The sequence below is a fragment of the Mustela erminea genome, chromosome 11 (assembly GCF_009829155.1).
Source record: "Mustela erminea isolate mMusErm1 chromosome 11, mMusErm1.Pri, whole genome shotgun sequence".
Lineage (NCBI taxonomy): Eukaryota > Metazoa > Chordata > Mammalia > Carnivora > Mustelidae > Mustela > Mustela erminea.
Genome location: NC_045624.1, coordinates 31,823,716 through 32,078,852, shown reverse-complemented (window position 1 = coordinate 32,078,852; position 255,137 = coordinate 31,823,716). Strand labels below are relative to the sequence as shown.

Genomic DNA, 255,137 nt, shown 5'->3' with positions numbered 1-255,137 from the left:
GGTTGCTTCCACCTTTGACTATGTTGAATAACGCTTTTATGAACAAGGTTGTACAAATATCTTGTTGTGTTCCCCACTTCATGACTTAGGATGCTTTCGAGGGTATTTGTGTTTTAAATTTTAAAGGTGAGGCTAATTGAAAAAAAAGTTGTATATTCTGTGAGTGTCCATTTATTTATTTGAAAGCCTTTTCAAATAGTGGTAGCTATCTGATAGGTCTCGATGAGCAAATCTCATCAAGGGAAATAGTATTTCTAGAAGCTGAGTGGTTTTTCTTTGTTTAAATCCTTATGAATAATAGGTGAGGGTTCTTCGGTCTCCCTTTCTTCCTTGCAGAGTTTCTACAGTAACTTGCAGGGCCATGGTGTGGTAGATAGAAAGTAGACCCCTACTAAGTCCTCCAACCACGTCTTTCCTTATTTGAGAGGTTAGTTTTCACACATGACCCCAAAAGGTCAGTCTCAGAGCATGTGCTACTCTATTTTTTTTTTTTAAACTAATGTACCTTATATTTTAGGGCAGTTTTTAGTTCACAATAAAATTGAGCAGAAGGTACAGTCCCAATAAACTCCTTGCACTCCAATACACATAGCCTCCCCCCACTGTCAACTTTCCACACCAGAGTAGTACCTTTTTTATAATCAGCATATCATTATCACCCAAACTCCATGATTTACATGAAGTTTCACCTTTGGCGAACCCTTAGTCATCTGCTCCTTCTTCCTACTCCCAGGCAACAACTGACCTTTTTACTGTTTCCGTAGTTTTGCCTTTTCTAAATGCCACATTGTTAGAATCATAGAGTATGTAATCTTTTCAGATTGGCTGTTCTTACTTAGTAATATGCATTTAAATTTCCTTTTAAAGACATGGAGCCATGTATTTTCATGGCTTGATATTTCATTTCATTTTAGGGCAGAATAATATTCCATTATCTGGATATACCTACTGACGGACTTGACTATCTCCACGCTTTGGCAATTATGAATGAGGCTGCTATAAACATCCTTGTGCAGTTTTTTTGGGTAAATACAAGAGATCTTATGCGAGTATGTTTAGTTTCATAAGAAACCATCAAGCTGTCTTATAGAGTAGCTGTCTTTTTTGCATTTCCACCACGGTGAAGGAGAGTTCCTGTTTCTCTGCAAGCTTCCAGGCACTTTGCATTGTCAGTGTTTGGGAATTTGACCCTTCTAGTATAGATGCTTAGTGGTGTCTCATTATTGCTTTAATATGCATTTCCCATTATGATACATGCTATTAAATGTCTTTCCATATACTAATTTTCCATTTGTCTATCTTTTTTGGTGGGGTGTCTGTTCAGGTCTTCTGTGCATCTTCTAATTAGGCTGTTTGTTTTCTTATGGGTTCTTGTGACTTTGAAGAGTTCTTTGTGTATTTTGGATACTAGTCCTTTTTCAGATATGTCTTGTTTTGCAAATATTTTCTCCTAGTTTGTGGCTTGTCTTTTTATTCTCTTGACATTTTCTTTTGCAGAGCAGAAGTTTTAAATTTAAATGAAATCCACTTTATCAGTTTTTCTTTCACTGATTGTACCTTTGGTGGTGTTATCTAAAAAGTCAACATCATACCGGAGGCCATCTAGGTTTTTTACTATGTTATCTTCTACAGTTTTACAGTTCTGTGTTTTACATTTAAATCTGTGATCCATTTTGAGTTAATTTTTGTAAAGAATATAATGTCTGTGTCTAGATTCATTTTTTTTTTTAGCATTAAGATGTCCAGGTGTTCCAGCACCATTTGTTGAAAAAATCTTATCTTTTCTCTATTGTATTGCCTTTCCTCATAGTCACAGGTAAGTTGATTATATTTATGTGGATCTAGTTTCGGGCTCTCTCCTCTGTTCCACAGAACTACTTGTTTATTCTTTTGCCAGTACTATACTCTTGATACTGTAGCTTTATAGAATATCTTGAAATTGGGTAGTATCAGTTCTTGGACTTTATTCTTATTCATTATTGAGTTAGGTATTCTCTGTCTTTATTTTTTCTGTATAAACTTTAGAATCAGTGTGCTGATATCCACAAAATAACTTGCTGGGATTTTGACTGGGATTATGTTGAAACTATAAATCAAGATGGGAAGAAGAACATCTTGACAATATGGAGTCTTCCTACCCATGAACATCAGTCTCTCCCTAATTAATTCTTTTTAGATTTTGTTCATTAAAGTTTTTATCAAAGTTTATTATAATCTTCTTCATATATCGATTTTCTATATATTTTGGTAGATTTGTAATTATTTCATTTTTGGAGGACTACTAATGTAACTGGTGATGTGTTTTTAATTTCTAATTCCATTTGCTTATTGCTAGAAATAGGAAAGTGATTGAATTTTGATATTAACCTTGTATCCTGCTTCCTTGCTATAATCACTTATTAGTTTCAAGAGGGTTTTTTTTCCAATTCTTTTGAATTTTCTACATACATGATCATGTCATCTGTGAGGAAGGACAGTTTAATTTCTTTCTTTCCAATCAGCGTATCTTCTTTAATTTTTTAACTTTTTTTTTTTTTTAGATTTATGTATTTGAGAGAGAATGTGAGCCAGCTTGGAATGGGGATGGGCAGAAGGAGAGAGAGAATCTCAGGCAGACTCCCCACCAAGTATAGAGCCTGATGTGGAGCTCAATCTCACAACTCTGAGATCATGACCTGAGCTAAAATCAAGAGTTGGACACTTAACCCACTGAGCTACTCAGGCATCCCAATCTGTATACTTTTTATTTCCTTTTTTTGTCTTTTTCCATAGCTAGGACTTCCAGTAGGATGCTGAAAGCAATGGTGAGAGGGGACATCTTTGACTCGTTTTTATCTTGCAGCAAAAGAGCTAAGTTTCTCACCATTAAGTATGTTGGCTGTAGGGTTTTTGTAGATGTTCATTATCAAGTTGAGACATTCCCCTCTATTCTTACATTCCTGAGGGTTTTTATCAATAATTAGTATTGGATTTTGTCAATGTGTTTTCTGTATCTATGGATATAATCATGATTTTTTCTTATTAGTCTGTAACTATGGTAGATTACATTAATTTATTTTCTTTAGAACAAAAAAGATATATTTATTTATTTTAGAGAAAGAGTACAGGGAGTGGGGAGGGGCAGAAGGAAAGGGAGAGGCAGCCTCAAGCAGACTCCTCACTGAGCATGGAGCCCAAAAGGGAGCTCAATCTCATGACCCCAAGATCACAACCTGAGCTGAAAGCAAGAGTTGGATGCTTAATTAACTAAGCCACCCAGGTACCTGATTACATTAATTGATTGTCAAATGCTGAACCAGCCTTGCATACCTAGGATAAATCCCACTTGATCATGGTGTATAATTCATTTATTTATTTATTTATTTATTTATTTATTTATTTTTTAAGATTTTATTTATTTATTTGACAGAGAGAAATCACAAGTAGTCGGAGAGGCAGGCAGAGAGAGAGAGAGGGAAGCAGGCTCCCTGCTGAGCAGAGAGCCCGATGCGGGACTCGATCCCAGGACCCTGAGATCATGACCTGAGCCGAAGGCAGCGGCTTAACCCACTGAGCCACCCAGGCGCCCTGGTGTATAATTCTTTTTATACATTATTGGATTAGACTTACTGATATTTTATTGAGTCTTTTGCATCTATGTTTATGAGAGATAATGATCTCTTTTCTTTGAAGTGTTAGGGTAATGCTGGTTTCAAGGAATTACTTAGAAAGGGTCACCTATGCTTCTATCTCCTGAAAGAAATTGTAGAGAATTGATAGAATTTCATCCTTAAATGTTTGGTGAAATTCATCAGTGAACTCATCTAGGTCTGGTGCTTTTTGTTTCAGAAAGTAAGTAATTACTGGGGCACCGGGTGTCTCTGTTGGCTGAGCATCTGACTCTTGATTTCAGCTCAGGTCATCATCTCAGGGTCCTGGGATCAAGCCCTGTGTCAGGCTCTGCAGTCAGTGCAGTCTGCTTGAGGATTCTTTCTCTGTCCCTCCACCTCTCTCCCCATTCAAACACACTCTCTTACTCTCTAAAATAAATAAATACATAAATCTTAATAAAAGAAAGTTGCTATTGTTTTAATTTCTTTAATTGACTTATTCAGATTGACTCTTCTTGTGTTTTAGCAGATTATATCTTTCAAGGAATTGGTCCATTTCATCTAGGTTATCAAATGTATGGGCATAGAGTTTTCCATAATATTATTTTCTTATCCTTTTAATGTCCAGTAATGATTTCCCCTCTTCCATTTCTGATATTATTGATTTATGTCCTCTGTTATTTTCTTAGTTAGCCAGGTTAGTGGCTCATCTATCTTATTGATCTTTACAAAGAACCATTTTTTTTGTTTTATTGGTTTACTTTATTGATCTCCTATTTTCAATTTCATTAATCAGTTTTAATTTTAATTAATTTTTTTCTTCTACCTAATTTACCTTTAATATGCTTTCCTTTTTTAATTTTCTAAGTGAGAGCTTAGATAAATAAGTTTAGATCTTTCTTCTTCTCTAATATCTTCATTCAATGTAGTAAATTTTCACCTAAGCACTACTTTTGCTTCATGCCACAAGTTTTGAGAAGTTATTTTTTATGTTCATGGAGTTCAAGATATTTTTCATCTATGTTGAGATTTCTTCTTTGACTCACATGTTATTTAGAAATGTAATGCTTTATCTCCAAGCATTCTGGAATTTTCCAGTTTTTTTGGTTGATTTCTAGTTTAATTCCATTGTAGTCTGACAGCAATTAATTTCTTTTCTTTTAAAGCTGTTAAGGTATTTTATGGCCCAGAATGTGATCTAGCTTAGTGAATGTTCCATGTGAGGTTGAGAAGAGTTTGTATTTTGTTATTGTTGGATCAAGTAGTCTATGGATGTCAATTGCATCCAGTTGATTAATGGTACTATTAAGTTCTACTATGTCCATACTGATTTTCTGTCTGCTGAATCTGTTATTTACTTTGGAGTGATAGTAAAGTCTCCAACTGTAATCTATTTCAGTTTCTCCTTAAGTTCCATCAGTTTTTGCTTCATGTATTTTTATGTGCTGCTGCTATTAGGGACATGTGCATTAATGAGTATCATGTTACCCTGCTATAACTTTCTTCATGCTTTTATTTTTAATCTATGCTTCTTAGTAGTAAAAATAGGCTTCTTGTAGATAACATATAACTGGGTCTTATTTTTTGATTCCCTCTGACAACTTCTATCTTTTAATCAGTGTTTCTAGACTATTGAAATGTATAATGATTATTGATACAGTTCAATTAATAGCTACTGTATTTTTTACTATTTTCTATTGGGTGTTTTTGACATTCTCACTTTTTCTCCCCTTTGTGGCTTTGAGGATTTTATAGGATTCCTTTTTCCCTCCTTTTTTAGCATAGCAATTGTACTTTTTCTGGGCACCCTAAAATTTGCAATATTTGTTTACAATTATCTAAGTCTCTTTTAGTAACACTATACCACTGCATTGGTAGTATAGGCAGCTCAGAATTACAAAATATTCCTAATTCCTCTCTCTTGTTCCCTGTATAATTGCTATCATTAGTTACATTTTATTTAAACATAATCATATTTATATATATAGTATATGTGATCAAATACATTGTTGTTACTACTTACTGAACAGCCTATGATTTTTTTTTTTTTGAGAGAGAGCAAGAGTGTGAGCAGGTGGAGGGGCAGAGGGAGAGGAAGAAAGAGAATGCCAAGCAGGCTCCATGACCAGCCTGGAGCCTGACATGAGGCTCAATCTCAGGACCATGAGATCATGACCCAAGCGGAAATCAAATCAGGTGTAACTGACTGAGCCACCCAGGTGGCTTTTTTTGATCAATTAAGAACAAGAAAAAAGGGCGCCTGGGTGGCTCAGTGGGTTAAGCCGCTGCCTTCGGCTCAGGTCATGATCTCAGGGTCCTGGGATCGAGTCCCGCATCAGGCTCTCTGCTCAGCAGGGAGCCTGCTTCCTCCTCTCTCTCTCTCTGCCTGCCTCTCTGCCTTCTTGTGATCTCTCTCTGTCAAATAAATAAATAAAATCTTAAAAAAAAAAAAAAGAACAAGAAAAAAAAGCTCTCCTTTTCTCTACCATTGCAGCTTTTACAGTTGACTATTCCTCACCATGTCTTCTCCCAGGATTTTCAAGATCAAGCGATTCCTGGGCAAGAAACAAGAGCAGAATTGTCCCATTCCCCAGTGGATTTGGATGAAAACTGGTACTAAAATCAAGTACAACTCCAACAAGAGACATGAGAGAAGAACCAAGAACCTGGGTCTATAAGGAATCACACATGAGATGGTATAAGTATTTATACTGCATGAAGGTCACTTGCTTGTATCATATCACTCTGTAGATATCACTATACTTGAACAATAGACGTGTTTTATCAGGGAAAATGATTTTTCTGTTACTTTGTTTCTGTACCAGTTAGGTTGGTTCAGTAATAAATATGTGAGACCTTTCATTTAGGAAAAAAAAATGAGAAAAGAAAAAAGTTTTTTTTTTCCTTCACTTTTTCATTCTCTGATATTCTTCCTTTTTGAATGTAGATATGAGTTTCTGACCTAAATAATTTTCCTTCTCTCTAAAGAACTTCTTTTAACATTTCTTTTAAGTTACATTTACTGGCTACAAATTCTCCCAATTTTTGTTTGTTTGTGACTGTCTTTATTTCTCCTTTACTTGTGTAGGATAATTTTTGCAGAGTACAGAATTCTAGGTTGGTGGGGCTTCCCCTGCCCCACTCTCAGTGCTTTAAATATTCCACTCCACTCTTCTTGCCTGCATGGTTTTTGAGGAATATGTAATTTTTATTTTTTCTCCTCATAGATAAAGTATATAAGTATTTTTTCCTCTGGCTTCTATCAAGTTTTTTTTTTTTTAATTGATTTTCTCCCCATGTCCTCCATGCTGTTTGTTATGCTCCACAAATAAGTGAAACCATATGGTAACTGACTCTCTCTGCTTGACTTATTTCACTCAGCATAATCTTTTCCAGTCCCGTCCATGTTGCTACAAAAGTTGGGTACTCGTCCTTTCTGATGGAGGCATAATACTCCATAGTGTATATGGACCACATATTCCTTATCCATTCGTCTGTTGAAGGGCATCTTGGTTCTTTCCACAGTTTGGCGACCATGGCCATTGCTGCCAGAAACATTAATTTGGGAAGCTCTCAGTCATTATTGTCTCAGATATTTATTTTGTTTCTTTCTCTCTTTTTTCTTCTGTATCACAGTTACAGGTGTATGATATTTTTTCTAGTTATTCACAGTTCTTGGATATTCTGGGTTATATTTTTCCAGTCTGTTTTTTTTCTGTGCTTTTCAGTTTGGAGATTTCTATTTTTATGTCTTCAAACTCAGGGATTCCACCATGTTCCACCTACACATGAGTCTCCATCAAAGACATTCTTCATTTCTGTTACAGTGTTTTTGATCTTCAGCATTTCTTTCTGATTCGATCAAAATTTCCATCTCTCTGCCTGCATTATCTATCTGTTTTCCTATCTTGTCTACTTTTTTATTAGAGCCCTTACTATATTAATCATAGTTTTTATGCATTTCTCATCTGATAATTTCAAACATTTCTGTAATATCTTCCTCTAGTCCTGATGCTTATTTGATCTCTTTAAACTGTGTTTTTTGCCTTTGAGTATGCCTTGTAATATTTCTTCGAAGTCATACATGATATTATAGGGAAAAGGAGCTTTGTTAAAGAGATCTTTAATTGTATAGTAATAATGTCTGGGAGAAGGCAACCATTCTGCAGTCCTCTAATTAGGTCCTAGTCTTTTGGTAAGCCTGTCTTTAGACTGTGAATTTCACTAGTGTTTCTTAGCTTTTTCTCCTCTTTTAAGTGGAGTAGGATAGTTAGAATAGACTGGAATTGGGTATTTCTTTTACCTAGGTAGGTTAGGCTCTGAGAAAATAGTTTCTCCTGAGGGTAGGTCTTGGTAAGAAAAACAGAATGCTCTGTGTGTGTGTGTGTTTGTGTGTGAGTTCCAATAGTTAGATTTACCCTCACTCTGCTAGAAGCAACAGATGTGAGGGTGTGAGTCTGTTTGTTTGAGGTCCTGGAGGTAAAACATGGATGTGTATGTCCTTCTCCTCTGAAGGCTGGGTCTCCTTAGAATTTTCATCTCTCAGGCTTGTTCACACTGAGCCTCTAACAAGTCAGTGGTTATAGTTTAGGTTTTCCTAACCCAGTACTGGTTCCATAGCTTTCTGCTTGGTGGTTTTTACTCAGTAAGTGTCTGTATCCAACTCTCTTGTTTCTCCACCTGTGGGGTCAACTGTTTGCCCTGTGACCTTACTTCTCTGACATATCTAAGAAGAGTTACTGTTTTTTTCAGTTTACTCAACTTTTTACTTGTTGTCAGGTTGATTGGAGTCATGACTAAAAGCAGGAGTCTTTGTAGTTCATTTTGAGTTAAAAAAAAAAAAATAGAGCTTTCCAGGTAGAAGGAGTCAAATGCAAACAATATGTGACAAAAGAATTGCTACTTTAAGAAGAAAAGTATTGAAACAAGATGGAAAGTCAATATTGGTCACCCAAGCTCCATTGCTCGAACTAACAGTTGGCCCTTCTTTATATCAGAAAATTTTCCCCTTCCCTTTAATGTTTAAAAAAAATAAGCTATTTTGGTGACAGCTTCCTACTTTTAAATAATTGTTTCTATATTCAAGTTGTGAGTTGGGTTTTGCATTTCTCAGTCTATGCCTAATTCCATCTGACACACACTGTTTCATTTATTTCTTAGCCCTTTTACTTTGTTCATCCTCTTTATGAGAAAACAAAAACAAAAACAAAAATGAAGTTAAAACAAATACATTTCCTTCCAGTAACCAGGGATCTTCTGGAGCTGGGAAATTGTTACATATTAGAGTGAAAGGTTAGTAAAACCCCCAATATAAATATTTTAGTAGCTTACTAAATAAAGAACCTCAAATACTATGTGGAAGACAATTTAGAATGAGGTTTAAAGAGCTTAATATAAAAACCTGCTTGGCCTGTTAAAACAGGTGTGGACTATCAATTCCGTATTAAAAAACCCCTTTAAATCTTTATAAATTCAAGACAAATACATTAGGGCATGAGAAGTCCAAAACAATAGGTTGGGAATTATAAGCTGTCTCCAATGTGTAGACCCAAAGAGACCCAAGTCATTATTTGTCATTTGAAAGTGAATTGGGGGAATTAGTCTCTATGTACTTTCTCAGAGAAGTGAGAATTCTTGGCAGAATTTTAAGGTTTAGCCTTAATTCATTATGGTAAGAATGCTCACTTCTTTTTTAATAACTCAGCTTTCTCTAGTTGTAGAATGATATAGTGTATTGGAAAAGGTGGTCAAAAATTTTTGTTTAAGTGAATATGCTAATGCTGGCTTTAATTTCAAATAGCAAAATGAATTAATGCAACAATAATGCTGAATAGTAACTTGGATAAAAAGACACAATTTATATCTTCCATTCTTCAAAGTATGGAATCTTCCAAAAATTTGGAATCTTCAGAACGGCCAAAAATCAAATTACAGAATGACCTTTAAGAACTGCCCCCTTGTGGATATTTGGTTCTATTTTTAGTACAATTGGTTTTCCAAAAAAACACATATGCCAACTACTAAATTGAGCACAGAGAGTCACACACCAACTTAAATAAACCACCAAGACATTTTCTCCTTAAACCATTGTGAATATTAGAAATTAAGGTAAAAGTTTTGCTGTATAAACAACTCTTTAGCTCACCTGGACTTTGATGGAATAATAGCAATGATCTTTAATTATCAGGAGTGACAGATATGCTGATAAATGAAACTAAAACTGAATCGCATTCTGATTGGCAAGTATTGGCACAAATGCTTAAAAAAATACAGAAAGGTACCTTGCAATTAACTCCTATGAAATGAAAGTTATAATTTAACAAAAATTTTAATATAAAAAAATAAGTTTTCCTGTTTTCTTTAAAAAAGAAAGATTAATACACAAGGCAGAATAGTGGTTACCAAGGGCTCGAATATAATCCCAGAAATTTTATAACTTCAGCTGCATACATCCTTAAAACACAAGGACTTTTTCTCTTATTCTGTTTCCCCTTTTTGTAACATTTCCACAGTGCCATTGCCACAACCAAAAAAAGTCCTTAATATCCTCAAATATCCACTCAATATACAAGTGTCTTTGTCTCATTTTTTCAAATATAGATGGTCTTTGTTTTGCATAGTAGTATAGAACTATAAAAGTGACCATGCAAAGATAAAACAAATAATTGAAGAGAAAAATTATAATTGTTCCATGACCTTTAAAAATATTAAACAATTAAACATTTAAAACTCCCTTACTGTTGGTTATACATATGGAAGAAAACGAAAAATCTAGTGTTACTAATATTTATTTACTACACTGTAATTCAAAACATTATGAACATTGAGAATTAAAGTTTTATTTCTTGGTAAAATACTTACCAAGAAGAGTTTGAGCAGTACTTGCCTTGTGGTCGAGAGATTTACAGTATGAAGACAGAATCTTTTCTGTGTCTTGGCAACTCCTTCCTAAGTTTGGATTGCCTTCCAACATTTTATCCTTTGGGCCTCCAAATTTATGAAATATCTCCAAGATGTCACTTTCTCTGGGACATCTTTGTCTTTTTGTCACAAACGCTTCCCTCATTTATGTCCCTATGTTTGCCTTCACTAAGTTCTTCTGGCTGTGTGTCTACTGTCTCTTGAATGGCTGCAGTATCAGCATGTCCTCGGTCTGCTCTTTCTTCTGTAACTTGATTGAATCTCATTTCTGTCATTATTGCTTTTTACCTCTGCTGCATTTTCATCTTTTTTGGCCAGTTGTCTCTTTTGATTCTCCATTTTTGTAAAGTATCATTTAGGTTTATCACTGTGAGACAAGGAGGCCACATAACCACACACTCCACACACCTTGTTGTTTGTTAGTGTGCTGAGTAACAATTGCACAGTGACCGATCACCCACAGACTATGAAAAAAAATGATATGATTGGTCACTGAGCATGGTGCAGATCTGTTATTTAGGTAGTGATTTGTGGACTGAAAAGCTAGTAGTGACGTTTACACTTTATGTGGTAATTCACTGTTGATAATACTGTGGTAACTGAAATTTGAACCAACAGTACAAAACATAGACTGCCTATAGTTTGTTTGAATCAAGATCCAGTTAAGGTTTACCTGTTGTGATTGATTCATATATCTCTTAAGCCCTTTATAGAGTGTCCCTACATTTTCTTCTCTCTCTCTCTCTCTCTCTCTTTTTTTTTTCCCCCATGCAACTTACTGGTTGAAGAACGGGATTGTTTATCCTTTGCAGTTTTCCAGTTTGGGGTTTGCTATTTTCATCTCCACAGTCTTGTTTAACAAGTTACTATCCTCCTTCCTATAAATTAGCAGTTAGATCCAGAAGCTTTTTCTTGGCTTCTAAATCTTTTTTGATATATCCTAATAGGTTTTGATAGTCTCCTTGCATTTTGGTATATGAAGATATTCTAAGCTGACTCAGCTTACTTGCAAACATGGAATTAATCATTCCTTCAAGGAGCTGTTGTTCCTTTCAGTGGGAAATGGTGTTCGAAGACCAAAATTTGGTAACTAGAGTTGCTAAATTGGATTGGTCCTTGAATTAGTCTTTCCAATGGATTGACCTAAGAAATAAACAAAAAATATAACAGACTTGAAGTGAGCCAAGAAATATATCTGCATATATTTCTTTTTTTATTTTTATATCTTTACCTATTTTTATATTTACTATCCTGAAAATACATCATAAGTTTATGCTATTACTTTCAATTCAAATTCTGTACTTCAGGGTTTTTGTTTACCCTCTTCTATCATCTATATGTATTTTCTTTCTTCCATGCCAAGAGTCTTGGGTCTCAACAACACCCACAATGATAAGAATTAGGATACTATATAATTTTCCACTTGTCCTATCCCATTCCAGCTTCAAAATAACAGTACAACACAACACCAACAATGTGATTACTGAAGAATATTTAGTTTCCTTTTTCTTATTTTCCCTCAAGTTGTTTTCATCTTTAGGGTATATTCCACCAGAGAGATGCAGGAATATTACTATGATTTAAAATCACTTGGCAGAATCCCTCTATGTGATTAAACTACAACTGGAGACATACTTAGATTTATTATTTTTTTTTCTTAGCTCTTCCCCCCGATGCTCTCTGATAAATTAACTGACCCAGTGGTTTAGCTTGTTGTGCGTGTTGTTCTGATGTTGTTACCAGCCAACTCTCAATTACTTACCACCTAAATCTCCATTGTTTCTGAGAGTGTTTTCGGGCTTGAGCTTCCCTTACTCCCAAATAAAGTCAGTTTGGGGAGCGAGAGTTCTCTGTCCTCATGGTGTGGCTTTCCACCTAGACAAAATCTGGGAGTCAGATTTTCTGCTTCAGAGCTGGAGGCAAATATAATTTCTATTTCTCTTGGAGCTACACCCTAGCTTTATAGCAAAGTTTTGGGTAGCGGGTGGTAGATTCTGGTCTTCCAAGCTTGTATCTCCTGGTATAGAACTTCCAGCTATGAATGAGCTGGAATGATGGCAGTATTTTTGGCCTGCCATATCTGGGATGATCCTCTATCCTACAAAGTAGACTTGGTGGAGGAAGGGAGCCCATGACCTCCCAGTTGCACTCATCTGGAGTTAGCCTTTGCAACACAGAGCTGTGGGATAGAGTAATGAGAACTGTTGTTGACCTGCACCCCTAGGGAGACTCTATGGTCCGACTTTAACCTTTGGGGAGAGGGAAGCCCGCAGCTGTCTTATATATAATTCTCATTTTGTTTCTTACATAATCTAAGGAGGTTCTTTCATTCTGAGGCTCAGAGAGGTTGCAGGTCTTTCCAGAAATCACATCTCACTCCTGAATTTTGAGCCACTGGAAAATTTAGACTCATTTCTAATCAGAGGAAAGTCGTCTGAGTTTGCCACACAGAGAGTCAGAGAATCATTTCCTAGTTATGCTTTCATCTTTAGAGAGCCTACTGGCTCTTTTCTACCCTCCCACAGTCTTAAACTACAGAAAATCTCAGAAAAACAGAAGGCTCACAGCAGGATCAAGCTCATGTTTTCAAGCACTACCAAGATTCGGCATTATGGCTCTGTCATCTATTTTTAATAGTCTTTGCTAATGTCTGAGTGCTTCTTTTTAACATATTCCAAAGTCTATAAAGCTGTAATAACAAAGGTTTTGAAATAACCTGTATCAGTAGTTTCTCCGTCTGTTTAGTGGGATGTTTTAGGTTAACTAGTTGTAGCAACCTCAGAGCCTATAATATGCAGAGGTTCATTTTTGACTTTTATAAGAGTATAATATCGTATGCAATGTTTTCTAGTATATTTGAGCATGCAACCCTTTTCCATGTTCTACTTGACCCGTGTTTTGGGGAAGGTTGGCCTATAACATTTATTCAGCAAGGAAAGGACATGGGAAATCCTTACCACTGGCTGTAAAATAATTGCTTATCAACAGTGTTTCCATCTGTTATCCTTTAGGGTCGGTTTAGGGAAGATAGCACCTGATTTTTGTTTCTTAAAGGTAGAGTTCTTGGACAAACTGCTAGTAGCTGCTAGGGTTGTGAGGGCACACCCAGTTTCCCACAGAAGCCTAATCTGCATTCCCACCTGGAGAACTCTGGAATAATCCCATAGACTAAATGCCAGTCCTTGGAAGGAATTCAGAAAAACACGTTGGGACAGGTGGTTAATCTTGATATGGCAACACACTTGTATTCTCCAGTGCCCAGCCTGGTGCCTTGTGAATCATAGGAGTTTAATAAATATTCATATAAATACTTTAAATAAATACGAAATCAACACAATTCAGAGTCAAGCTTTCTAAAAAAGGAAAATTAGCTGTGAAAATTAGCTCCTCACTACTGGGGAGGAGACTTATTTTGAGGAAAGGGTGAGTGAAAGAGCCTCAGCTGTGGGATCTCTAGGAGCAGATGCAGGAAATGCTGTCCCTCTAAAAATTCCTAAACTCAGTCCCTGGAAAGATACTGAAGTTACTCCACAGAAATATTAATCAACCTGAAAGAACTAGACTAGTGGTTCTGAGAGGAGGATGATTCTGGGGCCTATAGCATCTTAAAATTCCCTATGAGCTTAGAAACTCAAGGAAACCCTTTCCCAACCTATTGAATTAGAGTCACTGGGATTTGCCCAGGAAACTGTTTCAACAAACCCTCCAGGTGATTATTATTCACATTCAAGTTTTAAAAAGCCATTGATCTAGACTACCCTTTTGAAGTCAAAGTGCTTCCTGTGGACTGAACATTTGTGTTTTCCCACCCCAAATTCATATGTTAAAGCCCTAATACCAAGCCTTTAAGAGGAAATTAAGTGATGAGGGTGGAGCCTTCACAATGAAATTCATGCCCTTATGAGAGATCCCAGAATGCTCTCTGGCCCTTTTTCCTGGAGGATGCACCAAGATGAAGGTTGGTAGGAAGCAGGAAGCCAGCTCTCTCTCACCAGACACCAGATTTGCCTTGACCTCAGACTTCCGACCTCCAGAAATGTGAGAAATAATTCTGTTGTTTAAGCCACCCAGTCAGTGGTATTTTGTTATGCAGACTGAGCTAAGATTGAGATAATCATCAGAGTAGTCCTTGTGAAAACCTCCAGAACTTGAGAAGACAGGAGACAGGGCCCCAGGTCAGACCAATTAAAGGTAAGTCTTAGGAGCATGGGGTTAGGTTATTGATGTTTAAAATGCTCTCCAGGTAATTCTAATGTGCATCCAGCTAAGAATTTTTGACCATGTAGAGTGGGCTTTCAAAGTGGGTTTATGGAGTCCTGATGCTCAGGAAACCAGTGGAGCCCAGCAGCAGTTTGACCAGAGAGACTGAGGCTTGTCAACCAGGGATAAGTACAGTAGACTGGCACTTGGCACCTGAGGGTACCTTTTTTTTTTTTAATTAAAAATTTTTTTTTCTCGAGGAACCCTCCTACACTGTTGGTGGGAATGCAAGCTGGTGCAACCACTCTGGAAAACAGCATGGAGGTTCCTCAAAATGTTGAAAATAGAACTGCCCTATGACCCAGCAATTGCACTACTGGGTATTTACCCTAAAGATACAAACATAGTGATCCAAAGGGGCACGTGCACCTGAATGTTTATAGCAGCAATGTCCACAATAGCCAAACTATGGAAAGAACCTAGATGTCCATCAACAGATGAATGGATAAAGAAGATGTGGTATATATACACAATGGAATACTATGCAGCCATCAAAAGAAATGAAATCTTGCCATTTGCGACAACATGGATGGAACTAGAGCGCATCATGCTTAGCGAAATAAGTCAAGCAGAGAAAGACAACTATCATATGATCTCCCTGATATGAGGAAGTGGTGATGCAACATAGGGGCTTAAGTGGGTAGAAGAAGAATCAATGAAACAGGATGGGATTGGGAGGGAGACAAACCATAAGTGACTCTTAATCTCACAAAACAAACTGAGGGCTGCTGGGGGGAGGGGGGTTGAGAGAAGGGGGGGGGTGGGGTTATGGACATTGGGGAGGGTATGTGCTTTGGTGAGTGCTGTGAGGTGTGTAAACCTGGCGATTCACAGACCTGTACCCCTGGGGATAAAAATATATGTTTATAAAAAATAAAAAATTGAAAAAAAAATTTTTTTCTCTTTTCCTTCTTTCTTTCTTTCTTTTTTCTTTTTTTAGAGAAAGGCCTGGGTGGGAAGGGCAGAGGGAGATTCCTTCTTAAGTAGGCTCCATGTCCAGCATGGAGCCCAACGTGGGGCTTGATCTCATGACCCTGAGATCATGACCTGAGCCAAAATCAAGAGTCAGATGCTTAACTGACTGAACCACCCATATACCCCACCTGAGGGCACGTGAGAGGCATTTATTAAAAAATTGGTGGTGACATCCAGTGAAAATTCTTAATCAGATACTCAACAGATTGAAGGCTATTTCATGTGTTCTAGGTGCTAGCAATACAGCACCTAGAAAAGGCAGTTTTCAGTCTCGTGGAGTTTATATTCCAGTGAGCAGACACAGAAAATACGTGGTTAAACTTTGTAATATAGCAGATGGTAAGGAGAAAAATAAATTTAGAGGGATAATTTTATATTCCATAGTCAGAAAAGCCCTCATTAGTAAGGTGGCAATATTTTAAAGATTATTTATTTATTTGACAGAGAGAGCATGTGCACAAGCAGGGAGTGTGGCAGATGGAGAAGCAGGTTCCCCACTGAGTAGGGAGACCAGTGAGGGGCTGGATTCCAGGACCCTGGAATCATGACCTGGGCCAAAGTCAGCACTTAATGACTGAGCCACCTAGGGGGCCCAGTAAGATGACAGTTAAGCAGAGACCTGAAAGAAGTGAAGTAATCTGTGTTGGTATGGTGGAGAAAAGTATTTGCTACAGATGGATGGAAAAATCACCGTCAATACTTTGGAGGTACAGGCACTGTGAGAGGCACTGTGTCCAGATTATAAAGGAAAATAGAATCAAGAATGAAGAAAGGTGGAGGGTTGGGGGCAGATGATATGGGCTTCTATAGGAACACTGGTTTTTACTCCAAGTGATAAGGGAAAAAATTGGAATGTTTTGGGTGAGAAATAAAGTGATTGGAGTTATATTTTACTGGGTCACTCTGCAACTATGTTGATACTAGGCTGAAAGACATAGAGGGTAAATGCAGAGACCAGTTAGGAATATCTTGCAATAATCTTAGTGAGAGACCAGCCACTCAGACCAAGGTGGAAACTATGGTGTAGCTGAGAGGTGGTTGGATTTTGCACATGTGTATCTTGAGACAGAAGCAACAAAATTGGATGATAAACTAGATATAGGATGAGAAGACTCAAGGATGGTGCTAAGGTTTTTGGTCTGAGAAGCTTTAAGGATGAAATTGCTATTTACTGAGATTAAGAAATCTGAAGGAGAAGCTGGTTGAGGGATGGGACAGGCCAAGGACATATTTTAAAGATGTTAAGTTTGAGACATTCCAGTGGAATGTCAAATGAGCAGTTGAATATATGCGTCTGAAGTTCAGGAGAGTGGTCCAGAGTAGAGACAGAAATAGTAATCTATACCATATCAGTTGTGTTTCACACCTTGAGAGTGAACTAGATTGTTACTACTTGTAGCACTGACATCATCTAAGAGCCTGTTAGAAATGCAGATTCTCAGATCCTGTCCCAGGACTATAGAACAGTTGGCACTTCATTATTATCCCCAGGTGCTCTGTAGGCACTTTAAAGTTTAAGGATGCTTTCAGATTAGATGACCTAAGGTCTGAATGAATATAGAAAAGAAGATGAGAGCCTGAGACTAACTTTGGAGGCTGTGGAAAAGAGATGGAGACTGAGATAATATGGAGGGAGGGTAACACATTTGGATAATTAGGACATTTGGAGCCCTGGGCAAGTTTATTGGGGTGGGGGACCCCCTAGCTCAGAGGTTCTGGTGGCCACAGGTCCTGCCTAGATGCCCAGATGGCTAAAGAAGGTAGTACCTTCTAATATCCTGGTCCTGTTTGGTACATGGCTTTGGAGTAAGATGTGGGGATGAATGAACTAGAGAAAAGAAAGATAGAAAAAAGATAACCAGGTATCATAAAAGGGTCCATTTACAGTGGATTTCATGAATCTTAAGGGAGACTGGTAAAGAAGACTGGGTTTTTTAACCATTTTCAGCTATACGTATGTAGTCGTGCAATAGGTAGAGACCTAGATTTAACTAGGTTTGGGGTTATGTCAAGCAGTACATTGGGAAGAGAAAAAGAGTGAGGGAGTTGAGAAGAATACAAAGGGAAAACGACATTTTGGAACCCAGTAATGTAAACTAAGTGAGGAGAGAAATTAGGACACAGAATGAGTATGGTATATTGAAAAGGTAGGTGGTTCAAAGGACTGAATTTTGTGGGGTCTCAATGTTTTTGTAGTTGGGATACCATAGAGAAGGAGTTGGTTGGAGAATAGAATGCTTGAAATATGGTGAGATGTAGAGACTGGTAATGATAAAGCCAAGGTACTGCACGGGAGTATGTAGTTGAAGTAGGGTAGAGGAAGAGTTTGCCAAAGAGAGATGCCAGGGTATCAGGAATAATTTACCTTAATATTAAAATCACCAAAAATGATACCAGATAAGGGTAACAGTAAACCTGGAGATAAAAACCTTCAACAAATGAGGGTGAGTAACCCTAAAGACATAGCTACTATAGAAAGAACTGGTGTAATGTAGTGGTAGAGTTGGTTGTCAGAACTTCAGGGAAGGGCATTTGTGGAGGAGGGAGGTACAATGTGTGGATGGGACAGTGAGGGTCAAAGAGGAAATCCTCTACCTACAGATCTGGTGGTACAAGATGTGTGAAAAAGAGAACATTCCACTTGAGTGGGCCCCAGAAAAAAATAGTGTGCTCGGAAGGAGCCAGGTTTTCATTAAAACAATGTGATGAAAGAAACAGTTGGCCAGATGTGAGGGCTGTGATTCCAAAGGGTAACAATGGGAGAATTTGAGGCAGTTTGGGAGATCTGAGAAATGGGATCGAATGGGGGGTTGGTATGTGGAGTCCAGGGGATGAGAACTCAGGTGATGAGGTGGTGGGTTTCTTGCTACTGTTACTGCTGCTTTTATGGTTACGGGTGAACAATAATTCCAGGTAGTTCAGTTTTCTACCTGTGCATCTATACACTAACATCACTTTTCAGAGAAACTTAAAAAAAACAAAAACAAACAAACAAACAAAAAAACCAGAAAATCTTTTTCATAATCTAGCTGAGAAAACTGCTTTGTCTTTCCTTAACACTTTCTTGAAATTTTCCTTAAGATTATCAATTCCAGAAATGAAAAATGAGCAAGAGAATCTTGTCCAATCCCCTACCTTCAAATAATTCATTCTAGAAAAGTGATTATCCATTTTCTTCAAGACTTTCTCTTTAAAGACTCTTTGAGTCTTCTTTGATTTGAACATTGATCTAAATCTTAACCCTGGTTCCATCTTAATCTTACATATCCGGATATGAGCCTTTGCTGTAGAAGTGAGGGTATATATGAGTACATGTGTGTGGTTGTTGGAGTGGAAGTGGTGGTGTCCTGAATGCTCTTTAGACCAGATCTTTATGCATCTCTGTGGTGCTTCTATTTCCTGTAGCCTGTGGAACTTCTGTTGTGACTCATTTTGGCTAGTGCTCTCTTCAAAAACACTGTGTACTGAAGGACAGTTAGAAAATCCTAGGAATCTGTCCAAGTTCTAATTGAGATTCAATCCCCCACCCTCACAACCTTTTATTAGGCAACCTTTATGAGCAGTTGTTTTCCAAGTTACCAGATTACTCATTTCAGAGTTCAAGTACCCAGAAACTTCCCACTTCCATGCCCACAATAAGAGACAAACAACAGATGTTTGCAATAAAGTTAATCAGTAGCTAGGATAAGGGCTGGCATGTGGGGTGGTCCCATCTTTGTTGTGATCTTACAGGGAAGAGGGGAGGAGAGAAACCAGCTTTCTAGGAGGCAGTTGAGTAACCCAAAAGGACATCCCAGCTCATATCTTGGCAGTTGTATTATTTTGGCTCTTGAAGGTCACAAGAAGTTCTGTACACATCACCTTAGTGATGGGATTTTATTGTCCATCTATGTGAGAACATGGGATAGGATGGGAAATTTCTCAACAGCTTTACAGTTCCTCTTGGTCTCAAGGTTTCAGAGCTGAGATGATGATGATGATGATGATGCACAACCTATTTCTTAACCTATAATCAAAAGGGAGGGAAGTAATGTGTTTTCTGTTTGTTCGCTTCACACAACGGAGTGATTGAATCAGCTTTTGGCTGCTGACGGTGGGGCTACCCAACTATAATTGGGTCCCAATAATTCACCTTGTTGGTGGTCAGCTTCTCCAGCATCAGAGATTTTTAATCTGTGGCATTGTGTATCCATGAACCTCCCCAACCCCTAGAATTATATGCCTGAATGTGGGTCTGTCATATGTCATTTTCTTGGAAGAGGATTCAGTCCCATTTCCAAAGAGGCCTTAATCCTTCAGTTGACTGGGTCTAATATACCAGATTTGCCTGTTAATCATGGCCCATGACAGAGTAGGCCGGCATGAGTTTGTCCAAATCACTACCCTCAAAGGGGATTCCTGTTCTGGCAGGAACTGGAGGCTTCGGAGGCTCCTCTATAGCTGGTCACATAGTAATGTATTATGTGAGGCAGTTTTCTCAATTCTTCAAACTGATTTCATATACCTCCTTCTGGTCCTTCCATGAGTCACAGAGATTTCCCCATCTGTCTGCAAGTGCTCTTATACAGTCCTCTGACCTAGAGACAGAATGCAGATAGTTTTTCCTATATGGTTCTAAGGTTAAATCAATCCCATTCAAGCTGTTCAAGTAGACACTGCTTTATGACCTTAATGCCAGGTTCCAGAGTTCCACCTGGTTCTGTTTATCTCCTAAGTGATTGAAGTTGAGTAAGTGAAAGGTATTCCAGGATTCTCACTTATTAGAATATAGACAGTTTAAACATCAGTCTCCCACACTCCAGTAGCAAAGATTCTACAACTGCATATACAAAAGAATTCCAGGCAACCCCAAAGGTTCTTCTGGTTCATGCCTTTGTGCAGAGGTAAATTTTTAACTACCTCCAACAGGGTTTTCAGTATTAGGAGGGTTGACTCAGACCTGATCAATAACAGCAATTAAAATAAAAGAACAAAAAACAAACAGCAAGTCTCAGAAGAAAGTCTAAATGGTGTTCTTCAATCACAAAGATGGAACGGGTGACATGAATTTGTGTTGTTTTTTTTTAGTCATTCTAAGTCAAATTCACTTCCCTCTTAATATAATTCACCCCTTTCATGATTGTAGGTCTGCCCCGGCTTCAGACTGAAGAGTTAGAGAAAATGGGAAGGACCTTGAATACTCTTTGGCTTTGGAGCAATGCAACATATGGTTGAAATTCAACCTGATATCATTAACTCTGTAAGTGACTTAGCCAGTAGCATTAACCAATGCTAGGAAGTAAAATTTATCTCACCAGAGTTTTCAGTTCACTGACAGTGAAATGGTTTAGAAATATGATAATGTGAATATATGATAAACATCTTATAATTTTTAAAGACAACTCTGTTGAAAACAGACATGGTCACTATTCTATTAAATTCCATTGGCATCAAGGGTTATTTCTAATTTTTGTAGAAGGTTTCTCATGGTGAAGATCAATGTAATTTATAAGAAATGCATTTATCCTTTGGAAAAGCTAAACTCTTTTTAAAAAGGGAATGAGGGGGCGCCTGGGTGGCTCAGTTGGTTAAGCAACTGCCTTCGGCTTAGGTCATGATCCTGGAGTCTCAGGATCAAGTTTCACATGGGGCTCCCAGCTCCATGGGGAGTCTGCTTCTCCCTCTGACCTTCTCCCCTCTCATGCTCTCTCTCATTGTCTCTCAAATAAATAAAATCTTAAAAAAAAAAAAAAACCAGGGGAACGCAAACTCATTTCAATCGAAAGAGCATTTAGGGCTTTCATATGTATTTTCCACATTTGTTTTTGGAGGATTATTTATAAATATCAAGTCTTTACAATATTCTATCCTTTAGGGTGAAAAAAGGCCAGTATTTCATTAACATGCTCTATACAAATCTTGAATACTGTTCCCATATAAATATGTAATAGTCTCCAGGAAAGGCATATAAAGCATGCTGGTTACATTTTGCTTTGCTCTTTAGAATTGGAAGGGGCTGGAACAACATTTAAATTGGAACAAGTAGAGACAATACCCTTATGAAAGAAGACAGATTAACACAACTGGCTGGCGTTATGTTTATCCTCTCAGCATTTTTAAAAAAATGTTTTTGGCTATCTTCTAACCTTGCCTTTTACACTGTGGTTCATTTGGTTTTCAGAGGGCTTAGTTCTTTTCATTTCATTTGAACTGACATCCTGTTTGTTGGAAGAAGTTCCATTAAATTATCTCGTCAGCTCCCACCAAACCTTCTTTTCATGGCTCTTGTTGTCTAGGTTATAAAAACCCATGGCAAACACAAGACGCCCCAAAGGAATGTGTGTTGGATCTTCTGGAAACATCATTGTTGCAGATCCTGTGAGATCTTTGACTCTGGAACAGTAGCGGAGAGAAGGTAGGTCGGCCTGCATAAAATCTCTCCTAATGGAAGGGATTTTTGTTGAGATTAGCCATGGAAAGCAGTGGAGACTCAGGCACTGACTGATACCAAGGTGAGGGGTTGGGCGCGTGTTACTACTACTATGTGAAATAAACAACTCTCCTGTAGGTATTTCTTGGATGATTTCCATCTACTGCTGTTGCGTACATTCTCTCAGAGTCCAAAAAGTTGCCTCCTTTCTCCCTCAAAAACAAATGAGTTACTGATTTCAGGATTTTTGCTATGAAGACAAAAACAATATAAACATCTATGCCAACCGTATCTTACTTCGGTGACCAGTTTTCTCTCCCCTCATGCGCAGTTATGGCCCATGGGACTGCCTTAGGTTAGCATAGTTGACAGCACGTCTGAAACGATCCGCTCTCCCTAGGCAAGATGCTATCTTTGGAATGCAGCCTCTGTGGGCTGTGAGACTTCTTCAGGCTTGCCTTAGGTTGGAAAAGAGATGAAAGAAAATAATCTATTTCCTTGTGCTTTTAAAACCAAAGGCTGGTTTTAATCAATACAGTAAGCAGACAATTTATATTTAAAACAAAGTGATATGCAAGTTAGATTTTAAAAATATAAAGAAGTATCATCTGTGTTTGAGTGATTTATTTTTTTGTTGAAGTATAGTTGACCCACTATAAGGTAACATAATTATTACATTGTTACATTAGATTCAGGGGTACAACATAGTATTTCAACAACTCCATACACCATGCTTTGCTTAAGGTGGTACAATACCATTGGCTATATTCCCTAAGTGGTACGTTTTCTACCCATGACTTATTCATTCCACAATTGAAAGCCTGTATCTGCCACTCCCTCCACCCATTGTGCCCGTTGCCTCCCCTCTAACAATCCTAGTTCTCTGTGTTTACGGGTCTATTTCTCCTTTCAGTTTGTTCATTGGTTTTGTTTCTTAAATTCCACATATTAGTGAAATCATATGGTATTTGTTTTTCTCTGACATATTTCACTTAGCTTAATAACCTGTAGGCACATCCATGTTGTCTCAAATGACAAGATGGCATTCTTTTCTATGGTTGAAAAACAGTCCTTTTCAGGTGTCCCAAATTCGCTGTTTTTTGAATACAGCCTTTAGGGTAGGGTAGTGCCAGAGCCAAGATTAGGGTTAGTGTTAGGGCCCAGGGACTGGAGGGTCTTATCTGCCCCCAGTGTGAGACTTCCATTCAGGGCTGAGTTGAGGACAAGGGTTAGGGTTAGGATGAGGTTCAGTTTAGGGCTTGTATTCAGGGAGGCACTAAATGTGCAAATTGGTTTAGGTTTTCATTCAGATTACTTCTGATATAACCCAATTCCGATCTTCCAAATGACAGGATTTCCTTCTGTGCTGCTGGTTGAATTTTCTGATGTTGGTCAGGTGTGCCAAATCCCTTGTTTTTCAGAAGTAGGCTTTAGGCCTGGGTGGCTAGAGCCATGACTAGGCTTAACACTACAATCCTGGATCTTGAAGGGTCCTATCTGCCCACAGTTTGGAGACCTCCCCAGAGGCCTGAGTGCAAGGTAAGAGATAGGCTGTGGTTCGGCTTAGGGATTGTGTTCAGGGGACTCTGAATATATGAGTTGGCTTAGGTTTTCTTTCAGATTTCTCCTGTACTAGCCTGATTCAGGTCTTCTATGTGGCATGATTTCCTTCTGTGTTACTGGGTGAGTCTTTTGCAGTTGGTCAGTGTCCCAAATCCCTTGGTTTCTAGATCAAGTGTTTGGCCTTGATGGTGGCAGAGCCAAGTCTAGGGTTAGAAGTAAGGCTCAGGAGATTGGAGGGTGTTATCTGCCTGCAGTCTTTCCCTTTCGACTGATTTGAGGGTGAGGATCAGGCTTAGGGTTTTGTGTTCAGGTAGGCCCTCAATGTATAAATAGACTTATTTTTTTCATTCAGATTTCTCCTGTGCTAGCTCCTTTCTGGTCTTCAAAATGGCTTCATTTCCTGCAGTGTTGCTGGCTGCGTCTTCTGATGCCGTTCAAGTGTCTGAAATCCCTTGGTTTTCAGACAGACGTTTTGGGCCATGGTAGTGCCAGAACCAATTCTAAGGTTAGGGCCTAGGAGCTTGGAGGGTCCTATCTGCTGACAATATGGAGACCTCCATGGAGGCCTGATTTGAATACTAGGGTTAGGATGAAGGTCAGGCTTAAGGGTTTGTGTTCAGGGGGCGTGAATATGTATGTTGGTGTAGGTTTTCATTCAGATTCTTCCTGCACTAGCCCCATTTTGGTCTTCCAAATGGCAAGATTTCTTGTGTTGCTGCCTGAGTCTTTTGTTGTTGGTCAGGTGTCCAAAATCCCTTCATTGTCAGACCAGTGCTTAGAGCTTCAGTAGTGCCAGAAACAAATCTGGGGTTAGTATTAGGGCCCAGGAACTTGGTGGGTCTTATCTGCTAGCACAGTGGAGACCTCTCTGTAGAGTTGAGTTATGGACATATGCCAGAGTCAGGTTTTGCAGAAACCTAACCTGTATACCTTTATAATGTATATATATTTGTATTTAAGTGGTTATTCATACATATATATGTACATACATATTGTGTATATATATACATATATACACACACATATTCATAAACACACATGCACACACACAATACTCACACACACCCCCCACATATTTTTATTCATTCATCTATCAATAGATGCTTAGTTGCCTCTTTATGTCTTGACTACTGTAACCAATGGTACAATAAATACAGAGAGGCAATTATCTTTTGAAATTAGTGTTTTTGGTTTCTTTGGATAAATACCCAGTGATGGGATTACTAGATCATATGGTATTTGTATTTTTAATTTTTTGTGGAATCTCCATACTGTTTTCCATAGTGGCTTTACCAGTTTATATTCACACCAGCAGTGCACAAAGACTCCTTTTTCTCCACATCTTTACGAACACTTTTATTTTTTGTCATTCAGATTCTAGCCAATCGGACAGCTGTGAGATGATAATTTCATTGTAGTTTTGATTTGCATTTCTGTGATCATTAGTGATGCTGAGTGTCATTTCCAATGTCCCCTGGTCATCTCTATATCTTAGAGAAATGTCTATTTGGGTGTCTGCCCATTTTAAATGGGATTCTTTTGTTGGTGTCATGTTGTATGAGTTTTTTAGATAACTTTGGATATTAACCCCTTATCAGATATATCATTTGCAAATATCTTTTCCCATTTAGTGGATTCCCTTTTTGTTTTGATGATGGTTTCATTCATTGAACAAAAGTTTTTCATTTTGGTGTAGTCCCAGTAGTTTAATTTTGCTTTTGTTTCCCTTGCCTGAGGAGACATACCCAGAAATATGTTGCCAAGGCTAATATCAACGAAATTACTGCCTTTCTTTTCTTCTACAACTTTTATGGTTTCAGGTCTCCTATTTAGGTACTTAATCCATCTTGAGTTTATTTTTGTGTATGTTGTAAGAAAGTGGTCCAGTTTCATTCTTTTACATGTAGCTGTCCAGTTTTTCCAGCACTATTTATGAAGAGACTGTCTTTTCCTCATGTATATTCTTGCTCCCTTTGACCAAATTAATCTAACTCACCAAATAAGCATGGGTTCATTTCTGGGCTCTCACTTCCATTGATCAATGTGTCTGTTTTTGTGGCAGGACCATACTATTTTGATTGCTACAACTTTACAGTATATCTTGAAATCTGGGATTCTGTTACCTTGAGCTTTGTTCTTTTTTCTCAAGATACCTTGGCTATTCAGGGTCTTTTGTGGTTCCATGGAAATTTTAGTATATTTGTTCCAGTTCTGTGAAAAATGCTATTGGTATTTTGATAGGGATTGGATTGCATTGAATGTGTTGATTATTTTGGAATGTGTTGATTGTATAGAAATTTCAGCAGTATTAATTATTCCAATCCAGGTGCATAGAATACCTTTCCATTTATTTGTGCCATCTTCAATTTCTTTCATCAGTGTTTCACAGTTTAGTTTCTTTCATCAGTATTTTACAGTTTTCAGAGTACAGGTCTTTCACCTCCTTGGCTAAGTTTATTCCTAGATATTTTATTCTTTTTGGTGCAATTGTAAGTTAGATTTGATTTAAACATTTTCATTTATAAAATTAAGGATCATTAAGCTTTGATAATTTGGCATGGAATGGTAAAAGGTTAAACCCCACCCACTTTGCATCAGGGAACTTATTTATTTATTTATTTTTATTATTATTATTTTTTTAAGATTTTATTTATTTATTTGTCAGAGAGAGCACGAGTGAGTGTGAGCACAGGCAGACAGAGTGGAAGGCAGAGTCAGAGGGAGAAGCAGGCTCCCTGCGGAGCAAGGAGCCCGACGTGGGACTCGATCCCAGGACGCTGGGATCATGACCTGAGCCGAAGGCAGCTGTTTAACCAACTGAGCCACCCAGGCATCCCCAGGGAACTTATTTAATAATGTTATAGACAGTGGAAAAATCTTCCCTTTGGACTCAATGTGAATGTTATTTCTCTCACCAAAAGAAGCAAAGAAGATAGTCCTCTGCCTAAGAAGTCCAGGCAGAATGCATGAAGTTGAACCTTCTAAAATTGCTGATATTGACCTTTTTTGCCTAAAAAAATAAGTATTGTCACTCATGAAGCATTAGGATCAGCAGCAGCTCCTTCCATAAAGTAGATTGTGTGTGGCCTATTTCATTTTTTTCTCCTTCCCATGCTTGAGTAGAAATCCCCAGTTGGCGACTTGTTCTGCCTCTAGAATGCACAAGGAATTATTTCCTTTTCTCTTATCCTTCTGCAGTATCACAAAATATCTTGGAGTGTCCCATGAAACCTCAACATTCTGCCTGTTCTTTCTGGAGACCCAGCCTTCTCCATCCCAAGTAATTAAGCCTCACATGTTTACTGGGGCAGAGGGAGGATGTGGGTAGGGGAGGGAGTGTTTTTCTCTTCGTGTATAAAATTATTTTCCATAGGGTAGGTTTAGTTATTCTCAATTCTTTTTATTTCCAAATTTCTTGGGTTAAGGAACTCCCTTAGGTATTGTTAGTGAGATTTTATACATATATGTATATATGTATAAAATATATATATGTATGTATGTGTATACATATATATGTACTTATATACATATACATATATGTATATGTACTTTTTGGAGATATATATATATATATGAATGATGTGTTTGTGTGCATATATATACACACACAACCTCAACTGATCATTTCAGTTAGGATTGTGTTACCCAAAAAGTATAGGCCAAATAAATACCATTCCTTACCTAATGCTGTGGTTTAAAGAGTATTTTACCTGTCTAGGTGTGTTACATGTTATGCATATGTAATTGGCTTTCCTAGAGGCTGTCTCAGGATATATTCATATGAATCAACTAATTCTTTGTTCTTGGCTTTCTGTCAGTAAAGGTAATAGTAGTGTATGCTTGTTCACTTCACCTGCTGTAAACTGAGCGCTTATTCTCTGGCATGGGAATAGGACTTCTGATTTCTTCAAGCAAATGTCTAACAGGACATGGTTAGTTTAACCAGATCATGGTTAGTTTCTCTCCTTAAATAATCTTTTTGATTATAGAATTTCCAGTATTTAAAATAGACAAAATTTCAGAGATCACTTTTGAATTCTTTTCATCATATCTTTAATTTTGATACCATCATGTCGATTTTGATTAACATTTTTTTTAAAAGAGAGAAGTGGTATGTTATGTTTACTCAGGATGCTGTAACAACATATCAGAAAATGAGTATGTTAAAACAACAGAAAGTTCCTCTCTCACAGTACTAAAAGTTCTAGAAATCTAAAAGCATGCTGTTGATAAGGCTGTGCTCTCTCTGAAGGCTCTAGGGGAGGATCCTCCTGACTTCTTCCTAGTTTTGGTAGGTGCCAACAATCCATGGCATTCCCTGGCTTGTATATGCATCACTCCAATCTTTGCCTCTGTCATCACGTAGCATTCTCTTTTGTGTCTCTCTGTGTTGTTATTTCCTCTTAGAAAGACACCAGTCACGGGCTTAGGGCCCACTTTCATCTTCAACGTAATGTGATTACATCTGCAAAAACCTTATTTCCAGGTAGGGTGCGATTTTGTAGCACAGCCAGTGGTTATCTGACTGTAGCACAGTCAGATAGTAAAAGTGCTGTGAGGCAAACAGAGCATAATAGAGAGGAGGCATGGGAAGGAAGGTAATTATTTGGATAGCCAGGAGCTAGAGAAGGCATCCCTGAGAAGGTGTCACTTTAACTCAAACGCAAATGAACAGAAGTGGTCAACCTTGTAAGATCCGGGGGAAGGTGGAGGGAGGGAAGAGAAATTGGAAAGCCCTAAATCTGATGTGTCGGAGGAAAGAAAGGAGAGCTGGAACCTAGACAGAAGATAGCCACAGGGAACGAGGGAACGAGGGAAAAGAGGCAGGCGGGGCAGCTTCAGGTGAGCCTCTGTGGGCCCTGGTCTTGGTTTTTCTGCACTTCCTCAGAACACCAGAAGGAACAGAAGCTCTATGGCTGCCTACAAGGAGCCAAAAACTCCACCCATGCCCACGGAGTCACTATTTGTGGTATGTGGGCTCCCACTGCATTGTAAGGTATAGTATTCTTCAATTAAGAGGGAGTGACCACTTTCTAAGATACTTTTCTTTCATTCAAGATTGGCCCTCCTCAAATTGGTGTTAGAATTCATAATTTTTTTTTTTAAAGTAGGCTCCACACTCAATGTGGGGCTTCAGTGAGTGACCCTGAAATCAAGAGTCACATGCTTTACTGAAAAAGCCAGCCAGACACCTTTCACAGCCTATTTTGGAACATGGTGAAAGAGCAGAACTTTGGAATTAGTAATACCTGGATTGTAATTCCAGCCTTGCCTCTTCCTGGTATATTAAGCTCTCTGTGGGTTTGGCAACTAATTTAATCTACATGATCTTCATTTTCCTCAAATGCAAAAATGTAGTACCCACTAGGATTATGGTGTTTATTAAGTCAGATGAAATGTTCACAGGGCCTTTGATGTTGTAGAAGGTCAGAACATGATATTATCTACTGTGTAAAGAATAGGTTAGGTGACACCTCCGTGGCTCAGTCAGTTAAGCGTTGGCCTTTGGCTCAGGACATGATTCCTGGGTCCTGGGATTGAGCCTCCCCCTGAGTGTACTCCCTTATTCTCTCATTCTCTCTCAAAATGAAATCTTAAAAAAGAAAAGAAAAGTTTGGAAAGTTCTTTTGCTAAGGATCAGTGCACTTTGTTTTTCTTCATAGCTGACCAAAATGTTGTTCTTTTTTTTTTTTTTAAAGATTTTATTTATTTATTTGACAGACAGAGATCACAAGTAGGCAGAGAGGCAGGCAGAGAGAGAGAGAGGAAGAAGCAGGCTCCCCGCCGAGCAGAGAGCCCGATGCAGGGCTTGATCCCAGGACCCTGGGATCATGACCTGAGCCAAAGGCAGAGGCTTTAACCCACTGAGCCACCCAGGCACCCCCAAAATGTTGTTCTTTAAAAAGTCCTAATTCTAGATTCTGCTAAGAGCCCACTTTACAATGTGATTTGACAGACTTATAAAAACTGAGTTTGTAATAACTTCAGCATGCTCTCCAACACCTCAGTGAAATCATTATCATGTTTGGCCAGATAGCATATAATTCTCTGAGATATGTTGTGTCAGGTTTAGGGTACCCAGAGCTCCCTCCCAGCACGAGAATTTCCTTGAAACCAATGATACTGCTCTGATGAAGTGATGTCCACTGATGTTCATGGATTTTAGGAGAATGACTGCCCCAGATGGCTTCTCAGACTTGGTGGTAGCAGGGTGGGCTGTCATCCAGGAAGGATTTATTCCTTTCAGGTGACAAGCAGAGGAGAGTAAGTTGCCTTCTGCTCTTTTTATACAGATGCTGCACTGTCTGCGCAGATGGTATTTGAGATTAAGCCCAATGCTTAGAGATGCATGGAATGAGGAGAGGGCTTTCTCTGAAAGATGTCTCTGTGTCCCATTATGGTGGGACAGTGCTTGCTGAAACACCTGGCCTCCCTTATATTTACTTTGTCACCATTGAGTCTTCGTCATGTAGCACGAGGTGCTCTGCACTAATAAACCAGAATCCTGGGTCTTGGTTTCCCTTTTGCAGCAGACTTGCTAACTGGCCTTGAGTTAATCAATCTGGGTTGAAACTATCCATCTGTAAATTGGGGATAAGAACACTATTTCCATTTCAGTCTAAAGGCAGATAACTAAACAGATAGTTTCTTTTTATTTTTAAATCTTATTATGCCCTACTTTATTTTTCTGCTTGTCTTTTGTCCTCTTCTTTCTGGTTTTCCTGTCTATCAGAGACACTCCAAGCTATCACGCAAAATTGAGCTGTAGAGACCTAAGCTCTGTGTTTTATAGTTGAAACCACCATCCATGAAGTTTCCACATGGAGAGAAGAAATAAGGTTGATGGACAGGTTTTGTCTTTATGCTTCTGACAACCAAGATAAGAAACTAAGGATATGAACACCTGAAGGGAAAGGTGAAGGGATAGGTTGTGATGTGGACCTGTCAAATCGGAGGCAATTATCTGACGTCTATTTCACAGTCAGCTAGGTCTAGGTACATCCCACCCGCCATACAGACATGTCTTTTGGTAAGCCTCAGCATATATGTTGTTAAAATCATCGAAGTAACTGAGATTCTCTGAGGAAAAATGCACTGAGCAGAAGAACAAGTGCAAAAGCTGTGGTGTGGGGACTTTGGAGGTGAACAGCTCGAGGAGTCAGTGAAGGAGGCTGAGAGGCTGCTACTGGGGAGTAGAAAGAAGACTAAGCTTGATGACCTGGGGACCATGGGAGGAGAAAGTCTTCATGGCGAGGGAAGCATGGTCAATGGTGACATATGCAACACAGAAATATATTAATTTCAAGCTTAAAAACTGTCTATTGGTTCTGGGAATTAGAAAGTCATTGGTGACTTAAGGAATAGCAGTTTCACTATCTGAGCACATTTTAGTTGATTAAAGAATAAAGGAGCAAAGGAAAGGGCTGGATGAGAAGACATGGAACGAGATGTCATTTGCTAGAAGGTGATCCTTTTTATTTTCTTAATGGGGGCTTTTTGAGCTCACATGCAGGCTTCAGGGAAAGAACTACAGTGAGGGAAAATAAAAGGTACCCAATAGTCTGAATGAGCTAGGTCCTGGGATAATCATACAGGTGAGAGAGAAAACTTCATTCGTGATAGAAGTATCTTAGTTACGGTTCTCTGGGAAGACAGCAAGATGTGTTTAGATGTGTAAGACATTTATTGGGGAAAGATCAAGAAGAGGGAGCAAGAGAAATTGGGGAGATCCTTCTAACCATGGAGGTCTACAACTATGAAGGAAAGGGACACCAGGAGATTAGGCAGGAAGCGTCTCAGGTATAACTCCGTCCCAAGGAAGTTCTGGCTAGGCCCATGGAATGCCCAGGTCTACAACTGAAAAAGTCCCATGTCTCAGGGGCTGGGCCTGTCAGCATCCCTTCCATGTTCAGTCATGCTGGGAATATCATGAGGAAAACCTGGCCTCAAAACAAATGCAGCAGGAGACCCCGAGGGACAGCAGCTGGAGTCATCAGCATTTACGCCTGCACATCAGGAAATCTGGATGGTGCCTTTTCATGGGAAAGCTTTGTTGTAATGCTTTGGCTATTTGTACGTCAAGAAATAAGAATAGGAGGATAAGGGAATTCCTAGCTGGTAGCTTCATTTGTTATTTATTTATTTATTTATTTACTTATCTATTTTTTATTAACAGATAATGTATTATTTGTTTCAGGGGTACAGGTCTGTGACTCATCAGTCTTACACAATTCACAGTGCTCACAGTAACATACCCTCCCCAATGTCCATCACCCAGCCACCTATCCCTCCTACCTCTTCCACTCCAGCGACCCCAAGTTTGTTTCCTGAGATTGAGTCTCTTATGATTTATCTCCCTCTCTGGTTTCATCTTGTTTCATTTCTTCCTCTCTTCCCCTATGATCCTCTGCCTTGTTTCTCAAATTCCACATACCAGTGAGATGATATGATAATTGTATTTCTCTGAGTGACTTATTTCACTTAGCATAATACCCTCTAGCATCCATGTCATTGCAAATGACAAGATTTCATTTTTTGATGGCTGCATAATATTCCTGTGTGTGTGTGTGTGTACATATACATATATATATGCCACATCTTCTTTATCCATTCATCTGTCGATGGACATCTAAGCTCTTTCCATAGTTTGGCTATTGTATACATTGCTGCTATAAACAATGGGGTGCAGGTGCCCCTTTGGATCACTACATTTGTATCTTTGGAGTAAATAAAAGTAGTGCAATTGCTGGGTCATAGGGTAGCTTATTTTCAACTTTTTGAGGAACCTCCATACTCTTTTCCAGAGTGGCTGTACCAGCTTGCATTCCCACAGTGGCCTCATTTATCTTTGGAATAGGAAGCATAATGCTTTAGTCTGGCTAGAAAGAGAAAAAAGGAGGTAACAGTATTGGGGAAGGTACTTGCATGGTGAGGTTTTTGAAGAACAGAAAATGAAATAAAAAGATTTTGTGCCCCTCAAGATCTCTTTGAGCCTAGACACTGACTGGACTGGACTGTGATGGATGGGAGTGGCACTACCAAGGCAAGGGATATAGTAAGAATAAATAAAATAGATTGTACAACTGTTGCCCCCTTTCCTCTTACAGGCACCCCTGCTTCCAGGGCTGCCTCAGTTTTGTAATTCTTAAGTTAGTCCTCATTTAATTAAATGCAAAATACATATGGATTTATTGAGCACTTACTATGTATAAAGTACAGAGGGAGATATAAATATGGGTTTCTGCCCTCAAGGAGTGTGTAACTTAATAACAGCAATACCTCAGACACAAGGCAGATGATAATAAGAGGTATAAGAGAGGCACAAGTAAAGCCTGTGGGACTTCAGAAGAGCACCTGAGTGGATGATGGGATAGGAGGTTGGAGGTGGCTTTGTATAAATGGCTTTAGGTTGGGACTTGTGGAGTGAGTATTACTGTGACAAGTTTGTCATTTTCAGTGCTAAGACAGTACTGGGCACCAACCCTTTTTCTCCCCTGTTCTTAGGCTTTCTACTTAGGGCCTTGAATTGGGCTGGATAGTGACCACCTCATGCTTAGGTTGCTAATCAGCCGCAGAGTCCCTCTTTAAATCTACTGTCTCATATGCTCGGTTTCAAACACAAATGGATAAGTTATGTTGTTCATATACTCCAGAAGTTTTTGGAGACCTCTCTCCTATTTCTCAGGTATAACGGATGCTACTGCATTTTGCACTTTTTTGTACATTTGCACGTTTTGCGCATTTGCACAATGTCTTACTGCACTAGAGTGTGTCCCTCTACAAGACTGTGATAACCTGTGGGCAGAAAATGACACATGTTTGGTACCTAGTATTGTTGGTATAAGGTCTTAGCTTTCTCACCTGCCATTGAGTCTGTAAATCATAGTCAAGGTCTGGCTTTGGATAGGAAGGGAGGTAGTCCCGCTATGTTATCTAATTTACCTTAACCAGTAAACAAGCTTATTCTCAATGTTGATTTTTGGCTTAGTTAGTTCAGGATGCTCTACCGAAATACTATAGTCTGGGTGGTTTATAAACAACAGAAAAGTATTTCTTACAGTTCTGGAAGCTGGGAAGTTCAAGAAGATCAAGGCACCAGCAAGATCAGTGTCTGGTGGTGCCTGTTTCCTGGTTCATTGACAACTATGCTTTCCTGTGTCTTCCCATGGCAGAAGGGGCAAAGGATTACTCTGAGGTCTCTTATAAGGGGACTAAGCCCATTCATGAGGGCTCTATCCACCTGACCTAATCATCTCCCTCCTTAATAACACCGCAGTGGGAATTATGTTTCAACATATGAATTTTAGGGAGGTACTCACTTTGGCAGCACATATACTTTAAAAAAAAGTGAATTTTAGGGAGACACAAACATTCATTCTATGGCATTTCTTCACTTGGATCGTTTTTTTTGTTTGTTTGTTTGTTTGTTTGTTTTTTTTAAAGATTTTATTTATTTATTTGACAGACAGAGATCACAAGTAGGCAGAGAGGCAGGCAGAGAGAGAGGAGGAAGCATGCTCCCTGCTGAGCAGAGAGCCCGATGTGGGGCTCGATCCCAGGATCGTTTTAATGGTTTCCAATAGGTAGAAATTCCCACTGTTCATAATATATGGAATTATATGGAATATATGGAATGAAGTTTTCACCTCTCTGTGATAAAATTATCATGAGTTTCTCTTTTGCCTTTTAAACAACTTGGAGTAAGAACTACTAGAAATATAGTAAGAGTAACATTGTCAGCTAGGGTCTCCATCTAATGATGTAAAAATGGCCACTCTTTCTGGGAAATGTACTTACTGTACAGTCTGGAGGTTATTCAGTACTGTCGCTAAGTTATTCAGATGAAGCTTAATACAGTACTTCAACTAGCCATTCCTAGACTCATTATCTTCATTGTTAATGTTGAACAGTAGACTTCAGTCAAGAGATCTCCTTTAAGACCCTTCACTCACTCAGAGGTATCAATAAATAGTCATGAATGAATAAAAATCATAGAAGCTTTGTCCAATATGGTAAGCCACTCCAAGAGACTTTTCAGATGTTTACTCACATAACCAATGCTTTGATGTTTCATAATTAATGATTTTACATACTTTCTACAGGTTGACATTTTATTCTCCATTTAAAGGTAAACACTGAAAACAAAGACTTCAGCTCCAATTTCTGCCTATTATACTGCTACCATTGGTCTATCAAAGTTTCTTTTCTTCAGAGGAAAAGACCTCTTTTAGGAAACTTTGTCAAGGTCAACAGAACACAGAGTGGATTTTATTTAATAATCCTTTTGTATCAACAGTATTTACTTTTAGGATTATTGAGTTATATTTTTCCTCCCAGACAGCAAGTTGGGTTGTTGCCCCTTGGGAAACAAAGCTGGGGGGTGTTGTGGTTTGGTGTTGTGTTAGCGTCAGAGAAGAGGCTGAAAACTTAATATCATAAAGGAAAGGAAAATGTAAGTGGTTAGTACCTCAGGGCAGATAAAGAATTGGCTCCCCAGTGAATGAGGGAGGTTTATTCTCTCTCAGGTGTGGTAGAAACTTCCATGTGAGATCATTCTCTAACCCATATGAAAATCTTTATTTTTTTTTTAAAGATTTTCTTTATTTATTTGACAGAGATCACAAGTAGTCAGAGAGGCAGGCAGAGAGAGAGATGGGGAAGCAGGCTCCCCACCGAGCAGAGAGCCCGATTTGGGACTTGATCCCAGGACCCTGAGATCATGACCTAAGCAGAAGGCAGTGGCTTAACCCACTGAGCCACCCAGGCGCCCTAAAAATGTTTTTTTCAATTCTCCATGTATCTAACTTGAAGCTTTTCCTTTGCACTTTATTTTATTCTCTGAGGGTTGGGGAGGTAAGCTGCCTCTCCTTTGATTTAAGGTTCTCACATTTTGCATGTATAACTCACTGTCTGGTCTGCACACAGAGGCCATTCAGAGCTCCATTTCAAGAAATGATAGCATCTCTGATCCAATAATCCTCTAGAACCAGAATTTGGCAATCCTTCTCAAGATCTGTTTTTTACACGGTGCTTACAACCATCATTTTCATTAGGTAAGTGCCAGGTGGATAAACCTGGCCAAACACTTTTCATGCTGCCTTGGCAAGAAAACCTCTAGGACATGAAGAATTCATTGACCCACGGTTGTTGTAAGTTTGCGTAATATTCAGCCACCTCTCAAGTTTGCTTTTTTGACTGCTAGGCTACCTGTGACATTGAGCTGAGAGCCTACCTTTAGGCTTTCTTGTCCTCACCTATAAAATGTGATAGAATTACTTGTTCAGTGTCTCAAAATGACTTGTGTGTAGACCACCGAAATATATTGGCTGCCTCATGTCCATATTCAGCCCTTACCTTCCTCATAATCTTCCTCTCCCTTTTCCTTTCTGACTTACTCAGAGACTCACAATTTAGATAAATGGCCAGTTCTCAAGCCTAGGCTTAGGAATCTGCCAAAGGAAATCACATAAAGCTAATGAAGCTTCAGTTCATGGGCTGTATCATGTATCAACCCTTTCCAAACTTCCATACATTCTCAGAGGTTGCAGGATAAGATAGTAGTGAAGCATGTTAGAAATACAGGGCACTTCACTTGAAACCTTGATGGTCCTGGACCAGTCCTACCTCTTTGACTCTAGAATTTGATCCTGGTAGACCTCAGTCAGCATCAAATCCTCTCCTTTGCCCCAGGGAGAAGAAACTGAATGAGTCACTGCTTTTCTCTCCAATCCAGACCCTTATGACTTAGCCTACATGGCTATCTGGTCCATCTTGCCCACAGCCAGAAATAGCACCATAGCTTTACCAATAGAGCTAAAAAAAAAAAAAAAAAAAAATTCTTGTCCATACTGTCAATAATTAGAATGAGTTTTGAGTGGCTTTGATAGATTCAAAACTTAATTGTCTATTTTTTCTGTAAAATTTCATAATATCATTGTCCTATAAAAAGGAAAATAATTGTGTGCAGTCTGTGAAGATAGTACAATCCTCAGATTGCAGCTTTTTGTTAGCTTTCTTAGAATCTAGAATGTTCTCTGAAGAGATTTGTGAAGGTTTCTTAAACTATTCTCTGGCTCAGATTTTATCCTGTTTCAATTCCTTGGTGAGGATAAACAGACACTGGGGTCCTGTTCTCTGCGCTCAAATTGGCCTAGTACCTATAACTAATCACACCAATTCCTCCAAAATTAAGGCAGAACAAAGTACAATTTTCTAAGACTTTATATCAATATATCAACATCATGTATCCACATGTATCCACAGCATATAGTGGAAAAGGAAAAGATAACTGCATTATATTAGACAATGTCTTTGCAGGTTTTAGATGGGCTTTCTTTCCTTTTCACAAAATTTGATCATTCATGGCACTGTATAATAGAAAGTGTATTCGTGGGGATTTCCAATCATGAGAGACAGAAATTTGACTTACTCTGGTTTAAGCCAAAAGGGGAATTGATTTATTCATGTGAGCTCAGCGTGGCTTACTCCTTAACATGGTAAGCTAGCTGCAGCAACTCCAGGCTTACAGTCTATTCTCTCAACAGCGTTGGTAGTGGAATGAATGATTACTGGAACCTGAAACATAGTCCTAGAATTGAGTATGTCTGGCTCTGATTGCCCAAACTAAATCATAGGCCAGCTCTTGAAACTGGGGAGGGAGTCAGCTCTGCCTGGTCCAGTGTCTGAGAAGAAAAAGACTTGTTTCCCAAGAAAAATCAGGGTGCATTACCAGAAGAATTATGATGATGGATTTGGAGAAGGTAAAAATAAAGGATCTTGATTAAAGAATGCTGCAGCATGAGTCATAAAATCCAGACTATAGTCTGATTGGCTACTAAGTACTTTTATTACCTTGAACAGTCATTAACTCTGTAGGCCTTGGGTCCCAGTTCTGTAAAATCACAGACTTACATAAAAAAGTCCCCACAGGGCGCCTGGGTGGCTCAGTGGGTTAAGCCTCTGCCTTCGGCTCAGGTCATGATCTCAGGGTCATGGGATCGAGTCCCGCATCGGGCTCTCTTGCTTGGCAGGGAGCCTGCTTCCTCCTCTCTCTCTGCCTGCCTCTCTGCCTACTTGTGATTTCTGTCTATCAAATAAATAAATAAAATCTTAAAAAAAAAAAAAGTCCCCACAGTTCTCTGTTCATGTAAAGTTCTAACTCATTGATGAATTTGCTAGATATTTTGGTATTAAAAACATGACTAACCTGATTTTCTTTCTAAAATCAATACAATGACTTTCATGGGATAGCAATATGTATTCATTCGTTTCAGATGTACAGTTCAATAATTCATCAGTGGCCTATAACACCCAGTACACATCACCTCATGTGCCCTCCTTAATACCTATCATACAATTACTCCATCCCTCCAGCAACCCTCAGTTTATTTCCTATGTATGAGAATCTCTCATGATTTGTATCCCTCTCTGATTTCTTCCCATTTAGTTTTCCTGCCCTTCCCATATGATCCTCTGCACTGTTTCTTATACTCCACATATAAGTAAAACCATATGATAATTGCCTTTCTCTGATTGAGTTATTTTGTTCAGCATAATACCCTCCAGTTCCATCCAGGTCAGTGTAAATGGTAAGCATTCATCCTTTCTGATGGCTGAGTAATATTCCATTATATATATGAACCACATCTTCCTTATCCATCCATCTGTTGATGGACATCTCAGCTCTTTCCACAGTTTGGCTATTGTAGACATTGCTGCTATAAACATTGGGGTGCAGGTGCCCCATCTGCCCATTACATTTGTATCTTTGGTGTAAATACCTAGTAGTGTGGTTGCTGAGTCATAGAGTAACTCTATTTTCAACTTTTTGAGGAACCTCCATACTGTTTTCCAGAGTGGCTGCACCAGCCTGGATTCCCAAAAATAGTGTAAGAGGGTTCGCCTTTCTCTGCATCCACAACAACATTTGTTATTTTCTGACTTGGTATTTTAGCCATTCTGACTGGTGTGATGTTGTATAGTCATATACCTTATAGTGAATGTAGTTCTGTCTAGAGTTGTGATGTCGTGTGCTGTCTTTGAAAATGTGTGCTGACTGTTGTGTGCAAGGTTTCTAACTCATTTTTTTTTTTAAAGATTTTATTTATTTATTTGACAGACAGAGATCACAAGTAGGCAGAGAGGCAGGCAGAGAGAGAGAGAGAGAGAGAGAGAGGGAAGCAGGCTTCCCGCGGAGCAGGGAGCCCGACGCGGGGCTCGATCCCAGGACCCTGAGATCATGACCCGAGCCGAAGGCAGCAGCCCAAACCACTGAGCCACCCAGGCATCTAACTCATTTTTTAACTCTCCAGTCTGACTAGAGAAGGTCAAACCCTTATTTTTTAGAAGCAGTCATGCTGGATATTATTTTTATATCTTTTATATCTTCTTTATTTTTATATATACTCTTGGGGTTTACTTAGAGCACCAGTGAAGTCTTGAAGTAGCAGGTATCAATTAGAAAAAAAATGAGATAGAATCAGGTTGTGAGCATAATCGACCCTTATAATATGCTACTTAATAAAGGGGGAAATGGTCATCATTATAAGGTAGGAACTACAGAATTGAGCTGGAGAAAAGAGTAAATCCGAAAGGAAAGTCTTAAGGTATTTGATTGGTGCCATGACTAGCACTCAGTGCAGACAGCTGGCCTAGCTCATGCCATGATTAAGAGAAGCTGGGAAAGACCTCAGTGAGGAAGGGAAAAACTCCTAATGTTTGAGTATGGCACATGAATTATCTCAACTAGAGATTCTTGCTTGGGATGTTAAAAGCCATTTATTCTTTTTTTTTTTTTTTAATTAATTAATTTATTTTTTTAATTTATTTCCAGCATAACAGTATTCATTATTTTTGCACCACACCCCGTGCTCCATGCAATCCGTGCCCTCTATAATACCCACCATCTGGTACCCCAACCTCCCACCCCCCAAAAGCCATTTATTCTTATAAGTTTTTTATCTAAATGCAAATATGTGAGTGGCCCACAGATGATTGAGACTTAAATTAAAAATCAGGACTGAAAAGATATGTTTTTAGTGTTTTAGAAGTTCCATCAAAACTTGTATGCCTCATTGGTCTGTGATACTGGCAATGTACATACTGGCTTCTGACTTTGCTATAGATGAATCACTCATCTGGAGTTTCAAAGCAATACCTTTTTAATTTACTGTAGGTTCTTTATCAGCTTAGACAAGAATGACAGGTACTATGGTAGGTGGACATTTTTAAGAATCCAAAGGTACCATTCACATGAAATTCAGTATAAACAGTGTCTTCTGAAGCACAAGTCTCTATCTCTTTAAAGACAGGTACTGGTTAGACTCTATAATATAGAGGTTGCCTTCACAAGGGGGAACGAGTCTTGATTTGAAATTAAAAAAAACAGGCATTCTGTCTCAGGTCTACCCCAAAGCACCATATGCTTCCATGAATCTGGACCTCATCTTTGAAAAGTCTGAAGTGGTTATGAAATAGATTTGTCAAGGAAGGCATGAGAAAGAACAAAATAATAATCCATCTTGGTAATGCAAATGCTCTAATGAATAAGAGAGATGGGAGCTTAACAGGGTATAGGCCTAAATTAGAATACATATAAACAAGATTTCCATGACTGACATAACTGCACAGTAGTGGACACTGTTTAAAATGTTAGTTGGTATGGTTGTCTTCTTTAAAGTACATTGGGGTATGGGACACCTGGGTGGTTCACTGGGTTAAAGCCTCTGTTTTTTGGCTCAGGTCATGATCTCAGGGTACCGGGATCGAGCCCCAAATCGGGCTCTCTGCTCAGCAGGGATCCTGCTTCTGCCTGCCTCTCTGCCTACTTGTGATCTCTCTCTCTCTGTCAAGTAAATAAAATCTTGAAAAAAAAAATAAAGTACATTGGGGTAAATATTAGGTTTAAAGGTAAAGGTACTTAATGTGTAATGTTCACAAAATTAAGTGAGGTATAAGTTAGTATTTAACCCTTCAAAAGAAGAAAAAGAAGATGATGATGTCATTACTCCATTGAAGAAACTATAACCCTTCACCTAAAATTTGGTTCAGCTATCAAAACTGAATATTTTGTGTGGACACACACCCACCCAAGAGGGTATAAAAAAGTTTATTACTCCTATAATAAGTTTTTCTGGGGAAAGCAAGCCAGGTACCAAAGCGAGTCCAAATGGGATTGGAAGTATTGAGGATTTGAGATATCATGGTGGTTAGGTAGTAGGGCTGGGGTGAGGGTTCCTTTGTGTATGTGGGACTTGCGTGACTGAAACTTCTCAGCCATGAGAAAAGAGAGAGCATCCAAGGTTTCTTAATAGCTTGTCCAGATGTAAATAAGGGAATTTATGCAGGTCAAAAGCTGCCAGTAGTCAATTTTAATAATTAGTACTTTTTATATCCTAAGAAAACTATGCCTAATCTAAGGTAAATCGATCCATGATTTCTTTTAGTAGTTATATACTTTTAGCTCTTACATTTAGGTCTTTAATTCATTTGAGTTGATTTTTTACATATAATGTGAAAGTTGAAGTTTTTCTTTATCCTTTTACATCTGAGAGTATGATTGTTTCATGCCGTTTGTCATAAAGATTCCCTTTCCTGTTTCCTCATTGTGGGTAGGTCTATTCCAGACTCACTATTTCCAGGATCTGTATATCCAACCTTATACCAGTACTACTTATTCTCAATTACTGTAACTTTGTAGTAAGTCTTGAATTCTGTTAGTGCAAATCCTACAACTTTACTATTCTTTTCAAAATTAGCTTGGCTGTTTCATGTACTTGTATTTCCATACAAGTTTAGATTTTAGTTTGTCAACTTATTTAAAAAAAAAAAAACTGCAGAAATTTTGCTGACTCTTGCTCTGAATCTATGGGTTATTTTGAGGAGAAAAAGACTAATTCTTATATTCCCTTATATGTATATACCACATTTCCTTCATCCAATTACCCATTAATGAACTCTTAAGTTGTTTCAATGTCTTGGTTATTGTAAATAATGCTGCAGTGAACATAGGGATACAGATATCTTTTTATCTTTTTGAGATTGTGATTCCTTTTCCTTTGGATAAATGCCCAGCAGTGGGATTGCTGGATCATAAAATTCTATCTTGAATTTTTTTGAGGAAACTCCGTAATTTTTTCCACAGTGCTGCCATCAGTTCATATTCCTACCAACAGTACTTGAGGGTTTTGTTTCTCCACATCCTTCTCAAAACTCATTATTTCTTATTTTTTTATAATAGCCATTCTGTTGGTTATTTATTTGCATTTCCCCGATGAGTAGTGATGTTGAGCATACTTTTCATGTTCCTATAGATCTTTGGGAAAAGCTCTGTTCACATTCTCTGCTCATTTTTAAAATGAGATTGTTTGTTTTCTACACGAGTTCTTAATATATTTTAGATATTAACCCCTTATTAAATAGATGATTTGCAAATATTTTCTCTATTCCCTAGGTTGTCTTTTCATTTTGCTGTTGGTTATCTTTGCTGCACAAAAGCTTTTTAGCCTGATGTAGTCCCACTTTTTTTCCTTTACTTTTGTTGCCTTTAGTGTCAAATCCAAAAAAGTCACTGCCAAATTCTATATCAAGAAGCTTACCCCCTATATTTTTTCCTAGGAGTTTTGTGGTTTCAGGTCTTACCTTTAGGTCTTTAATACATTGGAGTTAATTTTGTGAGTGGTATGGATAGTGGTCCAGTTTCATTCTTTTGCATGTGGCTGTTCAGTTTTCCCAGCATCATCTATTGAAGTGACCATCCTTTCCCATTGAACCTTCTTGACTGTTTGTCATAAATTAATTGACCATCTATGTACATTTATTTCTGGACACTGTTCTGTTCTATTGATACATGGGTCTGTTTCTATGTCAGTACCATGCTTTTTTATTAGTATGGCTTTATAATATAGTTTGAAGTCAGGGAAAATGATGTCTCTAGCTTTGTGTGGTTTTGTTTGTTCATTTGTTTGTTTTTTGTCCTCAGGATTGCCGGCTATTTGGGGTCTTTTGTGGTTTCATACAAACAGGAGGGTTGTTCATTGTATTTCTGTAAAAAAAAAAAAAAATTCCACTAGAAATTTGATAAGGATTGCATTGAATCTGTATTGCTTTGAGAAATAGGGACATTTTTGACAATGTAAGTTCTTCCAATCCATGAACACAATGAGCACAGAATATCTTTCCATTTATTTTTGCCATCTTTGATTTCTCTTTAATTTCTTTCATCAGTGTCTTACAGGTTTTTTAATTTTTTAAAAAATTTTTATTTATTTATTTGACAGACAGAGATTACAAGTAGGCAGAGAGGGAGTCAGAGAGAGGAGGAAGCAGGCTCCCTGCTGAGCAGAGAGCCCGATGCCGGGCTCAATCCCAGGACCGTGGGATCATGACCTGAGCCTAAGGCAGAGGCTTTAACCCACTGAGCCACCCAGGCACCCCAGTGTCTTACAGTTTTCAGTGTGCCAAGTATACCAAGTCTTTGACCTCCTTGGTAAATTTATTCCTAGGTGTTTTATTCTTTTTGATGCAAATATAAATGAGATTGGTTTTTTAGTTGCTCCTTCTGATAGTTTGTTATTTGTGTATAGAAACACCTGATTTTTGTATATTTATTTTGCATCCTTCAACTTTACTGAATTTGCTGTTTTAACAGTTTTTTGGTGGAGTCCTAATGGGTTTTTCATATAGTATCATGTCATGTAACTAGTGACAATTTTACTTCTTCCTTTACAATTTGGATGCTTTTTTTTCTTTTTCTTGCCTAATTGCCCTGGCTGGGATGTCTGATACTATGTTGAATAAAAGTGGAGAAAGTGGACTTCCTTGCCTTGTATTTGATCTTAGATGAAAAGCTTTCAGTTGGTTGTGGACTTGTCACTTATGGCTTTTATTAATATTGAGGTATGTTCCCTCTATATGCTGATTGTTGTGAGGTTTTTTTGCATGAAGGAATGTTAAGTTTTATCAAATGCTTTTTCTGGTGTACTGAGATCATCATAGGATTTTTCCAGTTTTATTGAGAAGTAATTGTATATCACTGTACAAGTTTGAAGCACAAGAGTGTGCTGGACACACACTTTGAGTATGATACAATATGCTTCCTCATCTCTTATTATAGTCTTTGGCTTAAAATCTAATTGATCTGATATAAGGATTGCCACCCCAGGTTTCTTTTGATATCCATTAGTATGGTAAATTGTTTTCTACCCCATCACTTTAAATCTGGTGGTGTCTTTGGGTCTAAAGTGAGTTTCTTGTAGACAGCATATTGATGGGTTTTGTTTTTTTTTTTAATCCATTCTGATACCCTGTGTCTTTTGATTGGGGCACTTAGCCCATTTACATTCAGGGTAACTATTGAGAGATATGAATTTAGTGCCACTGTATTGCCTGTAAGGTGACTGTATATTGTTTCTGTTCCTTTCTGATCTACTACTTTTAGGGTCTCTCTTTGCTTAGAGGACCCTTTTCAATATTTCTTGTAGAGCTCATCTGGTATTCGCAAATTCTTTCAGTTTTTGTTTGTCCTGGAAGCTTTTTATCTCTCCTTCTATTTTCAATGCTAGCCTAGCTGGATATAGTATTCTTGGCTGCATGTTTTTCTCATTAGTGCTCTGAATATATCATGCCAGTTCTTTCTGGCCTGCCAGGTCTCTGTGGATAAGTCTGCTGCCAATCTAATATTTTTTTTTAAAGATTTTATTTATTTGACAGACAGAGATCACAAGTAGACAGAGAGGCAGGCAGAGAAAGAGGAGGAAGCAGGCTCCCTGAGGAGCAGAGAGCCCGATGCAGGGTTCGATCCCAGAACCCTGGGATCATGACCTGAGCCCAAGGCAGAGGCTTTAACCCACTGAGCCACCCAGGCACCCCCAATCTAATATTTTTACCATTGTATGTTACAGACTTCTTGTACTGGGCTGCTTTCAGGATTTTCTCTTTGTCGCTAAGACTTGTAAATTTTACTATTAGATGACAGGGTGTGGACCTATTCTTATTGATTTTGGGGGGGGGGTCTCTGCATCTCCTGGATTTTGATGCTGGTTCCCTTTGCCATATTAGGGACATTCTCTACAATAATTCTCTTAAATATAACTTCTGCTCCCCTCTCTTTCTTCTGGAATCCCAATTATTCTGATGTTTCGTCTAATGGTATTACTTATCTCTTGAATTCTCCCCTTGTGGTCCAGTAGCTGTTCGTCTCTCTTTTGCTCAGCTGCTTTATTCTCTGTCATTTGGTGTTCTATATCACTAATTTTCTCTTCTGCCTCATTTATCCTAGCAGTAAGAGACTCCATTTTTGATTGCACCTCATTAATAACTTTTTTGATTTCAACCTAGTTAGATTTTAGTTCTTTTATTTCTCTTGAAGTGCTTTTATTTCTCCGGACAGGGTTTCTCTAATATCTTCTACGCCTTTTTTGAGCCCAGCTAGCACCTTGAGACTCGTCATTCTGAACTCTAGATCTGACATATTACCAATGTCTGTATTGATTAGGTTCTTAGCCTTTGGTACTGCCTCTTGTTCTTTTTTCTTGTGATGAGTTTTTCCGCCTTGTCATTTTATTCAGATAAGAATATATGAAGGAGTGAATAAAATACTGAAAGAGTGGCAAAGACCCCAGGAAAGTGTACCTTAACCAAATCAGAAGAGAACCCAAATCATTGGGGGGGGGGACAAAAAGAAGTTTAGGGGGAAAAATTTTTAAAAAGAGAAAACATATATATATTAGACTGGTGACTAGAACAGGGTCACCCACTTAATTTTGGGAGTATTTTGGTCTCTTAGAAGAAAGTACCTCCCAAAATTTTAAAGAATGAAACATATATATAAGTGTAAACACGATGAAGAGATGGAATATGACTATAAAGATGAAAAAAATTTTTTTTTAATTTCTAAAACAGGAGTCGATAAGATAAGTTGGGTGGGAGAATAAAGAAAAAGAAAGTGGAGAGTATTTGCTCAGGCTGGAGACTAGAACAAAGCCCTGTGCTAGATTTGGGTATAGTTTGATCTCTTAGAAAAAGTTGTATCCCAAATTTTTTTAGAAGAAGAAAACCTATGTGTATACAAAAAATAAAGTTAGATATAATGAAGGAAAAATGTGACTATACTAATGAAAGTTCAAAAAAGATTTTTTAAATGAAAGATATTATTAAGATAAACTAGTTAAAAAACGTTAGAAGAGGAAAGAGTAAAAGTTAAAATATTTTAGCATAAGAAAAAATAAATTCACTTTGCAAGACTGAAGAATCATGGGGAGAAAGCCATGAATTCCATGCTTTGCTTTCTCCTTCTCTGGAATTCAGCTGTTCTCCTTGGTAAGTGAACTTGGTCTTGGCTGGATTTCTTGTTGATCTTCTGGGGCAGGCCCTGTTGTAGTGATTCTCAGGTGTCTTTGCCCAAGGTGGAATTGCCCCATCCTTAACAGGGACCAGGCTAAATAATCCGCTTGTGTTCGCTTTGGGAGCTTTTGTTCCCTGATCACTTTCCATGGGTTCCGGAGGACAGGAATGAAAATGGTGGCCTCTCAATCTCCAGCCTGGAGGAGCCTAGAGATCGGGGCTTCACCCCTCAGTGCGCCCTCAGAGAAAAGCGCCCAATCACTCCCGTCTCCATGGCCTCCAGACGCACTCAGAGAAAAGCGCTCAATCACTCCTGTCTCCCTGGCCTCTGCCTGCACTCGGAGCTCACCCAGCCTGTGCCCAAAGCATCTCTGTCTCTGGCACACAGCTCTCCCTGGAGTCTCCGAACCCTACAGATCCCTGAGCTCTTCCAGGGGTGTCTCCCTGGATCTTGTGGGGTACCCACTTACAGAGCAGTGGCCTGTGCCACGGATTATGGTTCAAGGTAACCCCAAGTTGAGAGCTTACTCCTTGGCTCCGTCTCTAGCTGGCTTCCCCGCTCTAATAGCTGCGAGCTCTGTGACATTCAGACACCCCGATCCTTCTGTGACCCTGCGGGACCTGAGGCCACACAGTCCCCGCCTGGGCTTCACCCTGGTTTAGCCTCTGGAGTGATGTCCCTCAGTGGAGCAGACTTTGAAAGGTTCTGATTTTATGCTCCATTGCTCCGCCGCTTGCCGGGAGCCGGCCCCTCCCACTGCGGTCTATCTTCCCATCACTTTGGATTCACTTCCTCACCGGTCCTACTTTTCAGAAAGTGGTCGATTTTCTGTTTCTAGAATTGTTGCTCTTCTGTTTGATCTCCTGTTGGATTTGTAGGTGTCTGGAATGGTTTGATAAGCTATCTAGTTGATCTCCTGCTACCTGATGTCATCTCAGCCTGCTACTTCTCTACCATCTTGACTCCTCCCCGTGAAGCACACAACCTGATGGTTTGCTTTATGTGTATTGTGAAATGATTGCAACAATGGGTTCAGCTCCTCTCTTTTCTCATATATATACAAGAAATAGAAAAGATAGAAAAAAGTGAAAAAAAAAATTTTTGTGATGAGAACTCTCCAGAATTTCTCTTTAAGATCCCTCTCTCTTTAAGATTTTATTTATTTATTTATTTGAAAAGGAGAGAATGAGAGAGAGAGAGAGAGAGAGAGAGCGTGAGACAGAAGTGAGATGCACACTTCCCGCTGAGCAGGTAGCCCGACGTGGGACTCGATCCCGGGACTCCAGGATCATGACCTGAGCTGAAGGTCGTTGTTTAACCAAATGAGTGACCTAGGTGCCCCCAGACTTATTCTCTTAAAACCTTTCTTATATGTCATACAGCAAGCCCTGCTGTACTCAACATGTTCTACATTACATCCTTACTACTTATTTATCTCATAACTAGAAGATTATACCTTTTTCCTTTACTTTGTTAATGTAGTGTATTACATCAATTTAGCACATTTTGGGTCATCCTGGAATTACTGGAATTAATCCCACTTTATCATGGTACGTGATCCTTTAATGCATTGTTGAATTTGATTTGCTAATATTTGGTTGAGGATTTTGCATCTGTGTTTATGAGGAATATTGGCCTATTCTTTCTTCTAGTGTCTTTGTCTATTTTTGGTATTAGAGTCATGCTGGCCATATAAAATGAGTTTGGAGGTATTCCTTTCTTTTCTGTTTTTTGGAAGCATTTGAGAATGATTGGTATTCCATAAAAATGTGATAGAATTCCCCCAGTGAAGCTGTCTGATGATAGACTTTGTGTTGAGAGGTTTTTAGTTACTGATTCAGTTTCCTTACTAGTAATCAATCTGCTTAGATCTTCTTCTCTTGAATGAATCAGTCTGAGTTTATGTTTCTAAAATTTATTTCTTCTAGATTTTCCTACTCATTAGTGCATAATTGTTCATAGTAGTATCATGATTTCTTGTATTTTTGTGGTATCAGTTGTAATGTCTCCTTTTCCATTTCTGATTGTATTTATTAGAGTCCTCTGCTCTTTTTGGTGAGTCTAGCTAAGTGTGTCTTTTGTTTATCTTTTCAAAAACCATCTCTTAGTTCTGTTGATCTTTTCTATTCTCTTTTTAGTCTCTCTGTATATTTCAGGAATTTCCTCTCTGATCTTTGCTATTCTCCTTCTATCTTTTTTTTTTTTTTAAGATTTTATTTATTTATTTGAGAGAGAGACCAAGAGCACAAGCGGAGGGGAGGCGCAGAGGGTGAAGGAGAAGCAAGCTCCCTGCTGAGTGCAGAGGCCATCCCAGGACCCTGACATCAAGAACTGAGCCGAAGGCAGACACTTAACAGACTGAGCCACCCAAGCACTCCCCAACATTACGAGCTAATTACAGCCACGGAGAGGTTTCACTCCACTATTACACTGTTACACTATGTAGTCTGTAATTTTGGCTTACATAAAAAATACTGACAACACTCCGTGGAATAGATACATACATAGCTAGTAGGAATGTAAAACTGCACAGCATCTCTGTAAAACAGTTTGGTATGTTTTTTGTTTTTAAACAGCTATATTGAGGGACGCCTGGGTGGCTCAGCTGATTAAGCCGCTGCCTTCAGCTCAGGTCATAATCCCATGGTCCTGGGATCGAGTCCCACATTGGGCTCCTTGCTCGGCAGGGAGCCTGCTTCTCTCACTGCCTCTGCCTTCCTCTCTGCCTGCTGATGTGTGCCCGCGCTCTCTCACTCTCATTCTCTCTCTCTCTGACAAATAAATAAATAAAATCTTTAAAAACAGCTGTACTGAGATAAAATTTACATACCTTAAAACTCATGCATGTTAACTATGCTAGTTCAGTGGTTTTTATAATATGCCAGGATTGTGTAATTATCACCACAATCCAATTTAGGAACATCACCCCCCAAAAAACTCCATATCCATTAGCTATCCTTCCTTGTCTCTCCACTCTTATCCCAGGTCTGCCCAACTAATTTACTTTCTTTCTATAGATTTTCTTGTTCTAGACATTTTATATAAATAAAACTGTATAATATGCAGACTTTTCTGTCTGGCTTTTCTAACTGATTTCAAGAATCATCCATGTAGCATAACAACTGTTCATCACTTTTTATTGCAAAGTAGTACTTCATTATATGGATAAACCACATTTTATCTACCCATTCAGTTGATAGACATTTGAGTTGAATCTACTTTTTGGCTACTATGAACAAAACAAAACATATATGTTTTCATTTCTCTTAGATATGGATCTGGGAGTGGAATTGACAGAACATATAACTGTTATATTAACATATGTTAATTAACATAGTTAGTTAATTAAGTTAACTAAGTTAATTAATATATGTTATGTTAACAAGCTCTATGTTTAACATGTTAAAGAACTGCCGTAATATTTCCCAAAGCAGCAGTACCATTTTGCATTCTTAGCAGCAGTGTGTAAGAGTTTCAATTTCTCCACATCCTCATCAGTACTTGTTAATGTAGTTTTTTAATTTGTTTGTTTTTATTAACACATAATGTATTATTTGCTTCAGGGGTACAAGTCTGTGAATCATGAGCCTTACACAGTTCACAGCACTCACCATTGCACATAACCTCCCAAATGTCTATAACTCAGCTACTCTATCCCTCCCCACCCCACCCCCTAGCAACACTCAGTTTGTTTCCTGAGATTAGGAGTCTCTTACTGTTTGTTTTCCTCCCAATCTCATCTTGGGTCATTTTTTCCCTTCCTATCCCCCATGACTCTCCACGCTGCCTTTTAAATTCCTTATATCAGAGAGATCATATGATAATTCTCTCTCTCTGGCTTATTTCACTTAGCGTACTACCCTCTAGTTACAACCATATCATTGCAAATGGCAAGATTTCATTTCTTCTGATGGCTCCATAGTATTCCATTGTGTATGTGTATATGTATATATACATATACATATATATATATATATATATATATATATATATATATATATATACCATATCTTCCTTATCCATTTATCTGTTGATGGACATCTAGATTCTTTCCATGGTTTGACTATTGTGGGCATTGCTGCTATGAACATCAGGTGCACATACCCGTTCAGGTCACTACATTTGTATCTTTGGGGTAAATACCCAGTAGTGCGAGTCCTGGGTCACAAGGTAGCTCTATTTTCAACTTTTGAGGAACCTCCATACTATTTTCCAGAGTGGTTGCACCAGCTTGCATTCCCACCAACAGTGTAGGAGGGTTCCCCTTTGTCCACATCCTTGCCAGATCTGTCCTTTCCTGACTTGTTAATTTTAGCCATTCTGACTGGTGTGAGGTGGTATCTCATTGTGGTTTTGATTTGTATTTCCCTGATGCCGAGGGATGTGGAGCAGTTCTTCATGTGTCTGTTAGCCATTCAGACATCTTCTCTGCATAACTGTCTGTTCATGTCCTCTGCCCATTTCTTGATTGAATTATTTGTTCTTTGGGTGTTGAGTTTGAAAAGTTCTTTAGAGATTTTGGATACTATCCCTTTATCCGATAGGTCATTTTCAAATATCATCTCCCATTCTGTCAGTTGTCTTGCAAAATAAGCTAAATTAAACTTTGCCTACATGACTAAACTAGTTTTGTCTTCTCAAGGAAACTTTAAGACTGGTCTCTTTCTTTCCTTGACTTTAACAACTACTACAAGGGCATTGTAGTAGTTGGGTTTTTGTTTTTTTCTTTTTAAAGATTTTATTTATTTGTCAGAGTGAGACAGAGAACAAGAATGCATGTGCACAAGCAGGGGGAATGGCAGGCAGAGGGAGAAACAGGCTGCTGGCTGAGCAGGGAATTCTGATTCCATCCAGAGATTCCATCAGAATCTCTGATTCTGTGGAATCAGAGATAATAATATAAAAAACTATTCTGATGGGTGCCTGGATGACCTAGTGGGTTAAAGCCTCTGCCTTAGGCTCAGGTCATGATCCCAGGGTCCTGGGATGGAGCCCCACATCTGGCTCTCTGCTCAGCAGGAGCCTGCTTCCTCCTCTCTCTCTGCCTGCCTCTCTGCCTACTTGTGATCTCTATCTGTCAAATAAATAAATAAAAATCTTTAAAAAATATTCTGAGATAATTTGAGTTACCTGATAATTACAGAAGCAAAGATTTCTGAAGTTAAGGGTGCTTTAATTTCAAATAAAAAATCTAGGCCTAGAAAAGTTAAGTTTCATAAGGCCAATGACATAGGTCCCTCAAGGGCAGAACAGGGAGTTTGATTTCAGTTTCTGTGCTCTATTTACCATAGCACAAAATACCACAATATAGCACATTTAGTAAGACAGTCAGAAACAAGGAGGAAAGGAGCAGGAACATCCTTTCTCCCCTCTCAAATTACCCCACCCAGGTGCAACATATTTCACTAGTTCTTATTTCATAACTAACAAGGGCAGTCTTGAAAATTCAGGGTAAATTATCAGAAATGTGTGAACAACAAACTGGCTTGACCAAACCAACTTGTGGATGCTTTTGCTTTAAGAAAATATTTTAGTGAATGGGGCGCCTGGGTGGCTCAGTGGGTTAAGCCGCTGCTTTCGGCTCAGGTCATGATCTCAGGGTCCTGGGATCGAGTCCCGCATCGGGCTGTCTTCTCGGCAGGGAGCCTGCTTCCCTCTCTCTCTCTCTCTGCCTGCCTCTCCATCTACTTGTGATTTCTCTCTGTCAAATAAATAAATAAAATCTTTAAAAAAAAAAAAAAAGAAAAAAAAGAAAATATTTTAGTGAAAATATTATTATATTTGGACTTAAATACCCTTTGAAGGATTTGTCAGGAAGGAAGTAGAACATGAATTGTTTAGGCACCTTGAAGACACAGGGACTCAGAAATCAAGTGAATTGAATTAGTCTGTTTTCTCCTCCTAAAGGGAAAAAAAAAAAAAAAAAAAACAACCTCAAATCTCTGGGTGAAAAATGCAATTGATTTTTGTAAACTGATCTCAAATCCTGGACCTTACTAAATTCACTTATTAGTTGTAGTAACTCATTTGTAGATTCCTTAGGATTTTCTGTGTATATGATCTGTCACCTGCAAATAATAACAGTTTAACTTTTTCTATCCCAGTGTATAGACATTTAAAAAAAAAAATGGTGAGGGCATGTGTCCTTGACTTCTCCTGATCATAGGGGAATGCATAAGTCTTTCCACATTAAATATCATGTTGCTTACAGGTTTTTCCTAGATGTCCTTTATCAGGTTGAGGTAGTTCCCCTCTATTCCTCATTTGCTGGGAGTATTTGTCACAAATGAGTATTGCATTTTATCACTAACTTTTCTGCATATGTTGAGATGATCCTATGATTTCCTTCTATATGTGGTAAATATGCTGAATTGTATTGATTGTTTTTTCCCTAGCTTTATTGATATGTAATTGACATATAATATTGTATAAGTTTAAGGCATATAACATCATGATTTAGTATACATGCATCACAAAGTGATCACAACAGTGAGTTTAAATAACACATCCATCACCTCATATCATCACAATTTGTGTTTGCAATAAGAACTTTTAATATATACTCTCAGCAACTTTGAAGTATACAGTTAGTATTCTTTTTTTTTTTTTTTTTTAAGATTTTATTTATTTATCAGAGAGAGAGAGGGGGAGAGAGCGAGCACAGGCAGACATAATGGCAGGCAGAGGCAGAGAGAGAAGTAGGCTCCTTGCTGAGCAAGGAGCCCAATGTGGGACTCGATCCCGGGACGCTGGGATCATGACCCGAGCCGAAGGCAGCTGCTTAACCAACTGAGCCACCCAGTCGTCCCCAAAGTTAGTATTCTTAACTGTAGTCCCCATGCTATGCATTACATCCCCAGAACTTGTGTATCTTACTGGAAGTTTGTATCTTTTAAACATTTCCCCCAGACCCCAACTCCTGCTTCTGGCAACCAAAAATCTGCTCTGTGCATGAGTTTTGTTTTGTTTGTTTGTTTGTTTGTTCATTTGTTTTTTAGATTGCACATATACATGAGATCACATAGTCTTTCTTTTCCTATCTGACTTACTCACTTAGCATAATGCCCTTAAGTTTAATCCACCTTAACCCAGATAGCAGTATTTCCTTCTTTTTTGTAACTTGGTAAATCCATTGTACATATATACCACATTTTCTTTATCCATTCATCCACTGATGAACACAACTTGTCTCCATATCTTAGTTATTATTTGTTTTGTTGTTGTTGTTTTATTGTTGGAGCCCCATTTAATGTGGATGCCTGAAGCATTCTGGGTAGAATGGGAAGTGCTCCATGACTGGACAGGTGGGCAAGGTAGGTGGGTCACAGGCCCACACCTGACCCCAGGAGGGGAGACCAGGTGGTTGGAGCTGACCCAGGCAAGCCAAGGGGAGTAGCAGAAAGGTGGCCCAGGCAGGAAGACCCACAAGGTGACCTGTAGGCCAGCCCTTGTGAAGGGAGCTAAGCCAGGTGGTGAGTACTCAGGTCAGAGCCTAGCCCAGGGAGGCAGGATTGGGGTGGGTTGGGGGCTTCCAGAGTCCAGGGATTGGCATGACCAGGGGCCTCCTGAGCTGCTGTTAGAACATGAGATATGTCTATTTGTTGTACTCAAGCAGGTCCTGCAGGTGGTTGTGGATGTGATCATTCTCCTCCAGGTTGTCTAGACAGGAGCTGATCTAGTTTAATATGGAGATGATGGCAGTATATTCTGCTTCCCTGCAGCCGACGTTCTCCCTTTCTTTGTCTGCCTCCACGGGCATGCACAAGTCCCCACTGGTGCCTGATGTCACAGCCTCCTGCACCACAGGGGCCTCCCAAGAATGGAACTTGGGACCCTGGTGCCCACAGCCAGTATGGAGCAGACGGTGGAGGCAGTGGATCCATATCCTAGTTATTGTAAATATTGCTGCAATGAACATGGAGGTACAGATATCTTTTTGAGTTAGTATTTTATTTTCTTTATATAAATCACCAGAAGTGGGATTGCGGGGTTCTATGGTTATTCTATTTTGAATATTTTTCAAGGAACCTCCATACTGTTTTCTCTAGTGTCTGGACCAGTTTACATTTTCAACAATAGTACACAAGGGTTCTCTTTTCTCTACATCTTTGCCAATGCTTGTTATTTCTTGTCTTTATGATAATAGCCATTCTAACTGGTCTAAGATGATACATCACTGTGGTTTTAATTTGCATTTCCTTGCTGATTAATGATGTTGAGTTACTTTTCATGTGCCTTTTGGCCATCTCTATGTCTTCTTTAGAGAAATGCTTATTCAGATTTTCTGCCTATCTTTTAATCAATTTGTTTGTTTTAATAAGTCCTATGAATCCTTTATTTTTTTATCTTAATCCCTTTATCATATATTTTGTAAATATATTTTCCCATTCAACATATTGTCTTTTCATTTCATTGATGGTTACCTTTGCTGTGCAGAAGCTTTTTAGTTTGATGCAGTTCCACCTGTTTATATAAAGATTTATTTATTTTAGAAAGAGGCTGTACATTCATGCACAAACAGGGGGGAAAGGAGAGGGAGAGAGAGAAGCAGACTCCCCACTGAGAACAGAGACTGATGTAGGTCTTGACCCACAACCTGAGGTCATGACTTCAGCCAAAATCAAGAGTTGGATGCCCAACATTTGAGCCACCCACATGTCCCCTACTGTTCATTTTTTGCCTTTTTCGCTTTTGGTGTCAAATCCTAAAAATCATCAAGACCAATGCCAAAGAGCTTACCAGCTGTTTCCTTCTAGGAGTTTTATGGTTTCATGTCTTACATTTAAGTGCTTAATCCATTTGAGTTAATTTTTTTATAAGGTATAAGATAGTGGCCTGGTTTCATTCTTTGCATGTGGTTGTCCAGTTTTTCCACACCATTTATTGAAGTCTATCCTTTCCCCATTGTAGAGTCTCGGCTCCTTTGATTATTTCTGGGCTCCGTTCTGTTCCATTGTTTTATGTGTCTGTTTCTATGATAATACTGTACTATTTAGATTACTGTAGCTTTATAATACAGTTTGAAATCAGTGAACATGATGCCTCCAGCTTTGTTCTTCTTTCTCAAGATTGCTTTGTCTATTCAATACCTTCTGTGGCTCCATACAAACTTTAGGGTTGTTAGTTCTATTTCTATTAAAAAAAAAAAAAAACCACAGAAATTTTGAAAGGAATTACTTTGAATCTGGATTCCTTTGGATAGTATGGGCATTTTAACAATATCAGTTCCTCTAATTCATGAGCATAGAATGTCTTTCCATTCATCTGTGTCACTTCTTTCATCACTGTCTGATAACTACATGCAGCTATACATAACTATAACTCCATGTACATGTTTTTCACCTCCTTGATTAAATTTATTCCTAGGGATTTTAGTCTTTCTGATGCAATTATAAATTAGATGGGTTTCATAATTGCTCTTTCAGATAGTTTGCTATCTGTATATAGAAACACAACTGATACTTATATATTTATTTTGTATCCTTCAATTTTACAGAATTTGCTGATTAGTTCTAACAGGTTTTTGGTAGAGTCTTCAGGGTCTTTTATATAGTACCATAATCTAAGCAGTGACAATTTTATTTGTTTTCCAGTTTGGATACTTTTTATATTTCTTTTTCTTGCCTGATTGCTCTGGCTATGACTTCTGACAGCATGTTGACTAAAAATGGAGAAAGTGGGCATCTTTGTTTTGTTTCTGATCTTAAAGGAAAAGTTTTGTTTTTTTTTTTTAACCATTGAGGATGACATTGCCTCTGGATTTGTCATTGATGGCCTTTATTATGTTGAAGTATGTTCCCTCTATACCCAGATTAGCGAGAGATTTTAATCATACATGGATGTTGAATTTTGTCAAATGCTTTTCTGTACCTACTGAGATGATTATAGTATTTTTGTCCTGGATTTTGTCAATGTGGTCTATCACATTTATTGATTTGCAGATGTTGAGCCCTCCTTGCATCTCTGGAATAAATTTCGCATGATCATGGTATGTGATATTTTTAGTGTATTGTTCAATTTGGCTTGCTGATATTTTGTTGAGGATTTTTGCATCATGTCCATCAGAGATAGCGGCCTGTACTTTCTTTCCTTGTGGTATCCTTGTCTGGTTGTGGTATCGGGGTAATGCTGACTATGCAAAATGAGTTTGGAAGTGTTTGCTGTTTTTCTGTTTGTTGGAAAATTTTGAGAAGGATTGGTATTCTTTTTTGAATATTTGGTAGAATTTACCAGTGAGGCTGTCTGGTTCTAGACTTTTCTAAGTAGGGAGTTTTAAAATTGTTGATTCAATCTCTTTAGCAGTAACCGATCTGTTCAGATTTTCTATTTTCTTTATGATTCAGTCTTAAAAGGTATGATTCTAGGAATTTAATCATATCTTTTTTGTTCAATTTGTTGGCTTATAATTGTTCATAGTCATTTCTTATGATCCTTTGTATTTCTGTGGTATCAGCTATAATGTCTGCTGTTTCATTTTTAATTTTATTTGAGACTTTCCCCCCGTTTTTTTCCTTAGTGTGAATCTAGCTGAAGTTTTGTCAATTTTATATTCTCAATGAAGCAGCTCTTGTTATTTTTTATTGTATTTTTATTCTTTCTTGCATTTTCTTCTGCTCTTGTCTTTGTTATTTCCTTCCTCCAACAAATTTTGGGCTTTGTTCTTCTTTTTCTAGTTTCTTGAGGTAGGCATTTATTTCTATGGACTTCCCTCTTAGAACTGCTTTTGCTGCATCCTATACATTTTGGTGTGCTGTATTTCTCTTCTCATTTGCCTCAAGGTATTTTTTTTTAATTTTTAAATTAACATATAATGTATTATTAGCCCCAGGGTTACAGGTCTGTGAATCGCCAGGTTTACACACTTCACAGCACTCAACATAGCACCCTCCCCAATGTCCATATCCCTACCATCCTCTCCCTACCCCTCTCCCCCTAGCAACCCTCAGTTTGTTTTGTGAGATTAAGAGTCTCTTATGGTTTGTCTCCCTCCCAGTCCCATCTTGTCTCATTTATTCTTTTCCTATCCCGCAAACCCCCCATGTTGCATCTCCACTTCCTCATAGCAGGGAAATAATATGATAGTTGTCTTTATCCAATTGACTTATTTCGCTAAGCATGATACCCTCTAGTTCCATCCATGTCATCGCAAATGGCAAGATTTCATTTCTTTTGATGGCTGCATAGTATTCCATTGCATATATATATATATATATATATATATATATATATATATCACCTCTTCTATATCCATTCATCTTGATGGACATCTAGGTTCCTTCCATAGTTTGGCTATTGTGGACACTGCTGCTATAAACATTCAGGTACACATGCCCCTTTGGATCACTACATTTGTATCTTTAGGGTAAATACCCAGTAATGCAATTGCTGGGTCATAGGGTAGCTCTATTTTCAACTTTTTGAGGAACCTTCATGCTGTTTTCCAGAGTGTCTGCACCAGCTTGCATTCTTATCAACAGTGTAGGAAGGTTCCCCTTTCTTCGCATCCTCGCCAGCATCTGTCATTTCCTGACCTGTTCATTTTAGCCATTCTGACTGGTATGAGGTGGTATCTCATTGTGGTTTTGATTTGTATTTACCTGATGCTGAGTGACATGGAGCACTTTTTCATGTGTCTGTTGGCCATCTGGATGTCTTTGCAGAAATGTCTGTTCATGTCCTCTGCCCATTTCTTGATTGGATTATTTGTTCTTTGGGTGTTGAGTTTGAAAAGCTCTTTAGAGATTTTGGATACTAGCCCTTTATCTGATATGTCGTTTGCAAATATCATCTCCCATTTTGTCAGTTGTCTTTTGGTTTTGTTAACTGTTTCCTTTGCTGTGCAAAACCTTTTGATCTTGATGAAGTCACAATGTTCATTTTTGCCCTTACTTCCCTTGTCTTTGGCGATGTTCCTAGGAAGAAGTTGCTGCAGCTGAGGTTGAAGAGGTTGTTGCCCATGTTCTTCTCAAGGATTTTGATGGATTCCTTTCTCACATTGAGGTCCTTCATCTATTTTGAGTCTATTTTCATGTGTGGTATAAGGAAATGGTTCAGTTTCATTTTTCTGCATGTGACTGTCCAATTTTTCCAACACAATTTGTTGAAGAGACTGTCTTTTTTCCTTTGGACATTCTTTCCTGCTTTGTCGAAGATTAGTTGACCATAGAGTTCAGGGTCTATTTCTGGGCTCTCTAGTCTGTTCCATTGATCTATGTGTTTGTTTCTGTGCCAGTACCATACTCTCTTGATGATGATAGCTTTGTAATAGAGCTTGAAGTCCAGAATTGTGATGCCACCAACTTTGACTTTCTTTTTCAATATTCCTCACTATTCGAGGTCTTTTCTGGCTCCATATAAATTTTAGGATTATTTGTTCCATTTCTTTGAAAAAAATGGATGGGATTTTGATAGGGATTGCATTAAATGTGTAGATTGCTTTAGGTAGCATAGACATTTTCACAATATTTGTTCTTCCAATCCATGAGCATGGGGCATTTTTCCATTTCTTTGTGTCTTCCTCAATTTCTTTCATGAGTACTTTATAGTTTTCTGAGTACAGATTCTTTGCCTCTTTGGTTAGGTTTATTCCTCGGTATCTTATGGTTTTTGGTGCAATTGTAAATGGGATTGACTCCTTAATTTCTCTTTTTTCTGTTTTGTTGTTGGTGTAAAGAAATGCAACTGATTTCTGTGCATTGATTTTATATCCTGACACTTTACTGAATTCCTGTACAAGTTCTAGCAGATTTGGAGTCGAGTCTTTTGGGTTTTCCATGTATAGTATCATATCACCTGCAGAGAGTGATAGTTTGACTTCTTCTTTGCCAATTCAGATGCCTTTAATTTCTTTTTGTTGTCTGTTTGCTGAGGGTAGGACTTCTAGTACTATGTTGAGTAGCAGTGGTGATAATGGACATCCTGCGATGTTCCTGACCTTAGCGGAAAAGCTCTGTTTTTCTCCATTGAGAATGATATTCGCGGTGGGCTTTTCATAGAGGGCTTTGATGATACTGAGGTATATACCCTCTATCCCTACACTTTGAAGACTTTTGATCAGGAAAGGATGCTGTACTTTGTCAAATGCTTTTTCAGCATCTACTGAGAGTATCATATGGTTCTTGTCCTTTCTTTTATTTATCACATTGATTGATTTGCAGATGTTGAAACAATCTTGCAGCCCTGGGATAAATCCCACTTAGTCGTGGTGAATAATCCTTTTAATGTACTCTTGGATCCTATTGGCTAGTATTTTGGTGAGAATTTTCACATCTGTGTTCATCAAGGATATTGGTCTGTCATTCTCTCTTTTATTTTTTTTTTTAAAGATTTTATTTATTTATTTATTTGACAGAGAGAGATCACAAGTAGGCATAGAGGCAGGCAGAGAGAAAGAGAGGAGGAAGCAGGCTCCCTGCTGAGCAGAGAGCCCGATGCGGGACTCGATCCCAGGACCCTGAGATCATGACCTGAGCCGAAGGCAGTGGCTTAACCCACTGAGCCACCCAGGCGCCCCATGTCATTCTCTTTTTTGATGGGATCCTAGTCGGGTTTTGGGATCAAGGTAATACTGGCCTTGTAAAATGAGTTTGGAAGTTTTCCTTCCATTTCTATTTTTTTTGGAACAGTTTCAGGAGAATGGTTATTGATTCTTTTTTATATGTTTGGTAGAATTCCCCTGGGAAGCCATCTGGCCCTGGGCTCTTGTTTGTGTGGAGATTTTTGATGATTGCTTCAATCTCGTTACTGGTTACGGGTCTGTTCAGGTTTTCTATTTCTTCCTGGTTCAGTTGTGGTAGTTTATATTTCCCTAGGAATGCATCCATTTCTTCCAGGTTGTCAAATTTGCTGGTATATAGTCGCTCATAATATGTTCTTATAATTATTTGTATTTCTTTGGTGTTGGTTGTGATCTCTCCTCTTTCATTCATGATTTTATTAACGTGGGCCCTTTCTCTTTTCTTTTTGATAAGTCTGGCCAGAGGTTTATCAATCTTATTAATTCTTTCAAAGAACCAGCTCCTACTTTCATTGATTTGTTCTATATTTTGTTGTTGTTGTTTTGTTTCTATTTCATTGATTTCTGCTCTGATCTTTATGGTTTCTCTTCTCCTGTTGGGTTTAGGCTTTCTTTGTTGTTCTTTCTCCAGCTTCTTTAAGTGTAGGGTTAGGTTGTGTATTTGAGACCTTTCTTGTTTCTTGAGAAGGGCATGTATTGCTATATATTTTCCTCTCAGGACTGCCTTTGCTGTGTCCCACAGATTTTGAACCATTGTATTTTCATTATCATTTGTTTCCATGAATTTTTTCAGTTCTTCTTTAATTTCCCATTTGACTCATCCATTCTTTGGAAGGATACTCTTTAGTCTCCATGTATTTGGGTTCTTTCCAAATTTTCTCTTGTGATTGAGTTCTCGCTTCAGAGTATTATGGTCTGAAAATATACAGGGAATGATTCCACTCTTTGATACCAGTTGAGACCTGATTTATGACCCAGGATGTGATCTATTCTGGAGAATGTTCCATGTGCACTAGAGAAGAATGTGTATTCTATTGTTTTGGGATGAAATGTTCTGAATATATCTTTGATGTCCATCTGGTCCAGTGTGTCATTTAAAGCCTTTATTTCCTTGTCGATCTTTTGCTTGGATGATCTGTCCATTTCAGTGAGGGGAGTGTTAAGGTCCCCTACCGTTATTGTATTATTGTCGATGTGTTTCTTTGATTTTGTTATTAATTGGTTTATATAGTTGGTTGATCCCATTTAGGGGCATAGATATTTAAAATTGTTATATCTTCTTGTCGGACAGACCCTTTGAGTATGATACAGTGTCCTTCCTCATCTCTTTTTATAGTCTTTGGCTTAAAATTTAATTGATCTGATATAAGGATTGCCACCCCAGGTTTCTTTTGATGTCCATTAGCATGGTAAATTGTTTTCCACCCCCTCACCTTAAATCTGGAGGTGTCTTTGGGTCTTAAATGAGTTTCCTATAGATAGCATATAGATGGGTTTTGTTTTGTTTTTTCCATTCTGATACCCTGTGTCTTTTGATTGGGGCATTTAGCCCATTTACATTAAGGGTAACTATTGAAAGTTATGAGTTTAGTGCCATTTTATTGCCTGTAAGGCGACTATTACTGCATATTGTCTCTGTTCCTTTCTGATCTACTACTTTTAGGCTTTCTCTTTGTTCAGAGGACCCCTTTCAATATTTCTTGTAGAGCTCATCTGGTGTTCGCAAATTCTTTTAGTTTTTATTTGTCCTGGAAGCTTTTATCTCTCCTTCTATTTTCAATGCTAGCCTAGCTGGATATGGTATTCTTGGCTGCATGTTTTTCTCATTAGTGCTCTGAATATATCATGCCAGTTCTTTCTGGCCTGCCAGGTCTCTGTGGATAAGTCTGCTGCCAATCTAATATTTTTACCATTGTATGTTACAGACTTCTTGTTCTGGGCTGCGTTCAGGATTTCCTCTTTGTCTCTAAGACTTGTAAATTTTACTATTAGATGATGGGGTGTGGACCTTCTTATTGATTTTGAGGGGGGTTCTCTGCACCTCCTGGATTTTGATGCTGGTTCCCTTTGCCATATTAGGGAAATTCTCTTCAATAATTCTCTTCAAAATTCTCTTCAATATAACTTCTGCTCCCCTCTCTCTTTCTTCTTCTGGAATCCCAATTATTCTGATGTTGTTTCGTCTTATGGTATCACTTATCTCTTGAATTCTCCCCTCGTGGTCCAGTAGTTGTTCATCTCTCTTTTGCTCAGCTTCTTTATTCTCTGTCATTTGGTGTTCTATATCATTCTCTCTTCTGCCTCATTTATCCTAGCAGTAAAAGCCTCCATTTTTTATTGCACCTCAGTAATAACTTTTTTGATTTCAACCTAGTTAGATATTAGTTCTTTTATTTCTCTAGAAGTGCTTTTATTTCTCCAGACAGGGTTTCTCTAATATCTTCCACACCTTTTTCGAGCGCGGCTAGCACCTTGAGATTCGTCATTCTGAACTCTAGATCTGACATATTACCAATGTCTGTATTGATTAGGTTCCTAGCCTTTGGTACTGCCTCTTGTTCTTTTTTTTTTTTTTTGTGATGAGTTTTTCCGCCTTGTCATTTTATCCAGATAAGAATATATGAAGGAGAGAATAAAATACTGAAAGAGTGGCAAAGACCCCAGGAAAATGTGCTTTAACCAAATCAGAAGAGACCCCAAATCGTGGGGGGTAGAAAGGGGGCAAAAAGTAGTTTAGGGGGAAAAAAATTTAAAAAGAGAAAAATATATAAAAGAGAAAACATATATATATATATATATATATATATATATATATATATATATATATTAGACTGGTGACTAGAACAGGGTCACCGACTTTATTTTGGGAATATTTTGGTCTCTTAGAAGAAACTACCTCCCAAAATTTTAAAGAATGAAAAATATATATAAGGGTAAACACGATGAAGAGATGGAATATGATTATAAAGATGAAAAAAATTTTTTTTTAAATTTCTTAAACAGGAGTCGATAAGATAAGTTGGGTGGGAGAATAAAGAAAAAGAAAGTGGAGAGTATTTGCTCAGGCTGGAGACTAGAATAAAGCCCTGTGCTAGATTTGGGTATAGTTTGATCTCTTAGAAGAAGTTGTATCCCAAATTTTTTTAGAGGAAAAAAACCCATGTGTGTACAAAAAATAAAGTTAGATATAATGAAGGATAAAATATGACTATACTAATGAAAGTTGAAAAAAGATTTTTTTTTAAAACTATCATCCTTTGAGGGTGACTAGGTTATTTATTTATTTATTTATTTATTTTTTAAAGATTTTATTTATTTATTTGACAGAGAGATCACAAGTAGGCAGAGAGGCAGGCAGAGAGAGAGGGGGAAGCAGGCTCCCTGCTGAGCAGAGAGCCCGATGTGGGGCTCGATCCCAAGACTCTGGGATCATGACCTGAGCCGAAAGCAGAGGCTTTAACCCACTGAGCCACCCAGGTGCCCCAAAAAGATTTTTTTAATGAAAGATATTATTACGATAAACTAGTTAAAAAATGTTAGAAGAGGAAAGAGTAAAAGTTAAACAAAATTTTAGCATAAGAAAAAAATAAGATAAAATAAATTAACTTTGCAAGACTAAAGAATCATGGGGAGAAAGCCATGAATTCCATGCTTTGCTTTCTCCTCCTCTGGAATTCAGCTGTTCTCCTTGGTAAGTGTACTTGGTCTTGGCTGGATTTCTTGTTGATCTTCTGGGGCAGGGCCCTGTTGTAGTGATTCTCAAGTGTCTTTGCCCAAGGTGGAATTGTCCCATCCTTAACAGGGACCAGGCTAAATAATCTGCTTGTGTTCGCTTTGGGGAGCTTTTGTTCCCTGAACACTTTCTGTAGAGTTCCAGAGGACAGGAATGAAAATGGCAGACTCTCCATCTCTGGCCCAGAGGAGCTGAGAGCTTGGGGTCTCAGTCCTCGGTGCATGCTCAGAGAAAAGGTCTCAATCACTCTCATCCCTGTCCTCTGGCTCCGCTCCGACCTCACCCAGCCTGTGACCAAGTGTCTCTGTCTCTGGCACACAGCTCTGCCTGGAGTCTCTGAACCCCACAGATCCTGCAGTCTTCTGGGGGGGTTCTCCCCAGATCATGTGGTGTCCCTGCTCACAGAGCAGTGGCCTGTGCCACGGATCACAATTCAAGGTAACCCTGAGTTGAGAGCTCACTCCTTGGCTCCATCTCTGTAGCCAGCTTCCCTGCTCTAATACCTGTGAGCTCTGCAACACTCAGACACCCCTGATCCTTCTGTGACCCTGTGGAACCTGAGACCATGCTGTCCCCACGTGGGCTTCACCCCAGCTTAGCCTCTGGAGCAATGCTCCTCAGTGGAGCAGCCTTTTAAAAGTTCTGATTTTGTGCTCCGTTGCTCCGCTGGCAGGGAGCCAGCCCCTCCCCACACGGTCTATCTTCCCATCGCTTTGGAGTCACTTCTTTGCCGGTCCTACCTTTCAGAAAGTGGTCAGTTTTCTGTTTCTATAATTGCTGTTCTTCTCTCTAATCTCCTGTTGGATTTGTAGGTATCTGGAATGGTTTGATAAGCTATCTAGCTGATCTCCTGCTACCTGATATCATCTCAGCCTGCTACTTCTCTGCCATCTTGACTCCTCCCCTCAAGGTATTTTTTTTGTTGTTGCTTTTGATTTCTTCATTGACCCATGTTTAGTCTGAACAACCCATGTTGTTTACTCTCCACATATTAGTGAGTTTTTTCAGTTTTCTCCTAGTAATTGATTTCTAGTTTCACATCCTTTTGGTCAGAAAAGATGCTTGATATGATTTCAGTCTTCTTAAATATGTTATGACTTATTTTGTGACCTAATACATGATCTACCCTTGAGACTGTCCATGTGCATTTTAGAAGAATAGGTGTTCTTGGCGTGCCAGTTGGTGGCTCAGTTGGTCAAGCGACTGCCTTTGGCTCAGGTCATGATCCTGGCATGCCATGTTTGAGTCCTGCAGTGGGCTCCCTGCTCAGTGGGGAGTCTGCTTCTCCCTCTGACCTCTCCTTTCTCATGCTTTTTCTCTCATTCTCTCTCTCAAAGAAATAAATTAAATAAATAATCTTTAAAAAAAAGAATATGTGTTCTGGTGTTTTGGGGTAGAATGTTCTTCATGTATTTGTTAAGCTCGTCTGGTTTAAAGTTTGTTTAAAGCCAGTGTTTCCTTGTTTTCTGTCTGGATGATCTATCTAGGAATGTGAGTACACTAAAGTCCCCTATTATCATTGCATTGCTCTTCAATTTCTCCCTTTAGATCTGTTAATATTTGCTTCATATATTTAGGTGTTCCTATGTTGGGTGCATAAATACCTACAAATGTTGTATGCCCTTGTTGGGTTGACCCATTTATCAATGTGATGCCCTTCTTTATTGTTGGTGTTTGTTTTAGAATATTTTGCCTGATATAAATATAGCTATCTCAGCTTTCTTTTGGCTTCCATTTTCATAGAATATCGTTTTCCATTCCTTCCCTTTCAGTCTATGTGTGGCCTTATGTCTAAATTGAATTTCTTGTGGCAGCATATAATTGGGTCTTTTTTAAAAAAATCCATTCATTCTGTGTCTTTTGAGTGGGAAATTTAGTCCATTTATATTTAAAGTAATTATTGTTAGGTATGTACCTGTTGCCATTTTGTTTTCTAGCTATTCTATAGATCCCTGTTTCTATTTTCTTCTTCTGTTATTTTCCTCTGCGACTTAATGACTGTCTTTAGTGATAGGCTTAGATTCATTTCTTATTAACTTTTGCACATATGCCACAGGTTTTTGCTTGGTTATTACCATGAAACTTATACAACTTATTTCTATGACAGTCTATTTTAAGTTGATAAAGCTTAAGTTTGAACACATTCTAATGCTCTATATTTTTACTTTTTCACTTAGATTTTATTTCTGATGTTACATTTTATACCTTTGTATCTTGTGTATCCCAAACTAATTATTATATTTACAGTTCTTTTGATTACTTATATCTTTAAACCTCAAACTAGTTTTATGAGTGATTAATGTACTACCTTTAACATATATTTTCCTTTGCCAGTGAGATTTATTCTGTGTTTTCCTATTGTTAATTAACATCCTTTTTGCTTCACCTTAAAGACAACCCTTTAACATTTCTTGTAAGCCTGGAGTAATGGTGCTGCACTCCTTCACCTTTCTGAGGTGTTATCTTATTCTTTTCTTTGAAACATATTTCTGTTTCTTTATTTTGCCTTATTACCTGTATTGGTTTCTATGTGTTAGATGAAACAGTCACATCTCCCAGTCTGGAAGAGTTGGTCTTATGTAGAAGATAAACCTTATTGTTCAACTGTCTGCCCTAGCTCTTGGTTGACTCTCAGAACTTTGTGGTTGTACAAGTAGCCTATTTAATTTTTAATAGTTCCCAGGAGCTGTATCCCCTGATCTACACACCTGGAGAGTACCTGTGTAGTCTCCAGGTGTGTGCCAATCTTGAAACCTTCCCCTAAGGCCAAAGCTCTAGGACTAGCAAGTAGACTTCTCAGAAAGGCTTGGGATGTTTCACTCTGCTCTCCATGCTGTGCCTTGAGAATAGTAGCCTGCCAAGAATGGTCTCTTGAACTGTTACAGTCCTGGGAAACCAGGAATACCAGACCCATGGCCACCAGAGCCTTTATCAAGGAGTATCTCCTGGATTGCAGCCCCACAAACTAGTACACACCTGTGCAGAGTGTGTGGTGTTGCTGTTTTGGAGTGCAGTGGAATGAGAGTGTGGAGATATCACCCAGCCTCCAAGGCCTCAGGAAAGGTTTACAGTCAGCCCATGGATGTGTTTTCAGATAGAAGCCTGTAAGACTGAGACTGTGATGATAAATTTAAAGTCTTCCAGGGTCTGTTTCCTGTTGCTGTGTCCTGGGGTGGTAATTGTTTAAGAATCCTTTTTACATTCAGTTACAGTCCTGTTGGATCCACCAGCATAAGCTGCACTGGGTCCCTAGCGTCACCAATGTACAGGTGTTCTTTGGCAGCAGCTATAAAAATCAGGGCACCAAAAAAGGGTTTCCGCTCCTTTCTGTAAGACACCAAGTTGGAGCAGGCAGAGGAGAGCACAGAGATTGCAGCCACCAGACTCCTCTTTTCTCTTCCTTCATTTCTCGAGAAGCTCTGGCTTTTGAGTTCCCTTTCAACTTTGGCTCACTCTGCCAAGGGTGGAGTTTATGGTGAGGTTGTGCCTCAGACCTTCATACTTTCTCTGTTGTTTGCTCCATGTGGAAGAGTTGTACCACCCATTTGTTCATTCTTTCTTTCCTTCTTAAAGAAGAAATTGTCCCAAATATAGCTGTAGACTCAGTGAATCCATGTCAGGAGGTCAGTTCAGGATCTTCTTATATCACCATCTGGAACCAGACTCCTGTACTGTATTGATTATTGTAATTTTGCAATACAGTTGGAAATCAGTATGATGCCTCAGCTTTTTTTCTTTCTCAGCATTGCTTTGGCTATTCAGGGTCTTCTGTGGTACCATGCAAATTTTAGATTTTTTTTAAATTTCTGTAAAGTATGACATTGGAATTTTTTAGGGATTGTACTGAATCGTAGATGGCTTTGGATGATTTGCAAATTGCAACTATAATTCTTCTAATCCATGAACCATATAATCTTTTAAGTTTAGTTTTTATTTCAATTTTAGTTTTAATTTAAAGTTTTTAATTTCAGTTTTTCTAGTTGGCAATGTGCATATTTAACTTATTACCTTATACCTTTGAATAATATTATAATATTTCAGGGATAATCTAAGAAACTTAGCACAGTTACTTCCATTTCTCTCCTGTGCCATCTTTTGTGCTTTGTCATATATTTACTTCTATTTAGGTTATAAATGCCATTCATTGTTACTTTTTTCCTTTTGAGCAATGATCTTTTAGATAATTTAAAAATAATTTTATTTCCCATGTGTATCATTTCTAGCATTGCTCATTTTGGGGGGTAAGTTACACATTTTTATCAGGAATCAATTGAAAACCTTCCTTTGGTATTTCTTGGAGTGGAGAGCTGAGGACAGCAAGTTTTTTTGTTTGTTTTGTTTTTTGTTCTTTGGGGTTTTTTATTTTTCATCTAAAAATACTTTGTCTTCATTTTTGCTATGAAATTTACTGTATGTCAAAGACTTAGATGGAAAAATAATGTAAGATATGTCAATATTTTTTATATTGATTACTTTTTAAGATAATGTTTTGGATGTAGTGGTTAAATAAACATTATTTCATCTTTTAAAGTATGGCTACTAGAAAGCTTGAAAATATGTATGTGGTTCACATTTTTGGCTAATATTACATTTTTGGGGGGCAGCACTGATCTCTCTAAGCAGTCTTTTAAAAATATAAATCAATGCCTGACATTAGCTTAAAACTCTTCAGTGACTTCTCATTGTGCTACAGATTCTTAGCAGAGCCTACACTCTCTGCCACACCATCCACCTTCATCCCTTTTAGTTCTTCCCTTGGTGGAATGTGTTTCAAGCCTCAGGCTCCTTCCTGTTACTTCCTTAGGGCAGTTGCCAGTTCCATAACCCATGGCTCCTATGTCCCTAGATCCCTTTCATTCTTCAGGTGTCAGAGTAAATGTTAGGTCCTTGAAGACTTTTCCTTGAACTAGTCTGCCCTAAAGATATCCTTCCTCCATGACCTTTCCCAAGTGTGCTCTGTCACATTGTTCTACCGGTTTCCTTTACAGAACACATGGAATATGGTTATTTTGTTTTGTGTATTTACTCACTGTCTCACCCCAATAGGCTGTAAGCTCCAAGCTGAGCGGCTTCCAGCACATCCTAACACTTTATCCCAGATCCCAAGCACTTAGTATTACTATAATGAATGAAGATCTGAAGCCACTCTGAACAAACTTACTTTTGAATTAGCTAAGGAGAAATATATTCTTGATTTCCTTAAAATATTACCCAAATGATGTTCAGGGTATAGTTAGCTAATATACCTCTTTTAAGGTATCAAAATGTATGGGGAAAAACTAACAGGGTTTCTGATTTTCTTTTGTGCTTTTTTTCTGGGGAATAAGAAAAAGCTCTATTTTTTTTTTTTTCCCACTGAGGATACTGAAACCTAGAGACAGAAAGTGTCATCTTAGCTTTGTGGCCAGAATTTGAGGACATGGCTCCTGATATTCCAGTGTCACCTTCACCATTAACTGCATATCTGTTCTCAATGTATTTCTATAGTCCCCTTTAATTAACATTCAACAGACATCTTAGTCTGCAACTAAACCTATTTGTTTATAGTGCAAACCAAACAAAGTTCACTGATTTACTCTTTTAATATTTGTGGAATGTTCCCTGAGAAAAATGGATCTTGGGGCGCCTGGGTGGCTCAGTGGTTTAAGCCACTGCCTTCGGCTCAGGTCATGATCTCAGGGTCCTGGGATCGGGTCCCGCATCGGGCTCTCTGCTCAGCAGGGAGCCTGCTTCCCTCTCTCTCTCTCTGCCTGCCTCTCCATCTACTTGTAATTTCTCTCTGTCAAATAAATAAATAAAATCTTTAAAAAAAAAAAAAAAAAAAAAAGAAAAATGGATCTTGTAAAAGGAGCAGCATAGAATTCAGAAAGTATCCCATAACTTCAGAGACTGACTTTGCTATAATGGGTCATAATTGTTCATAACCGGTGACTAAGTCAGGTGATGGCTAGGGCTAGCCAACTGAACTTGATTTTCAGTTATTAGGTATTAACTACAAAGGAAAAAAGATTGCATTTTAAAAAATTCAACCTTGTGTCTCTCAAAATCGGCTACTTAATCAGCTTTTGTGGTCTCTCCTTGTTTTCTTTTATGTAAGCAACTGCAAAATAAGGTAGTCTATTTTGGAGACACCTTCAAGTTCACATAAAAGGAAAATGGAAATTGCCAGTGTATTTTATAGTTAATAATTTCCAATTACATATCTCTCACTTGTTTCATACACTTGCAGCTCTATTATGAGCATCAGATTTTAAACCCTCAGTATTTGTGAACTGATTATACTTTGAAAGATGTTGGAACGTCACAGGAGATTAAGATCCCTTATTTTAGGAAGAGGGAGAGGAGTAGGAACGCTTGCTTTTTTTACCTCATTTAATGCTCCTGAACAACTTGCAGTGTTGTCATGACCCTCCCTAGCCTCCTACTGAGAAAACTGCATTAAAGAAATTAAGTAACTTGATGGGCGCCTGGATGGCTCAGTGGGTTAAGCCGCTGCCTTCGGCTCGGGTCATGATCTCAGGGTCCTGGGATCGAGTCCCGCATCGGGCTCTCTGCTCAGCAGGGAGCCTGCTTCCTCCTCTCTCTCTCTGCCTGCCTCTCTGCCTACCTGTGATCTCTGTCAAATAAATAAATAAAATCTTTAAAAAAAAAAAAAAAGAAATTAAGTAACTTGAGTTAGACCAGCCAGCCAAGACCTGGCAGTGCTTAATTCAGCCCCAGGGCAGTTGATCATCAAAGACCTTCTTATCCCACGCTACTACCCCCCCCCCAAGGAGGGGCTCCCTTATATTGTATTGACTTTGAAAAATTTGTGGCCATGACCTGCAGGAAACTATGCCTCACATCTCAGCCCAGCACATTCATGTTTACATGTACGTCATGGAAATAAAAGCGTCATAAACTGTTTTTACTTCGATTGACAAGACACTATGACATACTGACACTTTCCATTCTACTTTTAAAAACTGTTAGTTGTGACTCACTAAATTGATATAATGATCCACTAGATCTCTACCTTTATTTTGAAAGACCCTGAGCTAAATGACCTCTTTAGACCACTTGCAGTCTGCACGCTGAGTGATACTGACAGATCGAAGCTGGACGGATCAGTCACTGTAAGCTCTCTTCATCATGCATTTTGAATTTGGTTTGGTTTTCTCTGGTGCCTGAGTAGTCTAATGGGATCTTTAGTTTCAGAGAAGCCCTAAGATAAAATAGAATACTTGGGAATTCAAAATGGATGTCCTCTGAGCAGGCGTACATAAGTGGGAGGAAGCACTGCTCAGAGCCACCTCCATCTAGGTGTCCTGGTCTCTGATTTGGGGAGCGTTCTTCAGTGTCTGTGAAAACAGGAGAGTAGTTATCAAATGCCACCACGGCACTAAGAATTTGAGTCCAGCTCAAAGGAGTTAGTGTGTTGAAGCCTAAGACTAGTTCCCTTGGCCTCTTTCTGCTCTCCACCCTCTGTCCCTTGCTCTAGTCCCACCCCCTCTACCCCGCACCCTTCCCTGAGCAGAGGTCAGAGCTGAACACCCCCAGGATTTGCCCTGTTCAGACGAAGCCCAGGCAGAAGGCCGACACGTGTTGGAATCGAGTTCTTCCCTGTTAGATCTTCTCTGATTCACCCCTTGCGGCATAATCTTAACCACCCATTAAGATACTTGCAGATCTTTTTGAAAAGTTCAATAGTATCAGTGTATATGTGTGTGTTTCAATGTAAGTAGCCATTCTGGTCAAGAGAGGGCTTATACTAGTCTTAGACAAGTAAATAATTCTTGGTACAAAATCATACCTTTTAGGGGATATTTATGAGAGAAAAAGAGGTTTTGTTCACTGAACACCTAACTCTTAGACCTCCACTTAAACTTTTTATTTAACACTTTCTAACAGGGATGAACAGCTAGTGAAATACCAACAGGGAGAACACATATTATACCTGAACACAAATCTCCATTGCATGGATAAACTACTAAGAGCTATAGATAGAAACTACAGCAAAATTGTTTCACTAATTCAATATTTTATTGACATCAAAGCATTTTAACTTTGAGTTGTATATGTCATTTCCTTAGTAATTTTTGAAGAAACACTTCCAGAAAATATTATCAACTTTTACCAGTTGTGCTACTAGAATTAAATCGAAAAGGGAGTTAACTCTAAATTAATTTATTGAAGCATTTGCAGTTTTATATTCACTTAGGTACAAAACTTTTGTAAGAAAGATAACACTTTTATTGCATTATATAATTTCATATTTTATAGGAGTCATAATGCAAACTCATAAGCATAAATATACATAATGCAACCAATCAGCAATGTAACCATTAAAAGATTTAAAATGTAAAACTAGAATTTAACAGGCAAAATACTTAATATGGCTTTTAATGGAAAGTAACTGTTTAGAAATGATTTGTTATTGCCTCATTCTAGTCATTCAAGTGAACATAAAGTTATGATCTCTATTTAAAAGACCATGTACATTTTATAACATGTATGCAATATGGTTCCTGGACTTTGTTAAATATACATATATACATATATATATATACATATACAGTACACTGACAGTTCTAGTACCCCTGAACATGTGGATTAAAACTAGTACAATATTTCTATTATAAAACTACTTGAAAAGTTGGCATCACCTCCTGGTATTGAAGTTCAATCCTACAGAATTGGAAAGAAAAAAGAAAAAAAAAAAACAAATAAACCAAAAACGTTGGTTATAAATACATTCTTTACAAAAAAAATTGAATAGTGGTCCCGCACTCATACTTTATATTACAGTGAAAACATTGCCTTCATTTAAAGGTATTTACATCTTGTCCTTGTTTTCTGTGTGAAATATACAGAAGTTAAGAGTGAGACGATTGTAGGCAGGCCTATTTGTTTGGTTTTTCTACTTGTTCGTTTTTGTGGAAGTTTCAGATCTCTTCTTTTGAGTTGTTGTTGATTTCTATTTGCCTTGTATTACTGCTGCTGCTGCTTCTTTTGGTGTTCTGGGAACACTGGGTGACTTTACTTCTAGGAACAGGAAGAAAAGATTTAACTCTTGAAACACCCAACTCCATCTTTGACTGACTGTTGCTGCATTCGGTCGGTTGGTGGCTGCTGAGAGGACTGACCTCCTGGAGAGAAGAGAACAGAACAAGCCGGTCATGTCTGACCTGGCTGCCAACGGCTCGCAGCAGTTCTTTCCTCCTGCTCTGGGTCTCTGCCCCAGCACAGAGGAGTTTCTCTTGCAAAACCAAACAGCAGCCTACGGAGAGGAGAGGCTAAAGGATTAGCTTCCTCCAGACCCACCACCTGATTTTCATTTAGGCCCTTCATGGCCTCAAGACTCCACGAATCGAATGTTGAAGTCTGTGAGCTTCCTGAAGTCCTAGCCCCGAAGACATCCCCAAACTGGATTGGCCAGAGCTGCTGTCTCTGTCAGGAGCTGCACAACACTGAAGTCTATCACCTCCGGTGAGTCACCTAACTTTTCTGGTCTCCTCGACACTACACAGTAAGTGCTCAAAAAATATGTGTTAGCAGTTGAACTACAAGACAGGAGCCCTGCTCTGGTGGTTTCTCCTAGAGCAGAGAACATGCGTGCTCTGACAATGGGGCTTCCCTTCTAGGGCATCAAGGCTTGCCCACAGCTGCAGAGCTGCACAGGCGACATGATTTGTCCCCAGTCTCAGAGTGATGACACTGGGCCGGATCTCAGGCTCCCATCTTCCGCTCAAGATGTTTGCCCTCTAGAGTGTCTAAAATTCCGCCAACCAACCCACATGAAGGAAGGCCTCCTCTGCGAGCTGCTCCCCAGGCCTCTCAAGCAGTTCATCCTGACTTTCTCTCCTTTAATGCAACTAAACAGTAATGTGACCATTAAATGCTTTACAATGTAAAACTAGAATTTAACAGGCAAAACAGTTAATGTGGCTTTTAAAGGAAAAGTAAGTAAGAAAGGAAAGTAACTGTGTGGACTCCCCTGGCAAGTGCATTCTCCTGGGTATGTTCTTAAATCAAGAAAATGGAACTTAGCGCTGGGCCTAGTAAAACCAAGTCCCACTTATAATTTGGTCTAAAACACCAGGAAACTCAACACATACAGTATATTTAGAAGAAATGGCATATTGTAGTAAAGCCAGCTGGATGGTATACACAATTTCTGAGCAGGGGGAGGGAAATCTCGAAGTGTCAGGGCTCAGAGAGAGAAAAGCTGATACATGGCATTCTTTGCTGCTTCACCTCACCATCTGCACCATGAAGGCGAGGGGTGGGTTGGTGGCATATCTTCATGGTCTGAGACAGGAAATGCTGACATGAAGTAAACAAGAAGCTTCCCGTGAAGCTAAACGTACTTGGGTGTTGAGAACTGCTCTGCCTTCTTGACGACCAGGGGCCATTAAGGCTGGGACTGTAAAACAGGGCCCGTGACTGAAACACAGAGGGACATTCCTGCCCTGGAGCAGCTAAGCCCAGGTGTTGAGGTGTTCTCCCTAAGGCTGAGCAGTACGAGAGCCTGGGACTACGAGACCTCGGGATATTCATGCTTTCTGGGCTACAACCCAAAAGTTCTATTAAACACAGAATGTTACTTATCTTTGAGCTTAATATGTACAACATTTGATAACTACTAGTTTGTATAGAAAGGTATGGCACCTAAATTAAATTTTAAAGTAATATTGTTAAATTAGAGCAATTCATTCATTTAATATTGACTCACAGCTACAAACTAGGAGGATACTATAATCCCTGCTCTCTAACTGGGGAAGTCGGGGCCAGTTTGGGAAACACTGTAGAGAAAATGGCAGTGACGTGGATCTTTGAGGCTGGACAAAATGGAGGGCCAGATCAAAGCTGTCTTAGAGCACTGGCTGCACCTCAAAATCACCAGTGAGCTTTTAAACACCCCAAAGTGCAGGCTGCACCTCACACCAATTATATCAGAACCTCTAGAGACGGTGGGGAGCATGATCTGGTCACTGGGGTTTAAAAACAAAATCCTCAAGTGGATTTCATTATGCAAAGATGGGAACTTTTGCTTTCAGGGAGTCATTTGGTTTCCATGAGAAGAAAACATATCAGCATCTGTTGTATTCGTGATTTAAATATGGGCATTTGTTTTTAATTTAGAAGGCTAACCTGCCACCAGATTAATACACCCCACTACTTTCCCTTACTGTTGGAGCAGTAAGGAATTCTGTTGTGAGAAATGATGACTGTTGAAAGTGATTGCAACTAGCCCAGAGAGCTCTTTAAAAAGAATTACTTCCTGATAACAGAAGAAACCGGGCATCTAACCAAGAAATGCTAGCTGAGTTTATCAGGATAGAAAAGAAATAAGCCTGCCAAGTTTCAGAAGGCTGTCCAATGTGTTACTTTGCCCTCTGCTGGCAGGTTCTGAGAAAGACACCTCCTCGCCCTAGAGGAGCCCCTCCACCTGTGTTCAGTGCGCTGCGAAGCAGAGGGACTGTCCTAATACCTACCTCAGCCCCACCCCACGATGCCTTTGTAAGAGCCCAGACAGTGTAAAAGGACATATGTTTTTAAAGGCCTCTTTTTATTTATTTATTTATTTATTTATTTATTTATTTTTTTTTTTTTTAAAGATTTTATTTATTTATTTGACAGAGATCACAAGCAGGCAGAGAGGCAGGCAGAGAGAGAGGAGGAAGCAGGCCCCCCGCCGAGCAGAGAGCCCGACGCGGGGCTCGATCCTAGGACTCCGAGACCACGACCCGAGCCGAAGGCAGCGGCCCAACCCACTGAGCCACCCAGGCGCCCTAAAGGCCTCTTTTTAAAACAATGCTGTCCTGAGTTTCCCTGAGCATATCCCACTTTCAGTACTGTACTTTGTGGACAGTACCTTCTTGGGGCAACCCGTACTGTGACAGACAAACAGGAGTACGAAACCTTGTCTCCATTAGATATTTAAACAATGCCAGTTGGTCACTACCAGTCAACATTTTTATATAGGAAAGTCGCTTGGCCCTGTGGAGAAATAGTGGTTCGGGGTTCTTTCCACACCTCTGTGGCCTTTGCATGGACTGACTGTTCCACAAGAACCCTAAAGAGTGGTCCTGGGGGCCCAAGAAATGTGTTCAGGAGGGGCAGCTCCTGAGCAAAAGGTATTCCAGCCAGAATTCACAACGGGGACTCCACATCCCCTCCTCAGGTCACTGTCCCTTACCTGCTCTCCAAATTATGTGTTTGCCGTGCTTTCTAAACAGTTCCCAGTCGGGGAGACAGACATGGTGATAGTGTGAGCAAGGAAGGTGATGTTCTTCACAGACCATCATGTTATGTATTTTTCATCTGGGATCTCAGCCTTGCCAGTGCTTCCCGCCTTCTTTCTTCCCCCAAAACCTACCGCTCACATGTAACTAATTGGGACTAGAAGCTCAGGAAGCAGTGGGAGAACAGGGGCTGTGGTGAGCAGCTGATGAATAATTTAGTAGTCTCAGCATGCTCACTTCATCATTCTTCCCTCTGCAACCCTCCCCATCCCAGGTCTTCCTAAGCCGCCGCAGGAGAGGCTGAGAACAAGATGTGAACCACACACTCCACGTGACTGGGTGAACAGACCACCTCTTACTAAATGCCTCTGTGAAATCTGCATTCTCACAAAATTACTACTGGGTAAGTAATTTCTCACAAAATTACTACTGGGTAATATTCTTCCTGTTCACCCAGGAGTACCACGCTGGGCCATATCTTGGCACTGATTAACCAATCATAGAAGTTATCTTGAGAAGTTCATGAAGCCTATTGAAATCCTGGCTCTGCCACTTGCCATTCTGACTTGTTTTTAAAGGAAAGTATCACATGGAAACCAATGCATGATATGGCAAGTTAAGACACTGAACTTTTTGAAGGAGAACTTTTTTTTAAAAAAAGATTTTTACTTATTTGACAAGAGTACAAGCAGGGGGAGGGAGATGCAGCCTCCCCACAGAGCAGGGAGCACAAAGCAGCCCTTGATCCCAGGATCCTGGGATCAGGTCCTGAGCTGAAGGCAGATGCTTAACTGACTGAGCCCCCGCCCAGGCACCCCTAAAAGGACTTTACATTATTTAGCCTGTTAGAATTCTAAAATGCAGGAAATCTTAAAGGTTCTCAAATGAATATATTTTAAAATAGAAGAACCAAGACAGAAGTCATACATTATACTTTTTTACATCATTCTTCTAAGCTATTATCTAATAAACAGTGATCTTTCTAACCTTGATTAACTATGGAATACACTTACCTTTACTTCTCTTTTCACAGCTGTGGCTGAAATATAATTCATGATTCACACTGAAAGAAGATTTGGGAAGTCCATTCCATAGCAATCCTTTTTTGTCTCATTTTGCAGGAAAATGGGCACTTACCTTCGGTGACACTGGCATTCTTGGATTAACAGTTGCTGAAAAGGCAGGGTTGTTCCCTGGACTATCAAACCTCCTTAAATCATCCCTGGAATCAGCAATCTGGAAAAAAGACCAATTATCAAGTCACAGGTACACACTCAAGGCACAACTTAAAGTCACTACGGAAAATCTCTGTTACCTTTTTCTCTGACCTTCAGGAGCTCTATGAGCACACCCTCAAGGCCTGTACTACTCACAACAGACTCCAAGGCTTTAAGTGAAACTATAAGAAAATGCGTAAGAAATTATCTCTAAATCAAAAGAAGATGACCAGACGAGCCCTATAGAAAAAAAAAGAAACTGTCCTGGCAAAATTGTAAGAGTCTAATCATTACCTTATTTTTCCACTGTGTAAATATTTTAGCTCATGTCTGGCAAGGTTATACTAGGCTGTCAATTCACCTGTGTCCCAGAGATTAGGAAGCAAGAGTTTCCGTGGAACCTCTACATTGTAACTGCCTTCTTATCCTTCCTATCAAGTAAAAGGCATTGGTCAAGGACGTCTGGTTCAATTTGCTACAGCTGACAGAGTGCCAAAGCAAGTTGAATTCGATGCTGCTGACACCACCTTTGAGATTCTGGGTCACTGATTCCTCTATTTGGATCTCAATTTTCATAGATTAGAGACTATATGTATTACACAGGCCAAATTTTCTTGCAAGGAAGGCCGTGGCTGTTTCTCTGTCTATAACATGAGTGCTGTGATGACCTCTTATGGATAGGTGACTCTTATACCCACAGTAGAGAAAACAAAAGGAAGAAAAGCCTAGGGAAGGTGTAATTTGAGCTAATGCAATCAACATGCGATTTTAATTTCCGGTCTTTCAGAGGAGTTACAGAACACAGGCTGTACTTCACAACTTCTTTATTATATAAAAGATATTTTGGAAAAAGGGGCTTTCCTAAGCAAGGCAAGGAGGGTTTGATTAACCATAGTAGTCAATCAGGAATTTCTTTCTGGGTGGGAATGTGTGTTAGGCTCTGGCTCTAAGGTATCTTTCCTGGTCGGGGAGCCAAACTGTGTCTTAACCCCTCTGGGCTGCTTACCTTGCTTATGTCAGATTCGGATTTGCTGGAGCACATACTCTGCAGTTCCTGGACAAGGTCTGCTTCATCATCTGAACCCAGAGAGAGTCTCTGTTCCAAATTCAATGTCAATGATAGATCGTTCTCTAAAGACCTAATGCAAAGTTCAGAAAAGAGTTTTTAAATATCCTATAAAAGAATCTGTCATTTGATGGCAAAATTCCCTCACAGGATTTCGGCATCTCCTGCTCAAAATTTTATTCATGGAGAAATCTACTTGGTTTAGAATATTCCAGTCTCCTTTCCTTCCCTTTCTCCAAGTCTAAATGAAACTAAGACATGAAACACTGGGTAAGTAAGGGGCAGTGTGATACCCTAGAACAAACTTGGCTCTACCACTTACTAGCAACATGGCCACGGTCATATTTTTTTTCTTTTTCTTTGCTTCCCGTAACACTTCAGTTTCTGGGTAATCTATATGATAGAATTACTGGGGAAATTACATTAAGCCGCCCTCTAGAATGGCTTCAGCCGTGCACCTGGCCGAAAGAAACGTGTGTTATGGTTTCCTTTATCCACCTTCTCTCTCTTTACACTTCTCCCTTCTGCAATTCTGTGAACTTGGTTCTAAAGGGTACCTGTCCACTTTATGGGTTACAGGACACACACTTTATTGGGTTACAATGGAGAGCTATTTATACAGTGCCCAAACATTTCTGTTCTATGATTAACCAAATTATCCTTTGCATCTCAAAATTTGTAAGCTGAAATAATTCCCCAGGAGAAACATAATAAAATGATCACTTTAAAAACTCAGCACCTAAAACCATGTTTCATTTTAAAATATTGATCATCTAAAACCCGTTTATAAAAGTTCACAAATGGAGAATTTTATCGTATCTTAATGGCAAATGCATTAATGATCAAGTTTGATTAAAAAAATGAAGCCCTTTTTGTTTTCTCTACTGTGGGTATAAAAGTCACCTATCCGTAAGAGGACATCATAGCACTAGTGTTATAAGGAAGGTTGTGGCTGTTTCTCTGTCTATAAGAAAATTTGGCCTGTGTAATACATATAGTCATAGTCTCTAAGCTGTGAAAATTGAGATCCAAATACAGGAATCAGTGACCCAAAATCCCAAAGGTGGTGTCAACAGCATTTAGTATTTCTAACCTTTTCAACAAACTAAAAGGAAAAAAAGTTTTATGTTAAGTTATATTAAGCTTAAAGAATTTTTTTTTTAGATTTGATATGAAGGGGAGAATAAGCTATCCCCAAATGTGTCACTTTGGTCTGTGGGTTATTTTGATCTGAAGTCAATCAAGATCCAGATGACTCAAGGAAAACTTACCTCTCCCTTAAGTACCGAAGAGGATTTAGAATTTATAAAGAGCTACTTCCAGAGCTAAGTTTTTTTATCTGAAATACCCACCTGTCTGGCAGGCCAAGCATCTGCTCTTCCTCTCCTGTGGATCAGCCCCTCTGCCTTGAAGCCGCAGGCCCCTATACCATTCCTTAGCTCGGGATGGGAACATAAACCTCAACTGCGTGACTGGCCCTTGAGTCTCTTACCTTTGGGACTCCCAGACCCAGGAACTCAAACTCATTTTTCTCCTGGCACTTTGTCTTATATGTCAGTTTGATTATTAGACCAAAGAACCTACAAGGGAAACTTTTCCCACCATTACACATTCATTCATTAGATTTCAGTTTAACACCAGCATTTGAAAGAACTTTTTTTAAAAAAAAACATATTAACAGCATTATAGATACAGCAAACAATACAGGTTTTATTTGTAGAAGTTAAAGGGAAACTTACTTTTGTTTTGACAGAGAAGCATTTCTGTTATAATTCAGCTGAGATATAGCTTTAACTTTAATACCTGTTTAAAGAAAAAATGTCATCATTTTCAATAGAATCAATCATTGTCCCTGTGCATCTTGAACTCTGCATTTAAAAGAAACAGACTTTGGACTCTGTTTGATACTGTTTTGGGACTGAATCCATCTCTTGGGGACTTTCTCCTCAGGGCAGTGGCACTGGATGGAGCTCCCTGCACAGGGATTGTTTTTATAAGTAAATGGTCCCTCTTCTAAAATTATATGAATGCTGCTAGCACAAATTATCTCTAAAGAATGGTTTTGAACAGTTGATTTTAATATATCTTCAGGAAGAGATCATCAGAGACCATCTCTATACTGATTTCTTTGCCCATACTTTTGTTGTCAGAAAGGGTGGCTCGCAGATTTCCCTAATGACCGGACAGGTGCCCGGGCTTGGTCCCTGTCTCCTGAAGCCCGTGACCTGCCATCATCATAGCCTTTCTGTTTTGGGTCAGGAGAAAAAGAGGCTTTGTCTTCATGGAACTTTATGATAACCCATAGTTACCAGTGTAGAATGCAAAGTGGTTTCTATTTTGATAAATAATGGCATCAAACCAGTATCAACCCAAACTGTGTAATATCAAATGTAATTATTGGGATTAAAAACTTAACATTATAAAAAATTAAATATCCTAGTTACATACAATTTTATCTTTTGAATGTGGTTTCTTATTTCTAAGAATTTATTTGATATATCAAATAGTTCTAAAATATGAAATTATAAATGATTTTATATTTATATTCAGTAATTTAACTTTTTAATATTTTACATAAGTTTTCTGAGTTGGACTTGATATTATTGTAAATTCACATTCACTTTATTGCTTTTGTCAACTCTACTGTATACACTGACAATGCATATTGTTTAGATAATTATTTGGCTCAAGCCAGAGGCTGGTCTTAAACCCTACAGATAACTGTAATAAACTCAGAAATGATAGTGAAGAGCCTGGTTGGGCTCCGGTTGGGTATCCCATATCTGAGGGCTTATATGGGATTACAGGGGCATGGATGGAGGAAAACAGCATCAAACTTGCAAGAAACAAAAACATGGATTGTGGATCCCCCATGGTGCCAGGAGAGGTGATAGGGACAGAGAGCCAACAGTTTCTGAACCTCAGTCTTGCTACCTGGAAATGGAGACGCTAATCCTCATGGGAGAGCTCTTTTGCACTACACAGAGGAATAAACAAGTAAGTGGAAGGTACAATCCTTACTGCAGATGTCACCCTGGGAGTCTCCAGGCCATAGGAGGGGGCTGACATGTAATGACTCTACTCCCTGGATCCAACACTCTAACTCTGGGAAGTCAGGACAAGCTCTTAGAATCAGAATATGTCCTATTATACTTTTTTAAGGTGACTGCTATGTTTTTATAAGTAAGCTCTCATTCAGTGACTTTCCATTCAATCATTAAAAAAAAAAAAATCACAGTTCACACGCATGGGGTAATTCAAAACTGCATGTGTTAATATTAAGCTTGTATTTTATGGATTTTTAAGTATGAAGACGTCTGCATGAATGAACAAAAGCAAGTTTTCATGTTTTAAGATTTTTAGCATATTCTCTTTTAGAAACTCTATTTCTATAAAGTGGGCATGAAATTATACATAACAGGGTATGTTGGGGATGAGAGGGCCTCCTGAAGACCCAAAATTACATCTAGGAGAAATAAATGTACAATGCATATGAGCTTGGAACATCTTTTCATTCTTACTCAAATATGGATTCCCTGTAGGGAAGACAATTTACCCTATTAACAAAGCCAAAAAGAATAGGTCTAACATCAGAGATAAACATTTTTTATCTTGTTGAAAACTTGATAGTTGAAAAGTTGAAAACTTTTTCTCAGAGAGGATGTTTCATTATACTGAATCAGTTTAAAAGTTTAGGAGAACGTAAATCCTAAGAGGGCAGGGATTTTTGTGTTTGCTGTCTTTACAGGAGAAAGAAATGTGTAAAACGGATTCACTCTTGAAGGCCTTACACTGGGATCAGACATCTCTCTCTATATATACTTTAAAAAACTGAAGGTTGGCTCAGAGAGGACCCAGAAAAGGAGAAAACGATGCCGAAGTACAACTGTTGTATTACATCGATTTGATGGTGGATGCCACAAACCAACTCAGGTACGGGGCTCCCAGATATTTTTGGAAATGTACCTACTACCCTATTCTTTCCATGAAAATATGCATTGAAAAACTCAACTTTGTGGAATGCATAGTGAGAAAAGTACAAGCACACCTGCCCTCCGAAAGCAGAGGGCGAGTGCCCACGTTCCTCCTGGCAGAACAGCCGCCTCACTTACCTTCCTCGCTCGGGCCCGGCTTACTCCAGGACGGCGGAGAGAAGCGGCCAGACTTCTTGCGAGGACTGGTGCTCACTTTTCTCCAGGCCCCACTCTCTCCTTTCTTTCTGCTACAGCTGTTGTAACTTGAGACTATAGATAAAGGGAAAGCTCCTCCTTTGAAATCAGCTACGTGCTGGTCCAGATCTGAAACAATACAAATCGTGTTTTGCCAAAAAGAAGGCCGTGATCATGTGGTTTCACAGTCAAGTAAAACAGAACAATTGCAATTCTCCAAGAAAGACTCTTCAAAATCATGGCTGTGCTTACTATCCTAGCAGGGATGTTGTGACTCAGCCAACTGTACTTGGAGATCTGGAATTATTGAGCCAATAATTTAAAAAGCAAGTTCTCCTATGATCTCATTTATATGTGGAAGTTAAGAAACAAAACAGGATCATAGGGGAAAAGCTGAAACCAGAGAGGGAGACAAACCTTAGGAGACTCTTAATCATAGGAAAAAAAACTGAGGGTTGCTGGAGGGGAGGTGGGGGATGGGGTAACTGGGTGATGGGCATTAAGGAGGGCACGTGATGTAGTGAGCACTGGGTGTAATACAAGACTGATGACTCCATGACCTCTACATCTGAAAATAACAATACATTATATGTTACCTGAATTTAAATAAAAGAATTGTTAGGAGGAAAGGCAAATAAAAAAATTTTTATAAGTTCTGGGACAATGGTGTCAAATGTACATTAAGATCGAGATAATTTCTTTACTTAGGAAGAGAGAAAGAAGAGCTCTCTTAAAACGAATTCAAACAAGTATTATGTACGAGTGACTTTCCTTCCCTCCCCTCCCAGCACCAGCCCGCGTACCTGCTCTCTGGAGGGGACAGCCATGCAGCACCGCCTTATTGAGCAAGATGCTGAGAGCCGCTTTAACCACAGCCTGCTGCCCTTGGCTCGGGCGGCTTCTGGCGGCTGGCGGCCCCAGGCCCGGCTGTCTTCTCACAGACGCTCTTGACAATACTGCTTCTTGAACTCTGGGTGCGATGACAGCATTCCACAGCTTAGCCATCCACCTTGCAAGAGAAGGGCGGTTAGCAGTGAGGCCCAGTCACACCACAAAGGACTGGTTTGAAGAACGTGGAAAAAACACAAGTGTTTCTACAGATACACTAACTTTCCTAGGTAGATTCGAAATAAGTGAAATTGGGGTGCCTGGGTGGCAAAGTTAGACAGCTGCCTCGGGCTCAGATCTCAGGGTCTTGAGATTGAGCACCACTTCGGGCTCCCTGCTCAGAGAAGAGTCTGCTTCTCCCTCTCCAGCTCCCCCGGCTTGCATTCTCTTTCTAATAAATGGCATCTTTCAAATAAAAAAGTGAAATTATCCAGTATTAAAGATGTTTGACTTTGCCTCAAAAATATGATGTTTTAGGGGCACCTGGGTGGCTCAGTGGGTTAAAGCCTCTGCCTTCAGCTCCGGTCATGAACCCAGGGTCCTGGGATCAAGCCCTGCATCGGGCTCTCAGCTCAGCAGGGAGCCTGCTTCCCCTCCCCGCCCCCCGCCTCTCTGCCTCATTGTGATCTATGTCTGTCAAATAAATAAAATCTTGAAAAAAAAATACGATGTTTTACAAAGAAGAGTGTTTATGTGTCTTTCCTTTTACCTTCTAAGATCACGGAGAGCAGGAATCAATGCTTAAGTATATGTTGAATGAATGCATAAATAAAATACATGGAAGGGAAAGTAAATTTATAGGCAGAGGTCTAGAAAAAAGATCTCCTGGAAACTGATGTCTACATAGCTTAAACTTATTTGCCTTATGTCCTTACTAAGATGCATATATTTTAGTATTTCTGAAATTGGGGTAGATCTTGTACTCTGTGGCAAATGGAATCTGTCTACCCCAAGGCAAAGGCTTAGTGTCTGCCCGTGGGTGTGCTTAGCTCTGCAGAGCGGGGATGGGGTCACCAGCTGTCTCCCCAGATGGACTCTTTGTAGTAACAGCTGTAGCAGTGGGACTTTACCCAAGTTTGGGGCATCCAACAGCAATTAAAATTCCTTTGTTGCAACACTTAAAAAAACATTAGTTTCAAGGCTGTAGAAGCTAAACCACATCTCCTGCTATAGCGAAATTTTCAAAGCTATTACATACTGGCATAAGCCTTTCAAGACTGTTATAACTTTTACCCAGGTATCAAGAGTCTGTGTATTGTAAGCTTCTCTTCTAATGTCTAATGATATGTAATTCAAGAGGAAAAAAGAACTATAAGAGGGGAATATAGACAAAAATCAGGCATCAGACCTGTACAGGTACTCCTAAAGGTACTAAGAGGTAAAGATGGTATACGCTTGGGGCGCCTGGGTGGCTCAGTGGGTTAAGCCGCTGCCTTTGGCTCAGGTCCTGATCTCAGGGTCCTGGGATCGAGTCCCACATCGGGCTCTCTGCTCGGCAGGGGGCCTGCTTCCCTTCCTCTCTCTGTGATCTCTTCCCTTCCTCTCTCCTACTGTGATCTCTCTCTGTCAAATAAATAAAATAAAATCTTTAAAAAAAAAAAAAGATGGTATACGCTTTTGTTAAAAAAAAACCAGTGCTTGTTGAACATGGCTGTTGGGAGACAATATGCATGTGTGCATATCGAGTGTTCACTTCGGTTCTCGACTCTCTTTTCAAGGATGTTAGTTAGTATAGCAAACAGCCTTGGAAGAGAGAGACAGTGTCTCCTCCTGGAGCAGAAGGCAGATTTGTTTCCTTACTAGCATAATGAAAGTGATCTTTCCTGCCAGGGCAAATAGTGGGCAGATCTGCTAGCACCCCCTTTAGGAGCCTGGGGGATTCTTAAGCTCTTGAGTTCGGCAGCTGGGATGCAAAGCCAGCATCCATCACCCCCCAACCCAGGGCCTGAGATGCTAGGAGAACCACTGTACATGTGACGCACAGGCCAGGGCTGCGCCTGAGTGAGGGAGACCTTGGCCTCCAACCCAGCCTCCACATCTGCAGCAGCCTACCTTGTCAGCTTGCAAGTAGGGTACACGTCTCAGAGCAGAGTCTCTATAGCTGTTGGCAATGACTGAGCTCCAGACAGGAAAGGCCCAAATTAGCTCCTAAGAATCCTGAGACTCTGGATGTGAAAAAGCCTTAAATTCAATCATAATACTGATGAGAAAAAGAGATGATCACATGAATAAATGTATTCCTGCTCTTTATCAAGAAAATGCTGTGTTATTTTAATATTGTAATTCTTCCTTTTCTCCCAATTAGCTGTTATGAAATTGACCATTTGTTACAATAGAGAAGATAATTTGTGTGCCCTGCTTTCCAAAATGGACTTTTGCCCAGGATGCCAGAAAGTACAGAATCAATGCTAACAGTTAATCACAGAACTTACTAAGGTGGATTGTGACACATTTTTTTTCCTCTTGATTTTCTATTTCATTAACTTTATTGCTAATATGTCTATTCTCATAAGCTGTTATAAAGGAAAACATGGCGACTATTTAAGTCTCATTAATAAGGAAGGGTTTTTTTTTCTTTTCTTTCTTTCTTTCTTTTTTTTTTTTTTGAAAGCCTGAGCAGAGGGGAAGGGCAGAGGGAGAGAGAGAATCTTAAGCAGGCTCCATGCCCAGTGCACAGGGCCCGAGCTCATGAACTGAGCGGAAATCAAGAGTCAGATGCTTAACCAACAGAGACACCCAGGCACCCCAACGAGGAAGCTTTTTAATTCATCAACAGAATGTAAGCTTTTGTGTTTTGTCATAGGGTCCTCGATGACTTTCCCATGTAAACTTTCCCAGGAGAACACCGCACTGCATGTTGAACAGGACTCGAAACTTCTGTAACAGATGGAAACCGCTATTTACTAGTCCTCAGAAAGAAGTCTCCTCTGGACCTACTTAGCAACGGATGAGTCACGGTCCTCCTCTGACAGGAAGCACAGAGCTCCTCACTCCCGCACATCCCGAAATGGCCACGGTGCTGCTTTAAATAGGTAAATGAGAAATGCCACTTACTTCACTGTCGCTTGGGCATGTCCTGGCACTACAGGACAAGACAGGAAATACTCTGGGCCAAGAAGTGCTTCAGGTGTGCCCAGGCGGGCCAGGCAGGAGTTGAGCTGCCGCCAGACGGCCAGGGCCCAGTCGACGGTCTTGCACACGGGATCACAGGGCGAGGGCACCTGACCTCTGAACTGCAGAGACAGAGAGGCCCGGTGTGGGGCTTGGCTTAGAACAGTGCTTTTCATTTTGTTTTTAACAGGTCAAAAATGAAAAACAGAAACATTTAAAACTATAAAACAAAACCCTAGCTGCATCTGAGCCACCTAAGGTAGCTGAAGGAGGGACAGCTAATACATAGAATTATGTGTGTTCCCTGGGATACAGACCTGTGGCTTGTCACAGGAGATGAAAGCGTTCAGACACAAAAGCGCAGTAAGAAGACTAAGAAACCTTACACAAATTCTTAAATACCAGTTCTGCTAGACATTATTATCCACATGTATACAGAGCACTTCACAGGGCCTTGCACATAGGAGGCGCTAAAAAAGGATTCTGACTTCATGAAACAAGGAATGACCTTAAATATTCCAATATTTGGTTAAGTGACAAAATGGTCCATTCTAGATCTGTGGCCTGTTCACCTTGTATTAATTTAAATTTCCCTAGAAGGAAAGTCTCAGTTAAAATGCTAATAACCTCATCAAAATGTACAGAGCTCTGCTGGCATAATGGGATTCGTTTTCAAATTTTTAAACATGCCAATTTTAAATGCTAGTATGTAATATACATAATCTCATGGTAGCAGTTCTTTTCAGAATTATGTTCTACAAAATCAAGTCCCTTTTTTGTAGCATAGAGGGCTCACAAAAGGACAAAGATTTCTTTAGTATTAGGAGAAATATTCTTCAATTATTTAGAAGTCAGATATAGCAGTTAATTCAGTATTTTACCAGAATGGGATTCCTATAAACCTTGGTTTTACCAAGTAATTATGATATTAAGACTGGGGGTAGTTTATGAATATGGGTATATCCTACTTGAAGGGATATAATTTAGCCAACTCAAAATGAAAGTGTGGTTCAGCGATCCCAGCAGCTCTGTTGAAACAGTATTACTGTGTTACATGAGGCTTTGGGCACTCTTGTAATTTCTCTTTCTCTTCAAAAGAGGAACAATTGTTTTTCTCTGATATTCTTCCAGCAAGAATGAGATCATGTGCTACAATTAATGACAGCTGACTATTTATTTATTAATAAAATTACAATGATTATTAAATACTAGTAGGATGCCTGGTATTGTCCTGAAAGGCCTCTGATATGCCTTTCAGGACCTGGAAGAAGAAATTGTGATCAAGGGCCAGCATATGTCTGAGTGCCCCCCAAAGATTTGGTTCTGTTCTGCAGTCACAAGATTTCTGAGGTTTTGCAGGAGTCATTCATTCCCACCGCACATGTACCCAAGGAATCTGTTTTACTAACCTACTACTAGTGACTCTTGGTAAGCAAAAGGCATTATCCCTCCCCTCTGTCTATTCTTCACAGCACACCCCACATTCCCATTCTCAAACAGTGGAGAAAAGAGCACAGCTTAAAGCATGGAACTTTCTTTTCAAAATAAGTAAAATAAATCCTTCATAAACTATGTGTACCAGTGAGTTGGATGTGGGGGAGGTCCATTTACCTGAAATAGTGTCAATCTACAGAACAAAACTGGGACTTTTCAGAGGATAACATGCAAATTCATGAGGCCTTCCACATTTTTCCCTTAGGTAAACTATGGGCTTTGGGTGATTATGATTTATCGATGTAGGTTCATCCATGGTGAAAAAAAAATGTATCATTCTGGTAAGTCCTGCAGATTATGCGTGTAGGGAAGCAGGGGGTATATGGGAAATCTGGGTACCTTCCTCTCATTTTTAATGTAACCTAAAACTGCTCTTTAAGAAAATAAAGTTTTTAAGAAAAAAAAACTAGTATCCTTTGTGATTATTTATGTGGGGTTTTTTTTTGTTTTGTTTTTTTGGCAAAGAGACTTAAATATTAATGATAATACTAACGGAGGCATCAGTAATTTGTAAAGCTATACACCTATAACTGTCATTACATACATTTTTCCTACTGGTGAACATGACAGGATGGCCTAGCTTTGGTCAAAAGCATGCATTTATGACCAGCCAATGGACTTTAACAGAGCTCAGGGTAGATGATTTCTCTGATTAGGAATTTCAGATACTAATTCACATCACTACTGGAAAGCATAGTTTACTAAAATACCAAAACCATTCCCACTCCCTATTTCTCTCCACTCTCCTCCCGTTATCCCGCACCCACAACTGCACGCACATCCACATACCCTAACACAACGGACACAGAATTTTGTTCAAGGACTTGGGGGAACGCTTCCATCTTGGGAATGTAAGTCTAGCTACAATCTGGGGCAATGGGGTGGGTAGAGAACCAGTTCTGATTAATGAAACAGGCAAGGAAATTCTGTCTCTGGGAGTTTCAGAAAAAGATACTTTCTTCCCGGATAAGGACACTGAGAAGGCCAAAGCTCTCTTTTCCTGTAGTGGCGTCCGTGTTCCCACCTTTGAACATGCTTGGGTGCAGGTGTGGTGTCTCAAGTCCTGCTGACAACCTGCAACCTTGAGAGGAGCTCAGAACACTCCCCCAGACCCAGGAGCTGACATCATGGTGCTGAACAGATGTCAGCAACACCTCCCACTAGACAGGGATTATGGAAGGAAAACATGCCTTTTTGTCAAGTAGGTAACACAGTGGGTGTTGCATTGTTTACAGCTCAAACTATTGTGATAGAAGATCCTGTCTCCTCCAAATGTGGCCAGTGGTGCTGGATTACAGGACAAAGTCTTACTAACTCAAGCTCTAATGTTTCCAGTCAGTCCTGATGCTCAGATCCTGACTCAACTTCAGAATATTAAATAGCAATGTACTAGGTTTAGTCAGCACCAATTTTGTTATTTGGGAGGATACAGAATATTTTATTCCAAAATAATCAGGAGTCATATTTGCTCTTGAAAATGTGTCAAAAGCTAAAGAATTTTAATTTTTCATGTGACTTTTTTATATTTACTCTAGCACAGAATAACAGTCACACATCAAAACTAGCTTGAGTGGATGGATAACATTTTGAAGGCCCCAAGGAAGCAGTAACTATTCTTAAAACAAGTGATCAGTTTTCTTAGATACCCTTCTACAGCATTTGGGACTTGGAGAGATTCCTTGAGAACAGTTAGTAACAGCAGTAAAACCTATTTGTTTTCCTTTTTTTTTTTAAATACTTAACATAGTCCAGGAACTGTGTCAGGTTTTATATGCGTTATCTTACTTAACTCTGGGATATCTGAAACTTGCCCTTGCTGAGGCCACACAGTCAGTAAGTGGTAGAACTCCAGCCGGGGCCCCTGACACTAACACCCCTTCTCCTGGCAAGAAGCTGCAGCTGCAGTTCGTTACCTTGTTCATGACTTTCCTTCGTAAGAACCTCGGCAGCAGGCCCTGCATGGGCTCGCCGTCCCACCGCAGCTGAACCCAGCGGAAATGCTGCTGCACCAGCAAGTCAGAGCCCTGGAGACAGGCCTTGGCAATGGTTCCCATCAGAAAGCAGTTCTCGTGAAAGTAGTAACACTCAGATGTTCCATTTCCTAAAACAAACCAAATGGCCCAACCTCAGCAAGCCATACGATGAGACAGACAAAGTCAAATGAGCCTAAGGAAGAACATGAAGTACAACTCAGACTCTGGGCAACAGAATGCTGAGAATCCCACAGAGCCTTCCTTTTGGGCAAGCTCTTGCCACTCCCTTTACCTTTTTGCAAAATCCAGGGGCTTTCGGTGCTGCGATTTTCCAGAGGGGCCAGAAAGTCCCCCAGCAACTCAGACAATGAACATTTTTCCAAATTCTCTAAGACGATGATGACTTTCTTATTCATGGGAGACTGTTTCACGGGGATCAGACAAGCTGTGGTCAGAAACAAAATTTATATATACAATGGAATACTATACAGCCATCAAAAGAAATGAAATCTTGCCATTGAGACAACGTGGATGGAACTAAAGGGTATTATGCTAAGCAAAATAAGTCAATCAGAGAAAGAAAATTATATGATCTCCCTGAAATGAAGAATTTGAGAGGCAACATGAGGGGTTTGGGGGGTGGATAAGGAAAAAAATGAAATAAGATGGGATTGGGAGGGAGAAAAACCATGAGACACCCTCAGTCTCACAAAACAGAAGGTTGCTTGGTGGGGGGGTAGGGTTAGGGTGGTGGGGTTATGGACACTGGGAAGGAAGGGTATGTGCTATGGTGAGTGCTGTGAAGTGTGTAAACCTGGCGATTCACAGACCTGTACCCTGGGGCTAATAATACATTATATGTTAATTTTAAAAAATTAAAACAAAGCAAACAAAACAAAATTTAGTGATTAAAGCTTTCACAAAAACTGCTATGAGCTGGTTAAAAATCCAAGTCTGAAGATAGAAAGTGTTAGCGAAGATGTGACATAATCAGAATGCTCTTTAACTGCTGATGAAGTAGGAGGACTCTGGAGAAGAGTCTGGCATCGGTTAATACAGTTCCAAGTGTACACATACGATGATCCACTACTGGTTTCACGACAGATCCCAATTAGGATCAACCCCGATTCCCGCTGACAGCAGAACAGATACACAGGAGTATATTCATAGATTGGAGAGGACAGTGAACAAACGCCCACAATCCTCAACATGGACGGTCACAAACAATTCAGTAAGAAGCAAATCGCAAAAGTACACACATAATATGATTTCAACACATAGAGTTCAAACACGGGCAATACTGAATATAAAATTTAGAGATTCACAAGGGAGTAAAAGTAGTAAAGGGATTTAAAGGTAGTAAAATGATATAGAAAAGCAAAGAAATGGTTATCACAAAAGATGGACCAATGGTTTAGCTCTAGAAGGGTTTGTGAAGAGGGCACATGGCCACATTCTGGAAGCTGGGAATAATCTGTTTCTTGGCCTGGTTTGGTACTTACGTGGTTACTTTATTTAAAATTATTCACTGATCTATAAATATGGGTAGTATGTATTTTATGAATATATATTTCATAATACAAAAGGTCAGAAACCCTTAAGTGACACTGAAATTACACCTACATGTAATATACATAAATTACGAAGCTAGGACCTCAGAGAGAGAAGCAGATCCATCCTTTCACTTTACAGACCTCAGAGGGGTTAAAGAGGTTTGACTTGGGTTTCACGACGGTTGTGAGGAAGGACTAGGACTTTGGTATTTTTTTTTTTTTAAAGACTTATTTGTCTGAGAGAGAGAGTGGGTGTGCACATGCTCATGTGAGAGGGGATGGGGGAGGGAGAATCATCTGGCAGACTCCACGGTGAGTGCGGAGCCCAGTGCCGGTGTCCACTCCACGACCCTGAGATCATGACCTGAGCTAAAATCAGGAGTTGGATGCTCAAATGATTGAGCCAGCCAGGCACCCCAGGACTTCTGAACCTTGCCTTAGTGATCCTCCTTATGAAAGGGGCATTAAATTGCCTACCGACCCAACACGAAAGATAGAAAATAAATGGAAGGTTGTGATTATATATAGGAATCAAGTAAGTCCATAGACGGAATGTACTTGAAACAGTGCTTAGCACCTACTAAGCACTCCAATGTTAACACTATAGTTAAAGCATATTACTACTTCCCACATACCAGTGGATTATAATATTTTTAATTTTTAAGATTCTAAGATGCCTCAGTCTTAGCCAAATTAACCTTGAGAAAAAGAGATCAATTTAAAATACATAAGTAATTTTTTCATGTAGTCCATTTCTCCCAAATATTCATTATAATAGATTATACGCTAGTCCCCCTTGTTACTCTGGACAAATGCATTTTCACTTTCAAAAGAACTCCTTGAACATTGTAAATGAATCTCTTCTGAGACTGAAATAGCTTCTCTGCACACTGTGAAGCTTTAAGACTAGAACACTAGAAACAGTAACAGCCCCTCTGGATGCGGTGGTTTTGTGGGGGCTGGTAACCAGCGTCCGCTTGTGCTCAGGCTCCTTCCACACGGATATTCGGTACACAGCGCTTCTCCGCATTCACCTGTTCTTGCAGAAACACACTGACTGTGGAAGTATGATGAATCTACAGTTCATTTCAACAATGATAAACCAACAAACCTTTTCTACGTGGTGATAAAAACCAGAGCGGGCTGAATGGCTCAAGGATCTGCTTTCCTATACCCAAGGACTAAAGGACTCCATCCTTCCTGAATTTGTGTCGAGGGTACAGCTAGCTCCAGTGGCCTGAAGCCGCGGCTCCAGCCAGACTCTCCATAGGAACACGTATCTGCATTTCCACAACTGTTCGTCCATGGCCCCCTTGCTGTATGCCCTAGGCTAAGTGCTGTGGCATACCAGAGGGGACTGGTTCTAAGTGGGGGGGGGGGGGGCATTTTAAAATGCATCTTTTTCAACGGATAGCATGTTCCTAGGCAGTCAGGAGAAGGCTTTCATTAGCAGAGAATGAAAACGGGGCAGGAAGAGACTAACCCATCAGGTCAAGGTCAGAATAGATGCAAGAGGGCAGGACGGTGAGGTCAAAGCTGATAAAAAAGCTCCAGTCAGAGCTGGCTAGAAGCCTGGGGTGAAGTCACATCAGTGGCATGGGATCAAGCAGCCGCAGCTGTGGGCAGCGGTCCTGCAGCGACCATGTCCTCCCCCCTCGGCTGCAGGGAACCGTCCCGGGATGCATCCCTAGATGTTCTGACTTCACTGGGCTGGGCTGGGCCACTGGCACCTTGTGTGCAGCCTGGGGTGAAACTTGAGGATATGCAGCCTCAGAACGCGGCCACAGATGACAGGTGGAAGAACTAGAATGTTGTGTCGGGAGGGAGAAACCACTGGCTCTGGGTGGCCACGCAAGTCTGAAAGGAGGATAAACAGGATTGGATTTCGGCTTTGAAATCTCACTCTGGTGCCAAGAACGCCTCGAGAGGAAAGAAAAGGAAAACACACCTACAGGGGTCTGATTGCTGAGGTGTGTGCAGGAGGTAAGAGTCCAAGGCCAAGGTACGAGATCAAAGGGGTTTGAGATGGAGTCAGGAGAGCTGAGGGGCTGGCCGTCTTGAGAGAGGTGCAGAGAGGAAATGTCAAGAGACAGCGCTGGTGTTCCCGCTGGAGAAGAGGCCGCACGGCTCGGGGAGGCTGAGCGCTCCTGGGAAGAGCACACGTGGGGCGCGGGCGTGGGGATGGGTCCGGTCTCAGGGACTGGAGGAGGGAGGCATCCTGTCGGAGAGGTCCAGCGGGTGGTGGGACCTGAGCACGGGAGCAACCAGGGAGAACTGAGGCTGGGGATAAAATGAATACGTTCACAGGAATGCCGGAGATGTTTTGAAAACCACTTAACATTCTCTTAGGCCCACAAAAAAGGGCTGTATGGCTCCTCCATTAATCACCCCTTAAACGGACAATCTGTGCCCTAGACAAAAAGGGGGTAAAGTTGCCGTTCAAAGCAGCTGGGTTGGAGTCCCCCTCGTCTTGGTTTATCCTGGTGTCCCATCAGGTACCAACCCAGGGTCAGGGAGACGGGGCTTCTCTGATGAAAAGCTTTGTCTTCAACAATGCCAGTCTCAGGACCTCCTTTACTAAGTCACACCAACTGCTCTAACTACTCAAGTTCAACACCCTAAACTAAGTTGGTCCAAAGGTAAATTTTATTTGCTCAACAGCATGTGCCTCCTTCAGATTATTTAGCGGAGTTTCAGGTCTAACCAAGCCCAGGAGCAGGAAGTTTCCAGTCTGAAGGATGAACCAGCCTCTGCTCGGCTGCTACAGAGATGAGAGAGGCTACACACCCCACGCGAGAACTGGAGATTTCTACCAACGTCTTGCCAGAAAAAGTTAGCCATTTAGATTCCCTCGCCTTAGGCTACTTCAAAGCCCTATTTCTGAAACGAATTGACTCTTTTTGTCTGTTTTTGTTCCAACTTTATAGGCTGTGCCAGCCCCACTCCTCTCCTGCGGACTGATGGTCTTCATCAGACACTTCCTGGGCTGGGTTCAGGGCTACAGCCCAGTTTTGTATGACCTTGTATTCAAAGTTCTGGAGATTCAGTTCTAAAGCAACAGTCGATGGTTTAAAAATAATTAACCTACTACATTTATAGTTAAATCCTAACTTCTTTGTGTCCAAAGTGACCACAAGTCTGGATAATCTCCTCCCTGGGATAGAAAGCAGCCTGGCTTTTATAGTCCACTTAGAACAAGGCTGTGCAGGGATGACGCCCTGAGTCCGGATGAGAAGCAAGGGACAAACCTTCCGAAAGCCTCAGTAATGTGGTGTCCAAGGAGGTAAACTGTTATGGGGACTCCAACTGCTGACTACGGTTATTATGGTAATTCTATATTTATTACTTCCAAAAAGAAAAGTTCTCCCAAGGATTCAAAGTGTTACTTTAAAATACCAATCTAAGTATCCAAAAAAATTTTTTTTGCTTATTGTCACATGTAATTTTAAAAAGTATCTGTCTTGCTGGCCTAACTACATACCTTATCCTGAGGCAAAATCTGATCCAATTCTAATACACCTTCATACTGCCTTCACCGAACAACAGAACCATATACTGTGACTACCTCTCACAAAAGGCAGCATGAAGGGGAAAATATTTTTCTGAATTTTATTTTAATTCTATTTTCTATTTTCAAATAAACACGAAATAATGCTTGGTAATTTTTTTTAATGTGTTCTTTTGTTCTACATTCTTTTCTTCATGGGAACCTTTTAGTCTCCATATAAGTTTTAGAATTTTTTTTTTTTTTTTTTTTGAGCGAGAGCGAGCAGGGGGCAGGGGCAGAAGGAGAGGGAGACAGAGAACCTTAAGCAGACTCCACGCCAGCGCAGAGCCCTAAGCAGGGGCCACCATCTCACAACTCTGTGATCACGACCTGAGCCAAAATCAAGAATTAGACATTTAACGGACTGCGCTACTCGTATGCCGTTAAACCTAATAATTCAAAATACATTTGCTACTTTTCCTTCTTAGATACTCTGCTCATGTCTTTCTTTTGTTCATTCTCTGTGACTCTCTCTGCTGGCTTTCTTCTGCAGTCATAGAGAGAAGCCCATGAGGTGATCTATGTGCAGGCATAGTGGAAGCTCACAGTTCAACATCCTAGCCCAGCCTCTTCCAAGTAGTTTAAATCTCTTCCTGTGAAGCAAATAAGGTTAAAATCAGGAAATAAATGTACTCCTTACAAATCAGTATATGCCTCAATTATACTAATATAATTCGATCAATTTAATTTCTTGGTAAAAACGCAAGAGAAAAACTGACAAGTAATTCCTATTCCAACGTTATTCTAAAAACTGCAGTGGAAGAGCCTAGGAATATCCTTTTCCTCATCCAAACCTCTGCCCCCTCTACTCATGGCCCTTTTCCATCACCTCCTGACCAAAAGAACAGCCCCTGTTTCGGGCCTTCTGCTCTACAAAAGAAGTGACACCACACCCATCAATGACTCCTCCCATTGGCTCCCAGGAGGGGACCCTGCCCTGCTCAAAACCCTGGGGCCCCGCCTACTCTACTGAACATGCACCGTCTCTGTGATCTTTCCACTGGTCTCCAGTCAATAGCAGTGGGTCCTAGGGAGCTCCTAAAATGCACGGAATTTTAGGAGATGAGGATGGACAGCAGCAAGGGAAGATCAGGGGCCAGACCCTAAGCTTCTCCACATATGATCAGAGAACCGTAGTGTTTGTCCCATAGCCACTCGAGTATAACAGCCAGGAAAGGACAAGCGCAGCTCTAAACTGTAGAATGAACCCCGTGAGAGCTGCAGAGGCTTGTGAGGGGCTGACGGGAGGAAATAAGCAGCGTCAGGGACGAGACCTCCGCAACGACAGGTGGAAGGGCAGCAGCAGGGAGGCCGAGAGGAGAGGCAGGACCAGATTCAGCAGAATTCTGCGCTGACGGGGCACAGAGAACAAGGCAAATTGAGGAATGTTTGACAACGCTCAGGGGCCTACCTTGGGCGACGGCATTCAAGGTCTCAGCAGATGAGGGGGCCTGGGTGGCTCAGATGGTTAAGCATCTGCCTTTGGCTCAGGTCATGATCCCGGTGTCTTGGGATCAAGCCCCCAGTCGGGCTCCCTGCTCAGCTGGGCCTGCTTCTCCCTCCCCCTCTCCCCCTCCCCCCCACTCATGCTGTCTCTAAATAAATAAATAAATAAAATCTTAAAAAAAAAAAAAAAAGGCCTTAGCAGACAAACCTACATTTGTGCCTTACCTTTGTTATTAAAAAGAGAAAAAAATGTATTTCATAATTATAAGTTACTGAGCTGAAGAGAGAATAAAACCCTGTCCCATTTAAAGGTGATAGACCACTTCTTACATAACAAGGGTGGTTAAAATGGAGGCTTTTTTTTTTTTTTTTTTGCTTCAGTCTGTTCAAAAACTTCATTTTTAAACTCCAGATCACTCTATCTTTACGCCCTATCATCACCTACTCCACTGTCGAGTTTTGCGCCCTCTCCTCTTGCGTCCTCCTGCATGCACACTAAGCAGGCTCTTTCACTTGCGGACACCTGAAGAGGACATAGGACAAGCATTCCCTTTGTCTTTGCCTGTCTACTTCCTCTCTAAGGAGACTCACCCACTCATCAGCCAATAATTATGAGCTTTTAAGTGTACCCGGAAAAATAGAAGAGTAAGGTACAGTACCAGGCTTCATGGAACTCACAATGTGTGTGTGGGCCAAGGCCAAAGCTCAAATAATACCCTCACGGCCTTGACCTATAGTTAGGTGGGGCACAGTTATCAATAAAATCTGCTGATGTTCACCAGAGGAAGAAGTCCTATCTGGAGGGATCAGAGAAGCCTTCACTTGAGGTATCCTTAGAGAATTTTAACAGGGGCTTTTTCTGTCATTTCCAGAAGGTCAAAAACCACATCTGTTTTATTCAGTACTGTACAGCATAATATTCTGCAAAGTACCTGCGAGGTTGGTAGTCACAGCATATGTGTGTGTGTGGGAGGGGCGTTGTGTATTTACTCTACCATTCTTGAGGAGAGCTGTAGCATGAACTAAGACTCAGAGAGTAGAAAAGACAAGGGCATGTAAAGAAGAAATAGCATATTCTGTTGGAGCACAGACATCTATTTTAAAAGGGCCAGATCTTCCAAAGTAGACATACGGATGGCCAACAAGTCCATGAAAAGATACATGACATCACTAATGATCAGGGAAATGTAAAACAGATCCACAATAGGGTATCACCTCACACCAATCAGAACGGTTATCGGCACAAAGGCAATAGATAACAAGCTCTGGTAAGACTGAGGAGGAAAGGAAACCCTAGAATACTGATGGTGGAAATATAAATTGGTCCATTTCCATACTATGGAAGATAGTATGGAGGTTCCTCAAAGAATTCAAAATGTGAGATTTTCCAGCAATCCCACTTCTGGGTATATATCCAAGGGAAACGAAACAAGAATCTCCAAGGGTAATCTGCACTCTCATGTTCACTGCATCATTACTCACGATAGCCAACAGACGGAAAGAACCTAAGTGTCTGTCAACAGATAACTGGAATATTTTTCACTCAGGGAGAAAGAAGAAAATCCTGCCATTCTCAACAACACAGTGCACCTTGAGGGCCTTACACTAACAGAATTAAGTCAGACAGAGAAAGACAAATACTGTATGATATCACTTATATGTGGAATCTGAAAAAACCAAGCTTATGGAAACAGAGTAAAATGGTGGTTGGCAGCAACTTGGGGTACGGGTGAGGGAAATGGGGAGATATCAAAGGATACACAATTTCAGTTATACGATGAGTAAGTTCTGGGGATCTTAGGTCTCGAAGGGTGACTACAGTTAGCAATATTGTGTTATGTACTTGAAAGTTACTAAGAAAGTAGACCATAATTATTCTCAGCACAAGAGAAATTTTAATAGTGTGAGGTAATAGAGGTACTAGCTCATGTTATAGTAATTATTTTGCAATAAAGAAGTGTATCAAATCAACATGTTGTAAACCTTAAACTCATAATAGTATGTCTCAATAATATCTCAGTTTAAAACATAAAGGGTCAGATAAGCCCATCAGGTGGGTCCTTTAACGGAAGGCCTGGCGTGGGTGATAGAGGAATGTGTGGGCCTTTCAATGAAGGGTCTGACTGCCTGTGAAAGATATTTGGGCAGGAGAAGCAGCAGGCATAGCAGCCATTCACAGGAAAGGAGATGAGACATAGGAAAGGGGGCCCAAGGCAGGACGGTACCAATGGGATGGAGGAAGAAGGCGTGCTGGGACCCATCTGGCCTGTGACTATGGACTATGTGGGACCAAGACAAGGGCTCCATGAATGAGAGGATCGGGGAGTTCTATCCAGGCCTCATGTGGCTTTAAAAATAGAAATAACTGACAACACTGAAAGGAGAAAATCCTACATTTTCACATAAAAATGGATTTCTGACTTTTTAAATTTGTTTTTAAAGATTTTACTTATTTGGCAGAGAGAGAGAGACAGGAGAGAGGGAACACAAGCAGGGGGAGTGGGAGAGGGAGAGAGAAGCAGGCCCCGCTGAGCAGGGTACCCAATGTGGGGCTCAATCCCAGGACCCTGGGATCACGACCTGAGCAGGAGGTAGACGCTTAATGACTGAGCCACCCAGGCACCCCGGGATTTCTGACATCTTAAAAGTCACAAGAGCACCTGACACTGGATCTCACTGCCATCAGCAGCTAGCCGCCACAGTGGAGAGCCGCCGTCCTCCGGTAGATGGAGATAGGGCCCCCCACTCCCCACCTCACCCATTAATGTGGCCTGTTTGCACTCTAGACATTCAGGTTGTCAAGCCTGCTGAAAAGACCAGAGTTTCAAGTGAGACAGGCCGAGAGACTTGTGCCACTCACCAAATTGGGAAATAGGAAGAGGAACTCTTATGCTGCACACCCCACCCCCAAGTTTAGAAATGCTGTGCTGGTCACATCTGCATCCCTGTCGACCTGAGTCACTGCTTTCTTAGCTCTCTAAGCTTAGAGTGCAGAGCAGAATTCAGTCTATAATTGCTATCTGCTCTGACAAAGTGAGAACAAAATAGTTCAGCTTCTTATTTGAGATGAAACAAGACTGAAAGTTGGAAAAAATGTAGTGGACCTGTGGGGATACAGAAATGTCGGTGCGGGCGAGTTTCTAAGGGGCTGTGGCCGGCAGTGGTACAGGGCAGGCTCGGTAGCAGTCTGAGTCCTGCTGGACCGTGTCCTTGCTGGGCATTCTTTGGTCAGGATGCTCCAACCTTCTGTTTGAAATGTTTTCATGTTTATAAATCAGGGTGTTTACAATAGGGCCTACCAGAGTCAGAGCTAAATAAATGTTCGTGATTATTAGTAACAGCCGCAGGGAAAACAGCTTGCTGCCACCGACTTCCACTAGTTTCTGAACAAAGGCTGACCCATGCACCACAGTAATATTCAGATTCTGGTGGGATCTTCCTGTCCTTAAAATGTGCGTCTAGGGGCCCCTGGTGGCTCAGTCATTAAGCGTCTGCCTTCTGTTTAGGTCATCATCCCAGGATCCCAGGATTGAGCCCTACATGGGGCTCCCTGCTCAACAGGAAGCCTGCTTCTCCCTATCCCACTCCCCCTGCTTGTGTTCCCTCTCTCACTGTGTTTATTTATTTGACAGGAAGAGACAATCTTTAAAAAGAAAAAAAAAGCTATATTAATAAACAAATTAAACCTGATTCTTCCACTCTTTGTTCTGGCAAGATACTGAGCCTCCCTGTGTCAGCTTCCCCATGGTGGAACAGACATGACACCCACCTGCACAGGGCTGTAGTGGAGATTATAGGAGTTCGTTAATGTGTGCAACGTGTTTAGCACAGCACCGCTCAATGATGCACCAAGGGTTAAGTGGAGGAAGTTCATGTCAGATTTTTCAAGAAGGGGTGCTTTGGTTGTAGCGAGTTTATAAATATTTCACTAAATATCTATCTACTCTTTATGATCATCATGCAATTCTAAACAGCATCAGTGACAGAATACTTAGTCCTGCTACGATGGCTGGTGACTCCCATCACGTGCTCCCTTAGTATCCCTCTGGTGCCAGTTACATAGTACGCAAGTTACAAGTAAAAGATGGGGGGTGGGCACAGGATGAACAATAAATGCAATGACAGATACACGAAAATACTTTTTTTGCAAGTGTTCAGCTTGCATTTTCATCCCCGGGGTGTTAAATTCTTAAAAGTCATGTTAAATTTACCCTCCAGAAAGGAAGCTTATTTCCTTTCAACGGCATCACTGAAGATCATGCCCTTCGGTTACGAAATTCATTTTGCTGGGATGGTCTTACCACTACTGACGAACAGGTCTCCTAGCTGTTCCTTGGAGAAACCAGCATCCACTTTGGCTCTCACTATTTCACACGTGAATCCTGCAGCCATCTGTCTGTGCTGTGATAAGAAATCAGGGATTAGTTCTACATGCTTTCAAAATTTTCTGAGAAAAGGAGACGTACACAGGTAGTGGCTACCTTCATGCAGAGAGCAAGCTGATGTGCTACGTAGTCTTGCAAGCTTCCTTCTGGGCCATGGAAAATGACATTATGGTATTGCTCGACCTATGAATAAACCAAGAGGAAATGTGAAGAAGAGAGAGAGAGAGAAAAAAAAGAGTGATCCCCAAGTAGAAATTTCCCTTTCGGATAATCCTCAGTCTTTGAAAACATTAAAAATAGTATTTTCAGGGTTAACTTTATCCACTGGGCACTTGAAGTCTTTCATTTTAAGATGAAATACTGGCAGATATAGTATTTATAAACTTATATAGTATTTTGTGTAGTATTTATTTATAGGAAGAGCTGACACTTAAGGAGCACACTCTTTCTTCCCTGTATCTTCCACACTGAGGTTCAGTACGCAGGCTAGGAACATGGTTCTTAGTATATTTTGTCCCTTGCAAATGTTTTTCTTTATTATCTCTTGCAGATGCTCTCTAGTTTGAGTTTCCCCTATGTTTATTTTACTTTTGAGTGGTATTTAGAATAGCAATGAATTACATTATTTCAATGTATTCTGGAAAATACAACAAAACAATGAAGTAGAATACAAAACACTGATAGTCTCAGCACTGAGAAGCAACCACTGTAAATACACTTATGCTTCCCTTCATAGGCTCAGCAATCAGACAACAAAAAGAAATAAATGGTATCCAAATTGGCAGGGAAGAAATCAAATTTTCGCTCTTCACAGATGACATGATACTTTATATAGAAAACCTGAAAGACTCACCAAAAAATTGCTAGATTGGATACATGAATTCAGCAAAGTCGCAGGATATAAAATCAATGTACAAAAATCTGTGGCATTTCTATACACCAATAACAAAGCAGCAAAAAGAGAAATCAACCAATCAATCCCATGTACAATTGTACCAAAAATCACAAGATATCTAAACCTAACCAAAGGGGCAAAAGATCTCTACTTGGAAAGCTAGAGAACGCTTATGAAAGAAACTGAAGATGACCCAAAGAAATGGGAAAATATTCCATGCTCATGGATTAGAAGAACAAATATTGTTAAAATGTCTATACTACCCAAAGCAATCTACACATTCAATGCAATCTTTATCAAAATAACACGAGCATTTTTCAGAGCTAGAACAAACAATTCTAAAATTTTTATGGAACCAGAAAAGACCCCGAAAAGCCAAAGTAATGTTGAAAAAGAGAAAGCTGGAGGCAACACAATTCCAGACTTCAAACTCTATTACAAAGTTGTAATCATCAAGACAGTACAGTACTGGTACAAAAACACACACAGATTGATGGAACAGAATAGAGAGCCCAGAAATGACCTTCAACTACATGGTTAACCAATCTTCAACAAAGCAGGAAGGACTATTCAATGGAAAAAGGACAGTCTCTTCAACAAACAGTGTTGGGAAAACTGGACAGCCACATGCAGGAGAATGAAACTGGACCACCTTACACCAGACACAAAAACAGATTAAAAATGGATGAAAGACCTGAATGTGAGACAGGAAACCATCAAAATCCTAGAGAAGAACACAGGCAGCGACCTCTCTGACCCAGGCCATAGCAACTTCTTACTAGACATGTTTTGGAGGAAAGGAAAACAAAAGCAAAAATGAACTACTGGGACTTATTCAAGATAAAAGCTTCTGAACAAGGGAAACAATCAACAAAACTAAAAGGTAGCCTATGAATTGGGAGAAGATATTTGCAAATAACACATCAGATAAAGGGCTGGTATCCAAAATCTATAAAGAACTTATCAAACCAACACCCCCAAAATAAATAATCCAGTTAAGAAATGGGCAGAAGACATGAAGAGACATTTCTCCAAAGAAGACATACAAAAGGCTAACAGAGGCATGAAAAAAAATGTTCCACATCACTCATCATCATGGAACTACAAATCAAAACCACAATGAGATACCATCTCACACCTGTCAGAATGGCTAAAATCAACAAGTCAGGAAACAAGAGATGTTGGCAAGGATGCGGAGAAAGGGGATCCCTCCTACACTGTTGGTGGGAATCCAAACCGATGCAGCCACTCTGGAAAACAGTATGGAGGTTCCTCAAGAAGCTAAAACTAAACCTACCCTATGATCCAGCAACTGCACTACTGGGTATTTGACCAAACGATACAAAAATACTGATCTGAAGGGGCACATGCACTGATTCAAAGGGCCCATGGGCAGAGCCTAAATGTCCATCGACTGATGAAAGGTTAAAAAAAAAAAAAAAAAAAGTGGGATATACACACTATGGAATATTACTCAGCTGTCAAAAAGAAGGAAATCTTGCCATTTGCAATGACACAGATAGAATTAGAGTGTATTATGCTAAGTGAAATAAGTCAGTCAGAGGAAGACAAATACCGCATGCTTTCACTCATACATGGAATTTAAAATACAAAACAGATGAACATAGGGGAAGGGAAGAGAAAAATAAGACAAAAACAGAGAGGGAGGCAAACCGTATGAGACTCTCAACTACAGAGAACCAACTGGAGGTTGCTGGAGGGGCGGTGGATGGAGGGATGGGTGAAATGAGCAATGGGCATTAAGGAGGGCACGCATTACGATGAGCACTGGGTGTCATATGTAAGTCATCAATCACTAAATTCTACTCCTGAAATCAATGCTACACTCTATGTTAACTACCTTGAATTTAAATGAAATCTTGGAAGAAGAAAAAAAGAAAAAGTACTTTATGCTTTCTTGAGCTTTTTTCTCTGTATAGTGGGTATGTATATGAATATGTATATTTATGTATTTTTTAGAGGGCTATAGGAGTGTAATCTCTTTACAGATGTTGCATATCAGAGAATATCTTGACTTCTTACATAAAAGACATCTTCATGGATGTAAGATTACCGGGTCAACTATGTATGTTGTCCCATTCTGGAATTCGGTGTTTCAAAGAAACCTGGGTAGAGACTGATCAATTTTACCCTTGTAAAAAAGAGAAACTGTCTGGATGCCTACACTATTTTTTTTTTTTAAACACCTTTCTCCCTCACATGTGAGGGTACCTTGCCTGCGAACATGTGGAGATGCAGCACGCCCTGGGATGGAAAGTCAGTCACCATCTGCCTGGGGCAAAGTCCGTGAGTGATGTGTGGAGGGTGCTGTGGAGGGGAGTCATGCCCCCCACCTCTGTCATCCCGGGGCTGAGCTGCCACTCCCAACCTACATGCCTGGGAGCAGCTTTCTTCTTGGAAAGATCTTACAGAAGACATCGGTACGGTTGAAGTGGCATCCTAACCAGTACACGTGATGTAGCTCATGTGTCCAGCTTGAGTCACCCAGACTGAGAGAAACACTAAACATGAAGGGTCTGTTCAAGTCTAAGGACATCTATGTTGCTCTCTTGTGCTCTGATGAGCTTGTCCCTTTGAAATCCCAGGGCAAGGCCACATCCCTGAGGGTGGCTGGGATAGACCTAGTGAAGAACAGGCCACCGGTCCATCACTACAGGAAAGATGACGATTCTGGGATATGGAAAGCTGAGGGAAAGCTGTTAGCATGGAAGGAAGAGGGGGCTCCTACTTTTCCTGGGGCCGAAATTTAGGGCTTGAGCTTTGGCCTCTAAAGAGACAAAGACATGCTGAGAGTTAACTCCTGGAAAACAGGAAAACCAGGCTTGACCACTGGGTGTCAGACCATGAGCTAAAAAGGGAAGTGGTTTTTATTTTGTTTTGTTTAAGATTTATTTATTTGACAGACAGAGAGATCACAAGTAGGCAGAGAGGCAGGCAGAGAGAGAGGGGGAAGCAGGCTCCCCACCCAGTAGAGAGCCTGATGTGGGGCTCGATCCGGGACCCTGAGATCACCACTTGAGCTGAAGGCAGAGGTTTAACCCACTGAGCCACCCAGGTGCCCCAAGGGAAGTGGTCCTTGAAGGGGACCACTACTGTGGGACTTGGGACTGGGTTTTAGGCTCTGAAAGACAACATACCAGTGATTTTCTCTCAATACAAGTATTATTCCACTACTGTTAAGCCTTCACTACAGCTGGATTCCCCTGGGGCTAGAGCAGCATGAGGAGAATGATACACCTGAAGGAAACAGGACAGTGGCTCCAGCTGCCCAGGGAACAGCATCCCAAAGCCACAGGATGAAGTCAGCATGGCCTGGGCTGTCTTCTATGGTTCTGGGCGTCTGTGAGACAAGCAATGGTAGAAGTGCCAGCAAGGACCAAGACTGGGACAGGGACTGTACTTAAAATTTTAAAAAGTTACACAGATTTGTCCTGTTGTGACCTCTTTCTCCCAGCCTTAAACGGAACAGGATAAATTCTTTCAATCCACAGTCAGAACGTTTTTTGGCTTAGAAATTGTTTCTTCCATTACGGTCTTGGTAATTTCTCCTCTTCTAATTCTCTTTATTTTGAAGGAAGACCAATACTGCTTACATTCCTTCTATGTCACTGGAGAGGGTATCTGTCTCCTCATCATTATCGTAACTCTTGTCCTTTGCTTCTGCTTCGGGGCGAGGGCCTTAAGTTAGTCTTTCACAGCGCTGAAGAGAATCATCACCATCTCCCTTCCGCTCTTTACTGTCTAAGTACAAGTTCAATGATGTCATTACATTTTCAGTTCTTAGAGTTTCTTACCTCACGCACCTCCTTGCCAACACTTCCGCTTTAATCTTAGCCTCTCTCTACCATGGCTTTCTTGCCCTGCTTTCACGGTTGATCTTGCATTCTCTAGAGAAAGGACATCATTTTCTAAATTCTTTTCCATTCTGTGTCATACTTTTAAGGTGTTATCATTCTGAGTTTTCAGAACCATAACTTCATTCTGTGCCGCACTGTTCTTCCACAGGTATAATGTTGTTGACTTGTTAGTATTTATGTTCTGTTAAACTACAGAATTCACAGTAAAGCAGGCTGTGTGGACGGTCATTGGCTTCACTCGCTCTTCACAAATTTTTCAGCTGAACTCCACCTTAGGTCACAGCTGGATGGGGGGCGGCTGCCTGTGCTTGTGGGTTCCACTCCTCGACCGGGCCATGGCTGCCGCCGGCTGACCCTGGGCGGTCCACCGAGGCAGATGAATGTGTGAGGTACGCTGCAGTCCCAGGAAGCAGGGCACTGCAGCAGCCATCCTGCGGGAGGTGCTTCTGGGACACACTCCCAGACAGAGCAGCCTCACCAGTGCCTGCCCACCAACTTCCTGCTCAGGTATTTCCAGCTCTGGTCTCTGAATGAATGCAGAAGGACCTATCTTGACAGGAGACAGAGGAGGTGGTCACGGAGCTGTCAAAAGCACAAGCCATGCCGTAGGTATATGCCTCCAATTTTCTAACTTCTATCAACCTTGCCTTTTTGAATCATTACTATGATGGTAGGAGGAAAATAATAAAAGTGCTCTCCTATCTAATTTCAGGTAGGCCTCAAATAAGTGGGTTTAATACTCTCTTATACCTAAAGGTACTGGAAAAATTTTCCAGATTCTTGCCAAAGGAAGACCTCAGTTCTATTTTCCTCTGTTACTGTTACTTTTCAAAAGCACTTGAGTGGGAAATTTTGCTGGGTACCGCAGGCCAAGTGCAATTTTTAACCAGAAGTTAGTACTCTCCAAATTAATCCCAAACTGCCATGAGTTATTGAGTAGAAATGCTCTCACAAGGAATGGATTGTTTCATACCAGTGAAACAGGATACAGATTTTCAAGATTTACTGAATATTCTACCCCTGAGATTTTCAACTAGGACTGCTATTTAATCTTGTCTCATTTCTGAAAACAAGAGCGCTCTATTCATTACAGCTCTCCTGTCAAACTGCCTACACTATCTTCAGATTGATTTTGGAATCACGTAACACCAAGAGACCCAATCTCATAGATAAGCTGTCTTCAATTTCAACAGCTCATTTGTTCTCAGATTCTAGGTTCTTACAAAATACAGACAGGAAACATTCCATTTGAAATTTCCTTGAAAAGGCCATTCACTAGCAGTAAGCATTTTGTCTTAACATAGTCTAATATCCTTTCTGTAATAAGGAAAAATATAAAAAAGGAAATAAATGGAAAAACAAATGCACAGACTTCCAGATCATTCTTACATTCTAATACATGCATTTCATTAGGTTTTTCCTCACTTCAGATATTATCGATTTTTTGTTAATGGTATTTTGTTCTATCTCATCTAATGGTATAGGAGCCCATTGCTCTACGGAGACTGGGGCAAACATACAAAGCTATGCAAAGAAAACACATTTAACTTCTCTGGCTAAAAAATTACATTTCCCCAAAGAGCAAGATCTGAGGTATTATGAACACACACGCTTCATGGTGCCAGCAGAGGGCTCTAAAGATAGGAAGATAGGCAGGCAGACAAGATTGGCAGTGGAGGGGGTGGTAAGTAAATATTTTAATTGTTTTGAAAGGAGATCTGCTCTTTAATAAGAAAATCAAAACCCAACTTCCGGAAGGTGAATTAGACTCACCACAGTTACTCCTAAGTGCGTGTTTACAGTGGAACATTTTTGCTTATTACTGAAGGGACACTGGCCTTATTATCACAATCGGTACCAATCCCTTTTATTCTGGCGTCTCCACAGCCCATTCAGGAAGTTCTTATCACATGTCAATTAGTGCTTTGTGACGCAAATGAATTCTGGATTAAATGGAAACAATGACCTCCACAAAGGCCCATCCATCCTTTGATTGTTTTCCCCCCCACAGTGTCTTGCTGCTGTGTCCACCGTGGTCAACTGGCCACCTGCGCTGTGTTTTCAGACTTGGGGCACTGTTTTAAAACAATAAACCTCAACTTCTCTCAGAATTTCACTTGTCAGAGTCTTGAGGGAACGCTTCTACTGTTGAGACCTGGTTTTAGGCAGGGTTCTGCTAAGATGCTGAACTCAAAAAGGAATAAAAAATAAAAGGTTTTTACTGAGCCAATAAATCTGAGATGGCTGTAGCTCCCAGGGTGATGATGGCTTTAGAACTAGGGCCTTCTTTCTGACCTCTTCTACTGATTTTAAAGAATTTAAGTAAGATGTTAGAGCCACAAACCACACAGTTCCTGCCAACTGATTCATATACAATCCCCCAAAACATTATGGGCACATCCGGCATCTGGGCGACAAAAAAGCTGGAGTCCTTCATGGTAGAGAGGGTTTTGGCCATATGCCGAGCTCCCTCTTTATAGAAATAGGTATAAAAGAAAAATGGGAATTTAAGAGAAAATAAAGTTCATAGAGACACACCACAAGTTTTTTTTTTTTTTTTTAAATTAGCTTACTGAAACTTGAAAAAGCCAACCTTGGACTTGGTTATGAACTTCACATAAAGACAGGTCCTCATTTAGTAACACAGACATATGAATTTGGTATTGTAGTTATTAAAAAAAAGACAAAACCCCAAAAAACAAACAACTAGAAGATATATAACTTTGGATCTAACCTCTCCCTTGTCAGCCATTCTCCACCACGCATGAACTCTTCCTGCTCCAGACCTCCCCTGGGCTAACACTGGCCCTGTTGCCCAGAATCTTCTTCCACTATTCCATGGAATCCAAAAGATTCACTGGTGTTGGAGCCATACTTTGTCATACCAGGGAACTGGCTTCTTCCTTCTGCTAGGACTTTACCCACAATTACCCCTCCATGCCCAACAGAGTTCAGGCTAGAACCAGCCAGCCACCTGCTAATGGAGTTGATGGAGATGTGTGGCCTTAGATTCATAACCACCGTCATTTACAATACTATTTTTATGGGAACATGGCAAATTATTCTGGGACTCTATGAAGAGCAGGTGGAATTTTCTAGTCGTGATTCTTGATGGTTAGTGTAGCACATAGTGGGGTAGCTGTATGACTACCAGGCTGGGGAAATCTCAAGAATCATGTCCTAGGGGATTCAGAGTCTTTTTTTTTTTTTTTTTTTTTTTTTATTTAGGAGCACCTGGGTGGCTCAGTGGGTTAAGCCTCTGCCTTCAGCTCAGGTCATGATCCCAGGGTCCTGGAATCGAGTCCCACATTGGGCTCTCTGTTCGGCAGGGAGCCTGCTTCTTCCTCTCTCTCTTTCAGCCTGCCTCTCTGCCTACTTGTGATTGTGATGTCTGTCAAATTAATAAATAAAATCTTAAAAAAAAAAAAAAGATTTTATTTATTTATTTGACAGATAGAGATCATAAGTAGGCAGAGAGAGAGAGGAGGAAGAAGGCTCCCCACTGAGCAGAGAGACTGATGCGGGGCTGGATCCCAGGACCCTGGGATCATGACCTGAGCCAAAGGCAGAGGCTTTAACTCACTAGCCACCCAGGCGCCCCCAGAGTCCTATATTTTAAAGCAGTGTTCAGTTGAGGATGACCTATTTAAGTATTTCTCTAATAATTACTCATAGTCACTGAAGTATTAAAAAAGAAGTTTGCAAATAACTAATAAAAACTGCAATTGGCTAATTAAAATCTGAGTTAAAGCACAAAGTTCAGCTATTATAATGAATTATTAGCAAATCAAAACTCAATCACATTAAATGTTTCCTTATTAACTGTCAGAATGGACATTTAAGATTTGTATTATTTTAATTATGCAGTGGAAGTACTGAAAAATAGCACCACTAAAAAAAGAAACAAATCTGACTTAAAGTCTTCAATTCATGTGGCTTTCTGCATAAGGGCTTTAACATATGCATTCTATGTAATACATTTACATCTACAGTTAAACTGGTTATTACGATTTGTTCTTAACCAATAGGTTAATAACTAGAATAAACTATTATTACATGCACGAGAATGGAAGACAGACTAGGTGCAACTCCTTAGGTTCTACCACTTGCTTGCTGCAAATCTTGGACAAATTACCTTCGGTCTTGGTTTATTCACCTGTAAAATGGGGGTAACTGATAAAACTACGTACCCTCATGGAATGATTCAATGAAACAGTCTATAGCTCTTACAACAGAGCTTGGCACATCATAAATACTCAACAAAGTCAGATATTACTAGGTTTGCATGTTGTACAGATTTTCAACAATTCAAAGACCGATCAATGTGCCTACAGTTACTGTGGCACTGGGTGGCTAGGTCACTCTCCAGCTCAAACCCTACCAGTGGCTTTCTAGTACACCTGGAATAAAATCCCAAGTTCTTGCAATGATCCCGAGTGATCTAGCTTCTCATCTCTCAGACCTCATTGCCAGCATAGACACTTTTGTACCTGCTGTTCCATCTGCTTCCAAGACCCTTCATAAAGCTGCCATCTTCACCTCATTTAGTTTTCTGTCTCTGCGTCTCTATAGAAAGGTCTTTGCTAACAACTCCACCCAAAAGTTCTTTCTGCCACCCGTCCCACTAGTTCTTCATCTCCTTATGTGCTTTGTTTTCATTTATACTTGCATACTTTCCAATATACTTCTCTACTGACTGGCCATTACAGATGCATTTATTCATCTGTTTCTTATTTGTTTTCCCTCACTAGAATGTAAGCTCCATGAGGTCAGGGAATGCATCTTACACAATGGTATATCCTAAGTTTCTAAAACACCATCTGCATTTAGAAAGCTCTCCATAAATACTTGTCAGACAACTGAATTAAATAACCAAACAGGATACAAAAATGTGTTAACACATTATCTGTCTCATTAGAAGGGGTTATAATCTCACATGAAGATGAAACATTCACAACCACAGTATTATATTATGGCCTGAGTCACTTTAAATTTTGAAGTGATTGCTAAAATGCATGATAAATATTTACTATCTTCATCCAGGGGTTAATTGTTGAATTTTAAAAAGCCCTTTGTGTACACTCATTAAGCTGAGAACAGAACAACGAGTTAGTCTCGAATTAGTTTGTTGGTCTTTGGTGGTCCCCATGTCTTGTGCATTAGGAGGCACACCTATAAGTGTACTTGGAATATTCTGGATATAATGTACTAATAGACATTTCATTTAACAGACCTACTCCAGTCAAGCCTAATGTGCAGCTGTAATTTGTTTCATCATCTATTTTGTCATCTGAGAATATGAAAATCCCTAAGCCAGAACCTTGCCTCGTACAGAGAAGCTGAGAAGGGAGAAGGGAGAGAAGAAAGTGGTTCTAGGAGCTCATTCTACTGGGAGCCTAGGCTCACATTCCTGAAAACCAACAGGTCACACAACTTCAACTTTCACTAAGGCACAGGAAGAAGACAGCCCTCCTTCCCCTCCAGAGTAAGCCTCAGGCTTCCTTTGGAGCCACGGGGAGAGAGGAACACATGACAAAGAAAAAATGAAAGTCTCAGATTCACAAGATCCCACCTCTTCTGAATTGTACCGTGTGGCTACTTCTACAAAGGTCAGTCCCAGATACCAACTGAGAGTTAATGGAAACAATTTTTGTAAAGGGCCTAGGCAAATCCATTTATTTAAAAAAGCTTTCCAAATTAAGGCAACAAGCAAAATGAATGTTTGTTAAAGTTTTATACTTTCAATATTAGTTTTAGATTAGAAAGAGATCACACAGAGACACCACGTGTCACAGGGACTGGGCAGTCCTAGCTGAATCACTCACTAGCCTTGTGGCCCTGAGCATAGTATGTGACCTCTGCTTTGATTTCCTCATCCATAAAATGGATGATGCTATCTACCTCATAGGGATGTTTTGAGGAATAAGTAAGACATGTACAAGCATCTGGAATACGGTCTCACACGTAGTAAGGATTAGACAAACACAAAGCATTATGGTTATTCACGGTCTAGAATTTGCTACTCTCCTGATAAACATATTCTTCTTCCCTTTAATAACAGAACTAGTTTTAGCTGGGTGCATGCTGCCCAGCAAAAGACCCCCTAACCCAACAAGGTGTGAACCTGTGTCTCAATTCTGGTTCGTGGGCTATGGGTAGAAATGGTGTGTGGGACTCTTCAGAAAGGAAGAGTCTTGCCTTCCAGGCTCTCTTCCCTCAGGCTAGAACCTGGTGACTCTCTTTGGCCAAACCCACATATGTAATACCCCAGGTCAGAGTGGCTGGGTGAGGGAGAAGGTGCTGACACCCTGCCGGGGTCACCCTGCCCCACGTCCCCCAGCAGGCTCTTTCACCTGCTGAGATTTTTCTGTTTGAAAAAATAAACTTCTATACTGCTTAAACTATAACCGTTTGGTTTCTGTTGAAGTGGCCAAATCAACATTAACTAATGCCAGCATATTTAACTTAGTTTTAAATTATAGAAGTTTACAGTAAAGCATCTATAACCATTCTCTTTCATATTGATAACCAGTGACTTGATGTCAAGTTCATATTGGGGAAAGACAATCTCCTCCTGCTGCAACTGTAACACGTCACAGGTAAGAGGTATAGGTAGTCGGCAGTGAGCACGTGGATGACTGGGACAGAAAACCAGAATTAAGTGACCAGGAGTCTTATAGGGAAAGGGCTACTAGGGAAGGTCACAGAGTTAGGGCACAGGGTGAGTGGGGGCTCACACTCCTTCAAACATGAAAACGAGCCAAACAGTATACGCCAGCATCAGAGATGGGAGTCTAAGATTCCACTTGGCGGCATCCACCTACCAGCCTGAGGTAGTTCTGTAGCATCTGAAGAGGGATCATTGATGTGTAAGTCACACTGCTGAGGCAGCCTTCTTGAGGACCTAGAAGAAAACAATACATAGAAGGAAAATTGGTTCTTTTTTTTTTTTTTTTTTTTTTTTTGGAGAAGTAGAGAGAAAGAGAGAGAGAAAGGAGGGGGAGAGGGAGAGAGAGACAGAAAATCTCAAACAGCCTCCACACCCAGTGTGAGCCCAACATGGGGCTCGATCCCACAACCCCAAGATCATGACCAGAGCCCAAATCAAGAGCCAGACGCTGAATCAATGGAGCCACCCAGGCACCCCGGTTCTTCCTTACTAAATATAAATGATCAAAATACAATAATGTTTGCTTGTTTGTTGAATTATGTAGGCAGAGCTGACACCTGGCCAACAGGTACCTCTGTCTCTTTACCACTGTGAAAACACTGTCACACGTTGAACTGGCTGGTGAATGACCCCTGCTCCTGGCCTCTCCAGACCTCCCCAGCTGCCCTCCCTTCCCCTGAGAAGCCCGCTCATCTCCTGTCAACCACAGCCAGGGCCGGAGGTCCTAGCTCAAATACTATGGCTAGTAACTACTCTGATCACTGGTTTCAGTATTTTCTTATTTACAAGCAAGTGTTATCAGAGGCAATCCCAACCCTCTGAAAGTTCTAGACCGGGACAGCATGAACACAGCTCTGCGGGTCATCCTTTACGCTCTTGCCCAAACTATCTCCTTCATTTCCCTCCCAAGTTCTGCTGCCCTCTCGATACAGTGCTTGAGCCTGAAGGAATCTCCCGGTAGAGTCTCACGCTTTTTTTTTTCTCACTTCAGTACGTAGTTCAAACAATGGAATCCAACTTTATTAGTTGGAACTTTACTAACTGAACTTTTAAAGACTCCATTCTCCACTGTGGGCAATATATGATGAAATCCCTTTTAGAGTTAAGGGCTGAGAAATTGAGGATTCTTGTAACACGGGTTATCCGACGTTAGACAAGGAAATTAATCTTTCTGAGCCTAATTTCTTCGTTAATAAAATGAGGGTAAACAGAAATATGTATCTCCTTAGGTTGTTATAAGGATGAAATGAACTTATACTTGCAGTGTGCTGTAAACCACAGGGCCTAGCACATAACAGGTGCTCCCTGAACATTACCTCATACGATTATAATCATCGTATGAATCATACAGTGGACCTGACAGTAATGGAAGGCATTTCTTTTTACCACATTCTCTGTCACTCTCTTAGCACCTTAGGTTTAACCTCTGGTTTGCTCTTAGTGAGAGAGGGAGCAGAATCTCAGCGGGGCACCTGGGTGGTTCATTTGGTTAAGCATCCAACTCTTGATTTCGGCCAAGGTCATGATCTCAGGGTCAGGGTCCAGAGATCCAGTCCCATCAGCTTGCCCCCCGTCCCTCTGTTCCTCCCACTCTCTCCTTTCCCAACTCTCTCTCTTAAACAAATAAAATCTTGAAAAAAAAAAAAAAAAAAGGAATTGCAGCAATCAATGATCAGGATGAATATCACCACAGGTGTGAGAAACATGGCTTTCTTTCTTCTCCTTAATCAAATGTTTCAAAAAACATCTAATGACTTAGCAAAGGGAGTCATACATGCATTGCTAGACAATGCAGGGCAGAAACGTGCTGATGTAAGAACCAGCACTGCGAGACAATCATGAAGCCAAACGCTGGTGTCCACATTCCCCCAGTCTGGACCATCCTTACCTGATAAAAACACAGTGACTTGCTCTGCTTTATTTTTCTTCATAAAGTCCCATGGGGACTGGGAGAAGCTCTGACCTGTTGACCATGGCACATTTCCTAGTTCGAAAAAATCAAACAAAATGTCAAAGAAGCTTAAAAGTAATTTTTCTTATAAGGGGCAACGTGCAATCTGTGTGAGAACTCTAACGAATCCAGAGCTTCAACTGTCAGAGCCACGCACAGAATAGGTCAAGGGTCCCAGGGGTGAACTCCCAAACACGTCTATCGAAGGTCAAAAGGAGGGCCCTCCACCTACAGGCTTCTCCAGGGTTGTCTCCAGGAGTAAGGGAGAAAACTGGGGAGCAAAAATACAACTAAATACTTCTACAGTTAAGTTTTCAGGAACAAAGCTGATAATGACTTTTCACGACCTTTGCTGTACCTGCGTCACAAGGTCCAAGCAGTCTGGATGAGGTAACAGGTCCTTTCTGATCTACTCCCTTCCCAACCAATTTTTAGATTCCAGAAAAAAAAAAAGTAACTTCAGGAGCTGAGAATATAGCAAGCCACCCCATGGTCTGGGCCCTCTGCTCACTCTTGCTCAGAAAGGGTCCCACGTCACAGGGGTCAGGCTCTAGGGAGGGATGCGTAGGAGGTACATGTTCCATTCCTTCCCTTCCGCAGATCTTAAATCCTTAAATATTCCTACCATGTATGCATGCCCTACCTATAACTCACTGGGGTCCCTTTAACCTACTTGGGTTATCAATAGAGTCAAGTCACTTATATATATATACACATTATTAACTCTTACCATAGTTGCTAACTTTCAAGCAGCTACAGCCAGACGCTATGCTAAGCCCTTTACCCACAGAAGAACTCAATCATCTTTAGATCTGAAACCACCAGGGCTCCCCACTTGTCAGTGACAAGCATGAACACTGGAACCATGAGGCCTTATTTTCCACTGCTCACAGAGCTAAATCTCTCTGATGGCGGTAAATATCCATTTGCTTACGCTTGTTCCCAGATTAGCTGCAAGAGGGCCGATGATGAAAGGCCATTTTCTTCCAAACAAGTCTGTGCTGACTTCATTTATTAGACCTCTGGGCATAACCACACCTTGAATAACAGTTCATTGTGTGGGCAAAATGGGTTACTGAGAATCATTTATGACATATTGTCCTGATGTAATTACTTAACTACACAGTAATTCTTCTGTAATAATTATTTTAATGATTTTGCCATAGATTCATAAAATTAAGTTGCCATGAATAATCTGCCTCAAAAACTACTGAAACACATTTTTTTAATAAAGATTTTACTTATTTATTTGACAGAGATCACAAGTAGGCAGAGAGGCAGGCAGAGAGAGAGAGGGAAGCAGGCTCCTTGCTGAGCAGAGAGCCTGATGCATGGCTCGATCCCAGGAGTCTGGGATCATGACCTGAGCTGAAGACAGAGGCTTAACCCACTGAGCCACCCGGGTGCCCCTGAAATATATGTATTTTTAAAGTGACTTAGCATACATAAGTTAACAGAATAAAACACTTTCTGATCTAATAAGAGAATATATTAAAAGCATGGCGAAAATCACACTTTTTCTCAACCTTGACTATTCTTTTGCAACTTACTGCTGCTGAAAATATGCAGCTCTTCCTACCAGAGATTTGAATCCTGCCTCTTTTACTTCTTTGCTCTGTGATCTCAGATGGGTCATCTTGTAACTAATTTACTTATTTGTAAAATGAGCCTGTTTTAAGGACTTGTTGAGGTGCTGTGTATACAGCTCCCAACACAGATCTGAAATAATAGCAGGTTCCCCAAAGATGCTAGTTCTGCTGGCTCAACATGAAACACAATAACCAGGGACTTTTAGAGAGCACTTACTATGCTCAGCAGAAAACAAATCTTACCCCCTTTTTATTTTTCTAAATATTTTATTTATTTTAGAGAGAGGGGGAGAGAGAGCAAGGGAGCAGGGGGTGAGCAGAGGGAAGCACGGGGAGGGAGAAAGAATCCCAAACAGACTCCGTGCTGAGCGTAGAACCCAATGTGGGGCTTGATCTCACAACCCTGAGATCATGACCTGAGCTGAAACCAAGAGTCAGTCGCTTAAGTGACTGAGCCGCCCAGAAGCCCCAACAAATCTTATCTTTTTAAGTTTTTTGGAGTCTGCTTCATAGTGCCTATCAAACAGAAATAACCAGTTATCACCATGACTCATCCCATGTGGGAGCTCTGATTATATCTTCAACGGAGAGTGCTTCCTCCAACTCTAGATGTCACAGGGCTCCTGTCCCGGAGGTTAGCTGTTACTACACTACGAGCATCCCCAGCACAGCCCAAGTACAAATCTGGAGCTGCGTTTAGAGCTCGTCCATCGGTCCGCAGCTGCAATGTGGTTAGCTTCTTGCATTTATCAGAATAGCAAGTGCAATCACAAAGCCTCATCAAGGCCTTTCTTGTTCTTTACTTGAAGTATTATTGGAAGCATAAAAGCATTTTTTATACTCACAAGGCAACATTATATAATGGTTGCATTGTGAATACCCAAGTTTCTCGGCACCAGCAGCTATCACAAGTGAGCTGTGAATGTATTTAGTCAATGAACTAAGTATCAGGTTATGGAGCCCATAAACATACATAAGCCCAGAAATGTAACTTTCTCTTCATCACAGGATGGCTGGTACCTAGCATGACGGATCGCACACTGCTCATACTGAGGCCAATGCAGGAGTCAGTGGTGTTATTAAATGTCCCATCTTCCAGACTCCGCCATCCATCAGATGAGATTGCTTGGAAATGATTTGTCAGAGCTTGACTCACTGCTTTTGAAAAATCTTCCCATGATGTCTGTTTGCGGATATTTAAAGCACATATTGTGTTTTCGCATTCAAAGTCATCTGAACCATAGTTGCCTGGTGGAATCTCACCCCCTGAAATCCTTACAGGTATTTTAAGAGCATCTGTTGGAAGAATAGAAGAATTAGGGGGGGGAAATCTTGATAGGAAAACCCAGCAAAACTCTTATATAAAAGAGGCAGATACAAACATTTCAAAAACAAAGCAAAGGTTAACTATAATATTTCTTGAGATACAATTAACTGAGTGTTCTTCTACTGCAGTAAACTGGGGTCTCCCAAACTCCACAGTTTCTTTGGACCCATGTTATTTGTTTATTGTTCCTTGTATCTTTGGCCTTTTGTAGTTCATTGGCAAGACTCTAAAAAAACAAACAAACAAAAAAAAACACAAAAAAACTGGGAAAACAGGAGTGTTCTCTTGACCCTGAATTCCCTACATTGCCCTTTCTCCCCACCTTCATTGATATCTTCATGAATCAGGCAGGTCACTGTTGTTGCAGAGGTCGCTGACAGTGGCTTCACACTCCTGCAGACCTCGGTCTGAGCCTCAGGGCCAGCCTCCTCCCAGCCACGTGTACTTGGTAAATTACCTTCATCTCCCTATATCCCAGTTCCTTCTACAAAATGTTAGGACTTTGCTGTTAAATTGTTATAAAGACAAAAGGAACTCATGTTTGAAATGAATTTGACACCCTGTCAGTTACATGGTAAATGCTAGTATTTAATATATAATGAACAGTGCAGGAGAAGCTTCTTAAGTCATCATTCCAATCTCTCTGTGACACCAGCTGACTGAGGCCCTACCAAGGTGGGCAGTCTCCAATGCAATTCCATTCTCATGAACTGAATTATGCGCTCACCAATGGTCACTTGTGTTTATTCTCTAATCTTTTATGTCTATTGAACTCATTACTATAATTGGTAAATTAAATATTCCATAAACTGATGAAATGACTTCCTGGTCCTATAAAAATGAAGTTGGACACTTTAGAGATCACGGAACAGAGGAGGTATTTTAAAAAGTCATCTAATGGGGTATAGAGGAGACAACTACATAAAATTAGAAAAAAAAAATCTTTAGACAGATAGTGCTTTTAGTTTGTTTTATAAGTATGTTTAAGTCCTCAAACACTAGAGATCATAGATGAGACATGAGAGAGGTGGTTTTCCGATAAGAATATGTGGAACTTCAGTCAGAAAAACCATACTAAAGACCTTCACCTGAAAATTAATGAAAGAAGTATCTGCAGGATTAAAATCAAAATATAATGTTAAAAAGTCTATTTTTATGATTCTCTCCTTAAATTGTTTTTTTCTCTTAACCAATTACTAGATTATTTTTCCAACTATCACTAATTCTCAGTTCTCACCTTGTCAACAGCTTCTGACACAACTGACCCCTCTCTGTTCTCTGATCCACTCCCACAGGATTCTCTCCTGCCTCAACGGTCACTCTGTAATGAGTCTCTGCTGGTCCCTCCACATTTTCCAGATTTCTTAACCATAGTGTTCCAAGGCTCCTTTCTAGTACTTTTTCTGTGTGTGTTCACTTCCTTAGTGATCTCATCCAGTCCCATGACTTTAAATACCATCTATAAACTGCAGACTCTCAGATTTACGTATCCAACTCATACTCATCTCCGGAATCCCTGCTGACTTGGCATCTCCACACAGATCCCCAAACAGATATCTCAGATTCATACTTCTAAACCGGAACTCCAGATCTTCATTAGCAAAATCTGCTCTAGCCACGGCCCTCCTGTTGACAGGTGATGGCCACTCCACCCTGCCAGCTGTTGAGGCTGAATCACTGGGGGTGATACATGAAGCCCCCACCCCTCTGTTATACTTCAGATTCAGTCCCTTAGGAAATTCTGGGGCTCTACCTTCAGCTGCATCCAGAACCCAACCACTTCTCACCACCTCATCCGTGACAATCCTAGACTGAGCTGTCACTATGGTCTCTTGCTGCAACACATCAAGGGCCCAACAAGTCTCCCTGACTTCAGTCCTGGGACTTCCTACAATTATTCTCAACAAAGCAGCCACAGAAACTATGAAAATGTACAGCGGATCCCGTCACTCGGAAGCTCAGACATTGAAAGGGTTATCTTACCATGGCCTACAGATTCCAACCACATCAGGCCACCCCCTCATCCCATCTTATAACTTCTCTGCCCTCGCTCATTCCAACCCAGCACTCTGCCTTCTTTACGGCTCCTCAGACACAACAGGTCTGCTCCTGCTTGAGGGCTTCTGTCCACTTGATGATGTCCTGCCCAGAAATCTCTTACCTGAGAGGTCCTTCAATGGTTGTTTCAGTGTCTTACCAATGAGGTGACTTTGACCATCACTTTAAAAACTGAAACCCATCCTCACACTCCCAATCCTCCTGAGTCTTTTCCACAGCACAAGTTACCGTCTCAGATACCATGCAATAAATTATGTTTATTGTTCGTTTTCTGTCTCAGTGTTAAAATGTAAGCTGACATACTGATACAGCTGACTGACTGGGTAGATTGAATGATAATCTTGATATGAGAAGTTGTAATATTTTCTATGATCTGAAACTCCATATTCCATAAACCCACAAGTGAACCTTTTAGAACACGGGCTGAGGAACATATTCTTAGAGCTGGAAGAGGCCCAAAAGTGCATCAATTAACTTCATAGGCAGGTCAGCAAGCAAGCATTGAGAGGTAACTCTCTTACATTTATATGATCAGCTAACGGCAAAGTACCCAGCCATGATTCTTCATACCCTATTTGTCTCATGTCTTAGAGAGACAAAGTCTAAGTCCAGAAGAAAAGAGCAATAATTATTTCAATACTATCTGAGGTCATTAAAATACAAAGAAGACCTAGCATTTCTTGAATAGCAACTAATTCTCTAAAAAGTCATTCTGCATGGAAAATATAATTACCACATTGATAATCAATAAAATAGAATTATCACATTGGTAATCAGTAAAATGTTTTTGTAGTTGTTAGGGCTCAAAGAAAGCTAAGAAGTGAATGAGCAAACCGTAGCTGTGTGAGTATCCTCCCGTGGTGCCAGCAGCCCCAGCAGGAGGAGGAAGGGTGAACAAAGCTGCGAATGGCACTCACTCAGATTCTCCAGCAGGTGCTTGCAGTCATCAGTGGCGACATCGTGCGCGGTCCGATTGCACTTATCTCTCCTTTCTGGCTCAAGCCCTCTGTGCTTACACAAGATTTCTAGGCAGTCCTGTAAAGGCAAAGGCTCTATTACCTCACATCCAAATGAATAAACTCAAATGAAAAATTCAAGGGAAAAGTCATTCGCCTGGAACGAAGAATTCAGAAATTCTTAGCTAGAAATTGTATTTCAATTCCAGCAACCCAAATACATTCATCTAAACACAGGCTCAAAATGGAAAGCAAGGAGGGCTTCATTCAAATGTGATCCACAGAACAGCCTTTCTCAAGAGGAAAAAAAGCTTACTAATCACTCATGTTGCGGAGTGAAATTAAGAAGAAAATTGACTTCAGCAGGCAGTATCCTTTTATGGTAATTTGACAATATAAAGCAAACAGACTTTTGCTACAACTGGTGCTCTGGGCTATTTTCTAGACGAACTGTTTTCCTGGTCACGTAAGTGCAGGGTTCCAATTTTAACAATTCTGAGTCCCCGCCACAAGCACATTTATATTTGCGATCTTACGCTGTCCTATTTTTATTTGAAAAATATGAACACCATGCTGAGTTTTTAGAAAAAATTTCCCAATAGATACTGAAGAGATGTGTCCTCTCTTTCTCAGCTCTGTCTTCTTCTATGTTGCTTCAGGAAATCCCCACCAAAAAGTGTCAGGAACCTATGATATGGAACCTCTAAATTCTCCAAGACTTTTCATAACCAAGTAGAAGTAAGACAATATATGTGCAAACGTTTTCAAGTAAGTAATTGCATGATAGGATAGAGCATCACGATATTGGCCAAGGACCTCTGCTATACCAACTTTGAATACTTGATGACTTGTTTACTGATTTCCCACCAGAATAAGCACAGAACTGAATAGACCAGAAACCATAAAAAGGAACTAACAATTAAACAAGCAACATCCTTTCCATCTCTCCCTTAAACACACACACACACACACACACACACACACACACGGCTTCTCAATCACCCAGCTCTTCTCTTTCCCCCACAGATAACTACTGTGATGATTCCTAGTAACAGTTGCTGGTTTACCCGTTTATCAACTTAATATAAGTGAATCATACTGAAATTTCACTTTCATATTTGGCCTCTTTTCATTCAACATAATGTCCATAAAATTCATCCCCATGTTGAAGCTAATCATAGTTTCTTCTTTTTTTTTTTTTAAAAAAAAAAGTACTGTGTGGTCTTCCATGTGTGGTTTTGTAAATACATCATCACTTACTTATCTATTCTCTTGTTAATGGACATCAGGATTTACTATCAATGTGCCAGTACACATCCTTTGATGGACACATGTACACATTTCCGTTGGATGTTGTGTTCAGAGCTGACCTGCTGGGTCGCAGCTAAGCATATGTTGTTCTAGGTCAGTATATACTGCAAAGAGCTTTCTAGAAGTGGCTATACCAATTTCCACTCCCACCAGGAGTACATGAGTTCCAGTTGCTTCATATTGCCCTCCAAAACAGACTTTAATATGTGTGTTCATAAAGAAGTACAGGAAACCCCTAAGGGTCAAAAAGAAAGTAAGCAAGCAAAAACCACCCAATTAAATGAAATCTGAACAGGAAGCCAGTGCTGGTGTGAGGGCCAAGCGGATGTAGGGAATCTTTTCAGATGCTGCGGGGATGAGAGACTAGGTCTTCAGAGCCCCAAAATGGAGGAGCTGAACCAGAGGTTTGCCTGAAAAGGGAACTGGCTGGAACACTGGTTTCTCACTGCCCTTGCTCAGATTGGAGGGATCTCCTCTAACAGCTATAATCAAAGTCTGTTTGCTTTTGTAGATAGGTCTGGGGTTCAAATTCAGAAACTCTCTAAGCCAAGAAATAAACTGAAAACAAAGTCAAATATATAAATAACAGTTCTTATCCAACTGTTTTGACTAATTGGTATAATACCAATAAATGCATTAGATAGTAGATAAGAACTTCAGAAACGCTGATTTAGAAATGAACACTAATGGGGAATTAACCAGAATGCAATTGAACACTAAACTCAGTGACTTCCCAAAGAAGAGATAAAAATAATACCTTTATTATGCAAGTTAGTATACTTGCAGCAAAAGCAGAAAAGCCAAAACAGACCTGGATCCTAATTCTGCCAATGTAAATGATTTTATCTATGACATTTGCTAAATCATTTAACATTTTTGTTTCAGTTTCCTTATCTTTGTTTAAGTATCTGTACTTTCAGAGTTGTTATGTGACTTAAAAGATGCATTAAAAGGGGCACCTGGGTGGCTAAGTGGGTTAAAGCCTCTGCCTTCAGCTCAAGTCATGATCTTGGGGTCCTGGGATCAGCCCTGCATCAGGTTCTCTGCTCAGCAGGAAGCCTGCTTCCCCGCCTACTTGTGATCTCTCTGTCAAATAAATAAATAAAATCTTGAAGAAAAAAAAAAAAGATGCATTAAAAGTTCATTCTCAGCATGTACTAAGCTCTCAATATTTATTAGCTGTTATTATCATAATCAACATAATCACCAATTAGAAAATAGCCCAAATATTCAATTAGTTGGTGAGGAATTATAGCACATCGACCAATGTCAATGATCTCAATATAATTCTAGGTGATGTTACTTCAAATTAGAAACAGAAATGATAAAAGATCCAACCCAAATCTGCAAGATTTTTTCACCTCTGACCTTCAAAGTATACAATTTTTATTATTCTCAGGTAGGTCAGTGGGCAATAATATAAGCAAAGACTTTCTCTATAAGGAAGCAAGCAATGTCGGTCCCAGGAGGCTAGCAGGGTGACGTGTATCCATGCTACAAGTGTGAATTCCACACCGTGCCGGGCTCCACGGGGAAGAGGAAGAAGGTGAAAACCTCCACCCAACTGACACCAACAAGCGTGGCGACAGCTATCTGAGTGCCCACTAAGTGCCAGGCACAGTTCTAACACTTTACAAGTGTTCAGCGTTCATGAACCCCCACAACTTTAAGAGATATTAAGCACTCTGCCAGGTCCTGCTAGAACTGAGGGTTGTGACGATGAGCAAGACCACAGTCCTGCTTCTCAGGGAGGAATGTGACGTGTAGTAGAGACACGGGCAAAATGCACTCAAGTGATGGCCAAAGGTGCACTAGGTGGAAGAGAAAGGAAAGGTGGAGAAAGGAACCTAAGCTCTCTCCTTTATGGGTAGGATATGTGAAGAGGGTAAATGCCGCGATGCCAGCCCCTGCTTCTGGAAATGTATGTTCAACATGGGTGTCCAGCCAGGGTGTCCTACCCAAGTGACACAAAGCAAGAGATCTGGACAAGTGGGTTTAAACCAAAGTCCTATTCACTGTGCTCCAGATACATTTGCTGCAACAGAGACTTGAAAAGCAGAGGTTTTAAGCTTAAGCTTTCATTTCCACTCACATTCCACTCACCAGAACTTAGGTAGGTGACTTTATTAGCTGCCAAGGAGTCTAGAGAATGTGATCTTTATATTGGGTGGTCATAGGCCCAGAACTCTGCAGAATCCCTTACTACAGAGGAAGCAGGGAAGAGATGTTGAAGGTCAGAGACACACCTCTGCCATGGTCCTTTAAGGAGAGCTGAGAAGCAAGGTAGAAGGGCCAGGGAGACTAAGTAGAAACCCCAAGTCCAAGGAGCTAGATATAAGATCAAGAGCAGGTCAGCGAGCCGAGAGTCTAAAACTGGGCAGAGGGAGAGAGAATGAAAGCAGTCCACAAATGCACAGGGCGAACACCCCAGGGGTGTGGGTGTGCCCACGGACTTGCAGCGCAGGGAGATGGAGGCTGTTAAGATGAGAAATAATGGCATAAGCAACAGGGTAGATTTAGGGGGGAATGGCCAAAGACAAAGACAGCTGGAGTTGGCTGTGAAGTTCTAAGGTCGGCATGGAGATAAGTTTTCTGCAGGCATGAGGATATATTCAGGAAGCAAAGTGTCATGATAAGTTTGATTCTGAAAAGCAACTGGTACGTTTGGAAGGTGTCCTGAAGGAAGATGAAACGAAGGAGCTCAGTTCGGAAGAAGAGCATTAACAGTCCACTCGCTTACCAGTTCAGCAAACAGCACTCGCAGGCCAGAGACTCTGCTGGACACGGCACATACAAAAATGGAAAAGTGATCTTTTTTGGAGAAGATGGAGAGAGAGACAGGCATGCAAACAATTAAAGTAGAAGCACTCTAAGTGAAGTGTGGAGAGGTGCCCTGGGAACACCTCACTTTTGGAAGCCAAGACTTAAGCTAAGATGTTTTCCAGGCAAGGAAGGGTCAGGAGAGGAGAAGAGGCCATTTGAGGTAATGGGAACAGCAGACACAAAGACAGGGAGGGGGGAGCGAGCACAGGGTGTTGGCGCAGCAGCCAGCAGTGCCTGCTTAGAGCGCAGAAGGCGTTAGGGGAGGAGACAGGAAGTGGGCCTATGGAGGTAAACTGAGTCCAGAGCAGGAAGGGACTTGTCTGTCACCATATAGGCCTGGCACTTATTCTAGACATGACAGACCCCTGGAAAGATGCTAAGCAGGGAAATTACATGACCAAGTTCCCCGGTCTGAAAGGCCCCTCTCATGGTGGGCTGAGGGGGCGGAGAGACCACAGATGAAGAGCCTGGCAGAACCTGCAGGAATCCAGACAGCAGATGAGGAGGGCTCCCCAGGGGCAGTGCCCACGGGATATGGAGGAGGCAACATAGCCAAACTCTGTATGCGAAGGAATAAAATCTAGAGTTATATTAATCATTTGAACTCGTTAAGTCAGGAGGATGGAGCAAGTAAACACAAATGCCCGGTGATGGTATTGGATTCAGAAGGAACAAGAGATGCAGCAGACCGGCCAAGGGGCAGAAACACAGGGGCCCGAGGACGCAGCCAGGTGGAGCTCTCTGATGGAAGCCAAAGTGAATATGATCGTCAATGGGGTTACCATAATATTCCCCAACTGGTCCACTTTTAAGAGTACAAAGGGGGAAACTGTTAATTACACTGGGGTGACAGGCATAAAGAATGGCTCTATGGGTAAAGGAATTTTGCTGCTCTAGTTTTCAAGGAGATGCCCTATAAACTGTGGCCCTCCTGAATAGTACGTTCTTGGATAGAGTCAGGAAATGGCTAAGTAAAGCTACAGATAACATTTTGGAATCTCTATAGGTTGTACACTGGGGATCAGTAAGATCAGGCAAGGGAAAAAGTACAGAGCGCAAGGAGGAAAAAGATCAAAACCCAGATCCATGAAAGGTGTTAGCGGAAAACAAGGCTCGGGTGAGGAGTGCCACAGGACTCTGGTTGGCTAAGATGAGATCAGAATCCTTTAGGATTCTGTCTGTTAATCCCTGCTGCTCAAATTAAGCAAGGATGCAATGCTCTGCATTGAATATTCTGGAATAATAGCTTTCCCTTTGTTTACTAATGCTGAGTTAGTCTGGCCGTTTCAAAAACAACTTCATAAAAGTTAAGGGGGGGAAAAAAAAGAAATAATCATGGAGAATCTAAAACACAAAACAGATTCCCAAGAACAGATTTCTCCGTATCATGATCAACCTCTTTGCAAAGAGTTGGTCCAACCTCACAGGTATCTTATCCTCTCCCAGCCAATTCCACATGACAAGAAGCTGAGCGACTCCCATCATCTTATTCTCTGCAGTTACGACCCAGGGAGAGGAAATCTAAATCTTGGGTCCCCCTGTGGGCCTATACTTGAGACACATACCCTCATCAGACCACCTAGTCGGGGTGGAGGCCACTGTGCCAGAGGACGAGACTGCCACTCCCTGGCTACAAGATAATTATGTATCAGGGAGACCACAGTCCTAACACAATGCAAGAACGGCCTAAAGATGGTTACAAGAGGGCCACCTCCCGATCAGGGGGCAGTAAGCCTGCCCAGAGATGACTGCCAGGATGCTGGAAAGAAACGTCTGGAAGACGGGTAAAAAAACCAGGTGTGGAGATTGAGGTTTGGGATGCATTACTGCAGAAGCCACAGTTCAAGCTGAAAGATCGGATAAACTCTTAAAAAACAGGACAGCCAGTTGCAAATGGGGCGTGGGAGTTGCTATGATTAAACAAAAAAGAAAAGCCAGAAAAACAAAGAGAAAGCCTGGTCCCTGAAATAGGAGGCGAAGTGAGGATAAGGCAGGGTCTGAAAGCAGAGGAGGGAGTCTGCATGAAATAATCAACACGTTAACCCAGAGAGACTGCGTAAGAGCCTGAGTGAGAGGAAGCCACCAGCTTTGGTCATAGCACATAAACTGGAATTATAGTCTAGTCCTGCAGCCAAAAACACCCACAGTCCTCCGAAATAAAGACTCTCTTTGTACAAGAGCTGCAACAACAGAGATATCAAATTCAGAAAATCTCCCTAATGCTTCTACTGCACTAACCTGGCATGTCAGGGGTCTCATGATTCAACGGGGTTTCACTAAGAAACTCTTCTTCCTATTCACACTGTGATGAAAACAAAGGTTTGCCCTCGATGATAAGTCACAGGCCGGCTTTAGAGAGAGGCACTCCTTTTCCCAAACACTAACTGGTGACTTGCGTACTGGGTTGTGTCCTGGGAGAAAGACCAAGACTCAAGTGGGAGAAGCAGATTTGGGAATCTGATCTTCCATGCACTGATCTTGGGGAATTTGTTACACTTTTCTCTGAGACTTGATTTTTCATCTACAAAATGAGAAGGTTGGTCTCAATAAGCTATATACCTTCGAGCTCTGAGATCACAATTTTTTATTGAAAAACACGTGGAAACAAGTAATGATGTATCGCAGTCTTATGTAGGTCAGACACAGAGATGCTGCTGGGCAGAGAAGAAACACTCATTTTTTTTTTTTTAAGCTCGGCTTGTGGTCAGGGTAGAATTTTTCACCCAGAAAACGATTAACTCAGGATTATAAAAATTTTTTTTCCCCTAGAAAATTAGTCTGAGGAACTTAGTTGTAAATGGATTAGCTCTCTGGAGAACTATGTCAGCCAGGATATGAACCCTGTATTAGGCAAATGACGCAGAAGAACTTTCCAGTACCCTTGACTAGGAAGGAAGGCAGCATGGTACAGGGTGAAGATGATGAAATCAGGCAATCTGGGCTTCATTCCCAACTTCTCTCTATTATTCCCTCCAGGGTTTAAATGTCCTAATCATTAAATGAAGAGGCTAGCCTGGAAGATAAAGTATTCATTCTGGGCCTTAAAAAAAAAAAATCTATTATTTTAATCTATGATTTTAATCAGCAGTGCCAAAGCTGTCAGTCACGATCACTTTTAAAAATCTCTCTTTTCTTGTCCAAAATTTATCTTATGCCTCTTAAACAAGATACAGGGAGAGTCATTTTCTATGAGAGAAAGTGGTTGTATTTCCCTTTACTCAACAATGACAGAGCATCTATGTGGGCCCAGGGCCTGAGGATCCATGAAGATACCATCCTTGATTACAAAAAGGCACCAGGGGGGCACCTGGGTGGCTCAGTGGGTTAAGCCTCTGCCTTCGGCTCAGGTCACGATCCCAGGGTCCTGGAATCAAGTTCCGCATCAGGCTCTCTGCTTAGCAGGATGCCCGCTTCCTCCTCTCTCTCTGCTTGCCTCTCGGCCTACTTGTGATCTCTGTCTGTCAAATAAATAAATAAAATCTTTAAGAAAGGGACGCCTGGGTGGCTCAGTTGGTTAAGCAGCTGCCTTCAGCTCAGGTCATGATCCCAGCATCCTGGGATCAAGTCCTGCCATCGGGCTCCTTGCTCAGCAGGGAGCCTGCTTCTCCCTCTGCCTCTGCCTCTACCTGCCATTCTGTTTGCCTGTGTTCTCACTCACACTCTCTCTCTTTGACAAATAAATAAATTAAAAAAAAAAACCTTTAAGAAAAAAAAAAAGGCACCAGGACCAAGAAGGAGTTCATAATTAAGTTCATAATCATAATTGCTAAGCAGCAACACAAGTGCCCTACACTGCAGGGTAGCCCACCTTGGCAGCGCTTTCTCATCTGCAGAGCATGAGACGCTCAGCAGCTGAACAGTCTAGATCAGTGATGCTTCATTTATTTTTTTTATTTATTTTTATTTTTTTAATTTTTTGGCCTCCAGGTTGAGTGTACACAACCCACTCCTATCAGTAACATCTTGCCTTATACTCAGAGATTTTCTTGAGGGGTAGAACAGGTTGAAAAGAACTCTTTCAATGTACCCTTCTACCACCAAATAAGATTCACAGTCTTAGATTAACTGTACGTTTTCCAGTGTAAACTTTTCACAGCTCTCACCTCTGTCTCCTAAAAACTTTTAGGTCATACATATTGCATCCCATTCAAAGCAAGACACGTATATCAAGCTCACAAAATTTTTGTACTTTTTTGTTAAAGGGCAAAATGGGAGCAAACTACTAAAAAGCAAAACCTCCACATGTAACTAAATCATGCCTTTTGCTCATTAAAAAAAAAAAAATGTCCAAAATGAACAGCTTCTGTTCTAGGTCATAATAATAGGAAGTTACCCAACCAAGAGCTCCAAATGCAATTTCTAGCTATTCCCAGATATCTCCATCTGGATGAACACCTCAGCACTTAAATCCAGCATGTCTAAACCCACGTTCCGTCTTCTTGATCACAATGACGCCTCTTCTCTTCTCTTCCTGGGAACGTCACAGCACCCCTTCTTGTCAGCTCCGTCTTCTGCATCCAATCTGTCTACAACCCGAGGGACACTTCTCGTCTCGTTATTTCCGCCACTCTCTCCATCTTTCACCTACTCTATCTTCCTGCCACCCATTTTTTCATAACTCTCAATCTTCTATATGTTATTGCTAAATTAATCATTCAACCTATAGAACTGATTGTTTTGCTCCTTTGTACAAAACATTTCAGTGGCTTTACTCTCTCTGACCAGTAAATAAAGTCCCAATTCCTTAAAACGTCACTGACGCCCATGCAGTACTATGAAACCCCCAGTTCTGTCTTACTTCTCACTACCTCTCATCAGCTTAGCCGGTGCTGCTGCCCACCTCCCTCCTTCCAGGCTCTGTTCCTCCTGGGCCCAATCTCACCTACTTGCCAATCCCAATGAGAAGTGGCGAATGTAACCTACTCTGCAAGGCCAAAATCACTTCCATTGCCTCCTGAAAGGGCCATTTCTGAGCCTAAGATCCCCGTGACTCTGCTCCCTGAAACAGATACATTCTCTTTTTTCAAAAAATAAAATAAAATTTGCATTTTCATACTGTTCCAACCGCATGTCCATTGCCCTTATTTTAATTTGTTGTGTTCTCTTGTCTACACTTGTCTTGTACCATGTTCTCTTGACACTGAACTAGCAGTTAGTTGCTCGTGTGAACAATCCGGGCAGATGTCAGCTTACACAGTGCTTGCACTCGGGAGCTTCCTGAAAGATTTTTATTGCTGAAGTATATTATTACTAAACTGATCAAAACAGAAAAAAGCACGAGGGAATGGCCTACTATTTCCTTAATAATCAGAATCATTTTCTACTCAAACTGATGAGTGAAATCTTGAGACCACTTATCTACCAGTAAAATAGCCCAGCAAGAGTGTAAGTGAGGTAGTTCAGAGTTGAGAGCAAGTATTTCCATCCTGGCCCTCCCTCTAACCGGTACCATGGCCTTGGTCCATGAATCAAACATTCCAGTTGACTAAATCGACACCAAACTCCTTCTCCTAATTTTACATAAGATTAAGAAAAAAAAAAAAAGTCTGAAATTACTCCCACATTTGCTAACAAACTCCAAGTATGATTTTTATAGAAGTCTCAGGGTGACTGGGTGGCTCAATCACTTAAACACAGGATGTCAACTGGGGTCATGATCTCAGGGGCCTGGGATTAAGCCCCACAGGACAGGTGGGAAGTCTGCTTCTCCCTCTCCTTTTGCCTCTTCCCCTGCTTGTGCACGTTCTCTTACTCTCTTTCCTCACAAATAAAAAAAGAAGTCTCCTATACAGGTGACTGTAAGTACTACTGGTCAGGAAAAAGGTCAGTTCATATGGGTAGTTGACTGTCTCCTACAATGGTATCACTCAATCTCCAATCATTCCACTGAAATACACTGAGTCAATAGCAGACAACTGTGTCACTCATCAAATTACAACCAGGTAATGACGCCAGCTGCTACCAGACACACCTTAAAACCTTTTGAAGCAGCAATATGGGCAGCCGTCCAGCCTTCTCTGTCAGCATGGTTAATGAGGTCTGCAGGAATGACAGGCTTGGATGTGCCTTCAGGACTCTCTTCTCCTTGATCCAAGTCAAAGACACCTGACTCGGGTTCCTCTTCATGCAAAGAGTTTCTCCGAGCTGGTGCTCTATGGTACATAAGAAGCTTGAGGCTGTCCACATTACCAGCATCCACAGCTGCGTGAACTGGTGTCCAGCCATCCTAAAGATAAAATGACCAGGAAGAAAAGGGTTGATTACAACATTAGTGTTGAGAACAGTCTTATTTAAAGTTCACCTCTCAATGTTCTTGGGCATGAACCAGTGAGCAGGAGAAAGCAGGCATTCCAATCCTGAATATCATTGATGAGCTAAGTCAAGTTCTCAGACCTCTGTCAATTACCGTAATTCCCATTGCTATGACTCATGTTCGCTCTTCTGTAAGAATTTCCACTTAACGGTTAGCCATTTGGAGTTTAATAGACAAAAAAGAATGAACTTTAGCATGAAGATTTTTCAATATTTATATCCAAGTACAGTACTATTAGTAATGTACTAAATAAATGCGGCTACAAGCCAGTTTTACATATGAGGCAGAGTCCTAACTGGTGATCTTAAAATTTTACGCCAGTGATTCTTGAAGGAAAAAATCTAGGTAATATGGAAAAGGTGGACATATAGGAAAAGCAAGGCCAATTTCATTTTGTGAAATGTCTACGGACCTCTGTTGAGAGCTGATTGTGGTTGGAAACATAAATGCAAGCTTAGAAAATGTTCCAACTAAAATTATTGGGCCCATTCTCTAGAACGTTACTGTGAGGTCTTCATTATCCACTTAGCTTGTTGACAGAGTATAAATTCAGACCTCTCTTCTAGGGCAGTGGTTCTCAAGGGTGGTCACCAGACCAGCAGCAGCAGCAGCACCTGGGAACTTGCTAGAAATGAGAGTTGTTCAGCCTCCACCCAGACCGATTGAATGAAAAACTCTGGAGGGGAGGCCCAGCAATCTGGGACCTCACCAGCCCTCCGGGGCATTCGGACATTCAGAAGTTTGACAAGCACTTTTCCAGGGAAAACCTTTCCATCTCTCAAGGGTCTTCCTTCCACTCAGGTACCAGTCTTCATCACAGTTTTAAGACTTTCATAAAAGAACAGAATTATTTTGTTGATTTGTATTTTTTACATTATTTTCCTTTTTGGCCAATTTTTTTTTCACAGGTATTTCATATTGCTATATTAAGTATCTTTAAGTGAACGAAAGCACATTTTTAAAAACAAGTAACAGGGTAGAAGACAAGGAAAGACAGTAAGTGGTAACAGTGTACATTTAGAGGAGGTCTCTGATCATTTGCTAAAGCTGTCTCTTGATGAAGTGGGTTTTTGTCTGGTTCTGTACTTTACACCAGTGAAGTCGACTCGGCTAAGACAAGACCATGGCTAGGCAGTAAATGGAATACGCTAGAGTTCTCAGGCATACACTCCCGCTAGGCAAAGCATTTCACAGCTTAGACTTTGTTGGGCTTAAGACTTCACTTCCGTAAGCCTTAATCAGGCACTGGAGTGAGAGAGTAAGTGCTCCTGACCTTCCCTAGTCAAACCTCTTGACTTTTTCCTATTTTTACATTACAAAGGCTGTGTAATGTAAACACAGCCTGAGAAACTTTCAATTTTCCATTCCCCCTTTGGTTTCTTATTAAAAATCATAGGAAATAATTATTCCCCTAAGTTCCTCTATCAAATATACCGGTTTCTTCTGTACTTTGGAGACTCTATTGTTGCAATTGTTTTGTTCAGTTCATCAACAAGTAGCTTCAGAGCATGGACTTCTGTGTTCTCTTACAGGACGTGACTTACGTTTTTATTTTTAAGCTGCACTACTTACTTTTCATTCAGTTTGGTAATGTGAAATTCATTCACTTTTTATATATATAAGGTAGAATTTTATATTAAATACGTGTAATATCGCAGATTTCTTAAACTGTATAAACTAAATGAGTTAAGTATAACATTGGACTATTTTCTCAGATTCTCAGAAAATAAGTAAAAAGGATTTTTTTTTAAGAAAAAGCTCTAGCAATAGGACTCAATGGAAAATGTTTATACTTGGCTTATATCCCTGGTTATAACATTAATTGTTGGTTCTCTTTTAGTAAATTATTTAAGAAAATCCACCATCTGATGTAGGTGCTATGGAAAACAGCATGAAGTTTCCTCAAAAAGTTAAAAATAGAACTAACCAATGACCCAGCAATCACACTACTGGATATTTTTCCAAAGAATACAAGAGCACTAATTCATAGTGATGCATGCACCTCTATGTCTATAGCAGCATTGTTTATAATTATCAAGATATGGAAGAAGCCCAAGCATCCACCAATTGATGAATAAAGAAGATGTGAGATATATAATCTATTATATAATGGAATATTATTCAGCCATAAAAAAGAATAATGTTGCCATTTGCAACAAAATGGATGGAACTTGAGAATATAATGCTTAGTGAAGTCAATCAGTCAGAGAAAGACAAGAACCTTACGATTTCACTCATAGGTGTAATTTATGAAAAAAAAAACACAGAAGGAAAAAAGTTAAAGAGACAGAAATCAAGAAACAGAGTCTTAATTAACAAATTGATGATTACCAGAGGTTAAATAGTCAATGGGGACTAAGGAGTGTACTTGTCATTAAAACAAAAACAAAAACAAAACAAAACAAAACCATAAATACAACAGCAATCGAGTATCTAAGGGTGACCTATAAAATAGAAACTGTGCCTTTTTATCCTGGGAAATTTTAAGGACGTTTCCTATGATGGAAGCATGAGCTTCCATCATGATCCACACTTCACTGAGCTCAGGAATTACCTTATTTTTTGTTTTTGCAGCTTCCCAGAATAATAAATAATAAATAATAATGGACGCTCCTTAACTCCCCCAGCCCAGAGAGGGAACCCTCTGAGAAATGCATGTCAGTGTGCACAGGGTTGATCTCCTGGTCTTCAAGTGTTTCACAACAGGTTGATGGAGACAAATTTGGGAAGGCTAACTGAGAAGTTTTAATTCAGATGCATTTGTGCGTGGCTGAACCAGAAGTGTTACCCAAGGACTCTTCCATGCATCGGACTCTAACTGTCTTCACTTTCAAAATCACTGACTTTTTCTGTGCACCTTGTACAGGGGACATCAGCGCTATGTGGGATGCTGTCAACAGCGATTTGGGGCCCACAGTGGATTTCTGTATATAGTGCTTCCAGTTCTGGGGCAAATTAGACAATGACGCTGAACTCTATGATGTGCTACACAATCTTACAACAACAAACATCAGTCATAGGGGGAAGAGCGAGCACAGATAACTCTCCTCCGGCAATGGGGCACTACCTTGTCACAAACATCTGACCATCTGTTCACTGCTTACAGTTCCCAGGTACCAGACCAACTATGTTATATAGATTACCTCATTTCAATTGAATAACCCTAACCACGGCTACCATTATTAGACTCATTTTGTAGAGGGGTCAACCAAGGCACAGCAAAGTAACATAATTTGCCTAAGCTCACACACAGCTTTGTGAAGGGATGGTTTGAGCCTCACAGGTTTGATTTCAGAGCCTAATCTCTCAGCCATTACGCAGTAATTTTAGATCACGGTTACTGCCACCACCGCAACAGGGAATCCTCCTGCAGCTCTTCTATAAAATAGACATTTTGAAAATATATCCAGAATCGGACAATTTACCACTATTTCTACCCCTCAACCTTGATCCAAACCACTATTACTTCTTCCCTGGATTAAAACAACAGATTCCTATGGGTCTCCCTTGCAGCTGCTCTGTCCCACCTACATTTTATTCTCAAGTCTGCAGCCAAAGTGGCTCTTATAAAAATGAGTCAGTTCATGGCCTTGCTCTCTTCAAAACCATCCATCCAAAGGCCTTATTCCAAGTGCTCGCCATGGCCCACAAGACCTTCTATGGCTGCCTCTGGCCACACTGGCCTGCCTGAGGTGCCCTGAGGGTACCAGAGCTCTCCACCTCCGGCCTGGCACACTGCTCCCCACATCTCTTCATGGCCCACACCCTGGCTTCTATTAGGTCTTGGCCCAAATGTCACATTTTCAATGAAGACTTTCCCCACCAACTGAAGGAACTCCCCCACCCAGGCACTCTGATCTTTAAAACATCCAGCCACTATCTGTTTACTTACTTGCCTATGGTCACCCCTCCCGTCCCATGAGGATGTAAGATCCATGAGGACAGAACTGCTGGATTTGCTGCTGCCTCTCCTGTCCCGAGGACAGCTGGTGCTCAGGTAATACTTGTCAAATGATTAAAAACTTACACTTCTGTTATCTCCCCTGATTCGGAAAACCGCCAGGATGCAGGTACTCATTTTTCTCTTTTACAGATGAATAATTTGAGATTCAGAGGATAAAGGACTAGTTAGGCTAACGGACAAGGCTTTTTATAGCAGACACTCCAACAGAAGTCAGAGGTCAGACACTGTCCGTATCTGATAGCCTAAAAGCAAAGAAAAACAAAGTAACCTCTATTTTAATATATTTTGTTCTAGCTACAGAGTTGGCAGACAGGGTAGATTATAGAACAAACCCCCCACCCCCCAAAACTGGTACTTACTCTGGTTTTTACACTGCGGTCTGTTCCGGCTTCTAATAAGTGTTTGATACACTCTTTATTTCCATTTTTACAGGCCAGGTATAGAGGTGTCTGTCCTTCATCAGCAGCATGATTAATGTTGGCATTGTATGCAATTAATAATTCTACACACCTAAACACAAGATTATAATTAATCAGACTAAAACCGGTTTGATTTTGGAAGGACCTGACCCAGATATTAAACCAAGGAAATAATGCTAAAGCAATTCTGTACCTTATCATATCAACTGTTTTCACTTATATATGTATCAACTACTGTGGGTCTTATTATATGGATGCGGTTTTGTAGCAAGGCTAGAAGATATATTTTAACACAAATTTAATTACGTCTATGGAAATTTAAGACAGCAGCATTGATCAAGTGTTTTGACACTTTTCTGTAACCAACTTGTAAACGTGGAGTACTTGCAATGTATTTAACTAATTGGGATGAATGGCTTAACTGTGAACTTATATATATATGTGACATACATATTATTTGTGGTTCAAAATAGCTTAAACCTTGAAAAAAGTCAGACTGCTGAGTCATTTCGAGATTTTTCACTTGAGAAAATAATTATAAATAGCTCAGACAGCAGGGCACCATGTGCCTCCACTATAAAAGGCAGCAGGGAGGCTGAGCAAAGGGCTGCCTTGGGGAGAACAGACAGCAGAGGCTATCCTGTCTCCTGAAGGGGGGCTATTTACAAGGAAAAAAGATGGCTAAGCAGAAACTCACAACTCTGAGAATCAAGGAGGAAAGAAACAGGTGAATTCAAGACTCTGTGGCATTTGTGCAAAGTGCTTGTAAAATGAGACGCAAATAAGTGGAGAAAAGTAGGTTAAATCATAATCAAATTAAGAAGCAATTTACAACATCTTCATTTTCTCACTTCAGGTATATGCTGTTTTTCCCCGACTTTTCTTGAAAACTTTTGGTTTATAAAAAGTTTCATATTGATATGTGTTTGCATCTCATATATATTTAATCTAATCAATGCCAAGGGTTCTTTTTTTTTAAGATTTTTATTTATTTATTTGACAGATGGAGATCAGAAGTAGGCAGAGAGGCAGGCAAAGAGGCAGGCAGAGAGAGAGGAGGAAGCAGGCTCCCTGCTGAGCAGAGAGCCTGATGCGGGGCTCCATCCCAGGACCCTGGGATCATGACCTGAGCTGAAGGCAGAGGCCTCAACCCATTGAGCTACCCAGGTGCCCCCAGGGTACTTCTTTTTTTTCTTTTTCAGGGTTCTTTTTGACAAAGCAAGCCATGCCTGCATTCCTAGTACTCTAAGACTTTTCAAGTAAGTGGCACTACTCATTGCTGGGTGACAATAAATGTAAAAGCCTAGGCCTGATGAAGAAATCCCTTCTGGAGGAATCAGGACATAGGCACAGTATCTATGGTTCTCAACAATACACTCACGAGGTCTGCAACAGACACACAGAAAAAAACAGATGCATTTTGAAAAAGATGCATTTTGAATATTTAAAACGTGACAATTAGAATCAATAACATTAGTGTGAACCTTAAAACCTGTATTATAGGAATTATGATGTATGTTAAGAATATTTCTATCAGATAGCTAATATTAACAAGTCAGGAAAGGATAGATGTTGGCAATGATGCAGAGAAAGAGGAACCCTCTTACACCACTGGTGGGAATGCAAACTGGTGCAGCCACTCTGGGAAAAGTATGGAGGTTCCTCAAAAAGCTGAGAATAGAGTGACCCTACGACCCAGCAATCGCACTAGGGATTTACCCCAAAGATACAAATGTGATCTGAAGGGGCAGCTGTTCCCCAGTGTTTACAGCAGCAATGTCCACAATAGCCACATTGCCATTTGTAATGACGAGGATGGAACTAGAGCGTATTATGCTGAATGAAAGAAGTCAACCAGAGAAAGACAATTATCATATGATCTCACTCATACATGAATTTTTTTTTCCTACGTGAAATATAAGAAAACAGAGGATCGTAGGGGAAGGAAGGAAAAAAAAAAACAAGACAAAATCAGAGAGGGAGACCAACTATAAGAGACTGTTAATCATAGGAAACAAACTGAGGGTTGCTGGAAGGGACGTGGGGGGATGGGGTAACTGGGTGATGGGTATTAAGGAGGGCACGTGATGTAATGAGCACTGGGGGTTACGTAAGACTGATGAAACACTGAATTCTACATCTGAATCTCTTAATACATCATATGTTAATTGAATTTAAAGTTTAAAAAACTTAACAAAAAAAAAGTTTCTATCAGGATAGTTAGATAAACAGCTTGCATTCCCTACAGGACATTTCAGCACAGGAAGAGAAAGCAGGTAGCTTAGTGACATTCTATTTTATTAAACCATGACTCTTAATTTTAAAAAGCCATGTCTGTGTTCAACAGACTTGGGAGAGTCCTGAAGAAATCACTGTTAAACTTACACATATTTCAGTTGGTAGGTTCTTTTGGGTTTGTGCTCTAATTACTTTTAGTATGACAGGTTTCTGCTTCAATTTTTTAAGATGATAAAACAAGGTAAATACACTGGGATTTAATACTGAATGCAGTGCCACTCGGAAGTTAAGATTCTCGTAATTGATCTAATTCTAGAATTTGCTTTTAATGCCATCACAAGTAAAAAAGCTTTCTTGTGTTGGGGGGGGCGGTTAACAGTGAATTACAGTCTTTAATAGTGTATGTATCACTGCATATATGCTGATAGACAATAAATCGATTTTCTTCAGAACCAAGTTCATTCACGTGAGGTCGACACACAACCCATTTCTCTTCTTCATGTTCCTCATACACAACTATTCTCCTTTAAAGAAGAGCAAATTTAGGATCCTACTTCTCATTTAAATCTTCAAATATATTTAGTGAATTTATTTGCCAGTGGATTTTAAGCACTAGCTTACACATTCAGCCAGAACTGAAATATGTGTGCAGATTATAGAGACTCTTTTCACTGGGGGGAAAAGGAAGAATTCAGAGCACCACTTACTTGAAATGTCCCTGAGCAGCTGCAGCACACAAGGGTGTGAAGCCATTTTTATCAGCAGCATTGACTTGGGCTTCTGCATTCAGCAGCAATCTCACACAGTCTGTGGATTTTAATAGAAAGCCATTTAAATTCCCCATTTAGAGTTATGGTGAGCCAAATTCTAAACAAGCTCTACATAGATGCTAAACCCAAAGGACCTCTCCCGTGCGCAGTCCACCTGACAATTCTAGCATGGTGCATATGAGACCCCGCAAGCTATTTACAGAGAAAAGTAGCCTCTTTTCCAGAAGATGTTAACTCCCCAGACTCACCAACTAGGTAAGACTGTGTGTGTGTGTTACTTTGGGAAGAGTTGCTGATAAGAGATAAGATTGTTATATATCAGAAAATGTTGGGGTGCCTGGGTGGTTCAGTGGGTTAAGCCTCTGCCTTCGGCTCAGGTCATGATCTCAGGGTCCTGGGATCCAGCCCCACATCAGGCTCTCTGCTCAGCAGGGAGCCTGCTTCCTCCTCTCTCTCTGCCTGCCTCTCTGCCTGCTTGTGATCACTCTCTCTGTCAAATAAATAAATAAAATCTTAAAAAAAAAATGTTCTACCAGATTTTTCCACCAGTCTATACCAGGAGATAACGTTATTGGGTAGAGAACAAAATCTACTTGCCGAATTGAAATACCATTCTTTGTATTTAAAGAGTTAAATTCTTACTTTGTGATAATTAACCTTTGAAACACTTCCATGTGATGGTCATCCTACTCCATGGGTAAGGTAAACCCACATGAAGTCACCTGACTCTGGCATAAATATCATCTAGGACCCGGGTTCCTCATGCTATTTACCAGATTTAATTTCTCGACATTAAAGAAAATTCCCACAGGGCTTTTGAAGTAAAGAAGAATCCAAAAGTACTTTTAAAATCAAGAACTATCTTCTTAGCTCACTGGATTCTTCCAATTAGTCCACTTGAACACAGTGAAGCTCTGAAAACTTCTCCAAAGTACTAAACAATCACGCAGCTTATATGAGCAATGCTATTTGATTCTGGATTTGCCGGCAAATTATCTTTTTCTGCACAACCATATGTTTTAGCAAATTTGACCACAAGACTTGAGAAACAAGAATAATTCCCAGACTTCATCAATATGTCGTTTGTAGCTGTACAAATCCTCAGTTCTCTTTAAAAAAATCCAAATAACTATAAATTGTTCCAATGACAGAACAGTTTCAGACCCATGACCTTCTCTAACTTCTAAAACTTGCCCTCACTGTAGCATGTGTTAAGCCCGGTCACTATGACTTTCACACACAGGTATTTTAACAGACAAATTAGAGCTATTTTGTCCTGACTAAAGTGATTATAGATGGAAGGCTTTCTTCTAAAATGTGCTTCATAGTACTAGACCCCAAATTTTGACATACACAATACATATCATTGTCATAAAACAAAGATCACTTTTTGCTAGCTGCAATAAAATCTACTTTAAAAAGAGATTTTTATTTATTTGAGAGTGAGTGAGTGAGCATAGGAGGACAGAGGCAGAGGGAAAGGAAAAAGAGAGAAAATCTTGGGCAGACCCTGCGTTGAGCATGGAGCCCAATGGGGGGGTTGATCTCACAACCCTCAGACCATGATCTGAGGGGAAATCAAAAGTCCGTTGCTCAACAGACTGAGCCACCCAGGTGCCCCTGAAATTTTACATTTTTACAAAACTATAGTTTGGATTTTTTTTTAACAATATTTACAAAATCGTTAAATCATGCAAAAAAAAAAAAAATCATCCACTACTACCTGTAAGAGAAAATCAAAACCAAAAGAACCTTTTGCTCATGGCAATGGTTACCAGTGCTTTTGACTCCCCATCCTTTTGCAAAAGATAAGATCTTGCCATCTTTACCTGTATGTCCATTCTTAGCAGCAGAATACAAGGCAGAATGGCCATCTTCACAGGAGTAATTAATGTCCAGTCCTTCTTCATTAAGCAGCATTGATAATAAAGTGACATTTCCCTGGGCAGCAGCTTGCTGAAGAAGGGTGGGCCTGCCAGCCAGGGGGGCAGGACCACCACTCATTAGCAAAGGGGTTAGGGAGGGTGACCAGCCTGTGGGTTAAAGTGACCCTAGTTAGAGTAGGAGCAAGGACAAGAGACAGATATTACCCACTTGTTTCTGAATTACACACACACACACACACGCACTCACATGCACACGCACAGACATATGAATACGTATCCTTAGAGGATTATGTGGTTTCTAACATTATCAATCTGTTAATATTTACTTAGCACAAACCTGTACTGTTATTTCAATCTTGTATCTGCTAATTAAATTAATATACACGGTGACATATTATTTTTAGTTGTCAGTCTTATACATATAAATGTTAAAGTAGTGGTCGGTTTTAGGAAACTAAGATGGCTCTTTCATTTTAAAAGTTCAAATTCCACTTCAAGGTTTCAAAACAATTTGAATTTTAAAAATACAAACATATTTCCTCAATTTCAATATCAATCTGAAAAGTGAACTGACATCTTTAGGTATAGAAATAATTGTAAGAAATAGAGATTTTCTTTTTTCAACAATGTTTCCAAGGTATTTAACTAAAAATTTATACAGATCACTAAGAGGGATCAAATATCGCTAAGAAATCTATTTAAGTTACTTGAATTCCCTTATTTGGGGAAAAAATAATGAAGGGACCCAAGTGCTAGTCATATCAAGAGCTAAAAGAAACACAACATATATAATTGAATCTAGAATACTTTGAATTGAATTGAATCTAGAATCTTTGTATACCAGCACAAATATGCAAGACATGATTCTGAAGACTTTGTCATCTGGCCATCTTTACAACTTGTGTACCAGAAACTTTTACTAGCCAACAAAACAGGGCACTCTACCATATAGTTTTAATAAGAATCATAAGAGTTATCATAGTTAGATATTTCTCATCAGTATTTAGCAGCTTTAGAAGAGAATCTGTTAAGTGTGTGAAGTCGGCTGCATATAGCATGGAAAATTTTCTGAATTCTTCCTTGGTCAAAAGGCTGTAAAAACAGTAAAGTAAAAATGTTTATTTAACGTGATATATAGGTATTTTATGTGTTTTAGATACAATTAACTTTCAAAATAAGTCATTGTACTTTCTTCCTTTTGAAGCCCCAAATACCTCAAAGTAATCCCAGTGTATACGGTATATACGGAGGGGCCTATGTGCACATATTCACTCCTCAGGGTACACTTTCTGCATAAACCCAGTAACATTCTCTGTAGTGGGACATAACAGATGATCTTTTTATGTTTCCTTCACCTTGGTATCAGGATAATATTCTACATATATGGGTATTACTAAATTTGTATAATTGAGACCTGAATTATTTAAACAAATATTAAAAGCAAAAGATTTCTTGGTATTTTAAAAATTATTTGTGAAAAAAAGCAGTTTATAACATATAAAACTAGTCTATTTATTAAAAGCTGGATATTACATCTTCATAATTAATCATTTGGGTCCATGAATAATTTATTGTTTTTACCCTATTAGACTGCAATGACAAACAAAATTCAAATGCTTATAAAATCAAATATTTATCTAAGCTTTATGGTATTTCCCCCTTGATATTCATTAGCTCTTCTTACAAAAGTAGTATTTTTACTTCATACTTACAAGAAGGCTCCTCTCTGGTACATTTTACCTTTTGTATTTTCTTAAAAACAAACAAAAAAAACAAGCCCACAAAAATTAAATCAGTACTTATTAGAAATGGATGATAAACAGAGAAATTATAAACACCAAGGTATGACACCTTGACTGCAAAGCAAACACAAAAGTAACACGAAGGCATTGCAAGGTGGTCCTCTGTGGAACAGAAGGGAGTGTGGCTCACAACTCCGTGAGTTTCTCCGCTTGAGCTCCTGGTGCTCTCCCAACCCTTCTCCCTCCTCCGCCCCCACTGTCCTCCCGGCTGCCCCCACCTTCTCTAGCTCCTCCAAACAGTCTTTGTTATTGATGTCCTATAAAGAATAACAACACCTATATATCAAATGATTTGCTCTTCTTTTAGATTTTATCTTCATTTTTTTTTTTTTTCCAATGCAATTCTAGGCTTTTGGTGACCATTTAAATGCAGATGTATTTCTAAATGCCTTCTACGGAAACTTGGGATATAGTATGCTGAGAAACTCTATTGTTAATGCTAAGCTATCTGAAAGAGAAAATATTTATTCAAAAATTTTCTCAATCTTTAGACCACTCAAGAAATCGGTTTTCTGTCGTACAAAACAAAAGGAATTTGTTTTTTTATTTTCTAAGAGGTGTGGAATATATTTTTAAAAGGAAAAATGCTTTAGAAATACCAAGTATTCTTAAAGTTTAAATAAAAAACTTTTATCCCCACTATCATTTCCAATAGCTAAAGTTATTTAAATGAATCCTTCCATCCATATGGGATAAAATAAAATTTTGCTGTGGGTTTTTATTGTTCATTTGAAATTCCCAACAATAATAAAAACGGTAAGATTTATTGACTGCTTAGGGAATGACAAAACAGACCTGCATCATACAGCTACTTTAATGAGGTTAGAAAAAGGTCATTCAGCTTGGCAGCGTCATATGCAAACATTAGTAAAGGTGAGCATCTGCAGAACATGCGGTGGGTGACGAAGGGAACAGAACATGCAATGCAAGAGGGAACAGAAGTTGAGAACAGCTTCTGGCATCAGCTTCAGAGTGTGGAGAAGGTTAATGTCATAGCTCAAATAGGTCTCATTTCCAGATTTAGACTTTAAGCCAATCTTAGAGGGAGGATCATTTTTTTTTAAATAAATGTTTAAGGAAAAAAATGTCTGAACCAAATTAAATAAAATGTACCAAACCACTACCACCCTCCCCCCCCAAAAAACCCCAAACCAAAAAGAAACCAGAAACAAGTTTCCAAGGGTATGAAAACTCAGCTGCCTAGGGTGATTTCTGATTTAGACGTCTATTTATCTAACAGTTAAAATGCATTCATTGGATAAGTTCAGGAGGAACAAGAAATTTTAATTCATTTAGAATTTAAAATGCTATTTAAAAATTTAACATTTGGCCACAGAAACTGCTAATAGAGAAATTTACAACATAATTCATTAAAGTGGTATCTTCTTTCATTGCAATTCTCTTCAGGAGTGCTTTAGCTAAATTGTAATTGTTTGTCACAGATATAAGCAAATATAGAAACTCAGAATTTGAGAATTTTAAAGATATGGGATCTAGTGATTCTCCAGGAAGGGAGAGGTAGTGTACTGCTGTTTGAAAAATTCAACAGGCAAGTTTAATAAATCTTTCTGGTCTGAAACTATTTTTTTTTTTTTTTTTTGGTTCAATGATTTCATTTTTAGATGAAAAAGCTAATGGCTCAGAACAAACGGGCTCTTTAGGGTGACACTAGAAAGAGGCAGAAGTGGACTAACCCCGCCTTCTTCTTAGGCTCAGTCCAGAGCTCTACTCCTCACTAAATTTGGAACAGACATCTACCTACCAAGGATTTGGCAGATGTGCTCTGTCCTCATACCCTGCTCCTACCAACCACAATGGCATTAGTGGCTATTTAGAAGATTAATAACCTTCAATGAGCTTATGATTTGGAGAGACCCAAGTTCACCCAGGCACAGATGGTTAAGAAGCAAGACGGAAGGAGCTCTGGTGCTTCCTGGCGGCTAGAGGCATGGCGGCAAACATAGGGGCAACCCAAATGAAAAGCAGTTGAAATCCAGGATCTCATTTGGAAAAGTTAGGCTGACCTGCAACCACAGTTGATTTAATCACCCTTCTTATGTTACTGTAATAACTTTTTTATTCCCCAGACTAGATGCTCAGGGAAAGCTTGCTGAATGACTATTCCTCCCTATAACCAAGTAATTTAGAAACTTATCATCCCACTGGGTAATTCTGGAACCCTGAGATGATTTTGGCCAACTGCAAAACCAGAGAACAGAAAATAAGGTACCAGTTTCACCTATCTTCAGTGGCTGCTGTTACTCTGGTTCCCTCATTTATCCTCTTTTGCTCTCTAGACACAAGCAAAGGGCATTTTTCAGAGGGATCATAGCGCCTTTATCCAAAATTCCACTCTCTCCTAGCTAGGTCATTCTGGCGAACATGTGACAGTCTAGGAATTGTCTTGTCTACCGAGTTTGAGATCCTGCTGACAAAATGTTCCTCAGTTATGGACGCTGATTTTAAAGCTTTTCCACTGAAACCAAGACACTTGAGGCTGAACCTTGGAGCACAGTCATGACTGAGGCAATAACTGGCGAAGCATCACAGTCCAAAGCAAAGATGGTTTTATAGTTTTTTTTAAAAGCTGACAAGGGATGCCTGGGTAGCTCAGTTGTTGGGCATCTGCCTTGGGCTCAGGTCATGATCCCGGGGTCGTGGGATCCCCGCATCCAGCTGCCTGCTCAGCAAGAAGCCTGTTTCTCCCTCTCCCACTCCCCCTGCTTGGGTTCTCTCTCTCCCTGTGTCTCTGTCCAATAAATAAATAAAAATCTTTAAAAAATAAGATAAAATAAAACCTGAAAAAACAACAAGTGTTTTCCGTTTTACAGTTTGTGCCTTTATGTCAACAGCACCGTTGTGGCTCCCAAGGGTTTTGGAATCTCTGCTTTGAGATGGCCCTCAGACCTTACGGTACATTCTCTGGTTCTCCTGAATGGCAGTAAAAATTCCTACTTTGAATGTGGATTTAGCTCTGGAAAACAGCTACCATCATTCTTATGCCATGGGAAGGGCTGTTCAGCTCAGTGATACCATTTTGAATTAAAAATATGGAAGGCTGGGGACGCCTGGGTGGCTCAGTTCGTTAAGCAGCTGCCTTCGGCTCAGGTCATGATCCCAGCGTCCTGGGGTCAAGTCCCACATCGGGCTCCTTGCTCTGCAGGGAGCCTGCTTCTCCCTCTGCCTCTGCCTGCCATTCTGTCTGCCTGTGCTCGCTCTCCCCCCCCGCCCGATAAATAAATAAAATCTTTAAAAAAAAAAATATGGAAGGCTGAATGCTGTAAAGACATCACAAAGTACTAATAGTGACATCAATTTTAAAGCAAATTTTTGAAAATGCTTTAAGCAACAATATCAATAAAGCAAGAGTATCACCTCTATTTATTCATCACTCATGCTGCTCCAAGTGCAAGACCAAGCTCTTTGCACGTTAGAGTAGTTAATCCTAACAGCCACCCTACCTCATCTGAGAAGCATAAACTCCACATGAAGAATGAGAAAATTTGCTCAGTCCAAGAGAATCACCAAAACACACAGCTATAAACTGCAGGGTCTAGATTCCAGCGCAGGTCTCATTGACAGCAAAGGCCATCCTGTTTCCAATTCCCAATTATGCACCAAAATACGAATAGCAGCCTCTCAATGAGCATAATTTCAAGGAACAGTTTATAATTAGGTAAGTCAATGCTGGCATATTGCTCTCATTACCTGACAATTAGCAAGAACTGTGCTCCCTATTTTTCTCATTCCCATTCCACACTCCTGAGTTTTAAATATAAATAACATTACTCAGCCCTTCCCTTAATTCTTAAAGTTCCCTCTCATTAGAATCCATGGTCTCTGGTAGCCACTGAGAGTCCACCGTAAGAGAGAATGCTGTCAACTTTCAAGGTATCTTTGACACTCTAACATTATTTTAGAGCCACATTTGCTCAGGGAAGAACTAATCCAGTCATGTCAATAAAAAGCGATGCTTTCTCTAGCACTGCATAACAAAAGGGAAAAACCCAGTTCTTCATCAACTCCTTCGTTTAAGAGTCACGTACTTCACAAAGCACATCTGCACTGAAAACCCTCCCCACTATACCTACACGCGATGGTATCCATCTGCGCTCGGGGGCTGGAAGACAACTGCTGGGGACGGAATAAACAGCCTTTAAAATAAACTTAGAACAGGCATTTAAAATTTACGTACTCTCTTTTTGAGGTTGAAAAGAATACCAAGCCACTACTAAAACTTAGAACATACCAATTATGGAGCAAATCTGATCAATTTGACAATTCGAGGTAGACTGAAGCATTCATAACCACTTGAAAGGATTTTTTAACGTTCTCTCTGAAGGGACAGAACTGAGCACAGATTGTCTGGTGACGACCCCCTAATACTGAAGCCTCGTGAGATAAATATTTAACAAGAAGGAACAGTCTTTTTTCCCATGGAAATGCTTTAGTGTCTCTAAATTAATGGTCTCCATGTGCTCCAAACCACTACTTTCAGGATATTTTAAAAAAGAAAGCACTTAGTATCAAGAAACCACAATTGATGTAGCAAGATGAATCACCATACCCTGGAGCCATTAAAGAAAAATACAAAAAAAAAAAAGAGAGAGAGAGAGAGGAAAAAGATAAAGAAATAGGGAAAAAAGTATCAAATAAAAAAAAAAAAGTTCCAAGGCAATGTGAAGGAAATTAAGGCAAGTGAGAAGACAGGCCACATTCTTCAAAAAAGGGTAAAATATTTCAATCCCTTTACCTGATGCTGTTACCAGGAGGCTGTCTGAGGCACCTGTTCTACAAGATGAGGCACTAACAGGGTTTATGGAAGAGCAAAAGGCAATGGTGGTGGGAATGACAAGGGAACTTTCTGAACATGCAGGTTGGCTCAGTCCAGGGGTTTCAGCAGGCCAGGCACCCACCTGAGACGTGGCCAGGGCTGAAACGCCACAGCCTGCCGGTGCCACAGTTAAATCTATGGATGGTTTTGGTGGCAGCTGAGGGGAAGATGATTTAGGGAGATTCTCCTCATTTATTACCCTGTTCCCTTGTGGCAAAGTGGAAGGAGGCGAAGCCATAGTTTTGTTATCAACTTTGGCCCCCGCGCTGGAGGCCCTGCTGCTATCCATAATAACCTTGAGTTGGGGGTGTGGTGGAGAAGGAGTCTGGGAGAGCCCTGGCTTTTTTGGAGGGATAGGAGGAGGGTTTCCTCTGTCAACTCGTGCTACGCCAGGAGTCTTTAAACTGGTCCGACCGACCGGAGGGCACGTGCCAACGTCCCCCGTAGGGGGCGCCCCAGGCCTCGGGGGCGCTCCTGCAGGAGGGCTCGTAAATCTTGACAGTGCTTGGGTCACAGTATTCCGAGCTAGCTGTTTGGCCACTAGGCTGTCACGACTCGTTGGAGAGACATCTCTGGATGGAGGACTTTGGGTGGTATTTCCATTTTGGTCTGGGTCATTAGCATTGCCCTGAAATCGAAATCTGGCTGCTTGGATTCGAGGGTTTAGACCTGGATGCAAAGCTGCATTGGCACATGGTGAGTGTAAACTGTGCCCAGGTGCTGCCTGTGCGTGGCTCTGGGGAGCTATGGTTGGCGTCTGCACGGTGGGAGGGGCAGTGCTATTGGGAAGTGGGGGGGTGCTACTCGGCGAGCCAGTGCTTGGTCCGTTCTCCTCAATTTTGCTTGCACTTGGAGGGGGGACAGTAGGCAGAGAGGAGACAATCAAGTCACCGTGGGAAGCCTGCCTGTCGATACCTGGTCTGCCCAGCGCGGCACTGGGGCACACATTTCCTTTTGTGTTGGCGGAAACTAGGGGGCTCCCTGTGGGAGGCTTCACAGGCACAGTCAAAGGCAACTTCTTCACGTGGTCAATGCTTTCTACCACCGGGTCAGTCTGGCAAGCAACAGACCTTGTCACAGGTCCTTCTGTCCCCACAGATATGGACACCGAACGCCTATCTTTCGTCTTTCGCGGGAGAGAGAGGCTTGGTTTGCTATCATTTCCCCTTTTCAGCTGCTCGATCATTTTCTTCATCTTGTCGATCTCCTCCTTGAGGTCAGTGGTGTGGGCTTCCTCGCGGTGCAGTTTAGCACGAAGCTGTTCCCGTTCCGTGTCAAACTCAGAGAGCTGTTTCTCCATCTGAGCTTCCATTTCTGTGCTCTTTCGTTTCTCGGCGGAGAGCTGCTCTTCTAACGTACCTGTCTTCTTCTTCTCCTCTTCCAGTCTGGCCAGCACGTCCTCGAGCTTCTGGGCCTCGTCTAGGACTTTGCCCGAGAGCTGTTTGCACTCCTTGACCAGCATCAGGACCACGTGTTTGTTCTTGCCGCGCTCCTCCTCCAGGCGGGCCGCCAGCTGCTTGTGCTCTTGCTCAAGGCCCTGCAGCTGAAGCTTCTCCATCTCCAGCTGAAAGAAATCCACAGGACAGCGCTGAGTAACACGCAGAGAATCCTTTCAGCCAAAGAAGTGCTTCTTGAGAGATTTTTATTAATTGTGTTAACAGCTATGTGATTTGGGTTAGCTGAAGGGCCACATTTCTAAAATTGTTGTGATAGGAAAGATAATATTTTAGATACTCATTAAATGAGAAAATAGGTATAAATGGTTTAGCGAAAACCATCTAAGTCACAGCAATAGAGAATTTTTAAAAACCTATTAAACTACAGAAAATGAATAGAAACCTGACACTTCAGAACACAATACAGAGTTCAGAAAGTTCTGTTTTTGTAAAAATAGAACTCTGTAAGGGAGCTGATGTTCTTTTTTTTTTAGGTTTAATGCCGTAAGGTTGTTAATGAATCCCTGAGGTATACTATAAGGAAAAGTGCCGAAAACAGAGGACTTCAGTTAAATTCTAAGCTTCTGTATTTGCTGTGTTTCTTAACTTTAACCTCAAGCTTCTTATCACGGGTTGCTGTAGAAATCATACAAAATCATATCTGAATCATATTTTACTAGAACGATGATCTTCACTGATACTGATCAGTGAAACAAAGTCCAACCCCATCTCCTCCAATCCTACTTGCTCGCTGAGCTCTCACAACATTGGCCTCCCTGGTTCCTGCACAGGGTCCTGCCTCCGGGTCTTTGGCTTTCCGGTTCTCTTCGCCCAGAGTTCCACCACACACCTTCATGCAGGGTTCCTAGGCTAAGCAGCTCACGCGCTGCACAAGGAAGACCAGCTGGAGAGGTGAGTGGGAGCCCAGACCCAGCCCTGTCTACTCACTCATTGTCTGCCCAGGCCTGGGGCTGTATCTGCCTGGAAAGAAGGGCACCTTTCCCTTCACAAAAAGACCCTGTCTGCTCACTAAGGCCGCCAGGATTTATGCTTTCCAAAGAAACATTTTTCTAGTTGATCAATGCAGAGGAGCTTTAAAATAAAAAAAACAAAAAACCTCTGTATCTCCAGGTGGGGTTTTCAAATAGCACAAAACCACCCAAAGCACCAAAGTCTCACTTCTTTTCCTCCAGGCCTCTGCTCAGCAGCTACCTTGACCAAGGCCTCCTTCTCACTGTCCTGGGGAAAACAGTGGTCCCTCCCACTGTACTGGTAACCCTTTGCTTAGCACCTACCTGCCCCCACTGGAATGTGACTCCATGAAGGCAGGGACTAGATCTTCTTTGCTGCTATTCTCAAGACTTGGGATAGTATCTGGCACACAGTAATTGTTGACTGGATGAATGAAATTAATGCCGTTCACAGAAACAACAAACTTCTGCACACTGATGGCCTTTCTGGGTACTGCTGAGATCCCCTCCTGTAACATGTTTATACAGGTTTCTTACTTCTTTCCAGAGGAGCTCCTACTGCCATGAGATACTCATGAAGGACAAATGAGGGAGGCCCACATGCTTCACCTTCCCACCTAGAGAAGCATTCCACTGCAGTCCACCCAAGGGCCTTAGCATTCATAAAGGCTGAAGTAGATCTACCTGATAAAGACAGAAAGGACTCCCCCTACTGACCACCACCCTAGATGTTAAATCTAAATATACTCTCATAAGATCCAGTAACTATTTGAGTCAGTAAGTCAGCTTTTAGTCGTCAGTAACAGAGGAAGGAGATATTCAGATGATCCATCAGTTGTGAGAATGTGCTGAGAAAATCCATTACCTGCACAGTCACAAAACCAAGACGACAGAATGGCTCATTAGAATCCAAGATATCATTAACTTACTCTAGGATGCTTCCTGTGTTGAAAAAGTTGAATGGCATTGCATGGGTCCTATAAATAAGTGATCAGGAATTCAGATAATTCCCCAAGAATAATTCCCCAAGAATAATAAACAACTGTTTATACACACAAACTCTATTCTACTATATGCAATTTTAGGGGTGACTTCATAAATAGATTAGGTAAAATGTGGTGAAAAATACTGTTATCATATAACTATATTTATATGCATATTTTAGTCATCTAGATGCTTCACAGAAAATTTGACTTCTAAATAGTCAAAAAACATTTAACTCTTCTAAATGCATCAAATAATAAGTTTCTGCAGAAGGCATACACAGAGTTAGAACTATTAAGAAAATTTTAAATTTTGTATTCACCATTGCCCCAAATTTTTATAGCAATGTTGGAAAAAGCCAAAGTAGGTCAATTTTCAGTTTATTTTAAAAATGTGAGTTCCATAATTTACCTTGGAAGCCAGAAAAAAAAAAAAATGTTTTGTGGAACTTTAAGGGCTATCTTCATTTTACATAACAACTAACTAGAGGCCAAATGAGTGATCTCACACAGTCACGTCATCTCCTGAATCAGTGTCAACCTCATGAAACTCCGGGTTCCACTTGTCTCAAGCTTTTCTCACCACATCGTCCATCTTGCCCACATTATTTCTTCTCTAGGGGTCATCACACTTTACTTTTGAAATGACTTACATCTCAGACTTGAGAATCAAACTGAAGAAAGACTTCTAACAGGAGATCAGCTCAACAAATCTCACATTATTTATACAGAAAACTATAGTACTATAAAAGCGCCCATTATTCTTTTGCACCTTTGTTCTTCCATTACCTTATAAGTCCTATCTCAGATGAACCTATTTTTAAATCTTACCATAGACAGTGGAACACAAAGGAAGCCACCTAACCAATGCACCTACAAACACAGTGAGTTCCGAGCCCGTCATTTATCACTCTCCCTTTGTTTAGCCTCCTCTACCATTTACACTTCGGGGAATATTTAAACTTCTGCCACTCTTCCCAAAACATCACCCAATTACCACTCAACAAACTCTCAGCCTACCCTAATTTTATTTTATCAAGAAAATTCATTCCCTCTACATCCTATCTCCTCCCTTAACCATTTTTTTTTTCTTTTTTAAATAACCACACCAATCTCTATTTGCGTCCCTTTACTCTGAGAGAGGAAGATTTCTATCTGTTCAAGGTCAGGCTTTCTTCAACAATTAACTTCACTCTCTCCTGTCACTTGAGACTTGCTCCATCAGTTATCACACTGCTCTTTATAGATAATTAACATGTAGGACAGTATAAAGTGGTCTGAAGTCTACATAACTAGAGTCCAAAATGGAGAGAGAGCAGGGAAGAAAAATATATTAAGAGATAAAATAGTCAAAAAATTCACAGATTTGGTAAAAAAAAAAAAAAAAATCTAGAAAGTTCAGCAATCCTAAAGCAGAATATATCTATGTTACAAAAAAATCATACCTAAGTACGTCATACTAAAACTGCTAAAAACAAGGACAAGAAATAATCTGGAAAGCAGCCAAAGGAAAAAAAGAGACATTATAAACATAGAAACTATAATATAAATTATGATTGAATTATTATCTCTATTTGGAACAGAATACCCCAAGACTATAAAAGATACAGTCTTTTATATGCACTTTTATATGCACTTGCTGAGCTACTGAAAACCATCAACAATTTACAAATGACTAAAATCTTGACAACAGAATTATATACAAGTCACAGTATGATATGAAGAACAGCTCAAAATTCAAAAATAAAATAACACATTTCTAAGAAGATATCACAAAGGAATTTAGAATATATTTTGTGCTGAATGAAAGTAAAAACACAACATGTGAAAATCTGTGGGATACAGTGAAGGAAGAGAATTTAAAACATCTAAAGCAGAGGATGGAGAGAAATTTCTATCTTTAATTGCATATATCAGAAGCATTTTCTCAAATCAATCATCTAAGTTTCAATTTAAGAAGTTCAAAAAAGTAAGGCTAATTAAATATAGTGAAAGGAAAGACATAACAAAGGTAATAAATCAATGAAATAGGAGACAAATACTAGAGAAATTAACAAGGCCAAACTTTTTCATCTAGAAGATCAATGATACTATTAAACATTTAGAAAAAAACAGACTGAGCAACATAGAAAACACAAATCGTAAATAATGGGACTAAAAGAGGGAATATTACCACAGAACGAATGTTAAAGAATAATTTTTAACTTTGTGTCAACAAATCAAATTCCTTTGACACACATAACTTTCAGGATTTATATAAACTGGCATAGAAAATTGGAATATAGGCGCCTGGGTGACTCAATCAGTTAAGCGTCTGCCTTGGGCTCAGGAAATGATCCCAGGGTCCTGGGATTGAACCCTTGGCATCAGGCTCCCTGCTCAGCTGGAAGCCTGCTCTTCACTCTCCCTCTCCCACTGCTTGTAGGCTCTCTGTCTCTGTCAAATAAATTATAAAATCTTAAAAAAGAAAAGAAAAAGAAAATTGGAATGGCTTTATATATTTTAAGGAAACTGAATACAAAATTAAAAATTCCCCTAAAGAAAATTTCTAGCTCATATGGCTTTACCTGTGACGTCTACCAAAAATTAAAGAAATATTGCCAAACCCATACATACCCCTTCAGAAAAGAGAGAAGGAAATGTTCCAATTCACTTTATGATCCCAGAATTACCTTCAATTCAAAACCAGCCAAGTGCTTTCCTTAATTTACAGAAAAATGATCACTCATGAATATAGGCAAACTAAATCCAATAATAAATTAAAAACTGACCCTCTGAAGTTTACGTCAGGAATCCAAGTTGTTTCAGTATTTGAAAATAAGCGTAATTCGCCACCGTAAAAGACTTAAGAGAAAAACCATGACCACACCAATAGATGCAGATAAACCATTTTACAAAATGCAAAACCCATTCATGACAAAACTTCTCAGCATAGAATAAAATCTCAGTGACATAAAGAACATCTATAGAGAAGCACAGCTAACATCATACCTGATGATGAAATACACGCTTTCCTCCCTGAGAAAAGGAGAAAACACTGAAGTCTTCTCTCACTACTTCTATTCAACAATACACCACTGCAGGTTCTAGTCAGCACAATGATGGTGGTGTTGGGAGGACAAGGCAGGGAGGCAGACAGGCAGGCAACATAGGAAGTGGTAAGATGGGTTCTATTCACAGACGATATGTTTGTTTACCTACAAAATCTTAAATAATATACAAAACAACTGCTAAAACTAATAAGCAGGTTTAGCAAGATGACAAGATACAATGTCAACATACAAAACCAATGTTAATACCTGTATACTAGCAATAAATATTTGGAAAAAAGTTTTTAAACACTGTGATTTACAATAGCATCAAAAACATAAAATACTTAGGAGCAGACCCAGCAAAAGACATTTAAGACACTACACTGAAAACAATAAAACATTGTTAAAAGAAATTATTGAAAACTAATGGACAAATACACTGTGATGATGAGTTGGAAGACTCAATCTCATTCATATCCATGCCTAACAAATTAGTGTACAGATTCAGTAAAATTTCAGTCCCTGCAAACTTTTGGAAAAACCAACAAACTGATTTTTAATTTGTATGAGAACAGGCAATACAATTTTAATAAAGGAAAGTAAAGTTGATCTTTCCCCACCTGACTTACTTCACCTAGCAGAATACCTCAAGATCCTTCCATGTATATCCTTTGATTTCACTTACATATGGGATTTAAAAAAAAAAAAAAAAAGAAACAAAAAAACAGAAACAAACACATAAATACAAAGAACAAACTGATGAGGGGTGGCCAACAGGTGGGTGAAACAGGTGAAGGGGATTAAGAGGTACAAACTTCCAGTTAAACGGGTCACAGAAATGGAATGTACAGCAGAGGGAACACAGTCAGTAATACTGTAATAATAGTGTATGGTGACAGAGAGTAGCTACACTTACCATGGTGAGCACTGTATGATGTACAGAACTGTCCAATCACTATGTTGTACACTTGAAACTAATATATATTGTATGTCAACTATACTTCAATGTTAAAAAAGTTTTAAAAAAAGAAAAAAATTGAGATTTACAGTTCCCGCACTTAAGGCTTAATATTTAACTACAGTCATCATTTACCTGAAGTTCAGGTATACAGATAAGATCAATTCATGATGAAAAAACTCAGAAGACCATTCAGTGATTGCTTGGACTAGGGAAGGAACTTATGGTGAAAGTATTCCGGGAAAACTTCTCTGGTGATGGAAGTATTTTTCTATCTTATAAGAGGTACAGATTCCAGGGTGCCTGGGTGGCTCAGTGGGTTAAGCCTCTGCCTACAGCTCAGGTCGTGATCCCGGGGTCCTGGGATCGAGCCCCACATCAGGTTCTCTGCTCGACAGGGAGCCTGCTTCTTCTTCTCTCTCTGCCTGCCTCTCTGCCTACTTGTGATCTCCTCTGTCAAATAAATAAATAAAATCTTTAAAAAAAAAAAAAGAGGTACAGATTCCACAAGTCTATGCATTTTTTAAGCTCATCAATTGTATACTTAAGTTGTATAAACTTCACTTCCTGGAAATATATCCTTAAAGAGCAGTAAACAATGGTGAATTCCAGGTTTGTATATTTGCTTTTTATCATACTATGGATTAGCAATTCTGAAACTACTCTGTGTGTTCTAGGCTTGAGTAAATGAGTAAATAAATTGAAGAATACTGGGAGACACATTTCTCACTACTGGAGAAGTTAGCTTTAAATAGAGAAAGAACAAGAACATATTCTGTGGCTTTGGTTTAGAATCAGAGGTATCAATATCAGTATGAATTCATGGTTAATAACAGAGATACATAAAAATAAAATACAAATATATGTGTTTATAAAAATATATATGATTATGGGAAATCTACATAATTTCCTACACTAGATTTGTTTCTAAACACCATTTTCCATTAAAAAAGAGACTAATGGTCCTGGGAGTATAGCTAATTCCAGAGGTTGGGATAGGAAAAACACAAGATGAGCCTGGAAGGGCTTGCTGAGAGAAGGAAAGGAAGTTACTCAAAGAATGATGGAAATGTGTCAGAAGGAGTCAGCTTAAAAAAGCTCTCACTGGCTCAGTCTGGGACAGTTCTGAGCAGTGATCTAGGAGCTGTGGACCTAATGAGTCAGGTAGGGACACCCCCACCCACAACTCAACCACATACTACTAGAATTGTAAAGGAAAGTTGGTTCCCATATATGTAGATTATGGAGTTCCTGTTGACTTTGTTATATTATTGTCCAATATATATCTACTCACAACCATTTTCAAGTAGTGGCCGAATTTTCGGGGAATTCTGCATGAGCAGTATCACCAAACCCTTTTGCAAAAAGCACTGGATTGTGTGGAGGAGCTTAGGAGAACTAGGACAGCTTCATTGGTAGTGAGAAAGTGGGTGGTTGCTCCAAGAATAGCACCCAGACTGGAAGCCATGAATGAAGAAGCACCAAACAACTGTTTTTACAGAATGAAAGGGAAAACTATGTAGGTGGGAGCAGAGCCGCAATGTAAAGGCAATTAGTTTTAATTCAAAGTGGAAAGCAGAGAAGAAAGCAATTATGGTCAATTGCAAAATGAGAAAGCAGAGTGCATGTTTGTCACAAACACAAAATACTTCTGTGACATTTAACTGTATTTCTCATTGCTCCCCCAAATCATTCAATACTCAGTGCATCCTGTTCCCTTCTCCACCTGGCTACCTCTACCCAAATGCCCAACCCTGGTCAACAAATATCTAACGATGAGATGCATTAAAATATCTTCTTTATCAGTCATGCTCCGCAGTTCTCATCTGACCCTTCCTCTTCATCGAGAGTTTCAAGAGAGGGAAGGCAAGACATGGATCAAATGAACTACCCTCTCTTCCCAATCTCTGCTCAGAGCCGCAGACCTCAGTCTCTAGTTCCCTCCTTAACAATGTTCCTGGGGAGTCAAAATGAATTATACAAGAAAGATTCATGAATGAGCTAAAAAAAACAACCGTTCTTGTACAAGGTGTCCTAAATACTCTTTCAAAAAATATTACTTTAGCTGATTCTCTATCATGTTATTCTTGAAAGTCTAGAAAGCAACTTAAATTAAATTGCATTTCTATGTTATAAAGCATATATAATGATATATATTGATATAATGATATACAATGAAGAAGAGAGTGTTGAATACAAATGGCAGACCCAAGTACAATTATTCATCATAGGAAGAAAAGGCATATGAGATAAATTAGAACAAATAATTTGATTGTTCTTTTCCAATCCATTTGTCATTTCTTTGGTCGTCTAGCACCTGAAACTCCTTCCTATGTTAGGCGATTTCTCCACCTTATGATTCCCCCCGCTGTCGAAGTGAAACATGCCCAATAGCTGCTTTCCTGATCTTTCCGATAGCTGGACAGATGGTGTGGGGCCTAAGCCTGGCCAGCCAAAGGTACCTGCTCTTAGGCTTCAACTTGGAAATGGGTGATGCAAAAAGCAGGGCCAGAGGAGGCACCACTCAAGACCCAGAGCGAGACGGTAGTCATGCTGTCTGGTGTCAGCAAGCTGTAGTACTCACCTCACATCCTCCCATCAGCAGAAGCCTTGTCCACGGCACACTAGATGGACAGTGATCATTTGTCAGTGATGCTGAATGATTAAGACCTGCTCCCCTAGCTTTCCCAGGAGGCAACTCAAACACCTTCCTGCTTAACTCCATGAATACTGGCTTTACCAGCTCACAACTAAGAATCCTGCCTGGCACATCTAGTGCCTTTCAACTGACGCTCATTTTACTAAGCTGTCACCTAGAAGAAGCTATAGCTCATACATAGAATGGCTATAAGTTTTTTCACTGGTTAATAAAAAAAAAAAAAAAAAAAAAAAAAATTGCTCCCCTCTGAATTTCCTAGTAATTATGTTGGCTTCTGACTTTTAAAGGCTCTGTTCAAATTTAAAGGTCTTTCCTATTTCAGGGCTGGAAATTATACTTTATAAGTATGAATACATGATTGAAAATAAATTAGAATAGAAATTCCATTAACATATGAGGCACATGATAAATAATAAAAACCCAAGTATCATTCTACCCTAGGTTACTGGCTCTAAACAGAAAGTAGATTACTGGAGGCAAAGTTCCCTATGATGATTACTCATTAGCTTATTCAAAGTGGCTTTACAGGCTTAGTCCATTTGCCAAATTGACTCTTGCCCAAATTTTCCTGGCACACAAATTACCAAACAGTTAACCCTCCTATTAGTAGTCTCAGCAGGAATCAATGCATGAATGCGCATAGAGCCTCTTCTCCCGCCTTGAAAGGCCAACAAGAGCAGTGCTCAGGCCAAATGTCTTCGAATCACCAAAGAGCTATGTCCAGTGTCAGATAATAAATACATGAATTGTAGATAATGGGACTTCTGCTTTCCCCGACTTCTGCTCTGGCAGTAATTTAAAGAACTGGACTCATTTAAAATAATGGATTTTTCATCTTTCTGATTTTAGATTTCTAGAGCTTCAATTTATTCTATGTGCAAGAGAAGTGAAGATATTTATTTAAAATATTTACTTTCAGGACTAAAGGTGACAGGTGACTTTGGTGTTTTTGCTCTTATCAGCTGATATGATATTTTCTTTTTAAGGAAAGGTTCAGGATAAGACTACAAAATCTAACTTCTCACATGCTACAATCTACCAGAAGAGAATATTCTTTATGGACAAAGAGCAGCACTGCTTATCAGAGCAACCTTTCACTGAGACTACACAGGCCAATGAATTTGGCCATAAAGGACTCCTGTATCCCCCTTATACGTGGGAGACAGATCACTGGCTCATTTTGTATAAGCCTCTCAGGACCCATAGGACAGAAACAATTTCCTTTCACTCCCAGCCAGGTTGGAAATGACCCAGTCATTCAGAAACAAACAGGATGTAAGTTGATTAAAAAAAAAAATCAGCTAGATAATAAAATCTTTGATTCAACTTGAAATGAGTTCCTTCCTTTTTCTCCTACAAGAGAAATGACAGATAAAATGCAAAACTGAAGTAAAATGTAGGAAAGCACGCATCTTTATACATTAAATGCAATCCCAAAGAAAAAATATTTTCTTGACTTTTGATAACGCAGCATAAAAGCCAGCCGCATACTTTACTATGAAATAGCACATCTGACACGTTAAGAACATAATTGAAACGTGTCTCATCCAAGAAATACAAATGAGCTTCGGTGACATCAGCTGAAACATACTGGCTCTTGCTTCTGCGGTTCCTGGGGGATTTCTGAAAACCTCCAGGGATGTCAGTGGTTGCTCTGCAGGGCTCTGTAAAAGGGTTTGCAAAGTCCGGAGTAAAACTGTTTGATTTTTGCCCCATACCCATGGAAGGTCTTCTAGACTTCTGCGCTCTTTTACCCAGTGCTTTAGTTTTCTACCACGTGACATACTGAAGAAGAGGTCTGCTTTCATTCAACACCTATACCAGAACATGGGCACACACAGGTCAATGCAAGGATATAACTACAGGGGCAAAAACACACACATTAAATGACAGTATCGTAAATATTTACAGTAATTCTGCATTCAGGTTCACCGTCAACCAGGTGTTACATGTGAACTCTAACAAGTTCTCTGGAAAGGACAAATAGAAGAAACACTGCTTTAGGAATGGTTGGAAAAACGGATTACTTTTAATTCTAGTTATACTAGACATTACTAGCTTTTCTGATTTCCTCATTCTCTTCTAATAAATGGAATCAGTAGTCTGGGCAGCCCATCAGAAGGACAAAAGTTGAACTTCTATTTCCTTTTGGCTGATGGCAGTAAGTCCGTTTTTATCACTTAGGACTCTTGGAAGCATGTATTCAAGTACAATAACAAATATGTGTGTGTTGGTGGGGGAGGTGAGAAAGAGCGAAGAGGTTGGTTTAAATGAAACACATGTGAGTAGGAGCCTGGAGGTCTGCAGCACACAGAGTCCTCAGACCCCAGAGGCGCATTTGAGACTAACCAGGACTTCAAGATGACACGTTGTGAGACTACATCTACCACAGAAATTTCATTCTATTCTCCTCATGCTAATTTCATTTTCCAAAGACATAATTTACAGAAGTAATTTCTAGTTGCAAAGAAACACTTGAGACAGGAGCTGGGGACGTCACCATCTGATCAGCGTCCTGGTTGCAGTACTGGATTACAGGCCCGGCAGTAGAGCATGTCTTACGGCACTAGAAAAGGGAAGCCCCCCCTCCCCATCACCGCCCCCAAAAAAGCATATTTTAAAGAAGCATCAAAGTAACCTTTATAGGAAATATAAATTCTTTGTTATATGCATTTTAGAGCCTAGTGTTATTTTTGAATTATATTTGGAAAGGGCCACCAGGATCGGTCAGCATTTTGCCTTTTGAGACACTTATCCCATTTAAGAACAAACAAGCCTAGAAAAGGCATCTTCATCCTACGCTGTGATACAGGAAAAATGACTGAAAGTCTCAATACCTTCTTTTGTCTGCTTTCAGCAGCAGCCAGCTGCGTGGACATTCTTTCTTGCATCTTCCTGCAGTGGGCCATGACTGCTTCAAGGATGGAGAGGGGGTTGGTACACACTGGCTTCTTCTCTTTCTCACCGGCACCTGCCTCATAGTCTCTCTGCAGTGCCAAGAAGGGGTCATTCAAATTAAATCTCCCGTACCGTTCCTGGATAAATACCTCCTTCCTGCGAGCCTAGAACAAAATCAGAGGAATGTATTGAAGAAAGAAATAAAAATATACAGAAAGATATTTATAAGAAGGTTTTGTGATTACTTTTCCAAATGATATTCACAACTGTTTTGAGTAATGGCTGACGTATGCTGTCAGGCGTTGAGTGAGGAGCAAAGGGAATGTGACCCCAATCCCTGACTAGCCTGGCGTGCCATCCAGCCTACTTTCAAATTTTCTTCCTTAAAGAATGTCTTTTAAATTACAAATGATGCAAATACAGTTTTTTCCCATGATGCTCCCTCCTTCAACGATCTGTGTTTTAGGTACAGTCTCTTCCAGTTTAAAACAAAATCAGAAATACCAAGTATTAAAATAACTTCTAGTGAAAGTTCAAAAATAAAATTATCTCTATCTTGATAGAACTTCTTTTTCACCTAATACTTATCAAGCTAAGTTGCAAAATATAAACCTCCTACAAGTTTTGTTGAGCCACAAAGAATTTATAAGGGTGTTTGCTGAAGAAAAAAATACCTGATGAAATTTTTATGTCAAAAAGTCACAACATTCATATTTTGTGAAGTTGGACTAAACTACAAAAAAAACCTCCAGAAAATTTAAGAAGATGCAAATATCTCATTCTCATTGTTGAAGGGCATGAAAATAGAATTCACAGAGTCCCAGAAAAGAATGTAACCTCATTTCACTCTCAGTGTCAGTCCCTCAGCGTCAAAGTTAATTTCACATCCACATGTCACTAAATGTAATTTTCTATAATTAGCCTACAACAGTCTTTGTATAAAATGGAAAATAGTAGAAATATATTGAAGCTAGCTAGCAACATTTTCAGAACTCAGGTCATGTGGACTAACCACTAGAAAATAATTATTCTGTGTCGCTGCCAGTGGAAAAACTAAATTACTTTACAATGAATCAAGCTAATTGTCCAAAACGTTAAATGTGTTTTCTGAAGAAATATTACACAAACTTCCTCCCTTTAAAAGTAGCTGCATTGAACATCTAGACTTTTCCATTTTTAGACCACTGTGAGCAAGCCAACAACTAGATAAACACAAGTGCAAATGACAAATGGGCAATCTATCTTTTCCTATTACCAAGTTAGATGAAGAAATACAGTTTACAAAAAGCCCAGTATCACCATGAAAATTAAGCTAGGATCATCTCAGAGGATCATTTTAAACTTAAAAGTCAACATGATTTATGAATCAAAAGGCATTTTATAGTTCTGGATTCTTCAAGTTCAACTAAGTAATCAATACACTGAGTAAGCATCACTTTCAAGATGCAATTTCAAAAGCAAGTACATTTTGCCTTTCTTCACTTCTCTCTTCATTTTTATTGAATGTAATAATTCATCCCGCACCCCTGGATGAAAACCTGAGATACCCCTATGGTTTTTCTCTTTTTTTTTTCCCTCTAACTTTTCTCTAAATACAAGTCCTGTAGTCATTTTAAGACCTAAACCTGTCTCAATTTGATTAGAATATCCAGCCTGAGTGTAGGACAGCTTCCTTTCCCCAGCAAAGATCTGTGGCACGGTAATACGTACCACCTGGGAAAGGAGGGTTTACGAAAACACCTCTCTCTTTACACAAATCTTCTCCCCCTCTTTCTAAGTGGGTTAGAAGGGCTTGGAAGTGAGGGAAGCAGGACGATTCTACCAAACTGGTTCAGTTGGAAGACTAGCCTAACCAACTGAGTGTGGTGAATATTTAAAGCCTACTGTTTCCCTATAAAGTGCCTGGTGACTTTAAAGGGCCACTAACCTCTTGTCCCACTGTTGGGATCTCCTCATCTATAGTTTCCCTCAATGCAGATCATAAATTTAGGACAGACTACACAATCTGCAAGACCTGGTGCAAAATGAGCTCTTTGTTCAAAAATTTAAAATTTCAAGATGGTGACAGCATACCATTTAATCAAGCAGGGGAGGTTCCCAAGTCCTTGGCCCTCTGCCAATGCACAGGTTGCACATCCACGAAGCTAGCTTTGCATCACTCCTTACGCAGCATCTAGAACCTGATTTTTGTCAGAAGAGGTTCCACGTTCTCTAGACTTCTCTACTGAACAGCACCTGAATCAATCTCATTCCCGTCTCTTGGTGCTTACAGCCCAAGGTAGTGTATTGGAAACATCAGATGAAACATGAAACTTCATCTAAACATAATTCTGGGAATGCAAGACGACGAGACACCCAGTTTGCAATCTCTATTATGGGAAGAGTCCAGTCACTCTGGGCCTGGCAGGACTGTCTTCTCCTAAACATTTGCTTTGAGCTCCTTTAAAGTAGGGGCACTTTTACTCAGCTGACATCCTGCCAACCCATCAAACACACAATGGGTATATAATGTATTCTTGCTGCATGAATAAATGTAGCATCCAGTGGCCTTAGGAAAATATAATTTTAACTCAGAGCCTCCTAAGGAAAGAGCTCGGGCCATTTTCTCCATTAGAGGAAGTCAAGTTTCCTCACAAAGGGACCAACCTTAACAGGACACTGGGGAAGAAGTTAGACCAATGTCAGACTCCTCTATGCAGAGCTCATTCCTGAGAAAAGGATGACCAAGTATTAGGTTACCCACTATCTGAGTCAGAACTAGAGGACCCCAGGAAGAACTCAATTAACTTTCTAAACTAAAACCAGGCAAGAGCATTTTCAGGAAAACCACAGGGGTAGCAGATGATTTTCCATGATTCATGATTTTTTGCACTACTCATACCCCAAACCTAGATTGTATATCATAGAGGCACTCTGCTTACCAGAGTTCTCAGAATACCTTTCCTAGGAAACCTCAGTCACTTTTCTGTGTAAAGGCCTTCAACATTCTCATAGTTATGAAGCGCTCTCTCCCCCCACACCTTTGTCATGGGATGCTGGCAGGCCAGGACCCCCTCCCGTCCTTCGCCTGTGTAACTTCCCACTGACCACTAACCCTCATTGCCATCTCCTCCTCTTTCGCTCATCCCACAAGATTCAGAGTTTAGCTTAATTTGGATTTAGGCAAGCATTTACAACTGAACACATGCCCAAGCCAATAGACATCCCTTAAGTTTACCTACCTTTCAACTAACTATTATTGCTTATTCTTTTAACATTCTTGAAAAAATGTTTACCTTAGGACATCTTACTTTATAACAAGAACATCTGATTCTTAATAAACTATATTACTTTTGGCAAGGGCAGATCAAAAACACATACAAGTTTTAATATTTAAGGAAATCGCCTAACAAAAAATGACTTGATGTTTATCATACTGTGTTTGAAGGGGCCTTTCCCTTAAAAAAGGAAGAGCTGAATGTGCAGATAACTTCTTGGTTTATGCATCAGAATTACTTGAGAATAAAATGCATTTCAGGGAAATGAGTCATTTTAAAGACAAGGACTATAATTATGAAAACAGACTTAAAGGAACCCTTAAAGCTAGCTACATTGATAGAAATGTAATTTCGATCAGAATCTGAAGTTTTATAAGATCTTGTTGAGAAAGAAATAAAAACATGTTATTACTAAGAGAGGCTTCCTACTTGGGGAACAATACAGACTTTGACAAATACAGACTTTCTACTTGGGGCTTTAATTGTTCAACCAGATCAACTTAAGTAGGTTGGACCTAATTAGTAACAATAAAAAGAAAAATACTGGGTGCCTGGCTCAGTTGGTTAAGCGACTGCCTTCAATAGGGTCATGGTCCTGGAGTCCTGGGATCAAGTCCCGTGTCAGGCTGCAAGCTCCATGGGGAGTCTGCTTCTCCCTCTGACCTTCTCCACTCTCATGCTCTTTCTCTCAAATAAAGAAAATCTTAAAAAAAAAAAAAAAAGAAAGAAAGAAAAGAAAAATATACTTAAGTGTTCAACTTTCCCTAGAGTATGTAATTTTCTTAGAAAAAATCTAATACTTACATTGTGGGTCACAATTAAAACATACCACCAATTAATTTTAACACACATTTTATTTTTCTTTATTTTTTTATTAACATATAATGCATTATTTGCCCCAGGGGTACAGGTCTGTGAATCATCAGGGTTACATACTTCACAGCACTCACCACAGCACATAGCCAATTTCCATAACCCAACTACCCTCAGTTTGTTTCATGAGATTAAGAGTCGCTTATGGTTTGTCCCCCTCCCGATCCCATCGTGTTTCATTTTTTCCATCCCTAGCCCCCACGACTCCCCGCCCTACCTCTCAAATTTCCTCATATCAGCAAGAGCTTATGATAACTGTCTTTCTCTGCCTGACTAATTTTGCTTAGCATAATACCCTCTAGTTCCATCCATGTCGTTGCAAATGGCAAGATTTCATTTCTTTTGATGGCTACACAGTATTCCATTATATATAGAATAGATATATAGAATAGATATATTCTAGAATATATAATAGAAGGAATAGATAATAGAATAATATATAGAATAATAATAGAATAATATATAATAGAAGGAATAGATGATAGAATAGAAGTGAGAGATATATATATATATATATATACCACTTTCATCCATTGATGGACATCTTAGTTTCTTTCGATAGTTTGGCTATTGTGGACATTGCTGCTATAAACATTCGGGAGCACTTTCCCCTTCGGATCACTACATTTGTATCTTTTGGGTAAATACCCAGTAGTGCGATTGCTGGGTCATAGGTAGATCTATTTTCAACTTGAGGAACTTCCATGCTGTTTTCCAGAGTGGTTGCACCAGCCTGCATTCCTATCAACAGTGTAGGAGGGTTTCCCTTTCTCCACATCCTCACCAACCTCCGTCGTTTCTTGACTTGTTAATTTTAGCCATTTTGACTGATATGAGGTGGTATCTCACTCTAGTTTTGATTTGTATTTCCCTGATGCCAAGTGATGTTGAGCACTTTTTCTTGTGTCTATTGGCCATTTGGATGTCTTCTTTGCCGAAATGTCTGTTCATGTCTTCTGCCCATCTCTTGATTGGATTATTTTTTCTTTGGGTGTTGTGTTTAATAAGATCTTTATAGATTTTTGGATACTAGCCCTTTATCTGATATGTCATTTGCCAATATCTTTTCCCATTCTGTCAGTTGTCTTTTGGTTTTATTGACTGTTTCCTTTGCTGTGCAAAAGCTTTTGATCTTGATGAAGTCCCACTAGTTCATTTTTGCCCTTGCTTCCCTTGCCTTTGGGATGTTTCTTGGAAGAAGCTGCTGGGGCTGAGGTCTAAGAAGTTGCTGCCTATGTTCTCCTCAAGGATTCTAATGGATTCCTAACACTAAAGTCTTTCATCCATTTTGAGTCTATTTTTGTGTTTAACACACTTTTAAAACCTATAGCTAAAATTATGTTATCTTATGAAAAGCCAAAATGATTCTGTAATATTTTTAAAAATGATACAAATAAAAGACAATTTTAGTGAGACCTTACTATTATTACTAGGTGTTTTATATTCATTTTCTCCTAAAAATAAGTCCAAGAGATAGCCATTATTTTAATTCATAATTTAGAGACAAGCAGACTGAGGCTTAGAAAGATTAACTTACTCTCAAGGTCACTTCAACTGGAGCTAGTATTCAACCCAGCCAGTCTTACTCCAAAGCCCACACTGTTGAGCATTAAAAGATTATTATGGGGGCACCTGGGTGGCTCAGTCTATTGGGCATCTGCCTTCAGCTAGGGTCATGCTCCCAGAGTCCTGAGATAAAGCCCCTCACATTGGGCTCCCTGCTCCCTACTCCCTCTGCACCTGCCCCCCACTCTATGCTCTCTCTCTGGCTCTGCTGTCTAAAATCTTAAAAAATAAAAAAATAAAAAATTCAAATAAAAGATCATTACGACTAGAGTATTTCTGGAACACTAAAAAAGTTTCAAAAATAAGAAATGTTTACAACAGTATTCAAACCAGTACAAAAAAATGAAGTTTAAAAGACACAAATATGCCTTCTTATTTCAAGAAGTTAAGAGTATTCTCAATGCTCTATATTTACTTTCATTGTTACTGACCATATGGTTAATAAGATTTAATAAAACTTAAGGGTTTTGTTCTTTTCCTAAGATTCTTCAGAGAGGGGCACCTGGGTGGCTCAGTCGTTAAGCGTCTGCCTTTGGCTTGGGTCATGTGTTGGGGTCCTGGGATCCCCCTATAGCCCCACATCGGGCTCCCTGCTCAGAGACCTGCTTCTCCCTCTCCCTCTGTCTGCCTCTCTGCTTACTTGTGATCTGTCAAATAAATAAATAAAATCTTAAAAAAAAAAAAAAAGATTCTTCAGAGAGTATCATTTAAATGTAAAAAAAAAATTCAACAGGAAAAAAATGGTTTACTCATTAACTGAAAGTATGTTTAAAGCATTAATACTGATCGATAACTCCAAGACTAAGAAATTCTGTCCTCAGCTCTACCCTACTCTGCCACTGTCTTGGGTGCCAATGACATAAACCACAAGGGATGGCTGAAGTCATGAGCCCAATCTAACGAGATGGACTTTCTCAGGAATAAATATGTCAGTTCTTGAGTACAAACACAGAAGCAAGTACAAAAAACCTAGGCTTGAAGTCAACACTATTTTCAAGGCATGAACAATGAAATGGAAACGGTCCTTCCCCTATACCTCAAACCAGAAACTCAATTCCAGGGTGTATTAATTAACAGAAAAAAGATATCAGAACTAGACAATTCCTGGACAACTGGGCTCACTCCTTGGTGAAATATTTAAATACTGATCAATAAGAAATGAGCCTGAGGACAGAACTGAGGTTTCTGTTTTGTTTTGTTTTTTGAGATTTTATTTATTTATTTAACAGAGAGATAGAGAGAGAGCACAAGTAAGTAGAGTGGCAGGCAGTGGGAGAGAGAGAAGCAGGATTCCTGCTGAGCCGAGAGCCCAACATAGGGCTCCATCCCAGGACCCTGGAATCATGACCTGAGCCGAAAGCAGCCACTTAACCAAATGAGCCATCCAGGTGCCCAAAGAACTGAATTTTTAAGAGCAGAAGGAAACAGGGGAGCTAAAAAGACATACAGAGGCATGACGCATTCTTTCAGTATCTGAAGGTATCTGGGGTTTAAAAACATTGGACTATTTACATGACTCCCAAACAACTGAATTAGAGCCATAATCATAAAAAACTTTCAAGGGCAAAAGCTGTTCTAGAAATAAAATAAGTTGCAATGGACTGGAGTGAAGTCTCTGTGTCTGCCTGTATTGCAAACAGTGGCTGAAAAAACATGTGGCCGACAGGGCTCTTAAAAATCAGTAAGGTCCCTGAGTTCTAAACTTACACTCCTCTCAAATCATAAAAAACTATTATTTAAAATCAAGATGGATGGAAAAAAACAGATTTTTCTGAACAGTCAACATAAAAATTTACCTATCTAGCTCTAAATTTCCATCTTAGTGGAAAAGAGTTCAAACAGACCAAGATTAAGCAAAACGTAAGAGCTCTTCTAAGAAGAAAGAAGGAAAAAATCCTACTTGTAAGTAAAAGAGAAGGGAAAACTAGAGATAAGCCATTGTCCTCAGAGATCATTCTCACTCTAAGAGGGGTAGAATAATCTAGGACGCAGTTTACACATGTATACAACACACGTGTCCACACATGCACGCGTACACCCCCCCACACACAAGGAGGGGAATATGGACAACAGAGGGTACAAAAGCAATGTAAAAACTACACAGTCTTTTGGAGCACAGTCACTGCCCTTCAACTGTTGCAAAATCTTAGAAATTCACTAGCCAGGAACAAAAGAGAACTTCTTGGAATATGAATTAAATGCCAAAAAGTCCGAAAAGTTCATTTCAGTGAATACATTTCAGACACCATATGTGGCAAGACATACACAGCAAAGAAATGAAGGGCTGTCATGGCATCCCATGATCTGCCTGCCATACTGGCTGGAATAGTCAACCAGAGAAGAGGCACATTTTCCCTGCTTTTTCTCCTCCCCGCTTCCCCAACCTTCCACCACCTACAATGTCATAGTTGCTAAGCTAAGGAACATGATCACCTGGATGTATGGAAACTGGTATGCCAGGAATATACATAATGCATATTATGAATCATACATCAAGATAGAATTATTGGTTCTTAAGGCTAAAATTGAGACGTCGCACTTCAATAAACCATTAATTTTCTCTCAAATATGCAGACCATTATAACAAAATCCATGAAATGGCTTGGCTTCCCTGAAATCGGAGCCAGAAGTCATCTATTACCAAACCCTTTATTTTGACCTCATATGTCACTTAGAGCCTTGCACACATCCATCTCAGCCAGATATGTGGGCCACGCACATCTGTAAAAATAAGATTACCTTTATTCCCTAACTAGGTCAAGAATGGCACCCAGGGCTGCACCGTTCTGTCCTCTTGCTCAGAGTACACATGATTAAGTTATCAGCACACTTGAAGCTGAATCCAGGAAAAGCCTCACAATTTGTCCTAATTCATCTCTCCAGGCAGCCACCATCCATCAATCAGAACTGGAACACCCATCAACTTTCTTGCCCGTGTGGCTCTAGGCATTTAATTGCTGTGATCAGCTGTATCTTTATCAATACCAGACAGTTAAAATAATGACTTTTACACCTCTGTAACTTAAAGAGCAACTAGGTGTGTACCCCACACATACCAGTTAGTTATTTAAGGTTAACAGAAGTAACGGTTTTCTATTACTAGGATTAGTCATGCCTATGACTAAATGAACTTTTCATATAAAAAAAAATAGTTTTAAATTTCATGAGAAAGGCAATATTATTTCAACAGTAATAAAAAACTTAGTGCATTTATTCAAATCTATAAGTATATTTGAACTATTTTATATTTTTATTTAAAATAATGCATGTTCACTAAACAATGCGGGAAACTACTGTTAGTAGGGGAAAAAACTACCATCCATAATTCAATCACTGAAAGGCAGTCATCATTAAATTTGCCTTGTACTCTATATTTTTTTAAACAATGTACTAAAATAATACTTATCATCAAGGACTTAAGGGAATACATTTAAGTAGCCTTTCCACTTAATTTGCTATTTCCCGGGATGCCTGGGTGGCTCAGTCGGTTAAGCCACTGCTCGGCTCAGGTCATGATCCCACGGTGCTGGGATCAAGTCCACATCAGGCTCCTTTCTCAGTGGGGAGCCTGCTTCTCCGCCTCTGCCTGCCGCTCGGCCTGCTTGTGCTCTCCCTCTCTGACAAATAAAAACATAAATAAATCTTAAAAAAAAATTGCTATTTCCCATTTCAATAATCTATATCAGCATTTTTAAAAGATTTCATCGATTTATTTATTTTAGAGAGAGCACACCTGAGTGCACAAGTGGAGGAGAGGGGGAGAGGCAGAGGGAGAGAGAGAGAGAAAATCTTAAGCAGATGGCGTTAAGTGCAGAAACCAACACAAGTCTCAGTTCCATGACCCTGAGACCACGATCTGAGCCAAAACCAAGCATTGGAGCTTAACAGGAATGAGCCACCCAGGCACCCCTATATCAGCACTTTTAATAGCACTGCATAAACAAATCTATTTTTAAAATCTCATTGTTTCTCACTGAGAAACAATGCATTCTCTCATTGAAAAAATGAGAGAATGTATTCCCTCTCTCGCTGTCCCTCTCCATCAAGCATTTAAAAGCACTAAATATTCCTCTAAGTACTGTTTGGGATGTATCTCAAATACTTTGATGTATTTTTTCTGTCATTCTCTCATTGCATTCAATCATTCTAACCTACCTGGAGGTAAACCTGTGGAAACATTTATAAGAGTAAATCCATAGTAATAGTATTACTGGATTAAATAATGAAAATATTTTAAAGACTTTTGAAATTACTGAATTCCTCTTCAGAGTTTGGGTTTGTTTGTCTGTCTGTCTGTTTGTTTATTTTGCATCTGTAGTTACAAGAGCTATCAATCTATAATTCCCTTCTTTACTTTTTAAGTATCTTTGTCAGTTTGGAGATTAGAGTACCGCTAACCCCATAAAATGAAACAGGCCATGATGCCCCCTTCTGTATTTTAGAAAAGGTTTGTGTATATTAACAGTATTTATTTTTTGAATATTTAATAGCATTTACCAGCAAAATCATCCAGGCCTGGAGTTTTCCTTTGGGGAAGATTTTTTCCTAATGAGTTTTTTAAATAGATATGAAGCTGTTTGGGTTTTTTCTTTCTCACAGCAATTTTGCAAGTTGTATTTATCAAAATATTTGTCTACTTCATGTAGGATGTTCAAGTTGTTCATAATACTCACGTAATAGCTCTATGATGTCTACAGGATCTGTAGTGATAATCCCTTTTTTCCTTCCCAATATGGTTGTCTACTTTTGTGTTCTTGCTCATTTTAGCTAAGAATGTGTCCATTTTCTCTTAACCCTCCCCCCCCTTTCTTTAAAGTAAGCTCCATGCCCAACATGCAGCTTGAACTCACAACCCTGAGATCAAAAGTCCCATACTCTAGGGGCGCCTAGGTGCTCAGTCGTTGGGCATCTGCCTTCAGTCAGTCATGATCCCAGGATCCTGGGATCAAGCCCCATGTCAGGTTCCCTGCTCAGCAGGAAAAAGCCTGCTTCTCCCCCTCCCCCTGCTTGTATTCCCTCTCTCGCTGTCCCTCTCCATCAAGCATTTAAAAGCACTAAATATTCCTCTAAGTACTGTTTGGGATGTATCTCAAATACTTTGATGTATTTTTTCTGTCATTCACTTCAAATTATGGTGATTCTACTGTGATTTTGTCTTTGACACATGAATTTCTTTTTTTTTTTTTTCCAGAAGCTTCCAGATATTTGGAGTTTTCCTAAATAGCTTATGCTTATTGGTTTCTCATTTAACTCTGTTGAGGTTATTGAATATAATCTACGAATGTCAGTTAAGGTGTTCATAGTGTTATTCATATTTTCTACATTTTTACTGTTTTTTCTCCCCTAACAACTACTAGTTCTATCAACTACAGAAAGAGGTATTTAAATCTATAATTACAAAATTGTCTTTTTTTCCCCTTTAAATCTGTTTTTGCGTCTCATATTTTGAGGCTCTGTTACTAGTTATATAAACATTTATGTCTTCGTGAGGAACTGTCCCTTTTATCATTATGAACTGTATCATCCCTACAATACTGGGTCTGTTTTTGAACCTTCTATTGTTTCCTTTATCTTTCCATTCAGAATTTGACAGTACAAATGTTTTAATTTGTATTATTAAATCCTACCAACCAGTAGGACAAGTTTCCTTCACAATATCAGTTTCTAAAACTTTGTTATGCTACCAGCTTATTCTTCCAGATGAAATTCAGAAATTGATAAACCTAAAATTATAATTTTGATTGGTATCATGTATAAATTAGATATACATTTGAAAAAAGAGGGCTTTTTCATAAAATCAAGTCTTCCTGCTGAAAAGTAATCCTGTCTCTTCATTTATTAAAATTTGCTGTTGTATCCACAAAAGTTGTCTATTTTTAAATCAATTAGCATAAATTTGAGAAAAAGAAAATTCTTTTCCATATTTTTGGCAATATCTGCACTTTCCTAATTATCTCTGTACATATTTTATCTTGATTAAACTTCTGGAACAGGACTTCTCAATCCACGCTGCTCGTCAGAACCATGTGTAACTGTGAACACTCAGCTTTGGGACAACGTTCAATGAGGAGTCTACCAAGAGTCCCCTAAGTACTTCAACACCCCAACCAAGGATAAGGAGGACCAATTTCTTGTTTCCTGTTAATGGTATAATTTTATACCATTATTTCCATGCTTGACGCTTTACGCTTATTTCCAATGAGGTAAATCTTTACGGCATCTATTTTTCAAAGCAGCTTTTGGATGGGTATATTTTATTTCTCTGCCAAACGATAATTTTCATTTTCTTCTTACGTGAACACCACCATGTCTGGGTGAAAAAGTTATTTGCTGGTAACCCTCAACACTGGATAGGGTTCCATCACCTCCTGCGTTCAATAGTGCACAGGAGCAAGTCCGAGGCCAGGTCGATTTTTCTCCCTTCAAGGGAAAACTTCTACTTTTCTGACTAATTAAATCATTTCCTTCTCCAATGCTTAAGGCTGGAATTTTTCCTGCCCTACAGCCTTTTTGACTTAAAGATTCCGCTATATCTTCTTTACAGCATCCATTCTATTTGTTCTGGTCTTTTTGAGGAACGTCAGTTTTTTAACTGGTGGGTCCTCACTCCCTGTCTTCCACATACATGTGTCTTTGTTTCTGCTTTATCACTGTAATCTTTTCTTCTGGGCTCTGAGAGAACCTCTTAAATTTGTTATGGATTCAATTTTTTAGAACACTGATTTTTCACCATTGCTCCTAATACATGCTTTAATTCTCTTAGTGCCTTTTAAATTCTGACAAGCATATCAGATTGGTATCCTCATCCTCACTTTACAGACGAGAAACCCGAAAGGGCTATGACCCAGGTGGAGGGCTAGAAGCGGAGGAGCCAGGACCTAGGCCAGCAATCTGCCTCCCACATCTGTGCTTTCTGTTCCCCAGCTCTGCTGCCAGTTCACTCTTTATCATAGTCTGGGCTCATCCACCATTCAGCCTCACTTCAAAGTCTATGTTTCCTTGAATTTTAAGACACAAAGCAGATGGTGTCTAAAAATCACTTTCTAAAATTTACTTGTTTCTCATAATAATTTTGTCAGATGTAGGTCGTTCCTTTGCATGTTAAGTGTTAGGTTATCTTCCCTTTTCTTTGCTACAAAATCTGTCACAAGCTCTGTGGTTTTTTTGGTTTTTTTTTTTTTCCTTCTTTTTTCTGTTTACTCCATCTTTGGACCAGGAGGAGTCAACCTAGTGCTGGTGTTTATCCACAAGCAGGGCAGGTAGATTCTCGGAGTACCTTTAGTCTCCAGCTGGTTGTGATTAAAATGCTTCTCTAATATGGGGAACGAGTGAGCAGACTGATGCCAATTTACATGGCAGAGCTCCTTTCTGCTCAGAGGGGAGAAGACGTAATCAGAGCCACAGCCCCTAGGAAAGAAACAGGCTCTTCTGTTGGGTTTTTCCCTGCTTCCTTGTGTGTTAAGAACAAAGAGCCTCTCCAGCTACATGTGGCCACTGGGGACAGGAGCATGTCTATGCCATCCCCTGGGCCAGCAGACGATCAGGGAGGGGCCCTGCTGCCCAGATACCTTTCTGGTAGTTGCAACAACGCTGCTTTCTAGTGCATCTCCTTCACATACACAAAATATGTTTCAAGCAGCAACTCCCTACTTATCCCACAGTCTGCCCTTGTCTCTCCAAATCCAGGAAGGTACCCTTTGGCTGGCTCTTTCCAAGTTACAGTTCTGCCTCCTGAGAGAGCATCACAGGTTCCAGGAAGTGAGTCAATGCTCATTTATGCCTCAGTCTGGTCACACGGACGTTGCCTCTAACAGGTATACCTTCATGTTTTAGGACACGACTAATACAGTAATGGAGAGGATGGGCTCAGAGATCACACAAAACAGGTCTGATGTATTCTGCTACTTCTATGTTACGTACACTTGGCCTGGTTACTTTACTCCCCTGGGGCTTCGCCAGTAATGAAAGGATAACAGAGAACTCAATCCAGGGTTTTGTTGTTGTTGTTTGGAAGGATTAATGAAATAATGCATGTAGGGCACTTAGCTGGGTACCTAAAAAACAGTAAACATCTAATAATTAGTAGCTATCATTTTAATAGTGATGACATAATTATCTCTTTCTCGTTTTTGCCTGCTTTTACATCACTTAGGCTAGCTCATTAGAGAAATGGGAATTTGTGAGTCAGATGCCAACGTGCCCAAGTTTCCACTCTAGAATGCTTGGCAGCTGGGTGATTGTATCCACAGCTTGACAACTACTGCATCTCTTCTATCGCATCACACTCCTTCAGGAAAAAGACCTGGGCTCCTAACCATCCATGAATCTAGACCCCCCTTCGTGCATGTGGAAGGCCAAGCAATGAGGGCATACTCAGGAGATACAGCCCAAGAGATGAAAGAGAATCAACATGCTCCTGGATGGAAATGAACTCATCATTATCCAGCCCGTACAGAAACACACATAAACAAGACACTCCACCAGCAGAGTCAATAGTAATAACAAATTCTTTTAAGAGATTTGTTTTAAAGGATTACAGAGCAAAAAGCAAAGACTCAGAACAAAATACAGCAGAATCCTATTTCAACATCAGTCTTTAATATATAAAATCAGTTCTAATGTAAGTCAGATGATGTATTCAGAAGCACTACATTTAGAGAATGGAGAGACAGTTATGGTATTAAAATTTATAAGCTTTGCCTTTATTAACGGCTGTGTTTTTCCACTTTCAGGGTAAATTTAGACATCAACCTACAGTCCTAAAGTAACAAATCTACACAAGCCATTCATTTGTTGAAGTTCTAAGTCATAGTCTTTACATGAAGTTTTCTAAAGCTTCTAGATACTGAGTAAATTGGCAGAATTTTCCAACAAAATAAGTAATCCCATCAAAAAAAAAAACGTATCAAGGCTTTTGACATTATAATGGACTAGCAAAATAGTCCTTTGGTAAAGAGGCAACTTAGAACATCTGTAAGAAAATAGACTTCCAATGATTAAAAAGAGTAAAATTTCATTTGACCATTGATTTTAAAATAAGTGAAAAATCAAGCTTCAGCAGAGTAGTCCAATATTGTTTCGAGAAGCAACTAACCACTTGGGGACAATCAATATTCCTGTGCCAAGGCCACTGGCAGGACTTCTGCAGGTACTCCTCACCCCACTTCATAGCTGCTGGATCAAATTCCTGTTTCAGAAAATTCCCAAACAGGTTTTTCCCCCACTTTCATATTATTCACATTGTCATGACTGCACAAAAGCATTTTCTCATTAGGCTTTAGTCATCTAAGGATTTTGACTCCTAACAAGGGAAAACAAACAAACAAAAAACCCAGCATTAAACATCTTTCCTAAAATGAACATAGGAACAATTATCCAGACAGACCACCCAATCTCAAAAGGATCCAAGGTAGCTTCCTTGACATATTCCAATATTTTGGGAATAACGCAGTGCTCCAATAGGATAATTCCAGAAATACCTATTTATTTGCGACTGGAAAAGAGAAATGTGGAAGCAGCCGTGGGTGGAGGGGTAGGGGGTAGGAACGCTGCTAACAAAGCATCTTCATCCATAAAATTTTCAAGTGAAAAACAAAGAAATAAAGGCAGTCTCTTGTCTACTGGGGATAATATAACAAATAATGTCTGTGGGCAGTGGTTGTAATTAAACATTTTAAACGGTCCTTTTCATAACTTCAGGAAACCTAAGTTGGCTTGGTTAAAAATAAAATTCCCCAGGACACAGAGAGAATGGTGGAGACAGTTTTGCTGCGCCCCCTCCCAACTCCCAAAAGAACCAGCCTGGGGACACTGAGGAATAACTCAAATGCAAGAACCTGCGAAGCATCTGGAAAACTCAAACAGAAAGCTCTTAATAGTCTCACCTTCTTCCAGCTGAAGATGACTCACTCCATATCAACAACAATCAAGGGAAAAGGAATGTCAAGGGTTTGAAAGCAGCCTTTATTCAAACCCTGCTAGTAATTTTAACACCATTAGATGTTCCCCAGTCCTTGCAAGGATGTGTGGGCCTACTGCTGCTCCCACAGCAAACCAGCAAATCACTGTAGCTGCCAGGAAAGGATCAGCACACAGATCTCGGGGCAACCCTGGGAGGAAGCAGAATCCCTGGAGGGTAACTTCGTCATCCACCTACAATAAAGATGTGTGTCCATCAGACCAGTGGCAGATGTGCAAACTGCAGGTCCGATAGGTCTGGCGACTCTTAAGTCAGAGACACAGGGACCTATGCAACGGGGAGGGGAAGACCTGATCTTGTTCAAGGAACAGACGGACTGCAACAGGACAAGTGTCATTTGCAGGAACCCTGAAAATCTATTTCGGATCATGTAATTTTGTTTTCATTGTATTTGATGCAAGAACAGCTGTGAAAATGCTGTATAAGCCATCGACTGTGGTGCATGCGTTGGCTCGTATTAACACAAAATCAAATAGGTCATTCATCACAGGCCTATCCGTCTTGGTTCACATTGGTGAAAATGCTCAACTACTTATGTTTCTGCTAGACTTTTTGGTTTCCCTTACATCATTTATTCAGTGAGAGCTCAAGTTTTGTCTATGTATGGGCCAATTTTCTCCAGCAACCAGCTTCCCTTGTCTTATTCCACTGGGCATTTGTGAGCAAAATGGGAAGGGGGTACTGTGTCTTAAACAGTCTGTAGTGCAGAATAAATTATAGAAAACTGTAGATACATGCTACACATTATGAAACAGTGAACTGTAGCATCTTCTCCAACAGAGTTTAGAGCAAGACGAATGGCAAACATATCCTCAGTCTCCAACACAATTTATGTCTGGCTGTGGTCCAATTCTGAAATGAGTAGACATGAACTATAAGTTTAAAGTCTATTCTGGTTAATAATCCATTTTCTCAGGGTGCCTGGGTGGCTCAGTGGGTTAAGCCTCTGCCTTTGGCTCAGGTCATGATCCCAGGGTCCTGGGGTCGAGCCCTGCATCGGGCTCTCTGCTCAGCGGGGAGCCTGCTTCCTCCTCTCTCTCTCTGCCTGCCTCTCTGCCTACTTGTGATCTCTGTCTGTCAAATAAATAAATAAAATCTTAAAAAAAAAAAAAAAAGAATCTATTTTCTCTTCTCCAAGCTCAGCCACCCACTTTCTCACTGAAAGTGGAGCATGAGTCTGGAAGCCTCCGTGGCCTCAGAGCAGATGACAGCACTCATCTGCGTAGGTGGCACATGACAGGGCTCACTGGAATCTGCTGCAGGAAGGAGACCGGGACCCTGCCGTCACCACCCCCTCCATCCTGGACCAGCTACCGAAGGCATCTGTTTCTGTCCTTTCACTCCTCAGTCTCCGATTAGTACTCCTGGAGAACACAGGGACAGCAAAAGTAACGGGATGGGACTGAGGTCATCACTCTCTGCCAAAACGTATCAGTTCTTAAAACACTGGTCACTTACAGAGAACGGTTGAGTAGACAGAACTAAAGCCCGTGATCACAGTCCCTCAGTAAGAGTAAACAATAGTACCATTCATATGAAGAGTGATCGTGTCCTTTTCATCTGAATGTCTTTGCTTTATATTTTGTATTTTATTTTACAAAATGACGATGCTATGAAACTTCCCCAAAGATACACGTGCATAGGAGCAATTGGACTAGGAATGCGGCAGCCACACACATTCATTCCCACATTCCCATGAGTGCCTGTCTCCCCACCTGGCTGGCCAGCAGGAAGGACTCAGGTATAATTTAACCGTGTCTCTGCTACAGTAAATTCCCCAAAGAGGAATCACAACCATAGCCCTGGTCACAACAGCTTCATGCCCAAACCAACAGACCTTACTACACACCAGAATTTATAAAAGGGCCACTGTCGGATACCTATGAGGCATCATGATAACTGAGTGGACTCAATACACTGCTTATATTTGGAAGATCCCTCTAAAATCATCTTGTGCTTGCCAGTGGATGTACAGACTGTTTTGCCTGTGAAGTCTATTTTTAAATATTGGTACAAGGCACATGGATCCTTGCAGCTGTGTTTGAAAAGTAAAGGATAGCATGTACTTGAGATTAAGCCTGGCATTCACAGAAACAATTCCTACTCTAGTCCATATAAATAATAGTATCAACAAGGAGTCCACCAAAATAACAACAAAATCAGCCTTTATAAAGAAAAACCTTAATAGCCCACTTCAAAAATAATTTTTTTAAGGATTTTATTTATTTATTTGTCAGAGAGAGACAGCGAGAGCATGAGCGAGTGCACAAAAGCAGGCAGAGCGGCAGGCAGAGGTGGAGAGAGAAGCAGGCTCCCTGCTGAGCAAGGAGCCCAATGTGGGACTTGATCCCAGGACCCTGGGATCATGACCTGAGTCGAAGGCAGGGGCTTACCCGACTGAGCTACCTAGGTGTCCCAAAAATAATTCTTTTTGAAGCTGATTCAGTATTAGTAACACTCCTAATTTTATCACTATTTCTCAATATTAAAATGATTTTGACAGATTTAACATACAAACAACTTATATGGAGAACACAACATGCAACCAAGTTCTCTTTATTTCAAGGAAGATAAGCTAATAAATGCACTTGTAAAGGTGATCTATGTTATAGTATTTTTGCTATGATCATATTGAGCCACAATATCATGTTAGGAGGCCAATAGCAAGTGCTCCCTGGATACCTTCCAAGCTCAAGATATTGATCAGCACCATGGCGGACTAAGACTCTACCCTAGGATTCATCAAGCCATTGGCCCCATCTGAGTAAAAGGCCTGGAGACACACTGGAACACATCTTGCATCTTGTATTCCTAGTGTTTTCCTCTCTTTCTTCATCAAGAACTGGATTTGGAAATGAGAGTCAAAAATTTAGAAATCCAAACAGACAGCCACTGGCAAGAATGTTGTCTTTAGAACAGATCCGTTATCAGGAGGAAGAAGGGACCCAAGAAGGCATTAGAGCCACCAAAGAGCTAATGCTTTCTACAACAGCATCGGGTTGTTCTTTCTTCATCACGAAGCTGTGTCAGAGAAAGAACACTACTCTATACGGCTACACGGCCCTAGAAAGTGCCAGCTCCTCACAGGAAATAAACACCTCCCAGTCTGAGTTAATTGAAAAAAAAAAAAAAATGACTGGTTTTGTTTCACAAGGTATTAATAGGAATTGACATTTTAACCACCCTTTGGGGATAATGAGTCTAGATTACCAAATGATCAAAGACTCCTACTGGTTCAAAAAAACTACTGATGTTTCTGCATATAAGCTCTGACAGAGAGAGAGGGAGGGAGTGTGTGTGTGTGTGTGTGTGTGTGTGTGTGTGTGTGTATGGTAATGAACTGAAAAGTAAAGTATAATTCCAACTGTGAATGGAATATTTATTAGTTATTACATTTTCATTTTCAATTCAAACACTCAGAATAAGAGAAAACATAAAAGTGGCTTATTTAAGGTTTAATCCCCGGTATTCACTCAGAACTTTGCCAGTAACCCAGAGTACATGAATCGTATGGTTAAGCAAAGAGATCAGAACTCACTACTTTTTAATATCCTTGGCTCCGACAGCCTTCCTCAGAACTGCCCCCTCGACATCCTTGTATCCTTGGCCTTCATCACGACTACACAAAGACCTCCTTTTCCCGTAGTTCATCTCCCACTCCCCAAACACGGTTTTTGTCCAACCAGTGTAGAGCTCGTATTTCTCCAGATGCTTCAATTTCTTCAAAGACTTATTTTCCAATGCAATAAGTCTGGGTCTACCCAGCATCAGTCACCTGTGCTCTCTCGGAATGCTAACCAGTGCTCAAGCACATTAACAGCTTACTTTAAAGCCAGTACACACTTCTAGTTTCCAAGTTCACCTGGGCCCAAGAAGCCAAGACCATTAGAGGTCCAGTGAATCATACTAGTGAGAAGGAGGCCTACCCTCCCATGTGTCCCTGGTTCCATGGTGAGCGCTCCAAACCTTCACTAGGTCCCTCACTTCTCCTCCTCCGCCTTGTGCCATTCACCCTGGCTTTCCTCTTCATGCTGGTGATCTTCTTTCCCAATACTCTCAAAATTATCCATTACTCCCTTTGTCAAAGGAGACTGTTTCTCTCTAAGATTGTTAATCCCATCTACACCTTGTTTTCTCTATTTCCTTGTATCTCTAAGCTGCTACCAATGGTCCTATACAATCAAATCTACTTCTTCCAGAACCTTAAATTTAACTGCGTGCTAAATAACCTACCCTGGTGTTTCAGTAAGGCCAGGAAACTCACTAAGTACCAGACTGAACTCTTCATCTACTCCACTGGACAATTTTACCTCACATCTTCCCTATCTGGGCTGTGGTACCACCACCCTACAGCTCACTTGAGTGTCAAAAGAGGACTGCTTTCACCCCTCTAGTACATCCAGCCAATCAGTCAAGGCTCAATGTTGCTACCTTGGATTACTGCTACTTATCCCCTCCTCTCTACCCCAGCCACCACTTGTCCTCCTTACGTAACACTAGCAACAATCCCCTGCTTGGCCTCTACATCTATACCTCTCCAATCCATCTTATCCTCACTGCTAAGGATTACCCTGAAATGCAGGTCTAAGGTCTTGTGGCACTGCTCAAACTCTGTCAAGAGCTCTTTACTATTTACCAATAAAGCCCAAATCTTCATCAAGGTCTTCCATGATCTAACCCCCTATTCGATCTCTACTCTCAATATTTTACATACCAACACCTGCCCTCCTCCTCTTGACCTCCTAAGCTTTGTATTAACTACATTTCCTTATTTTCTGCATTCTTCACATTCTGGCATCTGAGTCTCACTTGCTAGGGAAAGAAATCCTTCCCAAGGCTAGCCAGTTCTTGAAAACAGGCAAGGACTCTCCTGTGAATGTGACTTTCACATGCAAACCAACCAATGCAGGCCCATGGCCCCTCTGTCTACCTCCTTTATCAGACTCTGACTGGCAGCCACAATTCCCAGCCCTGATCTCCCGCCAAGGCCGGGTATTCAACAAATAAGGGGCAGTCTCTCCATCCTGGGGCCTCCTGATATTATTCAAATTACCAATATTAAGTCTGCTTACCTTGCCTTACCCCTTCCTTCCCATTTAAACCGCAATAAAGGCTTTTGCCACTGCTTTCGTGCACTCTGTCTCCAGACTGACCCTGGTGCTTCCTTCCCCGTGTGGGTCTTGTGTGGCAGTGCTGTGCCTACTTCCAGAGATCAGAGTATAAAAACTTCCCCAAAACGAAACAAAACAAAGCAAAACTTACTCCTCCGTGACAGTCATTTCCACGTTTGTGTGTCTTACCCTATGTGATTAAAATAAAACAAGTTTCAACTACAAAACTATGTATGAGGTCCTGAATTCACCACGCTGTTTTAGGTCTCTGAGCATATAGCTGGTAATCTGTCTTCTTCCCACGAAAGCCAGTTTCTAGTTTGTCCTTCTATGCAAAGCCTTTTCTGACCACCCCAGTGCTGCACCCCTTTTCTTTGCCGTCGCTTTACACTGTCTGTGGCTCTTGCCTGAACATTTCTGTTCCACCACAATTGGGTTAATTGCTTCAAAGTCTCTCTCTCTCTCCCTCATCTCCCTTCCAAAGCCTAGGAGACTGGGCCATACTCAAGTTTATCGAGAGCACTGAGCCTAATATCCAATAATCAATTCTTTATGAATTTAAATGTACATCAACAGTGTTAGTACTGATTAATGCTAATGACCAGCTTTGCTGCTTGAAATAGAGCTTTCCAATTAAGAATTTCCAGCTAGAAGGAAAAAAAGTTAATCAGTAATACATCTAGACATAATTTATTCTCAGTCATTTATACTATACCCTCGCTACAATAAATACAGGTAACATCTTAATGGTGGCCCAACCAAATGTACTGACTTTGGAATGTATTTTCATACATATATTTGGCTAGGGGGTATGTGATATGACCTTAGAATCAAGAATACAGTACCTTCAAAAAAAAAAAAAAAACAACAACAACTGAGAAAGCCAGTCTGATTCAGAAGTGGGAACTTGTGCTAATTTCCTTTTTATTTCCCTACTTAAGATTCTTTTATAATTCCCTCCAGTTAGGAAATGATTTAAAGCACAGATCTAAACAAACTGATCTTTCTTTTCTTCCTCACAAAAGGCTATTTAAAATTTCCATGCTAGCTTAGCTGAATTCAAGGTAAGTACATAGTCACAGTATTTACCTGTGTCAATTTATTAAATTAACATTTAAAAATGAACAAACATTACCTTTCACTACTTTTTCAACCGTGGGTCATAAGTTTCTCCATCTTCATATTTGGAGAAATCTCATTTAGACCGTTTAAGTTTACTGCTTTCAAGAAGCGATGAGCTTGCGTAACTTGTTCTATTTTGTTTTGAGCACAAGAACAGGAATACACAGACTAATTCAGTGGTCCACGGGGAACCTGCTAAGTTGGGTTTACTTATGCTTTCAAAACAAAGTAATTCTGGCCCTTCAAAAAAGCTACACAAGCAAAAAAAAAAGGTTCAAGCTTTGTTTATTTAGAGGTGCCTCTTGGAAATGCCTCAAAGTTATGCAACAGCGTTCCAATTTTCCTACTCTCTTCACATAATTGCCAGCATCAATAAAGGGAAAAACAGCTTACGATGCTCACTTCCTTAGGTGAAACTGAACCTAACCAGGCCAGCGGCCACACACGGACGGATGCTCTAAACAACAAGCCCCACAGAAGGGCAGCTGAAAGTTGCTTTGAGAAGTATTTGCTGGGGCAATCTTCTCTCTGGGCCCAACCAAGGACAGCCCAAGGTGTTAGCACCGTGTTTTGTCCGCATGAAAGACAGGCACGCTAACTCACACGGCTCATATTGCTTAAAGCTAAAGGGTCCGATTGAGCATCTGCAAAGAGATTGGAGATCCTAGAGATGCAAAGCCATATAATTCAGTCCAGAACGGACACTCTGGTTTCCAACAGTCTGGATTTAAATTCTGGCTCTTGCTAATCACCCTAAGCCTCAGTTTCTCATGGGTAAAACAGCTTATGAATCGCTTCTTGGCCTTTCGGCTAAGATCAAGTGAGATTATGACACCTAGGTCACAGGTTTGTTGAAAGGCTTAAGGAGATCATTAGTGTACCGTGCCTAGCATGCTGCCTGACACAAGGACCAGTGTTCAGTTCTCTCACTCCCAATAAGAGAAGATAAGGTAAACTGCACACTACTTATAAACTACCTGGGCTACATCCAGGCTGGATCATGGGTCTGAGGCTTCATTGCCAAGACTGATGTTCCTACTTCCTCATGTTACTTCAGGTTTTACGCACAAGTCATATCTTTGGATTAGCAAGCTAAGAAGCTACTGCTAAATATTTTTTAAAGACTATTTTTAAAAGCATTTTTAGAGTCACAGCAAAAATAAGAGGACAGTACAGACATTTCCCATCCGCCTCTGCCCCTACACATGCACACCCTCTGTATTACCACATCCCCCCTCAATGGAGTGGTCCATTTGCTACAACTGATGAACCTACACTGACACATCCTCACCCAAAGTCCACTGTTGACCTTAGGGCTCTCTAGGGCTTGCGCATTCTCTGGATTTGGACAAATGAATAATATACAGCCACCATTATGGTATCAGAATCGAGTCATTTTGCTGCTCCAAAAATCCTGTGCTCCACCAATCATCCCTCTCCCCCACCTCCTCCTTCCCCAACACCACAGATCCCTTGTTTCTGTTTTGTCTTTTCATAATGTCACTGAATTAAAATCACGCTGTATGTAGCCTTTTCAGATTGGCTTTGTTCACTTAGTAACATGCATTTAAGGTTTCTCCACGTCTTGTCATGCCTTGGCAGGCTCATTTCTTTTTAACACTAAATAATATGCCATTGTCTGCATGTACCATAGTTTATCCACTCACCTACTGGAGCACATCTGGGTTGCCAAACGTTGGCAGTTATGAATAAAGCTGCTATAAATCGCTGTGCAAGTTTTTAGGTGGACATGAGTTTTCAACTTCTTTGGCTAACTACCAAGAAACATGATTGCTAGATTGTACAGTAAGAGTATCTTTAGTTTAATAAGAAACCTCCAAACTGTCTTCCTGAGTGGCTGCACCAGGTTGTGTTCCCACAAGCAGTGAAAGAGAGCTCCCACTGCTCCCCATCTTCATGAGCATTTTGTGCTGTCCTTGTTTGGACTTCGGTCATTATTTTTTTTTTCTTTTTTTAAAATATTTTATTTGATAGACAGAGATCGCAAGCAGGCAGAGAGGCAGGCAAAGAGAGAGGGGGAAGCAGACTGCCCGCTGAGCAGAGAGCCCGCTACAGGGCCCTATCCCAGGACCCTGAGATCATGACCCAAGCCAAAGGCAGAGGCTTTAGCCCACTGAGCCACCCAGGCACCCTTGGACTTTGGGCATTCTAACAGGTATGCAGTGCAGCTAAATTTTTTATCATTTCATGGAGTTTTTTTCCTTCAAATATTTCTCTTTATAAAATTGGAGAGTGTTCTTTAAGAATATTGCCAGGGTTAATAAATGTAAATTCTTCTAGAAGATACCTTAAAAGACACCTTAATCTACCAGTTCTATCAGCACCAGACTTTTCAGAGAGACCAGAGCCAGTCTTGTGCCTGAGAAGAGTTAACCTGAAGAAACCGGAGTTGAGGAAACGAGAGCGAGTGAGATGGAGCTCTCATCGTCATTTGAGTCCTTGGGTCCAGCTAGCCATTCCTAAAAGCTAGACTCACTTCTGTGGTTTTTTGTTTACATGAGCCAATATATTTCTTGGGAGATACTTGGTTTCTGTCACTTGCAACCAAAACAATTCTCAATAACAAGGCACTAAATTCCACACTTTTGTAACAATACCACCAATTTTACAACAAAATATTTACTTGTTAACAACATCTGTGAGCCTAATGAACTTTGCTTTTGTCTCCACCACTAACCCTCAATGACAGCATCCTTCTCAGATTCTGATTTCCGCTTCTCCTCTCCTGGTACACCTGGCTACCTTCTTTGCTCCCTACTCTCCCTGTCATCTGCCCTACCCAATCTCTCCCAGTTAAGGAAATACCCAACACCTCTATACAAAGGATGGTCTAGAGCTCCAGAAAAGTGGCATCCACAACCTAAAGCCATTCCTCTTTCCTCTGACCTCTGTCATCTCTGCCTCACACTACCACCCTATTCCCCACACTAGCCCAGGTGAAGCCAGCCAACCTACAAAGACCATGACAGGAACAAATCATTACTTAAAAACAGAAACTCTGGGTGTAGCTTGTGATGTGGCGACAGATAACTGGAACACTGGCCTGAGGAATACAGTCTCTCCTAGGACGCCTCGGTGGCTCAGCCGGTTAAGCCGATGCCTTCGGCTCAGGTCATGATGCCAGGGTTCTGGGATCGAGTCCTGCATTGGGATCCTTGCTGAACGGGGAGCCTGCTTCTCTCTCTGCCTCTGCCTGCTTATGCTCGCTCGCTCTCTCTTTCTCTCTGACAAATAAGTAAATAAATAAAATCTTTAAAAAAAAAAAAAAAAGGAATAGACTCCTGAGGGGAGATATATCAATTCCACCTAGGGGTAATTATGACATTAACAAGATGCTCAGTAACACTGCACAGCTTATTGCTTTCTACAACTCCTCCAAGCATCAGAAATCACCTTTGGTGTTAGCAACAATCATGGTGAGATGGGGGGAAAAACCAGACTCAGAACCCAAAGATCGAAGTTCTGCCACTTAGACCACTGGAGAGTTAACACACGGAGCATGTTATAAAGAATGCATAGCACAAAACATGAGTGCGGTCTGTAATGCTAACATTATTATTGAAGGGCCTTATATGACATCTGATGCCTTGTTTGAGGGCATAACTTAGACTATAGGCAATTCTTCTATCATATGCTATTTAATCATTACAGAGAGAACAGAAAGAAGAATTTTAAAAATTCATTAACATATACTAACTCTGCATTAATCACAAGCCCAATCTTTGAAAACTCTTCTATTAAAAGGATTTATAGATCTGAATGCAGCACCCCCCCCAAAAAAAAATGATAAGCTGTCTAACAAGTGATCTAGCTTGAAAGATTTAAGGCAGAAATTCTCCAAAAACGTACTATTTCGTTTCAAGGGTTCAACAATTATATATCACTTTTGATTCTGTCTTAAAAAAAATGTTAATGAAAACAGTGGCATATATAATAATGAAATAATTCTGCAGTAAGATAAAGATTTCAGGACTTACTATCATTTCTCTAGGTTTTTTCTTATGAATCTTTTTAATAATAAGCACTTATGTAACAGTGGGGAGGTACTGTACCATCTTATTATTTAGAATTTCTTCACTTCTTTGAAGAGTTTTCCACATTTTGTTTAATAATGTATATGAATGTTCTAAATGGGAGCTTTAAAAAAAAAAAATCCTCTAGGGGCACCTGGGTGGCTCAGTGGGTTAAAGCCTCTGCCTTTGGCTCAGGTCATGATCTCAGGGTCCTGGGATCAAGCCCCGCATTGGGCTCTCTGCTCAGCAGGGAGCCTGCTTCTCTCTCTCTCTGCCTGCCCCTGGCTGCTTGTGATCTCTGTCAAGTAAATAAATAAAATCTTTAAAAAAAAAATCCTCTAAAATGTAATTTCCATAGGTTCATGGTCATGTCCCAGAGAAACATGGAAATTCATTTTTAAAGCCTTCTCCAATCACCTTATCTAAAGTAGGAACCTACCTATTATTCTTTTAGTACAAAATCTTGTCAAATTATTCATTTTTCCAGTTTTCCCCCTGCCCCCTCTCCCTACCCACATCATGAGGGCAAGGCAACTGTTAGGTATTACTACAAGAATTTACATATGTAGCCTCATTAAAACCTGCCAGCTACATTAAGATAGCTATTTATACTCTATTATCAAAGTGGTAAATGAGATCTAAGCTATGAGAATATATTTCCTAAAGTCTCACAGCTATTAAAGGCAAGGCCTGGACTTAGCCCCAAAGCCCTGTATTAATATCACAGAACTGCCTTAATAGTGCATCTAGAGGGTTAGCAAAAATCCTCTAGAAACCGCTAAAGGGATCACGATAAATGAAAAATTCAACACATTTACAATGTGACAAACCATTATTTTTACTATACCAGCACATTATTCATTTTAATGGTATCCAAACACTTTACTCTTGTTAATGTGCTCTTAGGAGCATGTTAGCCACACAACTTAATAAAAATGCTACTTCTATCCAAAGAAGAAATAAGGTCAAATCTCTGAACGATGAGGCAAATCCCAGGTAATCAAAAGAAACCGCTCAGCGTGGGGTCCAAAGGAACAATGGGTGCACACGAGACACAGGTGAACATGAGCAAGTTATATTTCAAAAGCCAAATTATCTTACCAGTGGTTCTCTTTTTGGCCTCAGGACCACTCTTCAAAATTATTAAAGACCCAAATAACTTGCTCATGTGGGTTATGGCTGTTGCCATTGATCTTACTAGCAACTAAAACTGAGAAAATCTATTTATTTATTTTAAAGCAACAAACCCATGGCATGTTAACATAAACATGTTTTACAGAAAAAAAAAATCACTATAGTTTCTAAACCAAAGTGAGAAAAATGGCATTATTCTATATTTGTGCAAACTGCTTTAATGTCTAGCATAATAAAAAATAGATTATTTTATCAGCTTCTTCATTTGATCTGTTGCCTAATCGTATGTCACATAAGCTCTAGAATACTCCCATCTAGACTCATGACAGGGTTAGAGTGAAAGAAGAAATGCTGTCTATACTTATTATAAAAATTGTTATCTCCTGGACTTCGAAGGGTCTCGGAGATTCTGAGGACACTGCACCACACCTTGGGAGGTGCTGGTCTAGCTTCTACTACTACGGTCTTCATTTTACTCTCATCTCCGCCCTTTCGTTAAGTCCTCTCGAACATTTCTTCCTTGTATCAGTTTGACTACAGAGAATGAAGAGCCCTCTACACCCTCTTGTGCCAGAAAGTCAATGAGAGAATAACAACTCTCACATATCAAGGTGCTGGTAGGCTCGGGACCCTAAAATGGTCTACACCTCTCCAAAGATAAAGTAGATTTCAAATACAAAGCTAGGGCCTTTTGGTAGAATTTCTTCTTTCCACCTAAAATCACATGCATAGAATCCAAAAGAAGGCAGGAGAGGATGATGAATACATGGTCACCTGCCACGTGCAGAAGGTTAGAGACACCAACTGCTGTGGTCAGATCAAAGACCACCTTCTTTTCCTGTGATGGTTAAAAAATCATGGGGTACTAAAAAGAACAGAAAGTCAAAGTATTAAAAAAAATAAAAAGAAAAGAAAGAAAGAAAGAACAGTAGCAACGAGAAGTAGTTGCCATGAGAACCCACAACCAGAACAGCAAATGGCAGAGAAGAAACAAAAGAAACCACAGTTCCCCTGGCTTTAGGGAGAACATGGGGAAAAGGGACACTTGGTTGGGCCACAGTTTCCCAAAAGCTCCTCCAGGCTTTCTGGCACCCCTCTAACCACTGATTTATGTCACTGGGTGAACAAACAAAAAGCTACAATAAAGTACAGAAAAGTATTCCAGGATCCCTAGAAAGGTACACTCAAGTAACACTACAAAGTAGTACATCAAAATGGTCCTCCTTGGAAAAAGAAAATAGAGGCAGGAAAAGAAAGGTATTACCTGAAAATCAGAAAATGTATATTTCTGTGTAACACGAAAAAGATACAAAACAGGCTACAATAGCATATGTCTTTGGCTATGCCATATTCATTGATCTAATTTCCTGAATATGAAGATGCACCTCTATTTCGCAGGAGAAATTTGGAGTCAATCGAAATCCATCCATTGAGCCAGATGCAACAGAGCGGTGAACAAAACAAAATCCCTGCCCTCACAGAGCTTATATTCTATTGGGAAAATAAATACAAACTTATATATGTTAAGCATGTAATATAAAAAAATATATAGCATATTAAATGGCAATAAATGCAATGCAACTAAAGAAAGCAAGAAAGGAGGAGGGTTGCATGCGATATGGACAGGGGTGAGATCTTAAAAGAGGATGGTCAGAGAGAGCCTCATGAAGATGACATTTGAGGGCACCTGGGTGGCTCAGTGGGTTAAGCCTCTGCCTTAGGCTCAGGTCACGATCTCAGGGTCCTGGGACTGAGTCCCGCATCAGGCTCTCTGCTCAGCAGGGAGCTTGCTTCTCTCTCTCTCTGCCTGCCTCTCTGTCTACTTGTGATCTCTCTCTGTCAAATAAATAAATGTAATTTTAAAAAAAAAAAAAGATGACATTTGAGCAAAGACCTACAGAGGTGAGAAAAAGAGCCACAGGTGCGTTCAGAAAAACTTCTTCCCAGGCAGCAGAAACAGATGCAGGAGCCCACTGGAACAGGCAAGGGAGCCAGCAGGGCTGTGGAAGAACGAGGAGAGGGACTAGGGAGACAAAAGTCAGGGAGACCATGTTGCCGAGAGATAGTGATCACTATAGGTTGTGAGCTGAAGGATGCCATGCTCTGCCTTCTGTTGTAAGAGGACCATTCTGGTTGCTCTGGAGAACACGGACTTTACTGCGGCAGCTGCAGAAGTGGGGAACCACTGAGGAGGCTATTGAAATAATCCAGGCAAGAGGGTTTCAGTAGACAGAATAATTATCTACAAAGAGGTCCTAATCTCTGGAACCTTTGATTATACTACCTTACCTGGCAAAAGGGACTGCACAGATGTGATTAAGTTAAGGATACTGAGTAGCCAAGATTATGAAGGTGAGCTGAATATAGTCCCGTGGGTCCTCAAAAGAGAACCAGAAGTGTCAGAAGGAGATGAGACTATGGAAGGAGAGAAGGGAGGAGAAACTACTTAGTATACAGCTGGCTTTGAAGACGGAGGAAGGGGCCAGAAGCTAAGGAATGTAGGCAGCCTCTAGAAGCTGGGAAGGACAAGGAAATATTCTCCAACAGACCCTCCAGAAGGAACCAAGTCCTGACCACCCATTTTATAATTCCGACCTTGGAAATATAAGTTAATAATCTGTGTTATTTTTAAAGCCACTAAGTTTGTGATAATTTTGTTATAGCAGTGCCATACTAAATGTTTGTGTCCCCTTAAAATTCATATGTTAAAACCTAATCCCCAAGGTGATGGCATCTGGAGATGGAGCCTTTGGGAGGTGTCTGGGTCAAGAGGGGAGTCTCTTTATGAACAGATGGGTTCCCTTGCACCTTCCAACATGTGAGGACATGAACATGGGCTCTTCACCAAACACGGAGTCTTGATCTTGGACTTCTCAGCCTCCACAACTGTGGAAACGTTTGTTTTTAGAGTCACCCAATCTATGTGTGGTGTTTTTGTTACAGCAGTGCAAAAGGACCTAGACAAACAACAACAGAAACTAAAGCAGCAGCAGTCAAAGTGTATCTTACAGTTAGAGCCAAAGAGATTTGCAGAGAGACTGCATACAAGGGTGGGAAGAAAAAGAGGAACCAAGTCTTTCTCCAAGTTTTGTTTTGTTTTCTTTTCTCTTCCTGGCAACTATAAGAATGGACTGACTTTTGGTTGGGCTAATGCTGGAAAAAGCCTGACTAGAATAGGACCAAGAAAGAATGGAAGACAAGGGATGGCATCAACTAGTAGACAACTATTTCAAGGAGCTATGCTGTAACAGAGGGGGGAAATGCCGCTGCAGAGTGGGGGAAGGCAGGGTCAAATGAAGGATAAAATTCGATGACCCACAAGGGTGGGATAATTGCTGAAGATGTAACTGGGTATTTGAGAAGGCACAGAATCAGGTGCACAATGGCCAGCTGAACCAGAGCCCAGCACATGGACAGTCTGCCCTCGGTGACAGGAGATGTGGGTATGTTGTGCAGATGCCAGTGACCCGAGTGACGTGACACCGACAGACTATGCAAGTGCTGATTGCTTCCGGCTCCCAGTGAAATTGAAAGAAGCTGAGAATGAAGCAAAGGGAGGACGTGTGGAAGGAAGATCTCAGAAGGCAAAACTGTGAAATAATTTAGGGGAACAGGTGAGCCGAGTGTTAAGAAATGTGATAAAATGCCAACCAGCATAAAGTATCCAGAAGAGAATACTGTTGTGAATTTAAAGTGAGACAAGTCAGCAAGGCTGGGTGGTTTTTCTCCAGCCTGCATAACCCTACTTGCGTGGGCATGAAGTAGGCAAAAAGTTGAATTTAATAAGCATCGGGTTTTTGTCAAGTGACTGGGCAAAGTAAGAGGACCAAGGGAACTGGGGGTGCCTTCAGAGGAGGAGCCACAGCAATAACTCATATAATCTAAGATGGTGAGTAGATTTTGGACCACTGAGGTTTATTAAATCCATGATATGCAGCAATTAAAAATCACAATGTTGAAGAGTATCTAGCAATATGTTCACAATATATTAGGAAAACAGGATGCTGAGGGGTGCCTGTGTGGCTTAATTGGTTAAATGTCTGCCTCTTTTTTTTTTTTTTTTTTTTTTAAGATTTTATTTACTTATTTGACAAGCAGGCAGAGAGGTAGGCAGAGAGAGAGAAGTGGAAACAGGCTCCCTGCTGAGCAGAGAGCCTGATGCGGGTCTCAGATCCCAAACCCTGGGATCATGACCTGAGCCAAAGGCAGAGGCTTAACCCACTGAGCCACCCAGGCACCCCAAATGCCTGCCTCTTGATTTCAGCTCAGGTCATGATCTCAGGGTTGTGAAATAAGCCCCACAAGTGGCTCATGCTTGGTGCACAGTCTGCTTGGGATTCTCTCTCTCCCTCTCTCCCTGTGCCCCTCCTGCTCCTCACACTCTAAAATAAATAAAATCTTACCAAAAAAAAAAAAAAGAAAGAAAGAAAGAAAAAGAGATAAAGAGTAAAGAAAAACAGGTCCCCAAATTACTATATAGAGCATGATCCTATTTTAAGAGAGAGAGATTATATCTCTTCATTAATGCAAAGAAAAATGGTTACTTCTGAATGATGAAAATATCATTTTGTGCCTTTTTAAGATACTCTACAAAGAACATTTACTGCTTTAATAATTACAGGAAATTATACACATTAAATAATAAAACTGTTAAAATTCCTTGTAAATTATGTCATTTAAAACCATTCCCACTTAAACTATAGGTTTCATTCTATACGAACAGGTCATCCTGAAATCATTAGCAGGTGTTACTAATGTGCATTAAGAGGACACTGACTTTTACAAGCCAGTGCATTTGAACAGGCCGCACATCTCCTAAGAAGGCTTTTTCTAAGCTAAAACATTTCTAAAAGATACCCATGGCAGAGGCTCTTGTTCAGCCAGTATGCGTCAAGATGATGTAATGGGTGTCATCTGTCCTGGTTATTTAGGCCTCCTTTTTGATTCATAGTGCCTGTGTGGTTTCTGCTGAAAACCACCCATTTACATAGTTAGCAGGAAAACAACAGATGAAAGAACACAGAAAAATAATTAAGTTGTAGTTCTTCAACCATATGAAATACTGTAAGTCAACAAGGCTATAATTTATGAACACTAGAAACATGGAAAATATTTAAAATGCTTGATTAAAAAATGGAGAACATGAAACAGTGTTGAAATGACCTATTTACATCTATGTTAGGATGGTAATACTTGGGGGTAAATTTTCAGTCAGAATTTAACAATCTGGTGACACAGGTTTCCATTAAGTAAAAGTTGTATAACTTTCTGGTCCATGATAGATTAAAACCCAATTATTACTGAGAAAAACAGCCACAGAAAAACAGTAATCCTGTGGATCCTATAAATCATGTATAAAATTTAAAAAAAAGAGTTGTGACGAAAGCATCACATAATGCTACCTGTGCAGTTAAGACAAAGACCAATGAAGAGACATTTGAACAGCTTGTAGAGGAAACTGTTACATTTTATGAAGCTTATATAAATTCTCAATTCTCATAAATGATTATTTTTACTAGTAAAACCATTAAAAGTCTGCTCCATTATTATTGCCATCTGGTCATCTTCACTCCTCTGTTACATATATCAAGATAAAAGCTAGTTTCTTATACAGTGACTTTTTTTCTTAAACAAGATGTTTATATATTTAATATTGCCTCATACCTAGAAATAATCCCATTGTAAAGGGGGTAGCCTAACTTGCTATGAAGCAAAAATGGCAGTGAATGTTTATCATAAGTGATACTTGTTTAGCTACAATTTAAAAACAAACTATCCACTCAATGACACTACAGAAAGCAGCAACAGGGAAATGAAAATCAATAGGCAACTCACTGGGCAGGAAGAACAAATGAGTAACAACACTGTGTGTTACAGGGCTGTCAAAATGCAGTTAACACTTTAAACCATTAGAGCTGTTCCAGGTGTGGCAGAAACTGGTTGTCAAAGCATAAAGAACAAAGAGAGCTGCAAAGTCCAAAACCAAACATGTTGAAAACTGATAAGCTTTCAAACTGATGAACTCCCAAGTTGAAGTACATTGACTAAAGGCCTTGTTTTGCAAAATTATTGCAGTGCTATAGGAGAACGCTTGATGTCAACTAACAGTACTTAAACCACAAAGTACATTCATAAAATCCTAACATAAACAATCTCTGTCACAGCCAGACATCAAAAATTTGTAGAAAAAGTGTTATAAGGCAAAATTATTTAACACTGACTCTCATCTTCTTTTGGAAACACATACAAGTTTGCTTTGATCTCTTGTTCAAATTTTTACAGGTACTGCTTAGCCTAAACATATCTGAATATAGGTGATAGACTTGTTCAGTCTGAAAAGCGTGTATATAAACTGATTGGACAAAAACACCAGCAAATGATATGAGATCATCCTGGCAAATGGTCTGAAGGTCACACAGCCCATCTGTTTATTTAGAGGATCTAATGCATGCCTCGTCCCCAGCACAGTCAGAAAGCTGTGCATTTAAAACCCCACTGTCCCAGCCAGCCCTCACGGCCACCCAAACCCCTTCACCTTCACCCCAGCTCCTTCATCCCGCCTCTCACTCAGGTCCCTGGATGATACACCCTCAGCTATCACACTTTATGTGGACTGTGCTGAAAACAACGCACACTACCCAACACCTCCAATTTGAAAAGGCACAAGAGAAATTTTAGACCTCAGGACCAGGAGTCTGCCTTCCCCCGAGGAAGTAACTGCCAGGCCGTTTTCCTTATGAACAACACAAATCCTGTCGTCCTATTCTTGTTTGATTTTCCCTCTCAGGAGGCTTACAGCCCCAGACTCTGCTTCCACCCAGTGGCTCAGCTTGTTTTCAATGTACTGCCCCTCAAGTAACATCTTGTTAGAAGAAAGCATCTTATGACTCCAAGGTTTGTAAACTGCTGTTCTGGTTCCAAAATCTTGATTTTCACACACTCCTATTTTTCTATTTTGCTATTTTATAATTCTTGTCAGGCACCTCAAATCCCCTGTGGAACACATAGGGATATAAGAAGTAAATAAAAACAACAACATCTCTAATAGGATACAGTTATTGCACACAGTTCTTAATGTCTTCATAACTGATGTTTTATTTTAATCCAAGAATTAAAGAAAGCTCCTTGAGCACTATTTCCACAGACTTCTTTGAGAACATGTCTGGACAGAGTCACTTTGAGGCACTTAATGATGGCTTTTGGAGAAGTTGTCCAGAGACTAGCCATTGGCTGCCTTTTCCTCATCAAACTCTTTACAACCAGAACCAACATCAGCCACCAATTTGGCTGCCCATCCTGCTGACTGAGCAGAAAGTCTTTCCAGCTTTCAGGGATTTTAATCAGCAGCAGGGATTTTAAGCTCACTCTGAAGTTATGTTATCTAAACACACCCGCTTCACAACAAATGACCATCCCTCATATCAGTATTTCTCAAACTGAAGCCCACCACCACCTACCTAGAGGGCAGGTGAAACCACAGAATACTTTGCTCTATCCACAGAGTTTCTGAGTTAGTCTGTCTAAGGTGGGGGTCTAAGAATTTACATTTCCAGCAAGGTTCCTATGGGATGCTGACGCAGCTGGTCTGGAAACACACTTTAAGAACCAATGCCTCAAGTTAGTCCATTCTCTTGCTCAAAAATCCTGAGGGACTCTGCCCTGCCTATCCTATTAGGCACACAAATGTATCAGCTTGACATTCCAAACCTGCCTGATGCAGCCTGTCCTATCTCCTGCTCCACTGGTGCATAAGCCTGTGCTCCAGGCCAACTTACCTCCCGTGTCCAGAGCACACACAGACCCTGTGCTCACGCTGCTCTTCTGACACACATCCACTTCTCAATTCTAGTCATTAATGTACTCATTCCTCAAAAGACTCCTGGATTGCCACCTCTTCCCAGAAGGCATCCACTGTTCATCTTCATTAGAACTCTTTCATGTGTGATTTACTCTTACATATAAGTCTGTCTTGCATTTGAGTTGGTAGCAAGTACATTGCTCTCCTGCCCTAGATTACTCAGGAGGATGGCTAAAAAGATGCACTTGGGAGTCAGCAAGCCTGGGTCCAAGTTCTGGCTCCCCACTTGACAGTTGTGTGACAGAGAACATGTTACTTAACCATGAGTCTAAAGGCAAGATAATAATAGTATCTCCTTCAAGGGAGACCTGTGGGGAATAAATGAGATCATCCACATTGAGTGCAAAATAGCAGTTTTAACAGGTAAGGCTCAGTAAATGACAAGTAGCAGTTTTCTGGAGTTTTAAGAACATTATCACATTCTTTGACGCTCCTTCCAGGTGGTCAGGTCTGTGTCTCTTCCCCTGAATCTCAGTCCTGTAACTGCTTAACAGATCCAAAGGAGTGCAAAGTAACTTTGTGACCCAGATGATAAAGAACTGGCAAATTCTATCTCCTGCCTTTTAGGCTGCTCACTGATGGGTCCTAGCCACTTTGTGACAAGGAAGCCCAAGTGGGGAACCCAAGCCCCCAGCCACAGTCCCCACAGAGCTCCTAGCAGACAGCCGACATGAGGGAGCCGTCTTGGAAGGAGATCCTCCCCTCTTCTCAGTCCCCTCCACTGCTACATGAGATGCAGACTGTGAGCTGCCCATCCCAAACCCCACCTTAACTGCCGATTTGTGAGCAAAATAAATGTCTGATGTGGCTTAACGCCAGTAAGTCCTGGGATGGGTTTGGAGCACAGCAATGGATGACAAAGTGGGAGCACGTTGTTACCGATGTATCCTTTCTCCTCTCTAGCGGGGAGGATCACAGGTAAGAACCTTAAAGAGTGTTCATCACAAGACTCAAACTTGTCTAGATAGACTATACTCCTAGAGGATCTCTTTTTGTGAATAAACACAGGACTCCCTGAGAAAGAATTCGTTTTAAAGCAAAACACCTTCATCTTCATCTTGCCTAATCACCACCAGAGTTGTGGCAGAATCCTACAGAATTGGTAATAGGATGTATGTAAGTAATAAATGGGGCTTTTAAAAAAATCTCTTTCAAGTCAGTAGTACAAATAGCAGTACTGCTTTGTAATCTCATAGAACTCAAGAATGTTAAATAGGGGAGACTAGCACCCACTTTGAAAAGCAAGAAAATGCAGGAAGCCACCATCTGCATCTAAGAAAGGAGCAGGAGACAAAGCACAGCAGGAGAAACCCCAAAAACAAACAGTTTTGGGGAGGAGTTGCACACAATCTAGGGAACACAATAGGTAAGGAGCAAACTGGGGAAGCACAGCTATTTTCCTTTTGTTAAATACACTGGAAAATGTTAATATTTTGCTTAGTGATTACTATGCTTACTTTGACCCTGCTTTTACATGGCCTTCCACAGTGTGTCTGAGAAAAACAGCAGAATTATGGGACATAATCTTAGTGCTCAGTACTTGTCCTTTGCTGCATTTGTCACAAATGGGACTTGTTAGTCATGGTTAGTCTCCGGTCCTAGACAGTAAGTCCCATGAGTGCAGGGACTGCCTTGCTGCTACTCTCTTCCCGGTGCCCCGCACCTGGCATGACAGAATATATTCAATAAATATTTGTTGGATGAATGTTGAAGGACTAGCACTATTGCTATAAAAAAGCTATTGGGAGCACTGCAGCTGATGCCGAATTACTTAAGTATGAATTCACATGGGGCACAAACACAATATCCTTTAAAAATAAAAAGGGTTTATACCCTGACACTGAAATTGCTTTTGAAATTACTGGTTGCTGTCACGAGTTAGAAAATAATGTGCTCTTATCCTGGAGGAGTTATTTTTATTCACAATCTCCTCTCAATCTATTCAAGTCCTTGTAATACTCCCCAATAGCGCATCACCTACATTTAGAGCCATCTCACAGAATTCAGAGCTTTAAAGAACCTGTACTTTAATAAATGTCAACTGTAATTGCCTCCTCAGATCCCTTCTCTCCCTTAGTCTGTCAATCTACATTCAAAAGTGGTTAACATAATCTCCCTTAAACACTGTTTTTGTCATATCCTTTCCTACCTCAGAGCCTACAGTGAGTTCCAATCCTCAACTGTTTGAAATTTAAACTCATTAAGAATTTCACGTATTAACAATTCCCATGAAGGGTCTCTAAAGCTCTTCCTTTAATTGTGCCACCTATCATCCCTCCAACCAAACTCACATCTTATTGCTGTCCCCCACAACCGGCACAAAAATTCATGGAACCGCTGATCCAGCCAAGCAGAGAGGATGATGGAAAGTTTCCTAATACACCAGTGAGGTCTTCTTATTTTGTCAAGATACTACAGAACAAAGACCAATGCACCTTCCAGAGTGTCTATGTAAGATTTCTTCCCAGTCGCTCATGGGAAAAGACCCATCAACAGAAAAATCACTGTCAACTCCAAGTTAATTTTTAGGGATTATTTAGAGGTTTATCTAAAATGATCTTTTTAAAAATGATATGATCTGTTGATTTAGCCTCTGTGAAAAGAAATCTAACAAGGTCAACGATATATCTGCATTTTAGCATGCTAATTATTAAGAATACTGAACTCCTTATTGGTAGTGAATCTAGTATTACCTGCCTACATACACACTCTCACAAATTCCCTGCATTCACGAATTCCACTGATTGGGGGGGGGAAAAAGAATCAAAGGATTATATAACTCAAGGAAATCAGTACAACACCCTTTCATGAAAACCAAACTACATTTCTATTTAACGACTCAATTTACCACCTGCCATTTTTTAGATGCAAATGAAAACTGAAAAACAAGGTGATCAAATATCAAAAAAAGTAAAAAAATGAAATACAATTCACTACAAGAAACAGATTTAATAATGACTAAGAAGTGGGACGGTAAGAATGGAAATGGCAATCCCCTAACTAAGTCCCCTAACTATCGCATTCTTCTCCACTTTATAAATCTTCATTTTCCTAGAGTAAATTTGGATAATACGGCATTTAAATGTTCCAACATGTTCTCATCCAGAAGATGAGAATATCCTAATTACAGAAAAGTGCAAACTTTTTTGCACTTGGGATGATAATTAGAGGAAAACATTTTAAGAAATCAATGATGCTTTTCTACATTATCATAATTGCCGTTCAATAAGATCTTAGAAGTCTTGCAGGATTTACTTCTGTTTGTAATTACCTGCAGTCAATCGGGAGGGAACAGCAAATGAATGATTACACATTTGAAGATTGCCTAACCATTTCCGCGCAGCTTTTGATATTTACAATTGATTACAGGTGCGTGGGAAATGTTCTGGGAATTCACAGCGTTTTAAAATAAAGAACCCACAAATGTCAACCAGCTCTAGTTTCATTAATGCCGCCTTTGAAGCAGAGGAATCGTGAGTTGAGGTTAGGAGTCAGCCAGAAAGTGGCTTACTCTCTCAGTCTGTTTCTCCATTCCTAAAGCGGGGGGCACAATCCCTGATTTCAAGGGATGTCACAGAGACGAGAGGAGAGAATACAGGGGAAGTGCCTGGCACATGATAAAAACATCACAATGTTAAATCCCTTTTCATCTCTATGTCCTGCTCTGACTTCAACCTACAGGAAACAGCAGCAAACCTCGCCCCTCCTGAGCAACACAGGCCAAATCCAACGGCCCCTTCTTTGGATTTCAGTTTGTCTGCGGGTAACCCCCAATCGCAGTGTGGAGTGAGGAGGCTGTGGAAAAGAAACTGTTTCAGTTCACTAGTGAACCACCTCCCTCCTTTCACTTTTACATGATTGCAAACAGAGGTGGTTGCAAGCAGTTATTCATGCGAAGTGAACGCCACTAAAAATCAAAGATTTAATATTATAAAGAATACGATGTCTACATACCGAGATAGGGGGAAAGACCGGCAAACCAAAGAGCACGAGTTTATAATTTGTAGAGCGAGTATTTTTATCATGCCATTCCCATACACGTAAAAAGTCGCTTTTAAAAATAATACAATAGGGGGGGCGCCTGGGTGGTTCAGTGGGTTAAGCCGCTGAAATTTTAAATATTTACATTAAATAGTCACATTTAATAAATTAAAATTAAAATTTTAATGCAAAAAATCAAATACAATATAATTATGCTGTTAGAATCTTTTGGAAAATCATGTTGAATCACTGGCATTCTCAAGCTTAAACACTTCAGTGGCTACCCTGACATAAAATGAAATCCAACCTTATCATGGCCTTCACTCTCCAGCATGATCTGGACACAGCCTAGCTCTGTATCTCATCTTGTGCCATTCTCTCTTGTTCTCCGACGTCCTGCAGTTCGTATAAATTGCCAAGCTCCTTCTTCTCTTAGGGTCCTTGAATGTGCTGTTCCCTTTGTAAGAACACTCTTCTTCCAACTAGATTCATGATATCCCTCCAAGTCTCAGGGGGGTGTCAATTTCTCAGAGAGAACTTTCTTGACCAATCTAGAGTAATCTCTCTTCTCATGGCATTCTTTCCTTGGTAATCGTAATGTGAGCTTCAGTATTTTGGTTTATTATTTTAATGTCCCTCTCTCCCACTGGACTCTTAAGAAAACTCATGGTCCTTGCTCACCACCACTAAAACCCAAGACATACCTAAAGATACAAACATCTGTTGAATGAATGGATACATGGATCCCCCAATCCCCCTGCCCTCTTCTCAAAGATCCCCACCGTGTTCAAAGATCATTTCATGTAGGGGTGCTTGGGTGGCTCAGTTGGTTGGACGACTGCCTTGGGCTCGGGTCATGATCCTGGAGTCCCGGAATCGAGTCCCACATTGGGCTCCCAGCTCCATGGGGAGTCTGCTTCTCCCTCTGACCTTCTCCTCGCTCATGCTATCTCTCACTGTCTCTCTCTCAAATAAATAAATAAAATCTTAAAAAAAATATATCATTTCACGTAGACAAAGGGATACAAATACGCCTATGTGTTCAATACCTATTTACATTTTGACTCCAAAAATCAAAAGGGAGAAGATGAAACCTCTTCTGCTTCTTTCCAAAATAATCACAACCAGAGAGAAGGCAGAATTTTGAACACTATCTTAGATCCTTGTTTCCTCTTCTAATCAAGACCGATTTTGTCATAAACATAGCAAATGAAATTCCCAAAAGAACACATGACCTGTAGCTTAGCCACTGAGTATAACAAGAGGTTAAAGTGTTATCAGAAGGCCTCACCTCAAAGGAACATTCTGTATTCTCAGATCACAAGGAAGTAATTCTTAAAAGGAACTATTAAGTGAACAGTCCCCAAAATTATGATAATCTGCACAGTCTCCAAAATGTATTCCTGTTTTCATGCCATTTGTAACTCTGAATCTATCCTGAACCCAGTGTAAAACAAATGGTACATCATTGAGCTGAACAATGTGCTTTAGTTTGTTCTCACAGATGTCCTAATGATTTATTAATAATCATCAGCAAGAAAATGTTGCTTGAGTTCAGTTGCTTATTACATAATATTGATAAACATTTTGCTTTCACAGCACATCAATCTTCACTTCTTAATATATAAAAAAGCACTATTTTGCCTGGTATTCCATTTTGTCCCTTCACTAGTAGTAAATGTTCATCAGGGAAAATAAAATTTCTCAGAAGAATCAAAAGTGACACTTCCTATGTCTGTCCTACTGGACAAAATACAATGCTATTTAAGAATGATCAGCTATTTCTATTTTATGAGAAGTGATTTGCATGCAAAAACAACACACCGTCTGGTCAACTCCCCTTTCTTTTCGCTAGACATGGAACAAAGGCGTTATCTCAGTGGACAGAAAAGGAAACAATTTATGTTTTCATGAATTCAGCTCTGCTCAGCAAATTAAATCATTCATTAATTAAAAGGAACAGAAAAGGGTATGTTTTGGAAAATCAATTGCCTGAAGTCATAGGAGAATTCCGAAATACAAAAGGCTGCATGTTTTACTTTGCTGAAACCAGAATGCTCCTCTTTTATCATGATTTAACAGACATGTCATATGAGGAAAAGCTCACAATAGTCTGCAGTACAGCAGTGGCTGCTTTCAAACCCAGAGTGGAAGCATTCTTCTGTTTAATGATTTTATTTTATTTGAAGAGTTCGCCTTTGTTCTATGTGAAGACTCCAACACTGAGCCATGCAACTATACAGGTTTTTTAACAGAAAAAGCAAAGCATTTCATTCCTACACATAAAACTATAATGCAATTTTAAATAAAATGTGGTGTGTTTTGAAAGAGTCATGAAATTTCTTAAATGGGCATTTTTAAATATTTAGTTTTGAAGGAAAATAGTTCAAAGACAAATCACTTGTTTCATAAGAAAATGTATTTTTAATTCCAGTATAGTTAATATACGGTGTTTATTAGTTTCAGGTGTGCAATACAGTGATTCGACAATTCTGCACATTACTCAGTGCTCATTATGATAAATGTACTCATAATCCCCTTCACCTATTTCACCCATCCCTCCACCATCTTCTCCTCTGATAACCATCAGTTTGCTCTCTCTAGTTAAAAGTTAGTTTTCTCTTTTTCTTGTTCATTTTGATTTCCAAATATAAGTGAAATCATCTCTGACTTATTTCACTTAGCATTATACCTTCTAGATACATTCATGTTGCAAGCAGCCCAGATTTCATTTCTTTTTATGACTAATATTCCATTGTGTGTGTATGTGTGTTTGTGTGTATACGCACACCACATTTTTTAAAGATTTTATTTATTTGTCAGAGAGCACGTGCACTCAAATAAGGGGAGTGACAGGCAGAGCAAGAAGTGGGCTCCCCGAGGAGCAAGGAACCTGACACAGGACTCAGATCCCAGGATCCTAAAATCATGATCTGGGCCAAAAGCAGGTGCTTAACTGACTGAGCCACCCAAGCGTCCCACACACCATATTTTCTTTATCCATTCATCCACCTATGGACACGGGCTGCTTCCATAACTTGGCTATTGTAAATTATGCTGCTATAAACATATGGGTTCACGTAGCTTTTCAAACCAGTGTTTTTGTATTCTTTGGGTAAATACCCAACAGTGGAATTACTGGATCACCTGGTAGTTCTATTTTTAACGTTTTAAAGAACCTCTGTACCATTTTCCACAGTAACTGCTAAAGTTTGCATTCCCTCAACAGTGGATGAGGGCTCCTTTTTCTCCACATCCTCACCAATATTTGTTGGTTTCTTGGGTCTTTGAGATTAGCCATTCTGACAGGTGTAAGGTGATATCTCATTGTGGGTTTGATTTGCATGTCCCTGATGCCGAGTGATGTTGAGCATCTTTTCTTGAGTCCCTTTGCCATCTGTTCGTCTTCACTGGAGAAATGTCTGTTCATATCTTCTGTCCATTTTTAATTAGATTTTGTTTGGCATTGAGTTGTATTAAGTTCCTTATATATTTTGGATACTAACTCTTTATTGGATAGGTTATTTGCAAATGTCTTCTCCCATTCTGTTGTCTTTCAGTTTTGTTGACTGTTTCCTTTGTTGTGCAGAAGCTTTGTATTTTGATGTTGTCCTAATAGTTTATTTTTGCTTTTGTTTCTCTTGCCTCGGGAGACCTTTCTAGAAAAATGCTATGGCTGATGCCAGACTTCCCTCTTGGATTTTTATGGTTTCAGGTCTCACATTTAGGTCTTTAATCCATTTTGAGTTTATTTTTGCATATGGCATGAGAAAGTCATCCAGTTTCATTCCTTCACATATAGTTGTTCAGTTTTGCTAACACAATTCGTTGAAGAGACTTTTTCCCATTGCATGTTCTTGTCTCCTTTGTTGAAGATTAATTGACCACATAATTGTGGGTTTTATTTCTGCATTTTCTATTCTGCTCCATTGAGCTATGTGTTTATTTGTGTGCCAGAACCTTACTATTTGGATTTTTTTTAAAGTAGTCTCTACTCCCAATGTGGGGCTCAAACTTACAACCCTGAGATCAAGAGTCCCCTGCTCTTCCAACAGAGCCAGCCAGGTACCACAGCACCATAATACTGTTTTGATTATTACAGCTTTGTAGTCTATCTTGAAACCCGGGACTGTGATACCACCGAGTTTTGTTCTTTTTTAAGATGCTTTAGCTATTCAGGGTCTTTTGTGGTTCCACACCAATTTTAGGATTATATGTTCTACTTCTGTGAAAAATGCTATTGGTATTTTGTAGAGATTGCATTAAATCTGTAGATTGCTTTGGGTAGTATGGACATCTTGATAATATTTATTCTTCCAATCCATGAACATAAAAGGGCTTCCCCTTTGTGTTGTCTTCAGTTTCTTTCATCAAGGTTTTATAGTTTTCAGAGTATAAGTTTTTCATCTCCTTGGTAAAGTTTATTCCTAGGTATTTTATTATTTTTAGTGCAACTGTAAATAGGATTTTCTTAATTTCTTTCTGCCAATTCATTATTAGTTTATAGAAATGCAATAGATTTCTGTATACTGATTTCATATCCTGTAACCCTACTGACCTTATTAGTTCTAGTAGTTTTCTGGTGGATTCTTTAGGATTTTCTACATATAGTAACATGTCATGTGCAAACAGTAGAAGTTTTACTTCTTATCAATCTGGATAACTTTTATTTATTTTTCTTGTCTGATTGCTATGGCTAGGACTTCTATGCTGAATAAAAGTGGTGAGAGTAGACACCCTTGTCCGATTCCTGATCTTAGGAGAAAAGCTCTTAATTTTTTCACCACTGACTATGGTGTTAGCTGTCAGTTTTTCATATGAGGTATGTTGAGGTATGTTCCCTCTAAAGCTACACTGTCAAGAGTTTTTAATCAATAATGGATGCTGTGCTTACAATGAAGTGTATTTGAGCAGCATTTTCTTGACCAGTATTACTTTACAACAGTGTTTCCCAAGTGATTGTGTACCCCCCCAAGGAAAGACCTTTTTGGCTGCCACATCTACAGAGGTGCTACTGGCATCTAGTGAGCAGACAGACGAGGGCCGCTGCAAAGCATACTGTAATGTACAAGATAGTCCCTCTTCTCACAACAACCGCAACAAATACCCAGTCCCAAATGTCACTAGTGCTGAGGGGAGAAAACCTGCTTCAAAGCAAAACCATTCAGAGCATTTTTTTAATTGCGTTTTGAATCCAATGAACAGTTAAGGTTTTTAGAAAGGAAGATCATCCTAGACAAAATCTGAACATATAGAGTCAGAGTCTGAGAAAACTGAAACGTGGCCCCAAATGACACTACTTGGAACAATTAATTTTAAACATATAAAAGGTATATACAATGTTCTAAATGGACCCAATTTTGGCACAATAATTAATCTCCACTTATATTCACTTTGAACTTTCATTTTTGTACTTGGCATACAGTAGGTACTCAACAAGTATTTGAAGGAAGGAGGAGAGGAGGGATCTATCTTCTTGTACCATACCCTAGGATATTTTATAACATTAAACCAAGATAATGGAGTGCATTAGGTTATTAGATTTCCTCCAAAGTCCTCCCTTCCCAGGGAGCCAGTCAGCCACCCAGGACCATTCGCCAGAACTCTGCTAGGTGTGTCCACAAAGTTCTCCCCTATGCACATATGCTTCTCCTTCATTTCCTCTCTTGCTCTCTTTACCATAGGTTTGGGATGTAGGCATGTCACTGACAGTTTCAATCATACCAATGAGGGAAATTCCCTAAGGAGAGCAGTAAAATAGATATAATCTGGGCTGTTAAATGACCACTTGGCTTAGAAATACTTCCCCAGCACAAATGACTCACCTCCAGATTGGGAGGAGAGATAAACTTCATATTTAATCTATCATACTTTGGGTCTCTTTGTTGCAGCCATTTACAAGACAATTCTCTATTTGATATCCCATATGCTGTTAAATACTATAAATACATTCTATCCAAAGCAATAAACTGGTAATTTCTACAGTTTCAGTGCAAATAATACTTAAAAATCTGTATCACATACTTTATAGTAACTATAGGTTATGAGGAAGAAATGCCATGTCAATAATACTATTAATTCTCATTTATCAGGAAAAAGAAGGCATACAAGAAATCTGGGTCTGACTGCCCAAGGAATTCATTGTTTCGGTGATGTAACATTTATGTAAATTCACAGTAATAACAGCCAGCTGGATCCTGTAAATATAAGCTAAACCACAATTTTGACTCCTAAAATTCTATAATTAGAGCATTTTCATGTTTTTGCCCTTGTTTCCATTCGACTAAGATACTGGTAAAAACTCTAGAAGCAAGAGGGAAAAAGAGGTGAAAGCCAGAAGATTCCACAAACTAAACAATTATCATCAAATAGATGATCTCTTAACAGGTTAATTATTTAATTAAATTTAACTCAAAAAGCTCTGTATCTATTGTGGTTTTCAGAAAATTTAGCATATTCTCAATTAAACTTCACAGTATTTTTCTCTAAACATCATTCCGCGATCTATTTAGTCAAAGATTTATTCCTACTTTTTGTGGATGAGGGGGTATCATTCATAGAATATTTCCTATGCAGTTAAGACATATTTCAGTTAAGCAGTTCATATTTTCCAAAAATGTACTTTTTAAAATATGATCCCCCCCCAATAAAAATGAATCTCCTGAACATTACATCTGTTATAAAGCCAAGGAGTTTTACTGGGAAATATTTTTACCTTAAACATGAAAATAGTAAATGTACCAAGATATGTATTATAATTTCATAATACCCTCCCCCCCAATCATATCTATGAATTGTTCTGAAAAGCTTATTGCTGTCAATACAATAATCTATGTGATTTTTTATGTTTGGCTCAGGTCATGATCTCGGGGTCTCGAGATCAATTCCCACATCAGGAACCACACTGAGCATGCTTTTGGATTTTCTCTCTCCCTTCACTGCCACTGGAACGCTCTCCCTCTCTCAAAAAAAATACATCAAGGTAGCATGATTAAACAAAGTAAAAAAGCTTGGTCCAAAATATTTTTTTTTAAGATTTTTATTTATGTGACAGAGAGAGAGTGAGATCGCACAAGCAGGGGAAGCGGCAGAGAAAGGGAGAAGCTGACCACACTCCCTGCTGAGCAAGGAGCCCAATGCAGGGCTTGATCCCAGGACCCTGGGATCATGACCTGAGCTGAAGGCAGATGTTTAACCAACGGAGCCACCCAGGCACCCCTGAAATATCTTTTTAAAGATTCCAAAACTCTAAAGGATTTAAATGCCTCATAACACAATCATTTCTAAATTTTCATATAGTCCATGGTACATGTTAAGTTTAAAAATATTTCCCACCTTCAGAGAAATATTACTTTTGACATTTTTTAAAACAAGGTGTATTTCTCTCCCAACTGAATAACAACATACTGATTGGACAGATTTTGAATTTTTAATTCGGGAATATGTTTATCTCCTAATATGAAATAAAATTAAAAGTTCCACATTCTCTCTATTCCCAGTTTTTAGCCAGTCACTAACCTATATTCCACTGGTGACGGAAATGGCAACTAAATGACACATCTGGACCCAAGTAGGTATTTCCCCAGTTTCACTAGTTCCAGTGAATGCCCTCGAGGGAACAATCAGTAATTGACCACCGTGAGTCTATGACAGGCATACAAAAATCATATCCTCTATTCTTAAAAACATAATCACCTAAATAAATCAATCACAATTCTCAAGTTTAAAAAATGACAAAAAGCTTTAAGAATCTCCAAACATACCAACTTCAAGGATGCTACATTTTCAACCTGAGATTAAGTCACAATCTCTCTGGGCTTCCTTTGTGTTTGCTTGGATTTTAATACATGAACAACATGCCCAGTGCTTCTCCACAGGGGCAGCATCCTAGACAGTGATCTGTTAGCACAGTGACTGGCACTTAGGAGGCAGGGCTAAGTGTGTGCCCCACATCCAGGAACTGTCTCAAGTCCCCTGGAACTTTCAAACGTCCCTCTAGTCATTCCTTTCAGTAGAACCTTCAGTTCAGAATGATGACCTGAGCTAAAGAGTAACTCCTTTTCACACACAAACAAGTTGTTTTAATTTAGTTTTAACAAACACAGAATTTTCCACGGACTCTGCTTCCAATTAAGTGTGTACTTTTGTTTGGAACTTTACCAAGAGTCATTCACCATCTCAGGAAAAAAATCACCTTGTGCACAGCAAACCCACTCACTGTGTCTGAGTACAGCACACTTGGATCAGGATTCTTTTGCAATGACTGCATTCAGGCAATCCTACAAACAGGCACCAATTGCTGCTTCCTTTATCATGTCTTCCACGAGATATGCCTGACCACTTATATACTGAAATGTGTGTTTTGTTATACATTACTTACCTGTTATTTTATGTCACAATTAGGGCAGTGCACTGGTTATTTTTAACATAACCTACTTACATGCACACTTATCCATACATTTCACTGCAGGACAGTAAAAGAATAATATAAAACATTTTATTTAAAAAAAAAAAGCAAAACAAAACAAAACACACCACTAGATCTGGAGGGATGCAAACCACTGACCTAGACTATGTAGTAAGGCTCCTCGCAATGCCACCATTCCTTGATTCTATGAAAAACTTTCCGTTTGTGGAACACCTGGGTGGCTCGGTTGGTTGGGCAGCTGCCTTCAGCTCAGGTCATGATCCCGGGGTCCTGGGATCAAGTCCCATGTCGGGCTCCTTGCTCAGCAGGGAGCCTGCTTCTCCCTCTGCCTCTGCCTGCCTCTCTGTCTGCCTGTGCTCACTCTCTCTGACAGATAAATAAGTGAAATCTTAAAAAAAAAAAAAAACCTTTCAGTTTGGCAAGCCCTCATCATTAGCAGGCCTTTAATTCTACTTACATTTGTAAGTATTGCAATTAAGTTAAAAAGAGAAATAAATAGGCTTGCTCAGGTGATCACAAAAACACAGGCTCTGCTAAGGGTTCAAACATTCGAGCAAGTAGTGGGAAATGCCCCAGGAGCTGATGCCTTTTACAGGTTAGTACAAAGAGACAGAAAAATCCCCAAGGGAGAACTGGAGCCTTCATATCCATTTGGTCTCAAGAGTCTACACTATTGGCCTCACAGGGGACCATGTTCTCTCCCGAAGTGGAGTGGAATACATGTTAGTGATCCACTGCGCTAGCATGTCTCCCACCAAGTTCATTAGTCAAGAAAATATACATTGGCAAGTAATGGGAATATTTCCAATGTGGAATGAGAGGAGTCCGTCTCACAACCAAACTGTGCTCAAGTCTACTTAGCAAAGTTTGCCATTCAGAAAGCACACCTTCAACTTGTTACTGGCTTACAGGTGGTAGAACTCTACTCCCATTTTTGAGAGGCAATCATTCTCTGTCATCAGACTAAGGAGTAATCATTACCTCCACTGTACCAATTTCCAGTCGGTGAAAGTGAACTGTAGCCACCCCTTCCTCACACAACTGAATTCTCAGCATGCCCATCGTCTCCATTATGTCTGACCACACACCATTAGTATTACCTCTTTCCCCCACTATATTAGCACCCATAGGCAGCAACAATTGGACATCCACAGGTTTTCCTATGTTAAAACGACCTCCTAAGACAAAGTCTGAGGACATACTCCATAGCGGGGGCGAGGGGGGAGACCAAGACCACACTTCATACATAATAAATATAGCCATCCTGGCCAAATGACCGAAAGCCAGGAAACAACTGATTATATACAAAGTATTTTATATTAAAGAAAAAAAGAAAAAAAAATGCTTGGGTTTGGTTAATATACCAAAACAAGTACACGATTAAGAACAACTAATTATAAGATTGTGCATCAAGAAAACATGATTTTTACAGAATTTTGGGTATCCAAGTAATATATTAGAAGATAATACTTCACAAGTTATGAAAATTTCAAAGTTCCTAGAAGATCAGATGAAAAAGTAATAAAACTATGTGAAAATATACACGTAGCTTTTAAGAGGGATATAGATTAGTTTTCAACTCTTAGAAGTTTCGGAACATAAGTCATTTATAATTTACATAGGAAGGAAAAGCTCTATCTATTATCAGTAATATCTTTTACAAATGACTCATAATCTTTCCTCTCTGACCTCACATACATGTATATGATACCAAATTTCCAATTTTCTAAACACTTATTACCAAATAACCACATGAAACAATACAGCTCAAGTCTCAAGCTTCCCACACTAAACAGTTCAGTCTCGATCCCCACCATTAGAATGACCATCTGACTTCAGTGTTTGGGTTTATAAAGATTATGGGTTGGCATTTGTGTTGAGGGGCACATTTTAACCAGATGTAACATTTTAAATCTACCTGGTTCAAAAATTAAGAAAGGCAGCTTTGTCACTGGCCCTTCAAAAAAAGGAAACAATACCAAACAGGGCTGGGCCCTAGGAGCTCCTTACCCGCAGGGCCTCGATGACCAGGTCTCTGGCCTCCAGCTCCCCTTCCATCACGCTGAGGAGCATTCGAAGCTCTGATTTACTGAGGGTGTCCACGTCAAACTCTTTTTTCTGTAACACAAATATTTAAAAAGCAATGAAAAAGCTATTCATAGGACAATACACGTCTTAAAGGCATACAATGGATTGTTTTTATCTCAGTGGCTCAGCAAATCTTAGAAGCACAGGGGCCCTCTTCAATAGCAGAGAATCTATGCCCAGACCTTCTAGGAGGGGTAAAAACTATTAAGGCTAAAGTCCCAAATCTCTTCATTAAGGAGATCTATTTTCCCAGCCTGCCTTGCACACCTGGATTCCAGATCTCTTCAAATTGTGACAGTAATTTAAAGTCTCCAGAGTTTCTATCAAAACAGGCCTAGTATATGTTCAGGAAAAGTTGCAGGGGAGCAAAGAAAGTATGAGAATGTATTCCTAGAAGGGCCCCAATGCAGAGGCTCCTGGGAGGTTATTATAAATTCTGGGACATCCAATAATAACAGGTCATGTTTATAGAACACTGCAGCAGAGGTAACCAGCTGGCAGGCTACAGCCAAATCTGGCCTACAGATGTGTGTAACTTGGGCCTCAAAGTGTTTTTTTTTTTTTTTTTTTTACTCAGCCAGCATTTTAAAAAAAACCTGAAAAACCTGAAGATGTCACCAAAATATACAGATCTCTGGTTTCTCTTCAGAACAGAGATAACTGGTTAAGCCCAGATTCACATTCTCACACGGCAACCATCTACAGAACCAAGTAGCAGTCCCTTTAGAAGGAACATGCTCTTGCCTTTGCTGCCCTGCTCTCCCTGTCTCTCACAGACACAGGGCAGGCCTGTGTACTTCCAAGAGGCTGAGCCCACCACCTACATTTAGTCAACTGAGCCTGTGGTCAGGTGAGTCTGGAACCTGCTACGTGGTGATCAAATGCTTTCTTAAGCAATGCCTCTGTAGCTTCTTGCCATTCCAAAAGTAGGCCAAGACTATAGAAAGTAAGCTTTCCAGAGACTCAGTTCCACCACAAGGTATCAGCACCATGACCCAAGGATCACGAGCCTCATCCATGACTCTTCCAGTTCCAGTGTCTTCTCTACATTCCTTCCCTGGTAACTGCATCAAATCTCTCCTCTTTAAATCCCACTGATGCCCAATACTTTGGTCTCCAACTCTGCCTTCTCCTTTCCTGACAACTTTATAAGCAGGTCTTCTGGCAGCCAGCTTAAGAGAAGCTCAACCAGAGCGCTCACAGCTCAGCTTGGGTGAATCCACAGGTGGAGCTCCCTCTACACACGCAGTCCACGCTACCCACCTGTGCAGGGATTCCTTTGATAAACCCATCACCCTCAGAGGGAGGGCAACGCATGTTCATTCCCAAATGCCTCAGAACACCCAACCTCAGAAGCCATTCCTGAGGCCATTTCAGAACATTATTACACATTTGCGCAGCATCCCAATGGTTTCCAAAGTAATCGAGAAGAACCAAGTCTAATATGTAAGATATAATCTCTATTTTCAGCTAAGAAAACCACAACTCAGAGAAATCAGGTAACATACCCACATCATTCAGCCAGGAAATGACAAAACTACACCTAAGTGCTATGACCTTTCTACACACTTTACCAGCATAGGGACAACATTCCTGAGATGAAAAACAGTGGCATCCTATCCATCAGCTAGTAAGAACCAGCTTAGCACCTGGAGACTAATAATGACTAATAATGACCTTCTATTAACCTTGTGATGACATAGAAGTAAACATGGCAAGCCCATAAATGATTCCAGGACTTTCAAACAGGCATAACCAGAACTGGCTCTTTCTCGGTTTCAAAGAGACCTTCTAGAAGGAGATAAAAGTACAAAGGGGAAAGAGACCAGAACTAGCTGGTTCTCCAAGGAAAGATTTTAAAAGGGTTTTCCTCTTAAAATTGTTTCTTTTTGCATATATATTAGAGAAGTTATTTAGAAAGGCAGGGGCTCAGGATGAAAAGAGAGAAAAAGAAAAACCTATGCAAAACCTAAAGCAGAAGCTATTTCTAGGACGCCCTTGCTTAGAAAGTTAACTTAAGAGATATTCCCTGTTGGGGCACCTGGGTGGCTTGGTCAGTTGAGCTTGCGACTCTTGGTTTTGGCTCAGGTCATGATCTCAGGGTCCTGGGACTGAGCCCCACATGGAGCTCCGTACTCAGCATGGAGTCTGCTGGAGTCTCTCCATCTGAGCCAACCCCCTCCCCACTCGAGTGTAGTTGTGCTCTGGCTTGCTCTCTATGGAATAAATAAATAAATCAGTAAGAAAAAAAAAATCGAGTTTGCCTATAAATAGTAAAATCTAATATACTGGAGCTCAAATTCTGCTCCCACTACATAACTATGTCACATGGGTCTTTAACCCAATTGTTCTCAAAGGCAGGCAAGCATAAGAATTCTGTGGAGACCTTGTTAACAGGGACTGCAGGACCCCATCTCTAGAGTTTCTGATACAGGTCTGCAGGGGAGCCTTAAATTCAACTTTATAACAAGCTCCTGTTGCTTCTGCTGGTTCAAGGACTATACCTGCACATTTCTGTATCTTAACTGATGTGTTTTCTCATCTATGTAATGCATATCCTAACACTAACCCCGCAAAGTTCTTCTGAGCATTAAACAAGAACACATAAATGAAGTAAGTGCTAAATAAAAGCGGTGCTTGTTATTATTCAAGCTGAGAGCACCCAGATGTTTTATGTAGGGAGATGTGGGCTATTGGCTATAAGCCTATTTCTTTGAGTATACCAGCCTAAGTGCAATAAAAACTCAGTTTATTGACTGTGATGAAAGACAGACTCTTTTATCCTGCTTTTTCCCACTGAGATGGGAGAGTAAGCTGCAATTGTTATGAGCTTTAGAAGGTAATGTTTTATTAATGCTACTGCTGGTTGTTCTAAAGATTTTAATTAATTGTGTATTTTATTGTCCTTGTTTCCCCGAAGCTTCATAAGCAAAGCACTCCTTTTTAAATACTAATAAATTATGAAAGACATTGCTAAGATTCTGATTCATATCAGAGTCAGGAGTGCTTGCCCTGGTTCCATCATCATCGACATTACATGTGACCTGCAACCAACACTTCTGTTTTTTAATATATCACCATCAATAAAAAGGGAAATTCATTAAAATAAAAACCAGTTATAAGGGTTTTTGCTAAACCATTGATTAGGTTACACAGAATGTTTAAAAAAAAATCATGTTTCCCATCACAGTGTATTAAGTGATGCACTATTTCAAATACAGAGTTTGTTTGCCCACCAGCTACTCTCTCTCCCCTATGCTTCTCACCCCTGGGTCCTCACTAAAAACACTACTGCCTTCTGGCCTTCGAGAGTAAGAATATTATCATAGTATTTTCAAACTGTCGTTCTCCAATGTTTGATGTTTCTGTCCACTATTCTGGCAAAACAGAGTATATGAAACCATGGTAGAGGTCACTTACTTTACAAATCAATTTGAAGCACGTCAGTATTTTTAGAAATATAAAAAAGCCCAAATGCAAAAATCCCAAGAAAAAAGTATGTCAGTTTCTTATGAAGTGGCATTTATCTGACTTGATGCATGTATGGTACAAAAGTACTCAGATATAGAAGAATCATTAATGTTCTTTGATTTAAGAACAAAATAATTGTTCTACATCTTTTATTTTTTAAACCACATTGAGGTGTCATTGACAAACAAAATACTGTACATATTTAATATGAACCACTTGATGAGTTTGGAGAGACAGGAAACCATCACCATAATATAGGCCATAAACAAATCTATCACCTCCAAGTTTCTTCCTACCTATTGTGGTTTTTTTGGATAAATTTTATATTTTTAAGAGGCAAAATAACTTGATAACTTAATTTTCAAAAAAGAAGACAAGAGAGATCCAAATGCCACCACTCACATAAAAGATTAGGATCTTTATCAGGACATCCATGAAAACATGACACCTCAGACCCCCAACAACAAAATCACAGCAGACATGTTCACACACCGAGCTTTATTATTAGTGCACTTGTTTTCCTTAATAAAGAAAACCCAGATCTCATCTTTAAGTGAAAGCAAGGTACTAAAAAAAAAAAAAAGAAAGAAAAAGAAAGAAAGAAAGAAAGAAAGAAAAAAACCCAGCTAGATTGCAACTCTAGAGGCCACCCCTCTGCCTGTCATGTTTGACGGTTGCCAGGAAAAGTAGTCCAGGAACAGCACTTAACACCTAGTTTTAAAAATCTGACAGAGGTAGCTTAAACTAATCCAGAGTTTGGTCATCAAACTAAGAGCCTTCTTCGTGACATAATAGAAAGAAGAGACACAACCCCAAACTCGTACTGTTCAACACAGAAGTCTTCAACAAGCTCTAAATCACTTGCAGTGGTGTGGGGAGGGCATTCTTCCAGATTTTCTTATACAGGCTCAGAGACAGAGGGAGAAGACAAAATAAAACCTAGCTGAGTTAACTCCTCTTCAGCTGCCAGAATTACATATAGGCCAATACCAGTTTCCTCCACTACCACTCCATACCCTCACCTCTAGGGGAAAACAAACAAACACACACACAAAAACAGAAACAAAAACTAAAATAAAAACCTAAAATAGTGGGTTTTATGTAAGGAATTTCAACAGTCACAGCCCAATAGGGCCAGAAGATCCTTACCCATATCCTTTCAGAATTAAAGGGGTCAGAACATTGATGGTTGCCAGAGCATTTAAGAGATTAGGCGTCACAGTGGCGGAAGTACTTCCCAGATCTTTGTCCAAACTTACCAGTTATGGTAAAAATCTAGTGATCGAACACAGAGCCAGATATTTTCTCTGGTACTTCCCACAGACACCGAGAGTACCTCTTCCAATTTCAAATCTAGTGGGCTACCCTACATTTGATCAGTGAGTCGACCACATGGGAAGGAGGTGAGGTACCTGAGAAAGCCAGTGGGCTAGAAGGGCATTAATTCATCTCTTTGGACATCAAGTTTCTCAGCAGTAAAATAAGTATGTTGTACTAAGTGATCTCTAAAACCTCCCCCAGCTCCCAAATGTTCTGATTTCACAGACTATCAGGCTAAGTAGATTACTGGACTGAGGAAATTTAGGTCATTCCATGAAGCCTCTGAGAAACAGTTGAGATAAATTGATTTTGCTTCTTTGCTCTGAAGTTACAGAAATGTATTTTCTTCCCAGTCTAATAGGGCATGCTAATAATTAATAAGGTGCATTTAGAACTTCCTATGTAAGCAAGATTTATGACTCAGGGATGAGTAAGAGGCTGTAAAGAAGGGGAAACCAATGAAATCCACCTTGAAATTACAAGGAGAAAATAAAAAGCTGAAGACTATCATTGACATGAAAAAAAAAATCCAACTTTCCAGGTACACAGAACATTTATAATGTTAATATGAATTCACACAATTATATGGATTTTCATGAAAAAAAGTACATTTTCATGCTCTGAAACCACTTCAAATCTCTGACATGACATCCTGCTTTGAGATTATTCCTCCCGATTTCATCTATTAAGAGGTTTACTTACAGGGTTTGCATAGCTTTGATTTTGTTCTTCCTAACCCTTTGTCCTCTAATTCATGGGACTCCTACTTTCTTCAGGACATAGCTCACATCTCACTTCCATAGGTCTTTACAGACTCCAGAAATCTCTCCTTCTCTACACTCAGTCTTACTGTCTGTTCTAGTACTTCATTTGGCAATTAATCATGTCTTGCCTTGTGTATTTCTCATATTGTCTATCTTAATGCTCTATTTTTTTCACCCCTACTAGGAATCGGAGGACAGCCAGAGTATTAAATCCTCACATGATTCTACGTAACATTCACGCCCATCCACATTTGTCATAAATCATCTAGAGCAATCTAAACTAGAGCCACTTGGTGTGGGACTTAAAAGCAACATACTGAGAACTTGGGGTCAGCTCTCCAGGGCCTTACACCTCAAATCAACCCCCCTGCCTGAGGTCGTTCATGCAAGACAAGCAACTGAGTATACTGGAAAGAGGCAGAACTGACAAGTAAACAGAATGTCAGGAAGGAAACCTGGCAGTGGATATAACTAATTCTGAGTACAAGAAAACTGGAATGAAAAGCAGAGAAATAGCTCGGGTGGGGGTGACAAGCTCTGATAATTAAATGTGCCTACGTCCCTTTTCCTCCTTTCAGATCTTCTGTCTGTCTCCATTTCCTCTTTGGAAAAAGAAAAAGGAAAAGACCACATCTCAGATAAAACACATTCCTATTTCCATTCTAACTCAGCTTTGCCATGTTCTATGAGCCCTATATGGGACATTTCCACATAGGAACTAGCATCCAGATCCAATAATTGCCTTAAAGAAGCGTATCATGCACTGAATATCAGCTTGATTATCTGTAGGTGGCGAATGGCAGCATGCTGATTTTCAAATGAGGAGGCTGAGACATAGATGGCTAGATGATACTCTTACAGTTGCAAAGGCCTTCTGTGGAATAACTCAGGCCTTTGGAATCATCTTTTTGCCTTTTCAATGAAATATAAAAGTGTCAGAAGCAGGGACGCCTGGGTGGCTCAGTTGGTTGGACGACTGCCTTTGGCTCAGGTCATGATCCCAGAGTCCCGAGATCGAGTCCCGCATCGGGCTCCCAGCTCCACGGGGAGTCTGCTTCTCCCTCTGACCTTCTCCTCACTCATGCTCTCTCTCACTGTCTCTCTCTCAATAAATAAATAAAATCTTTAAAAAAAAAAAAAGTGTCAGAAGCAAATCATTTATGAACAAGCATTCATTTCTGCATAGTGACATTAATTTAGTGATATCGCTTTTACTATAAAAAACCTTTTTTTTTTTAAAGATTTTATTTATTTATTTGACAGAGAGAGATTACAAGTAGGCAGAGAGGCAGGCAGAGAGAGAGAGGAGGAAGCAGGCTCCCTGCTGAGCAGAGAGCCCGATGCGGGACTTGATCCCAGGACCCTGAGATCATGACCTGAGCCGAAGGCAGCGGTTTAACCCACTGAGCCACCCAGGCGCCCCTATAAAAAACCTTTTAACTCCATCCTCAATCTACCTGGTTATTAACTAACAATTTCAAGTGTAATTTTTTCCCTAAAAATCAGGATTTCTCCATACATGGCATCGTTTTGTGCACAGCATTAATATGATCTCATTATTTTTATGCAAGTTATTTAAAAAAGATGAATACATCTTTAAAAATCCTTTGATTTCAATGTCATCATCATCTTTCTCACACCAGTTTTCCTTTTTTTTTTTCTTAATATCTAAGAGACAAGTTTCCTTTTCCATATTATACAAGTCTTGCAAAGGAGCCCCAGTAGAGAATAATACAACTGAGTGCATTCAAATAGTCTTTTCTAAAACAACACTCAGATGTGCTTAGGTGGCAAAGTATATGAAGGCAGAAGGGAAAGAAACTGCTCCATCTTTCCTAGGCACATTTTCAGTTTGAATTCTAGTCCCAGATTTCTGGGCATGAGCAGACTATGCCAAAGCCTTGCCTGTCTTCCTGTCCAATCTTCCCTTTTATTCCCTTTTCCTGTTTCCAAACTCCCTTTCATTTCTGCCTTGACCCCCCCCCCCCAAACATCCCCTCCCTCCACACCCTGGTGGGTGATTTGACCTTGGCTCAATTATAGGAAGAATTCAGGATGGGAGGGATGTAGTTACCATTCCCAGCCTCAGACATGATTCTGCAGAGAGATAATCTAAAGGGAAAACTAATAGTGTTGGAAATTAATGTTTTTAAAAATCTGTGAATCTGAAATGTCCCTGAGAAAAGCAGCTTGGAAAGAGACAATATACAAATAAAAATAAGAACAAAAACAATCAGAACGTCAGGGTCATCTTTCAGAAACAAGAAAAGCTCTGTAACATCTATGATGTTAATTACTACAAATCATAGGCCAATAGTTGCATTACACTCTAGTAACACACAAAGTAAATTTCCCAATTAGCCAAACAACAGTAAGTATTAGGACATGACTTCTTGGTGAGCGTTCATTTTCTTCATTCCATATTGGTGAAACACCTACCATGTATTTGCCTGGCACAGTGCTTTTTCTTTGCTTTCCTTTATTTTATTTTATTATTTTTTAAGATTTTACTATTTATTTATTTGACAGGAAGAGAGATCACAAGTAGGCAGAAAGGCAGGCAGGGAGAGAGAGGAAAGCAGGCTCCCTGCCAAGCAGAGAGTCCGATACGAGATCCCAAAATCCTGAGATCCTGAACTGAACCGAGGGCAGAGGCTTAACCCACTGAGCCACCCAGGCACCCTTGCTTTCTTTTAGAAACAAAACTCACACTGCCTTTCTTGAAGAAGTCTGCTCCCTTCCAGCTCCAGCCCTGTGTCCATAAGATCAACAGCAGATATTTGTAAATGGCTGAATAAGTACTCAGTCTGTGAAACATTTTCTCACCTCATAAAGTTACATGAAACACAAGAGGAAAGAACCACCTGGCAATCTAGCCTCGGCAGGGATTAAATCACAGAGAAGATAAATGCTTTTCTCTAAACAAAATTGCTCCTATGAGCAATGTAACAGCAATGATACCAGCACCAATAAGAAGTCAAAAAACACGCACAGAAATATACATTATTTAAGATGAAAAGGAGTGAAAAGCATCCTGTTGAAAAGCATCAGTTATATTTCAGTCTATTTCCTCAACTTCTAACCTATTTTTCTAAAATACACTGTTGCAACTAAAGTTGAAACCTCTGTGTTCATCTTTGAAGGCCCCTCATTTGTGCCCCAGGCCACCTTTCAAGGAATCCTAAGAACAGCTACATGGCCCACAGCTTCCTGCGGTCTTCACTTCCAAGTCCCCCTTCTATCTCAAGGCCTAACTCAAATGCCATCCTTCTGTGGAAGGTTTCCAGGGTCCTTCCACTAGGGATCCTTTCCATGACTCTTCCTTTTGAGACTCCTAATTATTTGTGCCTTTCATGACATCATCATGTCTGACTTGATTCCTGGCCATTTATCAGTTTCCACCATTGGAATGGGATGTGTTACTTTTTATGGAAGCAAAGATGTTACTCGTGATGCCACCATTTTGGTAAGTGGACAGTAATGTGTTAAGTCTAAATTATTCCTTACTTAAAAATTATGCTGTGAAACTTACAATATTCTTTTTTTTTAAAGATTGTATTTATTTATTTGACAGGGAGAGAGAGAGAGAGAGAGATATCACAAGTAGGCAGAGAGGCAGGCAGAGCTGGGGGCGGGGGAGGGTGGTAAGCAGGCTCCCTGCTGAGCAAAGAGCCCAATGTGGGGCTGGATCCCAGGACCCTGAGATCATGACCTGAGCCCAAGGCAGAGGCTTAACCCACTGAGCCACCCAGTGCCCATCTTTCAATATTCTTTAGCTGCCATATAACTATGGTTGTTTTAAGAAAACTTAGCAAAACTGGCTAAGAAAATGTTTTTCTTTGCATTTACATTCAATATTGTCACCTGGAAACAAAAATTTCCAAGGTACCAGCTGCTAATTTAATATTCCTGTTGTGCATTTAATAAAAGCACTGTCCAAGTTTTTTGTCATTATCACCATGACAACAAAATTTTTTATCTACTTTTTGCATATTATTTGCTCCAGAAAAGTCCTGAATGACAAGAATGTTGATCAGCCTCCCAAACACAGCTCTAAAGAGATCTCCATTTTCCCTTCACTCTTAAATTCTTTGGTGACAATAAGAAAAAGCAGGAAGATTTCTGTTTTCCATACTGCCTTATCCATTAGGAGTTATTTTCAGAGTAGAAATAGCAATATAGCCTATAAAAGTCATCACATTTGGTTGAGGCACTGAAAATAACCCAGGTTTCTCGGCATGGTTCACAGCAAAGACTATTAATATGATCCTACTGAATACTGTAGCTGTTACCCAGCTTTACACTTGGGATGCTTTCAGGATTTAAACAGCTAAGAACAAGGATCACAAACTAAATTTAAAACACTCCACTGAAAATCACATTAAGCTGAAAACTATAAATTAAACTTGTCTCTAAGCAACAATCTAAATAGTCAAAACTTAGTGAAAACACTCACTTTCAAAAATAGCCTACTGCTTTGGAGTCTCCATTGGCTCATGACTGCCAAATGTACATATAAAAATGCATAATATGTAAACCAATTTGAAATGAAATAAATCTCTAAAATGAAAAAAAAAAGCCACCTATTTCCTAAAAATTGAAAAGAAAAAAAATGTTAAGTCCTCAGTTGCCATGAATCCAAAATGCATAAAAATATCTTTGATTTTTAATCATTAGGTAAGAAGCTTTTAAATGACAAATAATATTCTTCAATCCAGCTTTAATTTAAATATCAAGCTGTAAGTCAAGTGGCTGATACAGGAGGACCATATGTTATTAAAAGTAAAATGCCCAGTTTACTGTGTAATAAGCCACCATCAGAATTTTGCTAATAAGTTATTTTTAAAAACTATTAGATTAAGTGTCCTTATTGCATCCTCCAAGGATTGTACAGAAGTAACAAGTTTTACTTTCACAGATTTTTCCGTGGCTATCATTAACCAGGGTGAAATTACAAAATCTCCACCTAATGTGCAGTGAAAAGTCAGACTCCTGAAAATTCTCAACAGCAGAAAGGGAACAGAGGCCTTGTTAACACAAAAATCTGGAGTCCAAAATCCTGTTTGCAATCTAACCAAATAAAACTATAGATCAGCTACAGACCATAAATCAGATGTTTGTGTTTGGTTTAACTGTCAGGTGATGATTAAAGACTCGCAGTAATAGAAAAAAAGGTTGTTCCAAGTCGATTAACCAAACTCAAGCCTTCCTGGGCAACAAACACACACACCCCTACCTCTTTTTTCCCCTCCCCTCCCCTTTAGCATCTCATCGGGATGAAGGTACTCAATCATTTGAACTTCCCAGAGAGGTCTGTGTTGTCTTAATAGCTAGCTTATCCTTACTGTATTTCACAAAAGGGAACTGACTCATAGCATCACAAGCGAGCAGGTTTTATTTGAAATCTTAAGTTCACGTTTTCCATGCAAAGAATGAAAAACCAGTTTTCCTAAAAGTTTCAGATTAAAACTTGCAAGTTTCACAAGTGGAAATCAACAGCCCTCCTCTTTCTCCGTTTTGCCGTCTCTCCCTGTTTCTTTTTTCTTGCCCAGGCTCAGCTCAAGCAGCCTCCTCCACCTCCACATCTCTCCTCTCCCTCTCCCGAAAAGCCCCACGTCCCAATAGTGAGGGAAGAAGTTCCAACTGCCCAGATGATTCACACCTGGCCCTTCCTCTGCTGCTAGTGCACTGACTCTGTCCAGGAAAGAACTGAGGGGCGTCCAGGCTCTTCTCAGTCCACACCACCCGGGATCTCCCGCTACAGCAGCGGGACCGCGCCAAGGGTGGGAGGCGCTCCCAGGGCTGCCTTTCTTTGCAGATCCTTGCAGCTCCTGCGAAGCTGCTTTTCAACTCCGAAAACGTTTCCACCCAGGAAATGTGGGTCCAGCCCTCCCCCCGAGGTAGGGACTGGAAACCACCGTTCAGTCTCCGTGCACCCGGATACTGTGGGGCCGAAAGTGGGGTCAGCGTTAGATGGAAACTCACTAGGCTTCTAGATCCCAGCGAAGAACAATGTATGGACACTAGGTGCTCAATCTCCACCTTGCCTGGGCACCTTCTTGGGAAGAACGAGAACACCTTCCCACCCCGGCCCCCCATCACCAAGTGATGGGGCAGCATGCAGCTAGGACCCAAGGCTCCGACGCTCAGCGGGAGGCAGCAGCGCCCAAAGCCCGACACCGGGCCTCTCTAAAGGGGCCTCAGGCACATGAACACACACACACACACAATGGACATCCCCACACCTGCCTGGCGAGGCCCCGTCTCCCCGCAGCTGCCTTCCTGGGTCCCCTGAGGGATGCCAGGCAGCCCCGAAACACTCGCCCACCACCACGCGCGCAGCAAGAGGCGAACAATGGGGGGTCAAGTTCGCCTAGAAGCGCACGCCAGCCCCCGCCCCTGACCAAACCCCACAGCAGCTGAGGGAGTGGGCAAAGGGGTCGTACAGGACAGACGCAGGGAGCCCCAGAACAGGGTGGCCCAGGACTGCTTCCCGCAGGGCTGGGGAAGGACGGGAGTGATCCCGAGCCCAGGAGGCCGCCTCACCCTCCTCGACCCGTGCTCCAGCCGTGAGGCACCGCAGGGAGGGGGTACCCAGGGGAGGGGGCGCCCCGGGGAGCCCGGGCTTGCGAAGCGCCCCGGGGTGCAAGCCGGGTCCAGCCCGAGCCCCAGCCCTCGTCTACGCTCTCCCCGCGCCCACCCCGGGACCTCGGTTACCGCCGCCTCCGCCGTGGCCCCCTCCACGTCCTCTGGGGCGCGGGAGAAGTCGGGCTCGCAGCTCGCGCCGTCCGTCGCCATCTTCCTGTTCTAGCGGATCCGAATGCGAGCTCGGAGCGGTGGCTCCGGGTTCAGCCCTCTCGGCGCGGGCGGCGCTTCAGCCGCTGCGGTCCGGGGACGCGGGCGCTCGCAGCCCGGCCGCCGCTGCCGCTGCCGCTGCCGCCGCCGCTGCCGCGCTCCCTCCTCCCCTCGTCACCGCCCCCGCCGTCTTAACCCGCTGCGCGCCGGAGCGCCGCCCGCCGCCTGCCGCCCGGTCCCCGCCCCGCCGCCCGCGCCCGGCTGCCGGCAATCAGCGGTGCGTGGAGGGAGGTACGGGAAATGGGCACGCGCCCAGGCCCGGCTAGGAACCTGCGGGAAGAAGGGGGAACCAGAGCCCTGGAGGAGGTGCAGGAAAGGGCCCAGTAGGTGATCTCCCAGCGCAGTCCCCACCAACCCTGCTGCGTACAGAGCAATCCGATGAAACGTCAAGCCTCCCAGATTCTGAATTCTCTGTACGGTCAAGGGAGAGCATTTAGTCCCCTCTATCCCACCGCTAGGAATCACAGAAGGCATCCTTTTCTTTCTTGGATTTGTTTGTTGTTGGTTTTTGGGTTTTTTGCGAGACTGCCACCAAGGGCGTGTTTCCCCTCCTGGTGTATACATCAGGCTTTGTTCTGTTCTACCGTTGCCTTGAGTCCTTCTCCAAAAACGATCAACTCCCAGATCAAAATGTATCTTGCTATTCTTTTTATTCCGTGGCACCCGACCCCTTGGCCTATTCCTTTTTATACAACCTCTTTTTCAGTTAAGGTGGAGCAGGGCCTTTTGTTTTGTTTTGTGTTTTGACCCCAAGTCTGGGGTACTTTTTGAAGGGCTAACCGAAAAATGTTTAGTGCCCTTCTTGTAAAAGGAAGCTCTCTACTTTGAAGAGAATTTAAGAGACCTCCATGAGGTGGGGACAGAACACATAATTTTTTCCTAAAAACTGATTTTATGGGAATTATAAGTCTCAAGATACATCATGAGATGAATTAGACCCAAACTCTTAATTTTCTCTTCCCACATCTGATTCCGTTCCTACCCTTTCCTGCCAATTCCCAGGATGTGAAAATCTATCACCTTATCAAGACCATATGGTATAGGCCTTCCCAAATCACCAGATCCCAAAAATGTGTTGAAAGCACAAAATCAAATCACATTCAAGCTGTGTCTCAAAAAAGTAAATTCAAAACACAACCAAATCCTAGTCTTAAAATTCTGGAAGATGAATGCCTGGAATGTTCAGTCCAAGGGTTAACAGATCAAAGCTCTTTTTTTTTTTTTTTTTTTTTTTCTTAAATGGCAGACTCCTAATGAAAGGTTTTGGCACTTTAATTGCCTCACTTTCCAAAGTAGATCTAAATATGATACAAACCATGGCAGAGAATATCTTTTCAAGGACCTGAAAAGTGTGGATCGGTAAGTTGTTAAAAGTTCCTTCCCAAAAAGGGTCTACATCAAGAACTTTCACCTGAAACCCTGGGGTTAAGGGTCACAGGCATAGAAATCACCTCCAGGTTATCCTGTAAGCAGAGATGATCATTTATTTATTGTCTTTGACTTTATTCTGATAGCTAGTCCTTCTCTGAACCCTCTGATTTCCATCTCTGTTCATTATATCATTTCTTTTATCAAACATTCTCTCTGAAATTGCTCAATATTAGAATAACTAGACTCTTTACCCAATGAAAGAAAAGCATTTGACTGTGAAACTTCAATGCTGAATGGATAGTAAAAACTTGATGTTTGAACCAAAAAAATTCCTTGTTCTTTTCAAAATTCATTTTCACACATCAAAAGGCAATGAATTTTCTTGACACTGATACTTGTACTGATGTTCAGTTACCACCAAAGAAATTAACTGGCTCCTTTCTAAGGGGAAAAAAAAAATAATAAACTTCACTTAGGTGTTAAGAACTAAGGATATGACATGACAATATCCCTGAGAAGCAACTCCCATTTATTTTATACATGCAGTTCAATTAACAAAAATATATCACTGGGAAGAAATCGCTTCTATAAGTCTAAATGCAATTAAAGCAGAATTGTCACAAAAGATTCAAACCCTGAGTGATGTCTTACCTCCCACTCCACTCCCCCACCTTTTTTGAGTAAAATAAAAAAAATAAACAGTTGAAAAAAAAAATCACAGAACAGCACATTTTCTAAGGGCCAAAATCCAAGACCTAGTAAGGAAAATAAACAGCATTTTGTCCCTGCCTTAAAGCTGCCATTGCCTACTGCCAACGATTGAAGGGATATCCCACCTTACTGCATAGAAAAGCATACCAGGAGTTAACTCCCTCACCAGTGGCCTGGCCTGGGGCTGCTTCTCTACCAGGAGGACACTTGCTGGTTTAAATTCTCTCCAGAGAATTAACCTCTATTGAGACTGCAAATTAACTCTTTCTGAAAGACTTTCTTTGCACAAAGACGGCCTCTGCTAGAGTCAGACCAAATAGATCTGAAAGAGTGGTGACTTGATGGCTCTAGAAATTAAATCTTTGAGGCTTCATTAAATAGCTTAAAAAAAAAAAAAAGACATCCCAGGGCTAGAGTAAAAATTTCTGAAAAGCAGAGAAAAGGAAAAGATATGGAAGCGTATATGCAGGAAGAAAAGAAATCCCTATAGCAAAAATAAGTCATGATTTTTAATCAGTAAATTTCTTTCAGCATTAAAATGGAAGGAGAGATAACTGAATACATTGCTAACAGAAAACTATTAGTTATATTGTCTTCTTCTCTGAACATAACGATGTGGCTGACCCACTGACAAATGAATTTATTTTGTCAGATTAGAACAGTTTATGTTCTGAACCCTAGAACAGAGGTGCTTGTGCTGAGCTATACTCCAAGATTCTCTTTTAAGACCAGTGAAATGGGTTGCTACAGCTAGGAAGGCAGACTGCGGCTGGGGAGCCAAGAGGTTTTCGATGAAACCATGGCCTTGGCCTCACCAGCCACATCCTCCAACCCACTAAACCAAAAACCCAGAGAGTTATATATAGCGATGCAAAGGGATTCTTCCTTCCATGTGAGAAGATAAAGGAACAGACACATAGCCCAAAACCGTTTCCCTGATAGAGTAAGAGAATTCTTTATTTCAGTTAAATGACAACATTTATGCGAACTCCAAAGAGCAAACCATATGTTATCATGTCTTAGTATTGCCAAATGACAAAATTACCAAGTAGCAAATCATTTCTGACTGCATTCACAAGGCTATAGTTATACAATTTAAATACTCGAGACCACGTTTATCCCTGTCTACACCATGGTGAGCCACCTAGAAGGACCCAGATCTTGACACGGGGAACTCTAACAAAAGAGAGCCAAAGACCTTGAGTCCCCTATATCTATCCCACGTTTTTGAAACCAAACATTGCCAGAAATGAATTTTCTTCTGACCTAGCGACATTCCCTCCTAGTCAACTTGTCATTATCTACATGTGCTTAGGCTCTTTGTGGATTTTACTCAGTAAATCTAATCCTAATCTAGTTAGCCACTCTTGTCAACAACCTATGGCTTTGGAAGGCCTCCTCCACCAACGGCAGCTGGTGTGTGCCAAGGGGATGCAAGCTAATTTTACCTAGGCTAAAGCAAAACATAATTAGGAAATTAAATCTGCTAGGTAGGATGCAAGCCAAAGCCAAACATAAATATATCATTATAATCACTCCCAGCCCCTTTTAACACCACCTTTAGCTGGAAACTGCATTTGGCCATTCAATGCTAAAGTGATGTCCAATAGAAGGTTTTATCAAAGAGTTAAAGGTACAGTAAGAACATTATTCCCCAACCTGGTCACTCAGAACAGAAACTCAGGCTCATTGAGAACAATGAAGCAATGTTGATTCAGTTCTGTTGAATGTTTTTAAAATGTTCAGCCATTACTTGTTAGTTTCAGCTCTTATCTGCAGAAGTCATTTACTAAAACTAAGTTCTAGTGCAAAAGATGTTTTAGTGCAAAACCATTATGGAAAAACAATTTTAACAAAGAAACCTGGCCCACTGCTGCCCCTCATCCACCTGAACTGGAAATGGATCTGAATATTTCCATTTATTCAGCCTCATTAGCAACCCCACAAGCCTGCAGTAAGTAGTTACTAGGCAACCACTAAGGCAGGGGTGTTTATACCATTAGGCATCAATTATAACAAGCTTTATTTTTCTTAGAAAGTTTAAAAACTATATAAATAGGTTGTGAGCTGACCCTTTTCTCATCTGATTAGGAGTGTAGAGCTAGCTATAAAACCAAAGCTGACATTTTCTTTTCACTATGGGGTAAGTAATGTTCAATTCAAAAGGAAATGTAGTGTTTGAAGAATTAATAAGAACAAACTATTGATGCCCTTCAATTTTAATAAATATGCAGATGGTTTTTATGATCCACTCAATGATGATTTACTTAGGATACAAAATACAGGAGAAAAGCCATGAATGTATAACTCTCCCATATAAAATTGTGAAATAAACCACATACATCAACATTTTCCAGGCAATCATAATCAATTAGCTGTACACTAAGTTAATAGAGTTTCAAAAGGCTTTGGAGGGCACCTAGGTGGCTCAGTGGGTTAAGCCTCTGCCTTTGACTCAGGTCACGGTCTCAGGATCCTGGGATCGAGCTCCGCATCGGGCTCTCTGCTCTGCGGGGAGCCTGCTTCCTCCTCTCTGCCTGCCTCTCTGCCTACTTGTAATCTCTATAAAATACATAAATAAAATCTTAAAAAAAAAAAAAAGAGGCTTTGGAATTTTTTTTTTTTTTAAGATTGATTTATTTCTTTGAGAGAGAGTGAGAGCATGAGTAGGAGGGGCAGAGGGAGAGGGAGAATCCCAGGCAGACTCTGCACTGAGCATGGAGTCCTACACAGGACTCCATTGTAGGACCCAGAGATCACAACCTGAGTGGAAACCCAGTAGGACTCTTAACTGACTGAGCCACGTAGGCACCCCCCTTTGGAGTTTTTGACACATAAATTCCATCTTACATCATCCAAAATCTCACTTGATGACAAGTTTTTGTCTACCACATTTTTAAAATTCAAATCAGTTAAGCTCACTTAAAATTGTCTGAAAATATGATGCCATTATTTGAAGATTTTTATTTATTTATTTATTTATTTGACAGACAGAGATCACAAGTGGGAAGAGAGGCAGGCAGAGAGAGAGGAAGGAAAGCAGGCTCCCTGCTGAGCAGAGAGCCAGATGCAGGGCTCCATCCCAGGACCCTGAGATCATGACCTGAGACGAAGGCAGCGGCTTTAACCCACTGAGCCACCCAGGCGCCCCTGATGCCATTATTTGAAAAGAAATAAAATAAATATATGTAGCAGAAGTTATTCAATTAACCAACAAATATAACAAAATTAATTCAGAATATTTATAAAACAATGTCATGGCTAGACTTGAAGCCTTAATTATATTTATGATTCAAGAACTGAAGGAGAAAAGAAACATCAGTGTAGCTATTTCATTCCAGGGAAGAGGAAGTCACTTTCAGGAAGTCACTTTATTCTTCAGAATAAAGAAAAATACTTCTGACAAAGCAACATTTAAATAGTCCAGAATGTTTTATTCTCACAACTAAAGAAATTTAACCACTGAAGTAGTTTTATGCTAGCAATACAGTATTTTTTTTCCTTATGGAAAATCAGAAATAACCACATACTGACCAATACTATCAGACTCAACATCCCTTTATCATTACATCATCTTTTAACGTTCATGATTTTATCACTTTCAGCATTAACTTCTTCATTGTTAAGAATCAATTCAGTTGGGGGACACCTGAGTGGCTCAGTTGTTTAAGTGTCTGTCTTTGGCTCAGGTCATGATCCCAGGGGCCTGGGATTGAGCTCAGCATCCAGCTCCTTGCTCATCAGGGAGCCTGCTTCTCCCTCCCCTTCTCTCCCCGACTCTCTCCCTCTCTCTCTCTCTCCCTCTCTCTCTGACAAATAAATAAATAAAATCCTTTAAAAAAAAAAAAAATCAGTTCAGTTGGGAAATATTTTACTGGTACTTTTTCCTTCCTTCAGATCTGTTAAGGACCCTATTTTGTCACCTTTAGCCTCTACTTCCTGATTAGTGACCATCCAAAAGGGATGAGGCCATTTGGGTCATGAGATAACTTTGCTGGACATATTCTTCTTGGATAGCTCTCAACCCCCACCCCCATGTGGCCATAGATGCGAACTGGAATGGTGATGGGGAACCCCCTTTCCAGAATTTAAAATTTGAGGCAGGGGCAAGGGAGAAGTTGAACAGAAGCAGTTCCAGACGCCCTGAGTTTGAGCAGCGGGTAAAGTCACCCTGCTTAGAAAAACCACATTGTAGAGCTCAATTTCCTGTAAAGAATCATTTTGAGAGCTAGAGAAACACAAAAATGGAATCATAGATTCAAATGTGAAAGGCGAAGCAATAGAGCTTCGAACAGGAAAATATTTTCATGAACTTGTAAATCAGAACATAAGTTCTGACTTTTAATGCAATCCAATTTATCAGTCTTTTTTCTTGCGTGGTTAGTGTTTTACGTCCTGTTTATGAAATCTTTGCTCAGCTCCTTGGCCCCTCAGATGCTGTTTTGTGTTGGCTTTCTTGGAGTCTCATCCTGCACATGCTCAGCTTAGAATTTAGCCTAAAATTTGAGAGGAAATCATGTACATATTTTTTTGGACTCTTGAGTTTCTTCTCTGGGACTTTGTCCTTCAAGTCCCCATAATTTGGCAACCTTCAAATCCTGACCTTTATCTCTCTGGTCCAGTAAAACTCATTTTTCTCCAACTGTTCCCCACCCCCATGCTCCCCGCTCACTCAAAAATCATAGCCCCTCAAATCCTGTCTGCGTGTATGACTTGCCAGCCCCTCTACCAGTGGTTTCATATGTATGTTGTTTCACCTCTTTTTGTTGTTTTTAATAGGAGGATTGACCCTATACTCAGTACCCTATCATAACTAGAACTGAAAACCACATGTGCTTACTTTAAGAAGGAATGTATAAAGAAAAAAAACTTCTTAATGTTCCCTTGCCTAACTGGATTGTATCCAGGACCGTATTATTTATTTTCTCATCGTGGGGTTGGGGGTACCCAGCTGAGACTCTCCAGTTGCCACTGACAAACAGAATCCAGGCACTGATCTGCTACCTCATCCAGAGTCAGACATGAAAAACCATGTTGGAAATAAAGGATGACATTGCACCAGTAGACATATAAATTCTATTACCAGTCTTAAAAAAGTAGCAATGTGCCTCCTATTTCTAGGGTGTAGCATGCCTGACAGTTTTCAGAAATTAAAAGAAAAATGAGAGATTGAAAAGAGGAGAGGCAGAATAGAGTGAGGCTGGCCTTGGGTTTCCCTTAGTTAAGAGACTGATGGTCAAAGGGACATCTTTCAAAGAACAAACATCTCGAATGTGAAGATTCTTATACATTCTGGAAAACTTTTGCAGATCTTCTGGACTTTGAAGTCAAATGAATATTGGTGGGTATGGAAGAACAGCAACTCCAAGCTTGCAATACCTAACACTGAGCCAGCACAGGACAAGAAGTTAATAAATATTGAGTCAGATTAATTCAATGGAACGAATGGATGGAAGGATGGAAAGTTGGGTGAATAAATGGATGGAGTAAATATCACTGCCTACTTACTTTTTGTATCGTTGGCCCCTTAGGCATTGTGGTGAAACTTAGGGATTCCTTCTCAGAAAAAAATTTTAAATGCATAAAACAAAACAGAGCATCATAAAGAAAATTACTTATGTTCAAATCCAGTGATCAAAATTCTGCATGTAAAAAAAGAAAATTTTGTAACATAGGAATAGAGGTATTTCTCTCTTCCATAAAGAAATAAGACAGTGGTAGACCCATACGTAATGTAATTTTGAAGTCTCCATGTATGTAAATAATATTTTAAGATCTCTGTAACGATTATATTGAGATTTTTTAAATATCTGTGATTTCTACTGAGACAAAGTCATAGGTACTCCCAGGTCTATTATGGTCCTTTGCCTAAATTCATAATTGAAGTAAATGTTGACAGTCAGCAAGAGTGAGTGAACATGGAAATAAAATTTAAAAAAATTTTTTTCATGGACTTCCCATGGAATTCTACCAATGAATTTTATCATTTAAGAAGCTCACTCAATACATATTAAGGAGAGTTCATACCTGCTGAAATAAAAATTTCTATCCAATTTGAGACGTTTAGTGAGTTACATATATAAATATATATTTATATAAATGCGTGTGTGTGTGTGTGTGTGTGTTTTTTTTTTTTTTTTAAGAGGTGAAGAATGATGGAAATTTTGATGTATTAGGCCAAGTAGGGTATGCGGAGAAGGGTTAAAGATTCCCAAATGCTACTCCCGCTCATCCTCCAAACAAAACAAAACAGCTCAGGCCACATACTGCAGAGAGGTTGTTAAGTGCAGGGTTCCATGATTAAGAGCCTTTTTCTAGCTGTGTGACCTTGGGCAAATGCTCTTCTCAGTTATCTCATCTGTTAAGTGGCAATCATAATGGCTCTTGCCTCTGTAGCGTTGTTGGGAGGATTAAACTGAGTGATTCATTTAAAGCACTTAGTACAGTGTTTGGCCCCCAATAAACTCCTAGTAAGTTTTCCTTCATTACTATTTTCATGCTCTGCATACACCCCTTAAAGAATAAACAGTCACTCTTATGCACATGACATTTCGGAAACAATTTATTGAATTTATTAAAATGATTCTACAACTACACAGCAGTCCTAACAGGCTCTTTTGTATAAGCTTAAATTTTTTAAGTCAAGTATTCTAAGATTTTAGATTAAATAATAAAAACTCCCCATAAATTTCTGCAAAAGTCACAGTCAAGAAATGTGAATCCTCAAAGTCAGTTCTCACCAAACTGATGATTGCTACATTTAAAGCACACCTCTTTTTACTCAATAAGGAAGTGTTTAACTAAATAATACTCAGTATTGATCCAAAAATATCATTAGGGATTAGTTAACTGGTCCAGTTTAGATTAGATCTAAACTCAGCCTAATCTAAGCCGATGGGCTAATTTCTTGTTTTGTTTAACTCATATAATGTTATTTTTTTAAGGAAATAATTGCTCACATTTTAAAATAGGAGGATTTCATATAAAAATTCAGCCTTTCAACCTCTCAGAAGTTTAAGAGTACCTGAAACCACTGTGCTCACAGAGTCTCTTTGAGACTGAGACTAGTTCTCTCCAGCTGTCTAGAATCTCCACTGTCCTGTTCCATTCTACTTTACTTTCTTGTTTCCCATAATTACATTACTTGTTTTTCTGTAGGGTTTTAACTTCATGATCCCTAAGTCAGCACGTTGCAGTTTATGTGATTCCAGTAAGATTGTGTGTATTTATTCATTTTAATCAGAATGATGGAGGAAACTTGGGCTTTAAAACATGTTTAAGATCTAGTAATGTAGGTATCTTACCATCCACCATCAAAATGCACGTTAACAATTCAGAAATCCTTTGAAAAATGTCAATGTAAGCATCTGTTATGAGCTAAATTATGTCCCCCTCAAAATACATTTGTTGAAGTCCTAAATCCGAGTACCTCAGAATGTGACTTATTTGGGAAAGCCTTTACAAGGTAATTAAGGTAAAATGAGGTTGGGCAGGGGGGTCTAATCCAATATGTCTGGTATCCCTATAAAAGGAGATCAGGACACAGACATACACATAGAGGAAAACCATCTGGAAGAGGAGACAATGGCCCTCTGCAAACCAAGGAGAAAGGCCTCAGAAGAAGCCAACACTGCTGCCAACTTGATCTTGGACTTTTAGCCTCCAAAACAGTAAGAAGATAAATTTCTGTTGCTAAAGTCATCCAGTCTATGGTACTTTGTTATGGTAGCCCTAGCAAACTAATACAGCATCGGTTCTGAATGAACTCATTCTTCCTGGGCTCTCCCACAAGTGACTTTACATCACCCAGGTCATCTCTGGAGTAAGCTCACATCTCTAGGGTAAGAAATTATGGACAGACTTGAGGCAGTGAGGAATGCCTTGGTGCTTCTCAGTGCAAATGTTCCAATATATGGGCTTATCAACCTGTAATTTCAAGTAATTTGTCCCCAATAATAGGCATAATTCTGAAGTTTGCATCTTTCTTTTCTTTTTTTAAATTTTTTTTTTGGGGGGAAGGGGTGGGTGGTGAGGTTACTGAAAAATGAGATCAGATTCAAGGTCATTTCAATATCATCTCATTCATGAGATTTTGAATATGCTTCAATGAGTTTGACAAGAAGAGCACTTATTGCCAGCTCGCCAGGAATTGCACAAAGCTTGCCACGTGTCTTCTTTATGTCTGTAGTGTACCCCGTATGCAACTTTTCTATCAGTGTGCCCTGGCTCAGAAATGCCCATACCGCGCAACTCCAGGGGGCTCCACTCCTCCAGTGGTCTAGGCTGAATAAAAGTTGAAAACACTGGCTGTCATTTCAGCTGCAGGGCCTTGGTATTAGAAGACTGGTTTGACCTGAAGCAAGTGACTATCTTTTCCTCACTATAAAATAGGAATGAGCATTTCAATAGTAACTTCACAGGGCTGTGGTGAGGATTGAAAGAGATTAACATGTACAAGTGCCTCAGATGCTGAAAAGAGCTACACAAGGAGTATTATGATTTTGAGGAACGTTCCAGCCCTCAGGTCAGCCGGACATCTGCTGCGTCATCATTAAGAAATACCACCAGCCCTTGGCTAAGTCAGACCATGGTGGAACTTCCGTCCTGTACACACATGTTTCTGAGCTCTTCGTTAAGGAAATGCTTCCAGGGTTAAGACATGGAAGGAGTTTCTCTTTCCCTTATTACCACATTTTTTTAATAAGAGTAAAATTTCCCCTGTCAGAACACATCAAGATACCATGGTGACAATTGCTATAGAAATGCTAGATTTAGAAAGAAACAAGGTGATTTCAATTCTGTTTCCTGCTACCTGTGTTCAACAGCCTAAACAAACCTATGCTGGCCAGAAGACAGAAAGGGAACACCTGTCCCAACTATCTTGCCCACTCTGCTCTAGAACCTAGAACATCCACTTCCTGCGGCCTCCCAGAAGTACTGCATAGAATAAAGTGCTAGCCTAATATTATTTGGAACAGATACATACTGGGATAATATTAACAAAAAAAAATTTTTTAACATGTAACTATCTGCTGGAATCTAGATCATAGACTGTTAACTCAAATGATTACCAAAAGCCAGATATGTGGGTTATCTGAATGAGGGTGGCCAAGGGTTTAAGGCAATAGAGAATGATGGGGGACTTGAGCCATTTGGAAGGCTCAGGCTCTGTCCAACTAAACGAAAATATTTCCTTGAGCCGAACCAAGAAACACAAATGCAGCAATGTCAGAGCTTCTCATTTTTTCAAGAGATGGAAGAAATCAAATGTTTATGTGAAATTTTCCAAGTTTAAAACATATCTGCAAGTCAAATCTGGCCATGGCTGCCAGTGTTCTGTTTGATTGATGCCCTGAATCCAAGAATCATCTCCTCCCAGTCTTAAAGTAGAGAAAAATGGAAGCATGCTGAAAATGTGCATTCTCAGTAGCCTCCACAGGTATCCTTATTGAATAAGGGCCCTTTGGGAAGCTAAGCTGCATGTTTTAACCAGCAGCCCAGGAGATTCATCTGGAGATCACTCAGGGACCACCTTTTGAAGCATGCTACTGAAGACCCCAAGCTACTCATAAGATAATACCCATCTTTGTGCCCCCAGGCCTAGTACATTATCAAGCATGGGAAACTTCAGGAGTGAATGAATTCTTCCTTATCCCAGGGCTGTATCACAACACTAGTATATGTATCACAACGCTAGTATACTACTATAATATATATAGTATATATTAATTCATTTTCATCTAATTGTCCTTAAGTAGACTAAGCAAATAACTTCACATTGAGGCAGAAGATGAGAGCAAGAAAAATTCTGGAACATGGGACATTTTCTGGGGAGAGCAGGTCTGGGTGAGTATCGATGTAGGATTCCCACAGCATCCAAAGAGCTCAGAGGTGCTGAGAAACGCTTAAAGGGATCAGAGTAACTGTAACTGTTTTACCACAACAGCAAAGTTCGACACATTGGAAAATAATTAGGCTCTGAAGATGTAGCAATTACCATTTATCTTTAGGTATTTTCATTTCTTAAAAAATTTAAAAAATTGACACTCAGACACCCCCGATCCTTCTGTGACCCTGCGGGACCATGCAGAAAAATGAAATTGGACCATTTCCTTACACCACACACAAAAATAGACTCAAAATGGATGAAGGACCTCAATGTGCGAAAGGAATCCATCAAAATCCTTGAGGAGAACACAGGCAGCAACCTCTTTGACCTTTGCCGCAGCAACATCTTCCTAGGAACAACACCAAAGGCAAGGGAAGCAAGGGCAAAAATGAACTATTGGGATTTCATCAAGATCAAAAGCTTTTGCACAGCAAAGGAAACAGTTAACAAAATCAAAAGACAACTGACAGAATGGGAGAAGATATTTGCAAACGACATATCAGATAAAGGACTAGTGTCCAGAATCTATAAAGAACTTAGCAAACTCAACACCCAAAGAACAAATAATCCAATCAAGAAATGGGCAGAGGACATGAACAGACATTTCTGCAAAGAAGACATCCAGATGGCCAACAGACACATGAAAAAGTGCTCCATATCACTCGGCATCAGGGAAATACAAATCAAAACCACAATGAGATATCACCTCACACCAGTCAGAATGGCTAAAATCATCAAGTCAGGAAATGACAGATGCTGGCGAGGATGCGGAGAAAGGGGAACCCTCCTACATTGTTGGTGGGAATGCAAGCTGGTGCAGCCACTCTGGAAAACAGCATGGAGGTTCCTCAAAGTGTTGAAAATAGAACTGCCCTATGACCCAGCAATTGCACTATTGGGTATTTACCCTAAAGATACAAACGTAGTGATCCAAAGGGGCACATGCACCCGAATGTTTATAGCAGCAATGTCCACAATAGCCAAACTATGGAAAGAACCTAGATGTCCATCAACAGATGAATGGATCAAGAAGATGTGGTATATATACACAATGGAATACTATGCAGCCATCAAAAGAAATGAAATCTTGCCATTTGCGACAACATGGATGGAACTAGAGTGTATCATGCTTAGCGAAATAAGTCAAGCAGAGAAAGACAACTATCATATGATCTCCCTGATATGAGGAAGTGGTGATGCAACATGGGGGCTTAAGTGGGTAGGAGAAGAATCAATGAAACAAGATGGGATTGGGAGGGAGACAAACCATAAGTGACTCTTAATCTCACAAAACAAACTGAGGGTTGCTGGGGGGAGGGGGTTTGGGAGAAGGGGGTGGGATTATGGACATTGGGGAGGGTATGTGCTTTGGTGAGTGCTGTGAAGTGTGTAAACCTGGTGATTCACAGACCTGTACCCCTGGGGATAAAAATATATGTTTATAAAAAAAATAAAAAAATTAATTAAAAAAAAAATTTAAAAAATTGTAGCGGTTAATAAAATATATTTATGAATTAAGGATAGATAGTAACAGAAATCTCTCAATCAAAATACAATAAATATTGATATCTTATTTCAAACTCCACATTTTCTTGTCTTAATTTCCCTTGAAACTCATTTATATATTCCTCTAATTATATTTAGAGTGAATCACAAATTTTCATTTATTAGAAGTATCTATGCAGCAATATTTCCTGCTTCTCAAGAGGGGTAGTGAATTTTTAATCAAAGTTGATTTTGGAACAACACTAAAGAATATTTAAAGGTTTAGATTTTCCTAAATTAATTATTTTGAGGGCCAGCAGAGTAAAAATGATAAGAAAAGGATGTAATAAAAAACAATATATAGTGACATTTAGCATCTTCTTACTGATTATCAGGATCTTCCATTCTCCACCTTCTTTTTTTAATATAAACTGGAGTTTCCTTGTCCTCTTCTTTGTCTCAATAAACTGGACTGCTGGACCCCTTGAAGCTTTCCCAGGTTGGTCCTCTTACCACAACTTGTTCAGCTCTGTCCTCTCTGCTATCCGCTGGGAATCTATCCCATTTTGCCTTGTGACATTATCCGATGATCCTAATATAATTGTTGGCAAACTTTTTCTATAAAGTGCAGGGTGGTAAATATTTTAGGCTTTTGGGCATACACTGTAGCAACCACTCAACTCTGCCCTGTGCAGTGTGAGAGTGGCTATAGAGGCTGGGCCAGAGTTGTTCTGCAATGAGCCAATATTTTGCTTATCTTTGTTCTAATAGAAAAGTATATACTTTTTGCATTATTTACAATTATATCTTGTCCTCCCAAATATAGGGAGGACAAGATACGATTACAATTATATCTTGTCCTCCCTTGTAGATAGGGAAGTCTGTATCCTGTTTTATAACACCTATGTCTACAATGTTTTGATCCTTAAATGGGATTGATAAATGTTGGGTGATTGTTTGATTTTATGTGTGTGTGCAGGGGGAAAGTCTCAGAAAATGAGAGAATTTTTTAATGGAAGAGACCTTGGCTCTCACCCACTCTCTAACTTTACAGATAAAACCAAGCCCCCTCCCCCTCACAAATTTTATGTTAATTAGAATTTTAAAAACAAAAGTAAATCAAGGCCTAGATCAGCTTGTGATTTTAGTCACGCAAAAGTCAGTTGTTATGCTTCAAACAAATTTAATTCTAGTGATGACAACTTTGTCCACTTTCTTTTAACATCCAAATGAAATAATGGGAGCTCTCATCCCATACAACCAGGTATGTCCAGGGCCCTTTTCTGTATTTCTAAGGATTTCCTAGAGGTATTTTTAGTCCCCTGATGTTAGTCCCTTTCCCACTGCTCTGAATTCTTACCTTTTGACCTACTTGCCCTCAGATCTCCAAATCATGCCATGGGTTTCTTTTTTCTGCACAGTGGAGGATATATTTTTAGCTTTTCCCATCATAAAAAAAAAAAAAAAAGTAGAAGAAGAAGAAGAAGAAGAAGAAAAGTCTCCACATTTATACCCAATGTGTTTTTTAATAAATGTAAAACTCCAATCCCCTGCTGATTCAGAACACTCCAACCCTGCTGAAGGTTGCCAACATTTGTATATTCCCAGCACCTGAGAAGATGGTTGAATTTCACTTGTAAAAGTTTCAGCATAAAAACACTTACTTTTCAAAATATAAAATTGCATTGTTATGCTAAATATGTTTTTTCTTACTACACACACTGCCCATACCTTCACAGATCCTAATTTCCACCTACCAGTCCAGAAATCTAGGCTTCCCTGGTGAGAATCATGAGCCTAAAGGAACTGAGTACAACTCCAACACTGCCAGCAAAACCAGGGTAAATTTACCCAGGCTCAGATTCCAGGGAACAGACAGATGATGGTAACATTCTGCTACTTCTGGAGTCCTACACAAGGCAGGCAGCCAATTTTAATTCTTCATATGTAAATAGCAAATAACAATAAAGGCTCTCATTTAAAGAAAAAATACCACAGTGCTGTGATCAGTGATAGTAGTAGTGGTGGGAGACTTCCAACTGGATTAATGGAATTGAGGAGTAAAACAAAAAGATGACCCAGAATAAAGGGTATTCTCTTAACTATGCCTGGCTAATGAGATCGTTAAATCCTTATAGGGGATGAACTGGAATATATATCATTTGTGGTGGTCAAGTAACATAATGTCTGAGCAGAATTCTCATTCTACAAAACAGGTTTCCTAATTCTAAACCAATCCTTTTGATGATTCATCAAGGTATTTTACAATAGCTATCTAAACTAAGGAACAAGACAGGGTAATGAACTTTGACCTTTTATAGAGTTTATCTTATGTCTCCATGTGCTCTTATATGTAATGCTGGATATTCAGCCTACATAAATTTTCGATCTCAACCAAGTTCTATAAACTAGTTCTCTTATGGCCTTTCACAAAATAGAATAAAAGTGTGACAGAGGCAATGCTCTGCTCTCTAAGTCCATTTGATCACACGGGAGGATGGCATTTCTTAGCCTGATGGGTAGTTTGGGGTGAAGTGACTAGCTCTGGTAACTTGGCTATAAAGAGAATTGACACATACAACACCTCCAGGCCATAGCACAGAGAACAGCTATGATCTCTTTCCCCCTGATCAAGGATTTAGAAATCAACTACTCCATATGGCATAGCTACAAAGTATATCATTGAATCACCACCTGGATGAGGGGTGCCTCCAAGAGTTACTGGGAGTAAGAAAACATGTTGGTTGTGTCGAAGTGAAATGGGGGGAGTAATTTATTACCACAGTATCGTCAGAGCCTATCTCAGCAATAAACAATTTGAAGAAAGAAAGAGGAAGGAAGGAAAGGAGAGAGGGAAGGGGAGGGAGAGAGGAAGGAAGGAAAAGAAAGAAAGGTGCCTGGGTGGCTCAGAGGGTTAAAGCCTCTGCCTTCTGCTCAGATCATGATCTCAGGGTCCTGGGAAGGAGCCCCACATCAGGCTCTCTGCTCAGCAGGGAGCCTGCTTCCCCCTCTCTCTGCCTGCCTCTCTGCCTACTTGTGATCTCTCTTTCTGTGTCAAATAAATAAATAAAATATTTTTTAAAAAAGAAAGAAAGGTTATATTTAAAATACTAGGAAAACTTATGAAGATAAAATACAATTAAAAACTGGAATTAGAAAATATTTTAAAAGAAATGCAGTGTGGGGGCACCTGGGTGGCTCAGCAGGTTAAAGCCTCTGCCTTTAGCTCAGGTCACGATCCCAGGGTCCTGGGCTCTATGCTGGGCAGGTAGCCTGCTTCCTCTCTCTCTGCCTGCCTCTCTGCCTGCTTGTGATCTCTGTCCGTCAAATGAATAAATAAAATCTTAAAAAAAAAAAAAAGAAAGAAATGCAGTTTTGTGATTTTCTGTGATATTCATTACCTGAGAATAATGAACTATGTTAATGAGGAGAATCACTATCTTGGATTGCATAAAAAATTATATAAACAATAAATTCTTAGAAGTTGAAAGTGAGTTTAATGATTCTTTTAAGACTTAAAACCTTTTGGTACTGATCCTAGATAGAACAACTTTAGCGTCCTATAAGGCCCCAAACATTATAGCAAATCCAGGAAACTATTTGCATTGTAAACAGTAGTTTATTTTCATGTATATCTATGTTATGCAAATTAAACAATAAAGACACCATGTTAAAGAAGACTGGTTTCCAAAGCTCTCCGAAACCCAGGCTACTACCTGTTTTTGTAAATAAACTTTTCTTGGAACACAGCCGTGATCATTAACTTATGCACTATTTCTTCAACAGCCTGAGTGGCCGCAATGGCGACCTTGCAGTTTGCAAAAGCTAGAATCTTTATGCTCCGGCCCTTTATGGATAAAGAAGACCACAGCAAAAACGTAAAACAAACACAAAAAGCTTTGTTCTTTGAATCCTAGGATGTTCCGTAGGTTTTTAACTACATCCAATTTTTATCTTAACACACCGACATTTATATGCACCACTCCGTGATGGACTGAATGTTTATTCTGCTCTCCCAGCACCTATTCGTATGTGGAAATCCTTATCCCAAAGTGATGACATTAGGAGATGGGGCCTTTGGGAGGTAACTAGGTCGTGAGGGTGGAGCCTTCGTGAAATGTATTAGCGCTCTTACAAGAGAAGACCAAAGAGTTAGCTGACTTTCTTTCTGCCTTGTGAGGACACAGAGAGCAGATAGCCATTTGTGAGGAAGAGACCACTCACCAAAAACCTGGCCATGCAGACTTCCTGATCTCAGACTTCCAGGCCTCAGAACTGTGGGAAATTAACTAGTGTTATTTCTAAGTCACCCAGTCTATCATACTTTGTTCTAGCAGCCTGAACTAAAACACGCACTTCGGATGTGAAATCATAACGCCTCATCTAATTATCTCAAATTCTGAAGGAGAGGAGTAGAGAGTACCTTACATTTTACTGTTTATGAGATGCATCTCCAATGTCTGGCTCTATTGCTTCTAATTCTTCTTCCAAATGATCTTGCACATTATTGTCAGAATAATCTTTCAATTTATTGGTAAAACTTCTAATTAGTAGCTCTTCTATAGTCTCTATGGCCTTGATAACATTCACTAGCTTCTCAGTGCTCATGGTATCAAACAGATCTTCCATTCTCTGTAATCTAACCAGCCCCTCCAAGACAATATTATTTTCTATCTCTACATAACATTATTTCTGTGTCAATCTCATAAGAATTTTCATTTTTTTCTTAATATATTGTATTGGGAAGAATTGCACTTGTCTTTAAGTCACCAAAAACTTGACTATAACGGCTTAAGCAAATAAGGATTAATTTTTTTCCTCCCAAATAACAAAAAATGGGGAAGGGAGTGGCAATCGTTTGACCTAGAAATTCAACAATTTTGGCCTTTCATATGTATATATTTTAAAAGAGAGAACATGCACACCAGTTCGGGGGAGGGGCATAGGGAGAGAGAGAAGCAGACTCCCACTGAGTAGGGAGTCAGAACTGATGCAGGGCTTGATCCCAGGACCCCGAAACCATGCCCCAAGCTGAAGGCAGACACTTAACCTACTGAACCACCCAGGCATCCCCAGGGCCTTGCATTTCTTGAACTCTCTAGACTTTTTCCTCATAGTCACAAGACAGTTACTGCTGCACCAGCCATCACATTTAATATTCAAGGCAGAAAGAAAGGGAAGAGGTTAGTATAGACCATACCTATCCCTTTTATCAACAAAGCAAAAAGTACGCCTGAAACCCGAAGTGGAGTTCTATTCATGTGGCTTATTACCCAGAACTAAGTTTCATGTTCACATGACCTCCTTTAGACACAAAGGAGGCTTGGGGATTATTTCCCTTCTCTGAGTCCTAAGTAGAGGCAGACAAGGACAAAGGGCTAGAAAACCATGTTGGGGTCTACCATATAGACATTAAGCTCCTGTCTCTATGTTCTCCCACATGATTTTCCCCCTTTGTAAAATGCTTCCTCCCTCTCTTCTTATGCCAAATCATATTCATTATTTTTCCCGTGTCCAGGTTCACATTCCATGTCCTTTGTTAAGCATACACTGAAGCTTCCAGCCACCATGATCCCTCCTTTCTCTGAAAACATTTTTTTGTACACATAAACACATAAAAATATAAATTTTTAAAAAACTAAATTATGTTCTCCTTAGGTCAAATGTCCTCCTGATAGAATCCTTAGTTCTTGATGGCAAGACTGCAGTATTTTCTCTTCAGTATCTTCTCCAAAAGACAGTCTCTTTTAGGTAAAAGTAGAGGTCTTCAAAAGAGACACTTTTATTTCAAGTATGTTTCAAAGGACCTCATAGAATTTAAATTATTTTTTAAGACTATTACATGAATTGTGGCTTTACAGTAATGAAACTGGGCCCTTAAGCCAAACACAAGTATAACTTTAGGTTATAGCTTATACATTTTGGTACATTTACCATTATTTATAAGATAAAAGATAGTGACTTTAAAGTGCAATGTATTTTTGCATCTCTTTTTTTTTTTTTTTAACTTTTTAGACGCTGATATCTTACTGGACTGTAAGAACTCCAATTCACATATATCACATCACATAGTAGGTCAGCTTATGATAGTTTCAAAAAAAATGTGGATTAGCTAGGAATTTAAACAGAGGTTTGTGTTCTTAAGGAACTTAAGAGATTGGAACTTTAAAAAAAAAATCTTCTCCGGGCCCACTAACCGACTTTTTAAAAGCTCTAATCTGTTTTTAAGCACTTCTTTACTCACAAGGTTAATCTTATTTTTCTCCCCACTCTTCTTTAGGGCTTTGTGTTCTCCCTTCTGACCTAAGTACTTTCAGATTTGTTTTTTCATATGAAATATATGCCTTTCTCTCACGTCAGAATGATTCTTTCTCCAAACAGACAACCAAGTAATTGAACATTGCTTTAATATCCTAGGTGGAGATTTGAATGACTGCATATAATTTGTAATAACTCACATGATTGCGTATGTAGGGACACTTTTGAAAAAATGTGAAATAGGAATCATTGCAAAGAATTCCTAGATGACTTAAAGTGAGTCCGAGTGTTGGGTACCAATGTTAGCTTAGAACATATTGCCCCACCAACAGGAGCAAGGTCTTGAGAAGATACTGAGAATCTGAAGCAGGAAAAGCAGTAGGACTACAGGGTACACATGATTTGACATAAAAAGAACGTGGTAGGCCATAGGCCCAGATGAGAGGATGCAGCCCTACTCCTGGCCTGCTTTTCAGGGAACAGGCTCTTCCATGGAGGAAGAAACCATGTACCTTTTGAAGTTCTGCACATCAATCACAGGTCTTTATATACTGATTAACTGCCTCTCTCAGCAAGAAGGATGAGCCAGCTAGCTTTCTCAGCACAAAGAAACCAGTTTTGCCTCTGGTGAATTAACCCTTCTATTGCCAGGTGAAGTATTTTTCTGGATAATGAAAACAAAGAAATAACATGTTTCAAAGGATTGGCTAGCAAAAATAAATAGTGATTATCTTCTGGCTAAACTTTTGCTGAAAACTCCAAGATCATTACCTACTGACGTGGAAGGACTGCTAAAACCCCAGAGGTAGCAAAGGCAAGAGAAGCAAATTGAAAGTGTTCCTGTGCATTCAGTTGGCCGTGGTCTGAATCCATGTGAGATGAGCGAGAAACCCAAGTAGACATGGGTTCACAGAGAACTATTGTATGCTTGATGTTTGGGAGAATGCATGCAAGAATGTATTTGCAGCATTGAGCAAGTAAATTATCCAATTCTGCCACTTGGATTGATGCCCAAACTGGGAACAGTAATGATACCTTACTTTTGAAAATTTAGTTTACAGGGCACTGTCACATGCATTATCTCTTTAATCTCTCTAATAACCTTCTGATGTAGGTGTTATTCTTATTTTACAGAGGAAGAAACAGAAACTGGGAGGTGCCATGCCTAATTTCCCAGCTATTAGGGGGCAAACTTTGGACTTAAACCCAGGTTTTTGAATCCACTCCTCCTTCTGGCATCCTATTAAACTCCCAGTGATTCCCAGCTTTGGTTGCATACTGGGGTCACTGGAGTTGCTCACAAAGTGCTGATGCTTGGCTCCTTCCCTGAGACATTCAGAGGTAACTGGTCTAGGGGAGTGGCCTGGGTATTAGGACTTTTTTTTTCAAGGACGTTAATGCAGAATTTTTCAAGTTCAACAGGATTGATGTGTGGGGGCAGACAATCATTTGTGGAGGAGGGGTTTTCTGTGCCCTGTAGGATGTTTAGCAGCACCCCTGACCTCTCTTCCAGATGCTAGTAGTGACAATCTAGTTGTGGCAATCAAATATCTCCAGACATGGCCAGTATTCCCTGGGAGGTAAGATTACCTGGTAGAGAAGCACTGCTTACGTTACAAAGTTGTGAATAAATGACTGATCAATAGATTCATTATCAGCAGCAACTATCAGTTTATTTATTTCTTAATTTACTCCATTCATGTCATGTCAAGGAGCTGGAACAATTCATCATATGTGCCTTTTCCCAGTTTCATCAAAATTAGGAACTGAACTTGACAAATAATTTTGGAATACTGTGTTTATGCGATGATTATTTAATCTAAAGGAGAAGAGAAAGTTCTATTCATTTGTAATTCTTTAATTCGCTCAGTTATATTTTCTTAATGTTAAATACATGTTGGGCCAGTATTTCTCAATCTTACCTGATGATAAGAATTAGCTGGAATGCTTGCTAGAACAGCAGATTCCTAGGCCCTAACCCAGAATTACTGAATCAGAATTTCTAGAAAAAGGCCAGATGATCAGATAATTTGTCAAGTACCCCTAGTCTTTGGGGAACTTTGAGAAAAACTGGGTAAGGCATGGGGGATACAGAGATGAAGAAGACACAGTCCTCCTCTCAAGGAGATATGAATCAAATAATTATAAGAATGATGGTAAGAGCAAACATACAGTGTGTAGAAGCCTAGAACATGGCATAAGGAATGAATGTTACTTTGGTTGAGGAGACGTTGCTCCGAGAAGGGTGTATCTAGCTTGGAATCGGATGCATAAGTAGAACTAGCCAGAGGTACAAGGTATAAAAAAGTATATATTGGGTGGAGAAAAGCAACAAGAGAAAAGACCTCCTGGCCCAGTTCTATTCTATAGCCTACAGCTATACACATAGTAGATACTCAATAAATATCTATTCTTTGGTCAGTCTTAAACCCACTGTTCATCCATCATAGTGCCCTCTTGCCAATGATTCCTCACTCTTATCCTCAAATAGGCATGAGAAAAATTTGCTTAGGCTAGAGGGGTGGCCAATAGGTCAACATTGTGCATCTCATTTAAGCCCCTGATATACCCAGATTTAATTTTTTTTCCCCTCTCAGAATTAGCTTTTCTATGCTTTCCTACCAGCAATCTGATAACTGTGGATTTTTGAAAACTTATCCCATACATAGCTCTTTGTAGTAGCTGAATTACTGTGTATTATGTAATTACTATGTGGGCAGAAAAGGACTCAACAAACTCTCGAGAGTGTTATTGGAAACTAGTATTTGTAGGTTGTGTAGAAAAATGTATCATAAATGGACAATGGTCCTGGTATGCAAGGCTACCTGAAGATTTGGAGACATCCTTGTATGTCTTTGCTCCAAAGGCTATTTCCCAGGAAGCCTGATAAGGCAAGGTTCCTTCCAGAAGTAGGAAACCAATTCCAAAGTAATCTCAGTATGGCTTTCTAGAACTACCCACTTGCCATTTCCTTCATTGTTCTTTCTTATTTTTTTTTTCATAGTATTTATCATTCACTGACATTATATTATTTATCTGTATATTTGTAGTTTTTCTTTTACTAGATTGTAAGTTCCACCACCCCAGGGACTCTGGTAGTCTTATTCACTGTTGAATCCCCAGTACCTAAAAAAATGTCTTTTATACATAGTAGCTACTCATTAAACAGTTGTCAAAGACTGAGTTGGTTCTAGGTCCATCTAGAATCTTGGTTTTCTCCTCTGTAGACTCAACATGTTTGTCATTACTTGTCAATGTCTAACACTTTCTCTGGGCTGATACATTAATTGTGGCAGGGATAGTGTCTATCTTGGTTTCTATTTATCCCCTGGCCCAGCATGTAGGCTATTCTTAGTAACTATTGATTGAATTAATAGATCAGTGAATGAGTAAGCAAATCGAAACAGAAGGCCAGCACTAAATGGCTTTTATCCCATAAGCCCATTTCTCCAATAGCACAGTCACCCTCAGCATAGATGTTTGGTTCAGCAAATTCCAGGAATGAACAGGTCTGATTATTAGAGCAGTCAGCTTTTCTTGAGACAGTAGTAAGACTAGAACAATGAGATGGCTGATGAGCAATAATCTTGTGACACTTGAGGTAATAAGAAAAAAATCAAGGAAGAAAAATCCATACATTGGTGACAGGGAATCTGTTTGAAATAGTTGGTCAATATAAGTGAAACAGAGAGACTTGCAAGCCAAGAAATGTAGACATCTCCAGGGAGGATATAGCAGAGGTCAGGGAGCTGAGTCTAAGGGTATAGCATGAATCCAAAAGCCTAATGGAAGCCAATGGAAGCCATGGTTCAAGTTTTATCTCTTGAGTTCATGTTTACTATTTGTAGTAAGGATTCTACTCTAGAAAGTCACTCCCAACCTGAAAATGGATTTCACATTAAAAAGGGTTATCTCTTGACATCTCCTTTAAACTAAAACCTGCTTCATGCTCAGTATGACTATGTTCTAGATTTCTTGACTCTCAAAAAAGCAGCTCTGGTTTTTGCAGAATAGTCATTGTCAGTGCCCTCAAATAAGCCTTATGACATCCTTTTCCATCCTGCCACACAAAGAAAATGATAATATTTGCATGACATACGTGAATACTTGAATAAAAAAGTGTGGCTGCTTCACCTGCCAGCTGGAGGGCCCAGGAAAGCAGTATGTCAGGCACGCTGGAACTCCTTAGAGAGGTAGCAATGGGGGTGCAGCCCACTGTTTAGAAGTTCTACACTGGTGGATGTGTTATCAATTTCCAAAAAGTTGTGGAGGGATGATTTCATGGTAGGGTTTTTTTTTTCATCCAAGAACTATTTACTGAGCACCCACCATGTTCCAGGCATTTTTCAAAACAAAGCACAAAACCATGAATAAAACACAAACCCCTCTTTCAAAGTCACACTCCAGTAAGGTGAGATCGAAAAAAGACAACCAGACCTGTATCAGGTGATAACTGGGCTGTGAAAATCTACCCAGCAGTGTGAGCAGAACCGCAAGGAATGGGTATAGGGGCAGAGACATGAGCAATCTTGTGCAGAGAGTGAGAGGATGTCTTAGTTTCCGATTGTGGCTATAACAAGTTACCACAAACTTGGTGGCATACAACAACACAAATTTATTATCTTACAGTTTTGGAGGTCAGAGTCAAAAATAGATTGGCAAAGCTGCATTCCTTCTAGATGCTCTAGGTGAGACTCGAGTTCCTTGCTGTCTTCAACTTCTAGAGGCTACCTGCATTCCTTGGCTCCTGACCCATTCCTCCATCCTCAAAGCCAGAAACACAACATCTTCAAACCCCCCTCCTCTCCCTCTCTCTCCCTTCTTATAAGGACCCTGTGATTATAGTTGGTCCCCTTAGAGAGTCCAGGATAATCTCCCTATCCCAACACCCTTAACTTAATCACAACTGCAAGGTCTATTTAACCACAGGTCTATTTTGCTACATAAGGTAACACGTCTGTGGGTTCCAAGGACCGGGATGTTATCTTTGCCGGGGGGTGGGGTGGGGTGGGTATTATTCTTCCTACTCTAGTAGGATTCTCTGCTAAGGTATCATTTGAGCAATGGACCCCAAAGGAGGCTCAGGAGAGCTCCCCTGAGCCATGCAGGTCTCCGAGAGGAGGGTTCTCACCAGTGGGAACAGCAAATGCCAAGGCCCTGAGAAGGGCGTGGACTTGGCTTGCTTAAGGAGTGGGAAAGAGCCCAGCGTGCCTGGAGCAGAGTGACGGAGGAGAACTATGATAGGAGAAAAGATCACAGAGGGGTAGCAGCAGTTCAGGTCAGGCGTGCAGGACTTAGCGGACCACATCAAGACCACATGAATAACCTTATTCAATCTTACCTGATAAGGTAGCTGCTATTACTTGCCTTATTTTCAAGGTTAAGAAACTGAGGCTTAGGAAAGTTAAGTATAATGAGCTCGAGGTTCCACAACTCGCAAGGAATAAAGAACAGTTTTATCCTGGGCTACCTGATTCCAGAGCTCTCACACTTGACCCCTCTGCTGCGCTGCTTCCTCAACATTCTGCGGTCCTAAGAGCTAGCATGCAACTAGTGCTCTTAGAGGAGTGAGCAGTCCACCGAGGTGGAGAAAACACTTCGGGGTCCTTGTCCTTGTCCTTCGGGGTCACTCTTTCCACTACGATGCAGACGCCATGTCGGTGGGACAGAAAGCACGAGGGGCAAAGCCCAGATAACTGCCCTCCTACCAATTCCCCCACTGACAACAAAATTAAGGACTGTGGCAGCAAGTTTGTAACTAAAATTAAGCCAGGTAACCTTTTGTCCTTCATTCAGGTTTAGCATCTGTTAGTGGGGATACACAGTTGTAAATGTATCTTTGCAATGGGAAAGAAAAGAGAAATTCAGATGAAAATGAATTTTCAAAACAGAAAAATGGGACTTGGTGCCATGAAAGACCCTTGGTATTAACAAAAGATCATCCAAAGCTTTCTCTATAATAAGTCGTCTGCTGCTTGTGTGCATGCTTGTACATGCACACACACCCACCCACACACACACACACACAATTTCTGATATTTAATCGACTTTTTTTTTTTTTTTTTTTTTTTAGAAAAGCACTAATCACCAGAAGTGCCTTTATTTTGCATTGCCTACCTCAGTTCTTTTCCTTTAGCTCAGAGATCTTGTCATACTTCTTCATGAAAGGGAGGAGTCTTGGGATGGTTTCATAAGTTATGTCCCCAGGGGGCTCCTGGAAAGGATTAAAAATTTCTAGAGATTTCTTAGTCACAGAGAAATCTTTCTTCCTTCTTCCCCAAGTCTCGTGCTCAGTGAGTGCGGTGCGTTTAGAGGAAGAGTCAGGCCCAGTGTGGTTGGAATTGTTGCTAGAACAGTCCAGTCATGCGGACTATTAATAAAATTATATGTTTATAGAAAATTGGGCAATTTAAAAGCAGAGCTATGTGTTCCTTTCCAAACACCTTCTCAGTTGTTTAGAATAGAATTGTTAAGCATGTGAGTTGATTCTTTAGTTTCCAGTATTCACAGCTCCCACTCACATCTTTGAAAATTCCTTTATGGCATCTACTTACAGTAGTCAAACTGCAGAAGTTAAATAATATGTATTAAGAAAAAAATAGACCCCTGTGGCTGTTTGAGCTTTTGTCATCACGTCGGAGCCAGGAAACCTAGAGGACCTGCTTTGTTCCTGTAGCCCTTGAGCTTGCAGAAACAAAACAGGGTACACAGCATTCGAAATCATAAAGCATCCCCTTGGTGGGATCCGTACCACAGCCCCCTGCTTGGCCACGACATCGTGCTTCCCACACACCCCCGCCTCTCCTGCCTCCCCGGATTCCTTTACACATGTGGTAGCTCTGCAGATAAGGAGGCCCCCGTCACTACATTGTGATGTTCAACCTCTCATGTCTCTCTACCTCGACCCCATGTTGTCCCACAGCTGCCAATAAAGACCAACAGACCCGAATGAGCAGAACAAATCCAGGTGAAGTCTGAGAAATATCCCCCCGGGGAAATTTTGCCTTGTGGCCTCTGTCGTTTGCACGATGGGGCAAGAAAACGTCACAATGGGGAACCCAGAGGAAAATGGCCTTTTGTGACAGGGGAAACCTAGTGTTGCCACATTTAAAGATATTCCACGATGCACTGATTACAAGTACAATGTCTCAATTTTTAGAGACCGAGGGTCCCTGAAGTGAGCAGAACATGCTCCCGTGACTTTAAGGGTTCACGTGACCCATGCCCAAGCTTTATCTAGTTCTCTGGCTGCGGCATCTGGGGCAGCCAGCTCTGCTGACGGGGAGGGGCAACTGGGAATGAAATTGGAAAGCAACAGGTCTGAGCTTAGGTTTTTCCACATATGAACGCTTGCATATCCCTCTGAACCTCAATGTCCACATAAGGAATATGGGCTTAATAATATTTCTCTTACTGGGCTGCTGTGAAATGCAAATGACATCATACCAGGGGTATTACTTTATAAGTCATAAAATGCTACAAAAATGTAATTGATTGAATCAATAGTGGGAAAACCCAGAACTAACGTATTGGCCTGGTACTCATCTATTTCGTTCCGTTTAAGTGTGGCAACCTCTTTTCAAATGAGGTTTGTTATCTTGTCAATAATTGGTGTCATCAGAAACCAACTCATTCTTAATATTGTTTTCAACTGACCAGTAATAATGTAATAATGCAGAATTGCATTAGTTATAATGAAAACACATAACCCCTACTTGTGAAGTAGTTGTAAGATTTCAAAACCACGCAGCTGCTTTGGAAGACTGACCAGAGGACAGGTTGGTTGAAGTTGCACTGGGTTCTTCTATTGTAATCAGAGCTAGGCATTTTTGTTTGCAGAAGGGCTGGTTTCTTCATGTGGAAGGTAGTTTCGCTTAGACCAAGACAACTGTGTAATTCTCCACTAGTCATGATTTAAATGTAGCCCAAAACATGGCATGTGGTGTGAGTAACGTGATGACTCAAAATGTTTGATGCTGTATGATGGTGCCTACAAGTGCACGTGCTCTAAGTTCAATGCAATAGTTTCAGGCATTGCTGCTTTGGGGGGATGGTCTTCCTCTGTCTGCATTTGTTTTGTTTTGTTTTTTCCCTCTCCTTCCTTTTTATTTCTTTTTTTCTGATGGTTATTCTGCCCTCACTCCCTTTTTTTATTCAGTTCTTTGTCGCCATAACGCTAAGAAAAGCTTACAGTTGGTCACACTCAATCAGACAAGCAGCTTTGGTCAGTGAATCAGATCAAATTGATACAGTTTGGTGGACCCCTTTGCTGTTGAAACCCCTCGATCTCCACTCAGGAGCATCTCTGCTGAGGGAACTGCACTGTACTATTAGACCACGTGCTGGAGTGGGAGAAGTACATGCAGGCACACTTTGGAAAAGAAGCAAATACCTATAGTAGGAAAACAAGAGGCAAGTGCAGCTCTCCATTCAACACTCAGGAATGGAAAAGGGCAGGAAAGCTGTTTGACATACCAGAAACATGGCCAGGTAATCCAGCAAACATGACGTGCCGGCGTTATAAATTGCTTGAGTGACCTTTGATGAGAATTAAAATGCTACACATATCTCTAATTGAATATTTTTCATTTTCTCTTCTGAGTCTGATTAATCTGTGAGAACACAGAGGCATATGTAACCTACATCTTTACCCTTAACATTATTGTGATTTTCCGAGTTGTCCCATTAATTAGAGTGATTTTCTCCACATGCTCAAATTGTCAGAGTATGAATAAGAGAAATGTCTTAATGATATGATTTATTGCAGCAGCACAGAATGTTCAGAAGTAGAGAGCAAAGACCTTTTACATTTTTTTCTGTTTTCATGCCCAGGCTTTCAAAAAAATAGATGTGAACAGTTCAAATAAGTTTTTCCAGGACTAGGAAACCTCAGTTGTCATTTTAGTTGCTTCTGCATTTCTAGCCCTGAAATAATATATGCCATCTGCGCTCCATAAATACAGAAATGGAGTGTAAATTTGATTGTTCTATTACTTGGAACCCAGTCTTAATATCTAAAGATTTTTCATATTTTTGTCATATCCTTGAAATCAATTTAGAGAAAAAAATGAATTCAATCAGCCTTAAAAAGAAACAAGGTAAAAATCTTCTCGAATCTTCACTTGGGTTGATATTTTCCTTTTTTCACTCTTACAGTAACAACAACAACAACAAATATATATGCATATATATATAAAACAAATTATAATATCAAGGAGATTGCAATTTGAGAATCTTTTTAAATCTTATCTGAATTTCCCATAAATAACATACACATAAAAGGTTTTGCTAGAAAATATTTATTCAACCTTGGTTTAAAATATAAGCAGGTTCCATTACTTATGGTGAATTATTTTTGAAATGACTGATAGAAGTCATCAGGTACTGTAGACAGGTATTACCAGAAACATTAAGTTCATAGAGAATATTTTAAAATACCTAGAGTCCTTTATTTAGTATGAAAATCTGTTTTCATTAGGCTGGTCATAGAATTTTATCATACCCCGAGCAAATAAATGGAGAGGTACTTAAAATTTAAAATATGTTTTCCCATTGTAAATTGTTTCTGTCCTCTAGGCTGGAACTGCATCTGAGGCATTTGTATTTATTTGGTACCAGGCAAAACTGGTGAGTTCTGGACAGTGAAATAGGCTCTGCTTGATCTTTTATCTTCCCTCATCTTCTGCAATCAGCTCGGTCCTCTTCCTGATCCTTCTTCTATATTAGCCTCCTTGTCTGCTAGCACCTACCACAACTCATCTAGGGTCGGCTCCAACTGCCCTCCATGACGTGAAACTGGGGAGGCCCTAGCCACGGTTCTGTCTGGCTCTGAACCATCAGTGCCTCTGCATCGGGAGTGAGACCAGTACTGAGCTGGTTGGCACAGCAGCAGCAGCTGAGCTGAGAAACCAGATTCCCCAGCCTCTTTTCTCCTAAAGGTACCGGGCCTGGAGAGCTGCTCATTCAAGACCTTGCCTCCAGTGTTAGTTGAGCAGCCCCCAACACAGAGAGCAACACCTTCACGAAAGGGCAACCCATTACTCAAAAGCAAGTTCTTCACGCACGGACAAGGTTATGATGACTCTTGTGTTACGTAAAGCGTGTTTATGAGATCCAGAAAGAGCACATCCGCTTCCTTCTCAGCTCAGACTCCACCATTCCAGTGTTTCTTGTGTTTGGCAGATTGACTCTCTCATTTCCATCACAGCAAAACTAACTCTAAAACGGTACTTAGATGAGGCAAAACCTCTAGGTAAAAGTCAAAATGTACTCAATATGATTACTTAACATCAAGTAGAGTCACCTATTAATTTTTTTCCATGAAATTGTCTATTTTCAAATTAGACTCACTATTTTTTGAAAAAAAGGTTAAACAAAATGCATAGAACTTGACCTAATAAATAGCTGTTTGATTTTCCCAGCCTTCCACCTCTCCCTCTTCACTGGCCTTTTCTCTTCCATCTAAAACCCTTGGCTCGCTCTTTGTCCTCTTCCGTGTCCTCTTCACCGTCCAGCTTCTCCCTTTTCCTACTCCATTCTGCAACCACTCCCCTCTTCTGCAATCTGATTTACCTCCCACTATAAGCTTCCCCCAGGAAGCCAACAATGATCTCCCAGATGCTATCCTTCAGATACTTTTCAATCTTATTTGTGTTTTTCTGAAGCGTTTCAGGGTTCCATTTTAGTTTCTCTTTCTTCCTCGGGCTACACTTCTTTGCATGTTTTTATTTATACTCACAATGTCTGTATTAGTTAGGGTATGAACCGAAACCAATAGGATATATATAGACAATATGAGAAGATTTATTCTAGGAATTGGCTCACACAGTTATGGAGGCCCAGAGTTCTGTGATCTGCTGCCTGCAGGCTAGAGAACCAAGAATGATGGCCGTGTTATTCTGTATGTGTCTGAAGGCCTGAGAACAGAGGGCCCAGTGGTTGAAGTCCCAGCCTGAGCTAGGAGTGCCTGATGTCCAAAGGGAGAAGAATATGGATACCTCAGCTCAGTCAGAGAGTGAATTCCCCCTTCCTCTACCTTTTTATTTTCTACAGGCCCTCAACCAGTTAGATGATACCCACACACATTAGTGAAGACGGTCTTCTTCCGTCTACCAATTCAAATGCTAATCTCTTAGACACCCTTCCTGAGACACCCTTACAGACACACCCAGAAAAAAATGTTTAACTGGCTATTTGCTAACTCTTATTGTAATCAGGTTGACACAAAATGAATCACCATAACTTCAAATATTGCCAACAGGTCCCTGAGTCCCAGATGAATAATTTTGGTCTAGACCTCATTCCTGGGCTCTGAATTTTCATTTCTATTTTCCTATCAGGCATCTCTGTTTAGATATTTCATAGTGATGGCATCGCAGACAGAATTCATCCTCTTCTCAGTGATCCTACATGCTGCCTCCACAGATCTTTTCTCCATTTCTTATCTTATAAATGATACTTTCTTAACTCAGCTGCCCAAGTTAGAGATGAGGGTATCACCCAGGTAAGTGTTTCTCCTTTAAAGCTCACGTTTTGTCAATCCCTGTGTTGCCGGGATCTTGCCTCCTAAGGAGTACTCCTTTTAGCCCTCAGGATCACCTGTGTAGTTCATGACCTTAGTGTCACTTGCCCATTTGTCATAAGAGGCCCCTTTCTGATTGTCCCACTTCTCTCTATACCTTCCCATCCTTCATAAAGCTGCTAAAGTGACATTTGTAATGTGAAAATCTGATCCTTCCCTCAAACAGCTCAGAATTCTGCAAGGGCTTGGTTGCCTTCAGATAAATTGGGTTGGGAGTGTTTTGTTTACAAAGTCTTCTATGATCAAGACTCTGTCCCACCTCCATCCCTGTCTGTCCTCTACTTGTCCTCTCCCCACTGAACACTTTACATACTGGGAATATTGAGCCATTTTCAGTTTTCCCAAATACTTGTGGTCTACACACTGCTTGAACTTGTATGCTGTTTTTGCCTGGCTTGCCATCCACATTTACCTGCCCATTTTGAAAGACTCAGTTAAGTACTACCTTCATGTGAGGAAACTTTTTCCCCCTGAAATCGCATGCTGCCCATGTACACAGGCCTTATTTCATAACTGGAAGACTCCTTTCTCTTTGCCTCTGTTTCTCCTATAGATTGCAATTGTGTCTTCCATCTGTGTATTTGTATCACGTACAGGTGTCTAACACATAGCAGGAACCCCATAAATATTTGTTAAAGCAATGAATAAGGGAATGAATAAATGAGCGAAATTACTAAAACCATCAAGGGTTTGAAACTATGTGACGCCAAATTTTCTTCCATTTCAGTTTTTATCTTGATTCTGTGCAGACGCATCATTAATTAAATTCTGGGTGTATGACAAGCCTTATAGAGCATGATTATATTTCTATCTAAGATGAAGATAAAAATATTTGCATGTAAATGAGACGATACTCAGCCTCAGAGAAGCTCTATCTCTCAATACTCCAAATAAACTCTATTACCTGTTGGGAAATAAATGAAAATGAATCCACTGCAGTAATGGGTTTTCAGGCCAATTTTCCAAGCAAGAGCTCATTTCTCGCTGAAAGTAAATATGCTTCCTGAGCTCATGAAATCTGCTATTGCTTATGTGTACACATGCACTGAGGATGAGTTCCCATCTCATTCAGATCCATGGGCTTTGAAATGAGCCCCAAGTGTAAGACATCTGTAAGTTCCACCAATTTCGTTTGCTCAAATTAACAAGCAAAACCTTAAGATTTAAAATAATTTGAGTTATGAAGGCCCCTCATATTTGAAGCATTTGCTCCTGTCTCTAAATAGAAAACCGTTTCTTAACTCCAGAAATGGAAGTGTAAGACATTAAGGCAGGAAAATGCCGCTATTCTTTTGGTGGTTTTAGTTCAGTCTTTCTTCCCTCCTGGTACATTCCCTTCTTAAATCTCTTCAGTTCCCTCAAGTTGCTGACGGCAGGATGTGAGGACTTAGTATGTGCCAGCACTAGATGAAGCCATATTTTAATGAAATTTAATCCTCCTAACAATGCCATGAAATGGATACTATCATTACCATCTCCATGTAACTGCCCGATGCCAGCAGAGGGCAAGTGGTATAGCTCTTAACTGGTAAATCCAGAGCTCAAACCCGGATCTGATTCTAAGACCTTGCCTGTAACCCTTTGTGGCCTGCCTCATCCAAAGCACAGTTAACCTTTGTGAGATGAAAAATTACTCCAGCTCCTTTTGAAGTCCTCATACTCTGCTTAGCAAGAATTGCACCCAGCCCATTGTTACATCACTCTTTACGTGCGACTTCATGAAGCAGGAGGTTTACAGCTGGAGGTGCTGATTCTCGTTTGTGATATGTAATAACTTGTTCAGACGGGCGAAGGACCTCCAAAACAAGAGAAGGGACTTAGGGAGGGAAATTTTTCTACTTCCTAAACATGTTATTGAGAAATAACAAAACAAAACAACATTAAAAAAAGAGAGAGAGAGAGAGATTTCAGGCTAAGCAGCACTGCCAAAAACTTGTTTTTAAAGGAAGAGGCGGTAAATATTGTGGGTGTAGCAGTTTCTGTCTCAACTATTCAGCTCTGCTGTCACAATGTGAAAGAAACCACAGGCAAGATATAAATGAATGAATGTGGCTATGTTCCAATAAAACTTTATTTACAAAAATAGGTAGTGGGCCAGATTGAGCCCATGGGCCATAGTTTATTGACCCTCACTTTAAAGTGTCCAGATATATTCCTTACATTGTGTTAGCACCCCTGATGTTTGGAAATAGCGAGATGATTAGTAGAATGTAGGTGACTGATAGGAGATGGATAGCATTTTGTCCTATCAGGATTGTTTCTGTGCTCCATTGCTATAGCACCACTGTTTAACTGGATGTTGTAGGAGTTCAAAGGGAGGTAATCTATTTAGACTCTAGGAGCAGGCTGTCTGGCAATTTGTGTCATCAAACTGGGAAGGCTTAGAAAAGCTTTTGACAGTGATGGAACTGTGTTCATACAATTTAGAATTGCAATCTTAGCTGGGAGAATTTAGATTCAGACTCAAATACAGATAATGCAAACAAGGGTGCTATAAATCTTTGCAGTGAAACCAACAAGTGAACCTGGGCATAGCAGATTTATGGTGCAAACTGATAAATTGCAATTTTTTCCTTCAAAAACACCAGAAAGAAGGAGAAACAGAGCCTTGCATGCAAATTTCAAGTTCATGGCTCTCTTTAAAGTTCTATTTGCTTAAAAAATGGCAAGCCTCATTTAAGGTCATTGTTACTGGTATTTTCAGATGGATGTAGGGTGGTGGAGAAGTCTATGGCCATAGAGTATTTGATCTGGTCATGCTACCCTGGCATTTCCTAGCTGTGTGCACCAGTTCTCAAACCTCTTAAGCCTGCACATGAAGTCTATAGCACAGGCCTGGCACACACTGACTTCTCAACAAGTATTTGCAAAAATGACGATGTGCCTCTTCTTGATTTCTTCTGTCTCAAAGTGTGAGTCTCTGCTTTATTGGAAATAAAAAGGAAAACTAAATCTGCAGTCAAATGCTCTACCCCTGAGCTATACCCCCTGGAAA

At 40.1% G+C, this 255,137-nt stretch overlaps 1 protein-coding gene, 3 long non-coding RNA genes and 1 pseudogene across 5 annotated transcripts; 1 reads left to right on the top strand and 4 right to left on the bottom strand.

Annotated features, from left to right (window-relative positions):
• Positions 1-29,544: 29,544 nt before the first annotated feature.
• On the bottom strand, positions 29,545-41,621 carry LOC116568547. Its single transcript, XR_004276671.1, has 3 exons — positions 41,610-41,621; positions 34,049-34,053; positions 29,545-29,632 (listed from the first exon to the last, which is right to left on the bottom strand). It is a non-coding gene; the product is annotated as an uncharacterized LOC116568547 (long non-coding RNA).
• An 11,899-nt stretch (positions 41,622-53,520) lies between these two features.
• Positions 53,521-53,978, bottom strand: LOC116568743 (annotated as a pseudogene).
• Positions 53,979-71,309: 17,331 nt separating this feature from the next.
• Positions 71,310-220,951, bottom strand: CTTNBP2 (cortactin binding protein 2). 2 transcript variants are annotated; one of them, XM_032304690.1, is made up of 23 exons: positions 220,710-220,951; positions 208,360-208,467; positions 158,946-159,170; positions 145,989-147,633; positions 139,377-139,580; positions 137,485-137,584; positions 134,480-134,630; positions 129,815-130,069; positions 119,671-119,788; positions 116,389-116,664; positions 113,717-113,812; positions 111,983-112,062; positions 100,482-100,568; positions 100,302-100,401; positions 89,747-89,899; positions 89,395-89,582; positions 85,931-86,109; positions 82,792-82,997; positions 81,932-82,117; positions 79,559-79,622; positions 77,760-77,892; positions 76,674-76,772; positions 71,310-72,437 (listed from the first exon to the last, which is right to left on the bottom strand). In XM_032304690.1, the coding sequence occupies exons 1-23, from the start codon at positions 220,788-220,790 to the stop codon at positions 72,234-72,236; spliced, it is 4,938 nt and encodes a 1,645-aa protein (XP_032160581.1). In that variant the 5' UTR covers positions 220,791-220,951; the 3' UTR covers positions 71,310-72,233. The 2 variants fall into 2 exon arrangements, with proteins under 2 accessions (XP_032160581.1, XP_032160582.1); XM_032304691.1 differs by lacking the exons at positions 158,946-159,170; positions 208,360-208,467; positions 220,710-220,951 and having other exon boundaries at positions 146,152-146,285.
• On the top strand, positions 76,724-81,825 carry LOC116568897. The gene is made up of 3 exons (XR_004276773.1): positions 76,724-76,802; positions 80,627-80,816; positions 81,568-81,825. It is a non-coding gene; the product is annotated as an uncharacterized LOC116568897 (long non-coding RNA).
• A 25,727-nt stretch (positions 220,952-246,678) lies between the features above and the next one.
• Positions 246,679-247,570, bottom strand: LOC116569303. Its single transcript, XR_004276970.1, has 2 exons — positions 247,506-247,570; positions 246,679-246,775 (listed from the first exon to the last, which is right to left on the bottom strand). It is a non-coding gene; the product is annotated as an uncharacterized LOC116569303 (long non-coding RNA).
• Between the last annotated feature and the right edge of the window lie 7,567 nt (positions 247,571-255,137).

Bases quoted from the DNA above. Each gene is read 5' to 3' on its own strand.
- CTTNBP2 (XM_032304690.1), bottom strand. From the start codon at position 220,790: ATGGCGACGGACGGCGCGAGCTGCGAGCCCGACTTCTCCCGCGCCCCA. The intron at 113,813-116,388 runs GTACCAGCCATC...TTTTCGAACTAG, and splicing joins TGTGCGATCCGTCATGCTAG to GAAATGTGCCATGGTCAACA. The intron at 89,583-89,746 runs GTAAAGGGAGTG...GGTTTGTTTTAG, and splicing joins CCCCTGGATTTTGCAAAAAG to GAAATGGAACATCTGAGTGT.